The sequence below is a fragment of the Salvelinus namaycush genome, chromosome 12, assembly GCF_016432855.1.
Source record: "Salvelinus namaycush isolate Seneca chromosome 12, SaNama_1.0, whole genome shotgun sequence".
NCBI lineage: Eukaryota > Metazoa > Chordata > Actinopteri > Salmoniformes > Salmonidae > Salvelinus > Salvelinus namaycush.
The window spans coordinates 43,319,906-43,600,014 of NC_052318.1; the positions used below are offsets into that span (position 1 = coordinate 43,319,906).

The 280,109-nt window shown below is 43.2% G+C and overlaps 15 protein-coding genes and 1 pseudogene across 23 annotated transcripts; 10 read left to right on the plus strand and 6 right to left on the minus strand.

Annotated features, from left to right (window-relative positions):
* The first annotated feature begins 7,615 nt into the window (after positions 1-7,615).
* LOC120057270 (sialidase-3-like) lies at positions 7,616-10,361 on the plus strand. 2 transcript variants are annotated; one of them, XM_039005823.1, is made up of 3 exons: positions 7,616-7,788; positions 8,097-8,252; positions 8,369-10,361. In XM_039005823.1, exons 2-3 carry the CDS (start codon positions 8,208-8,210, stop codon positions 9,362-9,364), a joined length of 1,041 nt encoding a protein of 346 aa, XP_038861751.1. In that variant the 5' UTR covers positions 7,616-7,788; positions 8,097-8,207; the 3' UTR covers positions 9,365-10,361. The 2 variants fall into 2 exon arrangements, with proteins under 2 accessions (XP_038861751.1, XP_038861750.1); XM_039005822.1 differs by having other exon boundaries at positions 8,004-8,252; positions 8,369-10,359.
* On the minus strand, positions 9,466-12,856 carry wdr73 (WD repeat domain 73). The gene is made up of 8 exons (XM_039005824.1): positions 12,758-12,856; positions 12,436-12,503; positions 12,240-12,325; positions 12,048-12,136; positions 11,899-11,966; positions 11,542-11,706; positions 11,047-11,415; positions 9,466-10,895 (listed from the first exon to the last, which is right to left on the minus strand). Exons 1-8 carry the CDS (start codon positions 12,817-12,819, stop codon positions 10,657-10,659), a joined length of 1,146 nt encoding a protein of 381 aa, XP_038861752.1. The 5' UTR covers positions 12,820-12,856; the 3' UTR covers positions 9,466-10,656.
* A 13,428-nt stretch (positions 12,857-26,284) lies between these two features.
* LOC120057272 (nuclear factor related to kappa-B-binding protein-like) lies at positions 26,285-40,394 on the plus strand. Of its 2 annotated transcripts, none has more exons than XM_039005825.1 (26): positions 26,285-26,341; positions 26,761-26,904; positions 30,543-30,744; positions 30,825-30,952; positions 31,038-31,209; positions 31,357-31,455; positions 31,546-31,619; positions 31,786-31,870; positions 31,995-32,157; positions 32,412-32,523; positions 33,109-33,235; positions 33,345-33,422; positions 33,525-33,613; positions 33,716-33,762; positions 33,881-33,944; positions 34,065-34,236; positions 34,328-34,434; positions 34,555-34,678; positions 35,074-35,153; positions 35,755-35,927; positions 36,041-36,293; positions 37,751-37,942; positions 38,130-38,846; positions 39,081-39,187; positions 39,310-39,445; positions 39,627-40,394. In XM_039005825.1, the coding sequence occupies exons 2-26, from the start codon at positions 26,779-26,781 to the stop codon at positions 39,753-39,755; spliced, it is 3,756 nt and encodes a 1,251-aa protein (XP_038861753.1). In that variant the 5' UTR covers positions 26,285-26,341; positions 26,761-26,778; the 3' UTR covers positions 39,756-40,394. The 2 variants fall into 2 exon arrangements, with proteins under 2 accessions (XP_038861753.1, XP_038861754.1); XM_039005826.1 differs by having other exon boundaries at positions 33,884-33,944.
* Positions 40,395-43,727: 3,333 nt separating this feature from the next.
* On the minus strand, positions 43,728-55,760 carry LOC120056613 (transmembrane protein 45B-like). The gene is made up of 6 exons (XM_039004813.1): positions 55,682-55,760; positions 46,086-46,288; positions 45,741-45,953; positions 45,376-45,560; positions 45,132-45,274; positions 43,728-44,968 (listed from the first exon to the last, which is right to left on the minus strand). The coding sequence occupies exons 2-6, from the start codon at positions 46,273-46,275 to the stop codon at positions 44,866-44,868; spliced, it is 834 nt and encodes a 277-aa protein (XP_038860741.1). The 5' UTR covers positions 46,276-46,288; positions 55,682-55,760; the 3' UTR covers positions 43,728-44,865.
* A 2,970-nt stretch (positions 55,761-58,730) lies between these two features.
* LOC120056614 (guanine nucleotide-binding protein G(I)/G(S)/G(O) subunit gamma-8-like) lies at positions 58,731-61,591 on the minus strand. Its single transcript, XM_039004814.1, has 3 exons — positions 61,578-61,591; positions 59,029-59,113; positions 58,731-58,859 (listed from the first exon to the last, which is right to left on the minus strand). The coding sequence occupies exons 1-3, from the start codon at positions 61,589-61,591 to the stop codon at positions 58,731-58,733; spliced, it is 228 nt and encodes a 75-aa protein (XP_038860742.1).
* A 14,714-nt stretch (positions 61,592-76,305) lies between these two features.
* Positions 76,306-81,048, minus strand: LOC120057273 (E3 SUMO-protein ligase ZBED1-like). Of its 4 annotated transcripts, XM_039005828.1 has the most exons (3): positions 80,631-81,048; positions 80,424-80,522; positions 76,306-80,182 (listed from the first exon to the last, which is right to left on the minus strand). In XM_039005828.1, exon 3 carries the CDS (start codon positions 80,160-80,162, stop codon positions 77,487-77,489), a length of 2,676 nt encoding a protein of 891 aa, XP_038861756.1. In that variant the 5' UTR covers positions 80,163-80,182; positions 80,424-80,522; positions 80,631-81,048; the 3' UTR covers positions 76,306-77,486. The 4 variants fall into 4 exon arrangements, with proteins under 4 accessions (XP_038861756.1, XP_038861758.1, XP_038861755.1 ...); XM_039005830.1 differs by lacking the exon at positions 80,424-80,522 and having other exon boundaries at positions 80,819-81,048; XM_039005827.1 differs by lacking the exon at positions 80,424-80,522.
* A 253-nt stretch (positions 81,049-81,301) lies between these two features.
* LOC120057275 (alpha-soluble NSF attachment protein-like) lies at positions 81,302-85,937 on the plus strand. The gene is made up of 11 exons (XM_039005831.1): positions 81,302-81,485; positions 81,835-81,917; positions 82,012-82,128; positions 83,509-83,555; positions 83,697-83,774; positions 83,904-83,959; positions 84,088-84,172; positions 84,273-84,377; positions 84,467-84,535; positions 84,726-84,776; positions 84,865-85,937. The coding sequence occupies exons 1-11, from the start codon at positions 81,391-81,393 to the stop codon at positions 84,964-84,966; spliced, it is 888 nt and encodes a 295-aa protein (XP_038861759.1). The 5' UTR covers positions 81,302-81,390; the 3' UTR covers positions 84,967-85,937.
* A 3,896-nt stretch (positions 85,938-89,833) lies between these two features.
* On the minus strand, positions 89,834-94,852 carry LOC120057567 (radial spoke head protein 6 homolog A-like). The gene is made up of 7 exons (XM_039006150.1): positions 94,758-94,852; positions 94,444-94,672; positions 94,033-94,323; positions 93,478-93,927; positions 93,248-93,392; positions 90,204-90,321; positions 89,834-90,074 (listed from the first exon to the last, which is right to left on the minus strand). The coding sequence occupies exons 1-7, from the start codon at positions 94,850-94,852 to the stop codon at positions 89,834-89,836; spliced, it is 1,569 nt and encodes a 522-aa protein (XP_038862078.1).
* A 2,819-nt stretch (positions 94,853-97,671) lies between these two features.
* On the plus strand, positions 97,672-106,626 carry LOC120057276 (heterogeneous nuclear ribonucleoprotein U-like protein 1). Of its 3 annotated transcripts, none has more exons than XM_039005832.1 (16): positions 97,672-97,787; positions 98,375-98,661; positions 98,800-99,144; positions 99,238-99,454; positions 100,282-100,355; positions 100,453-100,592; positions 100,735-100,834; positions 100,956-101,068; positions 101,166-101,432; positions 101,566-101,688; positions 101,786-101,914; positions 103,261-103,429; positions 104,319-104,576; positions 104,664-104,830; positions 104,946-105,131; positions 105,226-106,626. In XM_039005832.1, exons 2-16 carry the CDS (start codon positions 98,412-98,414, stop codon positions 105,325-105,327), a joined length of 2,640 nt encoding a protein of 879 aa, XP_038861760.1. In that variant the 5' UTR covers positions 97,672-97,787; positions 98,375-98,411; the 3' UTR covers positions 105,328-106,626. The 3 variants fall into 3 exon arrangements, with proteins under 3 accessions (XP_038861760.1, XP_038861762.1, XP_038861761.1); XM_039005834.1 differs by having other exon boundaries at positions 98,375-98,637; XM_039005833.1 differs by having other exon boundaries at positions 97,687-97,775.
* Positions 106,627-112,275: 5,649 nt separating this feature from the next.
* On the plus strand, positions 112,276-115,756 carry LOC120057568 (rho GTPase-activating protein 11B-like). Its single transcript, XM_039006151.1, has 8 exons — positions 112,276-112,416; positions 112,682-112,767; positions 112,938-113,034; positions 113,129-113,409; positions 113,521-113,684; positions 113,777-113,917; positions 114,043-114,114; positions 115,596-115,756. Exons 1-8 carry the CDS (start codon positions 112,288-112,290, stop codon positions 115,754-115,756), a joined length of 1,131 nt encoding a protein of 376 aa, XP_038862079.1. The 5' UTR covers positions 112,276-112,287.
* Positions 115,757-115,783: 27 nt separating this feature from the next.
* Positions 115,784-118,192, plus strand: LOC120056615. Its single transcript, XM_039004815.1, has 3 exons — positions 115,784-115,913; positions 116,036-116,180; positions 116,279-118,192. Exons 1-3 carry the CDS (start codon positions 115,893-115,895, stop codon positions 117,793-117,795), a joined length of 1,683 nt encoding a protein of 560 aa, XP_038860743.1. The 5' UTR covers positions 115,784-115,892; the 3' UTR covers positions 117,796-118,192.
* A 738-nt stretch (positions 118,193-118,930) lies between these two features.
* Positions 118,931-188,021, plus strand: LOC120057569 (ryanodine receptor 1-like). The gene is made up of 106 exons (XM_039006152.1): positions 118,931-118,978; positions 123,183-123,302; positions 123,394-123,495; positions 125,741-125,815; positions 126,900-126,978; positions 127,062-127,174; positions 127,291-127,390; positions 127,506-127,602; positions 128,098-128,172; positions 128,277-128,433; positions 128,606-128,770; positions 128,975-129,096; positions 129,429-129,618; positions 129,730-129,865; positions 129,999-130,094; positions 130,207-130,325; positions 130,503-130,636; positions 130,733-130,974; positions 131,054-131,246; positions 131,360-131,576; positions 131,651-131,755; positions 131,853-131,956; positions 132,175-132,258; positions 132,491-132,650; positions 133,116-133,275; positions 133,490-133,680; positions 133,777-133,951; positions 134,074-134,282; positions 134,421-134,779; positions 135,154-135,280; positions 135,454-135,614; positions 135,775-135,937; positions 136,066-136,152; positions 136,340-136,566; positions 142,995-143,439; positions 143,529-143,744; positions 143,892-144,083; positions 144,196-144,396; positions 144,476-144,587; positions 144,711-144,854; positions 148,500-148,773; positions 148,882-148,996; positions 149,112-149,244; positions 149,497-149,591; positions 149,696-149,831; positions 149,937-150,126; positions 150,241-150,355; positions 150,468-150,588; positions 150,804-150,973; positions 151,154-151,374; positions 151,641-151,731; positions 151,890-152,030; positions 152,161-152,324; positions 152,779-152,857; positions 152,950-153,039; positions 153,159-153,302; positions 153,412-153,489; positions 153,587-153,662; positions 153,778-153,901; positions 153,997-154,112; positions 154,236-154,303; positions 154,430-154,551; positions 154,758-154,807; positions 154,899-154,959; positions 155,066-155,192; positions 155,298-155,409; positions 155,554-155,635; positions 155,733-155,863; positions 155,994-156,314; positions 156,405-156,645; positions 156,840-156,927; positions 157,570-157,662; positions 161,015-161,185; positions 161,308-161,367; positions 161,507-161,641; positions 161,776-161,888; positions 167,021-167,117; positions 167,218-167,324; positions 167,439-167,490; positions 167,621-167,695; positions 171,375-171,474; positions 171,653-171,732; positions 171,813-171,889; positions 172,025-172,098; positions 172,637-172,654; positions 173,957-174,037; positions 174,179-174,267; positions 174,437-174,565; positions 174,666-174,770; positions 179,760-179,841; positions 179,947-181,256; positions 181,366-181,466; positions 181,628-181,793; positions 181,925-182,011; positions 183,278-183,565; positions 185,623-185,753; positions 185,865-185,907; positions 186,004-186,137; positions 186,341-186,401; positions 186,534-186,680; positions 186,767-186,901; positions 187,028-187,184; positions 187,361-187,425; positions 187,561-187,661; positions 187,750-187,801; positions 187,926-188,021. The coding sequence occupies exons 1-106, from the start codon at positions 118,931-118,933 to the stop codon at positions 188,019-188,021; spliced, it is 15,090 nt and encodes a 5,029-aa protein (XP_038862080.1).
* Positions 188,022-189,186: 1,165 nt separating this feature from the next.
* LOC120057570 (tyrosine-protein kinase receptor UFO) lies at positions 189,187-196,468 on the minus strand. Its single transcript, XM_039006153.1, has 18 exons — positions 196,457-196,468; positions 196,159-196,358; positions 195,957-196,057; positions 195,693-195,875; positions 195,466-195,546; positions 195,062-195,373; positions 193,265-193,428; positions 193,070-193,186; positions 192,751-192,938; positions 192,549-192,643; positions 191,864-191,959; positions 191,640-191,717; positions 191,448-191,540; positions 191,191-191,312; positions 190,927-191,036; positions 190,082-190,241; positions 189,798-189,934; positions 189,187-189,652 (listed from the first exon to the last, which is right to left on the minus strand). The coding sequence occupies exons 1-18, from the start codon at positions 196,466-196,468 to the stop codon at positions 189,187-189,189; spliced, it is 2,715 nt and encodes a 904-aa protein (XP_038862081.1).
* Positions 196,469-201,726: 5,258 nt separating this feature from the next.
* LOC120056616 lies at positions 201,727-203,698 on the plus strand (annotated as a pseudogene).
* A 3,742-nt stretch (positions 203,699-207,440) lies between these two features.
* LOC120056617 (transforming growth factor beta-1 proprotein-like) lies at positions 207,441-215,392 on the plus strand. 2 transcript variants are annotated; one of them, XM_039004817.1, is made up of 8 exons: positions 207,441-208,640; positions 208,847-209,129; positions 212,376-212,645; positions 212,898-212,975; positions 213,095-213,242; positions 213,683-213,833; positions 214,007-214,117; positions 214,264-215,392. In XM_039004817.1, the coding sequence occupies exons 2-8, from the start codon at positions 208,856-208,858 to the stop codon at positions 214,309-214,311; spliced, it is 1,080 nt and encodes a 359-aa protein (XP_038860745.1). In that variant the 5' UTR covers positions 207,441-208,640; positions 208,847-208,855; the 3' UTR covers positions 214,312-215,392. The 2 variants fall into 2 exon arrangements, with proteins under 2 accessions (XP_038860745.1, XP_038860744.1); XM_039004816.1 differs by having other exon boundaries at positions 207,441-209,129.
* Positions 215,393-230,354: 14,962 nt separating this feature from the next.
* On the plus strand, positions 230,355-247,051 carry LOC120057277 (spermine synthase-like). Its single transcript, XM_039005835.1, has 11 exons — positions 230,355-230,584; positions 231,725-231,845; positions 239,840-239,927; positions 240,184-240,248; positions 240,384-240,559; positions 242,499-242,653; positions 242,832-242,921; positions 244,840-244,954; positions 245,183-245,262; positions 245,672-245,787; positions 245,924-247,051. Exons 1-11 carry the CDS (start codon positions 230,539-230,541, stop codon positions 245,952-245,954), a joined length of 1,083 nt encoding a protein of 360 aa, XP_038861763.1. The 5' UTR covers positions 230,355-230,538; the 3' UTR covers positions 245,955-247,051.
* The last annotated feature ends 33,058 nt before the right edge of the window (positions 247,052-280,109 follow it).

A 280,109-nucleotide genomic window follows, 5' to 3' on the forward strand; every position in this document is an offset into this window, starting at 1 on the left:
CACCGATATATCCACTATAATTGAGAATTTCTATAAGCATTTCTCTACGGCGGGCCATGCTTTCCACCTGGCTACCCCTACCCCGGTCAACTGCCCGGCACCCTCCACAGCAACCCGCCAAAGCCCCCACCATTTCTCCTTCACCCAAATAGCTGATGTTCTGAAAGAGCTGCAAAATCTGTACCCGCTTTCTAAAATTCTGCTGAAAATTGTTGCAACCCCCATTACTAGCCTGTTCAACCTCGTTCGTATCGTCTGAGATTGCCAAAGATTGGAAAGCTGCCACGGTCATCCCCCTCTTCAAAGGGGGAGACACTCTAGACCCAAACTGCTACAGACCTATATCTATCCTACCCTGTCTTTCTAAGGTCTTCGAAAGCCAAGTTAACAGATTACCGACCATTCCAAATCCCTTGGTACCTTCTCCGCTATGCAATCTGGTTTCAGAGCTGGTCATGGGTGCACCTCAGCCATGCTCAAGGTCCTAAACGACATCATAACCGCCATCGATAAGAGACATTACTGTGCAGCCGTATTAAATCGACCTGGCCAAAGCTTACGACTGTCAATCACCACATTCTTATTGACAGAATCGACATCCTTGGTTTCTCAAATGATTGCCTCGCCTGGTTCACCACTACTTCTCTGATAGAGTTCAGTGTGTCAAAATCGGGGGCCTGTTGTCCGGACCTCAGGCAGTCTCTATGGGGGTGCCACAAGGTTCAATCCTCGGGCCGACTCTCCTCTGTATACATCAATGATGTTGCTCTTGCTGCTGGCGATTCTGATACACCTCTACGCAGACGACACCATTCTGTATACTTCTGGCCCCTCTTTGGACACCGTTAACAAACCTCCAGACGAGCGTCAATGCCATACAACTCTCCTTCAGTGGCCTCCAACTGCTCTTAAATGCAAGTAAAACTATATGCATGCTATTCAACCGATCACTGCCCGCAACTGCTCGCCCGTCCAGCATCACTACTCTGGACGGCTCTGACTTAAAATACGTGGACAACTACAAATACCTAGGTGTCTGGTTAGACTGTAAACTCTCCTTCCAGACTCACATTAAGCATCTCCAATCAATTTTAATCGGCTTCCTATATCGCAACAAAGCATCCTTCACTCATGCTGCCAAACATACCCTCGTAAAACTGACGATCCTACCGATCCTCGACGATGTCAGCTATAAAATAGCCTCCAACACTCTGCTCAGCAAACTGGATGCAGTCTATCAGTGTCATCCGTTTGGTCACCAAAGCCCCATACACTACCCACCATTGCGATCTGTACGCTCTCGTTGGTTGGCCCTCGCTTCATACTCGCCGCCAAACCCACTGGCTACAGGTTATCTACAAGTCTCTGCTAGGTAAAGCCCCACCTTCTCAGCTCACCATAGCAGCACCCACTCGTAGCACGCGCTCCAGCAGGTATCTCACTGGTCACCCCCAAAGCCAATTCCTCCTTTGGTCGTCTTTCCTTCCAGTTCTCTGCTGCCAATGACTGGAACGAACTGCAAAAATCACTGAAGCCTCATATCTCCCTCACTAGCTTTAAGCACCAGCTGTCAGAGCAGCTCACTGCACCTGTACATATCCCATCTGTAAACAGCCCATCTATCTACCTCATCCCCATACTGTATTTATTTATCTTGCTCCTTTGCACCCCAGTATCTCTACTTGCACATTCATCTTCTGCACATCTACCATTCCAGTGTTTAATTGCCATATTGTAATTACTTCACCACCATGGCCTATTTATTGCCTTAACTCCCTTAGCTTACCTCATTTGCACTCACTGTATTATTGACTATGTTTTGTTTAGTCCATGTGTAACTGTGTTGTATGTGTCGAATTGCTATGCTTTATCTTGGCCAGGTCACAGTTGCAAATGAGAACTTGTTCTCAACTAGCCTACCTGGTTAAATAAAGGTGAAATAAATAAAAAGTAAAAAATATCAAAAGTTAATCACTTAGACCAAAATGCAGTGTTTGAAAAATATTGAAATGAAAACAAAGATCGTGCAGTCATATTTAACTTACCAGGTGAATGCAAAGCCAAAATGTGGATAATTTGTTTTGCATTTGAACCTTTCGTTTGGAATCAATACATAATATCAAAAGGGGATTTCACAACTTCTGGCATCAGTTTCCTAGACACAGAAATCCTAGTCCTGGACGAAAAAGTATTTACAATGGCTATTCTCTATTGAGGATGCGTTTTAGTCAAGGCTTAATCTGGGTCTTGGAAACCAGCCCCCGATGTCTTCTTGCACCCAATTCTAATACTCAGCCTTTCCTGGAGGAAGTAAGTCAACAATACAGGGTCACCTGGATGGAAATACAATGAATGATAAGCAAACATTTTTAAGTTAATAAAATCTGTGTTAATACTAGAACTGACTATTTTACAAAAGCTCAAATTCATAGCTAATAATGGCTTAACATAAGTATAGAGTTAGCATACCACTTCCCCTGTGTGGTCAGTGGGTGAGTGAATAACAAGCTCACCGAGTATAGCAAAACACACCTACAGACACCAGTGCTTCTTCCTCAATCTGGAGGCAATAACGAGACAAGGGACTTCACTGACTCTCAGTACATAGTCTTCCCGAAATATATCTTGACGATGTACGTACATACCTTATTGTCAGCCACAATGAGGAAACAAAGCTCTGGTAGTAGCAAGCAGTACGCTCCATACAATTCCCCTCTGTCCTCAGCCCCAGTGTCAAGAAATGTGAGTGGGGGAATAGTTTGGATTGACCACACTCATCCTATAAGAGACAAAAACATGCAGAACACAAGTAGTACGTGATGGCTTTATAGAGCATGAAGTAGTAATAAAAGCAAATTGAGCAAAATCAACTTCATACAAGCCAGCTACGTTATTTTGACAATATAGTATACCAACCATTAATGTATTCAGTCTCCAACCCCTCAGAGACAGGAGGATTCCCAGTCTTGTTCATCACAATTTTGTTTGTGAGACACCTGCTGGTGTTGCAAATATCCCTTTTGTTGCAGGTTCCTCCATAACACCTTTACTTCAATATTTTGTCTTGCCCATTCACCCTCTGAATGGCACACATAGACAATCCATGTTCCAATTGTCTCAAGGCTTAAATATCCTTCTTTAACCTGTCTCCTCCCCTTCATCTACACTGATTGAAGTGGATCTAACAGGTGAAATCAATAAGGGATCATAGCATTCACCTGGTCAGTCTATGTCAGTGGTTCCCAACTCCAGTCCTTGAGTAACCCCAAAAGCACACATTTGTGTGGTAGCCCCGGACAAACGTACCTGATTCAACTCATTGAGGGCCTGATGATTAGTTGTCAAATTGAATCAGGTGTGCTTGTCTGGGGCTACAATGAAAATGTGTACTGTTGGGGATACTCGAGGACCGGAGTTGAGAACCACCGTTCTATGTCATGGAAGAGCAGGTGTTCTTAATGTTTTGTTCACTCAGTGTATTACCACGGCAGTTTACAGATAGACAGGAATGCAGGTAGGTGTGCATTATGCACTGTAATGTACTACACTGTTTTCTTTCATTTACCATACTGTGGACAGGAATAATACTACGTTTTGAAACTATGACTGACCTTTTCAGGTTGGCAAGGCTTCTGAAGACACCAGGGGACAGTTTATTGTCATCTACTGTAGCATCAGCACCTCAAGAGTTTGAAATCACATGCCATTATCCTTTGCCCTATTCAGTAGGAGTAAATATTAACATATTCCACATACTTCTAGAATTCAAAAAGTTACTTAAGTGTCTATTGTCCATCACTATTAGCAGGTATTCTGTTCAAAAGTGTATGATGAGAGCACTTGGTAAATTTCTCCTCTTTGTCATCCTATACTGCCACCCAGTGGAATGTAAGGTACTACACCATAAACTTTTACCAGATAACAAATCATAAGAGCCACATTTCTGAGCACTTGCACACCAGGAAGCCACTCATTTCATTCTAGTGGTTAAACCCTGTTGAGCAGGACGTTTTCATCTATGACTGAGGGAACTAGACCAGAAAACTGCACTTACCTACAGTTTAAAATCTACAATAAAAACCATGTGATTTCAATATGAACATGAACTCACAGCTGTGAGGGGTCATGGCGAGGGGCAGCCTTGTTGGGAGGAAAGGCCTGAAGCTGATTCCCGGTGAGATGAAAGACTTTCAGATAGAGAAGTAGACCAACGGACATCTCCAGACAGATTATTGTAGGACAAATCTAACACCTGTGTCAAATGCAATACAGATCAAAAATAATGTCATTCGAATTGTAAGTTGCTCTGGATAAGAGCATCTGCTAAATGACTAAAATGTCAAATGTTAAAAATTGAAGGTAATCTCCCATGGGCAGATTCTGATGACCAAATTACGCAAGATTTTACTTCTGGATTAACAGATATTAAATTGAAGGTAATTCCATATCAATCCAAGTCATTCTAGCGATTTAATTACATCTGGCGTTAACAATAAATGTATATGCCTTTCCAATAGACTTTTGATGACATGTTGATTATGTGAGGACAGGGTATTGTAGAACCAGAGAGTCATTTTACCTCCAGGTGAGGGAAGTCCTCAGCATTGAGTTTCACGTTGCAGAGGCCATTCAATGAAAGCTCAAGTTTCCCCAGGAAGGGGAATTTACCAAAAGGCTCTGAGACAGTCAGAAAGAAAACATGTTTTTTGTTACTTTTCTATTCTGTTCCAATTAAAATGTTTGTCTAGGAGGTTTAATGATAAAAACACATAATTATATGAGATGATACCTATGGTTAGACAGTTGGCGGTGACTTAAGCAACATTCTCAAAATCCAGTAAATCCTAATTTTTTGGGAGTGCTTTCTGTGATGGTGGGGCAAGCCAGCAGAAAATATGGAGCGTTGCGCCGTGATTGGCTCAGTGTTCTGTCACTCATGGGGACACTACGTCACCGCCAAGTCTAAGGGTAGAGCTAGAAGAATCTAACCCCGTGGGTGCTGCCATAGAGTTACATTATTAGTGCCCATCCAAGAAGAGTCAAGGTCATTGGCCACAGATAAAATTACGGCAAATCACGTTATATGTACAGCAGCTTTGATTGGACTGATCATGTCAACATCATACTTTCAAAATCTTAGCTAGCAGTCATCATCATGAATCAAGTCGACAATAAACTGGCAAATCCTTTTTAATCCTTGTCATATGAAGAGAAATAATGAAGAGAAATTATAGATAAAACGTATCGTTGCTTATCGGCCATTGGACATAAACATTACACAACAAGTTGGAAATCGCAAATTCAACAATGAGTGGTTTGGAAGGAATCAGTGACAGTGGCTAACTGCAAGCATTGCAAAGCAATCAGTAGCCTGGTATTCGGTGGAGTGGCTGTGTGGTCCCAAATCTGGGACGTCATCATGATTCAACAATGTTTTTTTCTGAGTTCCCAGTAGTTTTGAAAACATTTTTTTATGGTGCTGCATAAATTATGTAATATACCAGGGAGATATGTATACTGTAGCTAAGAAAGCAATACTAAGTGTATGTTGTGTAGTAAGATGTTAGTAGCCCATATGCCTCACCCTAATAATTTGGTCTATTTACCCCTCTTAATTTTGCCTACTTTTCTGACTTGGTGGTGCACATGTAGCCTATAACCTGTTTTAGAGAAATGTAATCATCGAAAATTGTAAGAGCTTTCGATAACGACACAGGGGGAGACCCAGATGCAAACACAGGAGGCAGATGCGTCAAGTCTCTGATATTTATTAGACAACAAGGGGCAGGCAAGAGGCAGGTCGAGGACAGGCAAAAGTTCATAAAGCAGGTCAGAGTCCAAAGGGTACAGGGTGGCAGGCAGGCTCGAGTTCAGGGCAGGCTGAATGGCCAGGCAGGCGGGCTGTGTCAGGGCAGGCAAGAGGTCAGAACCGGGAGGACTAGAAAACAGAGACTAGGAAAAACCAGGAGTTTGGAAAAACACTCTGGTAAGCAAGACAAGACACACTGGCGACAGACAAACAGAGAACACAGGATTAAATACACTGGGAATAATGGGGAAGATGGATGACTCCTGGAGGGGGGTGGAGACAATCACAAAGACAGGTGAAACAGATCAGGGTGTGACACTTTCATTGTCTGCTTATGTAACAGGGTTATATTGGTGATTCCCCTTGCCACTTTATTGTTAAGCCAATGGGTTTTTGGTTTTAGTTTTGTCTTGCCTTCACCTACTCAACATGGCATCTTATTGGCTGGTTTGTGTAGCTTGCTTACGAGGGGGGATGTTTCAGTTAGAATCGTCCCCGTGAACAAGCACCAAACCAGCGGTAAGTTGTTGGTTGCAAAGCACTGTACTCAAAAGTGATTTTTATACTCCCAAGTGATGATTTAAATGTACAATTTATATACATTTGTTTGTAAATGTTATTCGAACATCACACATAAGATGCAGTGTTTTTTTGGAGAATATTGGTTGTGCATTTTGTTGTAAAGAATTCCCGCCAGTACTAGCTAGCAACTTACTTTGTCTGGTGGGGGGGGGTTCATATATTTTGTACAGTGCGTGAGTGCAGAGTTGGATGGTGAACCGTGCATTGCATGACGTGCAATTCTGTGCTGTTCCTATCAGGTACATTGTTAAAGATATTATATTGTATATTGTAATTGTATTCTTTTGGTAACTACATGCCCAGTGAACAAGCACCAAACCAGCGTGCGTGAGTGCAGAGTTGGATGGTGAGCCGTGCATTGCATGACGTGCAATTTTGTGCTGTTCCTATCAGAATAAATCTCCATGACTGGTGCTACACGTTGGAGTTCGTGTCGGTGATTGATTGTACACAACGCAAGCAGAGTACTGTTACACTTATATACCCCCTTTGTTTATCCTAGGGTTCTGACTTGGTGTACAGGTAGAACACTGTAAGAACGGCCCATGTTCTGAATTCTGTAACTGTACATTTCAAAAGTGCTGAACAAATAGTTATATTGACTATGTCCGTCCTAGCTCGCTCATTAATGTCTTAATCGAAATTACGGGTTGCCTCTTATCCGCTTGTCGTCCCCTTAATGTCATAGTTTGTACATCTCAATTGTCATTAGAAACCACATTTGTTTAAGCAAGTCAGTCATCAGCTATGTTTTTTTTAAACGGCAGTAAATGAGACTGAATGAACTGTTTCGCTGCCAGGCAAGGCTCTGCTGAGAGCCAGGTGTAGCAGTGGTAAGATGTTGGGACTGCTGTTGGGACAGCTTTATGTAGGCCCTAACAATTTGTGGGCACCGTTTGTCAGCGTTATAGTGCAATTAATGTATTGTTTAGTGTTGTGTAGTGGCTTTGTTGGCATGCATCCCACTTCCATCCCATACTAAAATCGCCACTGAGTAGGCAACCTATGTTTGTTGTGTGCTGTACTGTTTAAATATTTACACAACTTACTTTCCGATGTTACTTTCTCTCCCATAACTGTAAACAGCCATATGTATAAATAAATAAATAAATAATACCCTTTTCAGGATGTGGGAATTTGTAGGTATCCTAGCAACACGGCAACATTTGCAGTCTAGTACCACATTCCCGCCAGCGGTTAGCGGTATAGAATGATTTTGGTCTCTTTTGCGGCGCTACTGACTTGACACAGCACAAGCGACGAGCCAGCTATGCTTCTATTTCACGACACGCTTCCAAATTAGCGTACAAATTGTTTTAGAGATAGCTAGACTATGACCGTTTTAACTGGGTCTCACGACACAACGGTGTGATTTGTAGCCTAAAAAGCCAGCTCCCGTAAGTATGTGTTTTGACTAATTTCGACGTTAGTACTAGCCTATCTTTTTTGCATGTTGTTTATTATTTTTCTTGAACGTCAGCTGTCGCGATATAAGAGCGTAACGTTAGCCGATTCAACTGAGAAACAGTGTTTTCATGTCCAGGCAGGGAATATTGTGAAATTTGGGTCTAAGGTGATTTGTCATGTGTGTAAGTAATCCCTCTGTTTGCAGGAACCAGGAAATTTAGCTATGGGGAATACCTCATCAAGGAGTTATTTCCCGGGAATCAAAATGCAACCTGCTAAAACGACTCTGTTCAAACAGGAGCAAACTGGGACGACATACAGAATCCCAGCTCTCATCTACCTAAAAGAGAGTCAGACATTCCTTGCCTTTGCAGAGAAGCGCTCTTCCCCCAGTGACAGTGATGCAAAAATGATTGTTATGAGGAGAGGCACACAACAAAATGGATCCACTCAGGTAAATGTCGACTTCAAATCTAAACACATCATAATCATAATACACAGTTGAAGGTTTTCATGTTTAATTTAGTTGAGTTACATTCTTACATTTTTTACTTTCACATTGTTCCCCAGTGGTCAGAATCCCAGGAGCTGTTATCAGCATGTTTACCAGACCACCGCACCATGAACCCCTGCCCGGTGTATGAAAAGAATACCAAGACTATATTCCTCTTTTTCATCTGCATTTTGGGGAACACTCCAGAGCACCATCAGATCTGGACAGGCAAGAATAAGGCCCACCTGTGTTACATCACCAGTAATGATGAGGGCCAGAGCTGGAGCCAGACAAAGGACTTGACAGAGAGTGTGATTGGCAAAACGGTCAGAAGGTGGGCTACATTTGCTGTGGGACCAGGCCATGGCATTCAAATGGAGAATGGAAGATTGATCATTCCTACCTATGCTTATTATATCCACTTCAAATGCTTCTCCTTCCCATTCCCCTTCACGGTACAGCCACATGCTCTCTCAATATACAGTGATGACTTCGGTCAGACATGGCAAATGGGCAGGATGCTTCAAAGAAAGTCCTGTGAATGTGAGATGGCAGAGATCATAGACCACGAGGGCAGCAGTCACCTGTACTGCAACGCCCGCCATAGAGGTCACAGAGTGGAAGCTTTGAGTGAGAGCAGTGGGGTTTACTTTGACAAGCCCCGCTTGGCTCCAAGGTTAGTGGAGCCGTGCCATGGTGGTTGCCAAGGCAGTGTGATTGGCTTCCCTGCCCCTGAGCAAGGTGAAGAGGGCATGGGTGGTACCACATCATCACCAGTGACCTCAGACACGCAAACCTGGCTACTCTTCACCCACCCGACCAATAAGAGGACGAGGAAAGACTTGGGGGTGTATTTGAACCGTTCCCCACTGCACACGTCAGGTTGGGACCGGCCCTGGATCGTCCACAGTGGACCCAGTGGCTACTCAGACCTGGCCTACAGTGAGGACACTGAGCACTTTGCTTGCCTGATGGAATGTGGCGAGAATAGTGAGCTTGAACAGATTGCATTTGTGTCTTTTCCCCTCAGTGATGTCATGCAGACCGTTGACGATAAAGGAAATACCTTCTAGTTTGTTGTTGGGTTATTATTTCAGTACTACACTCCAATTCCAATCAGATTCAGTGGTCAGAGGCACACGATCGTCTTTATCCTCAATTTATATAAAAAGAAGCAATCTGAAAATAATGAAACATGATCATTTATATCAAAGTTGTTTTGTGTAAAAAAGGCAACCGACACTACAATTTCTCAAAATGCGATCAGTTAAATCAAATGTAATATAATATGTAGATGTGATCATTTTATGACGTCTGACTGTATGGACTGCAATGCATGCTGCCATCGGATGCTAATCTCTAAGCAGTGGTCTATTTAAATGGCATACTTTTACTTGCAGTTGTACAATGTAACTCCTTTCACCTCAATGTAGTCATGCAATTCCTTATGTTTGCCAAGCACATTTTCAAGACTACAACCACCTACAGGCCATGATCAGGCAACACCTCCTCAGGCGTTAATTTAAGTCATGCGCCCTATTGAAAGAACAGACATCCCTGTATCATCAAGTGGTTGCTCATCTACTGTGACTCATCTGTTCAAACTGCAATTGGCTTGCTAAACCCACACCCCATTCTGGTCTTTAAGCACTTTCTATCTGATGTTGGACAATTCACAAACAGTCCACATAGCACTGTAAATGTATGACTACTTCATTTGTAAATGTTTTTTTGTTAAATGTATGCTGTTGTTCAGACTCTATGTAATGCACTGACAGTGAGCCTCTCTGTAGTGCCTGCTAATGCACAGGGGATAACTCCAATGTGCAAAATTAGTTGAATATGTTCCTTATCTCTAAATGATGCTACAATTAGTCCTGCCTCAACTACCTCCACATTACTATCCTGCCTGCATCCTTGGCTATGCATAAAAACATCTTGTTAATCATTCATGTGAATGGCATGCAGAACTAAAAATATCGAACAAGCTGTGTTTATCTTTTTGATTGACATAATATTGTGAGTGAAGAAAATGCGATGCAAGTGATACTGCCGTCCACCTTTAGGTTCATTGTCCAGGGTTTGTCTTATTTAGCAGGTACATGAAGAGATCAGTTTAATGAAAATGTTATAATCAAATGTCTCTTACAAAATATAATAGTACAAACTCAGAATACCTCTTCCGTGCAAATGTGTGTACAGTATGGGAATAACAACTACCCATAAGAATGGGAAGATGAACAAGTGTCATCTTATCACAAATAGTGCTTTACATATTCCTTACATAATGAAAAGAACATGTAGACTTCAGGCAAGGTCCAAAGCTGCATAATGATTAACATTGAGCTGTAAGTGTGTTTGAATGTCAACAGCTGGCAGTGGCTTTGTCGACCCAGTCCCATACATGCACAGACCCGTCTACAGCAGCAGAGAGGACAGTCCTGGGCCGACTTGGATGCCAAACATGAGTGGTGACCACAGCTAATGAAGTGTCAAACTGATCATCGGACATCATGTGACCTCGGTGGATAAAAAAAGGCTGGAATTCCATCAACTCTGGTCTCCAAGAGGCAGTGTCGTAGATTTGCACCATTCCATCAAAACCTAGAAGGGAAGACAAATTCAATGGAAAAGTTCTGTATTACAAGAGCCTTCAATTGGAACATGTATTTAGAAAGCAAGAAATGACTTTGTACTATCCATAAGACATGAATTAATCACATAAAGCAGGATGAAGGCGTGACATTTTGCTCACCTGACACAGCCAGACAGTTGTCTAAAGCAGGCGCCCATGTCACCTTCATGAAGTCATCACTGGTAGTTTTCCTCTGGACATGAAGCTGGGCTTGACACAAGGGGGCTCTCAGGTCCCTTAGATCAGACACAACCACTTGGCAGGCGGATGAGAGCCTTGCTACACTACAGGAGGATGGGTCTGATGAGGACAGGTCTGTCTTAACACCCATACACCAGTGGGCGCCCTCTCTCCCTCCAGCTGGGTTATTCTGAGGAGCGGAAGGCTTCCGTGTGTCCCCCACATACAGGTCGCCATTGCAGGCACAAGCGAGAAATACACTGCCACTCACAAATTGCAGGGAGCTTAGTAAATCTGGAATGTCTTTCCCTGAGATGGAAGGAAAAAAGATATCCGTGACTGTTATACACGTGTTTGTACACCAACATTATACTCTATTAGGCAATTAGAGTTGCCTGGAATGCTTCAGTGTCACTGTATAAAACAGGTTATTACCCAGAGAGTAGAGTGGCTTTCCTGACGTCAGCTCAGTCAGTTGAATATCGCTGATCTGAGAGCCATGAAGAACACATGGGCCTCCAGTTAACCCAGGGGCTATTTTGACACCGTTATCTGATGATGCACTCTTCAGTTGTAAAACTCCTGTCCTCTTTATGACATCTAGCATTTGAAGACAAATCACGCAACAGAAATAAGATTTCAATGTGGGTAAGACCGATGCTGACTGGGGCCTAATCAGGTTGTAAATCATCATTTGAATGTGCAGTATAAAGTGGAGAGTAGATAGGTACTGCAGTCGTATTATACTGTAATACACAGAAAAGGAGACAAGGAAACAGTAGATCTACTCACCACAATCGTCTCCTCCTAAGTCCCACACCTGGAGATTGGAGTTGAAGCCATCATTGGTAACGACACACCTTAACAAGAAACAACAGTTTGAAGATGAAAGCTCATGGCAACAAAAGGAAGTTACATAATCAATGGCTACTATGATATACCTTGTTCCTGGAATGTGTTTGAGGCAATGAATGGAGCCATCTGAGAAACCTCCATGGACAACTTTGAAATCTCGTTCTGCACAAAGACCCTGCCCACATTGAATAGACACATTGGTAGTCAGTGACATTTACAATACATCATTGATGTCTTGAAACGTTTTGTTTCATGCTTTAATCATTTCAATCCATTACCTGATTATCATCAGCGAAAAGTTTCAGTGGCAAAAGCAGCTCTAAAATTTCATTTTTATCCGAATTGTAACCTGCAACACATATAGCTGTGGGGTAAAGACAAAAAGTAATTTAAACACAATCAATGTGGTTGGTTGGTTATAATCAAAACGTACTATATAGCCTTGTAAAATGTGAAAATTATAAGTAGGCCTACTTTTTTCTGATGTCCATTCAATTGCTCTTGTAGGATGTTCAAGTTGATACTCGTGAATATGATTGTATCTGAAAGAGAACTACGCGTGTAAGGTGAGCTCGGTTTAGAGCAGGTGCATCACATTTAATAAGAAAAGCAGCAAGTATATACTGTTAGAGATATTCTAGTCTTATCTGCAACGTTGTAAAACATTGCGCCTGTGAATGTAACGTTACCCCTATTGTTTTCCCACAGAGACACGTGAAGCATGATTTAAGCAACTTAAATATATCAAGGAAGTCTCAACTCAATTTCACTATTTCACAAAATAATTCGTACTTACATTTTCAAAGACTCGATAAACCAGTCATCAAATTCATTCTCAACCGAAGAGGTTTCACCCATCTCGTCCACCGCTAAACAACTTCTGTACCTCCGCCTGTATTTGATTAGTAGCAGATAAGCAGCCGTGTTGCCACCTAGCGGATTGGAGTGTAGATCAGAGCAACTCTCTGTAATGTGCATACAGTCAAAGAGTGGGCCATGTCCACCAACCAAAACATAAACAATGAAGCAAGTACATCCATCCCATTACATTTTCACATGCAAATAGCACTTCATTTAATATTTAATATGACAACAAAAACATAAGAATGTTTTTACTGATGCTTTTGAATTATTTGTTACTTTTATTTCTTGTTTTTTTTAGGTATTTTTCTTGAAAAAATAACTGCATTGTTGGTTAAGTGCTTGTAAGTAAACATTTCACTGTAAGGTCTACTTATTTGGCACATGAGACAAATAAGATATGATTTGATTTAACAGGTTTGATTGTTCATTAGTTGAAATTCCTGGAAATCTTTACAGACTGTCGCTGTAAACCATAGTCAAAAGTAGTGGTTGATTAGGCGCTTGTCCCACTTGATGGCAAGTCAAGAAGTTGACTGTATGATGCGTCATGGTTGCAACGTTACACTTGGTTTAGAGCAGAAAGGTTAGCAGGTTAGCTATCTGCAGAGATACAGGTTAGATACAGGTTAGCTATCTGCAGAGATACAGGTTAGCAGGTTAGCTATCTGAAGAGATACAGGTTAGCTACAGGTTAGTTATCTGCAGAGATACAGGTTAGCAGGTTAGCTATCTGAAGAGATACAGGTTAGCTACAGGTTAGTTATCTGCAGAGATACAGGTTAGCAGGTTAGCTATCTGAAGAGATACAGGTTAGCTATCTGCAGAGATACAGGTTAGCGGGTTAGCTATCTGAAGAGATACATGTTAGCTATCTGCAGAGATACAGGTTAGCTATCTGAAGAGATACAGGTTAGCTATCTGCAGAGATACAGGTTAGCTATCTGCAGAGATAAGGCCATGAACAGTCATTGACATGGAGGTAGGTTTGTTCTGCCAGTCAAAAAATATACGTATTTATGACTCACTGTCAAAGCAAAGCATACACTTAATTATCTGCCCATAATTTAATAATAATTTAATCTTACTCTTTAATGTTAATTATTTTAATACACATCAAACAGTACAGTACTAAAGAGAAAAATATCCAAAGTTACACCGTGTTGTTCCAGAAAAGAGCATTCATGATTCTGTTAAACAACGTTCAACCCGACACAATTATTCTTAATTTCAAATAGAGCAGGGTATTTGTTAAAGTCTCTTTTCAAAAGAAAAAGTTTCAGTTGATCAAAATAAAGTACTACTGAATAACATCAGAAACCCACCCTGTTCACTCCCCCTAAATTGCTGGGCTAAACCAGCTGGTGTAAGGTCTGTGTGGTTTGCTGTGATATAACTGTGACGATAGAAAGCCTCATGTAAACAGATTTGTGGGGTTTACCCCATTGTGGTAGTGTCACGCTGTGCTGACTGAATAGCAGAGGTACAAAGATAGACTGATAGACGAAGAATACAAAGCAGTGCACAAAGCAGTGGCACTTGTTTACAGATAACATCCATGCCTTTAACCTCTACTGCACCAGGCTAGTCACAAGCCGTATCTTCCAGTGGTGTAAAGTACTTAAGTAAAAATACATTAAAGTACTACTTAAGTAGTTTTGGGGGGTATCTGTAATTTACTATTTATTTTTGCCAACTTTTACTTTTACTTCACTACATTCCTAATGAAAATAATGTGCTTTATACTCCATACATTTTCCCTGACACCCAAAAGTACTTGTTACATTTTGAATGTAAAATGGTCCAATTCACACACTTATCAAGAGAACATCCCTGGTCATTCCTACTTCCTCTGATCTGGCGGACTCACTTAAGACATGCTTAGGTTGCAAATCATTTCTGAGTGTTGGAGTGTGCTGTACAGAAACCCAGCCTAAAACCCCAAACAGCAAGCAATGCAGGTGTAGAAGCACGGTGGCTAGGAAAAACTCCCTAGAAAGGCCAAAACCTAGGAAGAAACCTAGAGAGAAACCAGGCTATGAGGGGTGGCCAGTCCTCTTCTGGCTGTGCCGGGTGGAGATTATAACAGAACATGGCCAAGATGTTCAAATGTTCATAAATGACCAGCATGGTCAAATAATAATAATCACAGTAGTTATCGAGGGTGTAGCAAGTCAGCACCTCAGGAGTAAATGTCAGTTGGCTTTTCATAGCCGATCATTAAGAGTATCTCTACCGCTCCTGCGGTCTCTAGAGAGTTGAAAACAGCAGGTCTGGGACAGGTAGCAGGTCCGGTGGACAGGTCAGGGTTCCATAGCCGCAGGCAGAACAGTTGAAACTGGAACAGCAGCAAGGCCAGGTGGACTGGGAACAGCAAGGAGTCATCATGCCCGGTAGTCCTGACGCATGGTCCTACGGCTCAGGTCCTCCGAGAGAGAGAAAGAAAGAGAGAAGGAGAGAATTAGAGAGAGCATACTTAAATTCACACAGGACACTGGATAAGACAGGAGAAGTACTCCAGATATAACAAACTGACCCTAGCCCCCCGACACATAAACTACTGCAGCATAAATACTGGAGGCTGAGACAGGAGAGGATACATGGATACATTTTTCTGCATCATTTTTGGACAGAAAATTTCAGATTTTTGCAATGTTACGTAGATGGAAAAATCTGTCCTTGAAACAGTCTTGATATGTTCGTCAAAAGAGAGATCAGGGTCCAGAGTAACACCGAGGTCCTTCACAGTTTTATTTGAGACGACTTTACAACCATCAAGATTAATTGTCAGATTCAACAGAAGATCTCGTTGTTTCTTGGGACCTAGAACAAGCATCTCTGTTTTGTCCGAGTTTAAAAGTAGAAAGTTTGCAGCCATCCACTTCCTTATGTCTGAAACACAGGCTTCTAGCGAGGGCAATTATGGGGCTTCACCATGTTTCATTGAAATGTACAGCTGTGTGTCATCCGCATAGCAGTGAAAGTTAACATTATGTTTTCGAATGACATCCCCAAGAGGTAAAATATATAGTGAAAACAATAGTGGTCCTAAAACGGAACCTTGAGGAACACTGAAATGTACAGTTGATTTGTCAGAGGACAAACCATTCACAGAGACAAACTGATATCTTTCCGACAGATAAGATCTAAACCAGGCCAGAACTTGTCCGTGTAGACCAATTTGGGTTTCCAATCTCTCCAAAAGAATGTGGTGATCGATGGTATCAAAGGCAGCACTAAGGTCTAGTAGCACGAGGACAGATGCAGAGCCTCGGTCTGACGCCATTAAAAGGTAATTTACCACCTTCACAAGTGCAGTCTCAGTGCTATGACCATACAACCATAAGAGGTTGTTACTAGTGAAAGCATTGAGTAGCTATCAATTAGAATTTCGTGGCAAGTTTTATATAATTTGGTGATGTATTACTATTTGTGAATTGGTCGCAATGTATTTGTACTATACCGAACGGTGACCTGGTCCAAGATAGCAGCAGGTGAACAAGTCTAGAGGCTACTGTACATCTGCAGTGTCTAAGATACTAGCCATTCCACTAAAAGGGCAGTGGTATGGCATTGTAATAAATTGTCATATAACATAGTATAATGGCCTATGACAGAGGTATGCCATAGAATATGCCAAACAAACATATTCATACATAGAACGACTGGTGAGATGACATAAACATGAGCATGAATTATTACACTTCATTCACAAAAGCACCATTCCACCACAGCTGCTGGCTGGCTGCTATTGGGGTCAGTCACTTGACTGTCATTGTCCCCTTGTTGTACAAAGCACACCAGTTATTTGTAGAAAGTTACAAAAAATAAAGGAAACCGTTTTTTTGTTTTCATTGATTCAACCAGTGTTCAGAGAACATGCGTCTATCTATATATCTTATATCTTTCCTTCCAAAGCATCATGACAATGTTATTGACTAACAGCATTGCATCAGTCGAAGGATGTCAAATGAAAGCATCTGGTACAACCTTTATTATTGAATTATCATCAGTTCTGGTCAACAGAGTGGAATCTATCATCTAACGTTAATATTCAAATACCTGATATTTTGAATAAAAAACAAAACAACAAATAAAGTATTATTATGCCTTTATTGTCAGTCAACCACTCATTTCCAAAGCTAAATATCCACTGTTTGAAAATGCATTAATAATAGCTATGGAAATAATTTCACTGTGGACTATAAGATTGAGCCTACAGTATTTTAGAGATGATTTCAGTACTTTGAGTGCTGCTTTTCAAATTAACTCTATTTTAGTTGCATTACCATGTATCATGTTCCATGTACTGTAATGAAAGCAGTCACAACTACACGCTTTCAGATACACATATTCAGGTTCCATAGCAAAATACTGTAAATTGATCTTGACATCATCTGAAATTTCCACAAACATTGTCATTGTCGTTTACCATAAGGCTTGCAATTTGTTCACAGTAGGCTTTATCCAAAGGAGTCTCCAAGATTAGTTCCATAGGTGCCACCATGATCATCTATTTTTATACCCCTTTCAATCCAATCCATGTCAAAAAGGCAGACCAGTCCTCAGCCTGTGATGTCCTGCTGCAGGTATGAGACTGTCAGTCACTGCTAAAACCGCACAGCACAGCACCTGCAAATAATGAACAAAAACACAGTGAGGGCTTGTGCAAAAAGTCCTCTCGGATACTTCTTAGCTGACAGAACTCAACAAAATTTGAAAGAACAGGAAATAGCACAAAAAAAGTGTTACAATCAGAACAGCAAAAATCCAACATACTACTGTTATTGTGGATGTCTGACAAAGCTGATCAGACACCATCAAGGTCTCTCAGACAATATACATGATACAAAATGTTACATGTGTACATTTCAAATAGATCCTTCATATACCTGTATCTGCGAGGACAACCATGGTGTCCAACAATATATTCTTGGGCATAACAGAACCGTCTGCAGAGTCCTCTATAACCACACGTCCAATATTGCATCTCTGCATCATCAGCTGTTAGAATAGTAAAACCATCATGGAATAAGTAGCAAAATAACTTTTCAACTATACAATTTTCATCATTTGCTAATGACTAGAATACTTTCACATCAAATGTTCATCTGATCAAATCAGAAACTGTTATTATATGAGCTTTGATGTTGATCAATCAATGTTAACAGTATAACTGATGTCAGGCTAAAACACTAACATTGAAGATCACACATTTCCTGTACGATCTGTATAATAAGACATTTGCAATAATGTCTTTAATGGTAAAATAACTCCGAAAGCATATCAACGGTTAGGAATTCCGTTTCATTTCTGCCCAATACACATCAGAAAATCCACTAATATTATCCCATTTTCCAGGTATGATGCACACCGGCACCATGACATAAAAGCCAAGGTACTGTATCCACTGCTTACCCTCAACAGCTGAGAGCATCAGGAGAAGTACAAGGACAACCAGGCCCAATCCCTTCATGTTTTGGCACCGCTAAGTTCTCAGGCAAATGCAATTTCCAGGGCTGATGCTGCATTTATACAGCATTTCACCCCAGGGGGAGGAGTCGATGGGCACTGCCCAAATCACAATTGCAGAGTATTATTGAAAGAAAGGTGTTTTTGGGGGTTAAAATGGGTACTATATCCTTACAGAACACATCAGGTGCAGGTTCTTGGAAATGTGGGGCTGTTTTTGTTACTTTTTGTTACTTTGTTACTAGGGAAATGTTTCTGACTATATGGGCAGAACAACATTGTGGAATCTATCCTATGATAGAGTAGCATAGAGTCCAGCATATATTAAGAACTAATTGAATTACCAAATACTTTTTCTCAAAATTTGTGAGACATGAGGCAAAATTGGGCTTTTGTTTAGTACCTGACGCAATTTACTTGTACTTACATAAACCTCTATGACTGGACAGCTGCAGCATATTCCAGCAAAGTGAGTCAGAAGAAGAATGAGCAAAACTACCACCACAAACAATTCCCTCAAAAGAATGAGGTCTCCAGGTCAGATCACACAGTTTAAGGTGACTCAATCTATTTAATTAGAAACAAACCAACCACTCATCCAGCCGTCTGTCTTTTCCACGGGGTTTCAGTACACACCGCTCTGCCCAGGTCTAAATATGGCAGTCGTTTTTGTGATACTGCTGATGCTGTAAAACTGCAATCAAACTGCACAAAACAAACCACTCTGATGATGCAGGAGCTATTGTTAACTGCACAACAGTGATAAGCACGTACACTCACATTCACATGTAGCCTATTCTACGCCCTCTAGTGCTGCTTGGTCAGACAGACTACTGGCCCTCCAGTGAGAGACAAATATACCATATGTGGCCTCATGAGCATACCAACTTGTGGTCATATACACTGAACAAAAATATAAATGCATAGTCCCATGTTTTATCAGCTGAAATAAAAGATCCCAGAAATGTTCCATATGCACAAAAATGTCTCTCAAATTTTGTGCAGAAATGTCTTTCTACTCGCAAGTACGCACACACACACACAAACAAACTTGTGCCATGGACAGCTACTGTCACGATCGTCTTGAGGATAATGAGTGGACCAAGGCGCAGCGTGTGAAAAATACATCTCTTTTATTTGAGACTCGTGAAACACGAAACAAAGCTACAAACGTAAGTGCAATACAAACGCTACAAACATTCTACATAGACAATTACCCACAAAACCCAATGCCTATGGCTGCCTTAAATATGGCTCTCAATCAGAGACAATGAACCACAGCTGCCTCTAATTGAGAACCAATCTAGGCAGCCATAGACATACAAAACCCCTAGACAAGACACTGACCCATTTAACCTACAAACCCCTAGACAATCCAAAAACACATACATTCCCCATGTCACACCCTGACCTAACTAAAATAATAAAGAAAACAAAGAATACTAAGGCCAGGGCGTGACAGCTACATCATATTTAGCTTATGTTGATGGACACATTTTTGGGGGGTTCTTTTAGTTGTCACTGTATTCGACTAAGCATAAGTGATTTGATGATGTTGAAATGTTAAAGTTGAAATGGTGCTGGAATAGTGGAGGCAGCTCCTGTTTTCTTTGCGACTTTTCTTTGCGATCAGTAGTTGTTTAGTAGTCCGAAAATGTCGGAAACATTAACTTGCTTTTCCCATGATGTAGGTCATGTACTGTTTGTTACATGCAATATGCTGTGTGGACTTCACCGGAGTATGCTCTCTGGTTTTGTGATGAAACAAATGTGTGGTTGAATTTATTCTGCCACTGTGTCTTCTTATTGTCTCAGCCTTAGGCCTAAGCACCCCCCTATCCACATTGGCGGGACAGTAGTGGAGAAGGTGGAAAGTTTTAAGTTCCTCGGCGTACACATCACGGACAAACTGAAATGGTCCACCCACACAGACAGCGTGGTGAAGAAGGCGCAAGCTTTTTGTGGGATTGGCCATGTGGGATTGGCTTTGTGGGATTGGCTTTGTGGGAATGGCTTTGTGGGATTGTTTTATGTTGCTTCTACTCACTGTATCACCTTCTCCATTATTTTGAGCAGTACTGTACATTTCAGGTCCTGCCAGTTACAATAACCAGTTTTATCTTGCTACTTTTCAGCGGAAGGTGATCTACTCTAAAATGAAAAAACTGGATAAATATTTTGTGGGCTCCACAGTGCAAGCCTTTAGCTATTTGTTCTCCACTCAACCACTCCCAAGAAGACATTACAACAAAGGGTAGCAGATTGTAAGGAACGAAGCTGCAGAAGAGAAGCAGGTACGGGGAGTTGACGTTTAATTAGGAACGGACATGCAACAGGACAGGAACAGCGTCAGAACTTGGAAATACAAAGACAGATGACAATCAATGCAGCAGCGGGGACCAGAGCTGGGGAACTGACAAATACAGGGGAGGTAATAAACAGGTGATTGAATCCAGGTGAGTCCAATATCGCTGATGCGCGTGACGAGGGAAGGCAGGTGTGTAATGATGGTGGCAGGAGTGCGTAATGCAGGGCAGCCTGGCGCCCTTGAGTGCCTGGGGGCGAAGAGCGGGAGCAGGCGTGACAGCAGACAGTACATGTACATTTGTTTAAATTCAACCCGTGATTGTTATGTTTCTTGCTGCTTAATCTCTCAAATATAAATTGAAATCACAATGCACTATGTGTCTGTCCACTGTAGTGAAGGCAACGGATGAATTGAGGACAATGTAGTGGCCTACTGCCTGTCTGAGTTCGAAGTACCGATTGGTCAAGATTCTGCAGTGAAACTCTTGGCTCCATGGATCCTCTGGAGCGAAGTTAGCAGGGGAGGATGGGCCGCCGGCCAACCAGCTCATCAACAATGTAATGTCTGTAGGTACAGTACAGGGATGTGACATGTTCCCTTATACTACCTCAGTATCTCCATCCCTATCTATTAAAGCATATGTTATGACCTTTTGTAGTCATTTCCTTCTAATTCTCTTTTGCAAGGATGAAAAAGAGGTATGTTAAAAATCAGACCAGATTTTTTGCTTTGCTCCATACTACTGTATCATATAAACCTACAGCTCTGAATGCATGTATGACAAAGGCCATCAATGGTGAGAAACAACATTTGCTATTAAGGTTTCAACTATTATCTTTCTGGATGTCACAGGCCATCCATGTGCAGCTAACTAACCTTGTCTACTCTGCCTGTCTCTTCGTCTGTCTCTCAGCCCCCCAAACCTATTCCTATCACTGTCACGATCGTCTTGCTGTGAGAGATTGGACCAAGGCGCAGCGTGTGCAAAATACATCTTTATTTTAAGAAGAGAGAAAAAACAAACAAGAAACGAACAACTAACCACGAACTAACAAAATAACAAAACAGACGACCGTGAAGCTATAAAGACAGATAGTGCTGACACAAACACTACACATAGACAATTACCCACAACAGCTAAAGCCTATGGCTGCCTTAAATATGGCTCCCAATCAGAGACAACAATAACCAGCTGTCTCTAATTGAGAACCAATTCAGGCAACCATAGACTTTCCTAGACACCTACACTGAACACTAAACCATCTACTCTACTTAACCCCCTAAACCATACAACACCCTAGACAATACAAAAACACACAAAGACAACCCACCCCAACTCACGCCCTGACCAACTAAATAAATAAAAGAAAAAGGAACAATAGGTCAGGAATGTGACAATCACACCCGTAAGAGTCGCACAGGCACCTTACAGTCACCTGGCTTTCCTGATTCTCCGTACCCTCCAAACACAGACTTGGCGTGGAGGCTACATGCTGATCGAGGCGACAAGGTTCAACTGGAGTTTGACACCTTCAACTCGGAGGATGACTGTCAGAACGACTTCATCAATGTGTATGACTCCCTGGTGCCAATGGCAGAGTGAGAAAGTGGAGACAAGAAACAGTCAACATTTTCCCGTTGATATTTACTTCAGATGCCTGGCTCATGACTCATGAGTTCCATCCAAGTGCAATTGTCTGCCTCAGTTAAATCATGTTTTGATCTCTGTGCAGGAAATGTGGATGTTATACACACAATGAGCATCTGTCGTTCATTTCCTCTGGAAACGTCATGCTACTGATGCTGGTAACCAACGAGGAGAAGAACTTCCCTAGCTTCAGAGCCACTTACTCTGAGCTTCCCCTAGAGCCAAGGTGAAGCTGGTTGCTGTGGATAAACTATGGAATAAATATCATTTTGTGTCCCCAATGGTGGTGATACTCCTTATCCGTTTCTCTTCCTGCATAGATTGTGGCTGTAAACTATCAGGACTTAAAGGCACCTTCACTTCTCCAAATGTTCCCTCCCATTACCCACCTCTAATCAAGCGTGTCTGCAGGGCCAGATTACCAAACGACCACGCAGAAGTGTAGAATTGAAGGATATTAGCTTTGAAACTGCAACATTTTCTCTTAGCGTGTAGAATAGCATTATAAAACGGAAACATTTTTCTACACAAAATGTGTTGAAATGCAGGAAGTTAAGCTGATTTCTCAAAATAAAAAATGTACATTGTTTGTGGAGCCTCCTCCTGTTGCTGTTGACTTATTAGAGAGAGAATCTGTTTATTTTTAAAGCCCCATGCAGTCTTTTAAATAGTATTTTTAAATCATCACTGTATGTCTAATAAATCACTGTTTGTTTATTTCATGAAAATACCTCAAAATATATTTGTAATCATTTATTTCCTTGAACCTCCTTCAGCAATTTAAATGCTCAGTCTGATCACGTGCGCATGTTGATACAAGTGTGTGTATATATTTACATACACAGTCCTGATTGCCAGTTAGTTCTAGAGCCCTCAAACTCAGCTCTGGACCTCTTTTCATTGTTCCCCTCTAATGAGGGACTGATTTAGACCTGGGACACCAGGTGGATGCAATTAATTGCCATGTAGAACAGAAAACCAGCAGGCTCCAGACCTCATGGGTTAAGAGTTGAATATCCCTGCTCTTCAGCCTACCCCGCTTACCCCTTCAAAGTAGGGGGATACATATGCAAATAAAAGATGGCTGGTAATTGGTCAGAATAATCAGATTAGATTGTGATATCATACTTTTGGCTTATGAATGTCATTCATTTGCCAATATGTTTTTGTGTGTGTCTCTGTGCAGCACAGGAGGTTGGAGACACCTTAATTGGGGAGGACAGGCTTGTTGTCTTTTTTTTACCCCATTTTCTCCCCAATTCCGTGGTATCTAATTGGTAGTTACAGTCTTGTCTCAATGCTGCAACTCCCATATGGACCCGGGAGAAACGAAGGTCGAGAGCTGCGCGTCCTCCGAAACACAACCCAACCAAGCCGCACCGCTTCTTGACAGAATGCCCACAGAATGCCCAGCCGCACCAATGTGTCGAAGGAAACACTGCGCACATGTGCACCGTGTCAGCGTGCACTGCGCCCGGCCCGCCACAGGAGTCGCTAGTGCGCGATGGGACAAGGACATCCCTGCCAGCCAAACCCTCCCTTAACCCAACCGACGCTGGGCCAATTGTGCAATTGTCCCTGGGTCTCCCAGTCGGCTGCGACAGAGACAGAGACAGAGACTGGACTCAAACCCAGAATCTCTAGAGACCACTGCGCCACTCGGGAGGCCGAACAAGTTGTGACTGAGGTTAAAGGTGAAATCCTTAATGTTGAAAATGCCACGTCCATTTGCGATATTACAACAAAAAAGAAGTTAGTGTAAGCAACACTTTTTTCCCGTCTCAGACATCATTGCATGTGCGATAGAACAGCATAATATATACTGCATTTATTTTTTACCTTCATGCTCCCCACTGCTTTGTCAACTAAACAAAAACAATAACAATGGCAGTGGGGCAAAGAGTGGCGCTGTTTCCTCCTACTATGGTGGATTCCATCTTTAAAGAAAGTGCGCTTTCTCAATTTTGCTAAACGTTACTTTAAATCAAGTCAATTTTCTTGTTTTTTTATGAAAAATATTAAATTCAAGCTCACTTTTGAGCAAATTCAGACAATGCACAGCAAATCCTGCAATTAACTCAATACATAGTTTTTTATCAATTGACAGCCCTAGTAAGACGTTTGTTTTTCCAAACACAGCGCTAACACAATGTAGTTCTATGAAGTTTTGTGTATTATTATGACCTCATTTTTGTATTGTGTTTTGTTAAAGTAAAGTGGGGTTTTTAAGGAAATGTTTTCATTGCCTGTAAATATATATTTTTTAATTGCACTTCAGACTGCTGTACCTCAGTAAACCTGACTGCTTGTGTACCTGCCTGGTAACGTTATAACGTGAACGTCTAGCAACCAAAAGGTTGCATGTTCGGATTTCGTCACGGACAACTTTATAATTTGAGCTAATTAGTAACTTTTCAATTACTTTTTGGTTACTTTGCCACTACTTATCATATTAGCTAATCCTCCTCCTAACCCTTTAATAACCTCCTCCTAAACTCCTAAAGTTAACCCTAACTTTAACCCTTACCACTAACCTAGATTTTTTTAGTCATCGCTTGGCCGTACCTCGAACACATTCCATATCTGGGAATATCTTTATATCTTGACAGTAAAATAAGCAAGGAGATAGACCAGATGCTTTTCAACTTTCTTTGGAGAAACCGTACCCATTACATTAGGAAAACTGTTGTAATGAACACTTATGAGAATGGTGGACTGAATTTTCTGGACTTTACTACTTTAAATAATACTTTTAAGATCAATTGGATAAAACAATTCCTAAGAAGACCCACTTCTATCTGGAATTTTATTCCTCATCATGTCTTCTCTACTTTTGGTGGCCTTAACTTCATGTTGTTTTGCAATTATAATATTGACAAAATTCCAGTGAAACTTTCTGCTTTTCATCGGCAGGTTTTCTTGTCATGGTCCTTAATTTATAAACACAATTTTTCTCCACACAGATATTATATATGGAATAATCGGGATATATTGTATAAAAATACTTCTTTGTTTTTAGAATATTGGTTCCGAAATAATATCTTCTTGGTGAGCCAACTGGTAAATGCAGAGGGTCTTTTACTCAGTTATAAGGAATTCTTATCACTTTACAAGGTCCCTGTAACACCTAAAGATTTTGCAATTGTTTTAGACGCCATTCCCTCAGGTGTTGCTCTGTTATTCAGGAACGTGTCAAGACCTGACCCTCAGAGCCTACCTTCTATTGACCCTGTTGACTCATCAGTAGGAAAGATTTGTTTCTCTTTTGGTCCATTCAACAACAGAGCGATACGAACCTTGTTTCAGCAGGATGTTGTAGCAGGACCTTATGTCATGCCTTATTGGAATGGATTTATTGATAATATCTGTTGGAAAAAAGTTTGGATGTTGCCACACACATACCTACTTGTTAACAAAATTAAGGAAGTTTCCTTTAAAATGATTCATAAATATTATCCTGCCAACCACTATATGAAGAAGTTTAAGGAAAACATCAACTCAAATTGCTCCTTTTGTAATGACCACCCAGAAACAGTATTGCATCTTTTTTGGCATTGTATTCATGTAAGAAAACTGTGGCAAGACATCAGTAGATTTATAATTGAACACATTTATGAAGATTTTACACTATTGTGGAGAGATGTACTGCTTGGACTCTTTACATACGATAGAAATAAGCTGAAACATTTTTATGTCATTAATTTCATTATTCTTTTGGCCAAATTTCATATACACAAATGTAAATTTACAAACAAAAAAACACATTTTCTTACCCTACAAAAAGAAATTGAACTGTATTTTAAGACAGTTAAATACTCTACTAACAAAAAAGCTGTTAGAATTGTAAGTGTATGTATATGTCCTTGTGTAATTGTAATGTGATATTGTACCCCCTAGCTCGATTGTCCATTGTATATAATCTATATATACTTGTGTTCCCTCATGTACTTTCTGTATTGATTTGTTGTTAATATTTTTATTTTTTAAATAAATAAAACATATCCGGGAAATCGGAAGTACCCAAGGCTGCAGACCGGAAACAGTATCGGTACGTCTTTATTATGATCCCCCGCATCTGACTCTTATTCGATGTAAGTGTGCTCTATTTTCAGGTAAATTCGTTAATTTAGGCTTTATTAGCAAAACTAGCTAATTATATATTGTTTAAGCACACAATGCTAGCCAGCATAGCTATCCAAAGTGTGCAGAATACTCAATTGAATCGTACTTTTGCTGGTGTCTTATCTTGCTTTAGCTAACTAACGTCGTTAGCGTTCATAATTCAGCTAGTTTGCATTGGCTTGTTCTTCATCCATGACATGAGAATATAATATATAGTTAGCCAGCTAACTAGCAAGGTAGCTGTTTTCTGTAGAAATGTAGCTATCGCAGGCTAAAGCGCTTCTAGTTAAGTTTACCTTATCCTAGCTAGTTAGCTAACTGTCAATGCCGGACACGTGTGTTTTTAGCTAGATACCAATGCAATTCATTCTTATTCATTTTTTTATAGATCTATAGGAATATCAGAATGGATGTCCTTGATCACATGCTGACAGACCCCCTGGACTCAGAGAAGGCCAATGATGGGCGCATCACTGAAGAGTGCATGTTGGGAGACTGTCGAGTGAGCATTCCAGAAGACCTGCTTGAGGATGTGAGTAGCTAGCGTTTCCATGTAAAAAGCCACATGAGCACTAACGTGAAGTTCTTATGCTAACATCAAATTGTTTCAAATTAAAGCTAAGAGTCTATATTTTTTTATTTATTAAAGCATATAGAGTACCAGTCATGTTTGGACACCTACTCATTCAAAGGTTTTAATTTATTTTTAATTTCTACATTGTTGAACATTAGTGACGACATCAACTGTGAAATAACACATATGGAATCATGTAGTATCCAAAAAAGTGTTAAACAAATCCAAATCTATTTATTTAGCCACCCTTTGCCTTGACAGCTTCCCAGAGGGAATGGCGTATCGCTGCAGAATGCTGTGGTAGCCATGTTTGTGTGCCTTAACTGTGCCTTGAATTCTAAATAAATCACAGACAGTGTCACCAGCAAAGCACCCCCACATCATCACTCCTCCTCCATGCTTCACATGGGTAACCACACATGCGGAGATCATCCGTTAACCTACTCTGCCTCTCACAAAGACATGGTGGTTAGAACCAAAAATCTCAAACTTGGACTCATCAGACCAAAGGACAGATTTCCACTGGTCTAATGTCCAATGCTCATGTTTCTTGGCCCAAGCAAGTCTCTTCTTCTTATTGGTGTCCTTTAGTAGTGGTTTCTTTGCAGCAATTCGACCATGGCCTGATTCACGCAGTCTCCTCTGAACAGTTGATGTTGAAATGTGTCTGTTACTTGAACTCTTAAGCATTTATTTGGGCTGCAATTTCTGAAGCTGGTAACTCTAATGAAATAATCCTCTGCAGCAGAGGTAACTCTTGGTCTTCCTTTCCTGTCTCGGTCCTCATGAGAGCCATTTTCATCATAGTGCTTGATGGTTTTTGCTGCTGCACTTGAAGAAACTTTCAAAGTTCTTGAAATGTTTTGTATTGACTGACCTTCATGTCTTAAAGTGATGATGGACTGTCGTTTCTCTTTGCTTATTTGAGCTGTTCTTGCCATAATATACACTTGGTCTTTTACCAAATAGGGCTATCTTCTGTATACCACCTTTACCTTGTCACAACACAACTGATTGAGTCAAACGCATTAAGAAGGAAAGAAATTCCACAAATTAACTTTTAAGAAGGCACACCTGTTAATTGAAATGCATTCCAGGTGACTACCTCATGAAGCTGGTTGAGAGAATGGAAAGTGTGTGCAAAGCTGTCAAGGCAAAGGTTGGCTACTGTTGAAGAATCTCAAATATAAAATATATTTTGATTTGTTTAACACTTTTTTGGTAACTACCTGATTCCATATGGGTTATTTCATAGTTTTGATGTCTTCACTATTATTCTACAATGTAGAAAATATTAAAAATAAAGAAAAACCCTTGAATGAGAAGGTGTGTCCAAACTTTTGACTGGTACTGTTTATATGTATATACTACATGACTAAAAGTATGTGGACACCTGGTTGTTGAACATCTCATTCCAAAATCATGGGCATTAATATGGAGTTGGTCCCCCTTTGCTGCTGTAAGAGACTCCACTCTTCTGGGAAAGGCTTTCCACTAGATGTTTGAACATTGCTGCAGGGACTTGCTTCCACTCAGCCACAAGCATTAGTGAGGTCGGGCAAAGCTGTTGGGCGATTAGGCCTGGCTCGCAGTCGGCGTTCCAATTCATCCCAAATGTGTTCGATGGGGTTGAGGTCAGGGCTCTGTGTTGTGTTGAGATTTCAAGTTTTTCCACAACGTTCTCGACAAACCATGGACCTCGCTTTGTGCACAGGGGCATTGTCTTGCTGAAACAGAAAAGGGCCTTCCCCATAATTTTGGCACAAAGTTGGACTCACAGAATGTCATTTTATACTGTAGTTTTAAGATTTCCCTTCACTGGAACTAAGACCCCTGGCCCGAACCATGAAAACAGCCCCAGTTCATTATTCCTACTCCACCAAACCTTACACTTGGCACTATGCATTGGGACAGGTAGCGTTCTCCTGGCATCCGTCAGATTCGTCCGTCCGACTGCCAGATGGTGAAGCGTGATTCACCACACCAGAGAACGTGTTTCCTCTGCTCCAGAGTCCAATGGTGGCGAGCTTTACACCATTCCAGCCGACGTTTGGCATTGCACATGGTGATCTTAGGCTTGTGTGCGGCTGGCCGGCCATTTCATGAAGCTCCCAACGAACAGTTCTTGTGCTGACGTTGCTTCCAGAGGCAGTTTGGAACTCGGTAGTGAGTGTTGCAACCGAGGACAGATGATTTTTACGCAGTATGCGCTTCAGCACTCAGCGGTCCCGTTCTGTGAGCTTTTTGTCCTACCACTTCACGTTCGAGCCGCTGTTGCCCCTAGAAGTTTCCACTTCACAATAACAGCACTTACAGTTGACTGGGGCAGCTCTAGCAGGGCAAAAATTTGACGAACTGCCGAATTGGAAAGGTGACATCCTGTGACGGTGCCACGTTGAAAGTCACTGAGCTCTTCAGTAAGGTCATTCTACTGCCAATGTTTCCCTATGGAGATTGCATGGCTGTGTGCTCGATTGTATACACCGGTCAGAAACAGGTGTGGCTGAAATAACCGAACCCACTGAATCCACGTTTGTGTATATTTCTATGCTTGGTACAGATTTGGTCTGATCTGGACCAACCAAACTTGGTACTGTTTGGTGGCAGAGCTCATTAGCATAATAGCCAGTGTGTAGAATAATACCCAAACATGCAAAGAAGGATATTACATGTGTGTGCCTGTTCATAATTAGACATTTCTGCATAGTACAGATCAAGGACCCACGATGTCATTCTGTTACTGTCATTCGGTTACTGGGTGTCCATCCACTTCACTTACCGTAATTCAATAACCAAAATAGATTTTTTCAAACTCAAGGTGTCATATCATAGCTGACCATTCCTTCTGCAGACATCTGAATCTGCGCTGTTCTTTGAGTAAATGTGTCTTTGTAACATGTTCTATTCAAATGATTCCTTTTGGATAAAGTTGTATGGTTTGATTAGCTTTGCAATCAATGGTTTTTGTTTGGCATACTTTTAAAAGTGAATAATCGGGGTCTCCCGGGTGGCGCAGTGGTCTAAGGCACTGCATCGCAGTGCTAGCTGTGCCACCAGAGATTCTGGGCTTTGTCGCAGCCGGCCGCGACCGGGAGGTCCGTGGGGCGACGCACAATTGGCCCAGCGTCATCCGGGTTAGGGAGGGTTTGGCCGGCAGGGATATCCTTGTTCTCATCGCGCAATAGCGACTCCTGTGGCGGGCCAGGCGCAGTGCACGCTGACCAGGTCGCCAGGTGTACGGTGTTTCCTCCGACACATTGGTGAGTCTGGCTTCCGGGTTGGATGTGCGTTGTGTCAAGAAGCAGTGCGGCTAGGTTGGGTTGTGTTTCGGAGGACGCATGGCTCTCAACCTTCGCCTCTCCCGACTCCGTACGGGAGTTGCAGCGATGAGACAAGACTGTAACTACTACCAATTGGATACCACGAAAATGGGGAGAAAAAAGGGGTATGAAAAAAATAAAAAGTGAATAATCGGAGTCTCTGCATCATTCTGGTACTTGTGGAATTGCTTCTCATCATATGCCGTGTATCCATTATGTTTACTGTATCGTGATCATTGCATTTACAATTCTGTGTATATGTTGTTTTGCAAACAGCCTGAAATCTTCTTCGCTGTGCTGAGTGAAAGCACATGGTCTAAAGTACTGACCGATGAACAGAGGCAGCATCTCCGTCAATTGTTACCGCACTTTCCCGACGACAACACCTCTGAGCAGGACCGCACCATCAGTGACCTCTTCAACAACCAGAACTTCTGCTTCGGAAACCCCTTGCACCTTGCACAGAAACTGTTCAAAGGTAACACTCCCCATCTCTCTCAAACTGCTTGTTTTTTTGAGTACGTTTCTGGATTTTGTGTGACTCTGTGCTCCCCCCAGATGGCCATTTTAATCCAGAAGTGGTCATGTACAGAGAGCTGTGTGCCAAGTCCCAGAAAAAACGTCAGCTCTACTCTTTGCAGCAGTACTACCACAAACTCCTCAAACAGATCCTGGTCTCTAGAAAGGTACGGCAGACATCTTCAAGCTTCGGTCTCAAGCACAAGGTGAATGGCCTCTGTCAGTATGTTCATATTATTTTGGCGGGTTTAGGAACTACTGGAGTTGGCGGTCCGCAGTGGCCCTGACATCGCGGTAAAGAGAAAGTGCCCCGCCCGGACGCCTGGTGAGATGCAGGAACAGAGGGTCAGAGGAAGAGTCTGCTGGATACTAAGGGAAGTTAAAACGGAGTGTGGAGACCGATACCCGTCATCTGACGATGATGGTGAGCCTGCTTTCATCAGCCTGGATTGAAACGGAATTGCGTTTAGCAGCATTGATTAAGTGTCATATTGTTCATCTTTCCCTGTTCGCTATGGGTCAATCCCAATCTGAACCAATCATATGTTGTTCTTTGTGTTTGCGGGTACAGCCTCTTCGCTGCCAACACCTCAGTCTCCTTCCTCTTCCACACCTACGGTCTCTGTCAGGGTTCTGCCCAGTCTCTCCACCCAGGACATGAAAACCACCGGTCAGTTAGTCTATCTTATACAGCTACTGTAGTGTATGTATAGGCTGTGCAGATAGACCGACTGAAGATTTGGGACGTTTGCTCACACAGATAAGCCAGAGCTGGGAGCGAATGACATGAGAGCCATGCTACGGAGACATAGAGAAAAGAGGAGACGACAACCGGTTAGTTTCTTCTATGCTTCTCCATACACAAAAACATCCCAGAAATCTGCTGCCCATTTGAATCCCGAAATCAATGTGTGAATGGATATGAGGGACACTCTCGACCTAATATCATCTTGTACAACATCCCCTCGCATCCTAATCCTAGTCATTCTTATTTGCACAGGATCATCCAGATTTGATGACCTCTGACATCCACTTGGGCGACATGATGTCTAGAGTGGACATGGGTCGTAAAGGCGCCATGTTGGGTGAGTACAAACACCAACACCGTAAACGTCAAGCGAAATGAATCGTACATAGCCGGACTCTATAAGATCCTGTGATCACAGCTAATGTCGAAACAATCTGAACTTGTAACCTTCTATTATCTAGCACTGTTTGACCCGGCTCGGCCCAAGAGGAAGATGAGGGAGGAGAGGAGAAAGAAGATGAGGAGAATTAAAGTGGAGTCCGAGGATCCCTGTCAGGCTCTGATGCCTTCAGAAGCTCCATCACTTGACACCCCAGTCACTCCACTGCCCAGTGTCAAGGAAGAGTGAGTTTATGTAGTCATCCCACAAAGATGCCATTTTTACCGGACAAGAGTTTCTAATTAAATATGGCATGCTATTGATACGTTAGGACATCTGTGGTCATACGTTTGATGAAATGAAGCAAAATCGCAGCTTTACTGATATTCCTGTGCTACCAATATTTCTATGTGGTCATGAATTCAATTGCACACTGCAGTCCATGCTTTTCACTCTGCGTAGGCCTGCTCTCATGTGCATCTTCTATCGCCATCTACAGGCCGTTGGGGGAGGTGCAGGACAACCCTGTCATGGTGGAGGAGATTGCTGTGACCTTCTTCAACCTGCTGGAGAATATCCTGAGACTAGAGGGGCTCGCCAGCACAGCCATGGTATTCACTCGTGCCACTCGTGTTTATTGGTCAGTGGTTCTCAAACTTTTGACCCTCGACCCCCAAAAAGAAGTGGTTCAAATCTTGCATTTTGAAAAGCGCAAGATACAGAAATAAACTATATTTTATACCTGCATTTTTAGCTGAAAGTCATTCATGTTAGGAGCCAATATGAAGTAGAGATATCATGCCATTTCTTTGGAGTCCAGAGCAAGCAGCTACAGTAGGATACTGCCTGCTTCTATGCAGCAGAGGTTGCAGGAGTGGATGAAAAGTATGGCCTTTCCTCACAAATATCGTAATTCGTTCGCCAGAACATGTTACATCTTCATCCCATAAGTATTGAAGGTAGTGCGATGTTACTGCTGTTTTGGTTCTGCACAGATGAGATGTTTTTGAGACAACAATTTGGTGCAATATGTTAGTAACCTATGTTAGTAACCAGATCAAAATGGGTCAGTTTTACACTCGCGACCCCCAGTTTGAGAACCACTGGTGTATGTGATGAGCTGAACTCTAACTTTGTATTGGAACTGTTGTAAGACTTGAAAAGGATCTAGTGAATCATGCATGTCCCGGTGTTAGTTGGAGGAGAAGGTCCGACAGTGGCAGACATCTCCAGCTAGTTCCCTGAACCCCCGGTTCTCCTCGGCCTCCTGCTGGTCAGATATGGTGCTGCCGGCCCTGCACTTCCTGGCTGGGGAGAGTAAAGGTGAGCACGGCAGACTCCCTCTCCTCTGGATCATTTAAAGCAGTAATGTGTCATTATCGTTATCTTTCTTTCTGCTCTTTGCTCACCATCTTCCCGATCTCTCATTCAGTTGGTATGATGGCTCTTCCCAGTGGCTTCACCCCTTATGTTGTGTTCAGGGAAAACTCACAGCAATGGGAATGGATTGGTAATATCTCTTTTGTCAGTTAGTTGATTTGTCCAAATTCTGGCACAATGCAAATGAAAATATTTCAGAAGTTTGAGACGTAAAGATTTGTCTCAATCTCAGGTCTTGAAGGTCCCAGTCAGAATGGACAGAAGGATTTGAGTGCTCTGTGGCAGCTGTGGGTCGACTCCAAGGACCTGGTTGTGGTCAAGGTATTACGATTACGCATTTTCACCTCTTACTCCTCTCTGTCAGGGTGGTTGTTTTCTGTTCCCTGTAATACACTTTGACTAAAATAACAATGTCCTCTACAGGCAGAATGTGAAGAACTAACAGAGATGACTTCTCCCACCCCTAGAGCGTAAGTTTCCATGTTACTCATGTCACGGATGACCTTACTCAGAATGACTTAGTGTATGTGTTCATTGCCATAGAGGGATTTTATTGTAATAATTTTTTCTGTTCTCTCTGGAACTAAGCAGTTGGACAGACTACGTGGTGCGGGCCAGCACTGGAGACGAGAGGCATGTTTTTCAAGTGCAGGTCAGTGTCACGTCTCTACCTTTTTTAGTCTAGGATCTCTTCTGTATCGAGTATTATTCATAAAGACCACACATATTCTCTGCAATCGTTACGTGTCCACGTTCTTGCTTTGATCATCAGGAGCAACAGCGGTATGACCAGCCACACAAAGCTTTCACCTTCAGAATGCATGGCTTTGAGTCTCAGGTGGGGCCTGTTAAAGGGGTCTTTGACAAGATGTCTCTCAACAAAGCCAGAGAACACACTCTGCTGCGCTCGGACCGCCCAGCCTATGTCACCATCCTCTCCCTGGGTAAGACTGACACTGTCGTCAGTGTGAGATGTTGTTGCAGTAGCTTTAGGTTAGATGTGAGGTATGTGACTGGACTGCTGTTCCTCCTCAGTGCGGGACGCAGCAGCCCGGCTGCCCAACGGAGAGGGGACCAGGGCTGAGATCTGTGAGCTGCTCAAGGACTCTCAGTTCCTGGCACCAGATGTCACCAGTGCTCAGGTTAGAGATTCACTGTTGCTGGGTTGTTGTTGTCACTCGTATACACAATGTTTTGACACAGCTGTTCGGTCGGTGTTTGTCTGTGACGGAGCAAGGCACCTGATGTGCTGTTTCCTGCAGGTGAACACGGTTGTGAGTGGGGCTCTGGACAGGCTGCACTATGAGAAGGACCCCTGTGTGAAGTATGACATCGTCCGCAAGCTGTGGAACTACCTGCACCGCGACCGCGGTCAGGAGGAGTTTGGTGAGCAGGACATTCTGCCAATGGAATGTGAGAGGAATAGGATAGGAATTGTCACAAATGCTGTAACCTCGTCCCCAGGCTATTGTGCACAGTGCATATACACCTGGGATATCAACCACTCAAAGTTGGCCTTAGTGGGAGTGACCTACTGAGTGAAGTATTTGTCGTCTTTTAATTTTAGAGAATCGCACGACTGCGAGGCGTGGCTCTGTGCTTTTGGCGTGCTAGTGACTGGGTTAAGGCTAGGGTGAAGGTGTTGTGGGAGATCTGTTAGTAGATTAAGCCAATGCCTATGCGCCAAGAGTTTCTCCCAGCTCTCTGTATTGGCTAACGAAAGGCCAAGTTTGACTATTACAACTACTTTAACAACAAGTCGTAATTCTTTCCCCATCCAGAGAAAATTCACCAGGCTCAAGCTACCGCTGCCAAGGCCAGAAAGACACTGCAGCAGAAACCTAAACCTGCATCCAAGCCTGTGAGTCCCACCGCCTCTACTCTGCTGTGACTACTGTACTGCTGACAAATAGATGGTTCATAACCTCTATACTGTATACTCTTACATACTCTCTCTGGAGACTTGGCATCTTTGAATGTGGAAAGTCTTGGCTGAACCACTTGTCAATGGAATCCTGATGGACTAATCAAACTGTTTCTATATAATGAGCTCTGTTGTTGTCTGACATGCACTGAGTGAACAAAACATTAGGAACACCTGCTCTTTCCATGAGGGTGAATGGGCAAGACAAACTATTTAGGTGCCTTTGAACGGGGTATGGTAGTAGCTGCCAGGCGCACTGGTTTGTGTCAAGAACTGCAACACTGCTGGGTTTTTCACACTCAACAGTTTCCCGTGTGTCTCAAGAATGGTCCACCACCCAAAAGACATCCGGCCAACTTGACACAACTGTGGGAAGCATTGGCGTCAACATGGACCAGCATCCCTGTGGAACGCTTTCAACACTTTCTAGAGCCCATGCCCCAACTCAATATTAGGAAGGTGTTTCTAATGTTTTGGACACTCAGTGTATATTATGGTATGTGTGTTGATGGTGACTAACCATCCTGTGTGTTATAAGTCTGGCAGTAAGGAGGACGGTGGTAAGACCTCTGGAGGCCTGGAAGCTGGTGATATGGGGGGTCCCATGTCCCCAACTCCCAGCACCCCTGGAACCCCCAAATCACCCCTCGCCCCTGTAGCCACAACCCCCACCAAAGCTGGGATCCCAGATTCAGTCAAGACCGGTCCTGGGTCAGTATAAAACAGCTTCTGTGGATGAAGTCTTATCAGGCTCAATTAAACACATACAGTATTTGTATATTCTTGATGTTATGGAAGTACTAATGCCCTGTTCTCTTTCTTAGTTTTCTCTTAGTGTCTCCTCCCCCCATTCCTCAACTGGGGACCCTGTTGTCCAGCAACCAGTCTGGCCCACAGATCTCTCAGCCAGCTTCCTCCCAGCACTCAGCCAGGGTAGTGGGCCACCAGTCAGGCTCTCCGCCTCAGGTACGAGTGGTCTCTGCCCAGACAGCAAGAGGACAGCAGGCCATGTTGGTGCACCAGACCCCTCGACAGATCAGAGTGCCAGTCACCGTGGGTGCTAAGGTCATCACACAGGTGAATAACTGACCATTCTGTTACCAACAATCCTTTTCTGACTACTGAGTCTCTTTAGTTTGAAATCAATTTTGAGAAGAGCTAAAAAATAGTTCCCTGGAATTTGCACAGTATTTAACTCTATTAATCAGCAGTGCTGAGCGATTACCGGAAAGTTGGTTAATTTTTGTTTTTTAAACAACTAACTGACCGATGTCTTCCATTTTGTTTGTTCTTTTCCTGTGAGCTCGATGTGCAGTTTCTGTAGAGATAAATCGGATCAAGCCTGAACTGTGCGATGTAGTAAGGAGCTGTAGTTACAGGCCAATATTCTACATAGTTTAGTGCAGAAAACATGGTAATTAACTACAATGACCATAATCCATTGCGCGGCCGCTTAAACTTGTCCGGTCTGTGCAGCGCAGAGAAGAGAGAATGCGCAATCGGGAGGGATTGAAAGCATTTGCTTCGAGAGCATGAAAGTACTACGTGATTGATAGTTATTCAGCAGTCATAAAAGTATGCCTTATTTACTTTGAAGAACTACTAAAATAGTGATTTTTGTCAGACAACACAGGCAGCAGCTCTATAGAGATGAGATGACTTGGAATTAAGTAATAAAGTCATCAAATATTAAAGTAATGTGAATAAATGATGGTTAATAAGTGATAAGCAGTAATGGACAGCAGTGGTGTAAAGTACTTAAGTCAAAATACTTACCCCAGAAAACTACTTAAGTAGTACTTGTATCTGTACTTTGACAACTTTTACTTCACTACATTCCTAAAGAAAATAATGTACTTTTATGTCCCTACATTTTCCTTGACACCCAAAAGTACTAGTTAAATTGTGAACGCTTAGCAGGACAGGAAAATGGCCTAATTCACACACTTATCATGAGAACATCCCTGGTCATCTCTACTGCCCCCGATCTGTCGCACTCACTAACACATGCTTCGTTTGTAAATTGTGTCTGAGCGTTGGTGTGCCCCTGGCTATCAGTAAATTAACAAATAAAATGATTCCGGATAATTTGCTTTATATGAAGAATTTGAAATGATTTACTTTTACTTTTGATACTTAAGTATATTTAAGACCAAATACTTTTAGTATTTTACTGGGTGACTTTTACTTGAGTAATTTTCTATTAAGGTATCTTTATTTTTACTCAAGTATGACAATTGAGTACTTATTCCACCACTGATGGACAGTCTCTACCATCATGGGACTTTTATAAATTGTATTATTCTGTGTTACAGCATTCAACCCACGTAGTTCATAGTGCGTTTTAATGTCCCAAAAAATAATCGATATCGAAAACCAAAACTGAACCGACCTCAAAAAGCACTAATCGCTCAGCACTATTAATCAGACATGGTCTTGAACCACAGATAAGAGACATTTCTTTGCTGTAATGCACCGGTGCATGTAATTGAAGGGTTGTGTTTCTCCTCTCTTCACACTGTTACCGTGAGCAGACCGTGGTGTCGTTACCACTAAGGACTCTGTCTTTTGGTAGCCCCACCCAGGGGCAGGCAGCCAGAGGGCAGACGACCCTGTCGATGTCAGGCCTGACCACTGCTCAGACTGGCTTCCCTGGCAGCCCTGCACACCACCCAGCCTCCCCCGCTGTCCTACAGGGAGTCACCAGCCAGAACATCATCCAACAGGTGAACAGGAAAATGGTAGATTTCCGTAGGAGCCATTTTAAGAAGGGTTTACATGGAAATAAGCTTTCAAAGAGAACATTTTAATCTTTATAGTTTCAATGTAATGTGTTCACGAAGGAGCCTTCTTTTTCAATTTTGTTGAAATAATTTCCTGTGTTTCATGCTCACATCATTTCTGTCTCTAAAGGTGGCCATCACAGGCCAGATGGGCGTGACGGCTCAAGGTGGAGCAGCTATTCCAATACCCGCTACGAATCTCCGCATCCAAGGCAAAGATGTGCTCCGCCTGCCCCTCTCCTCCATCACCACAGACTCTAAAGGACAGACGGTGCTGCGGATCACACCTGAAATGATGGCCACCCTCACCAAGTCCCCCGTCACCACCTTCAAACTCACCCCCGACATGTTAGGCACCGCCACCACCAAGAGCATATCTGCTACTCTCCATTTGACCCCACCCCACCACTCCTCCCCCTGCAGCCCAGCCTCCTCCTCGGGTGACGTTCTGACGAGCAAGACCTACGCTGGCACCACCACCCTGCTGAAGGCTGCAGGGGACGCTATGCGCCTGATGCCCACCCTGGCAGTCACTATGGCCGAGCAGAAGGCCAGAACCTTCTCCACCGTCTCCTCGTCTGACTCGAAGAGTGGCACCACCATACGAATAATGCCCGGCCTCGGGGTCATCCCACAGAAACGGGGTCAAGCCATCACCGTGACAACCACCACCGGCAGCAAACCTGTCTCCACTGGGGCTGCGACTGTCCCCATAGCCACCAGCGGAGTGGCCGTAGCTAAAGGGGTGACAATTGGCCCTTCTGCCTCAGGCTCTCTGACTCAGGGAACAGCCACAGCTACTGTCCGCCAGGTCCCCGTCACAGCCACAGTGGTGTCCACACGACCAGTAAGACCCACAGCTTCATCAACATGACTATTATCTACCTCTTCTATTTACTGTGGGATTCAGGATGGTTGTATAATAACAGCACTGTAGTTAGGAGTCGGGAGGTTTATCGTAAAGGGATATGTTTTATTTTCAAGACATTCTATCTAGCCACGTTCTCTATAGCCCCCACCACCCCACCTTTTTGAAATGGTCTTCCAATGATTCTCCCCATCTTGGTCTTTATTTCCCCAGGGGAAGCTACCAGCTCGGATCCCAGGGCCTCTGTCTGTCCTCAGCCAACCACTTAAAAGCAAGTGTGGGATGACCACGCCCATACTGAAAGGAAACATCAGTACGAAGTGAGTCCTCATGTTCAGCCTTAATGATCTGTAACAATATATGTGTCAAGTCTTCCCCATGGCAGTAAGCAGCCTGGTATAGACTGACTGGGGTGTCTCTCTATGGTCTCTGCTCTGTGCAGTATCAGTAGTCTGGGAAGGAACATCATCCTCACCGCCATGCCTGCAGGCACCAAGCTGATAGCTGGGAACAAGCCAGTCAGCTTTGTCACGGCGCAAGAGTTACAGCAGCTGCAGCAACAGGGGCAGGCCACTCAGGTCAGTCAGCAGCTTTTTCAATACTCACCCAGCACACAAACAAACTGAATTCAGTTGTAGGAAAAGTAACGTTTAGTATGCAGGAGCATTTCCTGACCATGTGATGGGGGGGAAAACTCCTGGCCCGAGGCATCGGGTATAGTAGTTGGTAGGAGTTGTTGACGTGCATTGTCTCCCCCAGGTGCGTTTCCGGACGGTGCCAGCCCAGCAGCTCTCTGCAGCTGGCTCCCCCAAGTCTGTGTCCGCTGCCGTAGTCACCACCGCACCCTCGCCCAAACGAACCCCGGACCCGCCACCGCCGGCACAGTGAGACGCAGTCCCAAAGCCTGCTACTGCTCTGTGCAGTGCTACGACCTGCGCTTCAGAGGCAACTGATGCTTGGGAGCCATAGCGCATCTCTGCTCTCGCAATGTTTCGGAGGACACTGATGTCTGGAGGGTTTGCAGCAGATGAACGAAGGAGTAATCCCAGGACAGCATTAACCCTTTGGAGACATTTGGTTTCACCTGACATACAGTGCCTTCTGAAAGTACTCACACCCCTTGACTTATTCCACATTTTGTTGTTACAGCCTGAATTCAAAATGGATGAAATAGATTTTGTTTCTCACCCATCTACACACAATACCCCATAATGATAAAGTGAAAATGTGTTTTTAGAAATGTTAGCACATTTTATTGAAGATTAAATGCATATCTCATTTGCATAAGTATTCACACCCCTGAGTCAATACATGTTAGAATCACCTTTGGCAGCGACTACAGCTGTGAGTCTTTCTGGGTAAGTCTCTAAGAGCTTTCCACACCTGGATTGTGCAACACTCCCCATTATTCACTTCAAAATGATTCAACTTCTGTCAAATTGGTTGCTGATCATTGCTAGCCAACCATTTAAGTCTTGCCATAGATTTCCAAGCAGATTTAAGTCAAAACTGTAATTCGGCCAATCACGATCATTCACTGTCTTTTTGGTAAGCAACTCCAGTGTAGATTTGGCCATGTGTTTTAGGTTACTGTCCTGCTGAAAGGTGAATTCCTCTCCCGGTGTCTGGTGGAAAGCAGACTGAAGCAGGTTTTCCTCTAGGATTTTGCCTGGGCTTAACTCCATTCCTTTTCTATCCTGAAGAAATGTATGATTACAAGCAGTGGAGGCTGCTGACGGGAGGACGGCTCATAATAATGGCTGGAATGGAGTGCATGGAATGTTATCAAACACATGGAAGCCGCGTGTTTGACACGATTCCATTAATTCCAGTCCATCCATTACTATGAGCCGTCCTCCCCTCAGCAGCCTCAACTGATTACAAGCATACCCATAACATGATGCAGTCACGACTATGCTTGAAAATATGGAGAGTGGTACTCGGTAATGTGTTCTGTTGGATTTGCCCCAAACATAACACTTTGTATTCAAGACAAAAAGTTAATTGCTTTGCCACATTTTTTGCAGCATTACTTTAGTGCCTTGTTGCAAACAGCATGCATGTTTTGGAATATTTTTTTATTCTGTATCGGCTTCCTATTTCACTGTCAATTAGGTTAGTATTGTGGAGTAACTACAATGTTGTTGATCCATCCTCAGTTTTCTCCTATCACAGCCGTTAAACTCTGTTACTGTTTTAAAGTCACCGTTGGTCTCATGGTTAAATCTTGATTCAGAGGGGTTGGGTTAAATGCAGAAGACACATTTCAGTTGAATGCGTTCCGTTGTACAACTGACTAGTGTGTGTGGTGTGTAGGCCAGTGACAAAAAATATATACATTTAATCAAAAAAATGTTTTAAAGTAAAGGGTTGTGAATACTTTCCGAGGGCACTGTATCTGTTGTGCAAGGCTAAGAGTTTGCATCACCATGGAATTTAATTGCTTTACTACAGTAAGTGTCAGGCAAGGTTCGGTCAACAGCTTGCAAATGTCATTATGCCAACTAGACTGAAACTGCCCTAGTTTCTACTCATGGTAAACAGACTGGAGGTGTTTTTTCACCCGACCTGTTAATCTATATAAAACATTTCAAGTTGATTTGCTATTCATTTCCATCCACTTTGAGTTTGAGTTTATTTTTATTTTTACAGGGACAGTGCACATGAATCAACGTTTCAGTAAAAGTACCGGTTTTAGCCAGCTGGCTAATTTTCAACCTCAGTCCCTGGGCAGGTTATTAAAAACAATTACAATATAGACAATAGCAACATAGAACAAGCAAGACATAGCAACATAGGACAAGCAAGACATAGCATACAGACAGAGCAACATAGGACAAGCAAGACGTAGCATACAGACAGAGCAACATAGAACAAAAAGCAGCAAGACAAAATTCATAAAAGCAACAAAGTGTTTCCACACCTCACAAGTTACAGACAACAGACATGGAAAGCGGCAATACACAGCTAGGGACCATGTTCACAAATCTGATTGACCTTCAGCCATGTCTTCAAGCATTTTGTGAAAGTGTGATATGTGGTGCAGTTATGTGTGTCTGATGGCAGTGTATTCCAGATATGGGAAGCTCTCACAGAGAATGCAGATTTACTAAAGGTGCTTTTCCTTAGGGGAACTATAGTCACCTCTCATGGCAGACCTTGTAGATCTGCTGCCATATGTTTGGGTTTTCTGTTTAACAAAAATACTGAGTGGAGGGGGAGCCGAGCCATTTAGGATCTTGAATACAAGACATGCGTCGGTGTATTGCACAAGATTTTCCCAACTCAGGAGCTCATGCTTTCTGAGGATGTAACAGTGATGATGGCTATTGGGCTTCCTATCAAGCACTTTGAGAGCCTGTTTGTAGACAGACTGAATAGGTTTTAATGTTGTACAGCAAGCTTGGGCCCAACTAGTCAAGCAGTATGTTAAGTGGGGGAGTATCATAGATTTGAAGTACAGTTTTGCTACCTCTGTAGTCAAACAATTTCGTATAAATCGGAAATTAGCTAGGTTGAATTTGGTTATTTGAATTACCTTTTTCACATGCTTTTTAAAAGAGAGGTTGGAATCAAGTATGATGCCAAGGTACTTAAAATCGGATACCACCTGGAGCTTCTCCCCTGACACATAGACATCTGGCTCAGTAGCATCTGTTGCCCTCTTTGTGAAGAACATGCAAACAGTTTTTTTCACATTGAGATGCAAACACGAGTCACTGAGCCACTTTGTAACCTGGACCATTACAGTATTGAGTTCTTGTGCAGCTTGTTGTTTGCTCTTTGCATGCACATATATCACTGTATCATCTGCATACATTTGAACTTCAGACCCAGTACAGACAGAAGGCAGATCATTAATGTACAGGCTGAACAGGAGGGGCCCCAGTATTGACCCTTGGGGCACGCCCACATCATAGCTAAGAGTGGGCGACAGCTCATTGCTCACTCTGACACACTGAGTTCTGCCTTCAAGGTATGATTTCATCCATCTCAAGGCATCAGGGGAAAAGTTGAACTTGGATAATTTTGTGATGAGAATCTCATGGTTAACAGTATCAAAAGCCTTCCTTAGGTCCAGAAACACAGCCCCAACAGCACCCCCTTTGTCCATCTTGGACTTCACATTTTCCAGAAGAAAGCAGTTGGCCGTTTCTGTGGAGTGTTTCGCTCTGAAGCCAAACTGCATGGAGTGTAATGTGAAGGGGCTGTTGTTGAGGTGGGCAATCAGTTGTTCTGCTACACACTTTTCAGCAACCTTTGACACCACAGGTAGTATACTAATGGGCCTGTAGTTACTCACGTCAGCAGGGTCGCCTGATTTAAAAATGGCCGTTATTATGGCCGACTTCCATACCCTTGGAAACACACCGAGACCAATAGATGTGTTGGTGACCTTAGTAATGGGGCCAATGAGTGACTCTTTGTAGTTTTTAAGAAAGGTAGAGTCCATCCCAAACACATTTTTGGCTTTAGAGTTCTTTAGTGAGCTAATCACCTTGTTCACCTTTGACTCAGAAACCTCCCTTATGATGAAGACAGGTCTGACTAGTATGATGTCTTATCCAGTAAGCAGATACATTGTTCTAGGTATCTTTAATCTCATGGATGCAGTGATGAGGCCCTCCATAGACTAATCTTATCACTGAAGATTCGAGTGCAAAGTTTGTAGTTCCATCTTTTGGGTATGGTATGATGAAAATATGAATGTAATCTCTCTATAATCTTGTCTCATTTGTTTGTGTTAATTTTTGAAGAATATGGTTGTCATAAAGTATTTTTTTTATGTGGTCATGTAAGTATTTTGTACCTAAAAAAGTTAAACATAATAATTAGAAAACATTTTTAAAAACTACACAATGAATGAAAAAGTATTTATTGGAAATATATTATCTCTGACAATCATTAGACATTCTGTTTTCCGGAGTGAAAGAAGCATGTTGCTCTATAGCAGGGCTCTCCAACCTTGTTCCTGGAGAGCTACTGTCCTGTAAATTCTCTCCAACCCTAACCTAGCACACCTGATTTTAATATTTAGCTGGTTGATCAACTGAGTTAGGCTAGTTACAACTTGGACTGGTGCGAAAACCTACAGGACGGTAGCTCTCCATTCTGTATAGCCATAGGCGGGACGAGTATGCAAATGTTTCAACTGTCTTAAGAGGAGAGGAAACTCTGGCAGGTAGCGTTGTCGATGTCGGGTGTATTCATTAGTCAGATTCTGTTTTCAAAATGTTTGGTCATTTTGCAACAGAAACCGTTTACTCCAAACTGAGAACGTATTGCAATGGAAACCATTTTTTTTATTGGACAAATTCAGGTAGGTCCTATCCCCGTTTTGGTTTTTAAATGGTTTTCCATTGCACAACGTAATGAATACACAACAGGTGTTAATGTGTCACGACACAAGAAACGTTGAAATTCTCTCACCTCCAAGGAATACTTTTACATCTCACCTATTTTCCTCGGTCTCATAGCAACCTCAGTCTTGAAAATCAGTTATTAGCTTTTATACTTTGAATTACATTACATTTGTCAGGGCTCAGTAAAGCATTTCATTTCAAATTAATTTGGCTTAAATCTGAACTCGACAAGGCATGTCATTATTTCATTGATAAAATGACACTCAAAATACACATACACAGTAGCAGGGTTACAAACCTCGACTAACCGGTGCCCCCTCACATTGACTCTACTGGTACGCCCCTGTATATAGTCTCGCTATTGTTATTTTATTGCTGCTCTTTTTTTACTTATAACTTTTATTTTTTATTCGTATTTTTTATTTTTTTTCCTTTAAACTGCATTGTTGGTTAGAGGCTCATAAGTAAGCATTTCACTGTAAGGTCTACTACACCTGTTGTATTCGGTGCATGTGACTAATACAATTTGATTTGATTTGAAACAAGAGAAACCAGTTAATCAAATTTCAGACAAACAATTGTGAAGAATCCCATAACAGTGATCTACTACTGTACACACTTCATGATGCGTCTGTCTACTCTTCATCTGACTCCTGTAGCAGAGCCTTCTGGGAGATAGATGTCTTTCTCATCATGATCTCTATGTCACTTCCTCTTCCTGAACATCTTTGTACACAGCTGTTAGGACCAGAGAAGAAGAAGCCATGGATTAGAGTTGGCTCATACAGGCAGTGAATTTACCCAAGCTATGTCAATGTAATTCGTTTATTTGATGAAGTTAAACTGACCTATTAAAGAGGCGATATGACAAAGATATATTGATAAAAAGGAAGATGCTCACCACCAGCCCATCCAGTAGTTGATGCCAACGATCAGCAGGGCCACAGCTAGATGCCAGCAGAAGCACATGGTGATGAACATGGTGTTATCGTGTGCCTGCAGATCCCACTGTACTCCGTTTAATGGGTACAGCACGAATCCAATCTGAAAGAGTACCCACTTTGCTCAGTTCCTCTGTGTGAGCGTGATGCGATTGACTCGTTTGAAAATGACAGTGGTTCATTTGGTGGTGGTTACTGTTTTACCTGAAAGAACCAGGAGCCTTGCAGGATGGTCATGCTGGTCCTGAGCAGTTCCAGTACGATGTTATCTCGCATGAACACCTCCAACAGGGTGATGGCCGCCCCACCAAACACCGGCACAAACAGCATGGAGTGGATGTGGGTATCCAGAGGAGGGCGCATGTGCACATGGAAGTAAAACAGGAGCCCTGGAGGGGAATGGAACATCCTGGAATATTGATACAATATGCAGATAACATCTAATCTGTCTAGCGGTCAAATAAAAACAAAACAATTATACTGATGGTAGGAATACCTGCTAATTAAAATCTGCCTCTAGTCTGGTAAGGGATATGTAACAAATAACATTCAAACTTTTGAGACTGTACCTTCAATAAAAAAAGCCAGGGAGAGAGCAAGGCGGTCAAGACCAAGTGGGACTGGAAGCGATGACATAGTGAGGACTTTAACAACTCCAGCGATACTGAAGAAGAGGTACATAGTGCTGTGCTGCCAGTTCATCAGCTTCACCCAGGACTGGGTCTCTCTGTTGTACAGGTGGGCATGGGGCCCATCAGGCACAAACTGCTCTGCCATGATGCCTACAGAGTGACAGGACAACATCAGGGTCAAACAGCAAGCCTCTGGCAGATCATTCAGAGGTTGAGAGATTCCATAGCGTAAGATCTTAAAGAGAGAGCAGTCCAAATAAGTGCACCAGGGAAGACACTCACCCACAAAGGCAAAGAAAAGCATGAGTGCCCCCTCAATTAAGTCTATTCTGTTAAAGAACAGGGGTAGTTTTTGTCTTCCTTTAGGCTGATGCCTCCTCCAGCAGTGTCGGAGAGGGTACATCACTGACCAACACAGGCCTAACAGCAGAAAGCAGCTGCCAGGAAGGGCATGTCCCTTGAAGTTGGCCATCCTCCAGTCAACCCTGACAAATGAGAAATGTGAATCATGCATTAAATGTGTAATAAATGATAGGAAAGTTGTTTTGTGCTAAAAGTAATTACCATGGCAAATAATTGTTTGAGCAACTTTACTATTTTCACAAAACTTTCATAAAAATGTGCAAGAAGGTGTGTGTGAACTAAACAATGTGTTGGGGTAGGTTCCTTATTCCTTGTCAATCATTGGCTTATTGGTGAAATCAGCAATCAGACAATATCTTCTTTATGTAAATCAATCAAACCTTTATTAATGCAATTGCAGAAGTTGACAACGGAAACACAGGACGCATGTTTCAGAGTAAGTTCTGCACCCCACCTAAGGGCGCAGCTGATTTTATACACTCCCTAGTGGTATGATCACCTACATCAATGTATGTGTGTATCAATAAGCTGAGGTTACCTTATAAAGGCAACCTAGTACAGTAGCTTCTCTGAATTTATTAGCATTGCCCACTGTCACACAAGATCAAAATGTCAAACCAGACAGTGGTTACTGCTTTTTATCTAGTTTCGGTCTGATTCAGACCTAGCCTGCAAGCACACTCTCACAACAGCCAGGGCTTAACCACAAATACTAATATAGATAGTGTCAGGACCCGGTGTGAGAAACAGTCACTAATAGTCGGCAGAACCCAGAAGATGAGGCAGACACAGCAGTACTAGAGATGGTGGTTTAATAAAAGAAAAAGATCTTCAGGCAAAAATTATAAATCCACAACGTCAAAAATAAAGCCAAGAGAAAAAATGGATATCCTCCAAAATACAAAGAAAATCCACAAAGTGGTAAGAACAGCAGAGAAAAAACAAACCTCAAAAGACTAATCAAAAATAAACAAGAACAAAACCAGAGAACCTCTGGAAAATCCAACAAGAGAAAAATATGTTCACAGCAAGGCTGGGGCTAGGGCTGGGGCTGGGGCTGGGGCTGGGGCTGGGGCTGGGGCTGGGGCTGGGGCTGGGGCTGGGTGCTAACATACAAACACTGAGCAAAGAACTGAGGAACACACAGGGTTTAAATACCAACAAGGAAATGACACACAGGTGCAAATAATAATTAGAACAAGGAAAAAACAAAAGGTTCAAAAAAGGCGCAATGGGGGCATCTAGTGACCAAAACCTGAACAATCCTGGCCAAATCCTGACAGATAGCTTGTACAACGTATAGTGGCAGAGATTTTAGACACATAGCAACAGTATCTGATTATAAGGTCTGCAGCAAAACATATGAATCTTAAGGTCCCCTTAATCAAAAATGGGTAGGGTCTTTGGGACCCACCCCCTACATTCCCCTCTCTGAGACTAATTACTCTCACAGGTTCAATCATAATATTCTCTTCTGAAATCAAACAGAGTTGGCAAATCCTCAGGATCTATTTGATCCCAGCCTGCTAAAGGGAGGAACAACTCCTGAGGTTCCTGGAATGCTGCTGGGGTGAGTCTGTCTTTATTCCCATTCCTCCTGAGTTCTGGGAAGAACCTCACGAGATGGATGGACAATGGGATTAAGAGAAACCAGAAATGCACCGGTCTCACCTTCAGCACGATTTGTATCAGCTTCCACCAACACCATCACTCCAGCATGTTCAAGAGCATTTTCAGTCATTTTCTTACAAATACAAACAGTAGCCAAAATCACCAAACCTCCTATAACCCTCTGCCCCCAGCTGTGCCCTGGACACCATATGTGAACTGATTGCTCCCCATCTATCTTCAGAGCTAGTGCAGCTAGGTGACCTAAACTGGGACATGCTTAACATCCCGGCCATCCTACAATCTAAGCTAGATGCCCTCAATCTCTCACAAATGATCAATGAACCCACCAGGTACAACCCCAAATCCGTAAACACGGGTACCCTCATAGATATCATCCTAACCAACTTGCCCTCCAAATATACCTCTGCTGTTTTCAACCAAGATCTCAGCGATCACTGCCTCATTGCCTGCATCCGTAACGGGTCTGCGGTCAAACGACCACCCCTCATCACTATCAAACGCTCCCTAAAACACTTCAGCGAGCAAGCCTTCCTAATCAACCTGGCCCGGGTATCCTGGAAGGATATTGACCTCATCCCGTCAGTAGAGGATGCCTGGGCATTCTTTAAAAGTGCCTTCCTCCCCATCTTAAATAAGCATGCTCCATTCAAAAAAAATTGAACCAGGAACAGATATAGCCCTTGGTTCTCTCCAGACCTGACTGCCCTTGACCAGCACGAAAACATCCTGTGGCGTTCTGCATAAGCATCGAATAGCCCCCGTGATATGCAACTTTTCAGGGAAGTCAGGAACAAATATACATAGGCAGTTAGGAAAGGTAAGGCTAGCTTTTTCAAGCAGAAATTTGCATCCTGTAGCACAAACTCAAAAAAGTTCTGGGACACTGTAAAGTCCATGGAGAATAAGAGCACCTCCTCCCAGCTACCCACTGCACTGAGGCTAGGAAACACTGTCACAACCAATAAATCCACTATAATTGAGAATTTCAATAGGCATTTTTCTACGGCTGGCCATGCTTTCCACCTGGCTACCCCTACCGCGGTCAACAGCTCTGCACTCCCCACAGCAACTCGCCCAAGCCTTCCCATTTCTCCTTCACCCAAATCCAGATAGCTGATGTTCTTAAAGAACTGTAAAACCTGAACCCCTACAAATCAGCTGAGCTAGACAATCTGGACCCTCTCTTTTTAAAATTATCTGCTGAAATTGTTGCAACCCCTATTACTAGCCTGTTCAACCTCTCTTTCGTATCGTCTGAGATTCCCAAAGATTGGAAAGCTGCCGTGGTCATCCCCCTCTTCAAAGGGGGAGACACTCTAGACCCAAATTGCTACAGACCTATATCTATCCTACCCTGCCTTTCTAAGGTCTTCGAAAGCCAAGTCAACAAACAGATTACCGACCATTTCGAATCCCACCGTACCTTCTCCGCTATGCAATCTGGTTTCAGAGCTGGTCATGGGTGCACCTCAGCCACGCTCAAGGTCCTAAACGATATCATAACCGCCATCGATAAGAGGCATTACTGTGCAGCCGTATTCATCGACCTGGCCAAGGCTTTCGACTTTGTCAATCAACACATTCTTATTGGCAGACTCAACAGCCTTGGTTTCTCAAATGATTGCCTCGCCTGGTTCACCAACTACTTCTCTGATAGAGTTCAGTGTGTCAAATCGGAGGGCCTGTTGTCCGGACCTCTTGCAGTCTCTATGGGGGTGCCACGGGGTTCAATTCTCGGGCCGACTCTCTTCTCTGTATACATCAATGATGTCGCTCTCGCTGCTGGTGATTCTCTGATCCACCTCTACGCAGACAACACCATTCTGTATACTTCTGGCCCTTCTTTGGACACTGTGTTAACAAACCTCCAGACGAGCTTCAATGCCATACAACTCTCCTTCTGTGGCCTCCAACTGCTCTTAAATGCAAGTAAAACTAAATGCATGCTCTTCAACCGATCACTGCCCGCACCTGCCCGCCCGTCCAGCATCACTACTCTGGACGGTTCTGACTTAGAATATGTGGACAACTACAAATACCTAGGTGTCTGGCTAGACCAGGGGTGGGCAAACTTTTTGACTCGCGGGCCACAATGGGTTCTAAAATTTGACAGAGGGGCCGGGCCAGGAGCATTTGGAGGGAGTGTTTGGGCCGGATATACTAAAGCATTAAATGTAGTGTGTGCAAACCTCATAGCACAGTAAGAACACTACAACCCAATTTATTAACTGTCTTTCAAATGTGAAAAATAGCCCTTATCAGTTAATAAATTTGTCTCAAGGAATATGCAAGATATGGCATTTACATACTATTTCGCAGATACCGGGATGAGGAAATGTAAATAGATTAAAATAACATACGCACTGTGATTTATCAAGATTGCGTCTGTTTTTAATAAGTTTCAATCGAAGGTGCAAAGTTAAAGAAATCAACATTTATTGAAAAATGGAATCACTTTCAACATTCAAAACATATTATTACACAACGAAATACTCAAGCTCAATAATATCTACTTGTGTTAAACTCCGCAAAATCATGGATGGATTGTCCTGACCGCGCGCTCTACAAACTCGCCACGGACGCCCTCGCCTAACTTGCCTTGGTACTTGACTCTTGAATTGCAGTTTGTCGGTGAAAAAAGTTCTGTTGACTCTGTAAATTAGCTGCCAACCTCTGAGCAGTAGCCGCCCGTTCTTGTGTTGACTGCTTGCTAGCATAGTTTGCATGCTTCGTGGCAAAGTGACGGCTGATATTGTACTCTTTGAAAACCGCAACAGCTTCTTGGCATATCAGACATACAGCCGTTGATCGGACTTCAGTGAAGAAGTATTTTGTTGTCCACTCCTTATTAAACACTCGGCATTCGCTGTCCACTTTCCTTCTCTTTGGTCCGCTCATTTTCACAGAAGGGCTTAATGGTGACGTGAAACGAAGTGAAAATTAAAGTGAAATAAAGAGAAATACGCGCCACTCCAACAACGGTCAATGTGTTTTGAGTGCGCCATCTATTGGGGAAACGTGGGCATTGCAGGGAAAGGGGAAAAAAAGGAGGTTTTTACTATAATTTGGACAAGTTCGGCGGGCCGGATTAAAAAGCCTAACGGGCCGTATGTGGCCCGCGGGCCGTAGTTTGCCCATGTCTGGGCTAGACTGTAAACTCTCCTTCCAGACTCACATTAAGCATCTCCAATCCAAAATTAAATCTAGAATCGGCTTCCTATTTCGCAACAAAGCATCCTTCACTCATGCTGCCAAACATACCCTCGTAAAACTGACCATCCTACCGATCCTCGACTTCGGCGATGTCATCTATAAAATAGCCTCCAACACTCTACTCAACAAATTGGATGCAGTCTATCACAGTGCCATCCGTTTTGACACCAAAGCCCCATATATTACCCACCACTGCGACCTGTACGCTCTCGTTGGCTGGCCATCGCTTCATACTCGTCGCCAAACCCACTGGCTCCAGGTCATCTACAAGTCTCTGCTAGGTAAAGCCCCACCTTATCTCAGCTCACTGGTCACCATAGCAGCACCCACCCGTAGCACACGCTCCAGCAGGTATATCTCACTGGTCACCCCCAAAGCCAATTCGTCCTTTGGCCGCCTTTCCTTCCAATTCTCTGCTGCCAATGACTGGAACGAACTGCAAAAATCACTGAAGCTGGAGCCCCATATCTCCCTCACTAGCTTTAAGCACCAGCTGTCAGAGCAGCTCACAGATCACTGCACCTGTACATAGCTCATCTGTAAATAGCCCATCCAACTACCTCATCCCCATACTGTATTTATTTATTTATCTTGCTCCTTTGCACCCCAGTATCTCTACTTGCACATTAATCTTCTGCACATCTACCATTTCAGTGTTTAATTGCTATATTGCAATTACTTCGCCACCATGGCCTATTTATTGCCTTTACCTCCCTTATCTTACCTCATTTGCACTCACCGTATATAGATTTTTCTTTTTTCTACTGTATTATTGACTGTATGTTTGTTTATTCCATGTGAACTCTGTGTTGTTGTATGTGTCGAACTGCTGTGCTTTATCTTGGCCAGGTCTCAGTTGTAAATGAGAACTTGTTCTCAATTAGCCTACCTGGTTAAATAAAGGTTAAATAAATAAAATAAAATAGGAGTAAGCAATGAAACCAAAGTCAACATAACTTTCCCCATTACATTTCCAAATTTAGCATTAAACCAGTCACCAATTTTGCCAAAGACAGATTTTTCCGATTTTGGGAGAGTTTTACTAAGCTCAGCAATCTTATCAATTATCGCAGTCATATTCTCAGAGGAGTCAGGGAAGAGCATAACACAATTATCAGGATCAATAATACATAGTACGTTACAGTGTTCTCCTTCCTTCGCCAAATGATCATCTAACACGGCTTTCAGATTTTGGACATCTAATGAGAGTTGGCTAAATCCTCGGATCGTTAAATTCATATGGGCCTGTAAAGAGTAGGTTAAATTGTTTACCCACTTTCCCAGGACAGCCACACCCCAGGAGGGTATGCCTACCAAAATTCTCACTCGGGTGTAGAACATGACCAGATGTTTGGTGCGCTTCAGTTCCCCAGAGTTGGTTTTACCTGTCTCATTGAAAAGGTCGGTGACCGGAATTCTTAACATGTACATTTCTGTTCTCCCCAAATAACAACATCGCCCCCATCCAGGAGGTAAAGTGAGGTACCCCTTGTCACTGCATACCCACATCCATCCAAAAGGTGCTCCCATGCCTTCCTCCATCCTGGAAAAGTTTACACCTGTCACCTGTTGCTGTAAGTCTAACACACTAAAATCCCCTTCAGCATAGTTTCTCCTATCACTATACTCTTCCCTCAGTTGACCCATATATACAGGACAAGCTCTAGTATCTCCCATGTCTTCCTTCCCATCATTACAAAGATTACAAAGACACAGGGCATTGGTTGACTTCGGGCTTAGGGAAGTCAGTATGGGACTGATGTTCAAGGTTCCATTTCCTAACAATTCTATCCATGGGTGTGACTGATATGACTGTGGGGGAGCTGCAGGCTGTGGTTGTGGTGAGCCTGTAGAAACAGCTTTGAGCAGCCATCATATTGTGAGTAAAACCACAACTACCTTTCTCGGTCTGTGCAATCTATGCCTTCTTCAGTGCAGTGTCTAGTCCTCCTTTTCTTGCTCTCTGAATAGGTCCCCCATGGATGGTGGCACATTGTACTTTTATTTTGCTTCTTTAGTAGTTCGTGGTTTTTTTCAGGCGGCCATACGTCTAGGGTCTTCCAGTCTGTTCCTTTCTTGTGGAGTGAGTTTGGGTGGACCATACTTGGAATATTCCTCCCTCCAGGAACTGTGCCTCCTTTTTCCATCCAATTCTAGTTTTCTCATGCCGCTTGTTGTTGCTGTTGTGTCCTCCACTTCCTTCATCAGAGTCCCCTTAAGGATAATTGTGGTTGCTTCTCCATTTTCTTCTGTCAGCGGTATGAGAGGGTAGATCTGTGTATAGTCACCCCGGGGGTCCTCTGGGTTGAGTCTCATACAGAGGCAGGTGGTGGGGAGTACTCCTGTTCTGCCTCTGTCCTGACTCATTTCTTTCCTCCCACACTCTATTGTTCTCTCCAGCTTTAGTTTGGTCACGGTAGCCTTGTTCACGAAGATCTGTCCTTCCAGCATCATCATTCCTATCACAGTTTCTGATACAAGGGTACTTTTCTTCTTCCCCTTCTTTTTGTCAATTTTTCTTGTCTGAATTATCTCCTTGACTAAATCCAACATAGTCTTGTTGAATGAACCATCCAGTGGATATCTGTTTTCTCCTGCCATCTCTGTCCAGACATGCCATTTCTTAAAAGTTAATGTAAATTCCACAGCGGGAACCTTCTTTTGCATATATTCAACAGGCGTGACAGGCTTCATTGCTCCTATCTCCTCATTCTGGTTTGACTGTGCCATGGTGCTCCGGCTTTTTATTTAGATAGTCTGTGTGTGAAGTGTTTTCCAATTTCTTTAGGGTCATCCTAAAGTGGGTGTAATATGTATGAATATGCCTATATAAATTATTTTCTATCTCCTTTCAGTGTGTGTTAAACAACGATGGGTGACACTGTAATCCTAATTCTACTCACTTAATCCAGGCTATAGTAAACGGTTCACTAAACTCAAATATATTTCACACGCGGGTCTCACAGAGACAACCGCATGATAGACTTCAATTCCTAATATTATATCTTAAGGGTGTAGAGTAACAGTAACATTTGATTCACCAGTGCCCCTGGTGATAGCGTCACAAAGTAATTTTCGATGAAAATCTCTACAGAACACAACTTCCTTGCAATAATTTTACTGGTATACTAAGGGTTGTACATTTCCTATACTGTCCAATGGTAGGAAAGTGTCACTAACAAATATGTTCAACCTTTTATTCAAATAAGTTCTGTCCTACTCCTAACTTTTTATTCCACCATTGGGCCATTACCCAATAAAACCGCCATAATCTGCAAGAACAAACAAACAAATAAAACATACAACACAATATTCATAAACAATTCAACTCATTATTTAGGTAATTGTCGCTGAATTACCTCTACAAAATAAAAAATAGATGATTATCGCTGAACCACCTCTCCAAAAACAAAATAACTAGCATTTGAACAAAATAACTAGTATTTGAACAAAATAACTAGTATTTGGGTAATTGTCAATGAATTACCTCTACAAAATCATCCTACCACTCCGGAGTACTACATTTATTCATCAATCATTCATTCCAGGCCTCCCGGGTGGCGCAGTGGTCTAAGGCACCACTGTGCCACCAGAGATTCTGGGTTCGAGCCCAGGCTCTGTTGCAGCCGGCTGCGACCGGGAGGCCCATGGGGCGGCACACAATTGGCCCAGCGTCGTCCGGGTTAGGGAGGGTTTTGGCCGTTTTTGGCTTGTCTCACCGCGCACTAGCGACTCCTGTGGCGGGCCGGGCGCAGTGCACGCTGACCAGGTCGCCAGGTGTACGGTGTTTCCGCCGACATATTGGTACGGCTGGCTTCCGGTTTTGTGTCAAGAAGCAGTGCGGCTTGGTTGCATGGTTCTTGACCTTCGCCTCTCCCGAGTCCGTACGGGAGTTGCAGCGATGAGACAAGACTGTAACTACTACCAATTGGATACCACGAAATTGGGGAGAAAAAAAGGGGTAATTAAAAAAATAATAATTCATTCCATTCATCATATATTGACATCATGCATTTCACCAATAGCCAGTTATGTAATATTTCCAATCTAGAATTCAACTATGTCATATTCAAAGTTTATGTATATATTTGGGTTGAGTGAGGTGCCACTTACTTGTTAGAGGGAAACCACACCAGTGAATGCCAATTAATTACTGACTTAGATTAAACAGGTGTGTAACGGCAGTCTAGCTCTTCCTCCTCCTCGGACGAGGAGAGGAGAGAAGGATCAGAGGACCAATGTGCAGCGTGGTAATTTTCCATGAATTTAATTAACACAAAGACAAGATACTGACAAACTAATACAAAACAACAAACGACCGTGAAGCTACAAACAAAAGTGCAATACACAAGCTACTAACGTTAGACATAGACACTATACAAAATAACAAAACAAACTAACCGTCACAGTCCTATCTGGTGCAGACAAAACACAGAGACAGGAAACAACCACCCACAATCCCCAACACAAAACAAGCCACCTATATATGATTCTAAATCAGGGACAACGATTGACAGCTGTCTCTGATTGAGAACCATATTAGGCTGAACACAGAAACAGACGAACTAGACACACAACATAGAATTCCCACCCAGCTCACGTCCTGACCAACACTAAACAAGCAAAACACATAAGAACTCTGGTCAGGACGTTACAAGGTGTCTGCTTACCTTGTTCGATTTGGAGCTCTGGCACAATGGTGTGGAATCTCCTCCAACCGGGGTTGACACTCACTCCTGGTAGGTTCCTTATTCCTTGTCAATCATTGGCTTATTGGTGAAATCAGCAATCAGACAATATCTTCTTTATGTAAATCAATCAAACCTTTATTAATGCAATTGCAGAAGTTGACAACGGAAACACAGGACGCATGTTTCAGAGTAAGTTCTGCACCCCACCTAAGGGCGCAGCTGATTTTATACACTCCCTAGTGGTATGATCACCTACATCAATGTATGTGTGTATCAATAAGCTGAGGTTACCTTATAAAGGCAACCTAGTACAGTAGCTTCTCTGAATTTATTAGAATTGTCCACTGTCACACAAGATCAAAATGTCAAACCAGACGGTGGTTACTTCTCTTTATGTAGTTTCGGTCTGACTCAGACCTAGCCTGCAAGCACACTCTCACAACAGCCAGGCCTTAACCACAAAAACTAATATAGATAGCTTGTGCAACGTATAGTGGCAGAGTTTTAGACACATAGCAACAGTATCTGATTATAAGGCCTGCAGCAAAACATATGAATCTTAAGGTCCCCTTAATGAAAAATGGGTAGGGTCTTTGGGACCCACCCCCTACAAATGCAAATGGAAATTATTTAAAAATAGGCCTATTCTGTCATTAGTAATCCAGATTTTAGTATTTGTTCATCTCGTGAGGTCAATTTAGAATAGACATTGTGTACAGGTAGTTCCTCCGATGCATCCAGGACAGGGCTGGATTACCGCATTTGAAGCCCTGGGGCAAATTTCCTGCAATTCTACACATTTTGCCATTGCTTATGACGTGTTCAAGGCGAATAGTTTGAGAAATGGGATCTATCTCCTGGAGGGCCGGATTATCAAATGGGCACGCAGGGTACGTGCCCTTTTTTTAGAGGGGGTTGTGGGCCCCCTGGAGGTCATGGGCCCCGGGGAACTTATTCTGCATGTCCTTTCGGTAATCCGACCCTCCACAAGATAGATACCAGTTCAAACCATTTGTCTTGCAAATAGAAAATGCCTATTAATTTGTGCAGTCCCAAAGGAGAGAAGGGTAGAAAGAAACCTGAGGTGGATAGTAAAGGATAACAAGGCAAGACAATTCTGTAGTTTGCACACCAGTTTGTCGTTTCCAGCCATGTCAGATAATTGATGTTAAAATATGTCATAAAATATTTTGTTTGTGAGATATTGACAGCAAATCTATAAAAAGGCACCTGGTATTATTGTGAATGTACCTTACTAAAAATGGTGTGTTGACTATGTGCTGAGAGGTAGGCTACATTTTGCTATATTGTCTTTACTTGAAAAACAAGAGTTTGAAAACTGGCTGTGTGAGTGATGTAGGTGATATCATTGTCCTTTAAGTCATGCTGGTGGGATGTCACTTGCAGTGAATATCGGTTTGTTATTTGTTTATTAGACTTAACACTAGGCTAAAGTGCCATCCTTTTTATTTGTTGGTTGTTACTTTCGCTGTAATGTAATGTATATTTAATGTATATTTAAGTTTGTTGACTTAAATATGCACTCCAAGATCTTAAGCACAACAAATTTGTAACATATAGTACAAATTGGATTCATAACATATCATATGAATTGCAAAAAATATTTATAATAATAATAATAATTTGCCGGCCGTGACATATTTTACGAAATGGATTATGGAATACACAATTTGAGGAAGTAGTACACAAAAACGGGGCCCACTTTTGGCTCGTGAGCACCACTTTCAAAACTACTGGATGAAATAATCAAACGTTTGAGAGTGCATATTTAACATAGAAGAGGAGTGGTAGATATTTCTACTTGGATTACTATTTGGCAGACAAGGTTTTCTCGACTGGTCGCCTCGCATTCGACGTTGCGTAGAATATAGTCTTATTTTCTGTCAATTTGTATTTTCTCATTAGAATGAAAAACTAAGAAACATTGATTTTAAGTTTAAATGGAGCAATTTCTCCTCTTCTGTCCAGTCCTATAAATGTAGCCTTCAGACTTGTTGACATTTGGACCATTGTCAGGTTAACGCCATAGACTTTGGACCCTTACTCATCAATCATGAGAGAACAATGTTTTTACTCTGCTATTCATAAGTTACACAACAACCACAAAAACACAGAGACAATTTTAAATGTTCATACCTTGTTCGTTGTCACGGCGCAGTTGGCCGACCTCTCCCTCTCAAATCAGTGAATCCTGTTAGTTGAGATGAATATTGAACAGTACCTGTGTCCAGACACACCTGCTCATCTACCTGTAGTGTAAGCGTCACGTGACACCGCCCTTGCTTGCTTTGCATGACTTGACTGCGACCAAGGAGCACAGCACCCAGGGTACTATTTACAAGTGGATAACACATGATATGCTTATGTTGACTATCTGTTCATTTAATTAATATATTTTTCTTTGATCGTTGTAATGCATCAATGGAATGATGTGAGGCACCTACAGTGTAGGCCTACTTCAATAATACAATACTAGTTTTATATGCAAACAGTTTGATCCTCAATATAATATAGCTATTTTGTGTTAAAGTTTCAATTTCAAAATAACCAAAATTGGGCTATTATTGGCACTAATGGTGTTTAAACCCTGAAAAGGTTCACAGCACTCTTAGATGTTAGACATTTTACAGTAAAGTATTGCTGAGGTTTTTAGAAGGATATAGGTGCAATTTAAGTTAATGTGTAATCTCTAATTGTCAGGGCAGTGTGCAGAAAGGGAGAGGCTAGTATGTAGGCTAGGCTTGTAGGCCTCGAATGAACTTTGCTCCCATCGTAAAGAATGTTTTATTTCAGTCAATCAGATCAATCCAGATAAATAATTCAAGCACTTACATATGCAGCTTTTTAAATACAAAATCATCACACTGATTAGGCCTACCAAAACCAAAATGTTCAAGGGTTCTTCAAATGTGTTAGCATTATTTGACCTGAGAACTGTCAATGAATTATTGCTAATAATGACACAAAACTTAGGGTTATTGTATTTAATAACGTGAATTTGTGGAGATTAGAGTATTGCACAGAAGAATTTCTTCTCCCGAAAAGGGTTCTCAGAGGATGACACTGGTATCACCAGAGGGTCCTCCTTGGCATGAGCCTCACAGAAGGCCATCAGATCAGCTGCTGCTTTGGACACCTGCACATAGAACACATGATTAACAAGGACAAAGCTATCAGATTGGAGAGTGGGAGCCAATGTGCTCTATTTACAATATAAATTGATAATGGACAGCTTTTTTGGTACCTAAAGAGATCAACAATAAAACAAAAAAGGATCTTGTGCCCAATAACCATTCCTTGCTCACCATCATTCTTTCGATGTTGACCTCCAGTTTCAGCTGTTCCACTGTCTTGCGGGTATCTGCAATCTTTGCCATGTTATTGGACATCCTGCTTCCCCTCACTGTACCTCAGCCTGGTCCAACAGTTTGTAGATCATGTATCATGTTAATGCTTTTAAGAAAAATGGAAGTGCCATATACCATGCATCAGACATAAATGCCAAAGCATGAGATGGAACCATGCCAGTGTATAATGGTTTCATTTGCTTGTTATTGCTGCTGCCTGGGTCTAAGCTGGAAGTGTCACAGTGAGGGGAACCACTACTTCAAGGTCTCAAAGCGAGTGACGTAACCGATTGAAACGCTATTAGCGCGCACCACCGCTAACTAGCTAGCCATTTCACATCCGTTACACTGTTACATGACCACCATTTGTCTCATGCAGCTCGACACATCTCCTTCACATAGAGTTGATCAGGCTGTTGGTTGTGGTGGCCTGTGGAATGTTGTCCCACTCCCCTTCAATTGCTGTGTGAAGTTGCTGGATATTGGCGGGAACTGGAACAAGCTGTCATACAGGTTAATTCAGAGCATCCCAAACATGCTCAATGAGTGACATGTCTGGTAATTATGCAGGCTATGGAAGAACTGGGACATTTTCAGCTTCCAGGAATTGTGTACAGATCCTTGCCACATGGGGCCGGGCATTATCATGCTGAAACATGAGGTGATGGTGTCGGATGAATGGCACGTCAATGGGCCTCAGGATCTCGTCACGTTATCTCTGTGCGTTCAAACTGCTATCAATAAAATGCAATTGTGTTCATTGTCCATAGCTTGGCCTGCCCATACCATAACCCCACCGCCACCATGGGGCACACTGTTCACAATGTTGACATCAGAAAACCGCTCTCCCACGCGATGCCATACACACTGTTTGCCATCCGCCCAGTACATTTGAAACCGTGATTCATCTGTGAAGAGGATACTTCTCCAGCATGCCAGTGGCCATCGAAGGTGAGCATTTGCCCACTGACGTTGGTTACAACACCGAACTGCAGTCGGTTCAAGTCCCTGGTGAGGACGACGACACCCAGATGAGCTTCCCTGAGACAGATTGTGCAGAAATGTGGAGGTCCTGGGCTGACGTGGCTACACGTGGTCTGCGGTTGTGAGGCCGGTTGGACGCACTGCCAAATTCTCTGAAACAATGTTGGAGGTGGCTTATGGTAGATAAATTAACATTAAATTCTCTACCAACAGTTCTGGTAGACATTCCTGCAGTCAGCATGCCAATTGCACGCTCCCTCAAAATTTTTGACATCTGTGGCATTGTGTTGTGTGACAAAACGGCACATTTTAGAGTGGCCTTTTATTGTCCCCAGCACAAGGAGCACCTGTGTAATGATCATGCTGTTTAATCAGTTTCTTGATATGCCACACCTGTCAGGTGGATGGATTATCTTGGCAAAGGAGAAATGCTCACTAATAGGGATGTAAACAAATGTGTGCCAAATTTTTTTGAAATAAGCTTTTTTGAGTATGGAAAATGTCTGGGATCTTTTATTTCAGCTCATGAAACATGGGATCAACACTTTACATGTTGCGTTTATATTTTTGTTCAGTGTATATCAATATTCTATTTACCAACAACATCAACTGTCACTATGGACCAGAACACAATTAATCTAATTTAAGGATTCTAATTAGCCACTTACCGCAAAAACAAGACAGACAGGTTGGTAGGTCCAGGGCTCTCGAGTTGAGGTGGGATGGTTGAACAAGGCAATCTCTCTACAAACAAATGGAGAGTTCCAAATGGAGAGAGATTAGTGAGTATGATGGGGAGGCAGGCTTGAATAGGTTCCCTCCTCTCATACAGTAATTACCTCTCGTTCTTCCCCCATGTTGGGCTCAATGCAACAGTAGCATAGGGTGTGACCTTCCTCTCTTGACAGTGTCTATCATTTGCTTGTCATCAATCAGACTTGTCATTTGAGCTGTTTACTTTAGAGGAGCCTCGTACAATTTTGTTGTAAAATGTTGTCATTTCTTCCCCTAATCAATTTTTTCAGGCAAATTTGGGTTATGCTTATTGGTTCTTATTATTTATTATAAACAGAAAATAATCTGTGTTGCTCTTACATTTTCTGTTTAAGATTGTATTTATTTTGTATTGTTGTATTACTGTACTACAGTTCTGTGGGAAAAGTCATTGATTTGCATTTAACCAAGAGCCTTAGGCAGGAGAGGTGTCATGAGAGATAAGCCTAGTGGTTGTTTTCCACATACTACCCATAACAAATATTTACCTGAAAGATTACAAGGGGGAGGCTTCGTACCACCGTTGTTGTGCTACACTGTGGCAGACTTAAATACTCGTGTAGTACGGAGTGTTATAGTGTCTAATACCATATATTGTGTGGTTAGGGATCCTGATGGTTTAAAATGGAGTGTGATGTGGAGTCTCTGAAGGGGAAGGTACAGTTAGCTTCCAGTAACTCTAAGTACTGTCTGGATTTTCAGTATCTCTAGCAGGACTTGCAGGGTTGCCAGGCTACAGCAGGGGCGACAGTCCCTGCCTCATAGTTTAATGCCAAGCGCCTCATTAGCAGGTGTTTCCCTGCATTGATTGGTCGTCTCACTGCAAGTAGAGGGCTTCCAACTAGCACAGCCAGGTAAAGTCCTTCAACACTTATCCTTTCATCATCATGCGGCCATAGTCTCTGTCTTGATTGGCAGACTCTCCTGTTAGCGCTCATTTCTTGCATGATCTCAAACCTCAGGATAATTACATACAGCAATTCCTAGGAATGGGTAGAAGTGTCTGGTGAGCGAGGTGACAGGATCTCTACCTCTAGCACACACAGTAGTATCCAGAGATGTCTTTTCCCCATAAGCTTAAAAGACCTTGCATCACATCTTTGAGGCGATATTTGAATTCCAGCCATGAACTTGGATCTGCTTCCTCTTTTCTTGGTGTAGTCCCAAACAGTGAGGCTGCAACCCTTTGTCACAACCAAGGAAGAGACGCGGTTGATGATATGGACGTCAATTCAACACCTATTCCACGTTGATTCAACCAGTGCATGCATGCCTAGTGGATGGGTAGGCATCAAGGTACTCTCCCGCGCAAATGTGCTCGCAATAATAGTGACTGTCCTCTAATATGCACGCACAAAACTTCACGCCGTCTGCTTCTTTCAACCTATTGGGTTCTCGGCATTGTGCATTGCGGACTTCAAAGCACAAAGTGGTCAGAAGCAGAACGATCATCACATTCATGGTTGCCTTGTGTGGACAGAAGGGGTACAGGTATCTCCTTAAGTGACCAGTGTGTACCATACACTCACGTCAGCTGTTGGCAATCGACCCTGTCTGCTTTATTCAGTACCACATGCGACTTGTCTTCATAGCCATGCAGAGGCCCAAAGGCACGTGTGAGCCCACCAGAGAACTTCAGTTTAGGTGCATCAAACAGAAGGAAAAAAGTATATGAATAAGGTCAACATGTATAATCCCAGTGACCCTCAAATATTGTATTTGATTGAGTATTGTTAGCAGCTTCACCCATAGATTAATATATCCACATTAATATCTCAATATCTCCACATATATTAATCCATCTGTCCTCCCATCCCTAACATACTGTAATTTAGTGTCATCATCCATTCTGCTTCAAATCAACACCAGCTCTTCAAGGCAAAATGCTAGATGGATACGGTATATGCAGTAGGCATGCACTAGTGACACGTTTTTTCATATCATATTGAAAATAAGGTATTGACGATGACGGAGGTGAGCACACACATCGTTGTGGCAGCCACGGTGTTTTGTTCGATGATCGTGGTTGGGTTTACTTATTTCTTTGTTCATTTTTGGATTGCAAAAAAAAAAATTCAGAGCTACTGAATATTAGGGACACATTACCGGCTTGCTTTTGTCCTAACATTCTGTCATCATCAGAATATATACGACTGTCGGATTTTAAACCAAAGCAATGGGACTGTGCAATGGAGACACAGGGGGAGGTGAGCCGGGACTCTAGTGCGTTTCAGAAGGCGAGGACTCCGTGCCCCTCTGCCGGGCAGTTTCCTCTCCAATGTGCGTTCCCTTCGCAACAAAACCGACCAGCTACAACTTTTGACAAAAATGACTTTTATTCACCCTGTGAATTTGCCTCAGTCATTCTGGCCGGAGTCTACATTGCGCCGAGCCACTGTGCACGTACAGTGCAACAGCTACTGGTTGATTAGACGCAGATCACAGAGTTGGAAAGGAAGTACCCGGATTCTACTTTGAATATCATGGGGATTTTAACCACACCAGCGTGTGGTTAACCACACAGGAACGTCCCAGATACAAAGAATTTGTGAAATGTTCAACGAGGCAAGAAAAAATTCTGGACCCTGTTTATAGCACTATTAAATGGCCGGTACCGGACAGCTAAGTCTATGTCCAAAAGGCTCCTTAACAGCTTCTTCGCCCAAGCTATAAGACTGCTGAACAATTAATCAAATGGCCAGTATTTGCATTGACCCCCCCCCCCCCCCCCCCCCCCCCTTTTACACTGCTGCTACTCACTGTTTATTATCTATGCATAGTCATTTTACCCATACCTACATGTACAAATCACCTCAATGACCTCTAATAACCTGTACCCCCGCACATTGACTTGGTACTGGTACCCGCTGTATATAGCCTAGTTATTGTTATTTTTATTGTGTTACTTTTTTTGACCTTAGTTTATTTAGTAAATATTTTCTTAAATCTATTTTCTTAAAACTGCATTGTTGGTTAAGGGCTTGTAAAGTAAACATTTCACGTTAAGGTCTACACCTGTTGTATTCGGCGCATGTGACAAATACAATTTGATTTGATTTGATATAGAGACCAAGAAAAAGCTACCATCAGGAATTAAGGCAGCCAAACAGCAGTACAAAGACAGGCTAGAGCAACAGTTATCCAGCAACAACTGTTCGTCTGTCTGGAAAAGGACTGAAACAAATGACCAACTACAAACCTAAATGCCCTTCAATCACCAGGACAATGCCCCCCTCCACCTACCCCTCCTTGCCACTTCACCCTCACCCATCTACCCCACCCCTGCCATCCCAGGAATCCCCCCGAAAAAACTAAATGTGTCCTGCCTGAACAACTAGAATTAGTCGTACACTGTTTTTTAGGCCTTATCAATAACCTAGTGAATTTAATATTGCTTATTGACTACGTTTGGATGTCCAGACTGCAAGTTACAGTAGGCCTAGCCTCTATATCAGTGTAAATGCTATAGCCTATATTTAACAATGTATTTCCACATAGAAGCAATTAGAACAATGTGGACTGCAAACATGTTCAAAATATTTAGCAAATAAGGGGCAGGCTATTTAATGAATTGGAGTTGATGACAACGCAATATATAAAATACACAACTTGAAGCAACCAAACGTTTAGCCATGGAGCACGTTCTGATTGGCAAGTGAGGGGCCAATCCTCAACACACCCACAACTCAACTGGTTTATTCACCAAAACCCAGCCCTTTCACGCCACCTCCAGCAACTGCACCTATAATTGCGGTGGTGAAAATAGCTGAAATATTTCTGACACACCCCAAACCTATAGCGCTACCGTCAGCGCTTAGATTTACCATTGCGTTATGTTTGTTAAAATAGAGTCCTCTATCTCTTTTCTCATGTCCCCTCTTTTTCCATCCACTCCTTTATTTGCAATGTTGGCATGGTTTTATTTCCTGTCCCTGCACCTCATTTCAAACATTTATTTTTTCCGACAGCCAAAGTTTGCCCGGATTTCCAAAAGAGTTGAAGTGACCAAAGGTATTTTTGGGGTCTACTGACAGAGCATTGCCTGGGATCAGTCCTTCTACCTCCCTGTGCATGATGGCAGCGGTAAACCATATAAAGAATGACATTTGCATGGCAAATATCTGTGCCATAGGCCCATGAGCCCTTACAATAGATTTGAAAGTAGTCTTCACTGTCGAGTACTGACCCATCACCATCGGTTTGTTGTCAAAATCTGCATCCTCAAAGTTGGGAGAGTGAACCGCTACCTCCGTCTTTGTGCAAGGAGGTGCACTGCCAGAGCCCTGCAAAATGACCTCCAGCAGGCCACAAATGTGCATGTGTCTGCTCAAACGGTCAGAAACAGACTCCATGAGGGTGGTATGAGGGCCCGACGTCCACAGGTGGGGGTTGTGCTTACAGCCCAGCACCGTGCAGGACGTTTGGCATTTGCCAGAGAACACCAAGATTGGCAAATTCGCCACTGGCGCCCTGTGCTCTTCACAGATGAAAGCAGGTTCACACTGAGCACATGAGCACATGTGACAGACGTGACAGAGTCTGGAGACGCCGTGGAGAACGTTCTGCTGCCTGCAACATCCTCCAGCATGACCGGTTTGGCGGTGGGTCAGTCATGGTGTAGGGTGGCATTTCTTTGTGGGGCCGCACAGCCCTCCATGTGCTCGCCAGAGGTAGCCTGACTGCCATTAGGTACCGAGATGAGATCCTCAGACCCCTTGTGAGACCATATGCTGACACATGCACATTTGTGGCCTGCTGGAGGTCATTTTGCAGGGCTCTGGCAGTGCACCTCCTTGCACAAAGACGGAGGTAGCGGTCCTGCTGCTGGGTTGTTGCCCTCCTACGGCCTCCTCCACGTCTCCTGATGTACTGGCCTGTCTCCTGGTAGCGCCTCCATGCTCTGGACACTACGCTGACAGACACAGCAAACCTTTTTGCCACAGCTCGCATTGATATGCCATCCTGGATGAACTGCACTACCTGAGCCACTTGTGTGGGTTGTAGACTCCGTCTCATGCTACCACTAGAGTGAGAGCACCGCCAGCATTCAAAAGTGACCAAAACATCAGCCAGGAAGCATAGGAACTGAGAAGTGGTCTGTGGTCACCACCTGCAGAATCACTCCTTTTTTGGGGGTGTCTTGCTAATTGCCTATAATTTCCACCTTTTGTCTATTCCATTTGCACAACAGCATGTGAAATTTATTGTCAATCAGTGTTGCTTCCTAAGTGGACAGTTTGATTTCATAGAAGTGTGATTGACTTGGAGTTACATTGTGTTGTTTAAGTGTTCCCTTTATTTTTTTGAGCAGTGTATATATTAAAAGTAATCCATTCCATCCAGTGTAAGTAACATTGTAATATTGAATGAAAAATCAAATTAACCATCTGGTGAACGTTCCAAGGCTGGAGGCTTGCTGTAGTGGCAGTGCTCTGTCAGTTGAAAAAAACATATATTTGACCTGGCTGTGATACCGCACCAGTCATTGAACTTCACACCCAACCTGTCAGGCCTGTGTGAGACAGATCGGGGACAGACAGACAGACAGACAGACAGACAGCTAACCGTCGGCATCCGTTTTCCCTCTCAATTCAGATATTGAAGTGTAGGCCTACAGGTTTTTGCAGTTAGCTACCTGCCATGGAAAATATCTGTATGACTTGAGTAGAATTGATAAGAGGTGAGTTCCTGCTAAACTATTAACTAGCTAGTTAGCGAAATTGGCTGATAACAGTCAAAGATCTTTCTAATTGGTGATATATAGCTAGCTTTCGCATGACAGCACCACAAATAACGTTACTGTCTTTGACCACAACATCAACTTCTTCGCCTTGCATGCTAGCTAGCTCCTTAGCTAAGATAGCTAGCTAGCTAACTGTTACTCTCTAGTAGCATAGGAAATTCTGAGGTGATTCTGTTTTAGTAACTTAGCTAGCTAGCTAAGTTTGCTTACTACCATGTGGATGAAGATCTTTCAGCCAACCAATCAGATAGCTAACGGTATGTCAAAGCTGATTTAAAAGAAATAACGATCGCTAAAACAACACAATTTGTTTAGCGAGCTAATGTTAGCTACTTGACGCGAATCATTCACAAATTGGAACTAACAGTAAGTACTGTAACAAGCAAGCACGTCTTTCTAGCTTTTAGCTAGCTCGCTTATTGATTAACCAACCGTATTTTTTTCACCCAAACTGTTAACCTAAATCCAATGACATGGTGACACATTTTTTATTGATTTCACGTTCACGTTAGTTGACATCTCAACCAAATGTAAATCAAAACTAGACCATGAAGTCTGTGCCCAGTGAGTAGAGGCTCAGACTGCTCTCAACTCTACATGCTGTTGGGCTTAAGTTACTGTTTGTCCTTTACCCTACAAATTAACACATGTCAAATAATTAACTCTGTTCAATGACTGGTACCTTGTATTTTGTGTTAGACAACATGACTGTGTGTAACGTTAACGTTACTGTCAATGAAGGAAGTAACTACATTTGGTTGCAGATATGGCAAAGCAGCAGACATACTGTATCAAGGCCTCTTAATAAGAGAGACAATGTTGGAGACTGATGAATGCACCAAGGGGTGTTTTCCCCCTCATTCTACCAGTGAGCACTTCACTATTGATGATGTTGACGTCCTCAACGCCCCCAACCCACCACTGCCCTTCTCGCACCCATTTCACCCAGAGCCTTGGATGGGATGTGAGCCAAATAGAAACATGGAGATTGGTGAGTTGTTGATGTAGCAGAATATAGCCAAATAAATGTGTTCTCTGAGTGAGCAGTAATGAATTGAAGAACGATAATGCCATCCCTATTTGTGTTAGTTTTATGTTTGAGTATTAGCTAGGTGTGCTTAGCTATATGCCTTTTTCTGCAATATCACTTCAGATAACACCTCTGGTCCTGTCATCGTGGGAGAGGGCACTCTGTTGGAGCCATTTTCATTGACGGTACCTGTCAGGTCTTCACCTTATGAGTGTACGCTCTGCCATAAGATGTTTGGAACAGCCAACACACTCAACAAACATTTACTGACCCACCAACAGGAAAGACCACATGTTTGCCCCATCTGCCAACGAGCATTTAAACGTCATGATCACCTGTGAGTCATATCCCCTCGCTCTAGAAGCAATAATTCTGTATTAACAATTACACTGAGTGTACAAAACATTAAGAACACATTTTTCTCTCAGAACAGACCCAATTCGTCAGGGCATGGACTCTACAAGGTGTTAAAAGTGTTCCACAGGGATGCTGGCCCATGTTGACTCCAATGCTTCCCACCGTTGTGTCAGGTTGACTTGATGTCCTTTGGGTGGTGGACCATTCTTCATACACATGAGAAACTCTTGAGTGTGAAAAACCCAGCAGCATTGCAGTTCTTGACACTACTACCAAACCCCGTTCAGTTAAATATTCAGACTTGCCCATTCACCCTCTGAATGGCACACATACACAATCCATGTATCAATTGTCTCAAAGCTTACAAATTATTCTGTAACCTGTCTCCCCTTCATCTACACTAATTGGATGTAACATGTGACATCAATAAGGGATCATAGCTTTCACCTGGTCAGTCTATGTCATGGTAAGAGCAGGTGTTCCTAATGTTTTATACACTCGCATGTTTTTTGATACAGTCATTTGACATTTCAATGTCCTGATGAAAATGATAACATCTCTCTCTGCAGCAATGGCCACATGTTGACCCATCAGAAACGCAAGCAGTTCCGATGTGCTGAACCTGGGTGCCAGAAGAGCTACTGTGATTCTCACTCCCTGAAGCGCCACTATATCTCTCAGCATGGTCTCCCTCTCATCCCGCCCATGTCCCAAAGCCCCCCTCACCCAACCCACCCAGCCCACTCTGCTACTACCCAGTGGGAGCCTGTGGATAGTGCTGCATATTTGGGAGGTTCAACAGCTCACTGTAATTACCGCCCCATGTTCCTGACCCAACCCAAACAGACATCAGACAGTCAACAGAAGGTCACTGATTACTCTGGCTTTTTCAGCTTCAACAGTTACAAGGGGTTTGCTCCTCCAAGTGGCCTACAACTGAACAACTACTCAGAGCAGAACATCTCTCAGTCAAGGCCTATCTTAGTCCTGGACACCTGGATGCAGCAGTCTGACAAAGGTCCTTGTAGTGAGTGCCCAGGTGAATTAAATCCACCCCAGTGGGCCCCTGAGCCTAGTAACATCACTACTGCTACTTTACCATCACTACCTCCTGGAATGGATGGCCCAAGTCCTCATGGCTGGGAGAGTGTAGTTGACTTCCCTGTGTCTGACCTCCAAGTGCTTGAAGAAATGTTGTCCTGTCATCCCTGTAGTGAGGCTGGTAACCGGGAGTGTTTAGTGAAGCCAGCGTCCCCGGAGAAGAGCTACTCTCCATCCAAGCAGGAGCAGTCGACTTATGGCCAGATGAACTCGGAAGGGAAACCCAAAGTTAACACTCAGCTGCACTCTTTTGACCCAACAGCAAGCTTAGATTCCAGTGTAACATCTACGTCGTTTCCCAACACTGTTTTCATCCACTCAAGCTCAAGTCTTCCAAACAAGCCCAACCCAGTCCCACCTATCCCGCCGCCACCAGCCATCGTCCTACCCTGCCTCTACAGTGTGCTGAAGTCAGAGACTTGTAATACAAAGAGCGACAGTAAGAGAAAGAGAGAGAGTAGGAAGAAGGGGAGGGCTGTAGAGCTTCCTGCTCCACCTCTCACCACACCTCGCCCCACCTCTCTCCTGGCTCCCCGACGTCCCCGCCCTCGGCCACACTACCTCGTCTCCCCAAGCCAGGTGGCTATGGCCTCTTTTAGCTCAGACAGCAACCCTCGTCAGACCTTCCAGGTATGTGCAGTACTAGCAGTGCTCAACAATTGAACACTTGCCAGTTTGTTTATGAATACTGTATTTATAATATTTCTATATTCCTCCGTACAGGGAAGAAATGTCAGTGTGCCAGGAGAGGGACAACAGTGTAGTGATGGGTAATGATGAATAGAAATAAAAATACACTGTTTCATGAGCTGAAATATAAGATCCTAGACATTTTCTATACGTACAAAAAGCTGATTTCTCTCAAATTTTGTGCACAAATTTGTTTACATCCCTGTTAGTGAGCATCTCTCCTTTGCCAAGATAATCCATCCACCTGACAGGTGTGGCATATCAAGAAGCTGTTTAAACAGTATGATCGTTACACCTTGTGCTGGGGACAATTAAAGGCCACTCTAAAATGTGCAGTTCTGTCACACAACACAATGCCACAGATGTCTTTAAGTTTTGAGGGAGCGTGCAGTTGGCATGCTGACTGCAGGAATGTCCACCAGAGTTGTTGCCAGATCATTTAATGTTTAATTTCTCTACCATAAGCAGCCTCCAACGTCGTTTTAGAGAATTTGGCAGCACGTCCAACCAGCCTCACAACCGCAGACCATGTGTATGGCGTCGTGTGGGCGAGCGGTTTTCTGTTGTTGATGTTGTGAACAGAGTGCCCCATGGTGGCGGTGGGGCTATGGTATGAGCAGGCATAAGCTACAGACAACGAACACAATTGCAATTTATCTAGATCCTCAGGCCCTTTTTCCCCCCTTTTTTTTCTATATCTGAACGACAGATGCATATCTGTATTCCCATTCATGTGAAATCCATAGATTAGGGCCTAATGAATTGATTTCAATTGATTGATTTCCTTATATGAACTGTAACTCAGTAAAATCAATGAAATTGTTGTATGTTGTGTTTATATTTTTGATCAGTAGAGATTGGCCTCTTAACTGCTGGCCTTCTTCCCATAGGATATTCCCTAGCTCTCACAAGACAGAACAGAGCTACAAGGCCAGGTCCTCAAGTGGACCATATGCACCCTCTCTTAAAATGGAACCTTACTCTCCAGAGGTAACAGCTTACTGAGCCATATTATTATTTACATTATGATATTATTAAACATTAGTCATCTTGGGGAGCTATATTTATTACATGTCAAGTAAGCACAAATGTCTTTTTTGTAAGTACAAACTTTTGTCATTACAGACTGTATGTCTATTTGTGCCTATGATGTTTCCTGCAGCCTGGAGAGAGAGCACCACAGACTCTGAGGTCTCCATCTAGAACAGAAGACATGCCTCTGTCTCCTTTGGTCATCCCTGTTTCAGTTCCAGTCTCTGCGAAGACGGATCCTGATACTCCTTCATCACTCAATGTAAGTATAGGACAAAAGAGATCAGTACAACGGTCAGTGCCTTCTTAAATCATTACTTGTACACTGATAACCCCCCTGTGGTTGGTTGTGTGGCAGGCAGAGAACCCTCAGAATGGTTCAGGGAGGTCAAAGAGGAGCCGGCGTCTTGACTTCATGAAGACTCTGATCATTCCTCCCCCCATGCTCCCACAGCCGTCCCCACGGAGGCTCCTAGGCGAGGAGGGTGGGGGTGCTCCCTGGTGTCGTGCAGCAGGCGGCTACCCCAGTCAGCTACGCTCCCCCATGTACCTGGCAGACCACCTGCTTAACCCCAGCTTCCAGCCTCCTCCCTACACACCCCCACCCATGCTGAGCCCCCTACGCCCAGGGACCGGCCTGTACTTCAGCACAGTGCCTTGGCTTCACCCCGGCCCTCCTCTGCCCAGCAGCTACACCGCCTCTTTGGGTTTGTTTCGCGTTAGGAAGTATCTTCCCAGGTTCAGAGTTTTGCCACTGAAATAGATGAAGAACTTTGTGTTTTATGGCTTCTGCTTTTCAGATGGAGCTGATGGAATCTCCTTGATGATGGACGACACAGTGGTCAACATAGAGCCGTACGTTTCTCTCTGAAGTGTGTTCAGCCAAAGCTTTATTGTTACAATCCTTGAGAGTCAGTCTGTCTATATACAGTGCATTCGGAAAGTATTCAGACCCCTTGACTTTTTCCACATTGTTACATTACAGCCTTATTCTAAAATTGATAAAATCGTTTCCCCCCCCTCATCAAACTACACATAGTACCAAATAATGACAAAGCAAAAATTGGTTTTAGAAATGTTTACTAATTTATAAAATTTAAAACTGAAATATCACATTTACGTAAGTATTCAGACCCTTTACTCAGTACTTTGTTGAAGCACCTTTGGGAGCGATTACATCCTTGAGTCTTCTTGGTTATGACGCTACAAGCTTGGTACACCTGTATTTGGAGAGTTTCTCCCATTCCTCTGCAGATCCTCTCAAGCTCTGTCAGGTTGGATGGGGAGCGTTGCTGCACAGCTATTTTCAGGTCTCTCCAGAGATGTTAGATCGGGTTCAAGTCTGGGCTCTGGCTGGGCCACTCAAGGACATTCAGAGACTTGTCCAGAAGCCACTCCTGCGTTGTCTTGGCTGTGTGCTTAGGGTCGTTGTCCTGTTGGAAGGTGAACCTTCACCCCAGTCTGAGGTCCTGAGTGCTCTGGAGCAGGTTTTCATCAAGGATCTCTCTGTACTTTTCTCCGTTCAGCTTTGCCTCGATCCTGACTAGTCTCCCAGTCCCTGCTGCTGAATAACATCCCCACAGCATGATGCTGCCACCACCATGCTTCACAGTAAGGATTGTGCCAGGTTTCCTCCAGACGTAACGCTTGGCATTCAGGCCAAAGAGTTCAATCTCGGTTTAAACAGACCAAATCATTTTGTTTCTCATGGTCTGAGAGTCTTTAGGTGCCTTTTGGCAAACTCCAAGCAGGCTGTCATGTGCCTTTTACTGAGGAGTGGCTTCCGTCTTGCCACTCTACCATAAAGGCCTGATTGGTGGAGTGCTGCGGAGATGGTTGTCCTTCTGGAAGGTTCTCCCATTTCCACAGAGGAACTCTGGAGCTCTGTCAGAGTGACCATTGGGTTCTTGGCCACCTCCCTGACCAAGGCCCTTCTCCGATTGCTCAGTTTGGCCAGGCGGCCAGCTCAAGGAAGAGTCTTGGTGGTTCCAAACTTCTTCCATTTAAGAATGATGGAGGCCACTGTGTTCTTGGGGACCTTCAATGCTGCAGAAATGTTTTTGTACCCTTCCCCAGATCTGTGCCTCGAACAATCCTGTCTCGGAGCTCTACGGACAATTCCTTCGACCTCATGGCTTGGTTTTTGCTCTGACATGCACTGTCAACAGTGGGACCTTATATAGACAGGTGTGTGCCTTTCCAAATCATGTCCAATCAATTGAATTTACCACAGGTGGACTCCAAGTTGTAGAAACATCTCAAGGATGATCAATGGACACAGGATGCACCTGAGCTCAATTTCGAGTCTCATAGCAAAGGGTCTGAATACTTATGTAAATACGTTTTTTTTTGTGTGTGTGTGTGTGTGTAAATTTGCAAACAATTCTAAAAATCTGTTTTTGCTTCATCATTATGGGGTGACGTGTGTAGATTCCTGTAGATTTGTATCTATTTGAGAATAAGGCTTTAACGTAACAAAATGCGGGAAAAAGTCAAGCGGCCTGAATTCTTTCCGAAGGCACTGTATAAGGAGCCTGTTTGATTTCCAGGAGAATCAACGTGGGCCAACTTTTCCAGGCTGAGATCCCACCCATTCGTAACCTGCTTCTAATGCTATATGATGAGCACCCTGCTCAGCTTGTCTGGGCTCCATGGGGAGACATATCTAGCAACGTGGAAACACAAAAAGGGGGTGTGTTTCTCTTTTTAACGATCACACACACACACAGTTGTACTATATATTGGTATGAGCTACTGTATTGGTAGTACAATTGATACTAGGTTGAATATATGCAGGTTAGGATAACATAATAATTCCAGTTTGAAAATAGACAAATTCATGGGACCAGCGCCGTTGCTCATTCTACAGGATTAGCATTGAAAAAATGACCCGCGGTCGGGGAATCAAGTAATAAAGTTGCTGTAGATCATTTTTAAAACTTTGAAATGAATAGAATGACAGTAAAGCAGTTATGCTATGTGTTTGCTGAGTAGTTAGCCGAAATTCACAACGTTTCTCACTTTGATGGCGAAATTTCTGTTCTGCTGAAACTCACTTCCAGCAATTTTAGCTCGCATTGCTGGTCCCATTGTTTAGAATTCTTCCGCATTCATGCAAAGAGTTATGGGATATTAGAATTCTCTTGTCCTAACTTGGGTATCTTCAACCTAGACCTGATATAGACATGAAATGTGAGAGGTGACTTGTCTGCTTGACTGTTTTTCCAGTGACTGAACTGATAGACTTGTGCTGTTCCAGCGTGCTGCCAGGAGGGGGCACCAACACAGAGCTGGCCCTCCACTGTCTGCATGAGGTGCAGGGAGACATTCTGGTGAGCAGTACAACAGTATGGTTGGTACCTGAGCTCAGCTCAAATTGAAGACAATGTTGATTCAGGGCAACTTATGGTATACGTTGTGTGTTGTGTCCCTAGGCTGCACTTGATTTACTGTTAGTCAGGGGAGACTTTCGTTCCTCAACACACCCTTTGTGTGACTATCACTACCCAGGTACCCAATTTGATACTCTGAAAAGTGGAATGAAGATAAACGAGTTATGAATATTGACGCACATTTCAAGACTATTCAATTATGTTCTTTGATGTTTACATGTTTAGTTCAAGCCATGCCATACATGCTACTAATACTTTAACTTCTCGTCATAAAACCTATGGCTGACAGGGTCAGATGATTGGAGTCCTCAAGAGAAGAAACTATTTCGTAAAGCGCTGCTCACCCATGAGAAGGACTTCCAGCTTATTCACAGTGTGGTAAGAGAATCATAATATTGAAATGCCCAAATACACTGACTGTACAAAACATTAAGAACACCTTCCTAATATTGAGTTGCAACCCCATTTTTGCCCTCAGAACAGCCTCAATTTGTCGGGGCCTGGACTCTACAAGGTGTCGAAAGCGTTCCACAGGGATGCTGACCCATGTTGACTCAAATGCCGTTGACTCAAATGCCGTTGTGTCAAGTTGACTGGATGTCCTTTGGGTGTTGGACCATTCTTGATACACATAGGGAAACTGTTGAGCGTGAAAAACCCAGCAGCGTTGCAGTTCTTCACACAAACCGGTGAAGCCTGGCACCTTCTACCATACCCCGTTCAAAGGCACTTAAATATTTTGTCTTACCCATTCACCCTCTGAATGGCACATACACAATCCATGTCTCAATTGTCTCAAGGCTTAAAATTATTTAAGCTGTCTCCTCCCCTTCATCTACATTGATTTGAAGTGGATTTAACAGGAGACATCAATAAGGGATCGTAGCTTTCACCTGGATTCACCTGGTCAGTCTATGTCATGGAAAGAGCAGGTGTTCATGTTTTGTACACTCAGTGTATACTTGTAATGTCGTGCTGCCATTGGACAGGGTATAGACAGAGAAGGAAGACTGAAGAAATGGCATTGACCTGACAGTTGTCTCACACTGAAGTTACAGACTAAGTCCGTGACGCAGTGTGTGGAGTACTACTATGCGATGAAGAAGCTCAAGAAGTTCAAGCAACGCAGTCGAGGATCAGACAAAAAGGAAGCAGTTGGTGAAGAGCCTGTGAGTTTAGTGTAGTATAGTATTGTGTATAGTATAGTATTGTGTATAGTGTATAGTATTGTGTAGTATAGTATTGTGTGTAGTATAGTATTGTGTATGGTATAGTGTATAGTATTGTGTATGGTGTAGTATAGCATAGTATTGTGTGTAGTATATTATTGTGTATAGTGTAGTATAGTATTGTGTACAGTGTAGTATTGTATAGTATTGTACAATATGTATCAAACCTCCTATACAGTACAAACCGTTTTAGGTTTACAGAAACAGATTTACTGACTATGTCAAACAAGTCGGCCAATATTTTCCAGTTAAATAATTTCCACTTCCTGTATATCAGCAGATGGAGTCACCTGGCTGTTCTGAGGACAACCATGTGGGACGGAGAGGGCCCAGGAGGACACTTACTAAACCAGGGAACAGGACTAAAGGGGTACAGGAGGAGCAGACTACCACAGGAGGTGCTTTGGAGTACATCTGTCGAGAGTGTGGGCGGTCAGTGGAACTTCACTAAAACGATGCCAGGGACACATCGCAATGATATCGCAAAACATTTCTGTCTTGTTGAGCATTCCCTTGGTTAATTAATCCAGGATGACATGTTGACCCCCCTCTATTTCTGAGCACCTTTGATCGCTCTCACGTCATCATACTGACATGTATAATTCTGTCCCCCTCCAGGGTATTTGACAAGGTGAAGAGTCGTAGTGCTCATATGAAAACCCACCGGCAGCAGGAGAGGGAGTGGCTGACCAGGTATGTCTGGCCTATGGGCTGCCCTGCAGACAACCTTCATCAAGGAGTTCCAGGTCAGGACTCTGCCAAGGTGCCTTTACTCTACTGTACGAGAGGAATCCTCTATAGTACATAGTGGTGAGCACAGGACTGTTTCAGTTACTGACATGTCAAGTATACGTCGAAATGTTACACATGACCGAAATTCACTCACTATGAATTCATATTGGCAGGTATTTATTGAAAATCACTTCAAAATAATGTTTAACTATAGAAAGCAACGACAATTGACATGTTTTTTTTTCTCTCCAGAAAACTTACCCTACTTACTATAAGGTTTAGAACTTTATGTGATGTTGCATTCATGTTCCTTTGTCATTCTCTGTTGTTGGACAACTGGTTCTGTTATTGTTGGTTCACATTGTCCTAAAGTTTCTAAACAACATGCTCTTTTTAAGCAACCTGAAATCCTTGCTAAAAGGTCCTGTGGTTTTAATTACATTTGTGTCAATATGAAAGCCAAAGTTTGCCTGGTATGCTCAATTGAATAATCCATTGTAAAAGAATTCAGTTATTATTGGAGTTATTACTCTTTGTATACAACTACAAGACATTGACAATTGGTTATAAAAAATGAATATGAATCAGGGTTAGATCCTGGGCAGCTGAGAACAGAGAATGTATTTACTGAACTGTGGCCCGCTCCTCACAAACAGTTTTGGCCTGAGTTTAACACTTCTGGATTGGATCTTGTGTTATGTTCTTTAAGTTAAAATTCTTGATGAACAATCCACTAGTTCAGGAAGAGTACGGCCTTTACCTGACTGGCATGTCCTCTATGTGAGAGTGTTGATGAAAGTTAAACTTGTCTCACTCAGGTGTTTTAAAATAAATGTGTTTGTCTGAACAATGTTGTTTTCAACCATTCCTTTAATTACAACAGTTTTTCACAGTTAGTGTTTGAGACGCTTCTCATTTCTAAATCGACATCATGCTGCAATTACTGTACAAGCTTCTCATTTGAACCAGTGTTTTTACTTTATGCAAACCAAGAATAACATGCATTTCTGTTGCCATTCAACAAGAGTGACCGTACATCTACAACTTCTCACACCTTTACACATAGGCTACATATTTCTGAAAGCACTTTACAACGATGTATGATGTAAACCACAACTCAAATGTAGATATGTAGGCCAGACACTATTTTACATGTAAATACAGACGCTACACGAGTGTGTCTTTTGAGTCCAGTAGCTGTATTATTTGCTTTGCCTTGTCGTTGATTTTTCAAACTCTTCACCTAGATGAGTTGAAGTCCGATAAATCTTGGGCATGAATGGATGGATCTTTTCTCAGAGGCCTATGCACAACATAGTTCTTTACTTTAGAAAATAAGGTATGTAGACTGATCACAACTTCTCCCCTCCCACCCAAGCCTTGCTCTTGTAGGACACTAAAGACTGATACAGAGTCTGCTTGGCTCCATTCCTGTCACTGCCCCTCTCTTCTTGCCCCGTAGACCCTCCCATCAGTTTCTCCACATAGTCGCTGTTCTGGTGAAGGAATAGAATATGATCTAAATGATGGGGCCCCAGAATGGCCCTGCGTTGAGCAACAGTAGTCTCTCTAGGAGCAAAGGCCCTGTCTGCAGGGACAGCAGTAGCAGGGATAGCCAGAAATGTGCGGGCAAGTCTGGCCACGGCAGGGAAGCGATGCTCCTTAGAGCGCCACCAGTGGAGAGGTGACAGGCTGCGTTTGCACAGCGGCTCTGCAATGTAGTTCTCCAGCTGTTGGTGGATCTCAGGCATTCGCTCAGTGGGATCCTCTCCAAGCAGTATGTCGTACATGCTTTTGGCCACATGACTCACTTGCCTATAAGCAGGGGGCTGCAGGTCTCCTTTTAACAGGCTAGACAGTCCTGCTACTCTCCTGGGACCATTTCCAGCACTGCAGCGCGAGCCTTCACCCAGTCCCTCTCCACTGACCTGTGACGGGGCAGTCTGGGACAGCCTCTTTAACTGTTGCTGCAGCACAATAATGTCCCCCTCTTCATTTGATTCACAGGACACAGGTGAATCCAGAGGAGCGATGGTTGACTGTGAGTGATCCAATCCCCGATTCCTCACTTCCTTTTCCCTTCCCTCTTCGCCATCCTCATCCTCGCCTCCTTTGTCACACTCTCTGCTCATTTCCTCCACCTCTATTTGTGCTTGAGCAGATAATAGTTCCTTGACCTTGTCGTGCAGCCTACTACGTGCATGTGGGCTGAGGAAGCGCAGCTCCTTAAACCTCGGGTCCAGGAATGAGGAGAGGACGGCAGGGCTGTCCAGTAAGGCTTCCTCTTCACCCAGTCTCCACTGTCGCTCCATCCCTGACCGCACCGTCTCCATTACTCCCCGAGCCACAGGGCAGCTGGTCTCTGCGATGTGTTGCTCTAGGACACGAGATACGCCATGCAGGCACGGCATAAGGGCGGAGATGGACAAATTGATGTCCTCGCTCAAGAAGGAGGCAGCGATGCGCACGGTCTTAAGTACTGGCACCAGTTCCTGGAGGAGACGCCACTGGTGGTCCGCTAAATTTGGAGCAGCTTTCTGCTCCTCGAGAACTGAGCTCACCACCCACTTCAGCTCGAGCAGACTCTCACACATGTCGATAGCAGTTGCCCAGCGCCCTGGGTCATCCAGCACTAGACAAGCGCCTGCCTTATTCGCCGCCTCTGCCTTGTGGATCAGAGCGGCGGCAGCAGGTGCGTCATGCTGGAAATGTGAGATAATCCTGCGGGCCTCCGCAAGAGCCTGTCTGACAGGTTCCATCCATAGTCCGTCCTGGATGCAGAGTTTGAGGGCTTCCCCTGCACAGTGTAACGCTACCCAGCCTTCTGGGAGATCCTGAGGTGATTGGTGTGGTCCAGCAGTACGATTAACTTTTTCTTTCGGGACTCCCATATTCTCAGTCCCTCTGGCCTCTGAGATCCTGGGAGTGTCATGTACAACACAGAAAACAGAGCTCTGGGGAAGATGGAATTCAGAGAGAACTGCCTTCAGCGTGTCCCCAAATTGAAGGAAACCTCTTTCACAAATCTTCTCTCTGATATCGGGCATGGGACAGGTCTGCAGCACACAACGGGCCAAGCGCCAGTCTTTGTCAACAAAATGTGCACTTACAGTGAAGAAGAGCCGACCGCCTGCTCCCACCGCACAACCTGCTACGGACTGCCAGTACTCAGTGCAAAGTGTTATGCAACGTGGAGCCAGGCCAGACTGAAGATACTGCTGCAGGTGCCGTTTCAGAACATCATAGTGATGCCAAAGAAGGCTGCCAAGCTGAGAGGGAGACGGCACTGGGTACTGTGGTTCTAAGCAGCTCAATAGAAGACGAAATCCCCTCTCCTCCACCACAGACAGTGGTTGCAAGTCCCTGTACACCATTTCCAATATTAGGTCAGTCAGAACCCCAGTACGCTTGCCATTGGATTCTTTGGTGGTGATACCACTACGGTTGGTATCACCAAAGTTGTTGTTCTCACTGTATAGTAATCCAGTATTTGAGTTTGACGGTTCCAGATCTTGGCTGGTGACAGGGATTGCATTGGCACCGCCTCCTACATCTAGGGGAGGAGCACATGTGATTCGGGCACGTTTGGCCGTCCCTTGTTCAGGAGATAAGTCAGCATCCTGCTGCTCCTCTTTTACAACTATGTGCAAATCTGTCTGGAACATGCATGTGTTGGCTGTGGCAGATGTAGTAGAGATGTTGCAGGGGAATCCGGGCTGGGCCATTGGCTGGAGTGATGTAGCTGGAATCGGGGCCCCGGCCACTGCTGTGTTATCAAGTACAGGTGGTGCGTTGTCGCGTATATTATGTTTGCGGACAAGGTGTTCCCTCATAGTCGTAGTGCTATTGTGAAAAGACAACTGCCTCTTGCATATATTACACTCAACATACATCTCATTAAGCTGGATGTAGTAATTCCAAACGGTTGACTTGCGCCTATCCAGAACCAGTCCTGTTGCTCCCCGTTCCCCCCTTCTCCTCAAATTTGGGGCCAGACTGCTGGACAGGGGGTACCCTCGGAAATCCATGTTAGAGTTGTCGGAGATCACTGGAATAGAAGATAAAAAACATTTTTGTTCAGTGTTTGTTTAAATTGTGTTTTGTTACATAGCTTCCAAATATTAAGATGTACAAATAATTGCCATATAACTCGATCAGTAGCCTACTACACAGTAACAACAACAACTCATTCAAAATGGCACAGCAAACATTGTTGGATTATGATACACCATCATTTTTGGCATGCATTGAGATTTTCTTTTCTATATATATAAAAACAGAATAATGACCTCAAGATGTTCTCCTGACTGAAATATTTTCACCGCCAAGGAGTTTGAGCCCAGGAGTTTAGGAACCTGTCTCAATTCAGACTAGGGACCGTTGATCACCTGAGATAAACAATTATGTCCAACCAGCCACTAATTATCTAGAGTCCAGAATAATTTGAATATGGAAAATAAAACATTCACACAAATATAAGAACCCCACGTGAATACCTTCATAAAATTACGGCGCCCGTTGTTTCTCTATCAACAGCTGGAGACCTTTGACCCGTAAAGGATCAAATACTTTGGGTTATAGTCTAACGTTCATGCGCTCCAGATAAGCTCTTAAAAACGAGAAACCGTCAAATAACCAAATACAATTTTGCCCAAATGAACGCATATATGATATCCTAAAATACCTGTGTTTTCCCCCCCCGCAAATGGTATTGCAAGCGTATATTGCTGTGATGGTAGGAAAAGCTTTGCTCACAATGAGAACAGTAAACTATGCTTTTTTTAGCATCCAATTTAAAGCCAAAACGTCTATGTAAACTTCAACTGAGTGGTTGATAGTCCTCCATTGTTTGTAGTAATATTTCGGTGATACGCGCAATGACACAAATGTATCCAGAATTATTCTTCCTACAACAATGTATCACAGCAGGAGCGTATTCATTATGGAACCCGTTTACCGAAACAGATGGTACGAAATGGGATTTGTCCAATAGAAACTGTCGTTTGCGGTTTCCGTTTGTAGTAAACGGTTTCTGTTGCAAAGCAATTTGCAACAGACGAAACGCCCAGTGCTGCCTACCATCACGTGTTTTTATGACAGATCACCTGATTTGTACTTCCGGCTTCAGTGTGACGTGACCGTATAATAACAACGGATGTGACGCGTGGCTAAATGTAAATACAGAGCTTACTGTGTTCTGCATTGCGTACCACGCACAATTTCCAGAGCTAACGAATAATACATTGTTTAAAAAATATGGATAATTCTGGGAAAGAGAAGGAGGCTTTGGCTCTCATCGCTGAGGCTGATAAAAAGAGGAAATCCTCACGAGGATTTGGGGCGTTGTTCGGGTATGTGCCTACTAAGTTTAGCTATCCTAGTTAGCTTGTCTATTTGAATTGTATTAGCTACCTACTACTAATTCAAATCCCCATCCCATAAGTATTTTAACATCAAAGTATGGACCTACGAAAATACTCACCTAAGAATAACTATATATACGGTGACGGTAACGTTGGCTAACTAGTTATGCTACACCAAATTGTGAACAACAGGGAGTATTCAGTCAAATATTCCCTTTTCATCTAGCCTGGTTATATCGAATTTTTGCCTTGTTAGTTCATTGCCATGCCAAACATGTTTGGTATTGATATGTAGTATTCGTAAGGTCTAAACAGCATTATCTGTGTATTTCTCCAGAGGTTCATCCCGGAAATATGAGGAAGCGTGTGACATGTATGTGAGGGCAGCAAACATGTTCAAAATGGCCAAAAATTGGAGTGGTAAGATTTGGTTCGAGTTTTATAGTGGATATTTAGAACACGAGGGATTGTGTTGGATGTAACCAACCTAATATTGGTTCACATTTTGTTCCAGCTGCTGGCAACGCATTCTCCCAAGCAGCACACCTCCATCTGCAGATGGACAACAGACTTGATGGAGCCATCAATTTACTTAATGCAGGCAATGCTTTCAAAAAAGCAGACCCACAAGGTACATCCCATTTTTACTAAAGAGATTACAATTGCATTATCAAAATTATAGTTGGGTTTATGGAACAGACATTAAATATAAATTGTATTATATCCTCAAGGGTTGAACAATGTGTGCCACTGTATATGCCCTATTACAGTGGTCACCAACCTTTTCTGAGTCAAAATACAAGCCGAGATCTACCGCTCTGATTTTTTTATTAACACGACTTAAAAAATGTAAGCCTATGCAACATTAACCAATTAAAAACAGTACTGTAGCAATGAGGTTTGTGCAGTAAGCTATAGGCCCAATACATTAACACCACATACTAGCTTTGCTTAAATTTTCCTGCCAATGCATTGTTGTTCAGGACATAAAAAATATATATATTTCAAAATTTGAGGTAGGCTATATGATCACACCAGTAATAGATCTATTGTTGTATTACTTGTGAGGCACAGCTGAGTGAGCATACATTTAAATCATTTGCTTTTTATTTTACTGGGCAGATGGTGCCTGGATCTGATGGTCAGTCTCAGCGGAGGGAGAGAGCAGGAGACTGAGGGTCCGTCTCTCAACATCCCTCTGTTCTCCCTTTCCTCCACTGACACTGACCAAAAAGGGACACCGTCTTCCAGCTGATGGTGAAACTCGAGTCGCACCGCATTATTTCTGTCTCATGCACAAATTCATGTTGTTACTCTTATGAACAGAGAAAGTGAAATATTCCTTGATATTAAAAAAGACCCAAACCCGCTAATAATAACAACGCAAGCCTATAGATACACTTTCCTACTCGTTCATTACTGCTGCACTGCTTGTTGTAGCGCTGAGTGGAAATAGAAAGAACGTGCATTTTATGGCTTATAAGTGTTGAGTAGAAGGTGTTGACAGTGCTGAGTAAGAACTTAAACATGAACTCACTCATTAAAAACAGCAGCTCTTTGCTGTATTCGTTGACAGTCTCTCTAGTCATGGTTTTAAACGTTTTGAAATCTCACAGTATAAATGTTGCGGTAGATTTCTTTTATGCCTGCTACGTTACTGCAGACTCGGTCATCTGAGCAATCTGATTGGCCATGGATGGCATAGTGCACTTGATTTCCTCTCCAGGCCCACCGGGAAGGCAGAGTTTGTACCTTCAGACACATGAAATGGCAACAGTTTGCCTACCTGGCGCACAGGGCAGCTGAATTGGCTGCACCTACCACCAACAGCCTGAGACCAATAAAAAAAAATAGGAACACAAGGCTTTATCGTTGGATTTTTGACAGAAATGTTTGGCGATCGACCGGTTGGTGGCCATTGCCCTATTAGAATCCTACACTGAAGATCCAAGGTAAACAGTGATTCCTGTGTGGCTTTGATTCCATTTGAATGTACTTTTCATCTCCACAGAGGCCATCAACTGCCTGAACCAAGCCATTGAAATTTACACAGACATGGTGAGAAGCTAGGAGTATTTCTGCATTTACTACACAGTGTAACAAATAACTAAATATCAAGCCTGCTCAATGATAGTGCCTAGTGTTCAGGAGCACTAGCTGTATGGTGTTGATCATTATTCCACCTCTTCTGGTCTGCAGGGCCGTTTCACCATTGCAGCCAAACACCACATATCTATTGCTGAGATCTACGAGAGTGAGCTGTTAGACGTTGATAAGGTCAGTTACCAGAGCATTATAGTGTTGTATCCTGTAATGTACTGTTTTTTTTAATCGATCTTTCACATATTTCAGCCTTTGATATTAATGAGAGGCCATGACTAGTAAATGTGCATCTTTAATCCACAGGCCATTGCTCACTATGAACAGGCAGCAGATTATTACAAAGGGGAGGAGTCAAACAGGTGTTTCAATGTTCTGGCATAATCTCTTATGGTTTTATTGATCTAATCCATCCCACTTTTCATACATTTATTTTAGTGTTTTGTGAATGTCTTTTGAACTGGTTCTTTTCCTGCCAATCTAATTTTAGTGCTGCAAATAAGTGCCTTTTGAAAGTGGCCACATATGCTGCCCAACTGGAACAGTACCAAAAAGCCATTGAAATTTATGAACAGGTGTGTATTTAACCATGCATGTGTATTAAATTACCGATTAACTGCTATAGTGGGCTTTCCCAATTACCTTTTTCTGAGTTTGTTTTTGTGTGATGCTTAGATCGGAACTTATGCAATGGACAGCGTCCTGTTGAAGTATGGCGCTAAAGACCACTTCTTCAAAGCAGCTCTTTGTCACTTCTGTGTGGACATGCTTAATGCAAGGGTGAGTCTTTATTTTCTCCTACCTACACTTTAACACTTTGCCTCTATGTAGTAGTTTTGACTTTGCCCTGATCTCTTGTCTACCGTCAGCTGTCTGTACAGAGATATGAGGAAATGTTCCCAGCCTTCTCAGACGCTAGAGAATGCAAACTGGTTAAGGTAGGTCTATTATTAAATCATGGGTCACTATGTTTGTGTTTTTTGTATTTCTGCTTTATTTTCTAAGTTAAACAGCTCTTTGAATGGCTTTAAATCTGAGTGGATATAAAAGCAAACATGACACATTTTTAATGAGGGATAAGTATTGTGACGGTGTACAATAAAATGTCTTCTGCTGTAATTTTAACAGAAACTTCTAGATGCATATGAGGAACATGATGTGGATGCATTCACTGATGCGGTAGGTTTTTCTCATGCCATTCCATGATGACAGAATGACATGTTTTAAATTATGTTTGTCCATTAAACCAGTTCTCCTTCTCTAACAGGTGAAAGACTTTGACTCCATCTCAAGATTGGATCAGTGGAACACCACTATGTTACTTCGGATCAAGAAACAAATACAGGATGATGAGAGCGACCTTCGCTAATCCTTCCCTCTGCCAATCCATCAGAACACACCTGGAAGTTTACCGCTATATATATCATGTCACATTCCTGAATAACTTTCCATTTTTCTCTCTGGCTGGTCTCATCCTTTAATCACAGGCATTGAACCCTTTAAATGCGTGTTTCCTGTCTATCCACTTATCAATCTCTGATGTGTTTTCAAGCAATAAGGGTCCTGGCCCAGACCCCCAAAGATAAACTACTGGCAAAATCCTGTGTAGAATAGCACCAGGTAGATAAAGAAGTGTAGCTATCCCATCCAAATAAGATGGATAATTACCTGAGACTAAACATTGTCGTAGTTTATTTCTTGTCATGTGTTGTTTTCTGTCACAGTAACTCCGCGTCACTCTCAAAGTGCTCATGCTTTTAGGTAATGTACGTCCTGGACATTTCCAGAGGCAACATTATATAGTACTGGAACATACTGTCATTAACTGGTTTGTTAAACAGTCTTTCCGTTGTAAAATGTCAAGGCTTCTAATTTACTTATTTGAAGTATGTTGGGCATTGCTCAATGCTGCTCTTGTTTTACACAATAGGAACGTCATCAGCCAAAGAAGTTTTCGTTGGGCATCTTATATTGGGTTTAGACTTTGGAAGAGATGGTACACATTTTTCAACTCTGGAAGAGTATACATTATTTCAGAGGAGTCTGCTAGCAGCCATTCCCTTTTTAATCATTATTTATTGATCTCTTAAATGTTAACCTGTTGAATTTTGTTTTATTATCCAATAGATACTATTTATATGTTGTCATTCCAAAGGAAATCGCTTTAAATTCCCACACAGGGAGATAGATTTACCTCAGTGCTATGGGTAGAACTAAGATGATTCCTAGCAGCCTGCCCATGTGCATAAAGGTGGTGGCTTATTACAATCTTGCACATAACCATTTTTAATTTATTTCCCATCTTGATTATTCTTTGATTAAATATTTTGTTTAAAATGATCTTGTAGCTTGATTTAATAAGAGGTAACGCGTAGTATACAGTTGAAGTCGGAAGTTTACATACACTTAGGTTGGAGTCATTAAAACTCCACAAATTTCTTGTGAACAAACTATATATAGTTTTGGTAAGTTGGTTAGGACATCTACTTTGTGCAAGACACAAGTAATTTTCCCAAGAATTGTTTACAGACAGATTATTTCACTTATAATTCACTGTCACAATTCCAGTGGGTCAGAAGTTTACATACACTAAGTTGACAGTGCCTTTAAACAGCTTGGAAAATTCCAGAAAGTGATGTCATGGCTTTAGAAGCTTCTGATAGGCTAATTGACATAATTTGAGTCAATTGGAGGTGTACCTGTGGATGTATTTCAAGGCCAACCTTCAAACTCAGTGCCTCTTTGCTTGACATTGTGGGAAAATCAAAAGAAATCAGCCAAGACCTCAGAAAAAAATTGTAGACCTCCACAAGTCTGGTTCATCCTTAGGAGCAATTTCCAAACACCTGAAGGTACCACGTTCATCTGTACAAACAATAGTACACAAGTATAAACACCATGGGACCACACAGCCGTCATACTGCTCAGGAAGTGAGACACGTTCTGTCTCCTAGAGATTAACGTACTTTGGTGTGAAAAGTGCAAATCAATCCCAGAACAACAGCAAAGGACCTTGTGAAGATGCTGGAGGAAACATGTACAAAAGTATCTATATCCACAGTAAAACGAGTCCTATATCGACATAACCTGAAAGGCCGCTCAGCAAGGAAGATGCCACTGCTCCAAAACCGCCATAAAAAAGACAGACTGGTTTGCAACTGCACATGGGGACGAAGATCATACTTTTGGAGAAATGTCCTCTGGTCTGATGAAACAAAAATAGAACTGTTTGGCCATAATGACCATCGTTACGTTTGGAGGAAAAAGGGGGCTTGCAAGCCGAAGAACACCATTCCAACCGTGAAGCATGGGGGTGGCAGCATCATGTTGTGGGGGTGCTTTGCTGCAGGAGGGACTGGTGCACTTCACAAAATAGATGGCATCATGTGGCAGGAAAATTATGTGGATATGTTGAAGCAACATCTCAAGACATCAGGCAGGAAGTTAAAGCTTGCTCGCAAATGGGTCTTCAAAATGGACAATGACCCCAAGCATACTTCCAAAGTTGTGGCAAAATGGCTTAAGGACAAGAAAGTCAAGGTATTGGAGTGGCCATCACAAAGCCCTGACCTCATCCTATAGAACATTTGTGGGCAGAACTGAAAAAGCATGTGCGAGCAAGGAGGCCTACAAACCTGACTCAGTTACACCAGCTCTGTCAGGAGGAATGTGCCAAAATTCACCCAACTTATTGTGGGAAGCTTGTGAAAGGCTACCTGAAACGTTTGACCCAAGTTAAACAATTTAAAGGCAATGCTACCAAATACTAATTGAGTGTATGTAAACTTCTGAACCACTGGGAATGTGATGAAAGAAATAAAAGCTGAAATAAATAATTCTCTCTACTATTATTCTAACATTTCACATTCTTAAAAAAAAGCGGTGATCCTGACTGACCTAAGACAGAGAATTTTTACTAGGATTAAATGTCAGGAATTGTGAAAAACTGAGTTTAAATGTATTTGGCTAAGGTGTATGTAAACTTCCGACTTGAACTGTATATCCATTACACATTAGTCAAACATCTGTATTACAGCGCAACAGATTAAACAGAAGGATGATGATAGTTAATGATCCTGCTTCATTTCATTTACAGAATGGTTTTTAACCTAATTCACAGGGTTAGCAGAGATTCAACAAATAATGAAATGTTTTACCTATTGCGTTACATTGCCATGCATTCTGTGTTTTGTTTTTATGCAAAATGAATACAAAATGAATACAAAATCTGGCTTTCTTATTCTCTACCTTGTTTCTGTCATGCTCTTTTATGGTTAAAGAGATATACAGTACCAGTCAAGTTTAGACACACATACTCATTCAAGGGTTTTTCTTTATTTTTACTAAAGTAGAATAATAATGAAGACATCAAAACTATGAGATAACACATATGGAATCATGTAGTAACCAAAAATGTGTTTAAAGTAGCCACCCTTTGCCCTGATGACAGCTTTGCACTCTTGGCATTCTCTCAACCAGCTTCACCTGGAATGCTTTCCCAACAGTCTTGAAGGAGTTCCCACATATGCTGAGCACTTGTTGGGTGCTTTTCCTTCACTCTACGGTCCAACTCATCCCAAACCATTCCAATTGGGTTGAGGTTGGGTGATTGTGGAGGCCAGGTCATCTGATGCAGCACTCCAGCACTCTCCTTGGTCAAATAGTCAATGTCCTGTTTAAAAACAAATGATAGTCCCACTAAGCGCAAACAAGATGGGATGGCGTATCGCTGCAGAATGCTGTGGCAGCCATGCTGGTTGGACTCATCAGACCAAAGGACAGATTTCCACTGGTCTAATGTCCATTGCTCGTGTTTCTTGGCCCAAGCAAGTCTCTTCTTCTTATTGGTGTCCTTTAGTAGTGGTTTCTTTGCAGAAATTCAACCATAAAGGCCTGATTCACGCAGTCTCCTCTGAACAGTTGATGTTGAGATGTGTCTGTTACTTGAACTCTGAAGCATTTATTTGGGCTGCATTTTCTGAGGCTGGTACCTCTAATGAACTTATCCTCTGCAGCAGAGGTAACTCTGGGTCTTCCTTTCCTGTGGCGGTCCTGATGAGAGCCAGTTTCATCATAGCACTTGATGGTTTTTGCGACTGCACTTGAAGAAACTTTCAAAGTTCTTGAAGTTTTCCTGATTGATGGACTGTCATTTCTCTTTGCTTATTTGTTCTTCCCATAATATGGATTTGGTCTTTTACCAAATAGGGCTATCTTCTGTATACCACCCCTACCTTGTCACAACACAACTGATTGACTCAAACGCATTAAGAAGGAAAGACATTCAACAAATTAACTTTTAAGAAGGCACACCTGTTAATTGAAATGCATTCCAGGTGACTACCTCATGATGCTGTTTGAGAGAATGTGCAAAGCTGTCAAGGCAAAGGTTGGCTACTGTTGAAGAATCTCAAAGATAAAATATATTTTGATTTGATTTGTTTGACACTTTTTTGGTAACTACATGATTCCATATGGGTTATTTCATAGTTTTGATGTCTTCACTATTATTCTACAATGTAGAAAATAGCAAAAATAAAGAAAAACCCTTGAATGAGTAGGTGTGTCCAAACTTTTGACTGGTACTGTATATACTTATTGAAGGCTCACCCCACATGTTCTGACATTACCAATTAAGGACAGGAGCAATTACTGAGGTATTGAGTTACTTGTCTGCTTCATGTGATAAGTAATAAACAGTGAAGTCTGCCTTGCCAACACATCTGACTACGGTCTGATGTCTAAAAAAGTAGGTCAATTAAATGCACAAACATTGTTTCATTAAAATCTGGTATTGGGGTGGGACACTGTTGGAGCGTGGTGGGTGAAGGTGGGTTGGATTTGGTAGGGGATCAGTGTGTGTTTTGCTCTCTACCTGTTTGTCTGTAATAATCTTTAAAAATTGACTAATAAAAAAAACATGAACAAGCATTGTTCTCTCAGTGGACATTGCTGTGCAAATTGTTTTATTTGTTCTTAATAAATTAGGGGCTCTATTTAATCTATCACTGAAGCGTTACAGATTCCGCAGTAGAAATGTAAAGGTAATTTTGAGCCGACATACGCAGCGTTTACCATGAATGCAGTCTCAGCTAAAGCCGGAACATTGCCTTTAAATTTCAATCACGCTGTAAAGCTGAACTTTGCAACGCGGATTGAATAGAGCCCTCTGGCTTTAGTCAACAGTAAATGTTGCCTATTTTGTAATGTAGTGTTTGTTAACTACAAAGTCATCTTTAATCATCCTCTTCTTCCTCCTCCTCTTCGTCCTCACCCAGGCCCTCTGTCTCTTCTTGGGCAGCCCTCTGCTCCTCCAGGGTTGCTTTCAGGGCCTGCTCTTCTTCCAGACTGGGGTCCAGGGACTCTGTGATCTCTGGCCCACTGGGGTATTCTCTCTGGGGCATTGTTGGAACAGTTGGGATGTACCCTTCCCCTGCAAATTTCAGGCCCCAACCAATGTAGATGTTCTCAAACTTCCTAAATTAGGAAACAAAAAAAAACATATTTATTTGATTGGGGATATTGTCTGTATCCCACAGTTATAATAATATATAATACATTATCCCTACAAAGTTCTAAAAATAAATAAATGACACTCAATCTTACTTTCCACTGGCATAAGTATAAGCCCCTGGCCAGAGGTTTGAGCGCAGCACTGCAATAGCAAACTGAGAGATGAGGGTGGAGGACATCTTGGAGCTCCAGGGAGGGGTGTTGGTAGTCTCTGAAATGCAGTTGAAAGGAGTTTAACACATAGAGAGGAATGATCATAATAGACATGCCACCAGCATGGAGTGAAAATGTAGGCCAACCAACTGACTGAGAATAGACCAATGATTATATATGAATGGACAAAGCCATCGCTCACGTGACACCATTAATTCCTATGTGAAGACTCAATAGCGCATTGAAGCCAAATGAAGTTGGTTAAGATGGCGTCTCATGGAGACATAAAATGCGCAGTTTGAGCTGAAAAAGGCTATAAGGATACGCCTGACGCCCAAACTGATATTTAATGTCAGAATTTATTAAAAATTAGGTTAGGGTCTGGGTTAAGGGTTTGGTGAAGGTGAAGGTTTCGTCTAGTTTCGTCTAGTAATGACAAAAAATATACACTGCTCAAAAAAATAAAGGGAACACTTAAACAACACAATGTAACTCCAAGTCAATCACACTTCTGTGAAATCAAACTGTCCACTTAGGAAGCAACACTGATTGACAATACATTTGACATGCTGTTGTGCAAAAGGAATAGACAACAGGTGGAAATTTTAGGCAATTAGCAAGACACCCCCAATAAAGGAGTGGTTCTGCTGGTGGTGACCACAGACCACTTCTCAGTTCCTATGCTTCCTGGCTGATGTTTTGGTCACTTTTGAATGCTGGCGGTGCTTTCCCTCTAGTGGTAGCATGAGACGGAGTCTACAACCCACACAAGTGGTTCAGGTAGTGCAGCTCATCCAGGATGGCACATCAATGCGAGCTGTGGCAAGAAGGTTTGCTGTGTCTGTCAGCGTAGTGTCCAGAGCATGGAGGCGCTACCAGGAGACAGGCCAGTACATCAGGAGACGTGGAGGAGGCCAACAACCCAGCAGCAGGACCGCTACCTCCGCCTTTGTGCAAGGAGGAGCAGGAGGAGCACTGCCAGAGCCCTGCAAAATGACCTCCAGCAGGCCACAAATGTGCATGTGTCTGCTCAAACGGTCAGAAACAGACTCCATGAGGGTGGTATGAGGGCCCGACGTCCACAGGTGGGGGTTGTGCTTACAGCCCAACACCGTGCAGGACGTTTGGCATTTGCCAGAGAACACCAAGATTGGCAAATTCGCCACTGGCGCCCTGTGCTCTTCACAGATGAAAGCAGGTTCACACTGAGCACATGTGACAGACGTGACAGTCTGGAGACGCCGTGGAGAACGTTCTGCTGCCTGCAACATCCTCCAGCATGACCGGTTTGGCGGTGGGTCAGTCATAGTGTGGGGTGGCATTTCTTTGGGGGGCCGCACAGCCCTCCATGGGCTCGCCAGAGGTAGCCTGACTGCCATTAGGTACCGAGATGAGATCCTCAGACCCCTTGTGAGACCATATGCTGGTGCGGTTGGCCCTGGGTTCCTCCTAATGCAAGACAATGCTAGACCTCATGTGGCTGGAGTGTGTCAGCAGTTCCTGCAAGAGGAAGGCATTGATGCTATGGACTGGCCCGCCCGTTCCCCAGACCTGAATCCAATTGAGCACATCTGGGACATCATGTCTCGCTCCATCCACCAACGCCACGTTGCACCACTGACTGTCCAGGAGTTGGCGGATGCTTTAGTCCAGGTCTGGGAGGAGATCCCTCAGGAGACCATCCGCCACCTCATCAGGAGCATGCCCAGGCGTTGTAGGGAGGTCATACAGGCACGTGGAGGCCACACACACTACTGAGCCTCATTTTGACTTGTTTTAAGGACATTACATCAAAGTTGGATCAGCCTGTAGTGTGGTTTTCCACTTTAATTTTGAGTGTGACTCCAAATCCAGACCTCCATAGGTTGATAAATTTGATTTCCATTGATAATTTTTGTGTGATTTTGTTGTCAGCACATTCAACTATGTAAAGAAAAAAGTATTTAATAAGAATATTTCATTCATTCAGATCTAGGATGTGTTATTTTAGTGTTCCCTTTATTTTTTGAGCAGTGTATATAATTAAAAAACATCTAACTAGGCCTTCATTACTCCGGCATGGTGTTTTTTCAACTAAATCAGTGAACTAGGCCTTTATTATTCCTGGTGACAGCACTCTATGAGCAGGTCAATATTTTTCCTCAATCCCCCTCCCTCGCCCGTTGGCGGATATTTCTCGACAGCACCCCCAAACCATGTAGTCGGTGTAAGCGTCAGCTGTGTCCTTATAGCAGAGTTTCTAAACCCAAAGACAAAACATTGCCAGACTTCTGGGAATGCTTGCGAAGCAGACTTAGCAGACCAGGGTTTGGGGTTTGAGAGGTCAATGAGAAGTGAAAAATTCTTCCTTAGTTGTGAATTTTCTCGAAATCTAAAGGCACAACCTAGATTTGAGCCAATGTCATATGCATTTGAACATGTTATTACTCCAACCTTGTGAAAGTGACACGTTTTTATTTTCATCAAAAATGAGTGCCTTTGATTTGACGGCTTGCACATTCTGTGTTTCTAGCTAGCCAACGTCGCCATGACATCGCCTACAAGTTTGATCAGGGATTTCTATTGGAGAGCAGTTTAAGCCTATCTTCATACCGTACTGTCTTTGCTTATTGTCTCTTCTATTTGGAGCTACTCCAGGAAGTGACGTTGCAGGCTAGCTCAGTGCTGCCCCTTCTCATTGAGTACCTCAAGTTGAAGACCGACCGGGGTACTGCAGGCTGCCATTAGCAACTAAATTATAACTTCTTCTCTGTGCGATTTAAAAATAATTGGTTCAAGGACATACATCTGGTGTATTAGAAGCAATTATTGGTACCATGATTGTCTTAAAATGTTGTATTTATTTACATGAAGATTGACATATTTCCATTCACTATAATGGGGATCATGTTTTGTGCAAACAATGCCTTCAGTACCGCGGTCGGACTTTAACTTCCGTGGCTTCAATGAGAGGGGGCAGTTGTTCTCCTCTGGAATAGACTGACCTGCATCCTCAGAGAGTGGAGTGAGGAGGGGAGGCCCCACCTCTGGATCAGGCTCATCAGGCTCCTCCTCCTTCTCCTCTTCATCTGCTTCCTCCTCAAAGTCATCCTCAGGCTTGTCAGCCAGGTTCACCCACACACAGCGACCCTAGGAGAGGCCATGTGATTATTTTCAGGGCACAAAAAATGGCTTATCAGAATCACATTAGAAAATTAATTTGTTTGAGTGTTACCTGTTGAAGGATGTGCTGGACATGATGCACCCAGGTGGATAGAGATTCTGCCATTTCAGGAACAGGAATTCCCTCAAAGTCAGAATTCTCTTCAAAGCTGTCTCGGGCTCCCTCCTCTTCCTCCTCACCTTCCTCCTCTGCAAACTGATAGAACCCGAGGGGACTGACCTGTGTGCCGGCAGAGATTCGAGCAATTTGGGCTCGCAAATAGTTGGCCTCATTGCCAGGAAAAGGAGGATAGCTGATGATGGGGGCATCCAGTCTCCCTGTGAAGAATTTGCGGATGTGGCGTGCGGCTGTGATCTGGGTGGGAGTGACAGTGGGCAGCTTCACCCAGGGAAGGCCGGGCTCTCTGCACACAAAGTAAGTAAACTTGTTCACACCTGTGCGATTGTCCTCCTTTGGCACCACAGGCGGGGGCTTGAAGGTGGATCTTGGGAGCGTATCAATCTAAAATGCAAAGTCATCATAAACTTTTCATACTAGAAGAAACGTAATATGAAAGCAACATACTGTAAGACAGCTATTTTTTCAGTAACTCACCACTTCCACCACATCAGCTTCCTCATCATCATCCCGAGGTTCTCCATCTCTTTCCTCGTCTTCCACTGTTTCCTCATTACCCTCTTCCTCCTCCTCCCCCTCTCTGTACTCGCACTCAGCAACGAGATAGTTGCCCTCTGTGCCCAGGATCTTGCCCCAAAGTCGGCAGCGCACTAGTGGTTGGGAATCCACCAGCTGCTTGAGTGCCAGGAAGACCCTCAGCATCTCCTCTCTACCCAGTCCCACTCCAGCCTGCTCCAGGAAGAAGCCAAGCTCACTCACATTGGGGAGCGGTGTTTCTACCTAATGAGACACAGACAAGTTGAAATAATTATTGATTACACTATACAACTTGCTCATTCATTCCCCAAATCAGTCTTGGTAAAGTGAATGTGCAAGGACCTTGGTCATTTCTTCTCTTACCAGTTCCTCCTCTTGTTCTCCATCATCACCCCCTCTCCGTGAAAACAGTAACCTCTGCTGCTCAGCCAAGAGCTGTGCAGCCGTTGCCAGTGGCATGTCTCTCAAGGTGCTCTGCTTGTCCTGCAGCAATTCCTGCTTCACCTCACGGCTCATGTCTTCAATTATGTCAACCACATTTTCTGGACGCTCATCCATCACCTTGGTCAGTAATCGTGAAAGATGGTCATAGCTGGAAAGGTTGGAGAACAGTGTCATACTCACTTAACTAGCACGCTACCTTCACTATCCACTATGGCAATCATTCAAATACTCACAGGTTGAGGTTGCTTTTTGTACTATTCTTGAGCATAAAGGCCTTGAAGCAGATCGCTGTGTGCTCCCTTTGGTCGTTCAGTGCTCCCTCTGCCATTTTTCTTGCGTTCCTAACAACTCAACAAAAAACGGTCCTGTTGTAAAACAGATTACTGTTCTCGACGCACCAGTGTCGTGGTTAAGTTCAGGTTGTTTATCAACACTTTTCCCAAACGTTAAAACTTCCAAAATCTCAAACGATAGGCATCGGGGGTATGCTAGCTATCCAAGTTCTTGTTCTTCACCAGTAAAAAAACACCACGAGCAGCCCGTTGCTAAGGTAAACAATACTGTTGCTGTGCTCGTGGTACTTTGCTATGCATAGAATGTCCATCAAGTGGCAGCACATCCATCACCCCTGGCACTGCTGACCTGCAAAACTCTAAAACTGATCCTTAGCTTACCCTCACTAAACCCTTAACTCTGACCCTAACCAATTCTGAAATGAAATGTCAGTTTGCAGGTCAGGTGTGTCTGTATAGCCTTTCCCTCCTAAAACAGTCTTCTGTTTTCTGTTCTGTTCTGTTCTTCAGCATTCTCAATCAAAAACCGTAAATAAAGGTTGAATTCATGTCCACCTTTGACAGAGAGCTGATCAGTATATGCATAGGCTATACGTTGTTTGTTTCAAATTGGCCACAATTAAAAGACATGGGACAAATATAACAAACAAAAAGCTGTTTTCTTTTTTTCTCATGACAGAGATTTTCTATTAAGGCCTTCCAAAGAAAAATCTATTACATTTTAGTAAATATTTTTCCCACTAGATTGCCCCAGTGCATCAGGCAATTTCGACAAATACAAAACTAAGGACACATAACATAGATATTTTGGGATGAACAAGAATCAGTGTCTACTTTCAATATGTTCATGGTGTTAAGAGCCAGTACAAATATAGAGGTGCAGTCACAATTTTCCAATTGTTCATCCTCAGTTTATAATATTGTTCTTTACGCCCTTCCTCAGATGGAGCATAATTCTGCATTTCCTGTGCCAGTCTCACGATGACCACTTTTAATTGGTCAGTGACATCTGAAGGATCGGTAGGTGTCTCCTTCATTGGCTCCCACTGTCTCTATAGGGTCCGGAGTGGGGTTTTCTTCCACTACTGGCAAATCCACCTGGTAGAAACATAATTAATTTGAGTTATATTATATGCCATCTATCTACAGTATATCTAATAATATTTCAGCATGGCTGTTATGAGTGTCATTTTGAGGGGATACCCAGAGTGACTGTAGATTATTCTGCTCGTTATCGGTTGCAAGATACCAGTTGTGTCATTAAATCTATACCTTTTCAAAACTTTCACATGAATACAACCAACCACTGTACCAGAGACAAAAAATTATAGGATTACCTGCAAAATTGTGTCTGCAGTTTCCTTTCGTCTAACGGGGGCTGCTTCTCCTTCCTCCATGGGCGCCTCTTCCTCTTTGTATTTGGCACAAACTGCTGGACTGGTGGCTCTGGCTCTTTCAGCTGTGCTGGAAAAGGTTCTGCTTGTACCGGATGGGGTGCGAAGGTTGCAACAGGTGGGATTGTTGCAATCAACCTGGTCTCAGAGCATTTCGTATTATTCTGTACGTAAATCTGATACATTTTGGAATGATATGTAACGTTTCATATAGTTTGTATTCATTTGTGATGTCCATCACCCATTTCGTATGATATGTTACGGATTACAATTCGTATTATATGTTATGAATTTGGCTTAAAAATCCTTCTTTAACCTGTATCCTCCGCTTCAACTACACTGATTGAAGTGGATTTAACCGGTGACATCGATAAGGAATCATATCTTTCACCTGGGTTTACCTGGTCAGTCTGTGTCATGGAAAGAGCAGGTGTACCTAATGTTTTGTACATGTACACTGAGTGTGACACCTGCTCTTTCTATGACAAAGACTGACCAGGTGAATCCAGGTGAAAGCTATTATCTATTATTGATGTCACTTGTTAAATCCACTTTAGTATATTTTGACATTGAAAAAGCATATGATACAATGTGGCGGGAAGGTCTACTGATTAAATTGAATGGAATGGGTATTAGTGGGAGAATGTACACCTGGATTATGGATTTCTTGTTTGACCGAACCTTCCAGGTCAGGGTGGGATCGGAGTTATCAAGAGAATGTGAGTTGGAAAATGGAACTCCACAGGTTGGTGCTATTAGTCCTATCTTAGTAATGTTGATGATTGATGATGGTGTTGGGGGTTACAAAGAAATTATATTGAAATTCAGTTCCGTTGGATTCCAGATCATACAGGTGTTTATAGAAATGATATAGTAGATATAATAGCAAAAAAGCAGTGTAAAATACTATTGTGGATATACAGGTGCAGTTGGGTAGAGGGGAAATTAAAATATTGATTCAGAAAAATGGGTTAGATTGCTGGCAGAGACAATGGGATGAAAGTAGTAAGGGAAGACATTTTTATAGTACAAGGAAATCTGTATGGGAGATAATGTCATATAATGGTAACAGAAGGGAGGAAGTTATGTTGTGTAGGACGAGATTAGGGCATACAGGTTTCAATTCCTCTTTGAAATTGATAGGGAAACATGATATTGGATTGTGTAATGGCTGTATGGTAGAGGAAACGGTTGAACATGTATTATTATTTTGTGAAATGTATGATGTAGAAAGGAAGGGGTTGTTGGACAGGGTCAGAGACGTTGGACGGGAATGGAGTGATGGGAGTAATGAGGTTTGTACGGAATTATTTTATAAGAAATGTTGGGTTAGTTAATTAAGAGAATATGGAGGCATAGATAGGTCGTGACCGGCCTCACACTCCAGTACAGTAGGTGGCGATGTATGCAGCTGTCAGTTGGTTGCGATTCGCCAATAGAAACTTAAAGAAGAAGAAACAGACATACAGCTTCGCTGAGGGAGGGCTTCGGTAGCGACAGAATCGTCCATTTTGTTTTAGTTGAGTTGGTCGCTGCATGAATCTCTAGCAAGGACATTATAGGGGTGAGGAAAGAGGTTAGTAATATAAATTCACATGACTTAGCTACACATCGTAGACACACTATACTATCTATGGGCTCCCGAGTGGCGCAGCGGTCTAAGGCACTGCAGCTCAGTGCTAGAGGCGTCACTACATAACCTGGTTCGATTCCAGGCTGTATCACAACCGGTCGTGATCGTGCGGCGCACAATTGGCCCAGGGTGGGATCGGAGTTAGGCCGTCATTGTAAATAAGAATTTGTTCTTAACTGACTTGCCTAATTTAAATAAAGGTTAAATAAAAAAACATTATTGTATACAGCTAGTTGTGTTGGTGTGTCAGACCTAAGCTTGCTCTCCAGTAGAAATCTACCTAGCTAACTTTAAGAAAACTGTTGGCTTTTGATCCGTGCGTTGTTTCGCAGTGTATTGTATGTTTTTGCTACGCGAGCGAAGTCCATGCATGGTCTTGTAATGCAACGAAATAGCGAGCTAGCTAGCTCAGATGGGGCAATAATGTGTAACTAACTACAGTAAATAGCTAGTTAACTAACGCTACCACTACTAGACGGTTAAGTACATTTCTAAACTGATTTCCTTGCCTGTGCATTAATTTCGTTTAGATTGGAATTTCTGATCACTGAAGAAGTTGCATGAAAAATGAGTGGAATCAATGTGAAGAAGCTCAAAGTCAACGAGCTGAAGGAGGAGCTTCAGCTGCGAGGCCTGGATACTCGTGGGCTGAAGGCAGATCTTGTCTCAAGGTTGCAGTCAGCACTTGAGGCGGAGGCTGCAGGTGAAGGGGACGGGCCACCGATTGCCGATGTTGGGGAGGAGGGGGATCAGCAAAACGATATTGGCGGAGACGCTGGAGATGGTGATAACGGTACAAATATTGGGGGTTCAAAGTGTATGTAGACAGTTGTAAGATTGCACCAATACAGCCACGTCCACTGTTGTTCACATATTGTTTGCAGATGAAACTGCTGTACTGCTCCAAATATGTAAAACAAGCAGCTTGTGGTACTGACACTGTTTTCTTTATTAGTTAAAGATGATGGGGAAGAAGAAAAAGATATTGAGGACAAGGAAGTACAGTTTGTCCCGCAGGCTGATGAGGCGAATGGTGATAATGAACAGAGTGAAGAAGACAGCCGGGATGGGGCACAGCTGTATGGTCAAGTCCCTGCAATGGGATATGGGATGGTCGATTTCACAGAAGATGTGATGGAGCCACAGATTCCGCAGGCGTATGAGTCAGACAAAAGACAAGAGCCAGAGCTGCAGGTTCTAGAACCGGAGATGGAGGAACCTGTGGAACCAGAACCTGTGCAACAAGAGCCTCTGGAGTCGGCATCAATTGAGCCTGTGGAGATGCTTGAAATTCAGCCAGGTCAGTAATAACTTGTTCATGCTTAGTATATTCTCTCAATTCACACTGTTGCTCAAGCAGTAATTATTGACAACATTGACCTTATTGGTGCAGAGGAGTTTGTGATGAAAGCAGAGTTGAAAAAGGAGCAGGAGCAGTTGAAGGAAGAGAAGGAGCCACAGTCGCCAAGGGCTCATCATCCAGAGCCAGCCAATGAACGGGAGGCTGAGCAGGCGACCCAGGTCAAAACGGAGGATAACCGACACAACCGTAAGAGGCCATACGATGAAGGCCGTGGCTATGGATACTATGAGCATCGGGAGGAAAAAAGGTACACTGTGTGTTAAAATGTTTCTAAGTGGAACAAGTTTGAAATAGGGATGGGGGTTTAAAATAATTTCGCGATTCGAATAGTATCATGAATTTTTGTTGGATATCCGGATATTTGAAATGTATGTGTTTTTTTTTTAAACTGCTGTGTGAGGGGAAAGGCTGGCGCTCTATTGCTGCATCTGCGGAGGTGCCTGTGAGATTGGAACGAGCAGATGGAGGCATAGAGAGCCGCTACTCGAGTACAGCCAAGACTACCTAACTTGTAGCAGCCACGATGTTATTTATCATCCCATATAACAGTGCCTGTCTTGACTGGAGTAGCCTAGAGAGGCTAGCTACACTGTATAGCTAGTTATAGCCCATTCGGATAAAACAGCCTACCTGTTGGTTGCTCGTTGTAGCCTACTCCTTCTAATTTCGCTAACTTTTAATTCAGTCATTTTATTCCGTTTTGCATTGCAATAGTGAACTCTCACTACACATTGAGCCGCTTTGATTGGCCAACATAAACAACAAGCTACCAACGTGAAGGCTGCCAGTATTTTTTATGTTTTATTAAATAAAATATTTGAAATGTCATGGTATATCCTTGTATCACATGGATATTATAATTTAATTTAGAAAAAGCATTTCCAGTGTTAAAACAAGCCCATAAAATGTTTTGGCACAACAAATTATACTCACAAAATATTCCAATACTAACGCCCGTTCGGATATTCCAATAACTGTGCACATGGCTAGTTTGAAAACTACTTCACTAAAGTGTCTTGAAAACATTATATAGAACTACACCTCTAGCTTATGCTCCACACTCTTGTCACATAGGGGACGTTCTCCCCAGCCTCCAGCAGAGGAAGAGGAAGAAGATTTTGATGACACTCTTGTGGCCATTGATACTTGTGAGTGAAAGTACTATGTTTCGGGATGGTAGGAGGATTTGTTTGAATGGTTTAAATGGTTTATTATTGACTTTTGATGAGGTTTTGCTTTTCACAGATAATTGCGATCTGCACTTCAAGGTATCACGTGACCGGTATAGTGGATACCCGCTGACCATTGAAGGTTTTGCATACCTGTGGTCAGGTGCACGAGCTTCCTATGGCGTCAACAAAGGGCGTGTCTGCTTTGAAATGAAGGTAGAGTATTTCCTTTTCAAATTAAGTTGCATTTCACTTGGGTGCTTTGCAGATGGAATATTGCATTATTATTATTTTTTTTGCTGTTGAGTCTCATTCGATTTTTATGAATAATAATTTGGTGCATGTTTTTGTTGCCCAGATAAACGAGGAGATCTCTGTGAAGCACCTTCCCAGCAGTGAGCCTGATCCTCATGTAGTGCGCATTGGCTGGTCTCTGGACACCTGCAACACACAGCTTGGTCAGTTTTTTTTAAATGCTTCTGTACTTGAGCTGGAACATTCAGGATTATGTAATTGTTATTATCAATATTTTATGTGATTTGAAACAACACACAAACTCCTATTTTACTGCTATTACAGGTGAAGAACCATTCTCTTATGGCTATGGAGGAACTGGCAAGAAATCTTCCAAGTGTAAATTCGAGGATTACGGGGAAAAGTTTGGTGAAAACGATGTCCTTGGGTGCTACATTGTAAGTATTTGTGATGGTGCAGAAGATTCACTTCACCTGACTAATAGAGCCGAGTACTCAATAAGCATAAACGTTTTCCTTGTCATGTCTTGTTCAGGACTTCAATAGCGGTGAGGAAGTGGAGATGGCCTTCTCTAAGAACGGCAAGTGGCTGGATGTGGCCTTCCGTGTGCCACGGGAGGAGTTGGCCGAGCGGCCACTCTTTCCCCACGTTCTTGTGAAGAACTGTGCCATTGAATTCAACTTTGGCCAGAAAGAGGAGCCCTTCTTCCCCCTGCCTGAGGGATACACCTTCATTCAGAACGTCCCTCTAGAGAACAGGATGCGGGGGACTATTGGGCCTGCCACCAAGGCTGACTGTGAGGTGAGTGCCAGCCATGTTAGATCATCAAGTGGATCATTAATTTAAATAAATCATTAGACTAGATTGCTTTTGACATCAGTAGCTGTGAGATGCCATGACCAATTGCACGTTTGACCCTCTTGTTTTACCTCAGCTATTGATGATGGTTGGCCTGCCTGCGTCTGGGAAAACCACTTGGGCCTTGAAGCACGTGGAGGAGCACCCTGCAAAGAAATACAATATCCTGGGCACCAACGCCATAATGGAGAAGATGAAGGTCAGTTGTTATCTTTGTTTGAACACAGAATCCTTTAGTCTTGGTCTTTTTTTAGTGTCAAGTTCCCCTCTAACGTAATGAAAACCTCCACCTTCAGGTGATGGGGCTGCGGCGTCAGAAGAACTATTCTGGTCGGTGGGATGTCCTGATCCAGCAGGCCACACAGTGTCTGAACAGGCTGATCCAGATCGCTGCCCGCAAGAAGCGTAACTACATCCTGGATCAGGTACTGTCTGATATCTCATCCCATACTATATTTTTGTGCTCACCCTCCCTCCTGCCCACTGTTGTTCACTGATGCACATGTCCATTAATGCACTCTGTGATGCGGTCTCTTGATCAACATCTGAACTCCTGGAAGTTATCAGCCTGAACATGCTGCTGAAATCATTCTTTCTGTTTTGCTTAAATGAAAGCGGTATTGCAATTGTATGTTTTTACTCAATATTTTTTGAGATATCCTCTCTATGTCCTGTTTAAAGAGCTATACGCTGTACAAATAGTCCATGTCTATAATAAGATGTTGAAAAACAAGTAAACACTGCCGGGTGGTGAGTAAGAAATGCACCTTCTGTTGTTCGTTAACTGTAACATTAGCTCAAGTTTAAACTCGCATCACCTCTGATGTATGATAGCTGATTTCTACATGCAGACAGCATATGGAACTTTTTTCAATGTTGTATGTTAAATAAATTAAACCTTAAGGTAAGTGAACTAACATGTTTGAATTTTCAGGGTCGTTTGCTCAAGTTACTCAAAGTAGGTAAGGTCCTGGACATTCTAATGGGTGCCACAGTGTAAGTGAGTATTGACAGGTAGGTATTGTCTGTTGTTATTGTCATGAGACAGCTGGGCTATTGACAAACAGGTAAGTTCTGGTAAGTAAATGGGGACCCTGTTATTGTAGGTGAAATATTACCCAACTTTAAAAACGATTCATTTTTTGTTGATTTTTAAAGAGGTCATTATCAGAGCAGTGGCGTAGCAAATACCTGCCACATAGAGAAGTTAGAAAAACAGTTCATTATCCTTAAGGGTTTACCTGGAGACAATTCAATTGATTTTACAGATTTAGTTTTTCTACTGTTAATTATATGGAAGTGAATGTGATCTGTGTGGCAGAAGGGATTAATGGGCACATTCATCTATTTGCTCAACCTTGTAAGGGTGCGTTGTAAACATGGCAAAAATTAATTAAAAGATGCAGCATATTTTTGTAACAGAATAAAAAATAAATGCAACTGTTATTTTCTAATGTAGAATCTGGCCTTAAGTAGCTAACGCTCTCAGCTTTTCATTGGAAATGTTGAGAACTTGCAAGAATTTAACCAATAGATGGCTAACATGGGTCCCCAAAGTTTTTTCTCCCAGGAAATGTATTCCAGACACAAAAGTAAGTTGTTGGGTTGTGAGAGAACCTTATGTAGTTCCAGAACAGTATGGGGGGGGAAAACTCTCACTTTCATCGTTGCAGGAATCCAATTTCCCTCCTATGGAACGCAAAGCCATAACAAAAGCAGACAAGTGAACAATAATAAACAGCTTCTACTTCTTTCTTGTCAACTTTGCTAGACAAATGTATATGGATCAGCCCAGAGACGAAAAATGCGTCCTTTTGAAGGTTTTCAACGCAAGGCTATTGTAATTTGTCCCACGGACGAGGATTTAAAAGAGCGAACGTTAAAGCGAACTGATGAGGAAGGGAAGGATGTTCCCGATCATGCTGTATTAGAAATGAAAGGTAGGAATTCCATGGATAACAAAAATTAAAAACCACACAAAGACAATGCATTTCCTATGTTTTTTTTTTTGTTGTTTTATCAAAACTTGGAAGATCCCACCCGTCCCCCGCCCCCCTTTAAAGAGCTATTCCCACTATTTCCCCCTTTATCATCTATCATTCTCTTATTTTGAACCATTTCTTTCATCTTTCTCATTCATCTATTTAGCACTGCAAACTCAGGGTGCAGGGTGACGTCCATTTCAAGTGTTGGGTATTGATTCTGACCCTTGAAGGATGAGATCTTTAATAGATTATCAATTGAACATTTTAACAAAACCATTGGCAGTGCAATTTCCAGTACCAGGGGAGTAGAAAGAAATCAACATTTATTACTTAAGGACTAACTGAGGACATACGCCCACAGGCTATGCTTCCGTAAGCTATATTTGTGGTTTACAACTGAAAACTACATATTCATCACTCTCCTTAGTTTTGTTATTTTCCTATGGTCTCCTGAGTGGCGCAGCAGTCTAAGGCACTACAGACCCTGGTTCGATTCCAGGCTGTATCCTTACCGGCCATGATTGGGAGTCCAATAGGGCGACGCACAATTGGCCCAGTGTCGTCCAGGTTAGGGTTTGGCCGGGGTAGGCCGGCATTTTAAATAAGAATTTGTTCTTGACTGACTTGCCTAGTTAAATACAAATCCTCAAACTGGATCAAATTCTCCCCTGTCCCTTGAGGTAATGTTTTGCTATAATTCTGGTATAACTCTCCCCCACTTCCCTCTTTTCCCTTCCTACCCCTTCCTAGTATTGTCTATCAGATAGTAATAAGGATTTTCTTTGTCTTTCGACGGCGCCGCTATACTCGTCCTGACAACGTCCAACCCCTCTGCTTCCTGTAGCCAACTTTGTGCTCCCAGAAGCTGGTGAGTTTCTTGACAACGTGACCTTCATCGAGCTGCAACGAGAAGAGGCTGACACGCTGGTAAAGCAATACAATGAGGAGGGCCGCAAGGCCGGCCCACCCCCAGACAAACGCTTCGACAACCGCCAAGGAGAATTCCGTGGTCGCGGTGCACCTTACCAGCGCAATGACAACCGTGGTGGCCCACAAGGAGGAAGGGGAGGCTATCAGAGTCAAGGTGGCAACTTCAGAGGAGGTGAGGTGGAAGGTTTCTGCGGAATTTATTTATTTTTAAACTTTTTATTTTTTTGCTGTTAGTGAGCCTACTGCTTTTGCTTTACAGGGTATAACCATGGAGGCTACCAGCAGAACCGCTGGGGGAGCAACCGTGATGGTGCTGCAGGAGGACAACATGACTACAACCGCAACCAGCAATCTGGAGTGAGCTACAATCAGCACCGCCAAGGACAATATAACAAGGGAGTCACTGGGAGTTACAGCCAAGGACAGGTAAACTGTGTTAAATGGCATCTCCCTACATGTGGTTCTCCCTCTGGAATTTGTTCCTCTGTCAACTCTTCACCAGTCCTTCAAACTTTCTGACATCGTATGTTTTAATTTGTAGCCACAGACATACAACCAGGGATACAATCAGGGAAACTACAACCAGGGTTACAACTATGGCAGCTACAGCCAGTACCCAGGTTACAGCCAGAGCTACAGCCAAACTCCTGCCGCCTCCCCTGCTCCTGTTGCCACTGGACAGACCTACAACCAGCAGCAACAGACCTACAACCAGCAGTATCAACAGGTGAGTTGGGCCAACCTAGTTTCTTAGGTTGTCCCATATATCATGTTCACCTGTCTAAAGCTCTGTTGATAATGTCTTGCTCTCTCTGATCCAGTATGCACAGCAGTGGCAGCAGTATTACCAGAACCAGAGCCAATGGAATCAGTACTACAGCCAATATGGAAACTACAGCCAGGGTTCTCAGGGCACACAGTAGGCCTAAAGTAGTGCGCTGATGAGACGGATCTCATTCCCTCAGCAGCATTCCATTGCTTATCCTGCCTGCAGGCTAGACCTCTACCTTTTCATTGTCATACATCTCCTTAATGATTAGCCTTCGCTTTCTTATAGCTTATATTTTCAAAAAATGTTCAGGGTCCAGTTTTTCTTCCCTGCCTTTTTAGATACAGGATTTTTATTCTTGCCACGATGTTAGCATTATTTTTGCAGTAGGTCCTGCAGCAATTTAGTAACACACAGCTTATTTTTCTTGCCTGTTCTAGACGTTGGCTATTTGAAATGAGCAACAGAGGTGTAGTTTAACATGCAGATGTAGGACAGTTCAGTGTTGCGCAGTGAATGTTTATTAGAGCTCATAAAAGGTAGCTGGGATTTGCATGTGTACATTTCAATGTGTTTTTAAGAGATGGAATATTTTTGGACAACATTGTTTTTGTTTTCAAATTTTGCTATTGACATGACATTTTTAGTTTTAGATCAAAGAACCATACGTTTTAAAGAAATTGGTGTAGAGTCTGGACTTATTATTCTCGTTTTGATTTAACCATTAATATTTTGCCCATATTTATTGAAATTGAAGACTGACATTTTGATTACTTTTTTTAATAACTTGTATAAAAAGAGAGAGTGATTGTAAAACCACATTTACCAGCATTTTTCACACCATTTAAAATATTCTGTAACATGTCCCTAAAGTCGTTTTTGAATCTTGTGATCAATAACTAGTTTGTGTGGTTGTAAAACTGTATAACATGTATGTCAAACAGTATCTGCATATGGTTCTGTGTTCAAACAAAATGTAATCGTTTTGTGTTTGAGAATATAATCTGAAGATTTTTACTTCAAAATGTAATTTTATTTGGTTGTCTCTAGTTTTTTTCTTTTTTTTTCTGTCTTGTTTCCTTGAGTACGGTTCACAAAAGTCCAGATTTTAATTATGGATCATTACAAGAACCACACAGCTATAACATTGGACACCTAAAAGTTAGTGTTTTTTAAAGGCACATTGTAAAGAAGTAATTAGGTGGCTTGGGGTTAAACACCTCTCTGGGTTAAACTTCCTGTAATTCTCACAGAAACCACTATTTCCACACTTTCATTGGCTGCCGCTACTCTTGCTCAACTAAAAAATGTATTTGTCTCATCTCAAAACAATTTATGTACATTGATATAATATTCCCCCCACCCCCATCATAATGAGGATATTAATAGTGAGATGTGTAATGTCATTTTTACTTTGATATTTGATTTATTTAATTAAAATACCTAGACTTTAGATTTTAAGTGTCAATTACTCAAATGTCAAAGTGAAACATAAAATAGATTAACACACCTTCAGGGGTCAGTTTGCCCTATTGAGGGGGGTGTTTTGCCCTGATCTAAAACAAAAAAAATGTATTTCTGCCCACTTCTCTTTACAAAGTGTTTGCTTACGGATAGCCAGTACTGTATATCTAAATCTTACCAAATGTTGCTATTGGTTCTCATAAAATACATTTAAGGGGTCGTTTTCCCCCCAACACCCTGCAACACTGCAGGCATAAACTAATATGATTACAAATGCCCCAATGCACATGAGTTAATTGCAATTTAGGTAAAATTAAGAACTACACAGAAGTGGATATCTCATGTATATGTCATGTGTGGTGATTTGATACAATTTATTTGACATTCGCATCGGTGCATCATCTTGACTCAATTATCGACATATGGAAACAGGAAGTTAGAGTTTCCGTATCTTTGTAAACAAAACATTTGCGAAAGTCTGAATAAGAACATTACTCGCAGTAAGTGCAACAGCTAGTTACATGTTTCAGGGTTTTGTGAATATAATGGGGAGAGATAGGAACAAGATGCTATATGGGCGAGTATATTGAAAACGGATTAGATAATGTTGACTTGTTATCTGAAGACTAGCTAGCAGAAGCCATATTGCATGATTGATTGATTTTATTATGGTGTCATGCATCTTCTCAGGGATCCCCAGCCCACATGAGCTTATAAAACACAATTTGCTGTAGCAAAATAAAATTATATATACACACACAGTGCCTTCAGAAAGTACTCATAACGTTACCCCTTGACTTATTCCACATTTTGTGTTACAGCCTGAATTCAAAATGGATTCAATTGTTGTTCTCACGCATCAACACAGCATTCTCCATAATGACAAAGTGAAAACATGTTTTTAGAAATTAACAAATGTATTAAATTAAATACAGATATCTAATTTACATAAGTATTCACACCCCTGAGTCAATACATGTTAGAATCACCTTTGGCAGTGATTACCGCTATGAGTCTTTCTGTGTAAGTCTTTCTCTGCAGACATGGATTGTACAATATTTACACATTTTTTAATTCTTCAAACTTTTAAGTTGGTAATTGCTAGACAGCCATTTAAGTATTGCCATAGATTTCCCAGCCGATTTAAATCCAAACTGTAATACAGGGGGTTGATGTCAACACCCCTCACCGAATATTTAAAAAAGTGTTAAAATAACGAGATGTGTCCACCAATCCAAAGAGGAATAGGCGGGAGCTTGACAGCTAAACATAGAGTCTTCTCTGCTTACAGATGTGTGCCATCAGGTAAGGATGAGACGGACTCCGACAGGAATGTGATATTCAAAGTGTCAGCAGAATTGTGCTGTGGATGCACATTTCTTCTATTCAGGTTCAGGTTAGCATTAAACCTGTAGCAACAACAAGCTAGTTAAATTGCCATAAATGTTTAATACTTTTCGACCTGTCCCCAAATGAATATAATTGGTTCAGAGTTTGTTTTGATATTTTAACCTGCGTATCGTGATCGTGTTTGGTGTGGGGGGAGAAAATACATTTATGCACGATGGCGCACGCGCGCAGACGATTTGGGTTCGGTGTCAGACTTCTCATAGAAGTGCATCAGTGGATGCTTTGTTGTCCTCCCGCGTCACATATACATATTTAGATCTCCGCTAAACATAACCTCACATGGTTTATCCGTCTCTCTGGCACCACGGATAACTTCAGAACAAAGTTGACAACAAATACAAAGTTGCCAATGTCTTTGCAATTGATAGAAACAAGCGATGTATAAAATATGCTTCAAGTGAAAACATAAATAAAATAAACAGTAGTCTATAGGCCTATTTCAATCATATTGAAATACGTTTCATGTTCAATCACGTTATATTTTTCTACTTGTAGGCTACTGTCTGTAATTTGTCTCAATATATTTCATGATGTGTAGTCTAACATGCGCAATGATCTGCCAAATCGGTGAAAGATGCATAGTTAAAACATTCCTAAGCTTAAATTCCAACCTATCGGGAAATTGGGCTCCGACCTGTTAACTGACCTGTATCCTTACAGCGCTAAAATACATCTTGTTAGTCAGGAGCAAAAAGTTGGCCTCAGATTGTGAGCTCAGGGAAGAGAACAGAAAAGCAACATAATTTTGAGCACTTAAGAGGGCACAGCAAAGTGCAGTGAGTAAGTCAGAACCAGAAGATGAGTACAGCTCCACAGAGTCAGCAAGAAAATTAGTATGAGGACGTCTGTGCAATTCAGTCAGCATGAACATTTAGCATAATTATATGAAGTGCATATGGGTGTAGACTTTTCACAGTAATGCTTATATATCCCAAAAATATATTGTTTAGTTATATTTATTTATATTGTTAATAGCTATATTAATGATGAACCTTTTTCCATGTTCTCCACAGCTGTGCAGTGCAGTGCATGCTTCAATACCTCCCCTCTCATCGCTTACCCTTGTCTCCCAAGTCTCCCCGTCTCTTCTGCTTGCAGCAAGAAAGGATCAGTCTTACATTTTGCCAGTAAAGGCAGTGGAAAGCACTGCAGTCTACAAGGTATGCTATAGCTGAGTAACTCTGAGTTTTGTGTTTGTCTTTTTTATATTGAAGATAAAGAGAGAAACTGCTCTGATTCTCCTCTGTCTTCTCCTCTGTCTCTGTGAAGGTATTGATGGCTCGTGTGGGTGGACGGCCAAGAGAAATTGAGGCCCCCACGCCCATGTGGGAGGGCCGGACAGAGGGAGGAGGCAGGTGGCATGGAGGAGGACGTGGAGAGCAACGTCAGCAATGTCAGAACTTTTCTGGAAAAAAAGAGAAACGAGACTGAAATAATGTGACAGAATTGATCAAAATGAAGATAGAAAGACAAACCCACAAGGGGGGAGATTACATAATTCATGCAGATCCACAAAAGTGGCATCCTGACATTTTACAAAAAGTAAAATTCATAAACAATGTGTAGATTTGAATGTGCACTTTCAATTAAATTGTACTATGTTTGATGATGCATGTGTAAATAAGGATAGACTATAACTGTTTTATAAAATATTATTTTTGTTGGACAAATAGGAAGTTGAGTATATGGATACAAGTCATTGTATTTTTTTTAATACGTGGTAATATATATATTTATATTTACATTTGAGTCATTTAGCAGACCCTCTTATCAAGAGCGACTTACAGAAGCAATTAGGGTTAAGTGCCTTGCTCTATGGCACATCAACTGATTTTTCACTTAGTCGGCTCAGGGATTTGAGCCAACAACCTTTCGATGACTGGCCCAATACTCTTAACCGCTAGGCTACCTACCACCCTGTAGAGTCTATTCATCGTTTGATTGACATTTCTTAAAATATAAAGTAATCAAGCTGTATCTGTTTAAATAAAGACAAGTACTTCCTTGTACTTTTTTCTTGTTTTGTCATCATGAGAAAACAACTTGCACAGTAAGATCTGTTAACTTTTATCAAATCAAATTTTATTGGTCACATACAGTACACGTGTTTAGCAGATGTCATTGCGGGTGTAGCGAAATGCTTGTGTTTCTAGCTCCGACAGTGCAGTAATATCTAACAAGTAATATCTAACTATTTCACAACATATACCCAATACAGACAAATCTAAGTAAAGGAATGATGAATTAAGAATATATAAATATATGGATGAGCAATGTCAGAGCGGCATAGACTAAGATACAGTATAATAGAATATATACATATGAGATGAGTAGTGCAAGCTATGTAAACATTATTAAAGTGACTAGTGTTCCATTTATTAAAGTGGCCAGGGATTTCAAGTCTATATAGGCAGCAGCCTCTAATGTGCTAGTGATGGCTATTTAACAGTCTGATGGCCTTGAGATAGAGACTGAAAAACAGCTTCTCGGTCTCTTGTTGTCCTTTATTATCTTTTTGGCCTTCCTTTGATATCGGGTGCTGTAGGTGTCCTGGAGGGCAGGTAGTTTGCCCCCGGTGACGAGTTGGGCATACCGCACTACCCTCTGGAGAGCCCTGCGGTTGCGGGCGGTGCAGTTGACACACCAGGCGGTGATACAGCCCGACAGGATGCTCTCAGTTGTGCATCTATAAAAGTTTGTGAGGGTTTTAGGTGCCAAGACAAATTTCTTCAGTCTCCTGAGGTTGAAGAGGCGCTGTTGCACCTTCTTCACCACACTGTCTGTGTGGGTGGACCATTTCAGTTTGTCAGTGATGTATACGCCAAGGAACTTTAAGCTTTCCACCTTCTCCACTACGGTCCCGTCAATGTGGATAGGGGGTGCTACCTCTGCTATTTCCTGAAGTCCACGATCATCTCCTTTCTTTTGTTGAGTGAGAGGATATTTTCCAGGCACCACACTCCCAGAGCCCTCACCTCCTCCATGTAAACTGCCTCGTCATTGTTGGTAATCAATACTGTTGTGTCGTCTGCAAACTTGATGATTGAGTTGGAGGCGTTCTTGGCCACACAGTCATGGGTGAACTGAGAGTACAGGAGGGGGCTAAGCACGCACCCTTGTAGGGCCCCAGTAGCGGCAGGTAGCCTCCCTGAGCTGACAAGGTAAAAATCTGTCATTCTGCCCCTGAGCAAGGCAGTTAAGCCACTGTTCCAAGGGTCCAAAGACATGGATGTTGATTAATGTAGCCCCCCCACCTCTCTGATTCAGAGGGGTTGGGTTAAATGCGGAAGACACATTTCGGTTGAAGGCATTCAGTTGAACAACTGACTAGGTATTTCCTTTTCCAGTGTTGAGGATCAGTGGAGTGGAGGTGTTGCTTCTTACCTTCACCACCTGGGGGCGGCCGTCAGGAAGTCCAGGACCCAGTTGGTTCAAGCTTAACGATGAGCTTGGAGGGTACTATGGTGTTGAATGCTGAGCTATAGCCAACGAACAGCATTCTTCTCGTCCAGATGGGATAGGGCAGTGTGATGGCGATTGCATCATCTGTGGATCTATTGGGGCAGTAAGCAAATTGAAGTGGGTGACAGGTAAGGTAGAGGTGATATGATCCTTGACTAGTCTCTCAAAGCACTTCGTGATGACAGAAGTGAGTGCTACGGGGCGATAGTCATTTAGTTCAGTTACCTTTGCTTTCTTGGGTACAGGAACAATGGTGGCCAACTTGAAGCATGTGGCGACAGCAGACTGGGATAGGGAGAGATTGAATATGTCCGTAAACACAGCAGCCAGCCGGTCTGCGCATGCTCTGAGGACGCGGCTAGAGATGCCGTCTGGGCCAGCAGCCTTGCGAGGGTTAACACGCTTTTAAGAAAAGGCCCTATGAATCAATGTCAATAAATGTGAAATACGTCAATTCCTGTATGGCGGGTATGTATGGGGCTCTTTTTCATTATGTACTGACCATTTCAAACTACATTTGTGACTTCAGAACAGACAAGCGTCTCTGTGAATCGTGCCCATCACACCTACATTACGCCTTATTTGGGCACAGGTGACCGGAAGTATCTAATTTGATGGCGGCGGGATGAAAGGCTCAAAGACGCGCAACAACGTAGGCTACATCATTTTGCTACCTAGCTCTGACGAAATGTCGGTTTTTAATAGTGATGGAGTTTTCAAAAGCCACTACTTTCACCTTATTTAATTTTTAAAGAACACATCCTAACTGGATCTACCAATGCCAAACCCCATGGACGACCGTCTACGCGTGGTGGCCGTGATACACGCTTTGAAAGCATCTGGAGTTCGCGTGAAAAACTGGAAGAACTTCTTGAATGGGCCATACACGAGCGACCCTGTCAGACAGGTAACCAACAAGGCCAATATGTTTGCTCAACAGTCAACCTCAATGCGTCAATAAAGCATGTTTTCCATTGTCCACAACACTATATGCTGCCACAGACTTTTGATGACTTGATTGATTACGTGATTGATTACTGTCAAGGTCACGTTTCTTAAATATTCAAATTTACTCATCATAATTTGCAAACTACCAATGTTGAGGTATTGATTTGTTGTTGAACGCCTTTTTAGCACATCACCATGATCTGTTTTTGATGGATGTCTTTCAGGAGAACCAATCTAAATTTGCTTTTGGTCGGGACCTGATATTGCTGCCACAGTGTGATTTAACTGATATGAGTGGGACAGTGCCAAAGTATGTAAACTTGAGTTGTATGGTTTCTTTAAATACAGTCATAACTGGGAGATGTGATTAAAAAATATATATCTAATGTGGCCTATTCTGATTACAATGAACAACTGAAAGCCCAAAGTTTTGGTTGGTCATGACTTAACTTCCATTTGAGTGATCTAACTATTCCATAGGTTCTTGGTGGATGCCTGTGAATTTTTATCCCAGCATCTTCATACTGAAGGGCTGTTTCGAAAGACCGGGTCGTTTAGTCGGATGCGAGCTCTGAGGGTGAGGCGGCACAGGAGGGATGTGCAGGAATGTCAATTTTCTTACCTCCATGGGTCTATCTTTTCTATGTTGACGCTCTACCTCCTAATGACAGGCTGGCCTGGAGCAGGGGGAGACAGTCTTTTCTCTGCCACATTCAGCCACTCTGCAGCCCTGTGATGTGGCGTCTCTTGTGAAGCAGTTCTTACGGGAGCTTCCCTCGCCCCTCATCCCTATGGATCTACAGGTGCCACTGTGTCGTGCACAGGGCTTAGAGGAGGAGGGGGGGCAGGAGCAGGGCAAGGATGGAGCTCTTCTTCTCACAGCCCTGTTCCCCCCGTCGCATTCACGGGCCCTCCGATACTTCTGTACCTTCCTGAGACAGACGGCTCAAAGGTTTGTTTCCAGAAATTCATAATGACTTCTTTTGTCTGGGCTTAGAGAGGGAGGTCTATGTCTCTCTGTGCCTAAGTTTCTCCATCATCTCCTATCCCTCACATTCACTAGATGTAAAGAGAATCGTATGGAAGTGGGCAATCTGGCTCTTGTGATTGCACCTAATCTGCTACATTGTCCAGCTGGGGGCTCTAAACTGACCGCAGGTACAGAGAGACGACTGCATAGACAAGCAGCAGTGATCAAGAAACTCATAATACACGCTGATCGCATTGGTAAGTTTAGAGAAATATACATTTGTATAGTAGCTGATGATGGATGTTAGACTTAAAGTTGATACTAATTTCACTCTTCTATATGTCCCCAGGTGTTGTCCCCCCTTCTATTATGGACATGGCAACAGTAGCAGAGTCCTCCACACCCCCAGTTGATGGGGGGAGGTTTCAGGAGAGGGCAGGACTTGGTGTGTATAGACTTTTAGGACATCAAAGGAGGCGCAGTGTTGGAGGTGGGAGTTTTGCAATGACTGGATAATGAGGTTTATACTGTGATAATCATTTCAGAATAAATACGTTGCTGGAAAATGTATGAATTCAATTCAGATTATTATAATTTTTTGCTTGATCTCTCCAGAGATATTTGTGGATGCTCTCAGTAAATTGAAGACAGGCCGCACTCACACTGGCCTTTTACATCCCCCAGACAGTACGTGCATAATGTTGTGGTAATGATATGATTTTTGCTGCTTGTTAACTGGTTGCAAAGTTCAAGTGCTTTTAGTAAAAAGTGATGCTGAAAGGATTGTCGTCAGTAAGGGCCAATAAGTGTGTTGCCTCTGACTTTATAACCTTGACCTCACAGGCCAGCAAAATACAAAGACCGCTCACCACAACGCACCTGAATCACCAGTCACATCTAAACGAAAATCGACTGAAGATCCTGTCCCTGATGTTGAGAGCTCTGCTAAAAAAAGGTACTTGCATTTAACTGTCTGTAAAAAAATAAATGTACACACACTACCGTTCAAAAGTTTGGGGTCACTTACAAATGTCCTTGTTTTTGAAGATCTCGTACAATGCTGTGTACTACTCCCTTCACAGAACAGCGCAAACTGGCGCTAACCAGAATAGAAAGAGGAGTGGGAGGCCCCGGTGCACAACTGAGCAAGAGGACGAGTACATTAGTGTCTACTTTGAGAAACCGATGCCTCAAAGTTCAGCATCCCGGAGTCGCCTCTTCACTGTTGAGACTGGTGTTTTGCGGGTACTATTTAATGAAGCTGCCAGTTGAGGACTTATGAGGTGTCTGTTTCTCAAACTAGACACTCTAATGTACTTATCCTCTTGTTCAGTTGTGCTCCGGGGCCTCCCACTCTTCTTTCTATTCTGGTTAAAGACAGTTTGCGCTGTTCTGTGAAGGGAGTAGTACACAGCGTTGTACGAGATCTTCAGTTTCTTGGCAATTTCTTTCATGAAATAGCCTTCATTTCTCAGAACAAGAATAGACTGATGAGTTTCAGAAGAAAGGTCTTTGTTTCTGGCCATTTTGAGCCTGTAATCGAACCCACAAATGCTGATGATCCAGATACTCAACTAGTCTAAAGAAGGCCAGTATTATTGCTTCTTTAATCAGCACAACAGTTTTCAGCTGTGCTAACATAATTGCAAAAGGGTTTTCTAATGATCAATTAGAATTTAAAATTATAAACTTGGATTATCTAACACAACGTGCCATTGGAACACAGGAGTGATGGTTGCTGATAATGGGCCTCTGTACGCCTATGTAGATATTCCCTAAAAAATCTGCTCTTTCCAGCTGCAATAGTCATTTACAACATTAACTATGTCTACACTGTATTTCGGATCAAATTGATGTTATTTAAATGGACAAAAGATGTGTTTTTCATTTCAAAAACAAGGACATTTCTAAGTGACCCCAAACTTTTGAACGGTAGTGTATATTTTGATGAACCACATCTCTGAGATTTTGTTTTTAAATGCTTTATGGAGCTAATATTATCCTTCTCTGTATACAGACGCTCTATCCATGACCTTAGAGAAGACAACCAATCCATGAGCAAACAACCCTCCAATGGTGATGTATTTATAGCCTGTACTGCAGTATAGCTTTTAGTCACTCGCATAAGATGCGGTATGACAAGTTCTATGTTTTGACTGTCCCAGTAGATTCCGAGGCGGCAGTCGGCCAAAGCCCTACCCGTAGTCACACTTCTGTCCTGAGTGGAGTGGAGGGCAGTAGGGAGCACGAGCTCTCTGTCACTCTCACTGCCTCAGAGAAGAGGAGGAATCACAAGAAAGATCAAAAAACATCAAACAAGTCAATCTAAAGCATCATAAGCATTTATTCTAGTTCTTCTATTTGTCTATTGCCTTGTTTTTGTGTCTGACTGTGTCTGTGTTTCCTGAAGGCATCCGGTGCAGGAGGACAAGGCCCATCGAAGGACATCTCTTAGATTCTTCAACATGACAGTCTGGAGCAGCCCTGTAAGTCTGGCGCTGTCCAATATTATGTCCATAACACTGGGTCTTCACGTTGCTCATGCTTGTCTTTTGACGCTGAGCTCTATTGTTGGACTTATCTAGTTTCTCTACGACTTTATTCTCAGGACCCTTCCCCCACGTCCATTGGGAATGACACTGAGAATTGGATCATGGGCAGTATAATGGTCACTGATGGTATGACTGAAGCATCCAGCTCTGAGATTGGACCATCCAGGATTCCTGTCATAATGACTGATGGCCCAGGACAAGGTTTAGATTTTAATATTATTTTTTTCAGTTACATCCATGTATCTACATGTTAGTCACTTAAATACTCAATGTGACATTTTATCTGTATTCAATTCTAGTGGGGAATGAAGTGGAGGATGACCCTGATCTGCTGAATTACAGCTTTGCTGAAAATCCTAATCACTTCCTGGATCTCGCGACATTGGACTCACCTACCAGGACACAAGCTGGGGAATCATGTGAATGCTCTGGTGTCAAGTTGGAAAACGAGACGATAGAGGAAACCGTTAGACAGTATGAAACAAACCATGTATTGAGGGATCCAGAGCAGGTTGGGATAAAAGAGGACCCTGTAGACGTGGGTCTAAGCAAGAAGCAGTCAGAAGTGGATATATCTGTCAGTCAGAAGCCCCGTCAACCTCGTCGCTCCATCAGTATGCCAGAGGTGACATTGGACCAACTGAGGATTCAAGATGAAATTTACAAGAAAGAGAAAACAGATTGGATGATCGAGAAAGAAGATGGAGTCTCTGGGGACACACTTCAACTGTCGGTGAAGAAAGAGAAGATGACAGAGTCAAGACTGGGTTTTAAGAGGACACACATGTCTGTAGCAGAGCGCATCAGGCGGTTTAACGCTCTGACAACGCTGCTCCGTAACCCCAGGGTTCCTCCAAGGCCCCCTGAACCTCAGCTCAATGATGTCCTGCATGAGAGTCAGCGGGAGGGAGGTCAGCGGAGCGTTGTACGTCTGCGCCGGCAGGGAGCACGGCGGTTTGGACGCTCCATCAGTCATGATGGTGTTCCCGGACCTTGGCCAGGACAAGCCTCTAAAAATCAAGAGGTGCCAGTGGTTGTTCAAAGCCTCAGTGAGCCAGTCCTATGTCCACCTCCAGAGCCAACTCTTAGTGTTTCTCAATTTGCCCAAGTGGGACAGTTTGAAATCCAACATACTCCTCAACTACAACAGGAAAACCTCATGCAGACCATCCAGGATTTGTGCGCTCCTCCGTCACCCAATCCAAAGCAGAACAAGGAATCCTGCCAAGGGCAATTTAAAGAATCACAATTGAATCTCAAGGAAAGACAATTGGAACCGGTGGAGGAACAACCTAAGGAGTCAGAGCTACATGATCTGCTGGAGATGCACTTGAATACATGCAATCCAAAGGAGGAGCAAGACAAACACATCACAGTTCCAATGCAGGTGAATAGACCGTTTCTGACCGACACGGTCTTAGATGTTCCACCTCAGACCATGGCCCCCCTACAGCAGGAGTCCAAAAGTACAGAAGTCAAACTCCCTCTCCCTTTTCCCTCCAAGCCCTCCTCTCAAACAGAAACATGCTCTCCCATCCCCAGTGGACCCTCTCCCACACCAATAGACACAACATCAACTGATCTCTACACTGCACACTTAGTGGCTAACTGCTCCCCTACCTCTGTCACGACCTTTGGCTTTATAGAGATAGACATGGGGGTCAGTGAGAGTGATGGGGGTTCGCTCCCTGTTGAACTCTCTCCATCACCAGCCTTGCAGATCAGGCTCCCGGCCACCAAGAGACGCTACAGAGACTCGCCCTGCTGGCCCGTCCATGAGATTAGCATGGCCACAGGGGACCCATTGCAGATCTGAGGGGTACAGGACAGACTAAATGGTACTCCGTAACTAGCGCATTGGTCTTGAGTAGTAGGGTTTAAAAATGGGGAAAATAAGATCACTCGCACAAAGAATGCCATGTGTTTTTTTTATTTTTATATGTAATTTTCTGTTATGCCAAGATAGGTTATCCTAGAAAAGTAGTATTTTAAAGCGGCAGTCAACAGTAGAACAATAACAAAGTGGCCTCCCTGTTTCGGTAAAAATCTGAGGGATGGGGCTGGAGAAATGTAACCACTCTCAAATGTATAGACAAAGCTATGGATGCAAGGACTGCATGTCCATAATATAACAATTATAGTTTTAATCATGTATTGAGCCTATATCGTGTTTGTTTACTTTGTTTTTCAAACATTGGAGTAAAATAAGCTTATTTTGGGTTCTGATGGTGTACAACAGTCACTAAGTTGTCAATCAATGGGTAAATATCATTATCATATCAAGTAAATTATATTATTTAGCAACTGCTGATTGCAGATTTTATTATTGTCAAGTTGCGTTTTACATATCTGACTATATATAATTTGTGTAAATGTATGTATTTCAGTTTGAATAAAATTATTTCTTTTAATCTTTTGATTTATTAATTTATATCAGATTAGTCTATCCCTCTTAGTAAAACTAGAGGTGTTTTCCTGATTGTTTAGAGGTTGACTTCATTTTTCTGACCTAGTAAGTAGCAAGGTTTAAAAATCTGTGTATTCACAAACCTGTTGCAGACCTCACCAATGGGAATCTCGTTGGGACTAATGCAACAACGCTAACGTTTTAGGCTATGGCTTGGTCACTGACACATATTGTAGATATTTAAAATCTGACACGTTTACCAGTACATTTGTTAATATGGTACAACAATTCTATAGGACTTCGTAAAGGTGGCACAATGTTTTACAGTTTGCTCCACCCACTTTTCCCTTTTCATCTTGCACTGAGCAGGAGTTAACTGTCACGCTGTCTCATCACACAGCCATAGCCACTGGACCTACATTGTCCTTCAGTACGCCCACACGCAGACAGACGCTGGGAGTGAGAGAAAAGGGGTGGGAGAGAGACAGCGAGGCTTGCTGAGGAACAACCAGGGAGAATAGAGTGATAAGTAATACATTAGAGGATGGCGGAAGGAGGAGATGGAGAGGAGGAGATTCAGTTCTTACGTACGGTGAGTGATGCTGGACCCCTTTTGCGCTGTTTTGATTGTAACTGAAAAAGGCTGTGAGAGAAACCATACTGCAGTATAGCTACGATAAGTTGCCTTATCTTGCTGTATGTCTAATGTGTGACTTTGGTGTAACTTATAGTCCAATGTATTAACTTTCATACGTTTTGTTAATGGCTTCCCTTTGACTTTGGAAAGACCAGATTGACATGGACAGGTGCTGGGCTTGTCTGCATTGTTATCTATTTATATACCAGAGCAGCTTGAAATGTTACTGTTTGGGAGTTGGGCAGCTTGTTGGGTGCCAAGTAACAGCTGGCGCTGGCAAATAGAAACGCATGAAAACGAGGGGTAGTAATAATAAAAAACGAAGAATGACGAACATAAGATGTAATGGGATGCGAAATCAGATTGACTATCATATTGGTTTTTACTTTTAGGTGCAGTAATATGGGTTTACTGACATATCAAGTCATGAGGTGGCAGCATGATAGAAAGGAATGGTAGGTTACGTTGGTCCAGTCAAGAGAAGGCATGTCTTCACAGCAATTTAGTGACTGACTCAACACCATTGAGACCAGTATGATAAAGATGCTGATTTCCACACTGTTCATCTTCTGAATGTAGAAGAGGTATTGTGTTAGACACCTTTTCCTAATGGTGTGTTGTGACCTGTTCTTAGATTAAATTCCGTCTTCAGCTGTACAGTAATTAGAGACTGGCCTGCTTGTGGAGGGTTAAACCTTTCATACCACTGAGCCAGTGTGGAGAGACACTCTCGCACTGCGTCTCACTGAACCTCTGGGGACATGGTGGCGCAGAGACAAGAAAACTGAGGGGGTAAAGGTTTTCTCACAGGGACCAAAGGCCTCGGATGAATCAAGCATGTAGCATTTCATATCTGTTATATTAAGATACACCGAGAAACGAGTTAGTGGAAACAAGTACGCAAGTGAAACAATGTACCAACGCTAAGCACGGATATTTTGGGGAACAGGCATTGGCATACTGTATTAGATACTGTTCACATTTTTTTCAAAGTGAATATATCTCTCTCAAAGACTACCTGTAAGCTACATAGAATGTACAATCACAACAAGACATTGACAAAGAGCATGGCATGCAACATGACTCTGAAAAAGGCTCTCCTGTCTCGATTTAGGCAGAGCTCTTTTCCTCATTAGGGACTCCCATGCTGACTTGGGGCTAAATCATATTTCAAAGGCAAGGCTTTTATATAACATGTATTGTTGTGTCAAACCTGACTGATGCCAGGCAGAGATGGGGTGTTGTGTGTACTTGTAGAGGTATTATTCACCACAGAACACGAACACTTTCTTTTTATAGTGCCTGCTGCATATAAAGAGGATAGCAGGCTGGCTTTGTCCTACATTGCCTCTCTGCTTTGTTAAAGGTCCAGAGCAGCTGTTTTTATATCAATATCCAATCTTTTTTTGGGGTAACAATTAAGTACCTTACAGTTATTTTTTTGCCCATTTGAATTGAAAACAAAAATAGCTTCTTGTTAATTAAAGAGCAAATTCTCAAGCAATAATTTTGTTAAGGTTGTCTGGGAGTGGTCTTAGTGGGGAAGGGAAAATGGAAAACTAGCTGTTATTGGCAGAGAAGTTTAGAACTATTTTTTTTATTGGGGTGGCAGGTAGCCTAGTGGTTAAGAGTGTTGGGCCAGTAACCGAAAGGTTGCTGGTTTGAATCCCTGAGCCAACTAGGTGAAAAATCTACCCTTGAGCAAGGTTCTTAACCTTAATTGCTACTGCAAGTTGCTCTGGATAAGAGCGTCTGCTAAATGACTCAAATGTAAATGTTATTGGTTTATTCATTCAATCACCAGGCAGTCCATAACTCCATCCCACTACAACAGGCTGAAATGTTATGCAGTCTTTTCAAACAGCTCTTACACTAAAATGGCATTATCATCAATTTCACAGTAGTATTCCAACCTCATAGTGTGGAAATATACACTGAGTATACAAAACATTAAGAACACCTGCTCTTTCCATGATAGACTGACCTATGATCCCTTATTGATGTCACTTGTTAAATCCACTTCAGCCAGTGTAGATGAAGGGAAGGAGACAGGTTAACGAAGGATTTATAAGCCTTGAGGCAATTGAGACATGGATTGTGTGTGTGCCATTCAGAGGGTGAATGGACTAGATAAAAAAAAATGTATTTGCCTTTGAACGGGGTATGGTAGTAGGTGCCAGGTGCACCGGTTAGTGTCAATAACTGGGGGCGTTTCAAGCGTTCTACAGGGATGCTGGCCAATGGTGACGCCAATGCTCCCCACAGCTGTGTCAAATTGGCTGGATGTCCTTTGGGTGTTGAACCATTCTTGATACACACGGGAAACTGTTGAATGTGAAAAACCCAGCAGTGTTGCAGTTCTTGACACACACAAACCGGTGTGCCTGGCACCTTCTACCATACCCCGTTCAAAGGCACTTAAATCTTTTGTCTTACCCATTCACCCTCTGAATGGCAGACACTCACAATCCATGTCTCAATCGTCTCGAGGCTTAAAAATCCTTCTTTAAGCTGTCTCCTCCCCTTCATCTAGACTGATTGAAGTGCATTTAACACGTGACATCAATAAGGGATCATAGCTTTCACCTGGATTCACCTGGCTAGTCTGGCATGGAAAGAGCAGGTGTTCATAATGTTTTGTACACTCAGTGTCTCTATAAACACAGACAAATCACATTTTTGACCGCACTGGGCCTTTAAGTCTGTTTAGTGCTTCTCTCATGATCGTTACTTGAGTCAGTTAGATTCTTATTGGAGTTGTATTAGAGAGCCGCCCGCGGACATGTACAGTACTTACAATGAACATAAAGTAGTGTAAAGACATCTACTGTATTCATGTATGCATTTGTGTGTGAGTGTACCGTGGCTATGGTTATAGCAGTGTGTGGAAGATGATGCTCTCGCCAAGAAGGGAACCGTTTTCTTGAGTTGGTCAGCTGAATGTGGAGGTGTGAGAGAGGCTGCCCGTCACTTGCATTGATGCTGTTCATCTTGAACTCTGCTGAGTTCTATATTTACGGAGTCTTGGGATTAGCAGGTTTATAGCCAGGGCCATGGGAGCACCTGTTTAGTTCTGGCCCTATGAGAACTGCACTCGCTCTACACATTGAGTATGATGAAGTGCTTTTGTTTATATTTTCTTTGCCAGGTTAGAGTGATGGCGTCGTATATATGTCATGTGTTCTGATAGTTTTGGCATGATTGACAGTGGTAGTACTAGTACAAATGAACTGAAGGACACTGAGTTCTACAGCACTGTAGGCTTTGTAAAAAGTTTCTTGTTACAACAACTTACCGGTGTCCCCTGTTCTTCTGTCATAATGAAGGAGTATGGCTTTTACCCACTTCTGGCTGGTCTCTATGGTTGACTTTGGCCAGATTTAGTGTGACTTGAGCTGTCAGCCTAAGAATGATAGTTTGACTCCGGGTCTGTCTGTCTCACTGCTCTCTGTGTGAGTGCATTACAAATTATTATGCCAGGCTGACTGGGTCTCAAATATCCACTGCTCCACTGAGGGGAATGTGTGAGCAGCAGGTGCAGGGTTCTGAAATAGAGGTCCGGGAGGAGCGGGTGCTTACCCACAGTCCGACTACCAAGGAGATTAGTGTTAGGACAGGGGTAGGGCCAGGCACAGAAGAATGACAGAGAAAATGTGGATGTGAAGGTTAGGAATGTGAGATTCAAGACCCGGAGAGGGTCTGTTGACCACTCTTTGTTTGCTTTTTGACCTGCTCTGTTTAGGCTCCCCGTTACGACGGCTTTATCACTCTGCTGGCTCTATCTACTGTCGTTATTGTTACCATCTGTTGGTCAGGGTTGCAGCCTTGTTCTTATGTGACATAAAATATGCCTGTTTGGTGCACAGGAATCGTATTCACGCTTCTACTATATTCTCTTCCACTACAACCATTACACATCCACACTTAAGCCCCTCTAAATGGGTTTTGGCTGTAACTCTACCCCTGGCCAGTATTCATGTCATATGGGCCTATCAAGGTTATGAATGGCAAGTTAAATATAAAATACTACTTTTGAAATGTTACCCAAGTGATGAAACATCTTAATGTAAAACAATGAAATAGTAATGAAGATATAAACTAGCTCAGCTGATTAGCGTCATCTGTTTTGGCCTCTGACCCCTTTTCTTCCTGTATGTAGGATGACCAGGTTGTGCTACAATGCACTGCCTCCATTCTGAAAGAACAGATCAAACTGTGTCTTTCATGTGAGGGCTTTGGGAACCGCCTCTGCTTCCTGGAGACCACCTCCAATGCTCAGGTAGAGAGAACCACGTTCCACACTCTGATTACATCTATATGCTAGTTGTTGCCGTTCCCTGGGTTTTGCTGACAGATGTGTTGTGTTGTAGAATGTGCCACCTGATTTGGCGATCTGCTGCTTCATCCTGGAGCAATCCCTGTCGGTACGAGCCTTACAGGAGATGCTGTCCAACACCATGGAGCTCAATGAGGTAAGAGACCAGCAGAGGGGCTGATGGTTCTGTGGGATTAAAGGAGCTTCTTTTGCATCTGATGTTAAACAATTCTATAGTATACACTGAGTGTACGAAACATTTTGGACACCTGCTCTTTCCATGGCATAGACTGACCAGGTGAATCCAGGTGAAAGCTATGACTCCTTATTGATGTCATGTGTTAAATCCACTTCAATCAGTGTAGATAAAGGAGCGGAGACAGGTTAAAGAAGGATTTTTAAGCCTTGAGACAATTGAGGTATGGATTATGTATGTGTGCCATTCAGAGGGTGAATGGGCAAGACAAAATATTTAAGTGCCTTTGAGCGGGGTATGGTCGTAGGTGCCAGGCTTCACCGGTTTGTGTCAAGAACTGCAACGCTGCTGGGTTTTTCACGCTCAACAGTTTCCCTATGTGTATCAAGAATGGTCCAACACCCAAAGGACATCCAGCCAACTTGGCACAACTGTGGGACACATTTGAGTCAACATGGGCCAGCACCCCTTGGAGCGCTTTCGACGCCTTGTAGTCCCTGCCCCAATGAATTGAGGATGTTCTGAGGAATAAAAGGGGTGCAACTGAATATTAGGAAGGTGTTCCTAAAGGAAGGTGTTCCTAATGTTTTATCACTCAGTGTACAGTACATGGAAATAGTTTTTCTTTGACTGGAAAATAGAGGTGCTCTTTGTGTAGTGTCTGGTGAGCTTAGTTCTTTCTGAATCGAACTAATACAACAGATGTCATGTTTTTCCCATAATATGGGACTCAGTACTTTTGGTTAAACATTTCAGAAAATACTGTTATGCCTTATATGGTAGTGAGAACATCCTCTCTTATGTCATCGACACATCGTTGTAAAAGTAGCGTTGTAGTGAATAGTAATGTGCTAATGACACATCACTGATGCATTTGAAATATGAATATTATGTCAAGGTCTCTTGTTCATTTAGCAACTTAACTTCGTTTTGTCTCTTTTCTGACCCCTCACCTCCCAACTGCCAACCATAGGCAGTCGATTTGGACAAATGGGTATGTCTGCTCATGTTTCCCTTCCTGTCACGTTTCGCCAAAGTTTTCCCCTCCTCTCCACCCCTTGTCTACCGTGAGAGTGCTCTCACCTCTCACCCAATGTCCCTGTCTCAAACAGTGATGCGCCACTTTCGTCTGCCCTCACTCATACTACCTAACTCCACACTTTGCTCAGTGTTGTCATAGCTGAAATACCGAGCGGCGTTTCAGATGACACTCGAGGAAGGATTCCTGTCAGCAACACAGGAGCAACTAAGAAGCTCTCTGCCGTCGAGGGCTTCTGGCTGCCGTATAATCTCTACACTAAGTCCAACAGCAGAATCATGGACCACAGACCTAGTATTGGATGGTGACATTTGAAACAGGGCTCTTACTGCCCTGTGACCTTGTCCCTCTGAAAGTCTCCTATACAACCTTCATCATACTCCCATCTTCACTCCTCACAGCCACATAAGTCCCGTTCATTGAATGTGGACCAGACCAGCCCTTTACGTTTTCTTAATCATTGCTATTCCGTCATCCCGTGAGTTACTGTGGTTTGACCAAACCATCACGCCAATTCATCTTAATCTTCAGAAAGTCTGGAATGTAGGGCAAAGTGTAACCTTAAATATCAAACTGCACGCACGCACGCACGTACGTACACACACGCACACACGGGTTCACTAAATCTGACCTAGAAGTCAGTCTTGCGCTGTGTTCTGACTCTCCACTTACTCATGGAATAATCAAGATGATAACAACGTTGACGGTGGAAATGATAACCACTAATTATAACAAATGTTGAAGAAACAATATTGTTTGATTGTCTGAATGTCAGTTTTTCTGCCTTCCAGTTAAATGTGACATGTGACTTTCTGTGGTATTGTTTCTTGCTTCCAGTATTGTTAATCATTTGACTTTTGTTAATCAATTTCCCTTTCCACTCACCCCTGGTTTGTATTGACACTATGTAGACATGTTTGCTGTTGTGTTGGTTCTCTGTGGTGGGCTCTCTGACTCCTCTCAGCCAGATACGTTCAGTACACAGGTTCTCTGTTGCCTGCCACGTTGTTCTCAGTTTGGTACGAGGAGGATGACTTCCTTAACTCCTGTCTCCCTCCTCAGTCTTTAACAGTCCTGTGTGCCTGACCTTAGCAGGCTGAATGTTGAATCATACACGACTCTCTTCGGTTGGATTTTTAACTCCTCGCTCTCCTGTGTTCTGCCCAGTCATCTCAAGGAGGGGGCCACCGTACCCTGCTGTATGGCCATGCCATCCTACTGAAGCACACTCACTCCAGCATGGTAATCAGCCTCCTCTGTCTCACTGCGTAGTCTCACATGTTTCTCATTTCACCAACCCACTATCATCCACTTCTTTCTACTTCTACCTCACCCAGACTACCACCCACACTATCTCCCACACTACCACACACACCCACACTATCACCCACACTATCACCCACACCAACACTATCACCCACACCCACACTATCTCCCACACTACCACCCACACCAACACTATCACCCACACCAACACTATCACCCACACCCACACTATATCCCACACTACCACCCACACCAACACTATCTCCCACACACACTATCTCCAACATTACCACCGACACTATCACCCACACTATCTCCCACACTACCACCCACACCAACACTATCTCCCACACTACCACCCACACCAACACTATCACCCACACCAACACTATCACCCACACCCACACTATCACCCACACCCACACTATCTCCCACACTACCACCCACACCAACACTATCTCCCACACACACTATCTCCAACATTACCACCGACACTATCACCCACACTATCTCCCCCACTACCACCCACACCAACACTATCTCCCACACTACCACCCACACCAACACTATCACCCACACCAACACTATCACCCACACCCACACTATCTCCCACACTACCACCCACACCAACACTATCTCCCACACACACTATCTCCAACATTACCACCGACACTATCACCCACACTATCTCCCACACTACCACCCACACCAACACTATCTCCAACATTACCACCGACACTATCACCCACACTATCTCCCACACTACCACCCACACCAACACTATCTCCCACATTACCACCCACACTACCACCCACACCCACACTATCTCCCACATTACCACCCACACTACCACCCACACCCACACTTTCTCCCTCTATCTCACTCGTCATAGCCACATAAGTCCCATTCATTGAATGTGTACTATACCAGCCCTTTATGTTTTTAGTGTGGGTGGTAGTGTGGGAGATGGTGTGGGAGACTGTTTTGCAGTTACATGGGTTTGCTTTTCAATTAGCGCTTCATTATTCAGTGTGTAATTTTTACTCTTTGTGTGCTGCAGTACCTCAGCTGTTTGACTACCTCAAGGTCACTCACAGACAAACTGGCCTTTGATGTGGGCTTACAGGAAGATTCCACCGGTATGGCCTTTACCATAGAGAACAGTGCTCATATTAATTTTCTGCACAGTGTTCAGTTGAGTGACACAAGTGTTCCTCCACAGGGGAGGCGTGCTGGTGGACCATTCACCCTGCGTCCAAGCAGAGGTCAGAGGGAGAAAAGGTCAGGGTGGGAGATGATCTCATCCTGGTCAGCGTGTCCTCTGAGAGATACCTGGTGAGCCGCGTTGGTGACACACTGCCAAGTGGACTTTCAACCCCACCAGGTTATGGACGGAGCTGACATGTTCCACCCCCCCCCCCCCCCCCCCCCCCTGCTCTTTCTCTCTCCAGCATCTCTCCTACGCCAGTGGTGACCTCATGGTGGACGCCTCCTTCATGCAGACGCTGTGGACCATGAGCCCTGTGATGTCTGGCTGTGAGCTTGCTGAAGGTGTGTATATGTTTTGATTGTTTTTCTATGTCATAGTCGTTAGCTGATCATCTAGAAACACTACACTTGACTGCCGTGTCTTTCTCTCATTGCCAGTGTAACATCAACCCCTCAGGCTTTCTGACTGGAGGCTACGTTCTTAGACTGTTCCATGGTCACATGGATGAGTGCTTGGCTATCCCTGCTGCCGAACAAGGAGACGACCAGCGCAGGTGATGAACACTGTTGAACTATTCCACATTTACATTTGACATTTTATATATATATATATATGGGGAGGAGGCGGGGTGCTGTGGGATAATTTATATACTGTTTGAAGAGGTAGGGTTTCAGATGGGCAGGGAAGATGTGCAGGGACTCTGTTGTCCTAGCTTCAGGGAGAAGCTGGTTCCACCATTGGGGTGCCAGAACAGAGACGAGTTTTGACTGGGCTGAGCGGCAGCTGCCCTCCCGTAGGGGTGGAAGGGTCAAGAGACCTGATGTGGCAGAACGGAGTACTCAGGTTGGGTTGTAGGGTTTGAGTTTAGCCTGAAGGTAGGGAGGGGCAGTTCCTCTTGCACCATGGTATTGTAGTGGAAGCCAGTGAAGTGTGCGGAGGAGCGGTGTGACATGGGAGAACTTAGGAAGGTTAATCAGATGATAATCAGATATTTAATCTGACACTGCATAAACACCACCTGTCACTAACAGCCCATCTCTGTTTTCAGAATTGCTCATTATGAAGGGGGTGCTGTCTGTAGCCATGCCCGGTCACTATGGAGACTAGAACCGCTCCGGATTGGGTGAGTGGATGCCCTTCTGTTCATCAGCTTTATGTAACAAAAAAAACATTACAATTGTCTTACATGAGTTCTCTCCTTGGGGTTGTACTTGTGGCTCTGTGTAGATGGAGTGGAGGTCACATGAAATGGGGCCAGTCGTTCCGAGTGCGTCATATAACCACAGGCCGCTACCTCTGCCTGGATGAAGAGAAAGGACTGCTGGTGGTGGACCCTGAAAAAGCCAACGCCAAGATGTCAGCCTTCTGCTTCAGAATCTCCAAGGTCAGGGTCGTCCCGAACGGCGCTCTGTTAATATAAAGAGCAGTGAAAAATGCACGTGGTCCTTTTTCATAGAATGGAACAGAAGCTTCTGGCAGTGTTCATGTCATCCCTCCGTACCTAGCGCTGTTGATAGTCATTCTTTCTCCTTGTTGTTCCGTGTTCCAACCTGCAGGAAAAGATCGAGGTGGCTCAGAAACGAGATGTGGAGGGCATGGGCACACCAGAGATTAAGTATGGGGAGTCCATGTGTTTTGTACAGCACGTCTCCACTGGCCTCTGGCTTACATACGCCTCTGTCGATGCCAAGTCCGCTCGCCTGGGACCTCTTAAGAGGAAGGTATGGAGAAATCGTGCGGCAAGGTGCCTAAAAACACCTGAGCTAAAGGACAGGAAGAACAACAACAAAGGGAATGCTAAGAGATAATGAAGACCCCGTAATATAGGGATTTACTGTGAATGCATTTTGCTCGGGCTTTTCAAATACTCCGCTTTCCCCTGGAGTGCAACTGGTGTTTATCCATGTTGTCAATGTCTCTCTCAGGCCATCCTTCATAAGGAGGGCCACATGGACGATGCCCTGACCGTGGCCCGCTCCCAGACAGAGGAGTTCCAGGCTGCTCGTATGATCTACAACACAGCAGGCCTCTTCACTCAGTTCATTAAGTATGATCTACAACACAGCAGGCCTCTTCACTCAGTTCATTAAGTATGATCTACAACACAGCAGGCCTCTTCACTCAGTTAATTAAGTAGGATCTACAACACAGCAGGCCTCTTCACTCAGTTCATTAAGTACGGTCCCTCTCCACTCCCAATGCGTTTGCTATGGCTATCTGAGAAAATACTTAGCTAGGAATCTCTTGAGTTTGTACACATTATTATGTATAGACCACTTTGACTTACTGTTATCCTTCAGGTGGGGCGGAGCACCTTGGTTTAGTGTTTGACCTCATGGTCAGTACAGTGACGTTTTTCCCTGTTCCCTGTGTCTCCAGAGCGCTGGACTCTCTGAGTGGGAAGAACAAGTCTTCTTCAGCCCCCCCGTCTCTCCCCATGGACTCAGTGGCCCTCTCCCTGCAGGACCTCATCTTCTACTTCCGGCCCCCTGAGGAGGAGCTGGAGCACGAGGAGAAGCAGACCAAACTACGCTCCCTCAAGAACAGACAGAACCTCTTCCAAGAGGAGGTCAGTGCTCACGCACAACAGATGAGGAAGATGTGCTGTACGGTGAAAATATTCTTCCCCACACTGCGCCTCCCTTTGGTGTTCCTATGTTATTTGTGTCATTCCACACAGGGCATGATCACCCTGGTGCTGGACTGTATTGACAGACTCAATGTCTACAACACGGCGGCCCACTTCTCCGAGTTTGCAGGGGAGGAAGCTGCCGAGTCTTGGAAGGAAATCGTTAATCTCCTGTACGAGCTGCTGGGTATGTGACCTTCTATTCATCCCGTTATTTCAGGTCCCATCATGTTTCTGCATGGCTGTGGTTACTGTGGCAACATGCCCTTTCAATCTGAACATGACCTAGCTCTGATCGCTGTCGTTCTCTTCCTGTGAAGCCTCTCTCATCAGAGGTAACCGGGCCAACTGTGCTTTGTTCTGTGATAACCTGGATTGGCTGGTCAGCAAACTGGACCGTCTGGAGGCCTCCTCAGGTTAAGTCCCACTCTACAACACACTCCGTCACCTTTCAGCACAGAATCACATTGACTTGAATGTGTTACGGGAGTGCCCTCTGTGTTTCATTGCGTGTTATGCTCACCACAGGCATCCTGGAGGTGCTGTACTGCGTTCTGATTGAGAGTCCAGAGGTCCTGAACATCATCCAGGAGAACCACATTAAATCTATAATTTCTCTACTGGATAAGCATGGACGCAATCACAAGGTCAGTGAATGCGTGTGCAGGTCATTGAAGTTTATTATTATTATTTTTATATTTATTATTACTATTATTAAGTTGTATTATTTAGGCCTGTGCTTATCCAGAGAAGTGTTCATATGTTGTTGACAGTCCATCTCCTTATGATTTGAGAGCCGATTTTCGAATTTTCTCTCTCCCTAGGTGTTGGATGTGCTCTGCTCTTTGTGTGTGTGTAACGGTGTGGCTGTAAGGTCCAATCAGAATCTCATCACCGAGAATCTGCTTCCAGGTCGCGACCTCCTCCTGCAGTCCAACATCATCAATTATGTCACCAGGTATCTAGACATCTGGTCGTACTAAATATCCTTTGTGAAAATACAACCAAGGCAATTAGTTTTTTCCTTCAAACCATTAACTGTGTTTTATCTCAGTGTGAGACCCAACATCTTCCTCGGAACCTGTGAGGGATCCACACAGTATAAGAAGTGGTATTTTGAGGTGATGGTGGATTATGTAGAGCCCTTCCTGACCGCCCAGGCCTTCCACCTGCGTGTGGGCTGGGCTCTGACCGAGGGCTACAGCCCCTACCCTGGGGGTGGTGAGGGCTGGGGCGGCAACGGGGTTGGCGACGACCTTTACTCCTACGCCTTTGATGGACTCCACCTGTGGTCAGGTACGGCACGCAGGGCCTCGCTTTAGAATACAGAACTCTATTACTGGTTGACATCTTATAGATCCGTGTGTCTCCACAGGACGAGTCCTCCGGCATGTCGCCTCCCCCAACATGCACATCCTAGCGGCAGACGATGTGGTCAGCTGCTGCCTGGATCTGAGCGTGCCCAGCATCTCGTTCCGTATCAACGGGCATCCGGTGCAGGGCATGTTTGAGAACTTCAACCTGGACGGCCTCTTCTTCCCTGTCGTCAGCTTCTCTGCAGGCGTCAGGTGAGAACCGTCGATGGGGCTTATAGAGCTGCTGTCATTTTACAATGAGTCTTAAGAAAATGAGTGATGTCAAATGAGTGATCACTGTTCATGTTCTTCTCGCAAACGCCAAGGGTTCGTTTTCTCCTGGGAGGGCGTCATGGGGACTTCAAATTCCTCCCACCGCCAGGCTATGCCCCATGCTATGAGGCTGTGCTGCCCAAGGACCGACTGCGTATTGAGCCCATCAAGGAGTATAAGCATGATTTCAATGGTGTCCGCAATCTGTTGGGGCCTACACAGTCCCTCTCGCACACCGCCTTCACCCCCTGCCCTGTGGACACAGTACAGGTAAAACCCTTGAATGATCTGTGCACATCTCGTTCTCCTATCTCTTGCCTCCATTCACCGCGTTGTCCTTTCAGATTGTGCTTCCGCCTCACTTGGAGCGCATTCGGGAGAAGCTGGCGGAAAACAGCCATGAGCTATGGGCCGCCACTCGCATTGAACAAGGATGGACCTACGGGTCGGTGAGTCCTTCCCGTACTGCCTCAGTGAGATCACATGACTTACTGATATCTATTTAGTCCAATCTGGCAAACGTCTTGATTCTTTCCTCTCCTCCAGTTCCGAGATGACAACAAGAAACTGCACCCCTGCCTGGTAGATTTCCAGAGCCTGCCAGAGCCAGAGAAGAATTACAACCTTGCAATGTCTGGAGAAACACTCAAGTGAGTCAAGGTCATGGACACTCACTCTCAAGGTCATGGACACTCACTCTCAAGGCCATGGACACTCACTCTCAAGGTCATGGACACGCACTCTCAAGGTCATGGACACGCACTCTCAAGGTCATGGACACGCACTCTCAAGGTCTTGGACACGCCCTCTCAGCCTAGTATGTCTGTGTGTGCTAGGTGTTCACCACCTCTCCTTCTGTTCCTCAAAGGACTCTGCTGGCGCTGGGCTGTCATGTGGGCATGGGGGATGAGAAAGCAGAGGAGAACCTGAAGAACATCAAGATGCCCAAAACGTGAGCGATACCTCAAGATTGTGATCTGACTTATTTAGGCACGACGTCATTATTCTCTGATGTTCACTTACGTGGTTGAAAACTGAATTGTTTTACGTGATCTGAGATGAGCATTGTGAAATGTTGGATTGTCATTTAAGTAGAGGCCGGTTCACTTTAGTGAGATGTATAGAATAGCAATCATGACATCTGACTTCCTAGTGTAATCATAACATCATGTTTGTTCCATTAGGTATATGATGAGTAGTGGATACAAGCCTGCCCCGCTGGACCTCAACCATGTCAAGCTGACACCCAACCAGACCAACCTAGTGGAGAGACTGGCAGAGAATGGGCACAACGTGTGGGCTCGTGACAGGGTCCACCAGGGATGGACCTACAGCATTGTACAGGTATCTTTTCCTCCCTCTGCCTGTCCTTGGTTCTCGCAGGAGACTCGCACACAGCAGATTGGGCCAAACCTGTGGTAATACTGTAGCTCAAGTCCTTTTCAAACAAGGACTATTGAATATCAGTAGTGTTTCTGTGGGGTGGGTTTTAATGTGCACGTAGGCGTGCAGGTGGGCACACAACAAGCTCACCTAAAGTGACGCAGCTATAGTACTTTATAGAAGTTGAACTCCGGGTGAAGCATTATTCATACCTGACTCATGAGTCGTTGAAGTTGGGATGTTTTCGGAGCCAACATTTTATGTAACTGTTCCAGACAAATAAAATAATAATCCGTTTTTTTTGTGGAGCTAGTACAGTATCACTCTTTCTAAGATGTATCAAGATGTAAGTCCAGGACTTACAGAATCAATCTATGACTCCCACAATCGTTTGAGTTGATCTCAAGTCTTTATTTCCATGTTCAGGACATTATGAGCAAGCGCAACCCGCGCCTGGTGCCGTACAACCTGCTGGACGAAAAGACCAAGAAGACCAACAGAGACACTGTCTGTGCAGCTGTCCGCACTCTCATCGGCTACGGTTACAACATTGAGCCACCTGACCAGGAGAGCAGTGAGTCTGTCTGTCTGCCAAGTTGTTCATATTTCAGTACTGTACTGAACTAGCCACTAGTCCTGTTAAATACAGCTAGATATACTGTACACACACATACATATATATACTACTGGACACGGGTGCCAATAATTATGTACCTGACTGCTATATATATATATATATATATATATCATCTTAATAATGACACCTGTATCTCTGTTTGTGCAAGGTGGTAATGGGGAAGGTCATTCCCGTGGAAATAAGATCCGTGTGTTCCGGGCTGAGAAGTCATACGCGGTGACCCAGGGGAAGTGGTACTTTGAGTTTGAGGCTGTCACCGTGGGGGATATGAGAGTGGGTTGGGCCCGACCCAGTGTCCGCGCTGACACAGAGCTGGGGGCGGATGAGCTGGCCTATGTCTTCAATGGTTTCAAGGTATGGCCGGTGATGAAGGATCTGTTCTGTGTCTGTTTTAGGGAAAACATTTACTAATGTGTCCTACTTTTAAACTTTGACTTTTCTTTTTTGAAGGCTCAGCGCTGGCATGTGGGCAATGAGCCGTTTGGTCGTAGCTGGTTGCCAGGTGACGTAGTGGGCTGTATGATCGACCTGGTAGAGCAGAACATCTTCTTCACCCTGAACGGAGAGATGCTGATCAGCGACTCTGGCTCTGAGATGGCCTTCAAGGACATAGACACAGGAGATGGTGAGTGACTGCTGTGGCAGGTAAATCCTTGTAGGTTGGATCTGCTGCCTAAGAGGTGAATAGTATGATTCAGTGTCATTTAAATCTATGCCATTCATTAAACTGTGTCTCTCTGTCTCCAGGCTTTATCCCTGTGTGTAGTCTGGGCCTGTCTCAGGTTGGCCGGCTCAACCTGGGCCAGAACGTCAGCAGCCTGCGCTACTTCACCATCTGTGGCCTGCAGGAGGGCTTTGAGCCTTTCGCCATCAACATGAAGCGAGACATCACCATGTGGTTCAGCAAGAGCCTGCCCCAGTTCATCCCTGTTCCTACAGAACACCCTCACATTGAGGTACAGCATATCTTGTTCAGTAACAGTGGCTCGTTATGCTTAGAAATGGCTTCTGTTCCCATATTACATGATCGTAAATGGACAAATGTCAAAGTTAGATTTCTCTTAGATTTCCACCGTCCCATGTGCCCTTTGTAGGTGTCCCGTGTGGATGGGACAGTGGACAGCGCTCCGTGTCTGAAGCTAACCCACAAGACCTTTGGCTCTCAGAACGCCAACACAGACCTGCTGTTCCTGAGGCTCAGCATGCCCGTGGAGTTCCACGAGACCTTTAAGGTTATGGCCGGGACCACCCCCCTCACCCGAGCTCTGACCATCCCTGAGGACGAGGTTCTGGAGGTTGACCCCGACTCTGACTTTGAGGTGCTGAAGAAGTCTGCCAGCCGCACGGAGAAGGAGGAGGAGAAGAAGGAGCCCTCTGTGCCAAAGGAGATCCCTGTCAACGAAGGAGGAGAGAACGTGAAAGATGCCTCTACAGAGAAGAGCAAGAAGAAGGGGTCAGTACTGAGCAGGGGTCAGATGGGTAAAGAGAAAGACAGTAGTCTTTGGACAGGCTACAACAACTCTGTTGGAAAAAAGTGTAAAGTGAATGCTGAAAACCAGGGTTGGGGTCAAATTGAATTGAAGTAAGCCAATTCAGGAAGTGATTTGAATTGAAAAAAAACTTTGAAATAAATATTTTCTCCTTCTCAGTTAATTGAGAAATCGTTGAGCACAGATGCCCTTTTTACCCTATTAAATTGGAATTTCAGTTGACTTCCTGAATTTAACTGCTGAAAACTGCACTTTAACTGTAATCATCGTCATGTTTTCTCAGTCGTATTGTATAGGAGGTCCTACTACACTGCCACATTGTTTGTGTGCCCCTCAGGTTCCTGTTCAAGGCCAAGAAGGCAGCTTTCACTCCGCCCCCTGTTGTTCCCACCATGCCCCGCCTGATGGAGGAAGTTGTACCAGACGATCGAGATGACGACGACATCATCCTCAACACCACCACAGTATGACCTTTTACATGTGACCTCTTCAGACCCTAGTGTCTAAACCTAACTCTCTGATTGGATAATCACTTCTCTTCACCACAACATTTTTGGAGTGATGATTATTATTTGTTGTTTGGTTTAGTTCAATCCATTGTTAAGTCATGTTTTCTGCCCACTTCCTCTGTGTGCAGTACTATTATTCAGTGCGAGTGATTGCGGGACAAGAACCCAGCGGTGTGTGGGTGGGCTGGATCACCCCGGACTACCACCAGTACGACCTGCACTTTGACCTCAGTAAAGTCAGAAATGTCACTGTCACCGTAGGAGATGACAAAGGCAACATCCATGACAGGTGAGGCACACACACAAACACACACACACAAACACACACACACACACACACACACACACACACACACACACACACACACACACACACACACACATACACAAACACACAGAGATATTAAGATATTATCTTAGCGTACTGTTTTCTCTCCTGTCTCCCTCAGTATGAAGCGCAGTAACTGCTACATGGTGTGGGGAGGGGAGTTCAGCAGCTCCCAGCAGACCCGTGTCAGTCAGGAGGACTTTGTGATTGGCTGCCTTATTGACCTGGACACAGGACTCATGACTTTCACAGCCAACGGGAAAGAGATCAACACCTTCTACCAGGTGAGATGCTGTATTCACAGTGTAAACATGTATTTATTTACCCAGAAGAATGTCAAGGGTTAATGGACTTAATGGGAAAAGTACAAACTGCTATGGGCTTCGTCTGTGACACTGGTTGTTTGTTCCAGGTGGAGCCCAACACGAAACTGTTCCCAGCTGTCTTTGTCCTGCCCTCCAGTCAGAACATGCTACAAGTGGAGCTGGGCAAGCTCAAGGTCAGACTCACAGAGAATCACTCAAGTAGATTTGTCACTGTCTGCTTTTACAGTGTTAACTCATTACTGTCTGCTTTTAAATTGTTATGGATGTGTTTTTTTCCCCTTTTTCACTCAACCTATGTCACTTCAAACGACCACCCTTCTACTCTCCAAAGTAAGTGTTTGTTCTCTCTTCTCGCCGCAGAACATCATGCCCATCTCGGCAGCCATGTTCCGCAGTGAGCGTAAGAACCCGGTCCCCCAGTGTCCTCCCAGGCTGGACGTCCAGATGCTGACCCCAGTCATCTGGAGCCGTATGCCCAACCACTTCCTGTCCCCAGAGACGGGCCGTGTGAACGAGAGGCACGGCTGGATGGTGGAGTGTAGAGAGCCTCTCACCATGATGGCCCTGCACATCCCTGAGGAGAACAGGTCAGAACACGGCCACAGTTACTGATCTGTAAGCAGAGGATTATTCTATTTGATGAACTGATTATCAAGTAATCAAGAATGGTAGCTATTGTTCATATGTTGAGAACGTACAAATATTTCAGAAAGTATTAATACCCCTTGACTGATTACACGTAAATTAAATATTTTTTTCTCACCCATCTAACCACAAAATCCCCCATAATGACAAAGTGAAAACATGTTTTTAGAAATGTTTGCAAATTTATTGAAAATGAAAGGCATAAATATCTCATTTGCATAAGTATTCACACCCCTGAGTCAATACATGTTAGAATCACCTTTGGCAAAGATTACAGCTGAGAGTCTTTCTGGGTAAGTCTCTAAGAGCTTTCCACACCTGGATTGTACAGTATTATCCTATTATTCTTTTCAGAATTATTCAACCTCTGTCAAATTGGTTGTTGATCATTTGATAGACAACCATTTTCAAGTCTTGCCATAGATTTTCAAGTAGATTTATGTCAAAACTGTAACTCGGCCACTCAGGAACATTCCCTGCCTTCTCGGTAAGCAACTCCAGTATAGATTTAGCCTTGTGTTTTAGGTTACTGTCCTGTTTAAAGGTGAATTCATCTCCCAGTGTCTGGTTGAAAGCAGACTGAACCAGGTTTTCCTCTAGGTTTTTGCGTGTGCTTAGCTCCATTCCATTTCTTTTTTATCCTGAAAAACTCCCCAGTCCTTAACGAATACAAGCATACGCATAACAAGATGCAGCCACCACTATGCTTGAAAATATGGAGAGTGTTGTATTGGATTTGCCCCAAACATAACACATTTTTTGCAGTATTACTTTAGTGCCTTTTTGCAAACAGGATTCATGTTTTGGAATATTTGTATTATGTACAGGCTTCCTTCTTTTCACTCTGTCAATTAGGTTAGTATTGTGGAATAACTACAATGTTGTTGATCCGTTTTCTCATCTATCACAGCCATTAATGTAACTGTTTTAAAGTCACCATTGGCCTCATGTTAAAAATCCCTGAGCATTCTTCTCTGGCAACTGAGTTAGGAAGGACCCTTTGTGCTGACCGGGTGTATTGATATACCATCCAAAGTGTAATTAATACCATGCTCAAAGGGATATTCAATGTCTGCTTTTATTTAATTTTTTTCATACTTTTTTTTCAGCTACCAATAGATAGATGCTATTTTTTAGACCTTATAGCTAGAACATCCATCAGAAGCTAGCCATCAGATGCTAACCAGCTAATTAGCTACTAGCTATTTAGTCATTGTTAGCCACTGCTAGCGGCCTTTACCTTTAGCTCAGACACCAGCCGCTTTTAGCCTGGATAATACCCGCCAGTCTGCACAGCGCGATATCAACCCTGAGCATACCGGACTGCTTTTCTCCACTACATCACCAGATTCCTGCCGTAAGCTCTGGACCATTACTCCAGATAATCGCAGCTAGCTAGCTGCTACCGAGTGGCCCAGCCCCGAAGCTAGCCTTGAGCCAGGCCCATCTCCCGGCCTGCTCAGTGGACTCTATAATCACTCGGCTACACAGCTGATGCCTCCCGGACTCTTCACTAACATGACTAGAAGCCACTACATCACCGGATTCCTGCCGTAAGCTCTGGACCTTTGCATCGGTTCATCGCAGCTAGCTGCTACCGAGTGGCTATAGTGGCTAACACCCTTGTCCCGAAGTTAGCCTCGAGCCAGGCTCATCTCCCGGCTAGAAAACAAAATTACTCCAACTACAATACCTCTTTTGCCAATTGGCCTGGACCCTTTGTTGACACGGAGCCCCGCCGATCCATCAGGACTGGTCTGCCGACGTAATTCCGTCCATTGTGCCCTCAACCGGCCATTGCCGGACGTCGGTGAAGACGCTTCTGCTAGCCCCGGCCTGCTATCTTTATGAACGCCGTGTCTCCCGCTTGCTAGCGTAGGAACGACTACCTAATGGCTTCCCTGTTTCATCTATTGCTGTTCACTGGGCCCTATGATCACCTGGCTACAAAGCTGATGCCTGATGGACTGTTCATTAATCATAGTACTCCATTTTGTTTATCTGTTGGCCCCAGCTTCGAACTCTGATTAGCTGTTGTTGTCTAACCCGTTGTTGTCTTAGCTAGCTCTCCCAATAAACACCTGTGATTGCTTTATGCCTCCCTTTATGTCTCTCTAATGTCAATATGCCTTGTATACTGTGGTTTAGGGTAGTTATCATTGTTTTATTTTACTGCGGAGCCCCTAGCCCCACTCAACATGCCTCAGATACCTCTTTTGTCCCACCTCCCACACATCCGGTGACCTCACCAGGCATAACTAGTGCCTCCAGAGATGCAACCTCTCTCATCGTCACTCAATGCCTAGGTTTACCTCCACTGTACCCGCACCCTACCATACCCCTGTCTGTACATTATGCCCTGAATCTATTCTACCACGCCCAGAAATCTGCTCTTTTTATTCTCTGTCCCCAACGCACTAGACGACCAGTTTTGATAGCCTTTAGCCGTACCGTCATCCTACTGTTCCTCTGTTCCTCGGGTGATGTAGAGGTTAACACAGGCCCTGTGTCCCAAGGCGCTCTCATTTGTTGACTTCTGTAACTGTAAAAGCCTTGGTTTTATGCATGTTAACATCAGGAGCCTCCTCCCTAAGTTTGCTTTAGCACAGTCCGCCAACCCTGTGTCCTTGCCTTGTCTGAATCCTGGCTTAGGAAGGCCGCCACAAAATCCTGAAATTTCCATCCCTAACTATAACATCTTCAGACAAGATAGAACTGCCAAAGGGGGAGGAGTTGCAGAGATAGCCTGCAGAGTTCTGTCATACTTTCCAGGTCTATGCCTAAACAGTTTGAGCTTCTAATTTTAAAAATGAATCTCTCCAGAAATAAGTCTCTCACTGTTGCCGCCTGTTATAGACCCCCCTCAGCTCCCAGCTGTGCCCTGGACACCATATATGAATTGATTGCCCCCCATCTATCTTCAGAGTTCGTTCTGCTAGTTGACTTAAACTGGGATATGCTTAACACCCCGGCCGTCCTACAATCTAAGCTAGATGCCCTCAATCTCACACAAATCATCAAGGAACCCATCAGGTACAACCCTAAATCAGTAAACATGGGCACCCTCATAAATATTTTCCTGACCAACTTGCCCTCCAAATACACCTCTGCTGTTTTCAATCAGGATCTCAGCAATCACTGCCTCATTGCCTGCATCCGTTATGGGTTCGTGGTCAAACGACCACCCCTCATCACTGTCAAACGCTCCCTTAAACACTTCTGCGAACAGGCCTTTCTAATCGACCAGGCCCGGGTATCCTGGAAGGATATTGACCTCATCCCGTCAGTAGAGGATGCCTGGTTGTTCTTTAAAAGTAATTTCCTCACCATCTTAAATAAGCATGCCCCTTTCAAAAAATGGAGAACTAAGAACAGATATAGCCCTTGGTTCACTCCAGACCTGACTGCCTTCAACCAGCATAAAAACATCCTGTTTCCTCCTGGCTACCCCAACCCCGGCCAACAACTCCGTACCCCCCGCAGCTACTTGCCCAATCCTCCCCAGCTTCTCCTTCACCCAAATCCAGATAGCAGATGTTCTGAAAGAGCTGCAAAACCTGGACCCGTACAAATCAGCTGGGCTAGACAATCTGGACCCTCTCTTTCTAAATTCATCCGCCGCCATTGTTGCGACCCCTATTACTAGTCTGTTCAACCTCTCTTTCGTATCGTCCGAGATTACTAAAGATTGGAAAGCTGTTCAAAGGGGACACTCTAGACCCAAACTGTTACAGACCTATATCCATCCTGCCATGCCTTTCTAAAGTCTTCGAAAGCCAAGTTAACAAACAGAGCACTGACCATTTAGAATCCCACCGTAACTTCTCCGAGGTGCAATCCGGTTTCCGAGCTGGTCACGGGTGCACCTCAGCCACGCTCAAGGTATTAAACAATATCATAACCGCCATCGATAAAAGACAGTACTGTGCAGCCGTCTTCATCGACCTGGCCAAGGCTTTCGACTCTGTCAATCGCCATATTCTTATCGGCAGACTCAACAGCCTTGCTTTCTCAAATGACTGCCTCGCCTGGTTCACCAACTACTTCTCAGATAGAGTTCAGTGTGTCAAATCGGAGTGCCTGTTGTCCGGACCTCTGGCAGTCTCTATGGGGGTACCACAGGGTTCAATTCTTGTGCCGACTCTTTTCTCTGTATATATCAATGATGCCGCTCTTGCTGCTGGTGATTCCTTGATCCACCTCTACGCAGACGACACCATTCTGTATACATCTGGCCCTTCTTTGGACACTGTGTTAACAAACCTCCAAATGAGCTTCAATGCCATACAACACTCCTTCCGTGGCCTCCAACTGCTCTTAAACGCTAGTAAAACTAAATGCATGCACTTCAACCGATCGCTGCCCGCACCCGCCCGCTCGACTAGCATCACTACTCTGGACGGTTCTGGACACTACTCTGGACGGTTCTGACTCTGAACTACAAATACCTAGGTGTCTGGCTAGACTGTAAACTCTCCTTCCAGACTCATATTAAGCATCTCCAATCCAAAATTAAATCTAGAATCGGCTTCCTATTTCGAAACAAAGCCTCCATCACTCATGCTGCCAAACATACTCTCGTAAAACTGTCTATCCTACCGATCCTCGACTTCGGCGATGTCATTTACAAAATTTTCTCCAACACTCTATTCAGCAAACTGGATGCAGTCTATCACAGTGCCATCCGTTTTGTCACCAAAGCCTCATATACCACCCACCACTGCGACCTCTATGCTCTCGTCGGCTGGCCCTCGCTACATATTCGTCGCCAGACCCACTGGCTCCAGGTCATCTACCATAACAACACCCACCCGTAGCACGCGCTCCAGCAGGTATATCTCACTGGTCATCCCCAAAGCCAACAACTCCTTTGGCCGCCTTTCCTTCCAGTTCTCTGCTGCCAATGACTGGAACGAATTGCAAAAATCGCTGAAGTTGGAGACTTATATCTCCCTCACTAGCTTTAAGCATCAGCTATCTGAGCAGCTCACCGATTGCTGCAGCTGTACACAACCCATCTGTAAATAGCCCATCCAACTACCTACCTCATTCCCAAATTGTTTTTATTTACATTTTTTTCTCTTTTGCACACCAGTATTTCTTCTTGCACATCATCAACTGCACATCTATCACTGTGCTTCTACACCTGCATTGCTTGCTGTTTGGGGTTTTAGGCTGGGTTTCTGTACAGCACTTTGAGATATTAGCTGATGTACGAAGGGCTATATAAAATAAACTTGATTTGATTTGATGATCACTCGAGTGTTAATTTGCTAAATTGTAATTACTTCCCTACTATGACCTATTTATTGCCTTACCTCCTTACTCCATTTGCACACACTGTATATAGATTTTTTCTATTGTGTTATTGACTGTACTTTTATTTATTCCATGTGTAACTGTGTTGTTTTTGTCGCACTGCTTTGCTTTATCTTGGCCAGGTCGCAGTTGCAAATGAGAACTTGTTCTCAACTGGCCTACCTGGTTAAATAAAGGTGAAATAAAATAAAAAATAGTTGCCCTTCTTTGCGAGGCATTGGAAGACCTCCGTGGTCTTTGTTGAATCTGTCTTTGAAATTCACTGCTCGACCGAGGGACCTTGCAGATAATTGTTTGTGTATGGTACAGAGATGAGGTAGTCATTCAAAAACACTATTATTGCACACAGAGTGAGTCCATGCAACTTATTATGCATATTGATACTCCTGAACTTATTTAGGCTTTCCGTAACAAAGAAGTTAAATATTTGTTATTTATTTAACTAGGCAAGTCAGTTAAGAACAAACTCTTATTTACAATGACGGCCTACCCCGGCAAAACCCTAACCCGGATGACATTGGGCCAATTGTGCGCCGCCCTATGGGACTCCCAATCACGGCCGGTTGTGATACAGCCTGGAATCGAACCAGGGTCTGTAGTGACGCCTCTAGCACTGAGATGCAGTGCCTTAGACTACTGCGCCACTCGTGAGCCAATACTTATTAACTCAAGACCTTTCAGCTTTTAATTTTTTAAAAATTGTAAAAATTAATAAAAACATAATTCCGCTTTGACTTTATAGGGTATTGTGTGTAGGCCAGTGACCAAAGCATCTCCATTCAATCCATTTTAAATTCAGACTGTAACACAACAAAATGTGGAAAACAACAAAATGTGGAAAAAAGTCAAGTAGTGTGAATACTTTCTGAAGGCACTGCAGCTTTTAACGAAGATCACATGATGAAATGGAAAAGTTTTAGTTGATTTCAGTGTTTGCTATAGTATTGGAAAATAAATATAACCAATAGCCACCCACTCTGGCTCTGATGCAATAGACTTGTCAATCTATACAGCCTTGTGCCACACAGTTCTCTCCCTTTGTCCCCTCTAGATGTATTGACGTCCTGGAGCTGTCGGAGCGTATGGACCTGCTGAAGTTTCACTACCACACCCTGAAACTGTACGGCTCGGTCTGTGCTCTGGGGAACAACCGCGTGGCTCACGCCCTATGCAGTCATGTTGATGAGTCCCAGCTGTTCTACGCCATAGAGAACACCTACCTGCCTGGACCAATGAGGAGCGGCTACTACGACCTGCTCATCAGCATGCACCTGGAGTCGGCCAAGAGGAATCGCCTCATGACCAACAAGGAGTTCATCGTGCCCATGACAGACGAGACGCGCAGCATCAACCTCTACTCCGACACTGACAACTCCCATGCTTTACCAGGGGTGGGCCTCACTACCTGCCTGCGCCCCAAACTCCACTTCTCCCCTACTGGCTTTGTGGGTACAGACCTGGACATCTACACCCTCAGCCCATTCATCCCCCTACAGGTAAAAAGCCTCAGGCTGATGGAGGGAGAGCGGAAGGGTTTTCTGTTTGAACTGACCAATGGTGATTAATGTCTCTCTTTCTCCTGTAGGTGCTGAAGGCGAAGGCCCTGACCATGCTGACAGAAGCTGTACAAGACGGTGGTCAGGCCATGAGGGATCCTGTAGGAGGCAGTGTTGAGTTCCACTTTGTCCCCATCCTCAAGCTCATCAGCACCCTGCTCATCATGGGCGTGTTCGAGAATGAAGATGTCAAGCACATCCTGAAGATGATAGAGCCCACGGTGTTCAGTGGAGAGGCAGAGGCTGCTGCAGAAGAAGCAGAAGCCACAGCCAAGGGCGCGGGGAGCCAAACGCTGGCGCTCAAAGAAGGGGGGGAGGAGGTGAAGGAGGAAGAGGAGGGAGCAGTGGAGAGCGGACATGAAACAGAAATGGAGGACGAGGGGATGGGTGAGGAAGATGAGGAATTGGAGGCAGAGCTGGAGGAGCTGGTAGAAAAAGAGGAAGAGGAGGACGGAGAGAAAGTGGATGGAGAGAAAGGTGCTGAGGAGACGGAGAAGGAGGCGACGCCTGGAGAGGCAGACGAACAAGTAGGTCTGGAAGAGGGATTACTGCACATGAAGCTGCCAGAGTCTGTCAAGCTACAGGTTGGTGTGTGTCTCTTATCAGTTCACTGTAACTTTCAAAATCCTCCAAAGTTTGACCGATTATACTAATCAATATTTCTACATCTCATGTCTTTTCCTTTCTGTCTGTCAGATGTGCACTCTGCTTCAGTATTTCTGTGACTGTGAGTTGCGCCACAGGGTGGAGGCCATCATAGCCTTCTCAGACCAGTTTGTGAGCCAGGTGCAGGCCAACCAGAGAGCCCGCTACAACGAGCTCATGCTGGCGTTCACCATGAGCGCTGCCGAGACTGCCCGCAAGACCCGCGAGTTTCGCTCCCCACCGCAGGAGCAGGTACCTTCAGTCTTTGTGTACTGTCCCACTTTTAACAATACATGAACGGTGACAACAACGTGTTGTTTTTCACCTGCAGGTCAACATGCTGATGAACTTTAAGAGCATTGCGGAGGATGAGGAGTGTCCTGTGCCTGACGAGGTCCGCGATGCCCTGCTGTCTTTTCACAAGAACCTACTTGCTCACTGCGGTCAGTCAAACTCATTCAGTACCTATATCGCCAAATGTAACTTAGAACGTATACATGTATATAGCCTAAATTTGAGGTGAGCAGCTAGTGTCAATGGTCTTTCATCCCTCATGTCACTGGCAGGTGTACACATTGAAGAGGAAGAGGTGGAGGAGGAGTTGGATATGTCTCTCAAAGGACGACTCTTCAGAATGTTGGACAAGTTGAGGCACCTCCGCAAGAAGAAGGTAGAGGAGGAGCCGGAACCTGTAGAAGAGACCAAACCCAGTGAGTCTCACTCTTTATCAATTGTCCCACTGAAAAACAGTAAAATCAAGCCAAAGATGTACCTTCAATGCAAGAAGACAATCTTAATGATTGATTGATTGATTCTGTTTATTGGATAATTAATTAATGTAACTTTTTGGGCGACCTGACCAAATTCACATACAGTTGAAGTCGGAAGTTTACATAAACTTAGGTTGGAGTCATTAAAACTCATTTTTCAACCACTCCACAAATTTCTTGTTAACAAACTATAGTTTTGTCAAGTCGGTTAGGACATCTACTTTGTGCATGACACAAGTCATTTTTTTCAACAATTGTTTACAGACAGATTATTTTACTTATAATTCACTGTATCACAATTCCAGTGGGTCAGAAGTTTATATACACTAAATTGACTGTGCCTTTAAACAGGTTGGAAAATTCCAGAAAATTATGTCATGGCTTTAGAAGCATCTGATAGGCTAATTGACATAATTTGAGTCAATTGGAGGTGTACCTGTGGATGTATTTCAAGGCCTACCTTCAAACTCAGTGCCTCTTTGCTTGACATCATGGGGAAATCAGCCAAGACCTCAGAAAAAAAATTGTAGACCTCCACAAGTCTGGTTCATCCATGGGAGCAATTTCCAAACGCCTGAAAGTACCACGCTCATCTGTACAAACAATAGTACACAAGTATAAACACCATGGGACCGCGCAGCTGTCATACCGCTCAGGAAGGAGACGTGTTCTGTCTCCTAGAGATGAACGTACTTTGTTGCGAAAAGTGCAAATCAATCCCAGAACAATAGCAAAGGACCTTGTGAAGATGCTGGAGGAAATAGGTACAAAAGTATTGTCATGACGTTGCCCTCTTTGGGTACAGCGAGCACTATTTCCCCCTCCCTCTGCACCATCCCCCTATCTCTGTCTCCCACACCCAGGCTGCGGTGCTCAAAGAGGTCGTAAATTCCTAGGAAAGATCCTGCCTCATGGCCAGACAGTATAGAGAGAACAAAGGAATTTCTTCCACCTCACAGAACTGGAGGTCCGAACAGTATTTATGTTCTGGAGAACGTATAAAAGATCGGTGAAGAATCCAGCTACGAACTGGTCCGTTTGGTACAATTTTGTGAAACTCATGAGGGACAATATGGCCACATTACCATAACGCTGTTTATACAATAGCCTCAGTTATGAGGCTTACATCTAATTGTTGTATAAAATGAACAAGTGAGGATGGAACTGTTTGTGAAATTGTGTAATGTGATTTTGGACTGTTTAATGAAGGAAACTCCAATTCCCCAAAAAGTTTCACTAAGTCATTGGCACGCCCCCAGGGGCACAGACAGGACCTGGCGTCATGAGACAGCCCTTTTCTATGTCCCGAATAAAACCCCCACCTGGGTTTTCTATCATCAGACCGATCTTACTTCAATTTCGAGGGGGCTAAGGGTTGAGACGAGACCAGTACCTCTATCATAGAGGGAAATAAAGTTTAAGTAGATTACTGAATCTTTTAACCATCCCACGTGGTTAAACTCTTAGACTATCTATACCGACAGAATAAGAACAAGTCTTTGATATTAATTACTAGTCTGCAGCTAGGAATTCGGTATCGTTGAACGCGAAGACCAACAACCGCCGAAACATCTATTCTATAACGACATGAATGAATGTCACTCTGAACTATCCATTCTAACCACGACAGAGAGAGAGAGAGGGCGTACAAACTCTCCAACAGAAACAAACTTTTCAACAGAGATCCCGACGACACGCTGAGCGTAAATATATATATTGATTGCAATTATTCCCGAATGAGTGAGCGTTCATGTGCAAAGGAATAGCATTTCAATTGTTATAATTATCAACTCTGTAGTGCCTTCTCAGCTGACCCCAACTCCCCTTTTGTCTAACAAGCTGCCATGCCGGTTTAGCCCACTAGGGCACATCCCCCTATAATTTATTTGTAACCATATCTACTTTGTTTGTTTGTGTTATGCATTTCTGTGAGTACTTAGTTAGTAAATAAATGATTTTAAGACAATTGATGTATGGATGACTCATAGTGAAGACTGGGTTCGTGCAGATAACCAACAATTTACGACGTTTGGAATGAGACTAACGTGAGGTAAAGAATAATTCATTAATCAGAAGACTAAGTGGTCAGATATTAAAATATCTGAAAGTTATATTAGGAAAATTATAACTTTGTAATCTGAATATTTTCCTTGGTGCCCCGACTTCCTAGTTAATTACAGTTACATGATTAAGTAGTTTAATCACGTAATAATAATTACAGAGAATTCTTGATAAAGATTCATCTTCAGTTTAATGATGCCAAAGACACGACAGTATCTATATCCACAGTAAAACGAGTCCTGTATCGACATAACCTGAAAGGCCGCTCAGCAAGGAAGAAGCCACTGCTCCAAATCCGCCATAAAAAAGCCAGACTACGGTTTGCAACTGCACATGGGGACAAATATTGTACTTTTTGGAGAAATGTCCTCTGGTCTGATGAAACAAAAATAGAACTGTTTGGCCATAATGACCATTGTTATGTTTGGAGGAAAAAGGGGGAGGCTTGCAAGCCAAAGAACACCATCCCAACTGTGAAGCACCAGGGTGGCAGCATCATGTTGTGGGGGTGCTTAGCTGCAGGAGGGATGGGTGCACTTCACAAAATAGATGGCATCATGAGGCAGGAAAATTATGTGGATATATTGAAGCAACATCTCAAGACATCAGCCAGGAAGTTAAAGCCTAGTCGCAAATGGGTCTTCCAAATGGATAATGACCCCAAGTATACTTTCAAAGTTGTTGCAAAATGGCTTAAGGACAACAAAGTCAATGTATTGGAGTGTCCATCATAAAGCCCTGACCTATAGAAAATTTGTGGGCAGAACTGAAAAAGCGTGTGCGAGCAAGGAGACCTACAAACCTGACTCAGTTACACCAGCTCTGTCAGGAGGAATGGGCCAAAATTCACCCAACCTATTGTGGGAAGCTTGTGGAAGGCTACCTGAAACGTTTGACCCAAGTTAAACTATTTAAAGGCAATGCTACCAAATACTAATTGAGTGTATGTAAACTTCTGACCTACTGGGAATGTGATGAAAGAAATAAAAGCTGAAATAAATAATTCGCTCTACTATTATTCGGACATTTCACATTCTTAAAATAAAGTGGTGATCCTAACTGACCTAAGACAGGGAATTTTTACTAGGATTAAATGTCAGGAATTGTAAAAAACTGAGTTTAAATGTATTTGGCTAAGGCGTATGTAAACTTCCGACTTCAACTGTAAGTTTAGTTTTTGCGTCTATTACTTTTGATTTTGTACACTAGCTTTAAACAGCTGAAAAAAAAAAAAAAAGGGTTATTGAAAAGATATTTCACAGTGGTTTACAATGATTCTCTAGACTCTGAGTGCTTGTTTTGTCACATAAACTGACATTTGGCAAACTATTAGAATTTTAGCAACCAGCAAATGGCATAGCGATTCCTGCGTATTGCACCTTTAAAAGCAGTAGGCTGCTCCAGCTGGAGACAACATTACAAAATGTAAATGTCAGTCGAGTCATGGGATAATTTCATTCGGTTTCAACAATCAATCAATCAAGTGATGCCTCTTGTTTATAACCTCCCCTCTCTCTCCTCCAGGTACCCTCCAGGAGCTCATCTCCCACACTATGATCCACTGGGCCCAGGAATCGTTCATCCAGAACCCTGAGCTGGTGCGTCTGATGTTCAGCCTGCTGCACCGTCAGTATGACGGGCTGGGGGAGCTGATCCGGGCCCTGCCCAAGGCCTACACCATCAACGCCATCTCCATAAAGGATACCATGGACCTGCTGGAGTGCCTGGGACAGATCCGCTCGCTGCTCATCGTCCAGATGGGCCCCGAGGAGGAGAGACTCATGATCCAGAGCATCGGGTCAGTAGTACACAGTAGACCAGTAAAATAATTGACTATACAGAGAACTGGATGGATTGAGGATCAACTGGAGGAACAGAGTCAACATGAACCTTCTCTCTCCATCAGAAACATCATGAGCAACAAAGTGTTTTATCAGCACCCCAACCTGATGCGAGCGCTGGGCATGCACGAGACTGTCATGGAGGTGATGGTCAACGTGCTGGGTGGTGGCGACTCCAAGGTAAAGTGGTTACATGGCTCATAACAACAGGATCAATGCTTGGCTGAACATGGGAATGCGTTAAATGTTATTACACCGTAGTCAGTGGATTCCCCTTGCATGTGTTCCTCCGCAGGAGATCAGATTCCCTCGCATGGTCACCAACTGCTGTCGTTTCCTGTGCTACTTCTGTCGTATCAGTCGCCAGAACCAGCGTTCCATGTTCGACCACCTCAGCTACCTGCTACAGAACAGTGGCATTGGCCTTGGTGAGGGACATTGATATCTTCCAATTGGCTCATTCATCCCCCCCCCCTCCTCTCACTTGTAACTATTACCCAAATCGTTGCTGTAAATGAGAATGTGTTCTCAGTCAACTTACCTGGTAAAATAAGGGTTAAATCAAAAATCTTCTGCCAATACAAGTTTGTATTCTTATAAGGTTAGGTTGACACAATCCCTCTAAAGGCAGAGTAGTTTTGCTGTGTGTTGGGACTGAACATGTCATGGATGTCTTTCAGGAATGCGTGGCTCCACCCCTCTAGATGTGGCTGCAGCATCCTGCATTGACAACAATGAGCTGGCTCTGGCTCTACAGGAACAAGACCTGGAGAAGGTTGGACAGCCTCAACAAACACGTGCAGTTTCTCTGATGCAGCCGCGTATAGCACATTGGTCATCTTTCTTTCTGTCTCTTTTGTCCTGTGTTTTTCCCCCCAGGTGGTGAAGTACCTCGCAGGCTGTGGGCTCCAGAGCTGTCCCCAGCTCCTGGCTAAGGGTTACCCTGACATTGGCTGGAACCCGTGTGGCGGGGAGAAATACCTGGACTTCCTCCGCTTCGCTGTCTTCGTCAATGGTCTGTGTTTGTGGACCTCGTAATGGAATACACTACTGTTGGGATGATGTCTTTCTGTTTACCTTTCATCACTGAGCGTGGTTTGGCTCTATGCCCCCCCTGTAGGAGAGAGCGTAGAGGAGAATGCCAACGTGGTGGTGCGTCTTCTGATCCGTCGGCCAGAGTGTTTTGGCCCGGCCCTGAGAGGAGAGGGTGGGAACGGCCTGCTGGCTGCTATAGAGGAGGCCATCAAGATCTCTGAAGATCCTGCCAGGGACGGCCCCACTGTGAAGAAAGACAGGCGCTTCCCCGGCATGTAAGAGCCAAACCACTGAGGGACTGATTGAATATCTACAGTATTTACTAGTGTAGTAGATGAGAACACGTTCTCCTTTGACACGTTTTGTTGATTCTTCCTTTTCACTGGTAGGTTCCCTGGTGGGGAGGAGCAGCATGAGGAGAACAAGGTTCACCTGGGGAATGCCATCATGTCCTTCTACTCAGCTCTCATTGACTTGCTGGGACGCTGCGCTCCAGAGATGCATGTGAGTACTGAGCATTGGGAAACATTCAGAGAGAAGCCAAGGGTTAAGGAATGGAGATGGCAAGCTGCTGCGGTTCATTCTAAGACGTTGCTATTTTTTGTTTGCCCCGCAGTTGATCCAGGCTGGGAAGGGCGAGGCTCTGAGGATCAGGGCCATCCTGAGGTCCCTGGTGCCTATGGAAGACCTGGTGGGAGTCATCAGTCTGTCTGTCCAGATACCAGACTTTGGAAAAGGTGAGTCGGAGGCAAAACCATTTGGATTCAATGAACTCTTGTGCTGGCTCAAGGAAGGAGAATATTGATGAGGAAATGGAACTAAAGAGGGTTTCAGTTTAGTTTGATCATAATATATTCCATTTTATGTCTGTAATTAGTCAGAATCGTTAAATAATGTGAATCCTAACATTATTCTCCTCTTCAAATTCCCTCTGTCTTTTTGTGACGTCTAGATAACAGCGTCATTGAACCCAAGATGTCTTCCAGTTTTGTGCCGGACCACAAGGCTCCCATGGTGCTGTTCCTTGACAGAGTGTATGGTATTGACAACCAAGACTTCCTGCTTCACGTGCTGGAGGTAGGCTTCCTGCCTGACATGAGGGCAGCTGCTTCTCTGGACACAGTGAGTCATCCTCTCTCTATCTCACTACTCATATACACTACATAAGGCATTCACTTTGTCTGCTCTTATGTTCCCTTTTGATTTAGGTGTCATATAAACACTTGCTTTGTATTGAATAGGTAGTGTGTGGTCTTTTGAATGCAGAGAATGTGACCGTTTAAATGGATTTCTCCCCACTAGGCGGCTTTCTGCACCACAGAGATGGCCCTGGCTCTGAACCGCTACCTCTCTCTGGCCGTGCTGCCCCTCATCACCAAGTGTGCCTTTTTGTTCGCTGGCACTGACCACCGGGCCATCATGATTGACTCCATGCTGCACACCATCTACCGGCTGTCCCGCGGACGAGCCTTCACTAAGGCCCAGAGAGATGTTATAGAGGAGTGTCTCATGGCTTTGTGCAAGTGAGTTGGACTTATTACCCTGGCACGGTTCACCTTCTAACTGTCGTTATCTAAAATCTGTCTTTCTGCATTGCGTAAGTGGAATTTCTTTCTTTGTTTCCCCTATAAGTTAATGTTAATGTCTCCTGGACATTGGGATGTCCTCTTCCGTAAACTATTTGTACAGTGAACTTTTAGTGAGTTGTTTAACCTTGATGCATTTATTTATTTATTATTATTTATTCAGATTACTTACATGTGCTTATTTATTTGCCTCTATTTCTTAGGAATCTGCGGCCATCCATGTTACAACACCTGTTGAGAAGGCTGGTATTTGACGTGCCAATTCTCAATGAATATGCCAAAATGCCACTCAAGGTATGGACATGTCGTAACCTGTCATTGGACAACCAAAACGTTACAGAAACAAAACAAATAAATGAAGATGGCCACGTCAAGATAGTCAATGAATTTATCATCCAGATGTTAGTATGCCAGATTAAGCTGATTTCATCCTCTTATTTTGTTGGCTGCAGCTTTTGACCAATCACTATGAGCGTTGTTGGAAGTACTATTGCCTGCCCAACGGCTGGGGCAACTTTGGAGTGTCGTCAGAGGAGGAGCTGCATCTCACCCGCAAACTCTTCTGGGGCATCTTTGAGTCCCTGGCCCACAAGGTTACACTATTACACTGCTCTGTCAGCTGCATGGAAACCTAGGAAATGTTTGCCTCCAATAAGAAAACGTTGATATGGTATATCATTGTAGATTTTTTTTTGTTGCTATGTTCTCTGGTTCTGGTTTCAGAAATTTGATGCTGAGCTGTTCAAAATTGCCATGCCGTGCATATGCGCCATTGCTGGGGCCATCCCTCCAGATTATGTAGATGCCAGCTACTCCTCCAAGACTGAGAAGAAAGCTTTGGTGGATGCAGAGGGAAACTTTGATCCCAAACCAGTGGAGACCACAAAGTGAGAAGGCAGTAAACCAATAGGAGAATACTCTAAAACTATTTATAAACTGGGTGGTTTGAGCCCTGAATGCTGATTGGCTGAAGGCCATGGTATATCAGACCGTATACCACGGGTATGACGAAACATTTGTTTTACTGCTCTAATTGCGTTGGTAACCAGTTTATAATAGCAATAAGGCTCTTCGGGGGTTTGTGATGTATGGCCAATATACCACGTCTAAGGGCTGTGTCCAGGCACTCTGTGTTGCGTCATGAGTAAGAACAGCCCTTAGCCGTGGTATATTGGCCATATACCACACCTCCTCGGGCCTTATAGCTTAAATAGATAAGACACAGTATCAACGGGTAGTGTTGATATTTTCATAAATATTACGCAATATCCTCTGCTTTTAGCTACTCTATAGTAAGTTATGACTATGGCGTACTGAAGTCTACGATGTTTTATATTCTAGTACTATCATCCCTGAGAGATTGGATGGCTTCATCAACAGATACGCTGAGTACACACATGACAAGTGGGCTTTTGAAAAGGTCAGTAAAAATATCAACTTGAAGTGTTTGTGTATCAACATCAGTTGCACTGTGTAACTGAAGTAATTTGCTGCATGTCTGTTCACCTGCAGATTCAGAATAACTGGACGTATGGAGAGATGTTGGATGAAAATTCAAAAACTCACCCCATGCTCCGACCGTACAAAACATTCTCCGAGAAGGTAAGAGGCACAGTTGATCATTTTCTTCCGCAATGCATAGGGATTTCTGTCAACCACCGCAGGTCTTAATGTTGCTGCTCACTGATGCCCTCAGTCTGAAACGATCTCTTCCCTTATAGGACAAGGAGATCTACCGTTGGCCCATCAAAGAGTCCATGAAGGCCATGATTGCATGGGAGTGGACTCTGGATCAAACGAGGGAAGGAGATGAAGCCAAGACTGAGCAGAAGAAGGCAGCTCGGAAGATCTCTCAGACTGCGCAGGTACAGAGAAGTGGGAAGATCAAAAAAGGATGAATAACCGTTCTTCAGATCAGACAGAGATGATGAAAAGTCTTAATGAATGTTACGAACACAAGTATGTGTATTTCAGGCAACATATGACCCCAGCCATGGCTACAGTCCCCAACCAATTGAAATATCCCACACGGCACTGTCAAGAGAGCTGCAGGTATGATGACACTGAAGTTTGTACCGTCCGTCTTATTTGCTTCACACGTTGTTATTTGACCATGTTTTTCACTTCTTTTAATTTCTCATTTGCCCAGTCAATGGCAGAACAACTTGCAGAGAACTATCACAACACCTGGGGTCGAAAGAAGAAGATGGAGCTGCAGTCCAAAGGTCAGAGGTCATTCTGTTCTTGGGGTGGGGGGGGGGATATAGACTACGGAGTTACCAGTCACCTTTTGCTTTTAGCAAAGTAAATGGCAACTGTGTGTTTTTTGACTGTGTGTAGGAGGAGGCGCCCACCCTTTGCTTGTGCCCTATGACACCCTGACAGCAAAGGAGAAGGCACGAGACAGGGAAAAGGCTCACGAGCTTCTCAAATTTCTTCAACTCAATGGATTTGCAGTCACCAGGTAAAAGGAGAGTCATTGACGTGATAGAAGTCATTGACGTTATAGAAGCAACTGAATATGTATTAACAAGTCATGCTTTTTAATGCTTTCTCCAGGGGAATGAAAGACATGGAGTCAGACATCTCATCCATCGAGAAGCGCTTTGCTTATGGTTTCCTGCAGAAGCTGTTGAAGTGGATGGAGATCGCCCAAGAGTTCATAGCTCATCTTGGTAGAGTGGGCTCTGGGAGGAGGGTGGATGATAATAACCAATGAAATAGTGCTCAGTTAATGTCAGTGTTGACATTTCACTTGTTAACAACACTCCAAAATGTTGTCTTGTGTGTTTTTCCAGAGGCTGTGGTGAGCAGTGGTAGAGTGGAGAAGTCGCCTCATGAGCAGGAGATCAAATTCTTTGCCAAGGTGAGAGCAGAATCACTTTGAAACAGGCCCGTGTCGAGGGGAGGACAGATGACATTTGATTCAGCTGTTGCATGTTTACTGCAGGGGTATAACAATATATGTGATGATGAACTGTGTTTGTCTCAGATCTTGTTGCCCCTGATCAACCAGTACTTTAAAAACCACTGTCTGTACTTCCTGTCCACACCGGCCAAAGTCCTGGGTAGTGGAGGACATTCCTCTAACAAGGAGAAAGAGATGATTGCCAGGTAACTCTCGGTCACATCGTATTAAGTATATTGTTACGCCTCACTTTAGTTAGTCGACTTTAGCCACTTTTATCTCTATTCATCCTCTCAAGTCTCTCTTTTGAACCTGTGCTGTAATTTCTCCTTTTCTCTTACCTTTATTTTCCTAATTCATTCCCTTTCTCTGCATTTCCTTCTCTTTCTGTTGGATTTCTCTCCTGTCGTAGTATCTTCTGTAAAATGGCTGCTCTGGTGAGACACAGAGTTTCTCTCTTCGGTAAGACATCTGCATTGTCCTGATGATTTAGTTCTGTCTCGTCCAGTCAGCCGTTGTCTTTTCCCTTATGTTTTCCTCTGCACTATTTAAGGGAATGATGCTGCTGCTATTGTCAACTGTCTTCACATCCTGGCACGATCACTCGATGCAAGGTAATCGGGCACTTGTCTGAAACGTTTTCACAATCCGAATACAAAAGGTATTGGATCAAGATTTTCTCATAGCCATACTTGTTCCTCCCTGCTCCCTATTCCTCAGGACGGTGATGAAGTCTGGGCCTGAGATTGTGAAGGCAGGGCTCCGGTCGTTCTTTGAGGGTGCAGCTGATGATATCGAGAAGATGGTGGAGAACCTCAAACTGGGAAAGGTGTCTAAAGGCAACCAGGTAAGAGCAAAGTGTCTACAAGTGAAACAGGTAGGAATGGAACTATTCCAGAACTGTTGCCTTTTGGTCTGACATGTCTTGTCCTACTGTATGGTCCGTCTACAGCAGGTGAAAGGCGTGTCCCAGAACATCAACTACACCACCATTGCTCTGCTCCCAGTCCTCACCTCCCTGTTCGACCACATCTCTCAGCACCAGTTTGGAGATGATGTCATGCGTGAGTCATATGCCATCACAGCATTCATGTGATGACACAGCATTCCAGTTTACTTACTCTCAAAACTGTGAAAAAGTGTCTTGTTGATTTTAAAAAATTTAAAAGAGGATTTTTTTTTTGTGTCTGTGTGTTCTTGGTGGTCAGTGGATGATCTCCAGATGTCGTGTTACCGCATCATGTGCGCCATCTACTCCCTGGGCAGTGTCAAGAACCCTCATGTGGAGAGGTGAGTCTGGATTAGGCTCTGTTTCTCTGTGTTAACAGTACAGCTATACAAACCTGATCATCTGTGAGTTTGACTGGCCTTGACATCCCTCCTCCAGGCAGAGGCCAGCCCTGGGAGAGTGTCTGGCCCATCTGGCGGCTGCTATGCCTGTGGCCTACCTTGAGCCCCATCTCAATGAGTACAATGCCTTCTCTGTTTACACCACCAAGACCCCCAGAGAAAGAGCCAGTGAGTGTCCATCTGCTTCTGTGACGTGTTCTCTGTCCAACCCCTGACTTTTGAGTTCCTCAACACTCTATCCTCTAACCTCCCGTCTATCTCTCGGTCTCTCTCGCTCTGTCTCTGTCCATGTCCATAGTCTTGGGTCTGCCCAACGAGGTCCAGGAGTTATGCCAGGACATACCAGAGCTAGACATTCTGCTGAAAGAGATCGGGGACTTGGCAGAGTCAGGTGCCCGTTACACTGAGATGCCCCATGTGATCGAGATCACTCTGCCCATGCTGTGTAACTACCTGCCCCGCTGGTGGGAGAGAGGATTAGAGAACTTCCCTGAGCTGGAGGGCCAGATCTGCACCGACGTCACCTCTGACCAGCTCAACCAGCTGCTGGGCAGTATCATGAAGATCGTGGTCAACAACCTGGGCATTGACGAGGCCTCCTGGATGAAGAGGCTGGCTGGTGAGGTTGCCACAATGCTGTGTGTGTACTATGCCTGTCTGTGTGTGTTTTCTTGCCATCTCACCATGGCCACTCCTCTTCTATCCCTAGTCTTCTCCCAGCCTATTGTGAGCAGGGCCAGGCCAGAGATGCTCAAGTCCCATTTCATCCCCACCATGGAGAAGCTGAAGAAGAGGACAGGGAAGGTGGTGGCCGAGGAGGACCACCTGCGTATGGAGGGGAAGGCCGAGGGGGACGAGGAGGAGGGCACCATCAGGGATGAGTTTGCTGTGCTCTGCAGGGACCTGTACGCCCTCTACCCTCTCCTCATCCGCTATGTGGACAATAACAGGTACAGCACACAGGCAAACTAGTGGCCAGTCATGTTTTTTCTTTAGAAATGTACACCCTTTCATAGCCAGTATTTTACTGTAACAGTCCATGTCAGAAGCCATTCCCCCTGCCAGTTGTCTTTGCCTACATGTGTGTTGTGGTTTGGCGGTCTCTCGGTCAGTAGGACCTTAAAGAGATGTCCTCCATTTGCAGGGCGAGGTGGTTGACATGCCCGGACCCAGATGCAGAGGAGCTCTTCAGAATGGTTGGAGAGGTCTTCATCTTTTGGTCCAAATCTCATGTGAGTAAATGGTTGAAAGGTGACAACTTTTTCTGTCATATCACCAGCAGCATACCACCCTGCGTCCCACTGCCGGCTTGCCTCTGAAGCTAAGCAGGGTTGGTCCTGATTGGTTCCTAGATGGGAGACTAGATGCTGCTGGAAGTGGTGTTGGAGGGCCAGTAGGGGGCACACTTCTCTCTGGTCTTAAAATGATTATATCCCAATGCCCCAGGGCAGTGAAGGGGACGTTGCCCTGCGTAGGGTGCCATCTTTCGAATGGGACGTTAAACGGGTGTCCTGACTCTCTGTGGTCATTAAAAATCCCATGGCACTTTTCGTAAGAGTAGGTGCGTTTACCCCGGGGTCCTGGTTAAACTCCCGACCGGGCCCCATTTCCATCATGGCCACCTAATCATTCCTAATATGCATATATCACTCCTTACCGCTCCACCATGCTAGCTGATGTGTGGTGAGCGTTCTGGCACAAAATGGTTGCCATGCGTCACCCAGGTGAGTGCCACACATTGGTGGTGGATGAGGTGAGTTTCCCCCTTACTGTGTCAAGCTCTCTGAGTACCTCAGTTGGTGCTATGTAAACCCAATCTATTATTATTATTATTATTGTTATTCCTCTTCTTTCTCTTTCTTGTGTCTCTGTAGAACTTCAAGCGAGAGGAGCAGAACTTTGTGGTGATGAATGAGATTAATAACATGTCTTTCCTCACTGCTGACAGCAAGAGCAAGATGAGCAAGGTGAGACCGTCTGGGGTTAAAGAGCCGTTCAGTTACCTTCAGCGTTGAAATGTTGTGACATGTTAGACCGATGTCAGAGGATTTGGCAAGACTATGAATTTCTGAAACGTCGGTCATAAGTGAGGTCATCATTTACGCCTCAGAAACAATGGAGCCGGCGTTTCGCTTCACGTCCTGCGTCATTTGCTTTCAAATGTTTCAACAGCAAAAAAAAAAAGATGTCTCACGTACTTAATTGTCAATTCATTTTTTTTTAATCTTCTCCTAGCCTATTGGAGCTAACCATGTTGTGTTTAATTTACCAATACAACTCGGGTGTATCTTTTTCAAAATTGTGTACTTGATATCTGCATAGCACAATGCTGTATCATCACTGACAATAACCCTACAGAAAAGGCTCTTCTTTCAAGTCTTTTCCCTACGACATCTTCAGCAGGTATTGTATATTGGAATTTTGCTAGATCATTTTGGCAACTTTTCAGCCATGTTTTTCATGCCGGCCTTGGCCTCTCTCTCTCTCTCTCCGTTTGAGGACTAAGAGAAGCATACGATCCTAATCTATAAGATTAGGCCGTGTATATGTCAGTAGAGAGGTCGAGTATTGTAGCGATAGCAGGTGTGTTAAGTGTTCTCTCTTTGACTGTCCCTTGTCCTCTTTCTCTGTGTTGATGCTGGGTTTCCAGGGCAGCGACTCAGAGGTTAGACTTTTGTTTCTGCACGACCGCTGTGCTGACCGCATGGCACCTCACTTTGAGGGGCTTTTCATCAACCCCTCCGACACACTGGCACACCGGGACACCACAACCACACTTCTAGCGTGTTCCAATACAACACACACACACAGCTAGCGGCCAAATACTTTGTATATAGAGACAGGTGTGCATGTCCACTCAGTAACTAGCTACGTGTTTCGCACTCTACTGCAACACCAATGGGACGAAACTGGGTCCAGTATTTCACATGTTTATATCTGCACTGTGACACACAGAAATAGAAAACAGTTGGTCTGAATTGACTTACATGCGTCACTGATATGCTTTGGATCCAGTTACACTGTCGACAACACTGGGGACAGGCTTGTGTTCACATATCTAGACGGTGACATACACTCAGCTAAACGTCCAACTCTTAATCTCTCATAAAACATTTACTGGTCATCTGCATAGAATTACATTCATAAACACACGTGTGTGACAGGCACAGTAGAAAAGGCCAGATAAAAGCGGCATACTGATACAACACTATTGGACGAAGGGCCGGGCCATCGTGGGCCACCCTCAGTCCTGCCAGTGTGTGACGGGGGGAGTCTGGAGGAGCTTGATGAAAGTACTCTGCCTTAGAGTCGGGCTCATGGCACTAGGCTCCGCACGAGGCCTGCCCAAAGCAGCAGTGGGAGCAGAGTGCCATCATCCTGCCAATGAGTTTGCACTTAGTTGATTGTAGTTGGGTTGGAGTCATCTTGTCATGTCTTTACTTGTCTGTTGAAGGTTGGTTGGTCTATAGCGTTTGTGATCAAGCTCCCTCCGCAAGGGGATGCTGTTAGCCCCTCTCTCTGCGCTCAGCACTCACTCCCTTTAACTGTGTCAGACCATGGCTTAGCTTCTTCATATCCCCCAGTCAGTCTCCACCCACCCACCTGTCCCACTTTAACCCTGACCTGACACTATATTTAACAGGACTGAAGCAGGTCTCTGGGGACAAGCTCTATACTACCCTATGTAGAATATGCCCGATGTGACTTTTCCTCACCTCATTCTATTTTAATCAAACCTGTCTTCTAAAATCTCCCCTAAAACCATCGCACCCACCTTCCTCTAAACTAGCCTTATTCGTAACACACTCCTTGCATTGAAGTACTGGTTTGGAGAAGCGGTTGAATCTGCCTGGGCTTATCAGTGGCTTTGAAACACTCCTACCACTCACACACACACTCACAGGGAAACGTAACGGGGAAAAGCTAGATGCACTTTTTTCGGCATGAAGGGCGTACTCTGAGATGCAGATACATAGAGCAGTTCAACTGTAACACATTGTTCTCACTTTTCACCACTGCAGATTCCCTTAGTCCTTCAGTGCATTTATCTACGACACATTCTCTGTTCGTAGCGACTTTGCCATAGAAGTAGCGGTTAGAATACTCATTTAATAGGGTCTCTATGGGCTTTGCATCCTTTCCTGTTCTGTGGGGCGGCCATTACTGTGGGGTCCTCTGTTATCTTCACTCCTTTGGCCATCCTCAGCCTGCTGTATGACACACACACACACACACACACACACACACACACACACACACACACACACACACACACACACACACACACACACACACATACAAGCTTGCTGGGGACGTCAGAAAGGGCAGACAACAGACAATGTTCCCTCACAGAAACAGCACAGGAGTGCGGGAGGAGAGCACAGGGGCGACGGGACGTATCCCACGGACATTTGGTTTGCTTGTGTGATTTGCTAGTTGGTAGCTAACACCTTTAGTCTGATTCTAGTTCCCATCAACATGATGCTACTAACAGCAAATAGTTTTGTGTGTTTTCAACAGGAGCGTCTGTTACTCTCCGACACCATGTAACGTATTCATTCTTCACCTAGTTCTGCTGGTGCCAAACCCACCTGAGAAACATACCATAGAAGGTTGTTTTTCACCAGTGTTTCCATCGAATGCTGGATGATGTTTCATGTGGACGTAATGTGTGTGTTGTAAGCATGTTTTTATCTGTGCAGTTTGACTGATTTCCTGTCCTACAGATTAGAATGATTCCTTTCAGTTGTCGTCCCCCAACCCCCATCACCTTCCACCCCAGCCCCAACCCCCCAGTCCTTCTCAATCCAGTATTACATTCTCACATTCCCCTCCCCTTACCAGCCAGGAGTTCAGAGATTCGGATCATTATGGTGCTGAGATGTAGCCCTCATTCTGGGTATCCGTAGGTTGCTCATTCAGTACATTGCTTGTCCACATGCGGCAAACACTGAAGGATATGATAATGTAAAGGAAGTGACCTAGACTGAAGGGTTCAGAGAGGAGTCCATGGCTCTTGATATTACAGGGTGTTAATTATTGGTATGGTGATAGCTACTGTCCGGGTGAACAGGTAGGTGGACACTGTCTAACTCAACAGGTCATTCAAATGAGAAGCAATGGTCACATGTCCACTGGAATACAGGTAGCAAGTTGGGAATAATGCGTGTTGTGACATTGAATCAGTGCTGTCGTGGGTTCAATGCTAAGCAGTGTTAATTGATACGTGGTACAGTGCCCCCACATAGTGGTTGTGGCGCCAACCGTATGTATGAGGAAGACATGCGTAACACCTTGGTCCCTCCTTATGTTCTCCAGGCTGGTGGCTCAGACGTGGAGCGTACCAAGAAGAAGAGACGGGGAGACCGTTACTCTGTGCAGACGTCACTTATTGTGGCTGCCCTGAAAAAGATGCTCCCCATCGGCCTCAACATGTGCTCCCCTGCAGATCATGAGCTTATCAACCTGGCCAAGATCCGATACTCGTTGGTAGTGTGCCCTCGGCTGTCTTGAATAACTCTGCCATAGTAACCATGTAGACTAGTCTTATGTGCCGGACCATAGGGCAAAGAAATTGTTCCCAAAATAAATATCAAAACATTTTCTTCCAGAGGGACACCGATGAGGAAGTAAGGGAGTTCTTGCAAAACAACCTGCATCTTCAAGGCAAGGTAAGATGGAGTGGGTTGGTACAATAAAGTGATACATGGTGTTCCCCCAGCTGCAGTGTGTGTTCCCCCAGCTGCAGTGTGTGTTCCCCCAGCTGCAGTGTGTGTTCTCCCAGCTGCAGTGTGTGTGTGTTGTGTCCAGGTAGAGAACCCGTCCATGCGCTGGCAGATGTCCCTGTATAAGGAGATGGCAGGGAAGGCTGAGGATGCTGATGCTCCAGAGAAAGTGGTGAAGAGGGTGCAGGAGGTGTCAGCTGTGCTCTATCACATTGAGGTGGTGAGTAGAGTAGTACACCCATTTTCAATCCTACAGCATCAATATAATCCTACAGCGTCCCTATAATCCTACTTGACACACATGGCATGATGTCAGTGGTGCCGTTTCTCTCAGTTCTTTCTTCTCTCACTTAGACGGAGCACCCCTTCAAATCCAAAAAGATGGTGTGGCACAAACTGCTGTCCAAGCAGAGACGCAAGGCTGTGGTAGCCTGCTTTAGGATGACTCCACTCTACAACCTACCCAGGTCAGAGAGACTACTACAGTCTTGTATTCAAATACATATACAAAGCGTGTACAAAACATTAAGAACATATATGAACATTCAGAGCATATATGTTGAGAGAATGCCAAGAGTGTGCAAAGCTGTCATCAAGGCAAAGGGTGGCTACTTTGAAGAATCTAAAATCAAAAATATATTTTGCTTTGTTTTGACACTGTTTTGGTTACTGCATGATTCCATGTGTTATTTCATAGTTTTGATGTCTTCACTATTGTTCTACAATGTAGAAAATATATATTGTGTGTGTGTATATATTTACAGTTGAAGCTGGAGACTCATATCTCCCTCACTAACTTTAAGCACCAGCTGTCAGAGCAGCTCACAGATCACTGCACCTGTACATAGCCCATTTTCATTTATACATTTTTTAACCAGGTAGGCTAGTTGAGAACAAGTTCTCATTCGCAACTGTGACCTGGCCAAGATAAAGCATAGCAATTCGACACATACAACAACACACACCCGACACATTTGACCCAAGTTAAACAATTTAAAGGCAATGCTACCAAATACTAATTGGGTGTATGTAAACTTCCGACCCACTGGGAATGTTATGAAAGAAACAAAACCTGAAATAAATCATTCTCTCTACTATTATTCTGACATTTCACATTCTTAAAATAAAGTGGTGATCCTAACTGACCTAAAAACGGTAATTTTTACTAGGATTAAATGTCAGGGATTGTGAAAAACTGAGTTTAAATGTATTTGGCTAAGGTGTATGTAAACTTCTGACTTCAACTATGTATGTATGTATGTATGTATGTATGTATGTATGTATGTATGTATGTATGTATGTATGTATGTATGTATGTATGTATGTATGTATGTATGTATGTATATATGTATCTTTTTAAAATATATTTTCCACTACCACCCCCCTCCCCTAATTGGAGTAAACTAATGAACAACAACACTTAGGCTTCTACTTCTAGCTTATACATATATAGATTTTACGTAACTATTTTACAATAGTTATATTTAATTTGTTTTAGTCCCACCCTTCAGCTCCATTCAACTCCTCCCATCTATCTCTTAACACCATCCATATTGGATTTCTATTTTTCGTATATTTTTCAACTGCGCTGTGATGCTTCACAAAAGTTCTGAACCTTTCTATTTTCATAGTTTCTACAGATTGTAAATTCCTGGACCTGTGTCCAAAAACTAGCTACATATGGACAGTACCAAAATAAATGACCTAATGACTCTGTCTCTTCGCAGCAAAATCTGCAGAGCTGGGAAGCTTGTATCCCCCATATATACACTGCTCCAAAAAATAAAGGGAACACTTAAACAACACAATGTAACTCCAAGTCAATCACACTTCTGTGAAATCAAACTGTCCACTTAGGAAGCAACACTGATTGACAATAAATTTCACATGCTGTTGTGCAAATGGAATAGACAAAAGGTGGAAATTATAGGCAATTAGCAAGACACCCCCAATAAAGGAGTGGTTCTGCAGGTGGTGACCACAGACCACTTCTCAGTTCCTATGCTTCCTGGCTGATGTTTTGTCACTTTTGAATGCTGGCGGTGCTTTCACTCTAGTGGTAGCATGAGACGGAGTCTACAACCCACACAAGTGGCTCAGGTAGTGCAGCTCATCCAGGATGGCACATCAATGCGAGATGTGGCAAGAAGGTTTGCTGTGTCTGTCAGCGTAGTGTCCAGAGCATGGAGGCGCTACCAGGAGACAGGCCAGTACATCAGGAGACGTGGAGGAGGCCGTAGGAGGGCAACAACCCATGCACATTTGTGGCCTGCTGGAGGTCATTTTGCAGGGCTCTGGCAGTGCTCCTCCTTGCACAAAGCCGGAGGTAGCGGTCCTGCTGCTGGGTTGTTGCCCTCCTACGGCCTCCTCCTACGGCCTCCTCCTCCTCATCCTGGATGAGCTGCACTACCTGAGCCACTTGTGTATATATTTATAACATTCCATTGGTTGCAAGAGTTTTGTATAATAATTTCAATTGAAAAGGTTTTGAATCCGGTGTCGTTTTTCGTATAATTTCATAAACCACGTTCCATGGAATCGATACATCGAAAATGTCTTCCCAACTATTTTGCAATCTATATGGTACAGCTGTTTTATTTTTTGGTCCTTAAATGAAACTGGTACATATTTTAATTTATCACAATTTTCCTTAACAAATGTTGGTCTTTAATGCAGGGCCGACAGACCAGTTCCTTACTTTTTCCACTTTCCTTTTTCATTTTTGCGTTAATGCTGCAATTAGTTGGTTGTAATTTTGGGTAAAGCAGACATTTCCATATATTTTTGTTAACTGCATGTGTGACATATCTCCACCAGTTCTATTTATGATATAATTTACAAAGTTTATACATTTAAAATAAAAAAAATAATGGTTCTTTTATATTTGAGTAAATATTTGTTGTATTATTTGTTCTGTTTTTTCTGGTTGATTAAACTGAAATTGCAACCAACGTTCTATGGCTTGTTTTAAAAATAATAATATTTGTATCGTTTTCAAATAAACGAAAGTGAGAGGTTGTAATCTGAATAAAGGGAAAAAGGCCATTCTTGAACATGGGGAAGACGTTCTTACTAATTTGCTAGAGAACCAGTTTGGATTGAATTATAACTTTTGTACGACTGACGCCTTTAGTGAGCTGTCTAATGCTTTAATATTTAATAATTTCTGCCCTCCGAATTCATATTCATTATATAAATAGGCCCTTTAAATTTTGTCTTGCTTGCCATTCCAAATAAAATGTTATCTTTTTTGCTCATATAATTACAAAAACGGGTCGCTAGGTCTAGGCAAGACCATAAGCAAATGGGTGAACTGTGATATGACTAAGGAGTTAATCAGGGAGAATTTTTCCCCCTCAAATAGACAGGTATTTTCCTTTCCATGGTAGCAAGATCTTATCTATTTTTGCTAACTTTTGATTAACATTTATTGGCGTAAGATCATTTCTTTCTTTCGGGATATGTATACCGATATTGTCCACATCCCCGTCATACCATTTTATTGGTAAACTACACGGTAATGTAAAAGTTTTATTTTTTAGTGATCCAATACGTAATATGGTACACTTATCATAATTTGGTTTTAATCCAGAGAGGTTAGAAAAAGTATCTAGATCCTCTATGAGGCTGTGGAGGGATCCAAATTGTGGATTTAAAGAAAACATGAATCATCAGCGTACAATGACACCTTTGTTTTTAAGCCCTGGATTTCTAACCCCTTGATATTATTGTTGGATCTGATTTTAACAGCTAAAATTTCGATGGCAATAATAAATAGATATGCCAATAGTGGACAACCTTGTTTTACTCCTCTTGACAGTTTAAAACTTTCTTATAAGTAGCAATTATTTACTATTTTACACCTATGGTTACGAAACATAACTTTAACCCATTTTATAATAGATTCTCCAAAATTGAAATTTTCCAGGCATTTATATATAAACTCCATTCGGACTTTATCAAAAGCCTTTTTCAAAGTCAGCTATGAAAACCAGGCCTTGTTTCCCAGATGTTTCATAGTGTTCTATTGTTTCCAGTGCTTGTCTTATATTATCTCCAATGTATCGTCCATGTAAAAAATCTGTCTGATTAGGATTAATAATATCCGACAATACCTTTTTAATTCTATGCGCTAAGCATTTTACTATCATTTTTGCATCACAACACTGTAGTGTAATAGGCCTCCAATTGTTTTAATGGACTATATCTTTATATGTACCACTTGGATCCTGTTTCAGCAATAATGAAAGCAGACCTTCTTGTTGAGCGTCCGATAATCTACCATTTATTTAGGAGTGGTTAAAACATAACGGTCCTCTGAGTATATCGGTCCTCTGAGTATATCAAAAAAGGTTCCCGGAGTCGCCTCTTGACTGTTGACGTTGAGACTAGTGTTTTGTGGATACTATTTAATGAAGCTGGCAATTGGGGACCTGTGAGGCGTCTGTTTCTCAAACTAGACACTCAAATGTACATGTCTTCTTGCTCAGTTGTGCACCGGGGCCTCCCATTCCTCTTTCTATTCTGGTTAGAGCCAGTTTGAGCTGTTCTGTGAAGGGAGTAGTGTAGTACACAGCGTTGTACAAGATCTTCAGTTTCTTGGCAATTTCTTGCATGGAATAGCCTTCATTTCTCAGAACAAGAATAGACTGACAAGTTTCAGAAGAAAGTACTTTGTTTCTGGCCATTTTGGGCCTGTAATCGAATCCACAAATGCTGATGCTCCAGATACTCAACTAGTCTAAAGGCGGCCAGTTTTATTGCTTCTTTAATTAGAACAACAGTTTTCAGCTGTGCTAACATAATTGCAAAAGGGTTTTCTAATGATCAATTAGCCTTTTAAAATGATAAACTTGGATTAGCTAACACAACGTGACATTGGAACACAGGAGTGATGGTTGCTGATAATAGGCCTCTGTACGCTTATGTAGATATTCCATAAAATATCTGCTGTTTCTAGCTACAATAGTCATTTACCATGTCTCCACTGTATTTCTCATCAATTTTATGTTATTTTAATGGACAAAAGATTTGCTTTTCTTTCAAAAACAAGGACACTTCTAAGTGACCCCAAACTTTTGAACGGTAGTGTATATTCACTTGATCTTTCTTGAATAAGTTCCTCCATTTCTTTTTGTTTTCCCTCTAACTTATTCTGAGCCTCTATGGTACAGTTTTTTTTATTGCTGTTCATCTGTACTGTTAGTCCTTCCATTTTCCTATGGACTCTTTCGACCTAAATTGCTTTTGCTTTAGAGATGGGTACTGAATTACATGGCCTCCAAATGTACATTTTAAAAGTGTCCCATACAATAAGGGGATCTGCTGTACCTATGTTATGTCGGAAAAAGTTGGTTGTAAATTCTTCTTTCCTAGTTAAAAACAAGTTATCATCCAATGGGCTCTGGTAAAATTTCCAATATCCTCGCCCATGTGGAAATTCTGTAGGAGTAATATATATATGCCAATTATGTGATGGCCCGACCGCATTCTGTCCCTTATCAACACTTTTTAATCTTTTGGTGCCACTGTATATTTAATAACACCCAGCCACAAGTAAAATACAGATACTAACATCGTTTTTCTGTCTGACTCACAGGCATAGAGCTTCCAATATGTTCTTGGAAGGGTACAAACGCAACTGGATCCATACTGAGGGCTACTCCTTTGAGGACAGAATGATAGACGACTTGTCTGTAAGGTCTGCCGCCGCATGCTTGACTCACCTTTTGAGGATTTCAGGATCTGCGAGTTTCCTCCTATAGTTTTACTCCCACATTTCTTTCTCTAACACAGAAAGCCATGGAGCAAGAAGGAGAGGAGGAGGAAGAGACGGAGACCAAGCCAGACCCCCTTCACCAGCTCATTTTGCATTTCAGCCGTACTGCTCTCACAGAAAAGAGGTGGGACTCCTTTTCTCCCTCAAGTATTTTAGTTGAGCAGCTTTTGGATTGAATTCAACACATCTCCACTTTTTGATATGTTGCCTAAGCCTCTGTTCCTTCTCCTTGTTACAGTAAACTTGATACAGATTACCTATATATGGCATACGCTGATATTATGGCAAAGGTGAGTTATCTTTCTGTTTGAATTACATTTTAGGAGGTAACGTTTTAGCATGTTATGGTCATTTGTATGTTAATGTGTTGTTTTGTTTACAGTATGTAATGTTGTTTTTTTCATTTTCTTTGTGTTGTAGAGCTGCCACATTGGTGAGGAGGACGAAGGGGGAGAGGAGGTGGAGGAAGGGGCTGAGGATGAGATGTCCTTTGAGGTGCGACAGACAGAACTGGTATGGGGCGACCAGGGACAGGGGACCGGGGAGACACTGGAGCGGTAGCTCTCAACGCATCGAGTGACCACATCATTCACTGCACATGTCTTTCTTCTATCTCTCCTGTCTGTTTCGTCTCTCTTTCTACTGTATGTGTGTTGCTTCATCAAAAATGTTATCTGTCCCTCTTTCTCCTTATGTGTGTTTTGCGTCAACCCAAATGTTTCTGGATTGTACCTTGCCATTGTGGTTAACATCGTGGTTAACATTCTGGAGATGTTGCATGACAAAGTGATCCAGGAAAAAAACACATTCTGTAGACCAGGCATCATCAACTAGATTCTGCCGCAGGGAAAAAAAAAAATTGAGTTGATGGTTGGGGGGGTGGAACATAATTACAAATAATTTGTAGACTGCAAATTGATTGAAAGAAGCCTAAACATATATAATATTGGACTAAAACAATCATTTCAAACTTTGCTTACATTTGTATATGATCACGTCTCTCTATTATGCGTGGGAATACTTGGGAACAGATTTCCAAAATTAAAATCACTTGGAGCTGATTTCCTGGTGTTTTTACAGTATTTTATGTCCATCAACAACAACAATATATATATATATATATATAAAAATGTTTGCTCAGAAACCACCTGCGGGCCAAATTCGGCCGCCAGTTCAGCAACCCTGCTGTAGACCATACAAAAATCATGTGGACCCTCCTAAAGCATCGACCTACCTGCTAAGCACAAAGTTTCACTGATGTGTATTCCTTCATTTTGGCAGGCAGAATGTGTTTACATGGGTCAAATTAATGTTGTCAAGATATAATGGCTCCTCCACTTTTTTTCGCCAGAAATACAAATGACATTTTCCATAATTTGTATATACACTCAGTGGCCAGTTTGTTAGGTACACCACCCCGTTTCACGAAAATGATTCGCTCCTACAGACAGTGAGTAACGTGGCTTGCTATATAAAGCAGGCAGACAGGCATCAAGGCATTCAGTTAGTGTTCGATTGAACGTTAGAATGGGCAAAACGACTGACCTAAGTGACTTTGAGCGTGGAATGATTGTCGGTGCGAGCGCCGGTTCCAGTATCTCAGAAACGACCGGCCTCCTGGGCTTTTCACGCACGGCATTTTCTAGAGTTTTCCAGAGAATGGTACAATAAACAAAAAACATCCAGTCATTGCCAGTCCTGTGGGGAAAACAGCTTGTTGATGAGAGGTCGAAGGAGAATGGCAAGAATTGTGCAAACTAACATGCAGGCCACAAACAGGCAAATATAGGCGCAGTGCAACAAGTGGTGTGCAGAACGGCATCTCGGAACGCACAACTCGTCGGTCCTTGTCACGGATGGGCTACTGCAACAGACGACCACACCTGGTTCCAGTCCTATCAGCTAAAAACAAGAAGAGTGGAAAAAGATTGCCATCAGCATGACGCAACAGGAATTGGGATTCGTCGGACCAAGTAGAGTCAGGGTTTGGCGTATGCGGCATTACCTTTATGTAACAGTATAACTTTAGTATCCTCGCCCCGACCCGGGCGCGAACCAGGGACCCTCTGCACACAGACAACAGTCACCAACGAAGCATCGTTACCCATCACTCCACAAAAGCCGCGGCCCTTGCAGAGCAAGGGGAACCACTACTTCAAGGTCTCAAAGCGAGTGACGTCACCGATTGAAACGCTATTAGCGCGCAGCACCGCTAACTAGCTAGCCATTTCTCATCGGTTACATTTATATCGCATATTATATGGCCCCATCCTGCCTGGTGTCAGTGGTACAGGCTGGTGGTGTAATTATGTGGGGAAAGTTTTCCTGGCACACGTTAGGTCCCTTGATACCAATTGAGAAACGTGTCAATTCCCCGAAGAATTCAGGTGGTTCTGGAGGCAAAGGGGGGTGCGACCCGGTAGTAGATGGGTGTACCTAATAAATTGTGTATATCGGTATATTTTAATATTTATATACAATAAGTGGTATGTTTGGATGAATAGGAATTCTGTAAATAATTACCTTTAGAGTGGAGGAGGTCATTAGCCATGTTGTTAGCTACATGTATACTACTACACATTGTCCCAAGTCTAGCCTATCACTGTCAGCTCACTCCCCTTGTGTACTGTATGGACTTTCATGTAGATTCAGATGGGAATCTCTAACAGAACAGATCCTGTCTGTTTCTCAGATGGGAATCTCTAACAGAGCTGATCCTGTCTGTTTCTCAGATGGGAATCTCTAACAGAGCTGATCCTGTCTGTTTCTCAGATGGGAATCTCTAACAGAACTGATCCTGTCTGTTTCTCACACCGTAACCAACTAATGAACCTTTGACTGACTTCTGTCTGTGGCAGTTCCATGTTCTCTTTCCACTCTCCCACTTACTCTGGCATAACACGTTCATTTCTATTAACTGAATGTTACTAATCAATGTTGTTCCTTTCCATACTTACTTAGCCTATTGACCAATAGACTACAGTGAAAGCCAGTCTACTCTCCTAGACACATAGGCAGACACATACAGTAACAGTATGTGTACACATAGTTACAGCAACAACACATTCACTGGTAGACAAACTGTATACTACACCTCAGGCAGGGCTTATCCAAACATCCCTATTGTTTCCATGGATTGGAAACCCTCTAAGTAATGTCAAGTGCACCTTCACCACACTTACTGGGTAGACCATGGTCAGGCATACGCGGGCGGTGGGTGGCGCTTTGGGTGGGTGTGGGTGGGGTGGGAGGCTGTGGGTGGGGATACTGATAAAACATGTTTGTATTTTGTTTGAATTAAATCTTGTTTTAAAGAAAATGTTGGTTACAATAATAGATCTGGTTCGTTTTTATACCTTATATATGCTGAACTGCATTACAGTAAATGTGGTTCTGTGACAAAGAGATGTTTGGGTTTTTTAAATAGAAACATCATAATATTCCTTTGAGTAGAACAGCTCCACTCTGAGGGCTTGTGTAAAGTTCAAAATGTGATATAAGACACCAGGGGAGACGCTGTGGTTATTCAATAGATCCTGTATGGTCCTTTTGCATTTGCTACCACTGCATTATGCAAGGCCATCAGGGCTGTTTGCTGTAGTCGAACGTTTGCTCAAGTCGGCAAACGTGAAGAACTAGTGTAACGACTCCATGACTAATTAACCGGGGAGAGAGAATGAGACAGACAGGTGATATAAAGGTAATGAAAAGTGGAAAAACGAGTCAAAAAGCACACCAAGCATGCAGGTTTGAATTCGTTTTTTCCACACAATGAGAGGAAAATGACAAGAAAGAAATAGAGACAGAGAAGATACCGAGAATGAGAAACAATATCAAATGTAGACGGATACAGTATGTAGCACAGGATGCTGGTGAGGGGAGGACGGCTTATAATAATGACATGGAAACTATGTGTTTGATACCGTTCCATTTATTCCGTTCCAACCATTACGTTGAGCCCGTCCTCCCCAATGACGGTGCCACCAGCCGCCTGTGATGTGTAGCATGTAAAACTATAGGCCTACACTAATAAAAACATTTCCGGCTGTAAGTCAGTGGGGATCAGGGAGAACGTCTAGCCAGCTAGGAACTAGCTGTGTGAATGCAGAGTGACTGCGGGGTGGGATGTGTGACCACTAGGACACAGTCACAGCATCTGTGTCTCTTATCGTAGGAAAAAGAGATGGAGAAGCAGAGGCTCCTATACCAGCAGTCCCGTCTCCACAACCGTGGGGCGGCTGAGATGGTGCTGCAGATGATCAGTGCTTGCAAAGGTACTTCCCCGGCCTGTACGGTACACCATGCATGCTCCCTACAGGCTAACCCTACAAGTCGACGTCTCTCAGTCACAGTGCGCGTATTTGAAGGATACCTGTCATGGTCGACACATTACGAAGACATTATTTACACCCGTCATCTAGAATGGTAACGAGTACTTTTTGCTCCATCTAGGTGAGACTGGCTGCATGGTGTCCTCCACTCTTAAACTGGGCATCTCCATCCTAAACGGTGGTAACGTTGAGGTTCAACAGGTTAGTGTCACCCCAGTGGGCTCTGTCCATCTGACCTGAGGTTATAATCGTTATTGACTGGTCTCACTATCTGTTTGCAGAAAATGCTTGAGTACCTGAAGGATAAGAAGGACGTTGGGTTCTTTTTGAGTGTCCAGGCTCTAATGCAGACGTGCAGGTTTTTGTCTTCACCCCTGAATTACTCAAGTATAGAATAGAACTTACATACACACTAGAAAACGGAGTCAACAGCTTATGAAGTTTGATTAAAGGTGACTATGTATGCTTAGAAAAGTGTGGTTTTTCATGGCAGTGTCCTGGACCTGAATGCCTTTGAGAGACAGAACAAGGCAGAGGGGCTGGGTATGGTGTCGGAGGAGGGAACAAGTAAGTGTTTAAAGCTCTGACCGTACTGGACACTGGTTCTCCACCTTTGCCTCACTTTGCACCACCTTTGCATCCATGTCCTGTCCAGGCAATCACACACACTTGTTCAGCATCAGGGCCTATGGTCACTGAGTAATAGTTCCTCCACTTCATTCCTCATCTTATGAGTGTTAACTAGTAGTAACATCCATAAACTCTGCTGTCCAATAATGATTGAATGATTCAATGTTTTGATCTAACTGTGTAATTTTGTCAAATGGTGATTTGAATTTACAGAGTGTCTGTCTAGTACTGTATTTTGACCTGCTAATATTTTGTGTTTACACTCAATGTTTATTTGTAGAATATTTTGTAAGTCTAATGTACTTGTAAACTAATTCTAAGTTAGAATTGTTGACAATAGACTGTTGTTAACCACCCCTCCCAACTCGTAAGTATTCTACTGTCGTCTGTCAACTCACTACCCCTCTCTTTCCCTACCTTGCCATCATTGCGTCCCTCCCTCCCCTCTCCCATTCCGTCCTTTGCTGGTCCTCAGACATGAAGTCAGAACGGGGTAAATGATACCTCTGTCCCTCTGTTTTTCTACCTTTTTCTCTTTCTCTCCCTGTCACCTTCCCTGTCTCTTCATCTCCTTCAGCTCTTTTGAATGATCTCGTGTTGTGGCGCCCACCTCTATTCAATTTCACACTCAAAGAGTTTATGAAATAACTTTTCAGTCATGTCAAGTGATGCCAATGCCGTTGTTTTCTTCAGGTAAATACATGTCTGTGTATACATGGCAAACGTATTAAACTCTCAAAGAGTTCATTGCACGAGCAACAGACAATGACTGAAAAGCATTCTTTCCCCTTGAGTGTCTAACCGCAGATCTACTGAAACTCCGAAGCTCGCCACTATTGTGATTTATAAGAATTCCTGAGCACGGAATCAGAGCAATATCTCAATCCCATCGATCTCTCAAATTCACCCTCAGTGTTGACTCGCTAACCCTGGTCCCTGGCCATGATTCCCCGATAAGCCCTTTGTGTCTGCTCCTCCCCCCCCCCCCGCAATGACATCAACCCCCCTATTTACCTTGCTTGGACAGAACACCAAACTCTGGCCCTAACCTACACTCAGGGGAGTTAGAGGAGTATAGCAGGTCTGTGCTGCATGACTCTGTGTTTCTGCATGCACTGACTAAGCAACTGAGGGAGTGAACTTCTCCATTACGTTGTATGTCTGTATACCGTGATGTCCATTGTATCTATCCATGTTGATGTGACCATGTCCTTTTATCTTTGTATATTGTCTATAGAGTATACTGTGTTTTTCAGTGTTTATGGACAACTGTTTCTGTACGTGTTTTATGTATGTGGCGTTAATGGTGTTTGATTGTGTGTCTAAAAGTGCAGAAGTTCTTATCATAGCTTGTTGCTGTGAATGTGCTTTTACAGTACACGCCAACCTCTTGGCCGTGATTCCAGCAAGTGTTTGAGGTTTCCTGTTTTGTAGTTACAGCGAACAACCCCGGTATCCAACTAAAACTGTTGTTCGTCTATGTTGCCAAGGTGATCAGGAAGATGGACAGTCTGTAAGGAGGTCATTGCAGCTCTTACTAACACGATTACCCAGACGTGATGGAGAGCTGTGCAATGATCATCACGCTCACCTTATTACTGCAGGCTTGTGTGCTGCTGACCATGGCGCACACAGGCTAACACTCCGATGAATGGCTCAAATTGTCTAGTTAGCCTCCAGCCTACACCTCATACAAATACAGGCAGCCTGACTGAACCCCCCCCCCCATCTTAAAGACTTCCAGTATTCCTAGAACTAGTCTGATGCTCTGTCCCTTTGTCTCTCCCCCTCCCAGGTGAGAAAGTCATGGCGGATGATGAGTTTACCTGTGATCTGTTCCGCATGTTGCAGCTGCTCTGTGAGGGCCACAATAACGGTGAGAGGAATTATGTCAATGGTGTTCTATTTAAGGAATGACAGATTTATCATTGAATCATGACTTGAATCATGACTCGCTGTAATGCTAATCAAAAGTTGGCCGTCTTTGAGTGGACTCTGACTGTATGTTTTGTCTCAGATTTCCAGAACTACTTGCGGACACAGACAGGCAGCACCACCACTATAAACATCATCATCTGCACTGTGGATTACCTCCTCCGACTGCAGGTACTGGGACTCTGATTATTAACACATACCTGTTAAAGAGGTGTCCTGTTATCCCTTTCACCATGCACATATTTCATTCTCCCGCTCTCTCTCTCTCTCTTCGCTTCTCCTCTCTCTTCGCTTCTCCTCTCTCTTTCTCTCTCTCTCTATTCTTTCTCTCTCTCTCAAGGAGTCAATCAGTGATTTCTACTGGTATTACTCTGGGAAAGATATCATTGATGAGCCAGGCAAGAAGAACTTCTCCAAGGCCATGATAGTGGCTAAGCAGATCTTCAACAGTCTGACTGAGTACATCCAGGTGAGTATAAACCCATTCATCTGTACAGCATGTAGATGACTGGATGTTACTGGGTATGGTATGTGTGTGACCGTACCTGGTGCCCCCCCCCCCCCCTCAGGGTCCGTGTACAGGCAACCAGCAGTCCCTGACCCACAGCAGGCTGTGGGATGCAGTGGTGGGCTTCCTCCACGTCTTTGCCCACATGATGATGAAGCTGGCACAGGTACAAGCAGCCTACCTCAACACATACTGTACCCATCTCTCACCATACAAAACACCGCCAGCAGCATTTAGAAACCACAAATGGTCTACCTTAAGCGAACATTGATTTGTTGTGCATGAGGAAATGACACAGTTGAAATATCACACACATGTATCTGATATGTGAACGTACACATCTGTACGTAGCTAGTATACACTGCTTGCTGTGCACAAAATACACGATCAGCTTGCAACTGCACCTACAAGATTGTGGTTTCACAATCAAAGTGATCTGTGTTACCGTTGCAGGGGTGAACATTTGTTATGAACTTACACTTGACTGCCAACTTTGCATTTAACAAACACTTTTCAAGTAAACAACTTGAATTATTTTGTTGCATTGTTTGAGTCTGTCATTTCTAAAAAATATATATATTTACGGTAGAAGTAGTTTGTAGAAACTGAATCTGGAATGGTGAACTAAATATTATTGTGATGCTAAAACCTCTGTTACATCAGTGTCCGCTCTTACCCCCCCCTCACAGATATCTCCTCATGCTCTCTTTTTACCTGACATTCACACAAATGCACTGGCTTGCAGACATACCACCTATATGACTATGGCACGCTATTGAACAGTGGCAATTGAAGAAATGAACACCATATTTGTATCGTACTCTAAGTATGTTAGTTACGTACGAGGAAATAGTTAGTAGATTGATAAAGTATATGTACAGTACTTAGAATTACGTATATTAGTGATGTAATGCTAGTACATAACACCTTGATAAAAGTTGAACAGGAAAAACCAAAGTACTTTGAAATGTAGCACTGTCTTTACGTTTTTACTCTGCTTACAAATCGTATGAGATAATGATTATGTAAACTGTCTTTCACATGGTCTATGCAGGGTAAAGTATGTATTCCTTTTATTTATCTATCATTGACGTGATTGAGTGTCTACCAGTTCTTTTCCTGATTCATCCCTGGTTTCCTTTTTTCCCGGTTTGTTTTATACTCACCTGCCTTTAAAGCTGGAATAAGAACTAGACAAGTACTCATTGTTTTTGTAATGCAGCATCCAAAACAATTAAAACAACTGAAAACAACCTACTGCAACAATGAAAGGCAGAGGTCCACATTGCTTTATTTGGTTAACGTCAAGTGCTTTATAAAATTACATTACTAACCTACCTGCTGTATATTGGATTCTCATTCCAGACTTTACTCAACTTCTTTAAAGTGGCAATCAGCAGTAGAATCAATAACAAAGCGTTTTCCCTGCCCCGTTTCGGGTAAAAAGCTGAGGGAAGGGGCAGGAGAAATGTAACCATTCTCAAATTCATAGACCGAGCTATGGATGCAAGGATTGACCATACATTATATCAAAATGACAGGTGTCATCATGTTTTTGTTTACATTTACAGTATTCATTTCAATCAAATGGATGTAGCAACTGCTGATTGCCCCTTTTAACGGTCTGCATTAGGCATAGTAACATGAAATGCTTAAAAGCAGGTGAATGTAAAGCTAAGTGAGAAAAGAGACAGCCCTTTAACATTCCCTGATTGAGCATACACTGTATTAATCTGCCCCTCTGTGTGACCTCATTTATGACTTGGATGACCTCGATACACAGTAATGGATGGTTGGCTGTATACTGTTCACTTCTGACCTGATGCTTTCTGACTAATTCTAACTTTGCCCCAGCATAAGTTGGAGTTGCATGCTACTCATCTTTCTGTGTTCAATTAATATTCTTTTTCACTTTTAATAGTTTTTCAACTAATGTTGTTGGCCAAAAAACCAAGTGAACACACAGGTTCTCTTGAATTGTAAGTTCCGTACATGTAAAATGTAACTTGATGTGTGTGGTACATTTTTCTCCTGATTTGTTAATTGTTTATGGTGAAATATTTTAAATGTGTGTCTCAATAAAATGCAAGCAAAGGATCATCTTAAGGGTAAGGTGATATCCCTTTAACCTTCAGCTCCTTATGTCTTAACATGAAGACATTTACTCGAATGGCAGGTTTGTACTAGTTCATAATGTATTTCTCGGAGCACATATAGGTAACTGCCAAAATAAAGGAAACACCAACATTAAGTGTCTTTAAAGGGCGTTGGCCGCCAGAATAGCTTCAATGCGCCTTCGTGTACATTTCTGGAACTCTATCAGAGCGACACCATTCATCCATGATAAATTCCACCATTTGGTGTTGATGGTGGTAGAAAACGCTGTCTCAGGCGCCGCTCCTGAATCTCCCATAAGTGTCTCCCCACTATGCTCCTTTGACATCCCTCTTTCAAAGTCACTGAGACCTCTTTTGCCATGGTAGCCAAAATAATGGGCAACGGGGCATTTCTATACAGGACCCTAAGCATGATGGGATGTTTTATTTGTTTTAACTCAGGAACCACACCTGTGTGGAAGCACCTGCTTTCAATATACTTTGTATCCCTCATTTACTCAAGTGTATCCTTTCTTTTGGCAGTTACCTGTATATACAGCGCAGACCCCAGATGACGTACAGGAGTAGTTATTCAACCACTGTGGGTGAATTTATCAAAGAAGATATAGCATGACTCTCAGGAGTGGTAGAGCACATAGTCGGTGGGAAAGGACATTTTAGATTTGGAGACTCATTGTGCTGGTGAACTCATTGAATACTCATTAATGAAAGGTGTTTGCACTGAAATCCAAACCATATGGGTTCGGGCCATCTACTGTCATACTGCATGAATACTTCTAGATTCCATTGGCATAAGAATTATCTTCATTATCATTATAAGTCTACAGGCCTAAAATGTTCTGTACAGTGTCTTTAGGAAGTATTCACACCCCTTGACTTTTTCCACATTTTGTTGTGTTACAGCCTGAATTTAAAATTGATTACATTTAGATGTTTTGTAACTGGCCTACACACAATACCCCATCATGTCAAAATATAATCGTTTTTTTTAATGTTTACAAATTAAAAATGAAAAGCTGAAATGTCTTCAGTTATTAAGTATTCAACCCCTTTGTTATGGCAAGCCTAAATAAGTTCAGGAGTAAAATTGTGCTTAACTTCGGGATCGGTGTCTCTTCCACGGGACGGTTGAGCTAACGTAGGCTAATGCTGCTGAGGTTGAATGTAACAAGAAAATTTCCCAGGACATAGACATATCTGATATTGGCAGAAAGCTTAAATTATTGTTAATCTAACTGCACTCTCCAATTTACAGTAGCTTTTACAGTGAAATAATAACATGCTATTTCGTTTGAGGAATGTGCACAATTTTGAACATGAAAGTTATTAATAAACAAATTAGGCACATTTGGGCAGTCTTGATACAAAATTTTGAACAGAAATGCAATGGTTCTTTAGATCAGCACATACAGTGCCGCCATCTAGTGGCCAAAATCTAAATTGTACCTGGGCTGAAATAATACATTATGGCCTTTCTCTTGCATTTCAAAGATGATGGTACAAAAAAAAGACAAAATAATGTTTTTTTCCTTCATGGTATTATCTTTTACCAGATCTTTGTGTTATATTCTACTACATTCCTTTCACATTTCCACAAACTTCAAAGTGTTTCCTTTCAAATGGTACCACGAATATGCATATCCTTGCTTCAGGGCCTGAGCTACAGGCAGTTAGATTTGGGTATATAATTGTAGGTGAAAATTGAAAAAAAAGGGGCTAATCCTAAGAGGTTTTAACAAGCCACATAATAAGTTGCATGGACTTACTCTGTGTGCAATAAGTGTTTAACATTATTTGTTTAATGACTACCTCATCTCTGTACCCCATACATACAATTATCTGTAAGGTCTCTCAGTCGAGCAGTGAATTTCTAACATAGATTCAACCACAAAGACCAGGGAGGTTTTCCAATGCCCCGGAAAGAAGCAGACATTTAAATATCCCTTTGAGCATGGTGAAGTTATTATTTACACTTTGGATGGTGTAATACACCCAGTCACTACAAATATACAGGCTTCCTTCCAAACTCAGTTGCCCGAGAGGAAGGAAACTGCTCAGGGATTTCATCATGAGGCCAATGGTGACTTTAAAATAGTTACAGAATTTAATGGCTGTGATAGGAGAAAACAGGATGAATAAACATTGTAGCTACTCCACAATACTAACCTAATTGACAGAGTGAAAAGAAGGAAGCGTTTACAGAACAAAAATATTCCAAAATCCTGTTTGCAACAAGGCACTAAAGTAATTCTTTAAAACAAAAATATAATCCTGAAAACAAAGTGTTATGTTTGGGGCAAATACAACACATTACTGAGTGCACTCGCCATATTTTCAAGCATAGTTGTAGCTGCATCATGTTATAGGTATGCTTGCAATTGTTAAGTACTGGCGAGTTTTTCAGGATAAAAAATAAACAGAATGGAGCTAAGCACAGGCAAAATCCTAGAGAAAAAACGGGTTCAGTCTGCTTTCCAACAGATACTGGGAGATGTTATCACATTTCAGCAGTACAATAACCAAAACACAAGGCCAAATCTACACTGCAGTTTCTTACCAAGAAGACAGTGAATGTTCCTGATTAGCCGAGTTACATTTTTTACTTGATTCTGTTTGAATAACTATGGCAAGACCTGAAAATGGTTGTCTAGCAATGATCAACAACCAATTTGACAGAGCTTGAATAATTTTTTCAAGAATAATGGGCAATTGTTGCACAATCCAGGTGTGGAAAGCTCTTAGACTTACACAGAAAGACTCACAGCTTTAATCGCTGCCAAAGGTGATTCTAACATGTATTGACTCAGAGGGTTGAATACTTATCTAATCAAGATGTATTAGTGTTAAACTTTTTATATCTATATTTCTTTTACAGTTACATTTTTTTTCTTCCACTTTGACATTAGAGTATTTTGTGTAGATCATTGACCAAAAAAGACAATTAAATCAATTTTAATCCCACTATGTAACGCAACAAATAAAGTCAAGGGGTGTGAATACTTTCTGAAGGCACTGTATGTGTTTGTGCTGTCTCATAGGATTCCAGCCAGATTGGCCTGCTGAAGGAGCTACTGGACCTCCAAAAAGACATGGTGGTTATGCTGCTCTCTCTACTGGAGGGTAAAAATGCATTTTTATGACAGAATCTTTCTGCTGTTTCTGCCTTTTCTCTTTAAAATCTCTCACCTCCTTTATTATTTGCCTCCATTTTATGCCATGTTTCAGGTAATGTTGTGAATGGCACCATTGCCCGTCAGATGGTGGACATGCTGGTGGAATCGTCCAGCAACGTGGAGATGATCCTCAAATTCTTTGACATGTTTCTCAAACTGAAGGACATTGTGGCGTCAGACGCCTTCCGTGATTACGTGACCGACCCCCGAGGGTTGATCTCTAAGAAGGACTTTCAGAAGGCCATGGACAGCCAGAAACAGTACTCTCCCTCTGAGATCCAATTCCTGTTGTCCTGCTCAGAGGCCGATGAGAATGACATGATCAACTTTGAGGAGTTTGCCGACCGCTTCCAGGAGCCAGCTAAAGACATTGGCTTTAACATTGCAGTGTTGCTGACTAACCTGTCTGAACATGTCCCTCATGACCTCAGGCTGAAGAACTTCTTAGAGCAGGCAGAGAGTGTACTCAACTACTTCCGCCCCTTCCTGGGCCGTATAGAGATCATGGGTGCCAGCAGGAAGATAGAGCGTATTTACTTTGAGATCAGCGAGGTCAACCGCACACAGTGGGAGATGCCTCAGGTCAGAGAGTCCAAACGACAGTTCATCTTTGATGTGGTCAATGAGGGGGGCGAGTCGGAGAAGATGGAGATGTTTGTCAACTTCTGCGAGGACACCATCTTTGAGATGAACATCGCCTCCCAGATCTCGGAGCAGGAGGAGGAGAAGGAGGAGGAGGATGATGATGAGCCGGCTGAAGGAGGAGCTGAGGCAGGAGGAGGTGGAGGGGGAGATGAAGAGGGCAATGGAGAGGAAGGAGAGCCAGAGTCCAGCTCTGCCTTTGCAGACTTCATCAACAGCTTATTGAACTTCCTGAGTATCTTCACCTTCCGTAACCTGCGCAGGCAGTACCGCAGAGTGAGGAAGATGACCATCAAGCAGATAGTGGTGGGTCTGGCCACCTTCTTCTGGACTATCCTCATTGGCATCCTGCACTTCATTTACAGTGTATGTAATGGCTTCTTCCTGCTCATTTGGCAAACTCTATTTGGAGGAGGCCTGGTGGAGGGAGCCAAGAACATCACAGTGACAGAGATCTTGGCCAGTATGCCCGACCCCACCCAGGACGAGGTGCACGGGGACCTGCCAGGGGAGCCTAGGACTGGGGAGGAGCAGGAGGCAGGAGGGGTGACTGACCAAATGGACACAGGCGGTGGAGAGGAGGAGGAGGAGGACAACCAAGACAAGGAAGGTGGGGGGCCACCACGCATTGATGCTCCAGGAGGACTTGGTGACATGGGAATTGAGGCCACTGTTGAGCCTCCTACTCCTGAGGGTACTCCTTTGACCAGGAGGAAACAGGTGAGGCACCTTTCCTATTTAATGCAGAGACTAAAAAGTGCATTGTGAGCTTTCCAGTAAAGTATGTCTACATTCACTTATACTAATTAGCTTTTCTTGTGGTTTGCAGCAACCAGAGGAGGGTGCTGCTGCAGCTGCTGATGGCCAAGCTGCTGAACCTGCTCCTGCTCCTGCCATAGAGGAGCCCCCTCCAGAGCCTGAGAAGGCAGAGTGAGTACCTCAGGCCATCTTCCTACATGTACAGTAGATAAACATGTCCTGCCTCCCTACACTCTCCCATGCCCCTTTATTAACCAATACTGTACATGCGTTCATCTTTTGGTGTTTGTTGGAACGTGCTAAAACCAAAACCCCATTTACTTAATTTTCAGCACTGAAAATGGAGAGAAGGCTGAGAAGGAAGCCGAGGCCAAAGAGGAGGAGAAACAGGAGGAACCGAAGGAAAAGAAGGCCAAGGATAAGAAAAATAAGAAACAACACCGGGAGCAAGGGTTCCAACTCTGGACTGAGCTGGACATCCAAAGAAACAAATTCTTGGTTAGACACGGCAATTCAATAATTGCTCTCCTCTAATAGTTTTTGTGACGTGCTGATGTGGCAATTTGGATACTGTCAATTCCTCTGTCCACCTGTGATTTAATACAACGTTTTGTCTCTTTCTTTCCCAGAACTACCTCTCTCGGAACTTTTACAATCTGCGTTTTCTGGCACTGTTCATTGCATTTGCCCTAAACTTCATTCTACTATTCTACAAGGTGAACAAATTCTTACAGTATATATAAAAATAGCTGTCACTTGAAATACACAATATGTACAAAAGTATGTGGACACCACTTGAGAAATTTCCGGTCCTGCTAGAGCTGCCCCGGTCAACTGTAAGTGCTGTTATTGTGAAGTGGAAACATGGTACAGTAGGCTACACAAGCCTACCATTTGATTTGATTTGGAGCTCACAGCGGGACCACCGAGTCCTCCTCAGTTGTAACACTCACTAACGAGTTCCAAACTGCCTCTGGAAGCCACGTCAGCACAATAACTGTTCATCGGGAGCTTCATGAAATGGGTTTCCATGGCCGAGCAGCCGCACACAAGCCTAAGATCACCATGCGCAATGCCAAGCTGGAGTGGTATAAAGCTGGCCACCATTGGACTCTGGAGCAGTGGAAAAGTGTTCCCCGGAGTGATGAATCACGCTTCACCATCTGGTAGTCCGACGGACGAATCTGGGTTTGGCGGATGCCAGGAGAACGCTACCTGCCTCAATACATAGTGTCAACTGTGAAGTTTTATGGAGGAGGAATAATGGTCTGAGGCTGTTTTTCATGGTTCAGGTCCCTTAGTTCCAGTGAAGGGAATCTTTACGCTACAGCATACAATGACATTCTAGACGATTCTGTGCTTCCAACTTTGTGGCAACAGTTTGGGGAAGGCCTTTTCCAGTTTCAGCATGACAATACCCCCGTGCACAAAGCGAGGTCCGTACATAAATGGTTTGTGGAGATTGGTGTGGAAGAACTTGACTGGCCTGCACAGAACCCTGACCTCAACCCCATCAAACACCTTTGGGATGAAATGGAACGCCGACTGCGAGCCAGGCCTAATCGCCCAACATCAGTGCCTGACCTCACTATAATGCTCGTTGCTGAATGGAAGCAAGTCCCCGGCCGCAGCAATGCTCCAACATCTAGTGGAGGCTGATATAGCAGTAAAATGGAGAAAAAACGATATTAATGGCCATGATTTTGGAATGAGAATGTTTGACGAGCAGGTGTCGACATACTTTTGGTCATGTAGTGTTTCTGACCATCATTTGATTTGTTTTATGTGTAATACCCTCTCCAGGTGGGAAGTGACATGTGGTTGTATAGTGTTCTGACCTAAACATTACATATAACCAGGGTTTTAGAATTTTAAATTCAAAGTACTTCCTGAATTGACTATCTTCAATTGGAATTGACCTCATCCCTGCATAACACGTCAAGTGTTAAATGTTCACATGCATCTGTGTTTCCATTGTTCAGGTGTCGGACAGCCCCCCTGGAGAAGGTGATGAGGTGGAGGGCTCTGGCATGTTTGAGGGCTCGGGAGTGGGGGCGCTGTTTGAGGGCAGTGGGCTGTTTGAGGGCTCAGCAGAAGAGACGGAGGGATCTGGTGGGGATGAAGGAGGAGACCAGGAGGAGGAGGAGGAGGGCCCAGTCTACTTCTTCTTGGAGGAGAGCACTGGCTACATGCAGCCCACCCTCACATTCCTGGCCGCCATGCACACAGTCATCGCCTTCCTCTGCATCATCGGCTACAACTGTCTAAAGGTGAGGTTCATGCAATAGTAGATACTACAACTACTGCTACTACTACATGCATGCATACTACTACTACACATACGTACATACATACATACATACATACATACATACATACATACATACATACATACATACATACATACATACATACATACATACATACATACATACATACATACATACATACATCCACTACTACAGTGGAGGCCGCTGAGTATCAAACATACCATTCCATTCACTCCATTCCAGCAATTATTATGAGCCATCCTCCCCTCATCAGCCTCTACTGTACTACTACTACTACATACTAATCAAATCAAACTGTGTTAGTCACATGCTCCGAATACAACAGACCTTACAGTGAAATGCTTACTTACGAGCCCCTAACCAACAATGCAGTTAAAAAATATGGATACAAATAAGAAATAAAAGTAACAAGTAATTAAAGAGCAGCAGTAAAATAACAATAGCGAGACTATATACAGGGGGGTACCGGTACAGAGTCAATGTTCGGGGGCACCAGTTAGTTGAGGTAATATGTACATGAAGGTACATTTATTAAAGTGACTGCATAGAGGATAACAACAGAGAGTAACAGCAGTGTAAAAGAGGGGGGGGCATTGCAAATAGTCTGGGTAGCCATGTGATTAGACGTTCAGGAGTCTTATGGCTTGGAGGTAGAAGCTGTTTAGAAGCCTCTTGGACCTAGACTTGGCGCTCCGGTACCGCTTGCCGTGCGGTAGCAGAGAGAACAGTCTATGACTAGCGTGGCAGATTGTTGTTGCCTACCCTTACCACCTGGGGGCGGCCCGTCAGGAAGTCCAGGATCCAGTTGCAGAGGGAGGTGTTTAGTCCCAGGGTCCTTAGCTTATTGATGAGATTTGTGGGCACTATGGTGTTGAACTCTGAGCTGTAATCAATGAACAGGAATTGGCTGTCTCTTTTGTCCAGGTGGGAAAGGGCAGTGTGGAGTGCGATTGAGAATGCGTCATCTGTGGATCTATTGGGGCGGTATGCGAATTGGAGTGGGTCTAGGGTTTCCGGGATGATGGTGTTGATATGAGCCATGACCAGCCTTTCAAAGCACTACATGGCTATCGACGTGAGTGCTACGGGGCGGTAGTCATTTAGGCAGGTACCTTTGCGTTCTTGGGCACAGGGACTATGGTGGTCTGCTTGAAACATGTAGGTATTACAGAGTTGGTCAGGGAGAGGTTGAAAATATTAGTGTAGACACTTGCCAGTTGGTCCGCGAGTGCTCTGAGTCCACGCCCTGATAATCCGTGTGGCCCCGCGTCCTTGTGAATGTTGACCTGTTCAAAGGAAAGTGTGATCACACATTCGTCCGGAACAGCTGGTGCTCTCATGCATGCTTCAGTGTTGCTTGCCTCAAAGCATAAAAGGCATTTAGCTCGTCTGGTAGGCTCGCGTCACTGGGCAGCTTGTGTTTCCTTTTGTAGTCCGTAATAGTTTGCTAGCCCTGCCACATCCGACAAGCGTCAGAGCCGGTGTAGAATGATTCAATCTTAGTCCTTTATTGACGCTATGCCTGTGTGATGGTCCATCTGAGGGCATAGCGGGATTTCTTATAAATGTCTGGATTAGTGTCCCGCTCCTTGAAAGCGGCAGCTCTAGCCTTTAGCTCGGTGTGGATGTTGCCTGTAATCCATGGCTTCTGGTTGGGATATGTACGTATGGTCACTGTGGGGACGACGTCGTCAATGCACTTATTGTTGAAGCTGGTGACTGAGGTGGTATACTCCTCAATGCCATTGGATGAATCACAGAACATATTCCAATCCTGTAGCGTAGCATCCGCATCATCTGACCACATCCGTATTGCGCGAGTCACACTATTACTACCAACTACTACTACGACATACTACTACTACTACATACTACACACTACTAATACATACTACTACAACTACAATAACAACAGACATCAAATGTATCTTTGCCCCATAACAGTTAGTGGGATTTATTTTTTCATCAAGAACACGAGTGATCTGTATCATGACATAAACATCTCAATGACAACAGACAATGTGTGTTCCTCTCAGATCCCTCTGGTGATCTTTAAGAGGGAGAAGGAGCTGGCCAGGAAGCTGGAGTTTGATGGTCTTTACATCACAGAGCAGCCTGAGGATGATGACATCAAAGGCCAGTGGGACAGACTGGTCCTCAACACACCGTAAGCAAGCTCCTAGAAGTCCACCTCTACCAATAATATTATATCTCCTTTCAGAAAATGGGAGGAATTACAGCTTAAATGATGCACATCTTTTCACAATTCTATTCACAGTTCTTTCCCAAACAACTACTGGGACAAGTTTGTCAAGCGAAAGGTGAGACACTTTTTGGTCTTGGAGGCTATATAGGGATGAAGTTGGTTGAGTTGGTATCTGTATGGAATGGTCCATGTTGTATGTCTGTGTGGCCAGGTCCTGGATAAGTATGGAGACATTTACGGCAGAGAGAGGATCGCAGAGCTTTTAGGCATGGATTTAGCCTCGTTGGACGTCAGTCAACAAACCGATAAGAAGCCGGAGGAACCAGACAATTCCACGTTGGCCTGGTATTAACCAATGCTGTTAGACACACTTCCGATGCTGTTATACACACTTCCAATGCTGTTATACACACAAGATACACATATCTTGATAGGGGATCTTTTCATGGGGTTATTGAGCCACTTAAATGAACCGTATATTGTTAACCCTACTAGCTACATAAAAAGTTGAACATTTTGTCATTGAAATCCAATCATATATTTTTCAGGTGTACATCTATTGACTTTAAGTACCAGATCTGGAAATGTGGAGTTGTGTTCACAGACGGGGTAAGAGGGATCATAGAGGAATAGTATTTTCTATATTTGTGCTGTAGATGTATTGGTTATAATAATTGTACCTTTTCATACTGTAGGTTGAAGACAAACTTTTATATTATCATTTCAATCTCTTCCCCCCAGACTTTTCTCTATCTGTGTTGGTACACGATCATGTCCTTGCTTGGACATTACAACAACTTCTTCTATGCCTGTCACTTGCTGGACATAGCCATCGGTGTGAAGGATCTGCGTACTATCCTGTCCTCTGTCACCCACAATGGGAAACAGGTAGGAGCTGAACAGGAACACCCTTCCAGCCTCCGTTTTTCAGTGACTGTGCTGCCGATACGACTCATTCCCTGTCTCCCTCCTAGCTCATGATGACATTGGGCTTGTTGGCAGTGGTGGTGTATCTCTACACTGTAGTGGCCTTTATCTTCTTCCGCAAGTTTTACAACAAGAGTGAAGATGAGGATGAGCCGGATATGAAATGTGACGACATGATGACTGTGAGTCGGTGCTATGTTTTCTGCCAGCTCTATGCTATACCATATACTCTATAGTCGTACAGTATGTTTGAGTTTACTTACTACTTCTCTATATTCAATGTGCTCTCTTCCCTCCACTTGTGTCAGTGCTACCTCTTCCACATGTACGTGGGCGTGCGTGCTGGCGGTGGCATAGGGGACGAGATCGAGGACCCGGCGGGAGACGTGTACGAGCTCTACCGGGTGGTCTTTGACATCACCTTCTTCTTCTTTGTCATTGTCATCCTGTTGGCCATCATCCAGGGTATGGCACCGTCCCTCTTATGCATTCCAAAACGCTACTCCACCACTGTACAGTACCTCAAGCAAGGGCAATCTCGGATATCTAGTCATAATCTAAAATAATTGACTAGATATCTAGTCATAATTCCATTCGACTGTGAGGGATGGGATGGCTGTGAGTTTGTGTGTTTCCTACAGGTCTGATCATTGATGCCTTCGGAGAGCTCCGAGACCAACAAGAGCAGGTTAAGGAAGACATGGAGGTACAGATCTTTAAAGAAAATAAAAAAATAATTGTATCTTTGGCGTTCATCAGTTTTAGGTGAGTTTAAGTCAGTCACATAGTTGGGCACATACCACCATCTTGCCTACTGTTTCTGTTTATTTGATTCTTGTAGACCAAGTGCTTCATCTGTGGAATTGGAAGCGACTACTTTGATACGACGCCGCACGGCTTCGAGACCCACACCCTGGAGGAACACAACTTGGCCAACTACATGTATGTGTTCTCCCTGTAATCAGTCAACAGTGCGTGTCCATGACCATCTGCCATCACGCTGACCTGCCTGTCTGTCTGTTCTCTACAGGTTCTTCTTAATGTACCTCATCAACAAAGATGAGACGGAGCACACTGGCCAAGTGAGTCTGTCAGTCAGTCTTTGTGTTCGTGGCACCAAATGCCTCACATTTTGTAGTCATTCATTTCAATTGGCTGTCTCTTCTTTTCTCCCTCTGTCCTGGTTCCTCCTCTCCTCTGTTCCAGGAGTCATATGTGTGGAAGATGTACCAGGAGCGAGCGTGGGACTTCTTCCCTGCTGGGGACTGTTTCAGGAAGCAATATGAGGATCAGCTTGCATAACCATACTACTACATTTAGTAGGTTTAATAACATAGTAAACCATACTGAAATAGCTGTACTATACTGTATGGAAGAGAGTTGGGCCCAAACACATGCAAACTAAATAACTGCGTTTAGAAGTGTTTGTAGCAATGTCAAGTTGAAACATTCAGTGACAGTAATTCTTGAAATGTCATTGTGCGAGTGAATGTGGGAAAATGCTCCCGTTTGCCAACACACACAAATATTCTCAATAATTAAGTGCATTATGCATGTACATTTTGTAAAACTTCAGTGCCTAAATTATTGGAACAAACTTTATTAGTCGCATGCTACAGCAGCATCTTGATACTGTACCAAAACGGTCATTATTGGTATAGTACTTTGATACCCGGCTATCTCCTCCTACTCATAAAGCAAGAGATACCGGTACCAGATATACTGTAAACACAACTGGAGTATAGTTGATGGTACTATTTACACAGCAGTCTCTTAGATAATATTTTACCAGCCCACTGGAAAAGCGCTATAACCACTACATACAGTACAGCATTGACTTTAAATGCTCTTCAACTGACAAGGTTTTTCCTGAAATGTTCTTTGCATCTGTTTTAATTATCACTATTTCTCTCAACAGAACCGACGATGGTTCATGTGTTGTTGACGTAGTAACTAGGGTTTGTGTATTTATTTGTTTTTAATTTATTGAATGTATTTTAAGCCTGGCTAGTCTGAATGCCAGGAATGCATTATTGTATCCAGTACATTGTTTAGTTTGAGGGAACTCGCTACTTTGTTTTCTTAAAACAAAAAAATACTGGTTTATTAATGGGTTTGTTCATTGGTTTATTAAATAAAAGGCTTTGATGCACTTACAGTTTGATGTAGTTTCCTTTTCAGGAAAGGATTATACCAATTTATTACACAGTCCGTGCCAACGGATTAGTTGATTTGGTTTCTTAATATTCATATTGGGAAGATAAATATTTATTTAGCATGTGGTTGGTGGCTGCACATTAGTGACAATTGACTACAGTATGTACACAACTGTTGAACCGTCCGTAACACAACTAATCCTTGATTTGTTTTGATCTTGTTCATTTGACTACCGTATTGTAGTGAACTTGTCTACTTTCTTCAGTATTTCTTCACAACTACTGGAAGTCCCTCTGTGTGCCTTTAAACCTCACTTCCTGAAGACCCTCCGGTCCCATCCTTCTCCTTCCCTGTTGTCCTGCCCGTCCAGCAGGAGAGAGGAGGTGGGGGAGGAGGAGCAGGAGGCCTGGAGCTGCAGGGTGGGGCTCGACGAGGAGGCCATCCAGCTCAGGCTGTCAATAGAGTCATTGAGATAGGGCTGGGCCTCGCGCTGAGGGCAGAGTACATAGCGATCAGCATGATGATGATGCACCTGGACGGTTTCCAGAGGGTCCATGTTCTTCTGGTAGGACGGGTGAGGCAGTCCAAAAGGCTCCCAGCCCCCCACGGCCCCCGACAGGGAGCCCAAGGGCTCCTCCATGTTGACGTAGAGCAGGTCATCGGCCTCCTCCTGCTCGGGCATCTCCTCCAGGGCTTTCTCCAGGTCACAGCGCAGAGAGGGGAACCCCGGGCGGTCCTTAGGACTCAGTAGCCAGCAGGAGAACATCAGGGAGTAGCTACAGTATAGAGGACATACAAAATTCCCCAAAATCCAGATACTCCAGGAAAGGTACATTGGTTGCCTCTACTATACACCACTAAATAATGATAAGTCATACTACTCAATGATTCATGTGTACAGATCCAGAAACAGGCACTCACATGGTGTCCAGGCAGCTAGGGGGCTGTTTGAGGCGGTTACCCTGTCTAAGGTAGTCGTAGATCTCACTGTTTTCCACTCCAGGGTAGGGCGTCTGCCCCCGAGTGGCTATCTCCCACATAGTCACGCCAAACGACCACTTCGAGAGAGGGAAATAAGCAGCGTCACAAAAATAATGTACTTGTATTTACTCTTTGCTATGAATTCTGCTGCAGGATGTTAAAACCCAAATACAGTAGGAGACATGGGTCACATAATGTAGCTGGACAAAGTTAGGATAGCTCACCACATCACTCTTGGTGGTGTACACTCGGTCTGCCAGGCTCTCGATGGCGATCCATTTTACTGGCATCTTTGAAATGCGTCCTTGTCTATAGTAGTCCCCGTTATAGATCTTCTTAGATAGGCCAAAATCAGCCACACACACAGTCATATTCTCGTTCAGCCTGCAGGACAGATATACACTGAGTGTACAAAACATTAAGGACACCTGCTCTTTCCGTGAGAGACTGACCAGGTGAATCCAAGTGAAAGCGATGATCCCTTACTCTTGTTAAATCTACTTCAATCAGTGTAGATGATTTAAGCCTTGAGGCAATTGAGACATGGATTGTGTTTGTGTGCCATTAAGGGTGAATGGGCAAAACAAAAGATTGAAGTGCCTTTGAACGGGGTATGGTAGTAGGTATCAGTTGCACTGGTTTGTGTCAAGAACTGCAACGCTGCTGGGTTTTTCACACTCAACAGTTTCCCATGTCTATCAAGAATGGTCCACCACCCAAAGGACATCCAACCAACTTCACACAATTGTGGGAAGTATTGGAGTCAACATGGGCCAGCATCCCTGTGGAACGCTTTTGACACCTTGTAGAGTCCATGCCCCGATGAATTTAGGCTGTTCTGAGGGCAAAAGAAGGTGGGTAGAACTCAATATTAAGAAGGTGTTCTTAATGTTTTGTACAGTGTGTATGCAGATGAGCACAAACAACGTAATAGCAACAGAAAACAGTACTGTTACTCGTATCACTCAACTTGTTTCACAATCATTCTCTGACTATCACAGAAAAACATTGAGGAGTATGTGTGAGAAACAGGAGGACACAGACAGAACAGAGAGGTGAGAATCCCCACATGCAGTTTCGCGCTGCCAGGTCTCTATGGATGAACCTCTTGTTGCTCAGGTATTCCATTCCCCGTGCGATGTCTGTCATGAACTTCACCAACATCTGAGAAGGCAGGGACTGATGAATGGAGACACAGACGATAAGATACAGACAGGGGGTGCTATACAGCAGCACAAATGGAACATGTATGAAAGGAGAATAGAGGACAACGCTACAATTTATTTGTGTAACAAAAACTTTTCCGATCTGCGTGGGAGGGAAGGGAACTGACCAGAGGACTGTCCCCAAGTCGAGAGTAGAGCAGGAAACTGTGCAGGTCCCCATGTTTCATACAAGGCAGGATGACGACAGGGGATGGGTAGCCTCCCCTCTCTACCGTCTGCAGACACACTCCTACAGGGAGGATTGGGGAAACAACAGAATGAATCTAGTCAGACCTACTTGGTAACGGACTCTTGTGAGACAAAAACGACCGCGTCTTAATAGTAGCTCGATAAGTGACAAAACAAAATCAGCCCACTCTCTCACCGAGGAGTCTCATGACGTTGGGGTGGTCAAACTCCTTCATACAAGCAGCCTCCCTGAGGAAGTCCTCCATCTCGGTGCGAGTACAGATGGAAACTACGAGAGGGAGAAGGAGAGGGTGGCTGAGGTCAAACTGACACATACTGCACCATGGGGGAGACACGTGGGGATGTCCGACACGGTCCGATCACTCACTCTTCATGGTCTTCACAGCCACTTTGAGGACAGTCTCTTCATGCACCAGAAGCCCTTCCACAACGGAGCCAAACTCCCCTGCAGATCAAGACATGGACGTGTTGTTAGTCCGGTGGGGTGGTGTAGCTGGGGATCGAAGCCTCTTAAGGCCCTGGGATGTAGTAGTTAATGACTGACTAGGTTACAGTACATAGCGCTTGATGAAGGCTTCAGTCGGAGCTCACCCTCTCCGAGGGTCTTGCCCAGGGTCAGCTTGTGTCGGTCCACCATCACATCCTGCAACTTCTGCTTCAGTTCGTCACTGATCACCAGGCTGTTCACTGCGGACAGGGTTAATACTCTCTCTTACACAGAAACAGGGATTCTTGAAACATTACATATTGGAAAATAACTTTAGCGTTAATCCTCTCCCATTGCCCTTAAACAAATGAGAAATCCCATTTTGAAAAACAATACAGAATATGAGTCCATTATTGTGAAACTGTTCTAGGCTTACAGTCTGTTTTCTCTTCCTGTTTGCCTTTTCACAACAATGTGTGTTGAAACAAAATGCTCTGGCAACAAACACATCCCAAAACTATGATTTAGAACATTTCCCATTTGTCCTGAAAGAAATGTAATAAAATATTTAGACGCCTTTGTCCCCTAAGAATAATAGCAGCGTGACTCTACAAAGATTTGAACTCCATTCTCAAACTAATTTCTCTGTGCTCCCCAGCGGATTGTGTTAACAGCCAGATCATGACACCACTCTGCCCCACCACATCTGGCACAGAACAACATTGAGCAAACGGATGAAATCTGATCTTCAACATCTGTTCCTGAACTCCCATACTTCATGACACACCATTTGGTTCCAAGGCGTTTACTGGTGACTGTTTCTCTTACGTCACGGGCATGACAACTCACATGTGGCTTCATTCGACTGGTGATTGTAGGTGCGTCGGGCGCTGTATCTTACTACGAAGTCCCCACCACCGTTTCTCATAGGGTAAAATGTTTTCCTGTCGCGCAGCACACACACACACACACAGGTGTTTTTAACTGATCATCGAACAGTAATGACAAAAAAATAGAAGAAAGGGATACAGGGAGATCCATAGGTACATACCCAAAGCATGTCTCTCTTTGACGCAGTATGATTGCATATACCACGATGAACCCTATCAAGGCCAGACTGACAGCAATCCCCATGATCACATACCACCAATGCCAGGAAAATGCCTGATGTGGGGAGAAATCTAAAAAGGCAGGAAAGAGAGGTATGTCAGCTATTACACGAACACTAGAATATGCTACCTAATGAATCAACCTAGAACATTTGGAATCTCCTGCTGTTTTCTCCTCTCCTTTGGCCCATCCCAACCATCCTACTGTCTCCCTCTGTTCTGTCCAGACTCACCAGGCTGTTTCTGTTTCAGGGTTTGGACAGGGCTCCAGGGGCCACACCCTGCCACAGTACAGGCACTCACACTCAGGGACACACTGTCCAGGAGGCTGGAGAGCGGGATAGCTAGCTCAGAGGACTGAACTGACTCCATAACAGCCTGAAGCAGGAAAACAAAACAACAGCAAAGATGGTATGTGAGGGGGAGAGAGAGAGAATGCCTACAATGTATGTTTACTTTGACAACTGTAACATGGGTTACCTTGGACTTGTTAGGGGTTCTGTACTCCACTCTGTACCCTAGTATCTGGCCATTCAGTCTGCCTGGTGGCTTGGTCCAGCTGACAATAACCTCTGTTCCATTAAACAGTCCACTCACATTGTCTGGTGCTGCCTCTGGTACTGTCAGATCCATGCCAAAAAAGGAATAATGTTTACAACATATCAAATGACCTGTAACACACACTACCAGACTCATGTTGTTAAAACCAGTGTGCAAAGTTCCGTGTGTAATATTTATCTTATTAAGACAACAATGTAAATAAAGGCATCTTTGTCTGTCACGTTGTGAGTCATAGCGTGGGCTGCGGCTGGAGCCTGTACTGGACCCTGCCTGGTGATGTCATCGGTGAGTGTTCCACTGCTGATCGTTTCCACATGTGGCTCCACCCCGGCCAACAAAAACACAAGCACCTTCCCCTCTCCCTCCATCTACCCGGCTCTCTCTCCCTCGCTCCCTCAGCCCGCGCCCCACTCACTCCCCTCTACCTCTGACCCAGGAGCAGTGGAGAGAGATGTAGATGGGAGGGATAAGATACTTTTACTTTTTGGGGAGGTCAGGAATATAGCTCGCTCGTTCTCACACACACACACACCTTACAGGTCTGCCACGTCATGCGCGCATGTTATTTTCAGATAAATAGGAGAGACAAAAGCAAAGAGTCTAAATGGTTTGGTTACACTAAGAACTAGGAGTCATGAGTTATCTACCGCATGCAACAACAAAAAAGTGTTTGAAATGAATCAATTTTGACGGTGACTTCTTTTTTGCTTCACACGGTCAGCATCGTTTAGCTACTGGAATCAAATGAATCCAAACACGCATTCTCCCAGCACAAGAAGGGTGTTTTCTTTTAAGCCTGACATCTGGTAACTGATTTGATAGAATGAGGACTTTTTTTCCATGAGGAAAATTCTTTATTGGTCAGTTGATGGTGGGTTGATGTGCACTACGCCACTGTGAAATTGGCTGTTTCCCCCTTTCCCCTTCTCTCCGAAAGTCTCTCTTTCTATTTCCCTTCTACACAAACATGTCTACATTACAGACTGCGGAAAGCATGAGTTGGCATGGAAAAACCGCTTCTCCACCGGCCATAATTCAAACACACTGCGGCATTATATGGACACAGCAGGATTGAGCCACCTCTGCCAAACCATGAATAGAGAATGTTTCATCTGTTTCCCTCCTGCCCTCAGTACCTCCTCCTTCGCTCAAGCAACTTTCTCAATATAGAAGTTTATATTTTAAAACACTGAGGATGAAGAGGAGGGTGTTCTTACTGACAAATGTGACTGTCTGTTGCCAGCTCAGAGGAATAGCACTGAAAATCTTGATTTAACGTCAGGTTCCATCCATCTGGCCCTTTTCAGATGAATATTTTGGATGAAACGCTAGACCCCTCTGCTTTTCTAAACCATAAACCTGTATCTCTTCTGTCTGTTCTACCAAAAACACTTGAGAATCCTTAACCAATTCCAAAACATTTTTTCCCCCCCAGAACAATCTTTGACCCATAACCAGTCTAGTTTCACAGTCACTCAACTCTCGTTGTTCCCCCTCACTGACCTCTGCTACATAGGTATCGCACTTTAACATTAACTTATTGTGCTGTAAGTCACTCAGGACGAAATCATCTGCTAGAATACCTAAGAGTTGTAGATGTGAATACATATAACAAAATACATGATCAGTAATAGAATTGCTATAAACACTCGCTGATGGGTTGCGGGTAGAGGACTGTGGCAAACAGCTTACCTCCTTCAGATGTCCGCAGTGTTACCCATGGTGTCCAGGGGGAAGCACCTTGACTGCTATGGCAAGCCACCCTCACGTCATAGGAGGAGTAGGGCTCCAGGTCTGGGATCAGGTGTCGGGCAGGTGGTACATTTACATTCTGATTATGGATCAGGTGATTTAGCAATGCAGTGCGGTCAGGACCAGATGGAGCTGCCTGTATAGAGCACACAGAGACAGGATACACCCCTCCAAAGCCAGGCTCCCAGGAGATCAGCAGGGATGAGATGGTAACCTCTACAGCCTGGACTTCATATGCCTGGGAGGGAACCACTACACCAAGACAAGAGAGGTAGTCATGAGACCAAACAAATCAACATAATCATAAGTCGTTTACGTTGAACGCCTTCCCTGTTGGTACGGACCTGTCACTGTTCCGGAGGCTGAGGTAGCCACACCTTTACTGTTGTGGGCTTCACAGGAGAAGCTGCTTGTATGGTTGAGGCCTAACAACAGGGATGCAAGGAGGTGGTCAGTCAGAGGGAAGACTGACAGAAAAGCAAATATACAGTTACAGAATGCGGTTTCAATTTTAAGCCTGTATAATGTGCTGTTTGTAAGCAAAATGTAAAAGTAAGAGAAAAGTCTTTACCTGTGATGTTGAGAGTGGAGGGAGAGTGGGATACCGGGTCCTGGAGCGTGTTGAGTGGTACTCCATTCTGCAGCCAGATGATCCTGACAGGTTCTGGAGGCCCATGGGCCATACACTGCAGGCTGAGGCTAACATTAGCCACTACTGTCACGTCATGAGGCTCCACTGAGAAATGAGGGATTCCTGGAAAAGACGATGAACTGTGAGTAAGATACTGGAGAAAATAAAAAGACAGATTATCGAAGAGGCAGACAGAAACTCTACCTTCTAGCTGAATGACCCCTTCCTGAGACATCAAGTCCTTCCGCCCCACTGTTGCCATGCAATGGTATCTCCCAATGTCTGACAGTTTCACATGATCAATTCTGATGACAGACAGACATATTACTATCGCTGAAAAAAAGACAAGTCAGACCAAGAATGTGTGACATAAACAGAGAGAGAGAGAGTCATAATTGAGAATGACCTGAGTTCACTGATGGTCAGCCAACCTCCTTCAGTGACAGGCACTTGGACTTGATTGGTGTCAGCGTAATCCAGGGATTGACCGTCCCTAAACCACACCACATCCGGAGGTTCCTCTCCACCTCCATCTCCCTGGAGAGTACAGAGCACCTGCACCGGCTTACCCAGGGATGAGGTTACATTGGCTGGGCTCTTCACAAACTGAAACACTTGATTCAAAGGACACCCATTAATCTGAATGTTAAACTGACATTCAGTAAATATGGTCCCTAAATTAGATTAATGAATACCAAGTTCACTTGGGGAAGCATGAGTTAAGTTTACCATTAAATATAGTGTAAAATTGTCTTGTCAATTAAATGTAATATTAGACTAACCCTATATACCTGCCTAAAACGTTCATAAGTAAGATAAACCGTAATGAAGGAAAAGCACATACGTTTTTCAAATAATACAATTTTGAAAGTTTTTCAAATGATAAAACATACGTTATGATCATTTCTGAGAGGTAATTTATATTGCTAAAATGTTAACAGAATCTCTGTTATCATCATTGCTGACACACCTGGCACAGGGACCACTGTACCCATCAACAGAAGAACAAATAACGGCAAACACCCTCTGCTGCCCTTCATCCTCGTTCAGGTTTGCTCTTGAAGAACAAGATTGGTCTCTACTACGACTAAAATTATGCCTCAGACAGACATCTTTACATCCTTCCTGGCAAGAAATGTGGCATCTTCTTCCTCGCACAGTATCCACGTTAGACTATTTCTTGAAGTTTTCAGACGCTTTCCAAAAAGTTATCCTTGAGAGTAGACTATGCCATTCATAGCAATTATTGAAACAGTTTTTCTTCTTCCAGGAGTCGAATTCACAATATAACCTACTACTGCTGGATATGATGTAGCCTATCCCCGAGACTGAATTTAGTTTAATAGGCAAATAGTCCGCGAGTATTATGCATGTCTCTCACGATTGAATTACTCATAGGGAAAACTTTAGCTCTTGACTAGCTCAACTGGCCGCAAGATGGCGCTATTATTCCATTGCGAAATAATAGCGCCTTCCTGCGGCCGGTTGGGCTAGCTCTTTACATTTTTTTCCTCCATTACTCCCTCTTCTTCATTCACTTTTCTGACTTTCATGCACACTCAACCGTTGAAGAAATAGTAAATTGAGAATACTACATACTTTTAGAGAATTTGTTCCGCCCCTAGCATACATTACATACTATGAAGAAATAGTTTTTCTATTTATCTGATGTTGGAAAGTATGCTGCGTTCGTAACCAAATGGGATGTGGGAATTTACCAGTTGTGAAGTCGTAAATACCAGTTGGATGCATTCAAATGGTCTGAAGTAATTTAGAAACGCTGATTTGTTAAGGGTAAACAAGCATTATGTCAATAAAATAAATATAATTTAAGATGCAAATGTCCCTCCTGGGTAAATCCATTTGAATTCAATCACTTTTTGACAGCATCCCTTTTGATTTGAACGAAACCTTCCATACATATTGAGCCTATTGTAGAAGTGCTCAGAAAGTGACTTTTTGGACCTGAATGACAAAACATTCAAGAAATAAAGGTGCTCAAAGCTCACCTATTTTGCGTACCCCACCATACCATGAGACATCCATGTCTTCATCAGTGGAAAAGATAAACGGTTGATATTGATATAATTTAAAAGCTTACAAACATGGTTGTCAAACTATTTAATAACTTGTTGAAAAAAATTGTCATTTTTAACCTTAAACGTCAATTATCTAAAAACCTGTAAACTCCAATTGTTTTCATATTCACATATATTGTAGCTTAGCCCCTATTGTCATCTGAGTTTTTTGTGTTGTGTTGCCATTGGTTGACAACATTCTCTTGAATACATTTTTAGGCTGATAAATTCACTAAAATGGGAGAAATTAAATGTCAACTTTCGAATGGCACCACAAAAATGGTTGTTGGAGGTTCACACGTCAGAGAATGTTGACTTGGATGGGAATATTTGTTGTTTTAAATTATACTGTCAATCCTCCATATTGAAATCATAGAAATATAGACAATAATAGACATGACCATTAAAGTTTAAATTAGACTGTGGGAGGACCATCTTTGTGGCAGTAATTAGAAGTAACAATTTCAATTCAATTGAAATGTCAATTGTGTACCAGCTAAATTGCAGTGGCCTGAAGGGATATGTCCATTCTATGAATTATATTTTTATGACTAAAATGACACCCATACTGTAATCAAGAGCATGATGTGTCTCAACCGATGGCAGGCACAACACAAAAAAAATATGAGTTAAAGCGTTTTTAGATAATTTACGTTAAAGGTTAAAAAAACAAAAACATTAAAAAACATTTTCTTTAAAGAAATGATAAAATAGTTTGAGAAGACTGTTTGCTAGCTTTTCATTAAATAATATCAAACGCAACCGTTTATCTTTTCCAGTGATGAAGGCATGAATGTGTTATCGTATGTTGTGGTAGGGTGAATTTGGAAATGGTGGGACATCATATAAACTGGGACAGTTTAATCCTGCCGTTTTTATTTCTTGGTCTGACAAGAGAAAATCGAAACTATTGTTACTAAACCCTTGCAGAGAATCCACACGATCAAAAATCCATCACTTCATTGGTGTGACATCACAGAGGGGGGCACAGCAGGCTTCATACACGAAGCGCAAGGTAAGGCTTTTTTTCTCTTTTGATGTTAAGGTTCTAAAACTGTCCAAAATAATGCACTGTGCATACTATGTACTGGTGCATCAAAATATATAGAAAGTTGCCAATATTATGTTTCAATTTTGTAATTGTCATTTTTTTTGTTTACCAACCATAGCTAGCTAAAGTAGGACAGTATGGAGTAGAATAAGTGATATCTTTGGAGTAGATAAAGTGACAGTATGGAGTAGAACAAGTGATATCTTTGGAGTAGATAAAGTGACAGTATGGAGTAGATAAAGTGATATCTTTGGAGTAGATAAAGTGACAGTATGGAGTAGATAAAGATAAAGCATAATACACTTTTCCAATGGAGAAAAGAGATCCAGTTTTTATTAGAGACCCCATGTACTTCGGTTAGGCGGGGCTCTGGCTCTTGTAGTACTGTTATTTGAGTTCTTCAGAAATCTATCCTACATATTATCCCAACACGTGATACATTTCTGAAATCCTCAGAAGTTTCCTAATCACACAAAAGTTTATTGAATTGTCATTGGGGTACAATTAGGACTATAATAATGGTGTCCCAGTTGAGCTAACCTGCTGTCCCAGTCTACCAAATGCGAATTGAAAATATGATCTTGCCTCAGTATACACAAATGGGTGTGTCATGCCTCCTGTAAATATGATATCAAAATGTTATTTTTTTTAAAATTAGAAAACATCTTGATTTCAGAAATGTATCATGTACTGGGTTAATATGTTAAATAGATGTCTAAAGAGGGTACAGAAGACGGAAATGCAAAGTGTCCCACTTATTCGTAATTCACCCTATGCAAAATGGGTAAACTTTGAGCCCCTTTTATTTCCTAAATGTTTTGGTATTCCGGTACAAAAAGTAACTTTCTGACCACTTCTTCCATGGGCAAGCATGTATGGGAAAGTTTTGTTTAAATCAAAAGGGATGCTGTCAAAAAGTGATTGAATTCGAGTGGAATTTCCCTCATAACTAGCCAGTTTGTTTCTAACATGTGGAAATGGGGATTGTTCGACAATGCAGCCGACAGTGAAGGCGACTGCTGGCTGACTGATCTACAATGCCGCGTTAAAAACAACTGGGAACTTGGAAATCTCTGACTTCCGACTTCGGTGCGTTCAACACAACATGGGAACTACGATAAAACACGAGCTCCGACTGGGAAAAATCATTTTGAACGGTCATCCAACTCAGAATTCCAAGTCTGGAACTGGACCTGAAGATCCCTGACGAGTTCCCAGTTGTCTTGAAAGGACCATAAACTCAACTCCACGTCATACGATGGAGTTCAGCGGTGACGAGTGTGGGCGGACTGCACCCCTGACTACATCGAGTCCCTATCTGTCGATAGTACACATTTTCATTCTTTAATGCTTTCTTTGTACCTATGTTTGTCCTGTGTAAATGCAAGCTTTTCTTTGGGTGCTGAAAGCCAAAGTTTTTGATAAAAGTAGAGTTTTATGCGACGTGTAGTGGTGTAGATTGCAATTAAGGATGTGCATGACAGATGTTCTCTCTACCATCCACCACAGGCATGCAATCTCCCCACATGAAGAGGAACAAAGGGACAAATAGTCCAGTGGACTGTCTGCACCTTGGCACCAGCCATGATGCCCGGGTAATGAGGGCTGTGTATTTACTGATGAGAGGGGCTGCTGCTTCCTCTGCCATGGCTTACCTGGGTGCATGCTCTGCTAACTCTGATGCAAGGCCTCCTGACCTGCCGCCCACCACAGACTTCTCTGACCTGGGCTCAGCAGGGGTGTACCACTCCTGCAACCAGACTGTTGACTCTCCTCACTTCCACAACTTTGGCTTTAAAGGGGGCTGACTCTGATGTCTTTGACTGTGGGGGACATTCATTCTAGTGTGGAAATGATGACATCTACTGCCAAGACTTTCAATCCTCCTGTCCATCCTTAATAGAACCTCACAGTGGAGGTGTCATAATACCCATAAAACTTCGCGGTCAAACAGGGAAATGGTTCCAATCGCTTTTACACCATTTTTCCCATAGGGAATTTTAGAAACACTTAAAATAAGGGCTGTGTTTTGTGTAGGCTTACCATGGCATGACGTTTTGATAACCATGTAAATCTCTCTCGGACAAGGTGACTTCTAAAATCCCCTATGGGAAAAATGATTGGAACCATTTCCTTGTTTGACCGCTAGGTTTTATGGGTATTATGACTCATACTGTGGTACTCTATGAAAATACAAGGGCAATTGCCTCTTATTGTTAGCCCATTTGTAAGTGATATGTGGTGATAAAAAAAACATTGAAGCTCTATTTTCTTATTTTTTATCCTTGTTTGTTTTCAACCTGTCTGTATCCATTCTCTGGCTGTGGATAGAGCATGGCTTTCTTGATACTGTTTTTAATGATGTAATGTAAGCATACCTTCTCTTTTCAACTATTTGTTTTTAGTTTACTTATATGTTGCTTAATTAAATACCAGGGTCCAATGGAAAAGTGTTTCATTGTCTCTTATCCCCATAGCGAGCAATATGCTGCCTTGTGTACCCTAGTTAGTACACAATAATGCATCATCACAAACATTTGATTGATATAAATGTACACAGCCGGCTATACTGTTGCGCATCTTTGTCTACAGAAAACAGTCTTCAATTGCAATAAGGCAGTTCACAATTTCCCTAGTTTTCTACAAGGTCATCCAAGCAAGGAGTACAACTATAAGAGCATTAGGTAAACACCAATTATTAATTTAAAAAATAAAGTTTATAAAGACAAATTCCCTCTCTTGACATAAATATTTGATTCCCTTGTGGAAGGAAGGGAACACAGCGGTCAAAACCTTTTGCCGATTTCTCTCAACGTCAGCTTCCGTAGTTTCTTGTTTGGTTGCCAAGGAAATGAGGATCATGGTGGCTTCAGCATTTTCATCTGATTGAATCCAAGCGGTAGCTGTGTTTTTGACATTATTGTTTTTGTTTTACTGACTATGTTTTGTATAAAGTGATGTATTAAAACGTTCATCAAATGTTCTAGTTTGCTAACTAACTAACAACCATATTTCAGGCCAGCTATGACGAATTTATAATTTGAACCTACGACTACGAGTCTAGCTAGCTAACGTTAGCCAGATAGCTAACTAGCTAGTTAATCCCAGCTAGCCACTGACACTGTAAACAGATGTTCAATTCAGCGTTATTACGTGCTTTACCTGCAGGCAGAGGAGCTGCACATATACTGGTAATGGCAGAGCTGCACATTATCGGTCAGATCGTTGGGGCAAGCGGCTTCTCCCAGAGCAGTCTCTTCTGCAAGTGGGGGTTATTCATACAGGTGTCTTGTTGTATTCATATTATTTTATTGAGCATTTTACTTCACCTCATCCGTTGTGATTGTAAAACTCAGTTTCCAACCACACGTCTATTTCGTTATGTAAGGGGGTGCATGGCGACTTCTCTCTGGCTTGAAGGAGGGGCAGACCCAAGTGGATTTGCCTCAGACAGGGGACATGGCATCCTGGAGTCATCCCATTGATCTGCACTACACCACTAAAGGACTGCAAGGTAGTTAGCTAGCTTCCTGACAATTTATAAGTAGCAGTTCATCACAGACGTCAATTAAAAGCTACATAACTTACATACCTACATCTACCAAGCCTAGCTTTCAGGTTAATAATAACAGGGTAAGACTGGAAAATTGTCAAAGTCTCCAGCCACCCAAGCCATAGACTGTTCACTCTGCTAATGCACGGCAAGCAGTACCGGAGTGCCAAGTCTGGGACCAAAAGGCACCTGAACAGCTTCTACCCCCAATTCATAACACTGCTGAACAGTTGATCAAATGGCTACCCGGACTATTTGCATTTACCTTTTTTTGCACGGACTCTTTTACACTGACTCTATGCGTGGACACTCACTGGACTCTACCCACACACATACACTGACATTCCAACATATGCACACACGTTACACACACACATGCATATAGACGCCTCACACACACACTTTCACACTCCACATACGCTGCTGCTCTGTTTATTTTCTATCCTGATTGCCTTGTCACTTTTACACCTACCTACATGTATATATTACCTCAACTACCTCGTACCCCTGCACATTGACTCAGAACCGGTACTTGTATGTAGCCTCGCTGTTGTTATTTATTATGATTGTTATTCATTGTGTTACTATTTTCATTTGCTAATTTTCTTACTTTTTAATTCTGCATTGTTGGGCTCATATGTAAGCATTTCACAGTAACGTCTACACCTGTTGTATTTGGCACGTGACAAATAAAATGTTACTTTATTTGACTTCTCTTCCCCATTAGGCTGGCCCAAGCTTCACCTGCAGGTTTGGCACCAGGATGCATTTGGGCGCTGTCAGCTGTATGGGTATGGATATTGCCATGTGCCCTCCAGCCCAGGGCACCACCATGTATGCTGTGTGACCTGGAGACCACTGGGATCCTGGCAAGAGCAGATAGCTCAAACCTTTGTGGGTGGAGGTCCCCAGCTGCGCTCCCCAGACATCATATACAGTGGGGCAGACAGATATAGGCTGCACACAGTGGCTATGGGCACTGTAGAGCTGGAGCTAGGCATCATCATGCGACACTTTGACAGATATGGTGTAGAGAGCTGAAATGTTGAGAGATGGGACAGAGCAAAGGGTGAATGGAGAGAGGCCTGAATGGAGCACTGTATTGTTAGTGGGTGTGGATTTTGACCATATCTGCAATGGGTACATAAGACTGAGCAGGTCAGATTAGATATTTTGCCTTGTGAGATGTGTTGATGTTGCATACATACACTATAGATACAAAAGTATGTGGACACCAATTCAAATTAGTGGATTTGGCTATTTCAGCCACACCATTGCTGACAGGTGTATAAAATCAAGCACACTGCCATGTAATCTCCATTGGAAAATATTGGCAGTAGAATGGCCTTACTGAAGAGTTCAGTGACTTTCAACATGGCACGGTCTTAGGATGCCATATTTCCAACAAGTCAGTTTGTCAAATTTCTGCCCTGCTAGAGCTGACCCGGTCAACTGTAAGTGATGTTATTGTGAAGTGGAAATATCTAGGAGCAATAACGGCTCAGCCGTGAAGTGGTAGGCACAGAAGCTCACAGAACGGGGCTGCCGAGTGCTGAAGCGTGTAGCGTGTAAAAATCGCCTGTCCTCGGTTGCAACACTCAATACCAAGTTCCAAACTGCCTCTGGAAGCAACGTCAGCACAATAACTGTTTGTCAGGAGCTTCATGAAATGGGTTTCCATGGCCAAGCAGCTGCACACAAGCCTAAGATCACCATGCGCAATGCCAAGCGTTGGCTGGAGTGGTGTAAAGCTCGCCACAGTTGAACTCTGGAACAGTGGAAACGTGTTCTCTGGAGTGATGAATCACGCTTCACATTCTGGCAGTCCGACGAACAAATCTGGGTTTGTCGGATGCCAGGAGAACGCTACCTGCCCTAATGCATAGTGCTAACTCTAAAGTTTGGTGGAGGAGGAATAATGGTCTGGGGCTGTTTTTCATGGTTCAGGCTAGGCCCCTTTTTTCCAGTGAAGGGAAATCTTAAAGCTACAGCATACAATGACATTCTAGATGATTCTGTGCTTCCAAATTTGTGGTAGGCCTTTTCCTGTTTCAGCATGACAATGCCCCATGCACAAAGCAAGGTCCATACAGAAATGGTTTGCTGAGATCGGTGTGGAAGAACTTGACTGGCCTGCACAGAGCCCTGACCTCAGCCCCATTGAACACTTTTGGAATGAATTGGAACGCCGACTGCGAGCCAGGCCTAATCGCCCAACATCAGTGCCCGACCTTACTAATGCTCTTGTGGCAGAATGGAAGCATGTCCCTGCAGCAATGTTCCAACATGTAGTGGAAAGCCTTCCCAGAAGAGTGGAGGCTGATATAGCAGCAAAGGGGGGACCAACTCCATATTAATAGCCATGATTTTGGAATGAGATGTTCGAGCAGGTGTCCACATCATTTTGGTCATGTATGTGTATGCTGAGAAGACCCCAACATGCAAATGTGTGTCTTTCCCCTCTTTCTCCACAAAGGGGGGGTGTGAGCCTTTAAACACCATCTGCCTTCCTGATTTTCAATATTTTATATTATTTTAAACATTTTATATAACTGAGGTATTTAAAAATGCAAACCAGATTTTATACTATACTTAATTTCAGTTTTCTATTAACTTTAAAAAAATATATATAGTAGAATTATGTAAATAAATCATTACCTGCATGCCTGTGATCTATAATCTAACCTGCATCATTTTGCTTTACAAATATTCCCTCAAAGTTTGCAAGTTTCATATCTAATGACACAATTAATTCACTCATCAATAATTGTATTTTTTGTAATAATATGCAGTCCTTAAAGTTTGATAGTATATTGTAGTAAACACAGGGTGGAGACAAAATACACTGAATATACAAAGCATTAGGAACACCTTCCTAATATTGAGTTGCACCCCCCCCCCCCCCCCAGTTTGCCCTCAAAAAAGCCTCAATTCGTCGGGGCATGGACTCTACAAAGTGTCGAAAGCGTTCCACAGGGATGCTGGCCCATGTTGACTCCAATGCTTCCCACAGCTGTGTCAAGTTTGCTGGATGTCCTTTGGGTGGTCGACCATTCTTGATACAAACAGGAAACTGAGCATGAAAAACCCAGCAGTGTTGCAGTTCTTGACACAAACCGTTGCGCCTGGCAGCTACTACCATACCCGTTTCAAAGGCACTTAAATATTTTGTCTTGCCCATTCACCCTCAATGCCACACATACACAATCCATGTCTCAAGGTTTGAAAATCCTTCTTTAACCTGTCTCCTCCCCTTCATCTACACTGATTGAAGTGGATTTAACAATAAGGGATCATAGCTTTCACCTGGTCAGTCTGTCATTGAAAGAGTTTTGTATACTCAGTTTTGTACTGCCAGTGTACAGTTGAAGTCAGAAGTTTACATACACCTTAGCCAAATACATTTAAACTCAGTTTTTCACAATCCCTGACATTTAATCCTAGTAAAAATTCCCTGTCTTAGGTCAGTTAGGATCACCACTTTATTTTAAGAATGTGAAATGTCAGAATAATAGTAGAGCGAATTATTTAGTTCAGTTTTTCTTTCTTTCATCACATTCCCAGTAGGTCAGTAGTTTACATACACTCAATTAGTATTTGGTAGCATTACCTTTAAATTGTTGAACTTGGGTCAAACGTTTCGGGTAGCCTTCCACAAGATTCCCACAATAAGTTGGGTGAATTTTGGCCCATTCCTCCTGACAGAGCTGATGTAACTGAGTCAGGTTTGTAGGCCTCCTTGCTCGCACACGCTTTTTCAGTTCTTCCCACAAATGTTCTATAGGATTGAGGTCAGGGCTTTGTGATGGCCACTCCAATACCTTGACTTTGTTGTCCTTAAGCCATTTTGCTACAACTTTGGAGGTATGCTTGGGGTCATTGTCCATTTGGAAGACCCATTTGCAACCAAGCTTTAACTTCCTGACTGATGTCTTGAGACGTTGCTTCAATATATCCACATAATTTTCCTGCCTCATGATGCCATATATTTTGTGAAGTGCACCAGTCCCTCCTGCAGCAAGCACCCCCACAACATGATGCTGCCACCCCCGTGTTTCACGGTTGGGATGGTGTTCTTCGGCTTACAAGCCTCCCCCTTTTTCCTCCAAACATAACGATGGTCATTATGGCCAAACGGTTCTATTTTTGTTTCATCAGAACAGAGGACATTTCTCCAAAAAGTACGATCTTTGTCCCCATGTGCAGTTGCAAACCGTAGTCTGGCTTTTTTATGGTTTCTTCCTTGCTGAGCGGCCTTTCAGGTTATGTCGATATAGAACTCGTTTTACTGTGGATATAGATACTTTTGTACCCGTTTCCTCCAGCATCTTCACAAGGCCTTTGCTGTTCTGGGATTGATTTGCACTTTTCGCACCAAAGTACGTTCATCTCTAGGAGACAGAACACATCTCCTTCCTGAGCGGTATGACGGCTGCGTGGTCCCATGGTGTTTATACTTGCGTACTATTGTTTGTACAGATGAACGTGGTACCTTCAGGCGTTTGGAAATTGCTCCCAAGGATGAACCAGACTTGTGGAGGTCTACACATTTTTTTCTGAGGTCTTGGCTGATTTATTTTGATTTTCCCATAATGTCAAGCAAAGAGGCACGGAGTTTGAAGGTAGGCCTTGACATACATCCACAGTTATACCTCCAATTGAATCAAATGATGTCAATTAGCCTGTCAGAAGCTTCTAAAGCCATGACATAATTTTCTGAACTTTTCCAAGCGGTTTGAAGGCAGTCAACTTAGTGTATGTAAACTTCTGACCCACTGGAATTGTGATACAGTGAATTATAAGAAAAAGTACTTGTGTCATGCACAAAGTAGATGTCCTAACCGACTTGCCAAAACTATAGTTTGTTAACAAGACATTTGTGGAGTGTTTGAAAAACGAGTTTTAATGACTCCAACCTAAGTGTATGTCAATCAATCAATCAATTTTATTTTATATAGCCCTTCGTACATCAGCTAATATCTCGAAGTGCTGTACAGAAACCCAGCCTAAAACCCCAAACAGCTAGTAATGCAGGTGTAGAAGCACTGTATGTAAACTTCCGACTTCAACTGTATATGAACTATAAAGATATTGTAGCCATGTCAGTCTTTTTAGATGATACTATGGATGATGCTACATTTTTAGCACTTGCAGGTGAATTGAATTTAGCAAATCAACCAGTTATTTTAAGTTCTTCCATGTGTCTTGTCTTCCAGCAAAGCTAACAGAACAAGCAGCCCTGTGCTTTGAAATGGCAGAAGTTTCACAATGCTGCTCACTTCCTGGATTTAGTGTCATACATTTTTAGTGCAAGAGAGGAACTAGATAGAAATTCAAAGGAACTTGAGAAAAATATCAGTGGCTGAGGATGACTAGTAAAACAAACCGCACAATGAAATGTGTGAACAGTAGGGTCTAACAGGAAAGATTGTGTGCAGAGTTTTTATTTTAGTCTGAAACGTTTTAACTAACTGGATCTGAATATAGTAAAGACTAGAGAGGGAGCTGTAACTACGTGTGGGCGAGTTTGTTGTTGCTGTTAGGATGTCTCTGCTCTTTCATTTGTTGTGGTGTTCTCTGGCAAGGTTGGGATTGGAAAGTGCGTCTACTGGTCTAGTGAGTGACAGCATCAGTCTTGGAGAATTTGAATTGAAGCTAGGCAGTAGTTTTTGACTCCTAACATTTCTTATGCTTAAAGCAATATGCTGTGTGCATGTGTTTATGAATAACTCATTAAGACATTTCCATTTCTCAATATTGTGATTTTTCTACACTAATAAAACGGCCCTTTTGCTTGGAAAGGGAATTGGGTCAATTGACAAACATTTCTTCAGTAATGTTGTAAGAATACTGTCACATTTGCAAAAAAAAATTCATTGAGATTTCCCTTTTATAGTTCATGACTTTCCAAACCTCACAGTTTACACAGGGCCACCTGTTTCCAAAGCTTGTTTGTTATATTAACGTGTGTGTGTGTATTTGGGTCCCAATGACAGGTAGTAATGTGGTGCTGTACTTCATTCATTCCTGAATTGAGACTGCCTCTAGGGAGCACTGAGAGTCTGTGCGGCACCGTACCAGTGAGACAGTGACTCAGTCTAGGCTGAGCTCTTGTGGTGCTTCTCCGTGGTCTGACCTCGGTTCCACAGCGTGCACCAGTCACAGAGGAGCTCAACTCGAGATCCTGAAGAGCCTCCTGTGTTTCAGTGAGTATTGTGACAGCAGCAGGAGTAGTGCATTGAAATCAGCTCCCGCAACGGGACTCGGCGAGCTCAAACAGGACGGTAAAATCCACATAATAGTCATCTCTGAAAGCCTGCTGTCTTTAGACATCGTTCCTCTTTTAAAGTGTGCCATGAGGGCAGAATGTTTGACGCTGGTTGTCTTATTGGCGCTGGAATATTTGTGTCAGAGTGAAGCCATGTCCACCTGTAAGTCACTGGACTTGGAGCTGGTGAAGAGAAAACGCATTGAGGCCATCCGTGGACAGATACTGAGCAAGCTGCGGCTGCCCAAGGAGCCAGAGATTGATCAGGAGGGAGACACTGAGGAGGTCCCAACCTCCCTGATGTCCATCTACAACAGCACAGTGGAGCTGAGTGAGGAGCAGGTGTACACGTACATATCGCCCACTCAGGATGCAGAAGAGGAGGCATACTTTGCAAAGGAGGTCCACAAGTTCAGCATGAAACAAAGTGAGTACACTCAGTGCACTACCCTTGCAAGGATAATGACGCTGAGCCTTTTTCTAAAATGTTTTATGAGATTAGTGGACACATTGGAAGGGATCTTAGACCGGCAGGTAGCCTAGTGGTTAGAGCGTTGGACTAGTAACCAAGAGGTTGCAAGATCGAATCCCCGAGCTGACAAGGTAAAAATCTGTAGCTCTGCCCCTGAACAGGCAGTTAACCCACTGTTCCTAGGCCGTCATTGAAAATAAGAATTTGTTCTTAACTGACTTGCCTAGTTAAATAAAGGTAAAATAAAAGATTCCTCCATACAGAATCTTTACAGATCCTTGATACCCCTCGTCTGTGCTTATGGACTGCCCTCTTCAATTCAAACCAGAGGGTTTCAAGTCCAGAGACTGAGATGGCCATTGCAAAATGTTGGTTTTGTGGTCAATTAACCATTTATTTGTGGATTTTTTATGTGTGCTTATGTTATTGTCTTGCTGGAAGAGCCAATTGTGGCCAAGTGTCATCCTCTTGGCAGAGGCAACCAGGTTTTGGCTAAAATGTCATGGTACTTTGTAAAGTTCCTGATGCTGTTGACCTTAACAAAGGCCCCAGGACTAGTGGAAGCAGAATGGCCCCATAACACCATACAAGTTACAAAATATATTTTGGTACTTGTAACAAAATATATTTCTCTGTGCAATTGTATTAGTATATTATCATTTGCAAATGTTTTGAGCATGCTATGTAGCTCGGTATTTGTATGACTTGTTGTAGTATTTTTTTGCTAATCTTTATCAAGAGGGCCAATAATTCTGAACCTACCTGTATATCCATGCATGCTGCTGCTTACACAGATAATAAAGCCTGGGTAATTCCAGTCCTCGGGGGGCCTCATTGGTGTCACACTTCTTCTCCATCCCTAGCAAACACAGCTGATTTAAACTAATTGCATTCTAAACTGAAGATCATGATTAGTTGATTATTGGAGTCAGGTGTGTTAGCTGGGACTGGGGCAAAAAGTGTGACACCAATCAGGCCCCCGAGGACTGGCATTGCCCAGGCCTGCTAGTAGCTTGTCAAGTTAAAGTGGATGTTTCCCTAGCCTTACTTTAGTCAGGTATAGGCGTGTTAAATGGTTGATGTGTGTAGGGGTATCTTCAAAGGTTGATTTTTAAGGTATAAATCTTTAATCAAGGCTGGCCGTCGTGTACAGTTATTTTAACGTTTCATCTTAGGGCATACCATTGGAGAGGCGTGCGAGATATTTGCAGACCTATGCCTATTTGGCAACGCTTTTCCCACGTCGGAGAGTATATCCGTGGACGGTTCTGATAAGGAAATTGTCGTTTGCATCGCTGGGCAGTGCCCAGGAATGAATTAAGTCCAATTGTCAGATGCTACCACCCCCATCGAAATCAAAACCAAACATGCTCAGTTCTACTTCCCGTCTGCGGCAGCAAGTTACCCAATTGCGGGTCTGATTATCTATTCTAGACAAACATGTGAAACACCAGTGTGTATGCTAAGCTAGACACAACGTGGATTCCATGTTTGGTTTTGATTTAGAGGGGGTGGGGACATTTAACAATTGGATGTCATTCTTTCCTGGGCAACGCTTAGGAACGATTTCCTTATCAGAACCGTCAACCGACCACTGATATACTCTCCGATGTGGGAAAAGTATAGCCAAACAGGGTCAGCAATCTCGCAAGGTGGCTCAATGTTATACAGCTAGACCAGAGTAATGTTAGACCATATTGTCACTTAGAATGTGGAGGGTGAGACCGATGGATGGGGAAAGGGAGGTTTCCTCGGACTGATTCCCGTGTGCTTATCTGAACAGCTGGCAGGGAGGAACACTTCAGGATACATTCTGTTAAATGACTCAAGTCGTGCCCTCGCAAATAAAATGGCTTCTATCCCTGTAAACCATGAAGCATCTGTCAACCTTTTCACCACGCTGGATTGTGCGACGTAGGATGATGCAGAGAGGGTTAGCAGACATGCAAATGATTAAGCTAATCAAGGCTATTTCACCCATGTCATATGTTGTGAATATGATGCATTTGAAATAGTGCTGTAGTTTCTGACTGAGCAAATTTAGAAACTGCAGTTGGTGGAACATTTTTAGGATGTAAATGTGTATAATTATGTCCTTTAGATAAGGTTGTTGACTGGAAATGGGTGTTTCTTCCATTGGTTTACTGAACTGACTGCAATGGCCCTGTCTGCTGTGTTTAAAACCACGGCCTGCCTCAACCTTTTACCTCTCCCTACCAGATGTTTCCTTCCCTTTGCTGGATCCTTCCCCTTTTCTGTCTAAAGACAGTATAAATCTCTGCAGTGTAAACTTGTTGTCCAGGCAGTCACTGAGCCGGTTAGGTTTGCCCCAGAAGCTCTCAGGATCGTGACCTCTGATTAGCTCCTTTTTTTATGCTGCTGGTTTAGTGTAATGCTATGTGGTGATGCATGATGGTTTGCTCTCGAGAACCCAAGGTGGCATTCTGCTCAGAGTTCTCAGGCGTAAGTATCGCCCAGAGGCTGGGACCATGTGAACTACAATCCCCACACTCTGCTTTAATGTTTATAAACGTTAATAATCCTCACTTGCAATAAGGTTTTGGAAACATAAAGCCCTCTCTTTTCACATCACATAAAAAACAACTTCACAAATGCAAATTATACACTTACAATTATACACTGTTTTAACACAGTTGCAGCCAACAATATTTTTCAATTAAAACACTTTTTTGGCTTCCTTATTCCGTTACACACAGGTGTTCGGAGCACTCTAGATAGCTAATTAGCACAGGTGGTCGCCTCTGTCTTCTGTCTGTCTTCCGTAAACAACCTCTGTAACATGGAAATATGGCTGTTTGGGAACACTAACCTTATAAAGGTTCCCCCTCCCCCACACTGACAGAAGATACCTTTGTAAATAGATGCTAGAGTTAGCTAGAGGCTACAGCATGGTGTGATCTGGCCCCCAGAGCAGGCTCACTTCCTCAGCGGCCTTTCCAATGTGTAATTATTGTTATAGACTCGCAGGGGTAATTTTGGCTCCAGCGGATAGTATTTGAGGCAAAGCCAAACCTGAAACTGCATTCGCCTCTCCCTGAGAGTGTCTTTTTATATAACAGAATCTATCCACAATAGTTTTATTACCGGTACAATGCTTTCTCTATGGCCTCCTCTCTTGCACTGACTGGTCCTGTAGTAGAAATAATTAACAATCACTGACTGACTCTCCTTCTTTCCCAGGTGAGAACACCGTTAAGTACCAAATGCTCTTCAACATGTCTGAGATGCGGTCTGTATTGGGGACAGATCGACTGCTCTCTCAAGCTGAGCTCCGTCTCCTCATCAAAAATCGTGGCATGCTCGACGGCATCGAGCAGAGGCTGGAACTCTACAGAGGCATTGGAGATAAGGCACGTTACATGAAGTCCCATTTTGTCTCAAAGGAATGGGCCAATCGCTGGATCTCCTTTGATGTTACACAGACTCTGAGGGAGTGGCTGCAAGGGGCTGGTAAGTTACAATTTCCTTTAGGGTTGTAGTCATAATTGCATAACACAAACAGTATGTTGAAACACTGACAATCATATCCTGTTACAAATCTGTGTTTGATTGAAGTGGCACTACAAAGAAGGCCTTTGGAAAAGCATGTGTAAGAACTTTCCAATAGACTTTTACACCTAAAACAGCAGACCTATTCCTTCAGGTTTAAAAAATAAATAAATGATACACAATTTATATTTGGATTTTTACAACATTTTCCAGGAGAGGAGCAAGGATTCCAATTGAAGTTGTCTTGTGATTGTGGGAAAACAATGGAAGAATTCCTCTTTGAAATATCAGGTATTTGCAGTCTACTAGCTATATTCACTATATTGAAATCAACTCAAGCCACACGCCCTCTGACAAACCTCCACTGTAAATCTCTTTACTGACAAATGTGTCAATGTTTTATACAATAGGGATGAACAAGCCAAGGGGAGATAAAGAAACTCTCTTCGTGAACATGCCAAAGCCTCACATTTTACTGATGTCACTTCCTGTGGAACGCCACAGCCAGCTTAGCTCTCGGAAGAAACGACAAACCACTACTGAAGAGATTTGCTCAGAGTGAGACTATTCTTTATTCCACCAGCCCAAGAGAACATTTTATAACTATCAATTCATGTCTCTTAAATGTGTGTTAATTAAGCAATAAGGCACAAGGGGGTGTGGTATGTGGCCTATATACCACGGCTAAGGGTTGTTCTGGATACAGGCCTTAGTCGTGGTATATTGGCTATGCACCACAAACCCCCGAGGTGCCTTATTGCTATTATAAACTGGTTACCAACGTAAATAGAGCAGTAAAAATACATGTTTTGTCATACCCATGGTATACGGTCTGACATACCACGGCTGTCAGCCAATCAGCATTCAGGGCTCGAACCACCCAGTTTATAATCTCTTTTAGCTGATGGATATAATGTAGGCCTACTTAGACGCCTTGTTAACGCCCTGTTTTTAAGAGATGAGGTGTATAACTCACAGGTGTGTGTGTGTACCCCTAGCAAATCAGAGAGTTGCTGTGTGCGAAAGCTTTACATTGACTTCCGTAAGGACCTGGGCTGGAAATGGATCCATGAACCCACTGGCTACTTTGCTAACTACTGCATGGGCCCATGCACCTATATATGGAACACAGAGAACAAGTACTCCCAGGTAATGCTACCAATCATGTACCTGTAAGCCTCCCTATTGTTTACTGTCTCTAAAGGATCTGTACAGTAATGCCACTATATAGCCACGGGGTGAGATTGAGACCACATACAGAACGAGATGGTCTGTAACTGTTCAATGAGATATCTAGTAACCTTTTGTTTACTTAACCACAGGTACTGGCTCTGTATAAGCACCACAATCCTGGAGCCTCTGCCCAACCTTGCTGTGTTCCACAGGTCTTGGAGCCCCTACCCATTCTCTACTATGTGGGTAGACAACACAAGGTCTGTGAATATTGTATTGTTAACTCAAAGTCTCATAACATCCTCACTGAATTGAAATGATAGTCAACGAAGCTGCTGGGTTAAAATGTTTCTGAACAATGTCTCCACTGAAGGTACTCTTCCTTTTTTTTTTTTTTCTTGCACAGGTGGAGCAGTTGTCCAATATGATTGTTAAGTCCTGCAAGTGTAGCTAGAATTACATATATCCATTTTCTTATTCATCATATTTCCTTGTACTCATGGAGTCCTAAAATCTGGATGTAGTCCAGACATCATTTCCGAATGTTAATATTATTATTTGACATATTTCCCAGCCGAGGATTTCCCTATTCAATGATTAGTGGATGTTTTTTTATTTTTTATATATAGTGGTTTATGGAGTTTTTTAATAGTTATTTAGATTTGCCAATGTCCTGGGTGTGTCAATAGACTTGTCTTATTGTCATTGTGTTTCAGTATTTACAGTGTATTCACAAAGTATTCAGACCCCTTCTTTTTTCCCACATTTTGTTACGTTACAGCCTTATTCTGAAATGGATTAAATAAAATAAAAATCCTCATCAATCTACACACAATACCTGTAAAAAAGACGCCTTGTTCCCCCTCCTCTCCTCTCTACCTAACTTCCCCTTCACAGTCCCTTCAGTTTCCCTTCAGTCCCGTTAGTTTGGCTGCTCAGCCCACCTAAGTTATCCCTCACCCATCATAGCCCTGCCATTCCCAACCAATCAGAGTGCTTGGAAAGGGGCATCAGGACACTGCACCCACCCACTCAGGTCAGAGCATTATTGTTGTCTGAATGGAGAAGACGCATGTGTCTGAGGACTTTTTATTGTCGACAGTAACACGAATGTCTGACTGTTGTGTGCGTCGAAATAACCACAACAATAAGAATCCAAGTCATTCGGATTACCAAAATCATAGAAACACCTACAATGGAAATATCTGTGTGTGTGTGTGGTGGTGACTATCAAGAGTACAGTGATGGGCCTCAACATCATGTTCTAACCAGACAGCACTATAGTGGGCAGAACCAAACCAATCAGTTATAAGTATATAGCGGGTAAGGGAATTCAGAGCCGACCGCTTAGACAGGTGAGGGCATACCAGCCAACCGTTTTTACGTGGTTCTTCTAGCCGGATTTAGTGACCAACTTTTTTTTTTACACGTCCCTCATTTGTCCAGATTAGTTTTTACAATACCACATAATGACAAAGCGAAAACCCGTGATTGTGTCGAGGCACAGATCTGGGGGAAGGGTACCAAAACATTTCTGCAGCATTGAATGTCCCCAAGAACACAGTAGCCTCCATCATTCCTAAGTGGAAGAAGTTTGGAACCACCAAGACTATTCCTAGAGCTGGCCGCCCGGCCAAACTGAGCAATCGGGGGAGAAGGGCCTTGGTCAGTGTAGTGACCAATAATCTGATGGTGTCTCTGACAGAGCTCCAGTTCCTCTATGGAGATGGGAGAACCTTCCAGAATGACAACCACCTCTGCAGCACTCTACCAATCAGGCATTTATGGTAGTGGCCAGATGGAAGCCACTCCTCAGTAAAAGGCATATGACAGCCCTCTTGGAGTTTGCCAAAAGGCATCTAAAGGACTCTCAGAACATGAGAAACAAGATTCTCTGATGAAACCAAGATTGAACTCTTTGGCCTGAATGTGAAGCGTCACGTCTGGATGAAACCTGGCACCATCCCTACGGTGAAGCATGGTGGTGGCAGCATAATTCTGTGGGGATGTTTTTCAGCGGCAGGGAGTGGGAGACTAGTCAGGATCGAGGGAAAGATGAACGGAGCAATGTACAGCGAGATCCTTGATGAAAACCTGCTCCAGAGCACTCAGGACCTCAGACTGGGGTGAAGGTTCACCTTCCAACAGGACAACGACCCAAAGCACACAGCCAAGATAATGCAGGAGTAACTTCGGGATAAGTCTCTGAATGTTCTTGAGTTGCCCAGCCAGAGCCCGAACATGAACCAGATCGGACATCTCTTGAGAGACCTGAAAATAGCTGTGCAGCGATGCTCCCCATCCAACCTGACAGAGCTTGAGAGGATCTGCAGAGAATGGGAGAAACTCCCCAAATACAGGTGTGCTAAGCTTGTAGCGTCATACCCAAGAAGAATCAAGGCTGTAGTCGCTGCCAAAGGTGCTTCAATAAAGTACTGAGTAAAGGGTCTGAATACTTATGTATATTTAATATTTGTATTTTTTATAAACTAGCAAATTGTCATTATGGGGTATTGTGTGTAGATTGATGAGGAAAAATGTATTTAATCAATTTTAGAATAAGGTTGTAACGTAACAAAATGTGGAAAAGTCAAGCGGTCTGAATACTTTCCAAATGCACTGTATGCTCCCTGGGGCACTTCCTCAGGAAGTATAGAGGAAGGAGACGGGACTAGTTTGGGTCTGTTACTCAAAATACTGAATGTACAATAGCATGAACTCCCTCTTATAAGTTGCCGTTCATCTTTTAAAGGAACGCATCTTCATCACACCCCTCATCAAGTCTCAAGAAGGTAATTGAATAAAAATAAAAAAACTAATTATGATGAAGCCTACTCGACTAACAGTTTACATAATTTGTAGATACTGTGTGTCTTTAACTATAAATAAGTTAACAGGCTGCTTGACTGACACTCTGTTAGTATGTCAGGTCGACGTGATAGTGCTGGTTGGCTCTCACTCAAGGTTAAGTGCATGTGAGAGTCTTTGTGCTTGCAGACACCTGCGGCCCACTTTTCACGTTTTCCCTCTCCGCAGTGCATTCCATCTGGTGGAAATACAGTACCACTCCCTCAGTGGGAGGCAGTCAGAAGGTGATTAGCACAATACAAGTGAATAAGGGGGAGGCAGATAAAGTAGCTTGAATGAAAGGGTTCTCATCTTCAGAGGTGAACACATGGCAAATGTGAACACATGGCAAATAACGAGACACCCAGGTGTCCACAACATGTTAAATTAGTCTAAAGTTAATCTACTAGTAAAATGTATTTTGAAGCATGGCTGTACAAAATAAAGGCTGCCTTTTGAGACAATATTATTTTAGGCTTTCTAGGCCCGTGTCTGATTGGTCTTTAGTGCCCTCTAGGGGCTTGGCTCAATAAACAAAGTTACAGTATTGAACAAGGTTTCCCAGTAAATCACTGTCTCAGACATTTTATATATATATATATATATATATATCTTTTTAATAATTTAAGCAGGGAAGTCCCATTGAGTTCAATATCTATTTTTCAAGGGAGCCCTGCATGACAAGACCAAGCAATTACACAATAAAAGTTACAACCAAGGCAGGAGCATATGAAACACACAATGAAAAAAAACCACACAAAAAAACTAACAACACAATCATAAAAAAACATCTACATTCCTCAGCGAAAAGGTCCTCTACCAACTATCTAAACTGCCCAAAAGGCACTAATGCATCCAAGTGTAAGGTATTCTGTAGATTGTTACATAAGTGAGGTGCGAAGAAACTAAAAGCTGTTTTACCTAAATCTGTAGTGACAGAAGGAATTTCAAAGTTCGCCAGCCCTGTGACCTGGTATGCTATCTCGTACATCTAAAGGGTAGTAATGGCAATAGGTAATGCGGGAGTTTTTGCAAAACAGAATGGCACATTTTTTTACCTATGCGACGTCAAAGAGGGCCAGTCTACTTTCTGATAGAGAATGCAGTGATGAGTGCAAAACCTGTCACCTGTGGAAAAAATGCAGTGTGCTGTGGTAAATGGCATCTAACAGCTGTAATGAAGTGGCAGCTGCCTTCATGAAGATCCCGCCCCCCCTCCTATACACTTTGCCATGTCTAATGTGTGTTCATGTAATATTTGAGTGACCAAAAAATTACAACAATATCTATGGGCTGAAAAACCTAAATTAAAAAAACATTAGCTGACATGGGCTAGTTGATCTGGACATTTCTGATAAGTTATAAATAGCTCTCTAAGGTATGCAATGACTGACATGACAAGAGGAACTGATGATTCACTACCTAATTTCGAAAATGAACCCGAGTTCCTCTAAAAATATATATTTTTTATTATTATATATATTTTTTTCTGAGATAAGGTAAACTTCCTGCTGTCTCCCATCTACCATTCCTGAACGGTCTTGTCCCACACCAACTGTCCATGTGGCTCCTTGGCCCACTCAGAAAGAAGTGCCTAAGTGGTGGACTAGGGGCCTGCCATGTCAGACCCAGCCAGGGCAGCGGGCATTCCATCAGCTGCCCAGTTCTTAGCCTGAATCCTGGACAGCACAGTCACTCCACTCTATAAAGAGGTCAACAAAACTATATGATACATATTTCTAAATGGCTAAATCTGCCATTTCCCCTTTCCCCTTGACAGTTGTGTGGACAGACAGTAGCCTATCTTTGTTGTGCTATAGGCTGTATTTGGCCTGGGCCTGATGGTTCCCCCTGCTGAGAGGCAATAACGAACACCCCTATCAGCAAGCATAGAGGGGGAAGGTAGGGGCTCAATGTCAATTAGCATCACCTTCACCAGTGTTGGGGCCATTACTCAAAAAAGTTATATATTACCTACTACGACTTTCTTTTTTCAACAGTAACAAATTACTTTACTTATTACTCCCTGGGAAAAGTAATTAGTTACACTCTATATTACTTTTTGCATTCTCACTCAATTTAAACAATGTCAATGTTATGTTACTTAGGCCTGCACACCACTGGATAATGGCAGTATTTCCTCTACTACATACCCAGCTACAAGCATGTTCAGCTCTCCCTGGGTTACAGCCTGTCCTCCTGAATGATTAAAATCAAGCCTTGGTTGTTTGGAGGAGGTAGGCCTACAGTCATCTTCAGCAGCATTAGTCAGGCCTCGGGGGTCTTTCGCTACGAGTTTTGTCATGGCGTGATGCTTTTGCAGGTGCTTCAAGAGGTTGGAAGTTGTGTTTCTTGCAGTGGAGAGGTGTTTCTCTCCTGGGCACAGTTTACACTTTTTACAGTTCTATTCTTGACATTTTGTCCTTCTACCAAATCAAAGTACTGGGAGTACTTCCACACTGAGAAACTATTTCAAATCGTCTCTCATTGATTCAGGCAGGTGGGAGTCCACCCCAAAGTGCCGCATGTAATTTTTTTTTTTTTTCAGCTTTATTTAACCAGGTAGGCCAGTTGAGAATAAGTTCTCATTTACAACTGCGACCTGGTCAAGATAAAGCAAAACAACAACACAGATTTACACAAAAAAACATTCAGTCAATAACACAATAAAAAAATCTATGTACAGTGTGTGCAAATGTAGAAGAGTAGGGAGGTTAGGCAATGAATAGGCCATGGAGGCGAAATAATGACAATTTAGCATTAACACTGGAGTGATAGATGTGCAGATGATGATGTGCAAGTAGAGTTACTGGGGTGAAAAAGAGCAAGAGGATAAATAACAATATGGGGATGAGGTAGTTGGGTGTGCTATTTACAGATTGGCTGTGTACAGGTACAGTGATCGGTAAGCTGCTCTGACAGCTGATGCTTAAAGTTTGAGAGGGAGATATAAGACTCCAGCTTTTGGCAGCAGAGAACTGGAAGGAAAGGCGGCCAAAGGAAGTGTTGGCTTTGGGGATAACCAGTGAAATATACCTGCTGGAGCGTGTGCTACGGGTGGGTGTTGCTATGGTGACCAGTGAGCTGAGATAAGGCGGGGATTTACCTAGCAAAGACTTATAGATGACCTGGAGCCAGTGGGTTTGGCGATGAATATGTAGTGAGGGCCAGCCAACGAGAGCATACAGGTCACAGTGGTGGGTAGTATATTGGGCTTTGGTGACAAAACGGATGGCACTGTGAGACTACATCCAGTTTGCTGAGTAGAGTGTTGGAGGCTATTTTGTAAATGACATCGCCTAAGTCAAGGATCGGTAGGATAGTCAGTTTTACGAGGGTATGTTTGGCAGCATGAGTAAAGGAGGCTTTGTTGCGAAATAGGAAGCCGATTCTAGATTTAATTTTGGATTGGAGATGCTTAATGTGAGTCTGGAAGGAGAGTTTACAGTCTTGCCAGACACCTAGGTATTTGTAGTTGTCAATATATTCTAAGTCAGAAGCGTCGAGAGTAGTGATGATAGTCGGGCGGGCGGGTGCGGGCAATAATCGGTTGAAGAGCATGGATTTAGTTTTACTAGCATTTAAAAGCAGTTGTAGGCCACGGAAGGAGTGTTGTATGGCATTGAAGCTCGTTTGGAGGTTTGCTAACACAGTGTCCAAAGAAGGGCCAGATGTATACAGAATGGTGTCGTCTGCGTAGAGGTGGATCAGAGAATCACCAGCAGCATATATACATATTGATATATACATATAAAAGAGTTGGCCCGAGAATTGAACCCTGTGGCACCCCCATAGAGACTTCCAGAGGTCCGGACAACAGGCCCTCCGATTTGACACACTGAATTTGATCTGAGAAGTAGTTGGTGAACCAGGCGAGGCAGTCATTTGAGAAGCCAAGGCTATTGAGTCTGCCGATAAGAATGCGGTGATTGACAGAGTCGAAAGCCTTGGCCAGGTCGATGAAGACGGCTGCACAGTACTGTCTTTTATCGATGGCGGTTATGATATGATTTAGGACCTTGAGCGTGGCTGAGGTGCACCCATGACCAGCTCGGAAACCAGATTGCATAGTGGAGAAGGTACGGTGGGTTTCGAAATGGTCGGTGATCTGTTTGTTAACTTGGCTTTTGAAGATTTTAGAAAGGCAGGGCAGGATGGATATAGGTCTATAACAGTTTGGGTCTAGAGTGTCTTCCCCTTTGAAGAGGTGGATGACCACGGCAGCTTTCCAATCTTTGAAGATCTCAGAGGATCCGAAAGAGAGGTTGAACAGGCTAGTAATAGGGGTTTCAACAGTTTTGGCGGATAATTTTAGAAAGAGCAGGTCCAGATTGTCTAGCCCAGCTGATTTGTAGGGATCCAGATTTTGCAGCTCTTTCAGAACATCAGCTGTCTGTATTTGGGTGAAGGAGAAGTGTGTGTGGGGGGGGGGGGGGCAAGTTCCTGCAGGGGGTACTGAGCTGTTGACCGGGGTAGGGGTAGCCAGGTGGAAAGCTTGGCCAGCCGTAGAAAAATGCTTATTGAAATGATCGATTATCATAGATTTATCGGTGGTGATAGTGCTTCCGAGCCTCAGTGCAGTGGGCAGCTGGGAGGAGGTGCTCTTATTCTCCATGGACTTTACAGTGTCCCAAAACCTTTTGGAGTTTGTGCTACAGGATGCACATTTCTGTTTGAAATAGCTCGCCTTAGCTTTCCTAACTGACTGAGTATATTGGTTCCTGACTTACCTGAAAAGTTGCATATCGTGGGGGCTATTCGATGCTAATGCAGAATGCCACAGGATGTTTTTGTGCTGGTCAAGGGCAGTCAAGTCTGGGGTGAACCAAGGGCTATATCTGTTTTTAGTTCTACATTTTTTGAATGGGGCAAGCTTATTTATGATGGTGAGAAAAGCACTTTTAAAGAGCAACCAGGCATCCTCTACTGACGGGATGAGGTCAATAGGATACCCGGGCAAGGTCGATTAGAAAGGCCTGCTCGCTGAAGTGTTGTAGGGAGCTTTTGACAATGATGAGGGGTGGTCGTTTGACTGCGGATCCATTACGCACGCAGGCAATGAGGCAGTGATTGCTGAGATCCTGGTTGAAAACAGCAGAGATGTATTTAGAGGGCAAGTTGGTTAGGATGATATCTAAGAGGGTGCCCATCGTTATGGATTTAGGGTTGTACCTGGTAGGTTCCTTGATCATTTGTGTGAGATTGAGGGCATCTAGCTTAGATTGTAGGATGGCCGGGGTGTTAAGCATGTCCCAGTTTAGGTCACCTAACAGTAAGAACTCTGAAGAAAGATGGGAGGCAATCAATTCACATATGGAGTCCAGGGCACAGCTGGCGGCTGAAGGGGGTGGATTTTTAAAAGTAGAAGCTCGAATTGTTTGGGCACAGACCTGGATAGTATGACAGAACTCTACAGGCTATCTCTGCAGTAGATTGCAACTCCGCCCCCTTTGGCAGTTCTATCTTGTTATAGTTAGGGATGGAAATTTCAGGATTTTTGGTGGCCTTCCTAAGCCAGGGTTCAGACACGGCTAGGACATCAGGGTTGGCAGAGTGTGCTAAAGCAGTGAATAAAACAAACTTAGGGAGGAGGCTTCTAATGTTAACATGCATGAAACCAGGGCTTTTACAGTTACAGAAGTCAACAAATGAGAGTGCCTGGGGAATGGGAGCGGTGCTGGGGGCTGCAGGGCCTGGGTTAACCTCTACATAACCAGAGGAACAGAGGAGGAGTAGGATAAGGGTATGGCTAAAGGCTATAAGAACTGGTAATCTAGTGCGTTCGGAACAGAGAGTAAAAGGAGCAGATTTCTGGGCGCGGAAGAATAGATTCAAGGCATAATGTACAGACAAGGGTATGGTAGGATGTGAGTACAGTGGAGGTAAACCTAGGTATTGAGTGATGATGAGAGAGGTTTTGTCTCTAGAGGCACCATTTATGCCAGGTGAGGTCACCGCATGTGTGGGGGGTGGAACAAAGGGCTATCTACGGCATATTGAGCAGGGCTGGAGGCTCTACAGTGAAATAATACAATAATCACTAACCAATAATCACTAACCAAAACAACAAGGCATATTGACATTAGGGAGAGGCATGTGTAGCCGTGTGATCATAGGGTCCAGTGAGTAGCAATAGATGAGTCCGGGAGCCAATTCAGTAGTTGCTACTACGCTAGGCGAGCTGGAGACACGACGATTCAGACAGCTAGTGGGCCGGAGCTAGCAGATGGGCCTCAGGCGACGTTGCAACGGAAGAGCCTTTTGAAACCACCTCGGACGGTTATGTCGGCAGACCAGTCGTGATGGATCGGTGGGGCTCCGTGTCGGCAGTAAAGGGTCCAGGCCAATTGGCAAAAGAGGTATTGTTGCCCAAGAATTGGCTGATGGACCTCTTCGGCTAGCCGGGAGATGGGCCAGGCTCGAGGCTAGCTCCAACTTAACTGGTGCTTGCTTCGGGACAGAGACTTTAGCCTGGAGTAGCCACTCGGATAGCAGCTAGCTAACTGCGATGATCCGGTGTAAAGGTTCAGAGCTTGCGGTAGGAATCCGGAGATGTGGTAGAGAAAAAAGCAGTCTGATATGTTTTTGGTTGATATCGCGCTGTGCAGACTGGTAGGAATTGACCGGGCTGAGGCTGGCTGATGTCCGAGTTAACGTTGAGTAGCTAGTTAGCTTCTGATGGGGGTTCCGGTTCTAAAGTGTAGAAATAGCAGATCCGTACCACATTGGGTGAGGCGGGTTGCAGGAGAGTATATTCAGTCCGTAGATGGAAAGTGAGGTTAAAATATATACGAAGAAAACAATATATACACGGGACAAGACAAAACACCTACGTCCGACTGCTACGCCATCTTGGGTCTGCCATCTTGGGTCATGATAACACTCACCTGTCTTTATCAATGAGAAGATTTTAAATAGACAAGATGGCAGCTTACACATTGTTGAATTCCTTCATGGAGCAAAATAATGACCAAGCATTTTCTACTTCTGAACAAAAATTTAAACGCAACATGTAAAATGTTGGTACCATGTTTCATGAGCTGAAATAAAAGATCCCAGAAAATGTCCATATGCACAAAAAGCTTATTTCTCTCACATTGTGTGCAAAACTTTGTTTACATCCCTGTTGGTGAGCATTTCTCCTTCGCCAAGATAATCCATATACCTGACAGGTGTGGCATATCAAGAAGCTAATTGAACAGCATGATCATTACACAGGTGTACCTTGTGCTGGGTAGTCTAAAGGCCAGTCTAAAATTAGCAGTTTTGTCACACAACACAATGCCCCGGAGCATGCAATTATCATGCCGACAGCAGGAATGCCCACCAGAGCTGTTGCCAGAGAACTGAATGTCATTTCTCAACCATAAGCAGCCTCCAACGTTGTTTTAGAGAATTTGACAATACATCCAACAGGCCTCACATCCGCAGACCACGTGTAACCACGCCAGCCCAGGACCTCCACATCCGGCTTCTTCACCTGCGGGATCATCTGAGACCAGCCACCCGTACAGCTTATGAAACTATGGGTTTGCACAACCGAAGAATTTCTGTACAAACTGTCAAACATCTCTGTGAAGCTCATCTGCATGCTCGTCGTCCTCACCAGGGTCTTGACCTGACTGCAGTTTGGCGTCATAACCGATTTCAGTGGGCAAATGCTCACCATCGATGGCCACTGGCAACGCTGGAGAAGTGTGCTCTTCACGGATGAATCCTGGTTTTAACTGTACCGGATAGATGGCAGACAGCATGTGAGGTGTCATGTGGGCAAGTGTAACGATTCTCGTCCTCCTCGTCTGAGTAGGAAGGATCGGACCAATATGCAGCGTGGTAAGTGATCGTTATATTTTAATAATAAACTGAACACTACAAAATACAAAAATAACAAAGTGAATGAAAACCGAAACAGTCCTGAATGGTAACACAAACCCAGGAAAACAACCACCCACAACCAAAATGGGGAAAACAGGCTACCTAAATATGATTCTCAATCAGAGACAACGAACAACAGCTGCCTCTGATTGAGAACCATATCAGGCCAGACATAGAAATACAACAACATAGAAAACAGAACATAGACTACCCACCCCAACTCACGCCCTGACCAACCTAACACAAAGACATAAAAAGAAACTAAGGTCAGAACGTGACAGCAAGCGTTTTTGTTAGGTGAGAATTATCGGTTAATTGAATGATTAGAATATTCCGCCCTGAAACATATAATTGTATGGAAGTGATTAGAATGTATAACATCATAATCAATAAATGTGTAGTCTAGTCAGAATTAGGGTAAAGACAATATGTCTTTATGGTATTATAAACACAGACTGTCTGAGCTCGGTGCCGACCTGACTAGAGATTTGGGAGAAGAACAGGGAGTGTGTCTCAAGGACAAGGTCACTAATCTCTGTCGGCTGGGTAGCAGGACATGTGTGTGCGTCTGTTTGTCTGTTTGTATGCATGTGTGTGTGTGTGTGTGTGTGCGTATGGTTGTGTGAATGTGTGGGCGTGAGAAGTCAGTATAAATAGAATTGTTTTGTATTCCTGACTTTAGAACGTTTTCTGAAGAAACTGTACTAACCTTTTGTATAAGCTGAGTCTTTGACTAATTATTATTATACCCATGGTCTTACAAACCTCGGGAATTGGTCAGAGCTATTGATTGATTGTTATTATCATTGGGATTGGAAATTCTCTTATCAGTTTTGCTGATGTTAATGTTGTGAACAGAGTGGCCCATGTGGCGGTGGGGTTATGGTATGGACAGGCATAAGTTACAGACAACGAACAAAATTGCTTTTTATGGATGACAATTTGAATGGACAGAGATACTGTGACGAGATCCTGAGGCCAATTGTCATGCCGTTCATCCGCCGCCATTACCTCATGTTTCAGCATGATAATGCACGGCCCCATGTCGCAAGGATCTGTACACAATTCCTGGAAGCTGAATGTCACAGTTCTTCCATGGCCTGCATACTCACCAGACATGTCAACCATTGAGCATGTTTGGGATGCTCTGGATCGACATGTACAACAGCATGTTCTAGTTCCTGCCAATATCCAGCAACTTTGCACAGCCATTGAAGAGGAGTGGGACAACAGTCCACAGTCCACAATCAACAGCCTGATCAACTCTATGCGAAGGAGATGTGTCGCGCTGCATGAGGGAAATGGTGGTCACACCAGATACTGACTGGTTTTCAGATCCATGCCCCTACCTTTTTTTAAGGTATCTGTGACCAACAAATGCATATCTGTATTCCCAGTCATGTGAAATCCATAGATTAGGGCCTATGAATTTATTCCTTATATGAACTGTAACTCAGAACATTTTTGAAGTTGTTGCATATTGCCTTTATATTTTTGTTCAGCGCATATTCAAACGAACCCCCTGCAACTAGACATGGACGTTTACAAGACGTGTTGTTTTCCAAGTCGGGAATTGAGGAAGTATTGCTAAGTGAAGGTTGGTCGAAAATGATTTGTGCTATGCTTTACAGTACCTACTGTGTAACAGCTGTATGGAAGCATTCACATACAGTATCATCTTTGTTTCAAAGTGTAGCTAAGTCTGAGGCTACTTTTGGAAACAAAGGAATGGGCACAGTCACTCCGACAGACGTTGTGTAATCTCTAACCTGACCACACTCATTTTATATAAAATCGTATTATACATGGTGGGTATCTGATCAAACTTTGTAATAAGACTTTGAAAACATATTTTCAATTTTCCCACTCCGACAGTCCGAGCAAAATTCTTGCTTGAGAAATTGCCCTTTGGTAAGAAGCATTTATTTATTTTTTTAAACAATCTTAATACTTAATTCTAACCCAGAAATTATTTGATATTGAGATAAAAATGGCTGCATTGGACCTTTAAGTGATTAAAACTCCTAATTATATGACCAAAAACAGAATTATTGCATTTGAATAGATGTGGTAGAGACCAAAACCATTGAAATGCCATGGCAATGCCACTCACGTGTCACCCTGTGGGGGAAAGATTCAGCATCTCCTCATTGCTGGCCATCAAAATTAGTCTACATTTAGGCTATTTCACACTATTGTGGGGTAAACATCTGAGTATAATGCTTGTATGGATGTCAACCCCAACACATGTTCATGTCATCGTCATCAATCAACTCCATTACGCTTAAAAATGGCTTCAAGTACCACCATCGATTTCTAGCTATGCTACCAGTTTATACGAACAGGGGTAACATTTAGCAGGAACATTTCTAAATATTATGCAGCAAAAAAAAAAATGAATATATCCAAATCGGATTTTAGTAACCACATTGTGGGCCTGTTAGAATACAAACATTATGAAGGATTTGACAAATACACACTGTAAAATCAGATTTTGACGGCATCCTTGTTATTTTCACCTGTCTGCGTTTCATTGATCTCTTTGTCGCATGTATTGGGCTACAATAGGAAGTCAGTTGGATCACTTGCTACTGCCCTCCCTTCCACTGGCATACTGGTTAGCTCGTAACTTTTCAGCTCATTAAAATAATAGCCAATGTGTAGAATAATACCCAAATATGCATATTTCTACCTTTGTGGACCTATACATCACTGTGAAAATAATATATCTATAACTATGCATTTCTGTATAATACAGATCATGGACCCATAATGTAATTCCGTTACCTTAATTCTGTTACCGGGTGTAAATCCACTCACTTACTGTAGTTCAATAACCAAAATATAAGTCAAGGTGTCATGTCATAGCCAACACCCCATTCTTTCTGAAGGGGGTAGGCCTAGTCCCACAGGTCAGTGAGGTTAGGTCCTGTCAGGCCTACACCTTTGTCTTGGGTGTGTGTGAGGCAATATAGCAAAAACAGATTGTTTTTTAAGGGAACAGGGAACATGCCCGAATGATTCCAGGTCCTGTACCTACCTGTCAATCCCACACGTTAGCCCTTGGGTGGTTATCGGTCAGTCCCACACCTTAGCCTGTGTGGTGTGTGTGTGTCTGGTGCATGGTCAAGAATGTGACATGCACGGTGCATCTCAAGCCTCTCAAAACTTGACTAGGGATCTGCCCATTAGCTTTGTAAAATCTAAGTAGTTTAGGACATATACAATTGAAGTTGGAAGTTTACATAGACATCGCCTTCCTCTGCATCATCAGCTACAACTGTCTAAAGGTGAGGTTCATGCAATAGTAGATACTACTACTACTATTACTGCTACTACTACATACATGCATACCACTACTACTACTATACATACATACATACATACAGTTCAAGTCGGAGGTTTACATACACCTTAGCCAAATACATTTAAACTCAGTATTTCACAATTCCTGACATTTAATCCTAGTAAAAATTCTCTGTCTTAAGTCAGTTAGGATCACCACTTTATTATAAGAATGTGAAATGTCAGAATAATAGTAGAGAGTGATTTATTTCAGCTTTTATTTCTTTCATCACATTCCTAATGGGTCAGAAGTTTACATACACTCAATTAGTATTTGGTAGCGTTGCCTTTAAATTGTTTTGGTCAAATTGTAACGATTTTCGTCAACAGATGAAGAGTAGTCGGACCAAAGCGCAGCGTGGTAAGTGTTCTTGTTAATTTATTAAAAACAGAACACTAAACAAAATAACAAAGAGAACTAAACGAAACAGTCCTGTCTGGTACAGACACAAAGACAGAAAACAACTACCCACCAAAACACAGGTGGGAAAAGGATACCTAAGTATGGTTCTCAATCAGAGACAACGATAGACAGCTGCCTCTGATTAAGAACCACACCCGGCCAAACACACAGAAATAGAAAACATAGAACACAAAACATAGAATGCCCACTCCAACTCACGCCCTGACTAAACCAAAATAGAGACATAAAAAAGGAACTAAGGTCAGGGCGTGACACAAATGTTTTGGGTAGCCTTCCACAAGCTTCCCACAATAAGTTGGGTGAATTTTGGCCCATTCCTCCTAACAGAGCTGGTGTAACTGAGTCAGGTTTGTAGGCCTCCTTGCTCGCACACGCTTTTTCAGTTCTTGTCGACCCATGGGGCGGCGCACAATTGCCCCAGCGTCGTCCGGGTTAGGGGAGGGTTAGGCCGGAAGGGATGTCCTTGTCCCATTGCGCACTAGCGACTCCTGTGGCTGGCCGGGCGCAGTGCACATTGACACGGTTGCCAGGTGTACGGTGTTTCCCCCGACACATTGGTGCGGCTGGCTTCTGGGTTAAGTTGGCATCTGAAATCTCCAAAATCTCCCCCATTTAACCAGGATCTTTGTATCAAAAGGACATTTTTGATTAGTCAAAACAGTTCACTTCCCAAGCACTGAGATGAAATGCATAAGAAATCAGCTGCTTAGGCTACTCAGCTAAATCTCTAGTTTCGTTAAACTAAATTAAAATACACTGCGGGATGTGCCTATTAAATTGGCTGGATGCTGCGGGCTGAAGTTGCCCATCCCTGCAAAGGACTGGAGTGTGGAACACATAAAATATTAAAGCTCCAATGCAGACATTTTTATCTCAATATCAAATAATTTCTGGTAACAGTTGAGTACCTTACAGTGATTGTTTTCCATTAAAATTCTCCCCAATAAACAAAAATAGCTTCTTAGCAAAGAGCAATTTCTTAAAGCAATAATTGTTCTAGGACTGTCTGGCAGTGGTCTGCGTGGGGAAGGGAAAAATAAAACTAGCTGTTATTGGCAGATCTCTTTCTTATTGGTCTATTAACTAGTTTACTGCCTGATGATGTCACCAGTGTTGATAATTGGATATTGAGAAGGGTGAGCCGGTCAAGGATCGATTCGGACAAGGTGGTAAATTGTATGACAAGTGACAGTTTTATTCAGAGTGAAGATATCTGGTACAAGCGTATACGGTCTCGTTCCTTCGGCTCATAGAGAACCTCCAGAAAAAGCCCAGATAACAGAAATGCATAGACATTTTATACAACACAGAAAGTAGGTTGAGTCTGGAAGTTCTGGTCCTTTGGTTGGTTCTGGACAGGTTGTTGTCTTCTCAGATTGGTCCTGATGAGCTGGGCGTCATCCTTCTGAGTCTTATAGCAAAAGTTCTTTGTTATCAAATGTTCAGCTAAGCAGGAGATTTTGTGTGTGCGTAGTCAGCCCTCTGTCCTTGGTTATGTGTGTGTGTCTCATTATTTCGTGAAATGCGGACCCAAGCACTCTTTTGATCAAAGCCTTTCCTTATCAGTGTTTATGAAAGGTTTACGTCAGCCCTCTGTCCTTGGGTGTGTGTGTGTCTGTCTCTGTATCTGTTTATAAGTGTGTGAGAAACCCTGCTTAGAAAGAAGTTAGTTATAACAATGTAATAGCAATATGCTTGTGTTATTTTAAATGGTATTTATTACACCAGGCAGGCCAAAACTCCATCCCACCAAAACAGGCTGACATTTCAGGTGTTCTTTTCAAACACTAGAAGGAAATTATCATAATTTTTTACAATTTCATAGTATTCCAACCTCAGTGTGAAAATATATATATAAAACCTTCTTGACTGCACTGGGCCTTTAATCTCAAGAAAAAATAAAAAGTTAATTTGGGAACAGGTCTCTCTCTCTGCCCAACTCACAGGAAGCCTACTGTAGACCTAGTCTGAACAAAGCACGAGGTAGACTAGCCACAGAGTCATCGGACCATCCCCCTGCGAGCCCACAAACAGACCAGTCGGCGTTCTAGAAAACCCTCTCACTCAAGCAACAGCAGTGGTACTGGCAGTACGATCACGGCCCCACGGTTCCTCCTTCAGTCTCCGCAGGCAAACTCCGTTTTCACACCGGCTGCCTACTCCAGGCATGGCTGACGGCTGTACCCAGTCATGGCACTGCGACATTACACCCTCGACTTCAACCTCTCAGCGCCAGGTAAATTGCACACACGGGCATTCGCTACACTACGAACGGTTTCAGCACGAAATGCTCTGAGACCAGGTTGCACTACAGGACATGGGCCGTTGTCTTTCCGCATCTAGCTAGCTAACTACTGTACGTTAGCTAGCTAATCGTTGGCAATACGCGCAGTCTGTCCAATATACTTGCATAATATAGCTAGCTAGCTAGCTATGCACGATTAGTGGGGTGGGGGTGGGGTTCTCCGATGACATAACTCGTTAAAACTGAGTAAGAATATGTCTAGCTAAATGGCATCCGCTATCTTGATAGCTAGCTAGGTAGCATAATTCCAAGTCACTGGTTGCCAGCAGATTGACAGGCAAACGGGTAATATGACCTTTCGTGCATTTGCTAGCAAGCTAACTAGATTAGCAAAGCCATGTGTCTGCTGCTGCGCCTGTCTGCGTGACTGGACAAACAGTCAAACTGCGACTAGCTAAACAATGGTGACCATGCTTATTGATGAGGCTAGCCATCAATAAAGCACAAGGTCCCAGTGGCCAATAATCGGTATGATATCCATAGCCATTCACTGTAAAATAGTTAAATTAGGCTACTGCCATCATTTTCTTTGCATTGTGCTGCATAGCACTTTCAACTAACTGTATGGTCTGCCTGTATGGTGCACACTCAGTCAAGATAAGAACATACAGCAGTTAGCTAGTTATCAAGAGTATTATTCGTAATTTTCGCCAACTATTATAGGTGGTTGTTACAAGGTACAGTTCCGGTGTGTGCAGTAAGAAACCCATTCTTATTTACCTAGGAAGATGATACCTACTTAAACCTGCACAGGGACTGCAGTCATTGGCCCTCTCGAACACACCTGACACATTCTGTTGAGTTGGGGTTGGAAGAGGCTCCCAGGGCTAATCCCCTACCTAGCAGGCCTACTCACACTAGGAGCTGTGAAACACCGAGATGTCTGAGCTATAGCCTACTTCTCCCGTCCATTTCAGTCATCAATCAGGCTAGGCAGAAATGAGTCTGGGACTGCCCTCTGGGAGAATGGGCCATTATTGGTGATTCTGTCTGGAAGAGGAATTTGATGAGGGGGTTGTTGTGGTCATAACTGTGTTCTCACCATATATACCCCTCTCCTTTTCTGTTTAGCTGACTGTCCTTCGACTGTGCGTGGGCTGCAGTCTATATTTCAAGAGCAGGAAATGACAGAGACTGTCCATGACACTGAGGGACATGGATACCTTGCTACCTTCATTGGCAAGAATGGCAGGTAGGCACCAGTTCAATCAACACTGTCATTATTTATGTCACAATCAATATATTTTGTTGAATAAATATATATATATATATTTTCAAAAAGTCAAAGTGCTATAATAATATTAATAATAAGACATAAAAAAGCACAGGAGACCGTCAATGGGGATGTATTCAAACTTTTTTTAGGCACTCTGTAGGACAGGGTGCCACTAGTTCATGTATGGGCATTTCCATGTGACACAGACTCCCAGACACAGACTCTTGAGGTGCAGATGCAAAGTTTGGTAACAGAATGACAGTAAAATCTCCCTCAGTTTGTGACTACATTTTTCCAAAACTTGGTTAAATATCAACTCCGAATTAAGATTCATAGATGTCTGCAGAATGAATGACGTGACACCTTGAGTTTGAAAAAATCTATTTTGGTTATTGAACTACAGTAAGTGAATAGAAGAAGGTCAACACCCAGCAACAGAATGACATCATGGGTCCTTGATCTGTACTATACAAAAAGGCCTAATTATAAATGTCATTCTCTTCATGAATAGGTTACAAAAGGTAGAACATTTTATTATGCGCCTTTGCATGTTTGGATATTATTCTACACACGGGCTATTATTCTAATGAGGTTCGCCACCAAACAATACCAAATTCGGTTGGTCCAGTCCGGACCAACTCTGTACCCTGTCTTCTCTTGCGGCTGCTTAGATTCACCATAAGTTTGCATGCTGTTCTGTTAGGTCAAATGCAGTCAACAGATTGTTCCAAACTAGAACGATGTTGCTTTCCATTGCTTCCTAATATAAATAATTATATTTCTATAATCACATTTCCATCCAAACTTTTTTACACAAGTAAAGTACATGTTGGATAAAAGAATGTCACGACAGGCATGATGGAAACAGCAAATTTGTCGGTAAACTTTCCAAATGTCAACAAAACAAAATACGGCAGACAAGGTAGGTTATTTTGGTGCCTGAAATTAATTATGTAAGAGGTGGAGGTGCTTTTTTTTATGCACAAATATTGAAATAACAACCATCATATTGAAGTAAATTTGGAGTCACGCAAAAAATATGTTGTGTGGTCCAACCACTACGACTCGGGAAAGCATGCAGTTTATTAGGCTACAGATGAAATAAGTTATAATGAACTTGGCAGGGTGGTGAACGTGCATGATGATGAGCTTGACGCTTCTTTCCAATAAATATTGAGGGTCTTATTCTGGTGACGTGATGATCGATGCTTGACTGCCGTGTGACAAAATAAAATTTCGCTCAATTGTCCATTTTGTAATCTCGTGTAGGTAGCCTACCCGCACTGTATCTGCGAGCTGTTGACTGGAGTACACATGCCAAGACCAGAGTGGGCCCCCTTTGGCCCTCAGAATAACCTCAATTTCTCAGGGCATGGACTCTACAAGGTGTTGAAAGTGTTCCACAGGGATGCTGGCTCATGTAGACTCCAATGCTTCCCACAATTGTGTGAAGTTGGCTGGATGTCCTTTGGGTGGTGGACCATTGTTGATACACACGGGAGACTGTTGCGCATGAAGAACCCAGCAGCGTTGCAGTTCTTTTACACAAACCGGTGCGCCAGGCTCTTACTAACATACCCCGTTCAAACGCACTTAATTCTGTTTTGCCCATTCAAACTCAGAATGGAGAACATGACTTACAAAGATATCATCAAATGGTGTATTTTTTCCTAATTGGGATCCAATTGAAGAATAAAGTACAGAGTAGTTGTGGAAAGTGTTAACCTGTTATGTTCCTCCATGTCTCAAGGCTTAAAAAATGTGAATAGTTCACCTAATTTCAGTTTGTGTGACAACAAGCAGTCATTGTGTAGGGAATCATTGTAAATCAAGTCAAATGTTATTTGTCACATACAAGTGTTTAGCAGATGTTATTGCGGGTGTAGCGAAATGGTTGTGTTTCTAGCTCCGACAGTGCAGTAATATCTAACAATTTCACAACACCCCAATACACACATCTAAGTAAAGGAATGTTATTAAGAATATATAAATATATGGACGAGCAATGTCAGAGCGGCATAGACTAAGATACAGTATATACATTTGAGATGAGTAATGCAAGATATGAAAGAAAAAAAAAGTGACTAGTTTTCTCCGTTTTATTGAAGTGGCCAGTGATTTCAAGTCTATGTATATAGGCAGCAGCCTCTGTGCTAGTCATGGCTATTTAACAGTCTGATGGCCTTGAGATGGAAGCTGTTTGATGCACCTGTACTGACCTCGCCTTCTGGATGATAGCGGGGTGAACGGGCAGTGGCTCAGGTGGTTGTTGTTCTTAATGATCTTTTTGGTCTTCCTTTGACATTGGGTGCTGTAGGTGTCCTGGAGGGAAGGTAGTTTGCCCCCGGTGATGTGTTGGGCAGACCGCACCACCCTCTAAACTGCTGTGAAACATATTTTACATAACCAAAAATATTGTATTTTCAGCTGTTTGAAGCTGGTGTACAAAACTGAAGAATGGGAAGCATAGAAATAGATCTGCTGCTTCTTAGGCTTGCTTTCAATGAGTGACAGATCTATAACTATATTTTCTATGTGAATTTGGTCGAGTCCACCCAAAAGTTACATATTGTAGCTTTAAATAAAGTTTGATTTAGTCCTATTCTTTAACTTTAATACAAATGAGGATTAATCCAGTAGCTCAGATGAAACTATCCAAGCATTACATATGCTTTAAATGTTGATTTTTGGTTGTGTTTGTCAACCAAACAGAATTCAATAATACTTTTGTTATACAGTAAGGCGGAGATAAGTGGCCGAGATTGAGACGTGCATGTGTAAGCTTACAGCAGTGAATGCACCAATTCATACTACAAGCATAGTGAGCCTAATGACAATTGCCGAATGTCATTACACTATTAGATTTTTTGTAACATATTTCTCTTTCCATTCATCAAATTGCGGGTGCACTTTTGAGATGCTGGAAATATTTTGTGAGTGGACAAACGTGCATGGCTAGCCAACAGGAGGGGCTTTTGAAGTGATTGTATGACAATCGGAACACCAATTGCGAGCCAGGCCTAATTGACCAACATCCGTGCCCAACCTCACTAATGCTCTTGTAACTGAATGGAAGTAAGTCCCCGCAGCAATGTTCCAAAATCCAAAAACGCCATAAATGAATGTGTTCCTTATGTAAATCTATGACTATACAGTGGGGCAAAAAAGTATTTAGTCAGCCACCAATTGTGCAAGTTCTCCCACTTAAAAAGATGAGAGGCCTGTAATTTTCATCATAGGTACACTTCAACTATGACAGACAAAATGAGGGAGAAAATCACATTGTAGGATTTTTAATGAATTTATTTGCAAATTATGGTGGAAAATAAGTATTTGGTCAATAACAAAAGTTTATCTCAATACTTTGTTATATACCCTTTGTTGGCAATGACAGAGGTCAAGCGTGTTCTGTAAGTCTTCACAAGGTTTTCACACACTGTTGCTGGTATTTTGGCCCATTCCTCCATGCAGATCTCCTCTAGAGCAGTGATGTTTTGGGGCTGTTGCTGGGCAACACGGACTTTCAACTCCCTCCAAAGATTTTCTATGGGGTTGAGATCTGGAGACTGGCTAGGCCACTCCAGCCCCTTGAAATGATTCTTACGAAGCCACTCCTTCGTTGCCCGGGCGGTGTGTTTGGGATCATTGTCATGCTGAAAGACCCAGCCACGTTTCATCTTCAATGCCCTTGCTGATGGAAGGTTTTCACTCAAAATCTCACGATACATGGCCCCATTCATTCTTTCCTTTACACGGATCAGTCGTCCTGGTCCCTTTGCAGAAAAACAGCCCCAAAGCATGATGTTTCCACCCCCATGCTTCACAGTAGGTATGGTGTTCTTTGGATGCAACTCAGCATTCTTTGTCCTCCAAACATGACGAGTTGAGTTTTTACCAAAAAGTTCTATGTTGGTTTCATCTGACCATATGACATTCTCCCAATCTTCTTCTGGATCATCCAAATGCTCTCTAGCCAACTTCAGACGGGCCTGGACATGTACTGGCTTAAGCAGGGGGACACGTCTGGCACTGCAGGATTTGAGTCACTGGCGGCGTAGTGTGTTACTGCTGGTAGGCTTTGTTACTTTGGTCCCAGCTCTCTGCAGGTCATTCACTAGGTTCCCCCGTGTGGTTCTGGGATTTTTGCTCACCGTTCTTGTGATCATTTTGACCCCACGGGGTGAGATCTTGCGTGGAGCCCCAGATCAAGGGAGATTATCAGTGGTCTTGTATGTCTTCCATTTCCTAATAATTGCTCCCACAGTTGATTTCTTCAAACCAAGCTGCTTACCTATTTCAGATTCAGTCTTCCCAGCCTGGTGCAGGTCTACAATTTTGTTTCTGGTGTCCTTTGACAGCTCTTTGGTCTTGGCCATAGTGGAGTTTGGAGTGTGACTGTTTGAGTTTGTGGACAGGTGTCTTTTATACTGATAACAAGTTCAAACAGGTGCCATTAATACAGGTAACGAGTGGAGGACAGAGGAGCCTCTTAAAGAAGAGGTCTGTGAGAGCCAGAAATCTTGCTTGTTTGTAGGTGACCAAATACTTATTTTCCACCATAATTTGCAAATAAATTCATTAAAAATCCTACAATGTGATTTTTCTGGATTGTTTTCTCATTTTGTCTGTCATAGTTGAAGTGTACCTATGATGAAAATTACAGGCCTCTCTCATCTTTTTAAGTGGGAGAACTTGCACAATTGGTGGCTGACTAAATACTTTTTTGCCCCACTGTATATAGTTGGTCCCGTACCGGTAAGACATGAAATGCACTTTCACCCCTGAATGTAACAGTATTTATTCAACCTTTAAAAATGACTAATGCATCCATGGCCACATTTTGAGGTTAGCTTACTGTAACTATACATGTCTTCCTATGCAATCATATTCTGCGCGGAATCTTGGTTGTGCTATTAGCTGAAGCACAGTGATAACTCATTAAGTTGATGTATACAGTTGAAGTTGGAAGTTTACATACACCTTAGCCAAATACATTTAAACTCAGTTTTTCCACAATTCCTGACATTTAATCCTAGTAAAAATTCTTAGGTCATTTAGGATCACCACTTTACTATTATTCTGACATTTCACATTCGTAAATAGAGTTATTTCAGCTTTTATTTCTTTCATCACATTCCCAGTGGGTCAGATGTTTACATACACTCAATTAGTATTTGGTAGCATTGCCTTTTAAATTGTTGAACTTGGGTCAAATGTTTTGGGTAGCCTTCCACAAGCTTCCCACAATAAGCTTCCCATTCCTCCTGACAGAGCTGGTGTAACTGAGTCAGGTTTGTAAGGCCTCCTTGCTCGCACACGCTTTTTCAGTTCTGCCCACAAATGTTCCATAGGATTGAGGTCAGGGCTTTGTGATGGCCACTCCAATACCTTGACTTTGTTGTCCTTTAGCCATTTTGCCATAACTGTGGAAGTATGCGACCAAGCTTCAACTTCCTGACTGATGTCTTGAGATGTTGCTTCAATATATCCACATCATTTTCCTGCCTCATGATGCTATCTGTTTTGTGAAGTGCACCATGCCCTCCTGTAGCCAAGAACCCCCACAACATGATGCTGCCACCCCCGTGCTTCACGGTTGGGATGGTGTACTTCGGCTTGCAAACCTCCCCCTTTTTCCTCCAAACATAACGATGGTCATTATGGCCAAACAGTTCTCTTTTTGTTTCATCAGACCAGAGGACATTTCTCCAAAAAGTACGGTCTTTGTGCCCATGTGCAGTTGCAAACCGTAGTCTGGCTTTTTTATGGCGGTTTTGGAGCAGTGGCTTCTTCCTTGCTGAGCGGCCTTTCAGGTTATGTCGATACAGTACTCGTTTTACTGTGGCTATAGATACTTTTGTACCTGTTTCATCCAGCATCTTCACAAGGTCCTTTGCTGTTGTTCTGGGATTGATTTGCACTTTTCGCACTAAAGTACGTTCATCTCTAGGAGACAGAGCGCTTCTCCTTCCTGAGCGGTATGGCGGCTGCGTGGTCCCATGGTGCTTATACTTGCGTACTATTGTTTGTACAGATGAACGTGGTATCTTCAGGTGTTTGGAAATTGCTCCCAAGGAGTTTGTTAACAATACATTTGTGGAGTGGTTGAAAAACAAGTTTTAATGACTCCAACCGAAGTGTATGTAAACTTCGACTGCAACTGTAAATACAAAATATCTGACATTTTGTATTCCCATTTAATATATAATAATCCCATTTGAACTTTGTTGTGCTTTTAAATGGTTGAAAGCACAGTGATAATGCATTTAGAAGACAACTAAACAAAAAATAAGACATTGTTTTTCCATTTGAATTTGGTTGTGCTTTTAGATGGTTGTGATAACACACAGGGCATTCAACAAACTTCTGGCTGTCTTTTTGAATGGGTGAATAAAGACTGAAATCTCGTTGATAAATTTCTCAACCAAATATTACCCAAATTTCCATATTGAAATTACGTGGTGTGCCTGATTTGGTAACAGTGGTGCATTTTATTCACTTATTTGTAAACAAAATTGTTATCAGTAAAAACACTAACTAATTGGTAGGTCAACTTTTATTTGTTACTTCTGTGAACCTCTATAATAAGCATGCACACCAATAGAAAATATTTTGTGTAGAGGTGCTAACAGCGAATAAACTGTGAGCTATAAAAATAGTTGCACATTCTATATATATATTTAAACTCCCAGTAATTTATTTGGTAATCTACCAATGTTTCGGCATCATGCCTTTTTCAGACCTTAAAGAAGGCACAGTGATGCTGAAACGTTGGTGCATTACCCATTACATTACTGGGAGTTTATATATAGAGTGTGACTGTCTTTACTTTTAACTTCTGTGAACTTCCTCACGAGGTAGAGAAATTCAAAAATATAAAGATGTTGGTAACGGAATGACAATTTCATAAGCTTTTACAGAAAGCAAATAATTTCTGTAAAACTAAATATAAATGTTGATATTAGTTGGCAGGGGGACTTCAACATTATTGTGTTTTAATGTATTTCTAATACCTTAGGACTTTTTCTAGTAATGTTTTTCAAGAACCATTTTCCATCTGTGTGACCAGAAATCAAAGCCTTTGCTTATTCCTTATTTTTACGATGGAAAATGGTTGAAAAACGTATCAATGCCTTAATTTCCCCAAAATATTGACTCTTTTCAATTGACACCAAATGTGATCTGCTCCTATAAACTTCACTTGTTGGTGCTCATGGGTCCTTTTTACGTGGAAATGACTGTATTGGTAGATAACCTCTTAGATCATCACAAAATTGAAATTCAGAAATTCCAAACAATGTAGTTAGCTCAACAGTGTAATATTCCCTCAGCAAATACTCTAACAGCAGTTATCTGTCACGGTTAGTCTGGATGAAAGGGAAGGCTATACAGGCTGCACAAAATGTTGTAATTGAGAAATATTTAATGTGTGTGAGGAATTTGTAAAATCCCAGTTCTTTTTACCAATACCCAGACTGTCCAATGAAAACACCAGGTGTGTTACAGTGGTCAGACACCCTTTAGGAAGACCATTGATTGGCCAGTTAAGTGTATCATTGGTACAACAATGGCTTACGTTCAGTTGAACGCATGGCCCTTTAGTGGCTTTGTGTATCGGATCAAAGGGCTTTGCTGCTTCCTGTTTTGTTTGGTGAGTGGTAAACACAGCTGGTGAGGTATTGTGTGGGCCTAAGCCTGCATGAATATGGCTGCCCGCAGCAGCACAACACACCATTTTGGATCAAAAATGCTCAACCTTCAGCTGCCCCTGGCTCTCCACTGGGCTTTCAGAAAGGTTAGGTCAGTAATAGGTCACAACCTGTATCATGCCACAGCCGTAGCCTATAGGATATCTGCTAATCATGAGCTCTAGGTTTAAGGAGAGAAGTGAGTGAGAAGTTATAGCCTAGAATCAATGCTATTCTCCCCGTCACTTTAACTCTACGCTTCTTTTCTGTCTCTCTTTTCAGGTTGGTTATTCTGCGTGTGCACTCCCAAGGTCTGGTTACCGTTGATCTGCAGTGTTGTGAAGGAGATAACATTGCACAAGTAGATAATGTAGGTGACGAGAGGAAAAACAATTGTCTTTGCACTGGACCTGCTAATATCCAATCACTATAACGGAAATATAAAAACAAAATATATACTATTTAACAGACCTTCAGAATGCCCTTAGTAAGACACCTTTCCATGAGTTCGTTACAGCAACACTTGACCATAGGCCTTTGGACTGTTTTGACATTTAGGATATTTTGCTTCATGTAACATTGGGATATGCAACATAATAAATACGATTTTTCTGTTTTTCTCTCAGCTTTTGAATGCACTGGAAAAGAAGCTAAAAAGTCTCCTACATGGAAACATTAGGAGGGTCAAGAGGTAAGCCCTGAGTGGTGGATGATCATACTGTAGTGGCCTTGTTGTGTGATGACTGGAGAGCTACACAAGCTGTAGTGTGACGTGATTACCCTGTTACCATGAACATGATTTCGACTATTCCCCCCCCTTCCCCAGGCTCCCAGCTCTGACACGAGGTGCAGCTGTTGATCGATACTGGCCCACAGCCGATGGCAGACTGGTGGAGTATGACATTGATCGGGTTGTATACGATGAGGACTCTGCATACCAGAACATAAAGATCTTGCACTCACAGCAGTTTGGCAATATCCTGATTCTCAATGGGGATGTTAGTAAGTAAAATATAACATTCCTACCAGAGTATGTGAGCGTGTCCAATATGATTGGAGCACGGAGCGTGTTTCCCAAAGGCTGGAGCATCAGCCTTCTTGCCCGCTCCAATTTCGCTGAGGGCATGCCTGGCCCAGCATGCATTTGTAGGCTACTTGTGTGCTGCTATAGCCCCTTGCTTTAGCTACTGTCATGGAGTTTGCTAAATATTTTCATGAAGAAACAGATTAAACACACAGGTGCAAAATCAAGGTGACTTACAAAGATGAGGAGGACCAAGAGCAAGAGAGGCAGTGCGGTGATGTAGTGTCCACAACTAAAGAATCATTGTGGAATCTGAAAAGACATATCCCGAAAGCATGAGGGTGTACTTACTACGTGCACATGAGGAAGGAAGGAGGTAGGTAGCTAGCTAAGTGTGTGAAACACATTTTCTAAAATCAGATCTCTTTAAGTTTTGTTAATTTTAGTTCTATTATCTATATGATAGGCTATCATTGATGTTGGCCCAATAGGCCTGGCATATTACCTCTTTCAAGGAGCTTTCTGTTTTGTTAGGGTTATTTTGCCTAAAAAACTTTTAGGTCTACCTAAATAAAAATACAACTCCGCGGGTGTTTAGCATCCCCGGTGGTTCTGCAAGTGTGGAGAGGGTATTCTCCACTGCTGGCCTGCTCTCCAGGCACCATCGCATGAGCTTGAAGTCACAGACTCTGACCAAACTCGTGTTTCAAAATTCAAAGACACTGTAGACTGAGCCTAATAAGGCATTTTTCATTTTTTTTTTTTTTTTTTAATTCTAAGTAAGTCACAGCCTATATGCGCAATTTATAGACTAATGATTTAATACAATGTTTAAATGCTGAACGCTATAATGTCCCTGCCAGCCTAGTGTGTCGAACTCGCAAATGCTTCACAATTTATGTATTTGTAGGCCATAAGCCCTGAAATAATAGGCTAATAATATATTGTTCCTTATTAGGATCCCTGTCTGGATCCTGTTCTATTTAGTGTTTATATGTTTAATACGACATCTAGCCCATATGATTTCATTGAAATCATCAAGTTTGGTTTTAATACTTCAAAACCATATTATAGGTCCAGGTAGACACATCCATCTATTTTTGTTGGTTAAATTGTGATTTTAATGAATGGAGCAAATTTGGAGCGGCAGTTTTAAAAACCATTTGAGTTTGGTGCGGTTTTTAACGGAGCGGTTGGAAAGGATGTGGAGTGCCGGTGCGCAAACACCGCTACGTAAGCGATGAGTGGGATTTCCAACCACTCAACTCTGTACTTTGATTCCTACAGGCCGTGATTTAACGGGTTAGTTCACTAAAATTATATATTGGTTTCCTTACTCTGTAAGCAGTCTATGGACGAGGTATGACACCAATCCATGCTTTGGTTTCGTTTCCCGGGCACTGTTTCCAAATGCTCTCGTTTTAGCGATTGTGGTACATCCCATTTAAGTCATGGTACCGATATTAGTGTTTTTCCGCACATCATGTTCTCATCATCTATACATGATTTTTGTTGAGCGTCACAATACATTTGACATACTTTCTGATTAATTGGACTTGATGTGTGAGAAATGCATGACTTAAATGGGATTTGTGCCACAAATACTAAAACATTAGCATTTGAAAACCGTGCCAGGAAAATCTAATCAAACCAAAGCATGTCTTACCTTGTCCATAGACTGCATACAAGGTAAGGAAACTAATGTGATATTTGTGTGAACTATCCCTTTTAATTATTCCATCACTTACTGCTCACGTATATCATTAATTTATATTTACTTTTATAATTGTTATTTACTGTAATTGAGGTCACTATTGTAATTTTTCATGATTTGAAATCTGAATCTAGTAAGATGAACATTTGACTGGGTTTCAGTAATGGCATATCTAATAATATTGTAATGTAATTATATGGCAGATCTGTCAGAGAGTGACCTGCCCTACACCCAGGCCATCATGGGCAGAGGGCAAGAGAACTATGCAGGGAAGGAGGTGCTGATCTTAGGAGGCGGTGATGGAGGAATCCTCGCTGAGGCCGTCAAACTCAAGCCAAAGATGATCACCATGGTGGAGATATCCTTTCAGGACGCTATCTGTCACTTCTCTCTGTACCCAGTTAAATAGTTGTGGTGCAAATCCCTGAAGCAATATGTTAACACTAACCTTTGAGCGTTGTTTTTAGACGTAACCCGGTAGGACTATCTGGTCTGTGATCTGTGCCTGGTTTGTAATGCCTTGACAATGTGTCTACATCGACCAAATGGTGATTGATGGGTGCAGGACGCACATGAGGAAGGCATGTGGGAGTGTTCTGGACAACCTGAAGGGAGACTGTTACCAGGTGAGGATTACAGTGCTGTCCATTGCACTTTTCCTTAGTAGAGATGGAACATTTGTCATTTGCCCACTACTCTTGAAAGGGTTGAACCGGTCTGTATTAGAGGTCGACCGATTAATCGGAATGGCCGATTTAATTAGGGCCAATTTTCAAGTTTTCATAACAATCGGAAATCGGTATTTTTGGACAGCGATTTGGCAGATTTATTATTTATATATATATATATATTATTTTTACACCTTAATCTTTATTTAACTAGGCAAGTCAGTTAAGAACACATTCTTATTTTCAATGAGGGCCTAGGAACGGTGGGTTAACTGCCTCGTTCAGGGGCAGAACGACAGATTTTTACCTTGTCAGCTCGGGGGATTCAATCTTGCAACCTTACAGTTAACTAGTCCAACGCTCTAACCACCTGATTACATTGCACTCCACGAGGAGCCTGCCTGTTACGCAAATGCAGTAAGCCAAGGTAAGTTGCTAGCTAGCATTAAACTTATCTTATAAAACACAATCAATCAATCATAATCACTAGTTAACTACACATGGTTGATGATATTACTAGTTTATCTAGCGTGTCTTGCGTTGCATATAATCGATGCGGTGCGTATCGTTGCTCCAATGTGTACCTAACCATAAACATCAATGCCTTTCTTAAAATCAATACACAGAAGTATATATTTTTAAACCTGCATATTTAGCTAAAAGAAATCCAGGTTAGCAGGCAATATTAACCAGGTGAAATTGTGTCACTTCTCTTGCGTTCATTGCACGCAGAGTCAGTGTATATGCAACAGTTTGGGCCGCCTAATTTGCCAGAAAGTTACGTAATTATGACATAACATTGAAGGTTGTGCAATGTATCAGGAATATTTAGACTTATTGATGCCACCTGTTAGATAAAATATGGAACGGTTCCGTATTTCACTGAAAGAATAAACGTCTGGTTTTAGAGATGATAGTTTCCGGATTCGACCATATTAATGACCTAAGGCTCGTATTTCTGTGTGTTATTATGTTATAACTAAGTCTATGATTTGATAGAGCAGTCTGACTGAGCGGTGGTAGGCAGCAGCAGGCTCATAAGCATTCATTCAAACAGCACTTTTGTGCGTTTTGCCAGCAGCTCTTCATTGTGCTTCAAGCATTTCGCTGTTTATGACTTCAAGCCTATCAACTCCCGAGATTAGGCTCGTGTAACAGATGTGAAATGGCTAGCTAGTTAGCGGGGTGCGCGCTAATAGCGTTTCAAACGTCACTCGCTCTGAGACTTGGAGTGGTTGTTCCCCTTGCTCTGCATGGGTACCGCTGCTTCGAGGGTGGCTGTTGTCGATGTGTTCCTGGTTCGAGCCCAGGTAGGAGCGAGGAGAGGGACGGGAAGCTATACTGTTACACTGGCAATACTAAAGTGCCTATAAGGACATCCAATAGTCAAAGGTTAATGAAATACAAATGGTATAGAGAGAAATAGTCCTATAATTCCTATAATAACCACAACCTAAAACTTTTTACCTGGGAATATTGAAGACTCATGTTAAAAGGAACCACCAGCTTGCATATGTTCTCATGTTCTGAGCAAGGAACTTAAACGTTAGCTTTCTTACATGGCACATATTGCACTTTTACTTTCTTCTCCAACACTTTGTTTTTGCATTATTTAAACCAAATTGAACATGTTTCATTATTTATTTGAGGCTAAATTGATTTTATTGATGTATTATATTAAGTTAAAAGTGTTCATTCAGTATTGTTGTAATTTGTCATTATTACAAATACATTTAAAAAATTGGCAGATTAATCGGTATCGGCTTTTTTGGTCCTCCAATAATCGGTATCGGCGTTGAAAAATCATAATCGGTCGACCTCTAGTCTGTATGGTCTTTTATGTTACTACAAGGGGTTACCATGACTGTATTTCCAGGTGTTGGTAGAAGACTGTGTTCCGGTTCTGAAAAAGTATGTTGAGGAAGGGAAGACGTTTGATTACGTCATCAATGACCTCACAGCAGTTCCTATCTCCACAGCGCCAGAGGAGGGTGAGTGACAGATGCTCTCATGAGGTTCTCTTGGACATGAATTTCTAACTGTATATTGATGAATACCGGTATGGCTCATGTAAAGAGGAACTGCATTGTACCTCTGCAAAGAATTGATCTGATTTAGGATGTGGACAGTGTAATGTTAAACTGTTTCTTGGATAGGAGGAAATAGGCTTATATGGCACACTCACATAATTGATTGACAGATGGTTTACTCTGTCTCAGACTCTACATGGGAGTTCCTACAGCTTATCTTGGATCTTTCAATCAAAGTACTGCGTCCTACTGGGAAGTACTTCACACAGGTAAAACCGCCTTTCTCATATTAGCTGAATGCTTCATACAGTCACTCTACTATCTAGTCAAGTCAGTTAAGAACTAATTCTTATTTACAATGACTGCCTACCCTGACCAAACCTCAAACCGGACGACACTGGGCCAATTGTGCGCCGCCCTATGGGACTCCCAATCACGGCCGGTTGTGATACAGCCTGGAATCGAACCAGGGTCTGAATCGAACCAGGGTCTGTAATTACGCCTCTAGCATTGTGATGCAGTGCCTTAGACCTCTCCACCACTCAGGAGCCCCCGTGCCGTCTGCCTCTTGGGTCTTTTTTGTTCATGAGAGTAGTTTATCCTAATGTGATGTTTTTAATGATACATGTATTTTGTCACATGTGGTCCATGTTTTAACCCAGAGTTGTGTGTCCTCAGGGAAACTGTGCAAATCTGACTGAGGCACTGGCTCTCTATGAGGAACAGCTTGGAAGGCTCTCATGTCCTGTGGACTTTTCCAAGGAGGTGGTGTGTGTGCCCTCTTATATGGAACTGTATCCTTCTAAAAAGAAGTATTGCCGTTATCAGACACTCCTGCCATTTACAGCCAGACATAGTCGAACATTCATACAGAGACGTGTGGTTGCTTGTTGTTGTCTGCATGCAATTCTCCTTAACAAACTGACTCAGGTGGGTTTTCTACACCGTCTGGAAGAAGTAAAGAGCTCTCTCTCTCCCCTTCAAGCCCTGCCTGCCGGAATGTGAAAACTGTCCCCCCACCCATGATCCGCTATCGCACTGAGGGGAGATATGACCCCCCCCAAAAAAAAATTCTCTACTCACACTGTTTATTTTTTTTTTATCCTTCCAAGTCCAACTCTCAAACTCTTTTTAGATGTTGGTTTTATAATTTTATGTCTAAACTTGCAAGAGATTGTATTTCTGTTAATTGGATATTTTGAGTTGGGCTGTTTTTGCGTGTGCCCTCCAGGGAGAGCTGTGGGGCTGCTACCACTGGATACACTGAAACCTACTGTAGAGGATGACTCAGCATTTCTATAACTGGTCCCAGACCTGTCTGGGCTTTAGACTTCTCTGACTATAGCCTGGTCCCAGACCTGTCTGAGCTTTAGACTTCTCTGACTATTGTTGTCATGCCATACATGTTACATGTCTGAAAGGGCAACAATACTCCTGAGGAGTTGCCTAAAGCTCATAGAAATCTGGGACCAGGCAAGTATTTACACACCTTTTGCACCTGTCCCTCTGGGTTACTTTTCAAATTTGAGTTATAAAAGCAGCACCAACATACAACAGCTTTTGGGTTCAGATTGTGTGATAGAATATGTGCTCACCATAGTTTCAACTGAATGTCTGTTTGTGTGATTGTTTTTCCTCTTCTGTTGTAACTGCGGCTTGAGTGTGATTTTGATTACAGGTGCTTTTCAAGATGTTGAAAAGGCAGTGTGACCCTGCCCATTGAGGCTGAAGTGTCTGAACGTGTTTTTAAAAGGGAAAAGGGTCCTCCTTTGTTGGCGGTTTCTTGCTTGTAATGGTTTATTTTTACATACTTCGTTTTAAATTTGTCAAATTCTGTCTGGTGCATGTGCTGGAAAATGAAAGTTTTATTGAATGTAGCTTACCATATACACAGTGCACATTCATGCCTTTGGTCATTATTGTGGTGCTTTGTTACATTTATTTATTGGATATTATTTCACCAAATGCTGTTTTATCCCACTGGAAAATGTTTATGTTGTTCAGCAGTGACTACCTGCTATTAAAACGAGTTGGAGAATAAAATATTTGGTTTCTTTCTTTTGCATGGAAATGTTTGATTTTTGATAGTTTTAACATCTTGGATTACTAGCTAATCTGATTGACAATTTCGGTTACAACTAAAAATCAAGAAAAATAAAGTAACCAATGCAAAACTTCAGAAAGAGAACTGGGGTGTACAAGTATTTAATTGTGTTATGGCAGGTGGTAACTTTTGTAATAAGACTTTCAGTAGTTAGCATACCCTGCTGCTGCATACTCGGTGTGGTTCTAAAATCCAACCACACATTTATACTTGTGAGTTGTCACAACTCCTTTGTCTCAACTGTATTTGCCCCACTGTTTGTTTTGCCGTAGAGTTCGTATATTGGTCAAGTAAACACTAGTAATACAGTATTTCTTTATTTCCTTGAGCAGGCTTTCCTCAGTCTTTTGTGGTTCTATGAATGAAGCATTTGACATTGTTCAATTTGTATTGGAGTTCTTAGCATATTGTACTGTTTGCGTATTGTCTCGCTTGTGCGTAGAACCTGAATTGCCAATTCTCAGGTAACAACGCCACTGGATAGGTCTGAACATGAGAAAATCATACAGGGCCATTGTCTTTCACCATCATTAACCCCTCTGTGATCTCTGCCTGTGGATTTTCTCAGTCCAGCATGTATACATGGATCGGATATAGAACTCATGAACAGAGTATGCAGGGTTGGGGAGTAAATGACATGTAATCTGATTACAAACAAACCAGATACGTTACCAGCTAAAATATTGTAGTCCGATTAGATACTTTTGAAAAACTAGATTACTTCTTGATTACTTTCTGTTCTCAATGATATTCAATTCAGCATTGAAAAAAGGTGCAAGTTTAAGTTTATTCCACCTGAGCGAGTCTGACCACTGATGACACAACATATGTGTTTAATGTATAATTTGTCTTCTAATGCCTTTTAAGGGGAAAGTCCTCTCAAAGTAATCAGATTGTTAAGAGTTTGGGTATGCAAAAGTTACATTACTGATATTTAGACAGGTGACTAGATTACATTTAGAAAGTAACCTGCCCAATCCGAAGAGTATGTAGTAGTGTGTGGCCAATTGACTACTGAAGATGGGTATGATCAGGACCTGACTAATGCCTTGATCACACCGCGAAAGTCCGCCACAAATTGTGACGCGGAATATGTGTGCAACTAAAGAACTAAACATTCGACTTCTGCTACCATTTCTGCCAAGCCATCTATACAGTTTGACACATACGTTCGATAAAGCAAACGTATGCACCACACAGAACGCACTGCTCTGCAATGCTGCAAGGCGAACGTACTTCTGGTATGCCAAAACGCAACTGTACTGTCGGTGTGATCGAGGCGTAACCACATTTGGGGGCCTGCAGCCTCATTCATAACCGTGGCGTACATTTACCACTAAATATCTGTGTGCGCCATTTATAAAACATCTGCACATGTACAACAAAATTGCGATTTATAAACTTGGCGTCCGCCAAACAAACAGGTTTTTGGTTATGAATCAGACCGGTCGTAAAACTGCGCTCGTGAACGAGCAATATAACTTCCTGAACAACCCATCATTCACCTTTTTATGGTGACAATAACGCCCCTACCTGCTGTATACGTTATACGTATTGGAATTAGGCCAAGATAGCAATGACGAACTTGGTCAAATGTCTTTGGAGGTGTTTGCAGTGACGATACCTGTATCTGAAGTTTCTGAATTGTTGTGGACCTAAACAGATAGTTTAAAAAGAATGTTGCACTGTCCGCGAATTATGAAACATTGTCTACTCGGAAAGAAATTAAAACTTCCGTATGCCTACTTACAGTGGTAGCCTACACACTTCAATTCAAAATATCAACTGTCTGTTGTAATATTTGTGTAGCGGAGAAAATTACCAGTTAGGAGACGGGAGTACAGTTTAGTGTCGTTTAGTAAAAACCTCTCGTACTCTACAGCCGGGCCCAATCGTGCGCATGAGCATTTCCTATTAGGTGTCGTAACATATCACTGCCTTAATACATTACTGCTTAGTAACAGCATAGTAACTAATATAAACAGATATAGATCACCGATACTACATCTGTAATTTGTTGTATGGCTATTTCGAAAATATGATCTCAGCATGGCCAGAAAAGGTGAGGAATTTATTCTGCAATGGTTATGATACACAATATATATAAAAAAAATATGTGGACACCCCTTCAAATTAGTGGATTCGGCTATTTCGCGTTGCTGACAGGTGTATAAAATCGAGCACACGGCCATGCCATCTCCAGAGGAAAATATTGGCAGTAGAATGGCCTTACTGAAGAGCTCAGTGACTTTCAACATGCCACCGCCATAGGATGCCATATTTCCAACACGTCAGTTCATCACATTTCTGCCCTGCTAGAACTGCCCCGGTCAACTGTAACTGCTGTTATTGTGAAGTGGAAATGGGTAGGAGAAATAAAGTCTCAGCTGTAATGTGGTAGGGACTGCCGAGTGTTGAAGCGCGTAGCCCGTAAAAATCGTCTGTCCTCAGTTGCAACACTCACTACCAAGTTCCAAACTGCCTCTGGAAGCAACATCAGCACACTAACTGTTCGTTGGGGTAGCTTGTTGAAATGGGTTTCATTGGCTGAGCAGCAGCACACAAGCCTATGATCACCATGCGCAATAACAAGCGTTGGCTGGAGTGGTGTAAAGCGCGCAGCCATTGGACTCTGGAGCAGTGGAAACGCATTCTCTGGAGTGATGAATCACGCTTCACCATCTGGCAGCCCGACAGATTAATCTGGGTTTGGCAGATGCCAGGAGAACGCTACCTGCCGCAATGCACAGTGCCAACGGTAAAGTTTGGTGGAGGAGAAATAATGGTCTTGAGCTGTTTTTCATGGTTCGGGCCAGGCCTCTTAGTTCCAGTGAAGGGAAATCTTAACGCTACAGCATACAATGACATTCTAGACAATTCTGTGCTTCCAACTTTTTGGAAACAGTTTGGGGAAGGCCCTTTTCTTATTTCAGCATGACAATGCCTCTGTGCACAAAGCGAGATTCCATACAGAAATGGTTTGTTGGTGTGGAAGAACTTGACTGGCCTGCACAGAGCCCTGACCTCAACTCCGTCAAACACCTTTGGGATGAATTGGAACGCCGGAGTGCGAGCCAGGCCTAATCGCCCAACATCAGTGGCTGAATGGAAGCAAGTCCCTGCAATAATGTTCCAACATCTAGTGGAAAGCCTTCCCAGAACAGTGGACTGTTACAGCAGCAAAGGGAGGACCAACTCAAAATGAATGCCCATGATTTTGGAATGAGATGCTAGATGAGCAGGTGTCCATGTCATTTTGGTCATGTTGTGTATATATAATGTAATGTTTATGAATGAAATATTGTCAATTCGAGAAATTTGACAGTATTCAGACGTAGCCTACAAACGTCAAAGGAAAAGGTGAACTGTCTGTGCTTAAACGTCGGATCGCATAGAGCAAAACTTGAAATAGCATATCTGTTTACTACTGTGAAGTAGGTCAAATTAAAATGAGATATGGGACGAATGGTAGCCTATCCTAACTTGTCGTAGGCCTATAGGCTATTTGGAAATGAAATGAAATAATAGGAAATATATGCCTATTTTAAAAAAGAAGGCAAAGATTAAATACAGCAATTTTCACTCCTCACTAATGGCAAATGATTGCATCTTATTATATTTAGCTAACTGTTTTCTTCTTATAAATAACAGTGTCATCATACATTCCCCATTTGCACAAGGCTACTAGGATACGTTTGCCTTCTTGCAATGCAATACTTGAACTACTGGAACTGTGAGTATGCATGGTTTAAAGTTTGCGGGAAGGAAAGCACATTCTCACGTCAAGTTCAGATAAATTCCAAATTTTGCATGAAAACTGGCACACGCACATTTTTGGGTCTATTTTGTACTTACGCACAGTTTAAAAATGATCAAGAACATTTTGGAGACCCCCCTCATGGTAGTGGAGCGATTTAAAAAAAAGCAAACTTTCATCAGTTATACGCATTTTGCCATGGGTCTGAGAGAAAATGTTGCCGTTTTCAAACAAATTTCTTGCTCTTCTACACATTCTGCCATGACGTTTTCATATGCTATCTGAGCAGGACAGCTAGCCTTTTGGCGCTCCCTACTGGTGAAAATTATCATAATAAATCACTGTCCATGAAACAAACTGTCAGTCAACTGCTAAACACGGTGCTACTGAACCACAGAATATTTGCACTACTACATTAAAAATTGAAATACTTAACTACTTCGAAATTGCACCTTGAGTATTCAACTATTTAAACTCTCAACAGAAAGAAGATTTTTTAGTATTATCCTTTTTTGGTTGGGGGGACCCCGTCGGTAATCCAGCCATGGTCACGTCCACTGTGGATATGAACTGGTAAATGATCTCAAAGCAACAGGTTTTTCCATTGTTCACTGGCTTGTGCCAACCATAAAGTTGGCCTCTGCTGTCTGTCACTAGCATCTGTTTCCACTTCGACACTCCATTCATCCTTTTGGAAACTAATTGGTGACCCAGTAGATATAAACATTTAGAAATATTCCACTATTCCATTCATCTATTGTCCCTGTAAATTCCTTGATTATGCTGTTTTCCCTAACAATTCATCAATGATGTCCTTCATTAATGCACTATATTCTGAACAGGGCAATGGCAGCACTAGAGAGGAATGTGACAGAGCTGTACTGCAGTGTGTTGCAACACTTTGTAACCTACCTGTTTATATTGTCATGTTACTGGATATAGCTCTTCCTAGCTACTGATGCGTGGGTGAGGAATTGCCAGGACAAGAATGAGTCAAGTTTGATGGAAATTTACTGAAGGAACTTCTCAGATAATACAGGTATGATGATGATGGGAATTCACAATACTGGCATTCAGTAGATGTTATTATACAAATGGAAATAACACAGGCTATGTCTAGGTGCTCTTGCTCGGGCACAGAACAATGTTCATGCGATGAGCATGCGAGCAAACCTTCAACTACTGTCCATAGCTGTGAAAACATTGGAAGACATGTGCAAGCCATTCTAGGCTCTGGTCAACTCCTCTCCCCAGGATGATGATGTCATCCAGATAGATCAGTAGTGTTTCCCATTGGAGTTCATGGAGGACGCTCTCCATGCCCCTCTGAAACGTACTTTGGGTGTTGTAAAGGCCGAATGGCATACAGGTATACTCATAGAGCCCATATCTAGTGATAAACACTGTCTTCTCCCGGTCCTTTTCATCCACTGCTATCTGCCAGCAGCCAGATTGAAGATCTAATATGGAGAAGACGTTGGCTCCCCCAAGAACATCAAGACTCTTCAATCTTGGGTAAGGGGTATGCATTCTTGGCTGTCAGGCTGTTGAGGCGGCAGTAATCGACACACAGCGGACTCTACCATCCTTCTTATGAACTAAAACGACATGTAATACCCACTCTGAGGAGGATGGTGTGACGACACCTGCTTCCAGCATGCCTTGAGGTGCATTTCCTCTTCTCCTTGGAACCCAAGAAGTGTCTGTCGAACCTGTTGACATACTGGCCTAGCCGCTCCAGTGTCTATCTTGTGGGTGACAGCAGACATGTAGCCTAAGTCAGTGTTGGTTGTTGCAAAAAGAGACTTGTACTGCAGCAGGAGCTCAATCAACTGCTGTTGTTGTTCCCCGCTGAGGCACCCTATGCTCCATGGTTGTGGCGAAACTTCCGGGGGACACTGTTTCAATGATACTAGAGGCTCAAGTACAGCAGAGACACCGGGCTTTGGATGGTCAACTTCACCCCAGACTTGACATTCACACTCTGGTGGCAAGGTTGTCTTTCTCCAGGAGCACCCATGCTATGAAGTAGTCTGGTTTGTCGCCTCCAATGATTTTGGCATGCAAAAGTTCCTACTCGATGAAGACTCTTCCTCTGGCATGGATAGTTGCATTTGCAGCTCTCAACAGGTACAGGCCGAGGAGGATGGAGTCATGTATAGGGGCCACGTACACCTCCCATTCAAAGCTCCTGGTGCCGATCTGAAATGTAACTTTTAGTCCACCCATGGCAGTCATGTCTTTCCCTGAATCAGCTTCCGAAGGCGTGTCTTCTTGATAGCTGTCTTCTCACTCACAGGGAACTGCTGTTAACGGCTCTCAGAGATGATTGTCATTTCAGCTCCAGTGTCTACAACAGCTTGGACTGGGAGACCGTTGACTGTCTAAGGTATCTGAAAACTTGGCCCTCTGTTTGTAGTATGGCCGACCTGTAGAGTAGGGGACTGGCTCCGTTGACTGACACGCCCATCTTTGTCTTGTCTCGTCCCATGTATATATATTTTTATATCTTTTTCTTCGCATTCTTTTTAATATTTTTCCGAAACCTCAACTTCAAAATACTCTCCTGCAACCCGCCTCACCCAATGTGGTGTGGATCTGTTTTTTCTAAAGTATTTCTATTTACCTCCGAATTGGAATGCCTCTACTTAAGCTAGCTAGCTAACTAGCTACCAGCTATCAGTCAGCTAACCTTTAGCTCGGAAAGCTATCGCTAGTTTGTACAATGCGTTTCAAACCAGAGCATACCGGACCTATTTTTCTCTCCATATCCCCGGATTCCTACCGCAAACTGAACCCTTTCATCTGGATCATGGCAGCTAGCTAACCGCAACCCGGGTTGACTACTCCTGGATAGTTGTTTCCGTCCCGGAGCAAGCACCAACTAGCCTGGGGCTAGCCCATGCTAGACCCATCTTCCGGCTAGGGATCCTGAGCTACTCCTGAAGCCCATCACTCGGCTACAATATCCGGACCCCTTCTACTGCCGGTACGGGGCACGGAACCTTGCCGATCCTTCACGACTGGAATACCGACATAATCTGCCAGAAGATCCCAACAGGCCTCTCAGGCGCGACGTCCCCTGAAGGCCCATTCTGCTAACCGAGGCCTGCTAGCTATCTATAGCATATTGGACTGTTAGCTGATCCACCGGCCAGTTTTTTGGACCACCTTACCCATTTTTCCAATTGGACTTGGACCCCTCTGCTACTTGGAGCTCTACTAATTCCACGACTGGCCTATCGACGTCACCGCACGAGGGGGCAAAAACAGACTTTCCCCCCATCGCGACGTCCCTCTAAGGCCCTTATGCTAGATTGCTAGCCCCGGCCTGCTAACTGTCAATCGCCGTGTCCCCAGCCAGCCCAACCACTCATTGGACCCATACGATCACTTGGCTACGCATGCCTCTCCCTAATATCAATATGCCTTGTCCATTACTGTCCTGGTTAGTGATTACTGTCTTATTTCACTGTAGAGCCTATAGCCCTGCTCAATATGCCTTAACCAACCATGTTGTTCCACCTTCCACTTATGCGATGACTTCACCTGGTTTAAACATCTCTAGAGACTATATCTCTCTCTTCATTACTCAATGCCTAGGTTTACCTCCAATGTACTCTCTTCCTACCATACCTTTGTCTGTACATTATGCATTGAATCTATGCTATCGTGCCCAGAAACCTGCTCCCTTTACTCTCTGTTCCGAACATGGTAGACGGCCAGTTCTTATAGCCTTTAGCCGTACCCTCATCCTACTTCTCCTCTGTTCCTCTGGTGATGTAGAGGTTAATCCAGGACCTGCAGTGCCTAGCTTCACTCCCATTCCCCAGATGCTCTCATTTGTTGACTTCTGTAACCGTAAAAGCCTTGGTTTCATGCATGTTAACATTAGAAGCCTCCTCCCTAAGTTTGTTTTATTCACTGCTTTAGCACACTCTGCTAACCCGGATGTCTTAGCCGTGTCTGAATCCTGGCTTAGGAAAACCACCAAAAACCCAGAAATTTCCATCCCTAACTATAACCTTTTCCGCCAAGATAGAACTGCCAAAGAGGGCGGTGTTGCAATCTACTGCAGAGATAGCCTGCAGAGTTCTGTCTTACTATCCAGGTCTGTACCAAAACAATTCGAGCTTCTAGTTCTAAAAATTCACCTTTCCAGAAACAAGTCTCTCACCGTTGCCGCTTGCTATAGACCACCCTCTGCCCCCAGCTGTGCCCTGGACACCATATGTGAATTGATTGCCCCCCATCTATCTTCTGAGCTCGGGCTGCTAGGTAACCTAAACTGGGACATGCTTAACACCCCGGCCATCCTACAATCTAAGCTTGATGCCCTCAATCTCACACAAATTATCATTGAACCTACCAGGTACAACCCCAAATCCGTAAACACGGGCACCCTCATAGATATCATCCTAACTAACTCACCCTCCAAATACACCTCTGCTGTTTTCAACCAAGATCTCAGCGATCACTGCCTCATTGCCTGCATCCGTAATGGGTCTGCGGTCAAACGACCACCCCTCATCACTTTCAAACGCTCCCTAAAACACTTCTGCGAACAGGCCTTTCTAATTGACCTGGCCGGGGTATCCTGGAATTACATTGACCTCATCCCGTCAGTAGAGGATGCCTGGTTATTCTTTAAAAGTGCCTTCCTCACCATCTTAAATAAGCATGCTCCATTCAAAAAATGTAGAACTAGGAATAGATATAGCCCTTGGTTCACTCCAGACCTATCTGCCCTTGACCAGCACAAAACATCTTGTGGCGTTCTGCATTAGCATCGAATAGCCCCCGTGATATTCAACTTTTTAGGGAAGTTAGGAACCAATATACACAGGCAGTTAGGAAAGCTAAGGCTAGCTTTTTCAAACAGAAATTTGCATCCTGTTGTACAAACTCAAAAAAGTTCTGGGACACTGTAAAGTCCATGGAGAATAAGAGCACCTCCTCACAGCTGCCCACTGCACTGGGGCTAGGAAACACTGTCTCTATCGATAAATCCACAATAATTGAGAATTTCAATAAGAATTTTCTACGGATGGCCATGCTTTCCACCTGGCTACCCCAATCCCGGTCAACAGCCCTGCGCTCCCCACAGCAACTCGCCCAAACCTCCCCCACTTCTCCTTCACCCAAATCCAGATAGCTGATGTTCTGAAAGAGCTGCAAAATCTGGACCACTACAAATCAGCCGGGCTAGACAATCTGGACCTTTTCTTTCTAAAATTATCTGCCGAAATTATTGCAACCCCTATTACTAGCCTGTTCAACCTCTCTTTCGTATCATCTGAGATTCCCATAGATTGGAAAGCTGTCGCGTTCATCCTCCTCTTCAAAGGGGGAGACACTCTAGACCCAAACTGCTACAGACCTACAGTATATCTATTCTACCCTGCCTTTCTAAGGTCTTTGAAAGCCAAGTTACAAACAGATTACCGACCATTTCGAATCTCACCGTACCTTCTTCGCTATGCAATCCGGACCTCTGGCAGTCTCTATGGGAGTGCCACAGGGTTCAATTCTCGGGCCGACTCTCTTCTCTGTATACATAAATGATGTCGCTCTTGCTGCGGGTGATTATTTGATCCACCTCTACGCAGACGACACCATTCTGTATACCTCTGGCCCTTCGTTGGACACTGTGTTAACTAACCTCCAGATGAGCTTCAATGCCATACAACTCTCCTTCCGTGGCCTCCAATTGCTCTTAAATGCAAGTAAAACTAAATGCATGCTCTTCAACCGATCGCTGCCCGCACCTGCCCGCCTATCCAGCATCACTACTCTGGATGGTTCACTTAGAATATGTGGACAACTGCAAATACCTAGGTGTCTGGTTAGACTGTAAATGCTCCTTCCAGACTCACATTAAGCATCTCCAATCTAAAATTAAATCTAGAATCGGCTTCCTATTTCGCAACAAAGCATCCTTCACTCATACCCTCTTTAATCATTGACATACTGTAATCAGCATGACAGCATTTTTTGTTGACTATCCTGGTTAAATACAACTTTATGTGTTGTCTTTGCATTGAAACTTTTAAAGGTCCCAAACAGTGAAAATCATGTTTTTAATCAAATTTGATGGTATTTAGAGGAAACCAGTTCAAAGTAGGTTGAAAAATGTCTGTAGCTGGTATTTATAAAGTTTGATCATAGTGGTTCCCTCCCCCCATGTCAAACACTTGGATTCAGGAGGCAGGCATTACCAGTGATAGCATTACCAAATATTTTTTATAACTAAACCAAGATAGATCAGAGGTTGTGGTTTTTAAATGGGAGTAAATGAATCATAGTGGGCAGAACAAGCAAGGATGTGGGCAGAGCCAAGCACGAGCTAGCGAGAATCCTATTGGCGCGTTCTAACATATGTTTACTTATTTTATTGTTCTCATTATTCTATCTGTGACATTACCAAGGATTTACTTCCGGCTTTATGCAACGGTCACATAAAGCCGGAAATGTAATACACCAATGTTAGCGTCTTATCATCTTAACTAATTTAAATATGTATCGCCTTAAAACCGCCATCACATGTGCCTCTACGCTTTGCTTTGTCTTTGTTTAGAAACCAAGCAGAAAGTACAACCAAGGGTACTGGTAAACCTTTCATCTGTGGCTGTGTGACAGGTTTAATGTCTATGGGTGTAACTATTAGCAAGCAAGCTACTTACCAGCATGCTGGCAAAAGCTTTTCATTTTGTCTGGACAGTCTGCACTGAAAGTTAGCATTATGTCACGCGTGTGCAGAGAACATTTCGAGTGAAGTGGGGAGAACATTCGATATGGGTGGAAGCTAATCCTGAAGACGTGCTGTGTCATCATTGACAGTGGATTTTACAAGTGCTGACCATAAAGTATCAGAGTTCGATGAGTGTGACACGCTAGCCAACATTTTGGATCGGCGGACTAATGTTAAATATCGCAACTGTGGCTGTTTTGACTTGTGAAGGGTATATTTTCCGTAACACACCTGATAGTCACTGTGTTTTTTCTTTCTTCCATCTCTAAGCCCCATAGAACTGCCAGAACACAACTGGCACGAAGGAATATTGTCCACAAAAGGAGTTGCGGTGTGTATAGTATTTGTAATTTACCCCTGGAAATCATACCATTCCATTGTGGGTTGTTGTCTAACAGCTTGTGTCATTGCTAATCATCTTTCTTCCTCAGCTTCCCCTCAGCCCATCCCACCTATCTCCATAGACTACCCTTTCTTCCTCAGCTTCCCCTCAGCCCATCCCATCTATCTCCATAGACTACCATTTCTTCCTCAGCTTCTCTCAGCCCATCCCATCTATCTCCATAGACTACCCTTTCTTCCTCAGCTTCTCTCAGCCCATCCCATCTATCTCCATAGACTACCCTTTCTTCCTCAGCTTCCCCTCAGCCCATCCCACCTATCTCCATAGACTACACTTTCTTCCTCAGCTTCTCTCAGCCCATCCCATCTATCTCCATAGACTACCCTTTCTTCCTCAGCTTCTCTCAGCCCATCCCATCTATCTCCATAGACTACCCTTTCTTCCTCAGCTTCCCCTCAGCCCATCCCACCTATCTCCATAGACTACCCTTTCTTCCTCAGCTTCTCTCAGCCCATCCCATCTATCTCCATAGACTACCCTTTCTTCCTCATCTTCTCTCAGCCCATCCCACCTATCTCCATAGACTACCCTTTCTTCCTCAGCCCATCCCACCTATCTCCATAGACTACCCTTTCTTCCTCAGCCCATCCCACCTATCTCCATAGACTACCCTTTCTTCCTCAGCTTCCCTCAGCCCATCCCACCTATCTCCATAGACTACCCTTTCTTCCTCATCTTCTCTCAGCCCATCCCACCTATCTCCATAGACTACCCTTTCTTCCTCAGCTTCTCAGCCCATCCCATCTATCTCCATAGACTACCCTTTCTTCCTCAGCTTCCCTCAGCCCATCCCACCTATCTCCATAGACTACCCTTTCTTCCTCAGCTTCTCTCAGCCCATCCCATCTATCTCCATAGACTACCCTTTCTTCCTCAGCTTCCCTCAGCCCATCCCACCTATCTCCATAGACTACCCTTTCTTCCTCAGCTTCCCCTCAGCCCATCCCATCTATCTCCATAGACTACCATTTCTTCCTCAGCTTCTCTCAGCCCATCCCATCTATCTCCATAGACTACCCTTTCTTCCTCAGCTTCCCTCAGCCCATCCCATCTATCTCCATAGACTACCCTTTCTTCCTCAGCTTCCCTCAGCCCATCCCATCTATCTCCATAGACCTCCCTTTCTTCCTCAGCTTCTCTCAGCCCATCCCATCTATCTCCATAGACTACCCTTTCTTCCTCAGCGTCTCGCAGCCCATCCCATCTATCTCCATAAACCACACTTTCTTCATTTCCTAGTGTTTTATTGTTTTACAATGATTCTGAACCTTTCTAATCGCACATTATCAACAGATTGCGATTTAATCGAAGACTTCAACAAGCATTTCTCAACGGCTGGCCATGCCTTCCTCCTGGCTACTCCAACCTTGGCCAACAGCTCCGCCCCCCCCCGCTGCTACTCGCCCAAGCCTCCCCAGCTTCTCCTTTACCCAAATCAGATGTTCTGAAAGAGCTGCAAAACCTGGACCCATACAAATCAGCTGGGCTTGACAATCTGGACCCTCTATTTCTGAAACTGTCCGCCGCCATTGTCGCACCCCCTATTACCAGCCTGTTCAACCTCTCCTTCGTATCATCTGAGATCCCCAAGGATTGGAAAGCTGCCGCGGTCATCCCCCTCTTCAAAGGGGGAGACACCGTGGACCCAAACTGTTACAGACCTATATCCATCCTGCCCTGCCTATCTAAGGTCTTCGAAAGCCAAGTCAACAAACAGATCACTGACCATCTCGAATCCCACCGTACCTTCTCCGCTGTGCAATCCGGTTTCCGAGCCGGTCACGGGTGCACCTCAGCCACGCTCAAGGTACTAAACGATATCATAACCGCCATCGATAAAAGACAGTACTGTGCAGCCGTCTTCATCGACCTGGCCAAGGCTTTCGACTCTGTCAATCACCATATTCTTATCGGCAGACTCAGTAGCCTCGGTTTTTCTAATGACTGCCTTGCCTGGTTCACCAACTACTTCGCAGACAGAGTTCAGTGTGTCAAATCGGAGGGCATGTTGTCCGGTCCTTTGGCAGTCTCTATGGGGGTACCACAGGGTTCAATTCTCGGGACGACTCTTTTCTCTGTATATATCAATGATGTTGCTCTTGCTGCGGGCGATTCCCTGATCCACCTCTACGCAGACGACACCATTCTGTATACTTCTGGCCCTTCCTTGGACACTGTGCTATCTAACCTCCAAACGAGCTTCAATGCCATACAACACTCCTTCCGTGGCCTCCAACTGCTCTTAAATGCTAGTAAAACCAAATGCATGCTTTTCAACCGGTCGCTGCCTGCACCCGCACGCCCGACTAGCATCACCACCCTGGATGGTTCCGACCTAGAATATGTGGACATCTATAAGTACCTAGGTGTCTGGCTAGACTGCAAACTCTCCTTCCAGACTCATATCAAACATCTCCAATCCAAAATTAAATCGAGAGTCGGCTTTCTATTTCGCAACAAAGCCTCCTTCACTCACGCCGCCAAACTTACCCTAGTAAAACTGACTATCCTACCGATCCTCGACTTCGGCGATGTCATCTACAAAATAGCTTCCAATACTCTACTCAGCAAACTGGATGCAGTTTGTCACAGTGCCATCTGTTTTGTTACTAAAGCACCTTATACCACCCACCACTGCGACCTGTATGCTCTAGTCGGCTGGCCCTCGCTGCATGTTCGTCGTCAGACCCACTGGCTCCAGGTCATCTACAAGGCTATGCTAGGTAAAGCGGCGCCTTATCTCAGTTCACTGGTCACGATGGCAAAACCCACCCGTAGCACGCGCTCCAGCAGGTGTATCTCACTGATCATCCCTAAAGCCAAAACCTCATTTGGCCGCCTTTCCTTCCAGTTCTTTGCTGCCTGCGACTGGAACGAATTGCAAAAATCTCTGAAGTTGGAGACTTTTATCTCCCTCAACAACTTTAAACATCTGCTATCTGAGCAGCTAACCGATCGCTGCAGCTGTACATAGTCCATCGGTATATAGCCCACCCAATTTACCTACCTCATCCCCATACTGATTTTATTTATTTACTTTTCTGCTCTTTTGCACACCAGTATCTCTATTTGCACATGATCATCTGATTTATCACCCCAGTGTTAATCTGCTAAATTGTAATTATTCGCTCCTATGGCCTATTTATTGCCTACCTCCTCATGCCTTTTGCACACATTGTATATAGATTCTCTTTTTTTTTCTTTTTTTTTTTCTACTATGTTATTGACTTGTTTATTGTTTACTCCATGTGTAACTCTGTGTTGCTGTCTGTTCACACTGCTATGCTTTATCTTGGCCAGGTCGCAGTTGCAAATGAGAACTTGTTCTCAACTAGCCTACCTGGTTAAATAAAGGTTAAATATTTTTTTTTATTTTTTTTAATGAATATTTTTTGCTAAGAGTAGTATTATGTTGTTGATTGATTGACTATGGTTTTCCAGATTGCCTATTTGTAGGTTTTATTTTAGAACAATGTTATGACTTCACAGCAAAATCTGCATAGCTGACATGGTTGTATGCCCCATATAACATTTAGTTAGTAACAGAATTTTGTATAATCATTTAAATTGAAAAACTGAAATTGTTGAATCAATCGTTGTTTTGTATATCAGTTAATAAATCAAGTGCCATGGAATCTGAACATTGAAGACGTCTTCCCAGCTTTTTTGTAACCTGTGTGGCACAACTGTCAGCATTTTTGTCCTCAAATGGAACTTATTAATTTTTTAAAATAAATATAACTTTTTTCCAGACAACTTTGATCTTTAATATAGGGCAGACAAACAAGGTCTCTACCTTCTTCCACTTGCCTTTAAATGCTATTTAAAATAATTCATTAAGTAAAAAAAATAATCTATTAGTATAGTAGAGTTTAACCATAATATTTGTTGTAATAGTTGTTCTGTCTTTTCTGGAGGCTGAAATTGAACTTATACCGAGCTTTGTATGGCTTGTTTGAGAAAGGGCGATACTTTGAACAAGTTTCTTTGAACAAGGTTTCAAATATTGCATATTTCAAATTGATTACTTAAAAAACACCAGAAAACACATTGTAGAATGAGTAAATCACTACATCAACGAATTGCTAGCATCATAACTCAGAACAGTACATACAAGGACATTAAATTCATTGCCCATTTAACAAGCATTTCGCTTTTCAGAAACATTACAGGCTACGTAGACAGGCTCCTGGATCTCCTCTTCAACCAGGTCACCCGCTGTGCGAGCTGTCCATCCCAGGACCCCTGTCTGCCCAGTGTGAGAGGCCTGACAAGGAGGAGGCCATAGCTGGATTTGTCTTCCACTTCAATCTTGGGGTGACTGAAGCCTGCTTGATTAAAGCAGGGTACATGTGTCCCGCTCCCCTCCCCATCAATCTCTGTAGTTGGTTGCATTCCTAAAGCCTAAGTAATTAACTGTTCCATGATATAATATATTACAAATATATATATACATATATATATATATATTTTACAAGCAAGCATTCAGACAAATCAATGGGTTCTGCACACTGTAGGGCATCCGGGTACCTATATTAGGCATATGGCTTTAATATTTTTTGGGGTCTAATTATATTCTACCTTTTATTTCTCATGAGTGTTCATGTTGATCAATATTTAGTCTATGCTGGCCTATTGTAAATGATCAAACAAATATTACATGATCAATACATACAATTCTGAAAATATTGTCATTTATAGTGCTAATGCAGATCAATACATACAATTCTGAACATGTTGTCATTTATAGTGCTAATGCAGAGGCACCAATACGTTGTCGAGTACACTGTTTTCATGTACATTCCCTTATATCCAAGCTTCTAAAGTGACTTAGGCTACTAATTCTTGTGAAGAAGTGTATCAGTGACCTGTGTTCTGTAATTAGTTACATAACAATAGAAATGCAATTGTGTATTGCTGCTGTTTGTCTGGTATCCATAATCATCTCTGTTGACCATGAGAGCATTTTGCAGAGAAAATGGGTTGAGGCATACTATTTAGGTTCAGAATGACATGTGGCCCATTGTTTACCTCCTCATCAATGACATGTGGCCTATTGTTTACCTTGTTACCTGGCAGCGACCACAAGGGTGTTTCAAAGAGCTGTCAGTCAAGGCGAGCTCATGAATATAAGCACCCCACCCACTCAGCCTGCTCTTTCAGGTTCCTGATAGTTAGAAATGAGAGAAAAGGTACAATTTCTTAAATTTGGGGGCATTTTAATAGCGTAAAAATATTATGGGTGATGTTTTGGTCATTCAAAGGCTATTTTCACTTTGGAAATAGGATGACTGAGCTGGACCTTTTTAAAGCCTGTCTTTCTCAGCACCTCTGTGGTCTTTGTTTGGTCTTAATAAAGAGGTGTGGAGACTGCACTCTATTTCAGAGGCACGAAATTCCAGTCTGAATTCCAGGACCTGTGATTAAAGTACAAAGGTGCATTCAAGTGCACACATGGACACGCAACATGGCTCTTGTTACATCAGAGGAGGATATGTTCAGAGTTGGGTCTGTTTCCCATATATCACACATAATAACACACATTACAGTTGCTGATGCGTTTTACATTACAGTAGCTGATGCACAGTTCCATATCATTTCAATATCTTTCTGACTGCACCCCTTTGATATCATTTGAAAGCTTACAAACAGGGTTGTCAAACTATTTCATAATTTATTGAAATAAAAGTTCATACAAATTGTCATTTTTTTTTGCCTTTTACATCAATTATCTAAATGCGTAAACCCTGATATTTTTTCATGTTATGTCTTTTCATATGTTGTAGCTTAGACCCTATTGTACATCATCAGAGGTGTTTGTGTTGTAACACCATCAGTTGAGATACAACATGCTCTTGAATACAGGGTGGGTGTCATGTTTTGGCTGATACATTTTCTAAAATGTCAGTCAAATTTAAATGTCAACTTTCAAATGGTACCACAAAGGTGGTTGGCGGTCCACACATCAGAGAATGTTGACTTGAGTGGGAATATCCATTGTTTTAAATTAAAGTTTCAGTCTTCCATAGGAAACATTGAAATCATAGAAATACAGATACTAGAATAGACATTCCCATTCAAGTTGGCATTCGACGGTGGGTGGACTGGCGACCATCTTTCTGGTAGTAATTGCAACAGGATTCTGGACTTCCTGATGGGCCGCACCCAGGTGGTAAGGGTAGGCAACAACACATCTGTCACGCTGATCCTCAACATGGGGATCCCTCAGGGGTGCATGCTTAGTCCTCTCCTGTACTCCCTGTGGCCAAGCACGACTCCAACAACATTAAGTTTGCTGACGACACAACAGTGGTAGGCCTGATCACTGATAACGATGAGACAGTTTATAGGGAGGAGGTCACTGACCTGGCAGGGTGATGCCAGGACACAAACCTCTCCCTCAATGTGAGCGAGACAAAGGAGCTGATTGTGGACTACAGGAAAAGGAGGGCCAAACACGCCTCCATTCACAACAATGGGGCTGTAGTGGAGCCGGTTAAGGCACTACAGAGGGTAGTGCGTACGGCCCAGTACATCACTGGAGCCAAGCTTCCTTCCGTCCAGGACCTCTATACTAGGCGGTGTCAGAGGAAGGCCCAAAAGGCTCCTTAACAACTTCTACCCCCAAGCCATAAGACTGCTGAACAATTAATCAAATTTGCATTGACCCTCCCTCGACACTTCTGTAACACGCTGTTTATTATCTATGCATAGTCACTTTACCCCTACCTACATGTACATATTACCTCAAATACCTTGACTAACCTGTACCCTCAATCATTGACTCGGTTCTGGTACCCCCTGTATATAGCCTCGTTATTGTTATTTTATTGTGTTACTTTTGTTAATTTTGTAAATATTTTCTTTTCTGTTATTTTCTTAACTGCATTGTTGGTTAAGGGCTAGTAATTCAGCACTTCCTACACCTGTTGTATTCGGAGCATGTGACAAATTCAATGGAAACTTAAACATTCTATTCAATTCAAATGTCAGTGGTGTACCAGCTAAATTGCAGTGGTCTGAAGGGATATGTCCATTCTATGAATGATGTTTCTATGATTGAAATGACACCCACCACCTTAATTCGTATTCAAGCGAATGCTGTGTCACAACCAATGATGGGCACAACACAAACACCTCAGACAATGTAAAATAGGGTCTATGCTACAACATATGTGAAAATGAGTTAAATCAGAGTTTAAGCATTTTTATTTATATTTGATGTTAAAGGTAATTTTTTGTGCTTTTTAATAAAAAACAATATTTTTCAAGAAATTATAAAATAGTTTGAAAACCCTGTTTGTAAGCTTTCAAATTATATCAAACTCAACCATTTATATTTTTCAATGACATGGATGTCTCATGGTAGGGTGGGGTATGCAAAATATAGTGGGGCAAAAAGTATTTAGTCAGCCACCAATTGTGCAAGTTCTCCCACTTAAAAAGATGAGAGAGGCCTGTAATTTTCATCATAGGTACACTTCAACTATGACAGACAAAATGAGAAAAAAACATCTAGAAAATCACATTGTAGGATTTTTTATGAATTTATTTGCAAATTATGGTGGAAAATAAGTATTTGGTCACCTACAAACAAGCAAGATTTCTGGCTCTCACAGACCTGTAACTTCTTCTTTAAGAGGCTCCCCTGTCCTCCACTCTTTACCTGTATTAATGGCACCTGTTTGAACTTGTTATCAGTATAAAAGACACCTGTCCACAACCTCAAACAGTCACACTCCAAACTCCACTATGGCCAAGACCAAAGAGCTGTCAAAGGACACCAGAAACAAAATTGTAGACCTGCACCAGGCTGGAAAGACTGAATCTGCAATAGGTAAGCAGCTTGGTTTGAAGAAATCAACTGTGGGAGCAATTATTAGGAAATGGAAGACATACAAGACCACTGATAATCTCCCTCGATCTGGGGCTCCACGCAAGATCTCACCCCGTGGGGTCAAAATGATCACAAGAACGGTGAGCAAAAATCCCAGAACCACACGGGGGGACCTAGTGAATGACCTGCAGAGAGCTGGGACCAAAGTAACAAAGCCTACCATCAGTAACACACTACGCCGCCAGGGATTCAAATCCTGCAGTGCCAGACGTGTCCCCCTGCTTAAGCCAGTACATGTCCAGGCCCGTCTGAAGTTTGCTAGAGAGCATTTGGATGATCCAGAAGAAGATTGGGAGAATGTCATATGGTCAGATGAAACCAAAATAGAACATTTTGGTAAAAACTCAACTCGTCGTGTTTGGAGGACAAAGAATGCTGAGTTGCATCCAAAGAACACCATACCTACTGTGAAGCATGGGGGTGGAAACATCATGCTTTGGGGCTGTTTTTCTGCAAAGGGACCAGGACGACTGATCCGTGTAAAGGAAAGAATGAATGGGGCCATGTATCGTGAGATTTTGAGTGAAAACCTCCTTCCATCAGCAAGGGCATTGAAGATGAAACGTGTCTGGGTCTTTCAGCATGACAATGATCCCAAACACACCGCCCGGGCAACGAAGGAGTGGCTTCGTAAGAAGCATTTCAAGGTCCTGGAGTGGCCTAGCCAGTCTCCAGATCTCAACCCCATAGAAAATCTTTGGAGGGAGTTGAAAGTCCGTGTTGCCCAGCAACAGCCACAAAACATCACTGCTCTAGAGGAGATCTGCATGGAGGAATGGGCCAAAATACCAGCAACAGTGTGTGAAAACCTTGTGAAGACTTACAGAAAACGTTTGACCTCTGTCATTGCCAACAAAGGGTATATAACAAAGTATTGAGATAAACTTTTGTTATTGACCAAATACTTATTTTCCACCATAATTTGCAAATAAATTCATTAAAAATCCTGATTTTTCTGGATTTTTTTTTCTCATTTTGTCTGTCATAGTTGAAGTGTACCTATGATGAAAATTACAGGCCTCTCTCATCTTTTTAAGTGGGAGAGCTTGCACAATTGGTGGCTGACTAAATACTTTTTTGCCCCACTGTAGGTAAACTTTGAGCACTTCTTATCACCTGAATGTTTTGGCATTCCGGTCCAAAAAGTCACTTTCTGACCACTTCTACCAAGAGCAAACATGTTTGGGAGGCTTCGTTCATTTGCAAAGGGGAGTAGTCAGAAAGTGATTGAATTCATATGGAACGACCAAGTTGTGAAGTATCCCTGCTATTCACAAATGGGGGGAAATTTCGAGGATTTTCAGGAAAACCAACAATTTCTCTGCATAATTAATGTCAGAATGCTATTTCCTGCATGCTGCTGCTTCTTTCACAGCTGTGGCTCTGAAGTTCTTAACATGTCATAAGTACTGTAATCTCTCATGCTGGCTGAGCCCTTGATTGAGGTGAAAGCAGTGCAGCCTCTCCCTGCCTTACAGGTGAGTAAACGTTGTGCAATGGACACTGGAAACTTTATCACAGCCAATGAGGACCGTCGATGTGGATGGGGGCGTGTTCTATCTGCTGTGTCCAGAAGTCCACGATCAGCTCCTTTGTTTTGTTGACGTTGAGGGAGAGGTTATTTTCCTGGCACCACTCTGCCAGGGCCCTCACCTCCTCGCTGTAAGCTGTCGTTGCAAACTTGATGATTGAGTGTGAGACGTGCATGGCCATGCAGTCATGGGTGAACAGGGAGTACAGGAGGTGGCTGAGCGCGCAACCCCGTGCGGCCCTCGTGTCGATCAGCGTAGCGGAGGTGTTGTTGCCTGCATTCACCAACTGGGGTCGGCCTGTCAAGAAGTCCAAGACCCAGTTGCACAGGGCGCGGTTCAGAACCATGTCCCCGAGCTTAGTGACGAGCTTGGAGGGCACTATGGTGTTAAAGGCTGTGCTGTAGTCGATGAACAGCATTCTTACATAGGGTCAGTTGATTCATTGGGTTATTACTTACAGCTTTGTTGACCTGAGTATTAGATGGATCATATTTTGTACAGCTCTAAAACAGTATGTATTCAGTAGAATAATAAGCACAATACTGTAATATCAGAGAATTGTGCCAATTAATTAAAATGGAAAAACACAACCAGGCAAATAGTGACCAGACACAGGTGCTGCAGTTGAGGTATGAAAATAAAGACATGTGAGCAGAGGACAGGTGGGTAAATGTTTACCAACAGGTAGTAGACTATGTCAGAGAACAAGGCAAAAGTCAGGACAGGGAACACAGGTGTGGTATGTGAGCAGAGAAAGACTAGGTGAGTCAGAGGTGGGTTCCCTCTCAAAACGTTGTCAAGCAGGTGCATAGCGTGACAGGAATGATGCATGTCCAACTCTGAACGTATCCCCCTCTGACGTAGCAACAGCTCACACGTCAGAGGAGACTGGTGGGAGGAGCTATAGGGGGACGGGCTCAGTGTAATGACTGGAATAAATGGAACGGTATCAAACATATGGAAATCACGTTTGACTCCGGTCCATTTTTCCATTCCATTACAATGAACCCGTCCTCCTATAGCTCCCCCCACCAGCCTCCTCTGCCACACATATGTTCAACATCATACTAAACTTTATTTAAAGTGCATTTAAAGTTTGATTTGATTTAGTCCTATTCTTAAAATTGTATTTGTGGTTGAGATAGAGACGTGAATCCAACATATCAATTATTAATTTGTAGACAAACTGGATTTAAAGCAAGACTAAGTCAATGGCACAGATGGAACTATCCACGCAATAGATGCGTCTTTTAAATGTTGATATTTGGTTGTGTTGTCAACCAAACACAATTCAATATTACTTTTGTAATATACAGTAAATTGCCTAAAGTTAAGTCTATCTTACAAACGTATGTAACGTTAAACTTTAAAACGAGTACCAGATCCATGAACACATTTTGATTTTACTCTAACTATATATGTCACGACCGTCGTCGGAAGGAGACCAAGGTGCAGCGTGGTGAGGGTACATTTTCTTTTCTTTTTGTCAATGTCGCCAACAAAACAAGAAACAAAGAAACAACCGTGAAGCTTAACAGGGCTAGAGTGCCACTAACAAAGATAACTACCCACAAACACCAAAGGAAAAAGGCTGGCTAAGTCTGATTCCCAATCAGAGACAACGATAGACAGCTGTCCCTGATTGAGAACCATACCCGGCCAAAACATAGAAATACAAAACATGGAAATAAAGAAACTAGAATGCCCACCCTAGTCACACCCTGGCCTAACCAAAATAGAGAATAGAAGCCTCTCTATGGCCAGGGCGTGACAATATAATCCTTATTACTTAATCATATAAAGAATGCATGTTTAAGATGACATGCCTAGGTTGTCGCAGGTCTGTGGAGATTTTCACAATTGCTGTAATAATCTGTACAGAATCTGAAACGGCATTGATCACTTGCACAATGTACTTTTTAATGTAATCTCAACTACAATCCAGGTCATTTGATTCTGCTATTAGATGAAGCACAGTGATAACGCGTCATTAATCGGTTGAATACATTAAACAAAACATCTGACCTTGTATTCCAATTTGAACTTTACTGTGCTTTTAAATGGTTGAAAATTCAACACATTTTTGGCTGTCTTTTTGAGTGGGTGATAATAGGTTATCTCATTGATCAATGTCTCAACCAAATATTACCCAATTATCCATGCTGAAATTACATGGTGTGCCCAGTGAGTTGGGTCTAACTCTACATTACTTAGATCCTGTACTTACTTTCAACTCCATTAATATAGAAATAAAATTGAACACCATATAATATTCAAGTTTAACAGGCTAGTTAGTAATATGAGAACTGAAGAGACGTTAAGGGCCAGATTCACTGAGCAGTTACAACCTGCAAACTTTAACACCTGTTATATTCCAGAAAGAATTACACATATAAGTTAAAACAATATCATAAAAAGTTGAAAAAAGTAAGCAGATTGACAATATGTAGGCTAACTTTTCTTTCTTAAAAGTTTTGTTTGTGTCTTAGTCAGGTACATATTTCAGAACAGGCTTTGACGTTTTAGGGGCGTGTCCCACCTGCCACCTAACGATGGTGAGAAAGTCACAGAAACTTCACGTTGGCTCAACAGCCTGCACATTTTTCTCAATAACAGTTGGGAAACATTTGTGATATTATTTGTGCTGTATATGCTTATTTAAGGACCATTGTTGATATTATATTGGTCTGAAAGGGGAAGGACAATCATAAACTTGCTTTATTTAATTATTCTCTCAGGGGGTCAGTGCTGAAAGTAGCTTAAATCTGGATTGTTGAATTGCCGATGAGAAACAAATGTTTTATGGAGATGAGGACAATCCCAACAATGTTCCAGCTATGCAGTGTGGTGGAGTACGCTGTGTCCGTATGCGATGCTTTACCAGGTAAAATCTATTCCTCACAGAATCTTTCTCTTGTGTTCAGAACATAGACCTACAGTAGGCTACCTATAAGTCCAGGGGTCATTGACTTGATGTTGACTGTTCAATTAACATTGAGAGTGAATAGCTTTTCTTGTTGTCCTTTATGGCAGTTTTTTTACAAGGATAATTAAATGTGGATATCAAAATTATATTAGGTTGAGGTAGCCAGGATGAGATTACAGTGTTGTTCGTTTTTTCTATCACTTTGGTGCAATTTCCACAACTATATGGTACATTTTCACAACTGTAAGCACAACAATCAAAACAGATCATCAAAATGGTTTGAAAACTCTAAGCACATTTTCAATTGACTGAGTCCAACAAACCAAATCACTAAGTAACTTGTTTACTGCACTAAATCACTCTTTCAATTTGGATACATATTCAATATGCTTTTCAAAATGCAATATTCACTTTACTTTTGATATGATTTTCTTGTCATTTGTTAACAATACAATGCAATATCACTTATTCAAACTGCTCAAAACTGATAACTACTGAACCAAAATGATGTAGTGCCTCGTTAACTGCTCAAAACTGTATATTTCTATATTTATGCCTCATAAATGTATCCTTTTGACAAATCTATGTTGGAAGGTTAAACCAAATAATGTATGGATGTGGCTGTAAAAACTACATCATTCTCCTTCAGCCAGTGTGATTCAATAGGAAAATGTAGTAAAATTCACTCTAAATGCCACCATTTGGAATTATAGTATAGTCTACAATTCACTGCTGAAATACCTGGGTTGTATTTAAAAATATATTCCACTCATTATTTGTATTTCATTGATACATTGGTAAGCTGAAGAATTTCAAGCACAGACACAGGCGATACTGTATCAGTTGACAAGTCACGTAGAAAAGGTCATCTTGTACAGTATTTCATGGGGCAGAAATGGCATACAGCATCATGCTATACTTTTACAGTAGCCATCTGCTTTAAAATACCCATATTTCTGATTATTTGTCTTATGTACTGTATAAAGAAAATGAAAGGCTAGGAGTTTTTCCTAGCCACCGTGCTTCTACACCTGCATTGCTTGCTGTTTGGGGTTTTAGGCTGGGTTTCTGTACAGCACTTTGTGACATCAGCTGATGTAAGAAGGGCTTTATAAATACATTTGATTTGATTTGAAACTGTACTGTATAAAGATAATGAAACTGTAAGACGGACATATTTCTCAAATAAAATAAATGTTGCATGTCAAGTTATAGTCAAATAATTTATGGAAAATGATGTTCAGCACTTCAAAAAGAACAGTGTTGAAATGTGTATCTTGTATTTTTTGCTATTGGATTAAATGGTAGTTAAAATGACTAAATGGTAAACTTATTATTTAGCAACAAAACCGACACGTGCGCAACTATGGGGCAATACAGACTGAGTTGGCTTAGACTTGACATGTAAAATGTTGTTAGTCTCCTAATGTTTATTGAAAACATAAATACATTTGCACAATGAGCACTTGTCTCTCAAATACATAGTTACAGTTGTTGGTTGGCTAGCTAGCAAATGTTTTGCCATATTAGCATAGACATGGCATCAGTCAAAACACTTAACAACAAGAAATGGTATCAATAACAAGAAACAACAATCTGAAACGAGTCACCTACGATTACCCACAAGGCAGCTTGTCATTGCTGCTAGACATCTGACCATTCAGAATCATAACCAACGCATCATTTGTGACGTTGTCAGCCAACCCGTCTATAGGTGACTAACAAAATCTCAGAAAATATACAATGCCAGGGAAAAGAGAACGACAATTACCAGGAACTAATATAATTGTACAAATAACAGCTTGTGGCATTGTAGATTTGAATGTGTGTGTGTGCTTGCGTGCATGTGAGAGATTGTGTGATCAGAGTAATTGTATCATTGTTTCGGGACACTTTTGATAGTGTAAATTCAGGTGTGTCAGAACAGGCAAACAAGTAATGCGTTTGCTTTAGAATTATTTACGACTTCCTTGTGTTACATAACACATTAGATTAAGGCTTCCCCTATTGTGTTAAATATCCATTTGTAACTGACACAGAAATAGCTACAAAGATAGCACAGGTATTAAAAACAACATTTGTTTATTGTTTGAGAGATCCTGTCACAGTTTAGTGTGAACCCCTTTTAACTCCACCCAACACAGGATTTAATGTTCTCCAGCACACAACCCCAACACAGAAGACCAGGACAGGTAAGTATACTCAAGTAACCTCCCCTCAGGTAGGTTACCCTCCCTGACTACCTCAGGTAAATAGCGGGCAAAAGTGACACTGTATTATTCGGAAACAGCACTGCAACAAGATAGTTATTCTAAGGGAAGGCACTTCAAACAATATGTTTAAAGGCACTACAATCTCGCTCTGGTGCTGCACACAACATGGGACCCACCCGTGGCCCTGCTCTACTCTACTCTGCCAACCCCTCTAATGGATTCTACTGCTATAGGACAAAATAGGGATGGGGAAAGACAGACGAGACAACATATCCAGAAAGGGTGGGGATAGGTTTTTGATTTCTAGGGCCCGACGAGAACCATATCCCCACAAAATACAATAAACGTCTCTGTTTGGCGTTATCCAGATCCGCACAGCTCCCTGTCCTTTAATTCACCCGGTCTGAGACTGCTTGGTGACGTCAACGATGGACCCGGCTCCGCTGAAAAATGAGGGGAAGACAGGTGGCAGGGAATCCTGCCAACAATAGTGGCTTTCAGTGGTGTGGCAAAACGGCCCAGAAAGAGAAAGAGTGGTGTAAGGGGGACACAGGAAGAATCATGTCCCTTACTTGGCGGAGCTAAAGCTCCTTGATGTGTGTTGTACCAATGCCTCTCTCGGTCCTCTGCTCTTGGATTACCACTCAGCTCCACAGCCCCAGTTCATCATCAGCGCAGCTACCCTCTTCCTCACTCGAATTTGCAAATAAGACTTTTCGTCCCGTAAACAATGGTCCAGTGCGATCACAGCAAACAACCAAACAGACAAGACATGGAAACTTGCGTAGGAGACCGATCCCCACAGAGAGAAATTCTCTGCTCAACTCCCAGCCCCAAATGCCACAAAACGCAGGGCTTTGAAAGAAAATTACAGCAAATCTCCAGCTACCTGTCTGGTAAGCCAACTCGCTAAAGGTGAGTCTGATCCCCCAAGCCCAACCACAGGTCTGTGGAGTTGCATCTGGGCGCGGTCTGAAGATCGGGTAGGGGCAAGGCCGCACATGGTTCCGATGAATTGTCCGCATTGGTCCCCCTTCCTCTGGTCGGATATGAATGACTGGGTGGCAGTCCAGACCGAAGGTGTCCTAGAATGACAAAAGGCTGTGGTTGCTATCGGGTGGCTAGTTTACTCTGATCACGTTGTCAGAAGTTCCCCAGTAACACCCGTTCACTAGCCATCAATGGAAGGTCCTTTGCCCTCTTGTCGTACCGCTATTTGTCTTGCCCCTGCGGGTCCTTGCCTCAACCTGACTGTAGGCCTGTCATAGCTGTTCATGATGGTGCCTCACCCATCCATCTAGGTCAATCCACAGCATCGGGGTCTCCACACCTGAAATCACATCAACAGGAAGATGGGCATACCTGCCACACATTACAAAGGATGGGGAAAGTCCGGTGCGGCTATGTTCAGTGTTGTTGTATGCCTGCAGAAGCATGGGTAACTGCTCTGGCCAACGCATCTGCTCATCTTGCCCCAGGGACCCAAGGAGAGATAACAATGTTTGATTAAACCCCTCACATGCCCCAGTGCCCTGAGGGTGGTACATACTGGTTCAGATCTCCTTGATGCAGGGGAGAGGATATGCATCCTTGTGGGTCAGGGCGTTGAGTCGGTGGTAGTCTACACAGAACCTTCAGGTCCCATCCTTTTTCTTCACCAGTACCACTGGTGCAGCCCAGAGACTTGAGCTTTCTGGGATTACCCCAGAATAGCATCCCTGCCATTAGGAGTCTCCGCGTACAGGCTTGGTGGAATTGGTCGGTGTCACACTCGGCTATGGATGGCAGTACCTGTGTGAATGTGATGTAGGACCGAATCAGACTTACCAAAATCTTCCTCATGGGCAGAGAACACACTTGACCAATGGGCTAGGAGTGCATTGAGCCTTTGTTGCAGTGTTGGCTCCAGTCCCTCTACCAGTGGGACGTTTACAGGGTGTTGGCCATCAGGCTGTAGCTGGACAGTCTGCACATCCACCTCAATATTACCTGGTGTCTGGGTGTGTAGCACCAGGTCTCGCTCTCCACAGATCTGAGAAGGCTCCAAGAGGGTCACCTTGGTATCTCAACGGGGTAAGGTTTTAAGTTCAGCAGTCGCAAGGGTAGCCTTCCTCCTTGCACTCAATACTGTGCGAGCAATTCGCCTTTCAACTCCATCACCAGGTTCCTCCACCAAGGCATGACAGTCTTTGGAGGAGCTCCCTCCAACAACTCTGGCCCACAGCAACTTCTCACTGCTAGCTGGAATCCCATTGGGGTCCCCATTGGACAGGCGTTCAGTAAATGGTTCCCCCTTAGGCTCAACGGTCTGCATGACTCATCTGCAGACAGCAAAAGCATTCTGCCACTCTTTCCTGGCAACTGCCCCCAAGGGGGGGTTGAACCCAGTGACGCCCTGGGAGATTCCTTGGAAAAACTCCTTCCAGTATTGGGCTATAACATTCATCCCAATGATTCCTTAGTCTACCCCCAAGACAGTCATCCTTGACAATCATAACCCCCTTGGCTGGAACTTGCACTCTTCCCACAACAAAATCATTGACCACATAGCTGACATAAGGGATGTGTAGGCCATTGACTGCCTTCAACATGAGCCAGCGGAGGTCTGACAAATCCTGCATGGAGAGATGGCCAAGCCACTTCTGAAAAGAAACTGAGACTGAACATTGTTACTTGGGACTCCGTATCCAACATACATGGTATTTTTATTCTGCTTACCTCCACTTCCACATGAGGGCAGTTTCCCAGCAAACTTCTTTCCCAGCAGACTTCTTTCCCAGCAGACTTCTTTCCCGACAGACCTCGCAGGGCTTTCCTCTTGCCTGGTGGCTGCAGCACTGACCGCTCGCCCTACAGCGGCCGGGGGATTCCTGTTTAAAAGGGCCTGTTCATCTCTCTGGGTGGAGCAGAAGCATTGGATGTGGCCAGGCTGTCCACACCCCAAACAGATGGGTCTGCCCTTCCGGTCCCACTGGAATGGGGCTCTCCTTCCATTAGAGAAAGGAACATGTTGCTCGTCTGTACATGCCCCCTTGGCTCCTCCCTCGGCCGTGGCGGCGCAGCTGAATGAGTCTTCTGACGTCTGATTTCTCTCACTAGGGTCTCTGCCAGGATGCTCAGCTGCTCCTTCATCTTCTGCAGTAGCTCAGCACGCATGTTTTCCTTCCATTGCTCCTAGTCTGCATTGGTCACAGCGCCTGGGGCGCCACCTGTAGGGGGAACAGTATGGCAAACCTGGCAGTCCTTTCCCACCATCTCTCTGGCCAGCGACTCAGACTCCTGACTAACCTGAGTGAATGCCATCCCTTACTGTTGCCGCGCATACTTTTGGAGCTCCTGTTTTAGAGGGCCCTCCTTTAGACCTTTAACGAATTGGTTCCCGAAGAGTTGATTCATCCTTGGCAGATCCGTCCGGTTCTGATTGGAGCCATCGGCTAAGCAGCTCTCGTGTGTGCAGGAGGTAGTCTCCCATAGGCTCATCTCCCCTCTGGTTACAGTCAAAGAAGCGGCACAGGAGAGTGATTGTAGGGGTGAGGCTGCCCACGAAGAAGGTGAGATCCTCTGGGCTTGACTAAACATGGTTTGTCTTTGCACTGCCGTCTAGAAGCCCCAATGATGAAATCAACGTGCTGCTATTCTGCCAGTCCTTGCGAACTCAATATGGCTTCGATTTGTGCCCCTCACTCCCAAAATCCAACTCCATTACTCTCAGAAGAACTTTTGGGAACCCAGTGTGAACACATGAACCATGGCATGAGTATACTGAGGTAGTGAGCCTGCCCCTGAAGGACTAGAGCCTTCTGCCCCCTGTGCTCCATCTCCTAGCTGATCCATAGCCCCCTGTGCAAGAGAAGTGCGCTTGGAGAAATCCTGATGACAACAGCACTTAAAGAGGTGTCACAGTTTAGTGTGAGCCCCTTTTTACTCCACCCAACACAATATTTAATGTTCTCCAACACAGAAGACCAGGACAGGTAGTAAGTGTGCTCAAGGTAAGTTGTATTTTAAATTCATGGGTTAACATGGATTGGATCGCATTTTCTGACCTCCCACAGCAGACTGTACGATTTCCCCAGACTGTGTCGACACAATAGCCTCTCCTCAGGTAGGTTACCCTCCCTCAGTTAAATAAGCGGGCATGCAGAATTTACACTGAAATATTCTGATATGGCACTGCAACAATATGGTAAAAGGCACTACAAATCTCACTCCACTGCACACTGAATTATTCTATGGCACTGCAACAAGATAGAATTGGTGGGTCCCCCATGTGACGGTTGAGCTAATGTAGGCAATGGGATTAGCATGAGGTAAGTAACAAGAACGTTTCCCAGGACATAGACATATCTGATATTGGCAGAAAGCTTACATTCTTGTTAATCTAACGGCACTGGCCAATTTACAGTAGCTATTACAGTGAAATAATACCATGCTATTGTTTGAGGAGAGTGCACAGTTATGAACTTGAACATGTATTAATAAACCAATTATGCACATTTGTGCAGTCAACACAATTTGGAACATAAATGCAATGGTTCATTGGATCAGTCTTAAACTTTGCACGTACATTGCTCAAAATTGCGCCTGGGCTGGAATAATACAGTATGGCCTTTCTCTTGCATTTCAAAGATGGTACAAAATAAATACATGTTTTTTTCTTTGTATTATCTTTTACCAGATCTAATGTGTTATATTCTCCTACAATAATTTAACATTTCCACAAACTTCAAAGTGTTTCCTTTTAAATGGTATCAAGAAAATGCATATCCTTGCTTCAGGTCCTGAGCTACAGGCAGTTAGATTTGGGTATGTCATTTTAGGCAAAAATTGAAAAAAAAAGGGCAGATCCTTAAGAGGTTGGGAAGGCACTGCAAGCAATGTGGTGAAAGGCACAATGGTACAATGCCTCTCTCGGTCTTCTGCCCTCAGATCACCACTCAGCTCCACAGGCCCAGTTCGTTGTCAGCACATCTTATCAGTCAGTTTGGTTTCACCACACCACCACTATCTCAGTAGTGCAGTCAAAGTAGTGTGGTCAAACTCTAAGTATTTTCTTTCATTTGTGGTAAAGGATTGTCTCATCAGAGTTAATACAGAGTTTCTTTAACAATGAAGCCTCTGTATTGCACGCTTGATTTATGAGTTGTTAACATTGATCCTGTGATCTGTCGTTTTACAGAAAGATGACCAGAGCCACAGATCTCCTACACATGGGAACTAGGACACATGCACGGCTCCTCCGAGTGTCCTTCCTAGTCCTTCTTCTTCATGCAGCCATAGGTGAGGTCTTATTATAGGGTAAATCCGTTAGAATTCAATCACATTTTGACAGCATCCCTTTTGATTTAAACAAAAGTTTTCCAAACATGTCTGCCCATTGAAAAGGTGGCCAGAAAGTGACTTTTTGGACCTGAAGTTGGACCCAATTTGCATACCCCATCATACCATGATACATCCATCACTGGAAAAGATAAATGGTTAAGTTTGATATAATTTAAAAGCTTACAGTGTTAAACTATTTTATAATTTATTTGATCAAAAAATACGCAAACTCCGATTTAAAAAAATATTTGCTTATGTTGTAGCTTAAACCCTATTTCACGTAATCTGAGGTTTTTCTGTTGTGCCCGCCATTGGTTGAGTCACAATATACTCTTGAATACGGTGGTGTCATTTCCAAAATCAATATAGAATTCATATCCCTTCAGACCACTGCAATTTAGCTGGTACACCATTGACATTTTAATTGAATTTACATTTGAAATTCTAATTACGAACACCAAGATGACCGCTGGTCCACCCACTGTCGAATTTGAACTTCAATGGTCATGTCTATTCTATTAGCTATATTTATATGATTTCAAAAGGTTGCCTATGGAGGATTGACAGTATAATTTAAAACAACAGATATTCACATTCAAGTCAACATTCTCTGATGTGTGGACCTCCAACCATCTTTGTGGTACCATTTGTAAGTTTACATTTAAATTGTATTCCCATTTTAGTACATTTATCAGCCAAAACATGACACCCACCCTGTATTCAAGAACATGCTGTGGCTCAACTGATGGTGGGCACAACACAAAAACCTCAGATCATGTCAAATGCGGGTTAAGCTACAACCTATGCAATATTTTTTTTAAATCTACGTTTACAAGTTTTTAGATAATTAATGTTAAAATACATTTTAAAAAAGAAGACGTTTTTTTTCAGAAATTGTAAAATCGTTTGACAACCCTGTTTGTAAGCTTTTAAATTATATCAATCTCAACCGTTTATATTTTCCACTGATGAAGACATGGATGTCTCATGGTATGGTGGGGTATACAAAATGGGTCAACTTTCAGCACCTTTATCTCCTGAATGATTTGGCATTCAGGTCCAAAAAGTCCCATTCTGGGCATTTCTAGTAGCATAGTTTCTTATGTTGTCATTCGGTTTCATGCTGAGAGATGTTGAATGATCTGTTTCTGTTGTCAGGACATTCATTTGCACAAAGTCTTCCATCTTCACCCTCTCCGCCATCATTAACACATCCTTCGCTCTCTGCAGCCTCTGCCCCACCTCCTCCACCCTCTGCCCCAACCCCTTCCCTATCTGCCCCACCATCTTTGTCGTCACCGCCACCAAATGCACAGCTTAAAACAACAACCATACCAACTACACCAAATACTACCATATCAACTAAAACTACGGCACCTTCTACACCAAATACAACCACAACAATTACTTCAACCACAACAACTACACCAACTACATCCACACCAACCACAACCATGTCAGCTACAACAACCACATCTACTACAACATCTACCACCCAAAGTACTGTAGCATCAACCATGTCACATACTAACACAGCAACTACACCCTATCCAACCACATCAGCTACAACCACGACACCTGCAGCTCCATCAACCATACCATCCACAGCTACATTAACCACCACTTACATTCCTTCATCTAACACTCTAAACACATCAACAGTCGCGGTGCCCATGTCAAATGCAGCAGCACCAAATGCATCCACCACCCCACCCCCCACATCACATACAACCCCTCACCCATCACCACTGCACACTGCCTCATCCAACATGACTAGTGGACCAATGGCGTCCACTCTGCCATCTCCATCCATTACCTCTACGCTGCACTCAACCTCACCCATCATGCTGTGCACTGCTAACAGTAAGTTAGGTCATTCTTACTACAGTAGCCTATGTTAAAATCTGATCTTTCAGCTACACGTGTTGTATTGTACAGACTCAGCAAGCTAATCGGCTCCTGGCTCTCCATTTCAGTGACCTCTAGAAATGACACATTTCCGGGACACTCCACGCCTTTACCAACAACAGTCATCTCTAACGTCACTACAGGTAAGTCAACAGCCTGAGTAATGGTGTGGAGGGGTGTATCACAATGAGCAATCATGTGATTTATGTCAGATGATGTCTTAGTATAATAGAGGGGTTTGTGTGGAGCTACAGTGCTTTCAGAAAGTATTCACACCTTTTGAATTATTCCACATGTTGTTGT

What these genes read in the sequence shown, in the direction of transcription:
- LOC120057270 (XM_039005822.1), top strand. Translation starts at nt 8,022, where the DNA reads ATGGGGAATACCTCATCAAGGAGTTATTTCCCGGGAATCAAAATGCAA. An exon ending in AACAAAATGGATCCACTCAG is followed by an intron (nt 8,253 to 8,368) that starts GTAAATGTCGAC and finishes ATTGTTCCCCAG; the next exon opens with TGGTCAGAATCCCAGGAGCT.
- wdr73 (XM_039005824.1), bottom strand. Translation starts at nt 12,819, where the DNA reads ATGGGTGAAACCTCTTCGGTTGAGAATGAATTTGATGACTGGTTTATC. An exon ending in TTTATCGAGTCTTTGAAAAT is followed by an intron (nt 12,504 to 12,757) that starts GTAAGTACGAAT and finishes GTTCTCTTTCAG; the next exon opens with ATACAATCATATTCACGAGT. An exon ending in TGAATGGACATCAGAAAAAA is followed by an intron (nt 12,326 to 12,435) that starts GTAGGCCTACTT and finishes TTTACCCCACAG; the next exon opens with CTATATGTGTTGCAGGTTAC.
- LOC120057272 (XM_039005825.1), top strand. Translation starts at nt 26,779, where the DNA reads ATGGATGTCCTTGATCACATGCTGACAGACCCCCTGGACTCAGAGAAG. An exon ending in CCGCGGTCAGGAGGAGTTTG is followed by an intron (nt 34,679 to 35,073) that starts GTGAGCAGGACA and finishes TTCCCCATCCAG; the next exon opens with AGAAAATTCACCAGGCTCAA. An exon ending in GTGCTAAGGTCATCACACAG is followed by an intron (nt 36,294 to 37,750) that starts GTGAATAACTGA and finishes TACCGTGAGCAG; the next exon opens with ACCGTGGTGTCGTTACCACT.
- LOC120056613 (XM_039004813.1), bottom strand. Translation starts at nt 46,275, where the DNA reads ATGGCCAACTTCAAGGGACATGCCCTTCCTGGCAGCTGCTTTCTGCTG. An exon ending in GCTTTTCTTTGCCTTTGTGG is followed by an intron (nt 45,954 to 46,085) that starts GTGAGTGTCTTC and finishes GTCACTCTGTAG; the next exon opens with GCATCATGGCAGAGCAGTTT. An exon ending in AACTACTGGATGGGCTGGTG is followed by an intron (nt 44,969 to 45,131) that starts GTGAGCATCTTC and finishes TGGTCCTAACAG; the next exon opens with CTGTGTACAAAGATGTTCAG.
- LOC120056614 (XM_039004814.1), bottom strand. An exon ending in TCAACATCGAAAGAATGATG is followed by an intron (nt 58,860 to 59,028) that starts GTGAGCAAGGAA and finishes TTCTATGTGCAG; the next exon opens with GTGTCCAAAGCAGCAGCTGA.
- LOC120057273 (XM_039005830.1), bottom strand. Translation starts at nt 80,162, where the DNA reads ATGGATTTCCGAGGGTACCCCCTGTCCAGCAGTCTGGCCCCAAATTTG.
- LOC120057275 (XM_039005831.1), top strand. Translation starts at nt 81,391, where the DNA reads ATGGATAATTCTGGGAAAGAGAAGGAGGCTTTGGCTCTCATCGCTGAG. An exon ending in CAAAAAAGCAGACCCACAAG is followed by an intron (nt 82,129 to 83,508) that starts GTACATCCCATT and finishes TCATCTCCACAG; the next exon opens with AGGCCATCAACTGCCTGAAC. An exon ending in CCATTGAAATTTATGAACAG is followed by an intron (nt 84,173 to 84,272) that starts GTGTGTATTTAA and finishes TGTGATGCTTAG; the next exon opens with ATCGGAACTTATGCAATGGA.
- LOC120057567 (XM_039006150.1), bottom strand. Translation starts at nt 94,852, where the DNA reads ATGGCAGAGGGAGCACTGAACGACCAAAGGGAGCACACAGCGATCTGC. An exon ending in ATGATGATGAGGAAGCTGAT is followed by an intron (nt 93,928 to 94,032) that starts GTGGTGGAAGTG and finishes TTTGCATTTTAG; the next exon opens with ATTGATACGCTCCCAAGATC. An exon ending in TATACTTATGCCAGTGGAAA is followed by an intron (nt 90,075 to 90,203) that starts GTAAGATTGAGT and finishes TTCCTAATTTAG; the next exon opens with GAAGTTTGAGAACATCTACA.
- LOC120057276 (XM_039005832.1), top strand. Translation starts at nt 98,412, where the DNA reads ATGAGTGGAATCAATGTGAAGAAGCTCAAAGTCAACGAGCTGAAGGAG. An exon ending in GAGCATCGGGAGGAAAAAAG is followed by an intron (nt 99,455 to 100,281) that starts GTACACTGTGTG and finishes CTTGTCACATAG; the next exon opens with GGGACGTTCTCCCCAGCCTC. An exon ending in CCACCAAGGCTGACTGTGAG is followed by an intron (nt 101,433 to 101,565) that starts GTGAGTGCCAGC and finishes GTTTTACCTCAG; the next exon opens with CTATTGATGATGGTTGGCCT.
- LOC120057568 (XM_039006151.1), top strand. Translation starts at nt 112,288, where the DNA reads ATGCCAAACCCCATGGACGACCGTCTACGCGTGGTGGCCGTGATACAC. An exon ending in ATGAGTGGGACAGTGCCAAA is followed by an intron (nt 112,768 to 112,937) that starts GTATGTAAACTT and finishes ACTATTCCATAG; the next exon opens with GTTCTTGGTGGATGCCTGTG. An exon ending in CCTTTTACATCCCCCAGACA is followed by an intron (nt 114,115 to 115,595) that starts GTACGTGCATAA and finishes CTGTCCCAGTAG; the next exon opens with ATTCCGAGGCGGCAGTCGGC.
- LOC120056615 (XM_039004815.1), top strand. Translation starts at nt 115,893, where the DNA reads ATGACAGTCTGGAGCAGCCCT. An exon ending in TGACAGTCTGGAGCAGCCCT is followed by an intron (nt 115,914 to 116,035) that starts GTAAGTCTGGCG and finishes CTTTATTCTCAG; the next exon opens with GACCCTTCCCCCACGTCCAT. An exon ending in GACTGATGGCCCAGGACAAG is followed by an intron (nt 116,181 to 116,278) that starts GTTTAGATTTTA and finishes ATTCAATTCTAG; the next exon opens with TGGGGAATGAAGTGGAGGAT.
- LOC120057569 (XM_039006152.1), top strand. Translation starts at nt 118,931, where the DNA reads ATGGCGGAAGGAGGAGATGGAGAGGAGGAGATTCAGTTCTTACGTACG. An exon ending in TGTAGAAGAGACCAAACCCA is followed by an intron (nt 144,855 to 148,499) that starts GTGAGTCTCACT and finishes TCTCTCCTCCAG; the next exon opens with GTACCCTCCAGGAGCTCATC. An exon ending in GACCCCCAGAGAAAGAGCCA is followed by an intron (nt 155,864 to 155,993) that starts GTGAGTGTCCAT and finishes CCATGTCCATAG; the next exon opens with TCTTGGGTCTGCCCAACGAG.
- LOC120057570 (XM_039006153.1), bottom strand. An exon ending in AGGGGTCATTCAGCTAGAAG is followed by an intron (nt 195,876 to 195,956) that starts GTAGAGTTTCTG and finishes CGTCTTTTCCAG; the next exon opens with GAATCCCTCATTTCTCAGTG. An exon ending in CTCCACTCTCAACATCACAG is followed by an intron (nt 195,547 to 195,692) that starts GTAAAGACTTTT and finishes CCCTGTTGTTAG; the next exon opens with GCCTCAACCATACAAGCAGC.
- LOC120056617 (XM_039004816.1), top strand. Translation starts at nt 208,790, where the DNA reads ATGAGGGCAGAATGTTTGACGCTGGTTGTCTTATTGGCGCTGGAATAT. An exon ending in GGAGTGGCTGCAAGGGGCTG is followed by an intron (nt 212,646 to 212,897) that starts GTAAGTTACAAT and finishes AACATTTTCCAG; the next exon opens with GAGAGGAGCAAGGATTCCAA. An exon ending in CAGAGAACAAGTACTCCCAG is followed by an intron (nt 213,834 to 214,006) that starts GTAATGCTACCA and finishes ACTTAACCACAG; the next exon opens with GTACTGGCTCTGTATAAGCA.
- LOC120057277 (XM_039005835.1), top strand. Translation starts at nt 230,539, where the DNA reads ATGGCACTGCGACATTACACCCTCGACTTCAACCTCTCAGCGCCAG. An exon ending in ACATTGCACAAGTAGATAAT is followed by an intron (nt 239,928 to 240,183) that starts GTAGGTGACGAG and finishes TTTTTCTCTCAG; the next exon opens with CTTTTGAATGCACTGGAAAA. An exon ending in AGATGATCACCATGGTGGAG is followed by an intron (nt 242,654 to 242,831) that starts ATATCCTTTCAG and finishes CAATGTGTCTAC; the next exon opens with ATCGACCAAATGGTGATTGA.